The sequence below is a fragment of the Cryptomeria japonica genome, chromosome 2 (genome assembly GCF_030272615.1).
Source record: "Cryptomeria japonica chromosome 2, Sugi_1.0, whole genome shotgun sequence".
NCBI lineage: Eukaryota > Viridiplantae > Streptophyta > Pinopsida > Cupressales > Cupressaceae > Cryptomeria > Cryptomeria japonica.
The window spans coordinates 294,651,262-294,939,619 of record NC_081406.1 but is presented as its reverse complement, the minus strand read 5'-3'; the positions used below and the strand labels follow the sequence as shown (position 1 = coordinate 294,939,619).

The following is a 288,358-nucleotide window of genomic DNA, read 5'->3' as shown; positions in this document are numbered from 1 at the left end:
TCTAAAAGTGCGAGAAAATATTTTTTTTCCATAAGTCTATGATTGTGAGAGAAATCACTACAAAAGGTTTGAAATGTTTACACACAAGTCAGGGGGTCATCTTTTCCATTATATAAGATGCAACATGGAATGATGAAAAATTCATACAATATATTTTATATTTACTAAGCATTGATGGCAATGCTTTTTTTAAGAGGAAGATAATGTTATGATCCTAATATGATACATTCCTAAGTATAATAAGGTTAATCGCTTGTGGCATGGTTAACCATAACATATATATTAGCTAATACACTAACCTCTATTAGTTAATATGAAAGGGTTTCTCTCTACATAATTAAGTCTATTAATAAGGATGAGAACTCTCTACCATATCATTAAACCATTTATTATGGAATTTATATGTTATTTCCTGATTATTGGAGGTCACTCCCTTGAAGCGGTTTGCTAAATTTTTGATTTTTGCATTTATTTCAAAGAAATACCATAACAACAAATCTATGATTCCACTTTAGTACACCTCCAAACTATTTCAAAGAACCATTTGTCCAAAAAAGTAAATTCTTTTTCAAAATTTGGCACATATAAAGTAGAACTCATACTCTATTAAACACACCCCTAGATTGAGTGGGGGGGGGGGGATCAGTATTGGTCAAATACTTGAACTTTATACACAATTCAATACCAACTTCCTTAATCTTATCACCAAAAATGAAAGATAAACCCATACACAAGAGAACACTAGATTTACATGGAAAAACCAAACATGGAAAAATCATGGTGAGAGTCAAATCACAATATATGAATGATATTACAATATCTTTTTAGGCTTACTACCAAGGAAGCTCATTTCTACTTGAAGGACTTGCAAGTTGAGGTGCACTACGCTAGGGAAAGATGCAAAGGACTTGTAGGATGAGATGCACTACCATAGGACAAGATACAAGACTTTATAAGGAGACACACTATCTATAAGCAAGGTACATGAATATATGAATCAAGATGAATAGGAATTAAAAAAAACTACTTCTAGAACTCTCCAAGTATTAAGATGCCCTTGAATCACTATCTCAAGTGACCAACTTCATCACAATCACCACACAGTTCTTCTACCTCAACTTCACATCACTGATTTTGCAAATGATATGATCATGTAATCACATTGCATATATTAATCCACACCTTCATCCATGCAATCCACACCAATTTGATCTTCTAGACATACCCTCTTCTTCATTGCAAACATCAATTAGGTTGGATAGAGCAGAGCACAAACATAGGTCCTATCAAGTCGACCAAAAAAACACAATTATGGTGAAAGGTGTCCAATCTTGGAGATATAGAGGACCTAAATACACCATATTACTTATTTCTATGCTATTTCAAACAATTCATATGTTATTACACATCCTCCAAAGCTGACAACAAGGTAACATGTAGATAAGCAATGTAGCACATCACTAGGTGGTCCAAAACATATCTTCTAGATGAATAAGACCAATGAGGATCCCCACATGCCAAGGTAGGACCCAAATAGAATGAAACACAAACTTCAATGTAAGCGAAGACACCCAAAGATACACTGCAAGTAAGAGAACATCTTTTCTTAGCCAAACTAGAGTAGTTACCTTGAAACATACATGTTAGATGTAATGCACCATTAAATAAACCTTCTAGCATCATGTAGAGCATGGAAGGAAGTGTTGAACACACACTAGATGCTAAGAGGGGGGTGAATCAACATTAACTAAAATTTCAAACTCTAATCTTGAATCAAATAAATTTATTCCAACCATCCACTTAAAAGAATATCAAATAAAGAAATTGTAAAATTATTCACACAAATCACATGAACACCAATATTTAATATGTGGAAAACTCAAACTGGGGAAAACCACGATGAGTGCCAACTCACATAAATGATCCACTATATAGAAATGTTTTACAAAAGGGGAGTTCACTATTGTGGATCTGTAGACCAAGGCTAATTACTCTTGGTGAAAGATACAATAAAAAGACTTGCACACTTACTAAAATGTCTGAACCTCTAAATCTCTAGATCACTGTCCTTCTATCAACTATCACCTATGTCACTCACATCACCATCCTTACATTAATTCACACATACATTCATCACTATGTATCACAATCTTACATGTGTACCTAAATTTCGTCTATCCTAAGTGTATATATATATATATATATATATATATATATACCGATTCCAAACAAAAACATCTTCACCAAGTTGGCCAAAAGAAAGGTTGTAACATGTATGCACATCTCTGACCCAAAATATACAACCAGACCAAAATATGAAATGCATAGAACATAATCCAGACCAAAATCAAAACCAAATGTGCAACACCGGACCAAAATAATACTTCACATGCCATCACTGAACAAAAAGTATATGTTACATATAATTCTGATAGCATAACCCATACACATGTACCAATCATATCCTTTCACAATTGCGCAAGTCCGGACCAAAACAATCAATACCTAGAACACAATAATCATATTTCCAACTGTTCTCATCACTAAGAATTAACCAAATCAATATTCAAACTTACTAATATCAATCGGATCAACTATCCATGTCTAGACCATAATATCAATTCACAACTAACAATAGTTCATCAATATAGCTAACTTTGATGATGTCCGAAACAAAATTTTATTTGAATCACACTGTTTGACATCAATGACAAAACAACATATATTTGTAACAATCTCCCCCTTTGTCATTGATGACAAACAACCAAAAATGTTTTCACAACTCCCCTTGACTAGAGAATCACCACACAGTATAACAATTATTCTGTTTACTTTAAATGCATTTCAATATCCTTCTCCCAAAGCAGATAAATTTTTTTCTAGTATTCTTTTGCCCCTTTTCCATCAAGGACAAAGGCCAAATCATAAAGCATAAAACAAAAATCATTACAAATTACCCAACCAAATATCTTTGAATTATTGCTTTAACCTAATCATTGAGGCATTCTAGGCACGAGTAGCAATAGCAAGAATCTTACTCTGACATTCACAATCAATACACTTATTCACTGCATTATCAAAACAATCTAAATTTTTACCATCTTTCCCAACATTCTTTGCATCATCCAATAGTCTTATTTAGGAATAAAGTTTTAATTCCATATCAACTCGTAGCTCTCCAAACATTCTCATGTAATCATCTCTTTGACTTCTTCTCTGAGCTAATTAATCATGCAATTCTCAAGCCTTGTTTCTTTCTTTTCCATAATCATCTACATAGAACTTATAATACTTAGCCATTTCCACTAAGAGACTCAATACAATCAATTTTACCCTTAATTTTTTAAGTGGTAGTAGGCCACCTCAAAGAGAATTTGTACAATATTTCAGCAACCTCCATTGATTTCCTGAAATTCATTAAATTAAAGATCAACACCTGATGTGCCCTTTCACGTTTTTCTATCATCTTTTCTTGCAAGTTTGTTTCAGTAAATATTTTATTAGAACCATTGTCAATCTCTTTTAGCCATTCTTTCTATAAGTATCTCCATAAGCTCCTTTGGAAGAAGATCAACAATATCAGTAGCAACTAAATTATTCCAAACCAAGTGTTTCACGAATGCCTTTTCAATAACATTTTTCTCACAAGAAACATGATTGTGATATGAATCACCAACGGTCTGCACTCTACCAAGCTTCCTAATCATTTCAAGAACCTTCTCTTCAGAAGATTCATCATCATCACTCACCTCATCGAAACCTTTCCGCTCCTTTTCTTCTTCGTTACACTAAACAACTTTTTGTTCTACCTTCTTCTCTTCTTCATCCTCACTGTGAATTTTTACCAGTTCAATGTCCTTCTCTAGAACCATCTTTTCACTCTTGAATTTTAGAACTAGAGGCAAAGATCTCTACGGATAGCTTCCTTTTTTTCTTTTCTCTTTTCTCTACTTCCATCATTTCGGACCTTCCTAGGATCTCCTCTTTTGTTCCAAGCCTTTCTGCATTTGGATATTTTCACATCTTCAATAAATTTTCAGCTAAATTCATACATTCATCTTTAGTCACCTCGTAGGGTAACAAAGTTACCCAAGAAACTCTCAGAAACACAACTTCCAAAAAACAATTATCTTTATCTACTAAAAATACAACATCATTCCAATACCAATCTACAACCTTAGGTGGTATCCGATTCCTCTTAATCAAATCACTTCTAAGATTTACAAAGGAGTTATTACAAATTTTTGAACTATTGGTGATTGAACAACCATGTCATTTCTTCATGTAACATTTTTAGCTCTAGGCAGAGCATTCAAAAAGTAGAAAAATAAATAGGCAATTAGAGAACCATACCAAAATGGACACATCTCACTCTTTGACATTTTGATGTTATCTAACAATTGTTTCCATAGAATCTCGCATACATCATACTCTACATTTTCCTTAACCATCCAATAAGCCACATGCACACTGATGGACACACAAGAACCTTATTTGTTTCTATAATAAACTTTGTAAGATATTCCCGTTGTTGAATACCTAATGTCCACATCCATGATAGTATCAATTTTTAATTCTCTTCCATTTGAAATTACTCCAATCAAATGATTCACCTCAACATTCTTCACAGATTTCAATATAGTTATTTCTTCGGTCATGCACAACCTTGTTACAATTTGTAGCACCTCATTTGAAATCAAATACAATATATCAAGATAAATAAATTCACCATAAATTCTACTGAGAATAATTCTTATATTTTCATCATCAATCATTGGAAAATAATTCCAAGTGTCTAAACCCTTGTGCCCTAGAATGCCAAATTCACTCTTTAACTTCTGCAAATTGTCAACCAAATGATTCTACCTACAAATCCTATCCTTCTCATGATTACATTTTTCTAGATTACCATGAATTTACTAAAAAAATATTTTCCTTGTGAATAACACGATCATCAATACCAGAAAAAGCTCTGATGAAATCTACATCTGTAAAAATGAAGGGTCTCAACTGATATTCAGGTTTGAGTTCATTATTAATACTTACAATTTTCACCATACAACCAAGTTACCACTCTGTAATCTTTTCTCACTCTTTCGCTTGATCTTTCTCCTTCGCTTTCCTTTATTTATCAAATTGAAAGTGCACAAATGATTGTAATCACAAATATAGATACTCAGAAGTTAGGTTTCCAAAAAGTTGATACGTTGTTCGTCAAACCATCTTGAGAATCACTTTCAAACCACAAGATATGCTCAGAACCTTTGGAAAATATTCACACACATCTACCATGATGAGAGGAAACTCAACATCAAACCAAGAGGGGTCAAAAGATATTCATTAAAGTTCCCCTTAGATCCTTCTATCTAAGTTAATTACTGAAAGAGGGAACCGCATCCATAGCAGATGCCAGACCACTTTCAACATTTCCTTCAATCATTTCTTTTGATTTCTTCAACCAAAACTGTAGTGTCAAAAATTGCATACCCCTTTGTAATTTGACCTACATCTTCTGTAACCACTTTGTTGTCTATTCCCATAGCACGTGAGTAGGCTCACTTTAGACCTTGCATCAACCTTCTCCCTCTCAACATGCTCGAGACCCCCCCTTTCTAGCAGTTCTCTCATGGTGTAGGTCTTGTTAGCCATGTGTCTCCCTTGTCTCTTGCAGTTTTTGAACATGATTCATTTAAATACTAGCATTCCACGCAGATGTCTGCATGCCACATATTCATCTTGCGCAATCTCAATGTTCAAATGTTGGTTTTGAGCATACCTTTCCACTTGTCACCTGCACATGTCAGTGTAAATGACCTCGAATATTTCAAACATCTTGCCAACCCTCTTTTGCCTTCTCTTCTCTCATTTTTAAATCTATCCTCTCTCTTCATTCACGCTCTCTAGATTCTGGAGACAATCTCTCTTATTCTTTGGGCTCTCACAACTTTCCCCAACTCTCTCTCACTTGCTACAACAGTCTTTATTTTGCTACAATACTCTCAAGCTCTCACAATATTATTTTGCAACTCTCTTGGATTTCTCAAGCCTCTTTGGTAGTATCTGTCTATTTATCCTATCTTTGGGCATCTTGGGATTTATCACATCCCTCTTTTATCATCTTTCATTTATCGTTTATCTTATCTTGCATTTATTTTATCTATCTATCTATCTATCTATCTATCTATCTATCTATCTAGGTTGTTTGTGGAGGTGGAAACACCAAAATAGGGTTCTGACTAAGGTAGACTCCAAAACACAACCCCCAACATTTTCCTTCATGCTTGTGTGTAGTTTTATAATCATAAGAAGAAGATCATTTAGTGGGAGGATTCAATCATGGACCGGTTGTGAGCTTCCTTCTTTTCCCTCTTCTCAAGTCATTCTAACATTTCTCATTCCATGTTATTAGCTCATCTTGTTGTCATTTAATATTTATTTAATATAATAATTATATCTATATGCCTCGTACAGTTTTTGTGTTTTGTCCGTATTAGACGATAGTGCACTACACTGGTGTCCCAGCTTCGTGCACTCATCCTGAGGACAAAGACCAACAAAGTCATTTGGGATTTTCATATGCCATATATTAGCTTAGCTTTTCATTTTTATCCCCTGACTCATTCTTAGAACCAGTTTGAGTGAGGTAGTGGTAGATCAATTTGTCCTATGAGATTCATCATCTTGGAGGTGACAAATCTCCTCCTCTACAAAAGCAACTTTCCTTTTCCTTTAGAGTGCACTATACTCTTTGGACCAACAACCTTTTCTTTATTGCTTTGACAAAATTTTGCAATATTCCCAACAACGTTACAATTAAATAGCATACTAGACCATCTGCATTGTGCTCACATTCTCATCTCTTTCGAAGTTTTTTTGCACCTTGCATTCAACAACTTTATGCCCATATCCATTGCAAATATAGTAGTATCCATTGAAAGATCTGATATATTTGTTTATATTCATTCTTCTTTTAAATTCACTAGCCTTGTGTCCAAAATTGTTGCAATAATGACAATTTCCTTTGAAAGAATAAACCCTTATCTGATTTTCACACTCATTTGCTTCATGCCCTAGTGCATTACATGAAAAATAGTTTGTTTTGAAAGATAAATAGATGGAAGAAACAGGAGGAGGTATTTGGTTCATCACAAACTTCTTGAAATTTCAGTTTGGCATGAAATTATTCTTATCTTCAATAGCGTTCTTCATTTCTTTCTTGAGTGCGCCCTTTTCTTCATTGATCTTCGAGCATTCACCAAATTCTTCATTATTCTAAAACTGCAAAGAGCATGTGCACCAATTACACTTCAAATTTGAAGATGCAACAAGAACAAGAGTCAAAGTGCTCCAAGTCTACTTTCTAAACTACTACTTTGTTTTTAGAATGGTGGAGATTAAGGGCTTCAAAAAGGGGGCCCACAAAAAGTGGTCTCGTTTTTATGCAAAAAACATAACATAGTATCTGTTGTGCCCCCCTAAAATGTTTACCTTATTTTAGAATTTTTAAAATCGCTTTAGTGAGAAATTAGCTAACACCTTCTAGTTTATGCTGGATTTTTTGGCTAATGTTTTAATGAGTATATGATTTTTTACTGATTTTCCAAGTGGATGCATCTTAAAAAGTAGAAATTTGAGCATGCTCCCCCCTAAAATCATTGCAAACTAATAAAAAATCAAAACATTTTTTTTCAAGGCATGTAGAATGGAGTCTAGTTTCTAAAAATGCAAGTTGCTTCAAATTTGGTGAATGTGTGAAAAACTATGCCCAAAATAGTACATGTTGGTTTTTGACAAAAAACAAACACACTAAAAAAAGAAATTAAAGATGTAAACCTTAACTAAATCAAAATGTGAAATAAATTACATGGTTGGATAGCTAAGAGAGAGCGTAATAATATTTTGGTGTTTGTTTATAGTTTCATTGAAATATGTGCAAATCTGATGGAGAGCATGACCAAAAATATGTGAAATTTTTAATCTTTTGATAAAAACACGTCTCAAGTCTGAAATGGTCATCCAACCGTTTGGGTTGGTTCCTAAATACAATCCAACCCAAATGGTTGGTGTTTTCCAATGCAAACCATTTGGCGAGTGCCAAATATGGAGCTTTCCCTAGTTGGCGCTTGCTTAATTCAAAAGTTTCACATTTCACATTTGGCGAGTGCCAAATTTGGCACTGGCCAAATGTGATTATTGATTTTTTTGCATTTGGCAAGCGCCAAAATGTTTTGCATTGTTAAATTGAAGGTTTTGTGAATTGGCAGATTTTCCAATTTGGACACAAGTTATACTCACCCCCGAAGACAAATATATACATGAAATATAATATTTAAGAATATTTATTGGTAGGATGTTTGAGAGTTGTTTCATCTCTATAGTAGTTATAATGTAGATTCTAATTTTTAGAGGATCATATTAAATTTTAGATAGTCAAATTTGAATAACTGGCATGTCAACTTTTAGTAATCAACATGCTCCTATTATCACTTTAGCTCTATATCACACTCTCTTTATCTTCCCCAAACTTTAGACCTATCTCTCTCCCTCTCTTATCTCTCTCACTTCTCTCTCCCCTCTCTAGGTATGTCCCACCCTCTCTACCTTTTATTCCTTCCTTACACCCATTTCTATCCTTCCCTCCCTCCCTCTCTCTTCTTCTCTCTCACTCTTGTATTGTTTTCTCCCCTCCCTCTCCATTATCTTGATCACTACCTACCCCTTCTATCCTCTCTCTCTCTCTCTCTCTCTCCATCCCTCCATATTTACCTCACTACCTCTCCCTCTCTACATTATTACCCACCGCTCTCTCCCCCTCTAGGTTTCTCACCTATCTAATTGTCCACCCTCTAGTTCTCTCCCTCCCTCTTCACATTTCTCTCCCTCCCCTTACCCTTATGCATTTATAAACTCCCTCCCTCTCTTCTCTCTCTCTCTCTCTCTCTCTCTCTCTCTGTCCAAACCTATATATCTCCTCATTTCCTAGGTCTCTCACTCCCTCCATGTATACCTCTCCATCCATACCAACTTACTATCTTTGTTCTTCTATCTCTTCTCTTCTCCCTCCCTCCCCTCTCTAGGTCTCTCCCTTCCTTTCTTCCCCTCTCCCTCTCCCTCTCCCTCCCCCACTCTCTCATATTATCTCTTCCTATCTTATTCTCTATCTCCATTGTCTAGGTCATCACCTCTCCATCCCACTCTCTCTCTCCTCTCTAGGTTTCTCCCTCCCTTCCTTTCCACCTATCTACCTTTGCATATAGGTCTCATTACCCACCTCTCTTTATCCCCCTCTATCTATCTCATCCCTCTCTCACTATCTAGGTCTCTCACCTATCTATATGTCCCCTCTACAGTTCTCTCCCTCAATCTCTACCTCTCTCTCCCTACCCCTTAATCCTATACCTCTCTCTTTCTCTCTCTCTCCTAACCTATTTATCTCTTACTTCCATAGTTCTCTCACTTCCTCCATGTCTATCTCTCCATCCACCCCCTCTTACTCCTCTCTTTTTTCTATTGTCTCTCCTTTTCTACCAACCTCCCATCTCTAGGCATCTCCCTTCCTTTCATCCCCTCTCCCTCTTTATCTCCCCATCCATACATACCTCCATATATATCTCGCTCCTACACTCTCTATTATTCTCTCTCCCTCTTGTACTCTCTCTCTCTCTCTCTCTCTCCCATATCTAGGTTTCTCACTCCCTCTCCACCTATCTACCTCTACATCCATATTTCATTACTCACTTCTCTCTATCCCCCCCTTCATATATCTCAATCCTCTCTCTCTATATCTAGGTCTCTCATCTCTCTTTCCCCATCTATTTCTCTCACCTATCTATTTGTCCCCTCTCTAGTTCCATCCCTTTCTCTTCCCCTCTATCTCCCTCCCCCTTTACCCCCATTTATTTTTGAACTCTCTCCCTCTCTTCTCTCTCTCCCCTCACCTCTCTATCTCCTCCTTCCCTAGGTCTTTCACTCCCTCCATGTCTACCTCTCCCTCAGTCCCCTCTTACTCCTCTCTTTATTTTTTCATCTCTCCTCTTATCCCTCCCTCCTATTTCTAGGTACCTTCTTTTATTCCCATCTCCCTCTCTATATCCTTATCCCCATATATTTCTCTCTTCCCTACTATTTCTTATTCTCTCTCTACTATCTACATCATCATCTTTCCATCACACCCTCTCTCCCCCCTCTCTAGTTCTCTCCCTTTCTCTCCATCGATCTCCCCACCTTCTTACCCCCCTCTCTCTCTCTTCTTGAACTTCTCTATCATTTTCTTCTCTTTCTTCCCCACCTATTTACCTCTCTCCTATCTAGGTATATCACTCCATGTATAAATCCCCCTCCCCCCTCAGACCTCTCTTTCTCTTTGTTCTCTCTCCCTCCTCTTTTCTCCTCATTATCCTGTCATTAATTCTCCTCTTCTATCCAATGATGGAGATTATAGAGGTAGAAGGGAGAAACCTAAATATTAAATATTAGAGAGAGAGAGAGAGAGAGAGAGAGAGAGAGAGAGAGAGAGAGAGAGAGAGAGAGAGAGAGAGAGAGAGAGAGAGAGAGAGAGAGAGAGAGAGAGAGAGAGAGAGAGAGAGAGAGAGAGGTGATGACATCAAGAATGGAAAGAGAATAAGGGAGAGATAATAAGAGGAGAGTAGGGTAGGGAGAAAAATATAGGGGTAAGGAGGGAGGGGGTATGGAGAGGGAGAGAAGAAGAAAGAGAGGGAGGAGACCTAGAGATGGGAGAGAGAGGTGACAAAGAAGAGAGAGAGAGAGAGAGAGAGAGAGAGAGAGAGAGAGAGGAGAGAGAGAGAGAGAGAGAGAGAGAGAGAGAGAGAGAGAGAGAGAGAGAGAGAGAGAGAGAGAGAGAGAGAGAGAGAGAGAGAGAGAGAGAGAGAGAGAGAGAGAGAGAGAGAGAAGTATCAATATGATCAATACCTTCGACCGTATGTACCATAAATTTTGTACCCTATACCCTATACCTTATATCCTACAAAATATTATCTAAATCCTATAAAAGTTAGGGAGAGGTGAAGAAATAGAGAGGGGAGTGAGAGAGTAGAGGATAGAGGGAAGAATAAAGAGAAAGAGAGATCTAAGAAGAGAGGTAGAGGTGGATAGGGAGTGACTGATCGACATAGAGAGGGAAGAGGTAGATATGTGAGGGAGAGAGAGAAGAAAATAAGAGAGATAAGTTCACAAAGAGAGAAAGAGTGGTAAGTTGGAGAGGAAATAATTAGACATGAGATAGATATATAGGTGAGAGATCTAGAGCCTAGGAAAAGATAGGGTGGAAAGGTAGAGGTGAGGGATATAGAGGGGGAGAGGGAGGTGGGTAATGTGAAAAATAGGGAGAGGTAGAGAGGTAAAGATGGAGGGAAGGAGAAACATAGGTATGGTGAGATAGGTTGGGAGGGAGAGGTAGTGATGAAGAGAGCAAAGAGAGATTGGAGAGAAATAATAGGAGGAGAAGAGAGATTGAGGGAAGGATAGATATGGAGATAAGTAGGGAAGGTGAGAGGGAGAGAGAGAGAGTATAAGAGAGACCTAGAGAGGAGAGAGAGATGAGAAAGAGAGAGAAGAGAGAAAGATTAATAGGTGTAGAGTTTATGGGAGATAAAGAGGTGAGGGGAGAGAGAAGTGAAGGAAATAGTTCATACAGGGAGATGGGTAAGGAGTGATGGAGAGAGAGGTGGAGAGGGAGGGAGAGAAATAGAGAAGGGATAGATAGAGAGATGAGATACCTAGAGGGCGAGAGAGAGGTTAAATACCTAGATGGGCTAAAGATGGGAGAGATGGATAGAGGGGCACAGAGAGAGGTTCCTAATTAGACATGGATTGAGATGTATAGTGGAGAGGGAAGGAGGGAGAAACCTAGAAATGAGAGAGAGGGAGAGAGAGGGTAGGAGGGAGAGGTGAAGACCTCAAAAATGGAGAGAGAATATAGGGAGAATAAGAGAGAGTAAGGGAGGGAAATATATGAGGGTAATAAGGGGGAGATTAAGAGGGAGGGAGAGATCTAGAAATGGGAGATAGATGAGAGAGAAGAGAGAGAGAGAGGAAAGTATCAGTATGGACAATACCATCAACCCTATGTACCTTAAACCCTATACCATTAATCTTGTACACAAAACTCTATACCAATACCCTCAACCCTATGTACCTAAAACCTATAAATGTGAGGGACAGGTGATTAATGAGAGAGGGGAGAGAGAAAATGAGAGAGATAAGAACAATGAGAAAGAAATGGATAAGGAGGGAGGGAGGGAGAAGTAGATAGGGAGTGAATGTGAGACCTAGAGAGGGGATAGATATAAAGGTGAGGGATATGGAGAAGTTTACAAAAAGAGAAAGAGGGTAAGGAGGCAAGGAGAGAGGTAGATAAAGATGTAAAGAAATAGAGAAGGGGGAGATATTTCCTAGAGCCTAGGGAGAGAGGGCAATAGACTTAGGGGAGAGATAGAGTGAAAGAGATATGGGGGGAGAGAGGTTGATAATGATATAGGGAGAGAGAAGTAGATAGGTAAATATGGATGGAAGGAGAGACCTAGGGATGGGGAAAGAGAGGGTAGAAGATAGAGGTAGTGGTCGAGAGAATGGAGAGAGGGGAGATAAAAAAATAAGAGAGGGAGGGATATTTATGTGATACAGAGAATCAACACACACAACCAACTAGGGGAGATATTTCTCTCAACTCACCTATCCAGATGGGTGACAACCCTTCACTAACTCACAAAATCCCTCACAAGGCTATTAAATACTCATAAGGTTTCAATACCCCAAAGGTACACCCTTGCTCATCAATCCTCATCCAAACATTGAAATACATTAAAATAGGATAAACCAACATGTCTAAATCCCAATCCCAACTCTCCAACATTCAACACCACCAACACCCTTTGTAGCCACTCTCTCACAACCATCCCCATATTAGGACTTCCAATTTCCACTAGTACCCAACTCACAAAATTTAGTAGATAACAACAAGAAAATAGACTCCTTTCCACTCCTACAAGTAATTATCAACATGTAAAACCATTGTTCTTTACCCCCCCAACCACCCAAGAGGTCACAAGAAGATTTCATATTGTTTCAGTGTTATTTATAACAGTCATGGCATATTTCGGAACAATCAAACATTTAGGAACCATTAATTTCTCAAGGAGCTCCCAAACAACCTGAATGTTCTCAATGAATCCATGTTTCCCACATTCCCATATTCATTACCTTCCAATCCATAACCAACCTTGCTAACTAACATGTTCTATTGCACTATCAAAAGGTCACAATCATGTATACTGTTCTATGGACAATCAAAAGGTTTGTTTGTTTGCTATGTTTCTTCAACTTAATAAAATTTGAAACATGTCAATGGAACCATCATACATCCCTCTCTCCCTTCACTATACCTAAGCACATACTGCAACTAACATATGCAAAAAAACATGAATTATCCTCTTTTTATGCTTCATTTAGAGGAGCTAATTGACCTCACCATATTTTTAGTGAGCAAAAATGTTATAGGGTCATGGGATGTAGTATGACTCAATCTATAGTTTTAGTTTAAGTATTCAAAATTCCCTCGATTTTAATGCTTTGTATTGGCTGAGTAGTCTTCTTCATAGCACATTTTTTTGCTTGTGGTGATATTTGTGGTTTATTCAATGGATATTGTTGCTTGATACCGATGAACATGAAATGATGTTTTAATTCTTTTGTGAACTATTTCTAACACAAAAAAAACAAAACAAAAAACAAAACAAAACAAAACAAAAAAAAAACAAAAAAACAAAACATAATTGGACTACTAAGCTTCCCAAGGAGAAGTCACAAAACTTAGGGGGGATGAGATATATGTTGTGAATGACTCACCCTAACTATATGCTTTCTTTTTAATTTTTGGAAGACTATTTTGCACTAAGAAAAAGATTAGATCCATTTATTGTATCATCTAAAATTTTCCACATCTTAGTTCCAAAACAATCTTCTTTTGTAGAGAATAAGGCCTAACATTCATCCCTTTGCGAAATCTCGAAATATATCCTAGTTTGTTGCAATTATAACAAGTGATACTGTATTATATAGAATAACTACTTCATCCCACATTAGATCTATGATCTGCATGTCTATCAATACCTATTGAAAGAATAGGAGATCATAGGTTTGCTATTACCCAAGTAATTATTTCTTATTCTACTTCTATAGTCATTAGCCTTGTGACTAAAATTTTGCAAACATAGTACTAACCATGGAATGATTGAGAATTCATATTATTATACCTATGAATTGAATTCATTCCCATATTTCTTCTACATTCAATATACTTATGACCATATTTCTAAAAGCAATAACAATTACCATTAAAAGATTAAAAATACCTGGTTGGAGTAGCTAATTAGGAGTAGGTCTCTTGAAGTCAATTTGGCTCTGAAGTTGTCAAAGCTTATTCTCCACTCTGTTTGTGTTCTTGAATTCATAATGTTTCCCCTCCTCCTTCCCATTCTTGCTATCATCCATTTTTAAAAAAATATTCCTCTTTTTTAAGAACAAGATTATCCAATTCTTTTTTCAGAATAACAATCTCTTCCTCAATCTTAGTGCATTAAGTAGTTTTTTCATGAAGCTTGGAATCTAAACAATCAACAATGATCTTGCCTTCTTCAATTTGAATCCTTAGGTTGACAATTTGATCACTTCTGAGTTTGTCTTCATATTATTTTATTCCTTCAACCTTAGATTTTAGCTTGACTATTTTATCCTTCACCTTCATGAGTCTTATCTTTTATTCTTCACATTTCACCCTTGCAACAACTAGGCCATCATGAGTAGACAAGAGTTTTCTTCAAAGTTCTACTTCACGGTCACGTGGATTATTATTTGGCATATCATCAATATCCAAATCATCAATTTTGTAACCATCCTAATTCATTGCTTTAGTTTCCTCAAGATTTTCTTGAGTTATATTTAGAGCTATAAAGGAGCTGGCCTCCTTTAATTGATAGATATTTCCATCCATCATTGTTACTTTTGCAATAAGTTTTCTTGAGTAACCTTTTCTAATTTATAGCCTCTCTCATGAAATGTAAGTTTGCATCCTTTTCTAAACATCTGACTAACACTAAACAAATTATGTCTCAGTCCCTTAAAATAGAGAACATCCTTTGTTTTGTGTTTTACATCAATTGTAATAGTACCCTTTCCACAAATTTGAGTAGTCTCTTCTCCACCAAAGTTAACTGATCCACCATTCCATTCTTCAAGATTGATAAGATTTCTTCTATCATAGGTCACGTGATTGGAGCAACCTTTGTCAATCACCCAAGCATTTGGCTATTATTTTGCATGAAGAGAAATCCATACAATAAAGGATTTTTCACTGTTTTCATCAACATGCAAGATGCTAGACTCATTACAATCTTCAATATTATCAACTTTCTTAGCTATAGACAATATCTCATAATTTGAGTCATCATAATTCTCATCTTCAAAAGAATAAAATTCCTTAGAATAAAATATTCATTTATGCATGTCTCTTTTATTTCTATCATCTCCTCTTCTATTGTTATCCTCTGTGAAATTAGATTTAGATGCATAGTGACAAATTTTTCCTCAACTAAATAATTTGAAGGGTAACTTACCTTTGTATTCACCAGTGCCTTTCTTCAACCTTCTTACAAACTTTTCTTCTAGAATGTCAAGTTTATCATTAGGAAAAACATTGTCTTCCACTCTCTTACTGGTTTTAAAGCAACTTCCTTCTTAGGATTATCCAATTCAAATTCTCTCTTTTCAAAAGTAGTGAGTGCACCATAGAGTTGATCCATTGTATATTTTACTAGATCCCCACTTTCCTCAATAGAAAACACCTTAGGAGAATAGGTTTTAAGAAGAGTTCTAAGTACCTTCTTCACTACTTGTTCATTCAATTTACCACCAATGCCTTTGATTCCATTTAACACTTCAATTAATTGATGTATGTAGCTATCAATATTTTCTCCTTCTAACATTCTTAGATTCTTAATTTTGAATTTTAAGTTTTCCAACTTGACTTGTTTTATTTTTTGATCTCCTTCATTTATACTACAAAGCTTCTCACAGACATCTTTAGTAGACTTGCACTTCATCACCTTCAAGAGTTCTAAATAATCCAAACCACTTATGATTGCATTCATTGCCTTTCTACCGTCCTCATGCATTTTTATCTCATCTGGAGTAGTTGGAGGAGTAGAAGGAGCAACACAACCATCTACATAGAGTTCCAAATACCAAACCTCATAGAAATTAAATATAATTCCATCCTTATGTTCTAAAAGTAGTTTGTTCCATCAAACTTGGGTATCTTTTAAGATCCTTCTTGTTCTATCTTGGACCTTCATCAAGTAGTTAAGCTTCTTCCAAAGGAAATTGTCTTTGATGCCAATCATTAAATACACCATATGACTAAGAGGGGGGGAGTGAACCAATCTTTATCAAACACTTGAACTTTATACCACAATTCAATACCAACTTAACCTTAATATCATTAGTAGAAATGAATAATAAAAAATAAACACCATGCACAAGAGAACACTTGATTTACATGAAAAATTGATGCAGAGGCTATCTACACTTAAAACCTTTACAACCTTCAAATGGATCAGTCAGACCAAAAGTCCATCATGGATGCTCCTTCACAAACCCTCTTATTCTAGGACAATATTGACACCTTACACTAAGGCCAAAAGTACACAATAAAAAATCACAATTAGGGGTGTGCACAACCATTTTGGGTCTAAAATACAGTAGGAGACCCTCAAAACAACACAAGCACACCATTTACATAGACTTAGGGTGGTCTTGTAATTGCCAACAATGATGATGCCAAATTAGTCCTAGTGAGTTATTATGGATACTCAAGGGCATAACTATTTCAAGTAGGCATGTAGGCATTGACCAAGGGAATTCAAGAAGTCTCCACACATGGCCAAACAACAACAAAAAGAGTTAAGGACCACTAATTCAACCAAAAACTCAATCTCATGACTGCCCTACTTCTTTAGGCCTCCATTAGGTCTCCCTCACAAGTCAAGTGCATTAAGGATGTTGCATACAAAGATGGTACCACTTGGGACATGTCACATCCAAATTCAAACTAAAGCTGCCAACTTTGAACAATTCCTAAACCTCTTAAATCTACCATTGCAACAAAATTTGAACTCGAAACCCTCCCCAGTCTGTCACATGAGGATGCTAGACCCAAAGTTGCAAATATCTACTTGACACCAACATGGATTGCTCTTCTACTGCCCAAATATGAAATTAGACTCTAAAACCTATAATTCCCTAAAGTTATAGATTTATTTGACAATGGAATGCTAAGTTATGTTCATTTTTGTCCAAAAACCCTAGACAATGAGGGTTTCGGACTTGTTTTTAGTCAAATGCCTGTAACCGTGTCTACACTCAATGGATCAAGCCAAAATAGATTGGAAATGAAAGTAGACTCTCTCCCCTTTCTAGTGATGTTAGGTTTGTACCATGGGAGCATTGTACATGACCATATAAAATGACCATTACAACAAGAACATGAGAAAGTGTAGAAAATAGAGCAAGTTCTTTATTTCTCCTCCAAAAGTACATCAATAAACCTCCCTTCAGTTAGAGAAAGGAACATTTATACCCCTTGCATTCCTCCCAACTAGTTCTAACTATATTTTGAATCAGTTAGCCATTGGAGAGATTAGTTGACACAATGAACCAAAAAGATGTAAAAGTTGCACTAGCAACTTTTGACAAAGTTGACAACTTTTGTCTAAACAAAATCACTCTAAATCCCATAAATACAATGTCCACATGCCACAAAGGCTTCAAAAAATGGATTACATCACTTCTACTCCCATACCACAAATTGGGAGGCGTTGACCACCTTTGACCAATGGGTCCCGATTGATTACATTTAAGCAATTGTCAACAATCCCTACAAGATGACTTGACATGACTTCACAATGTTTAAAAACTGGTCCTCAAGACCTTATTACATTCCAAGTGAACAACCAAACATGAAAATAAAAGACAAATTCCTTATAGGCCCCTTGGACCCATAGGTGCTCCTGCACCATGGTCCCGGGGAAAGAAGAATCTCAAGTCCCTCTTGAGAAGAGGTCTTCAATAGATACTCCATGTTGCTTGATATCATTCTCAGCTATCCAGGTAGCATCTTCTTCAAGGAGATATTTCCATTTGATCAAGTACTCTGTATATGTTTTCCTTCTTGTCTTCTTCACCTCCTTTATATCTAGAATACACTCAAGCTTCATTGGTTGGCTAGGTGGCAAACCCTTCACCCAATTATCATCTTGATTTGCTGTTACACCTACATCAGTACCTACAACCACATAGCTTTTATAGGGGTATAAATAAGATATATTGAAAATAGGATATATGGCTACCCTGGGGGGTAACTAAATCTCATAAGCATTTGGACCAAATTTGTGGACCAGCCTGCAAGGTCCTATTTTTTTCATCACAAGTTTTGTATATTTCCCTTTAGGAAGCCTTTCTTTCTTTAGATATGCTAACACCAAATCACCAACCTTGAATTGAAGGTTTCCTCTTTAAATCTGCCCTTTCTTTGTACTTTTCCATATTATTTTGAAGGGTTTCTCTTACTTGTTGATGGATATCTTTGATTGCAACAAAAAAGTCTTCCCTTGAGAAATCATATCAATCCTTGCAAATCTCTCAGCTCATATACACCTCTAGGGTGCATCCCATAAACTACTTCAAATGGGCTTCTTCTAATGCTCCTATTCATGGAGTCATTATAAGCATACTCCCTTTGAGGTAGGATTAGATCCCATGCCTATCCATGTTTTTTTGTGAGAGATCTCAAGAGATTTCCCAATGACCTATTAACAAATTCAGTTTGGCCAACCATTTGTGTATGGTAGGCTAATCTATAAGACAATCTTGTGCCAAGTTTCTTCCATAAGGTCCTCCAAAAGTGACGTATAAACTTGGAATCCCTATCAGAGACAATTTTCAAGGGTAAACCATGGATACTGACAACTTCTTTGAAGAAAAAAAATACAATCTGAGATGCATCATTAGTACATTTACATGGAAGACAGTGTGCCATTTTGCTAAACCAGTCAACAACCACAAATACACTGTCAAAACCCCTTGGAGTTATAGGAAGCCCTAACACAAAATCCATACACACACTCTCCCAAGGCCTATTGGGAATTTGAAGGGGTTATTAAAGCCCTACATTTGATGATGTAACTTTGGTCCTTTGACATATGGAGCACCCTTCAACATATCTCCTTACACCAACCTGCATTTTTGGCAAAAAATAGAACCGTCTAACCCGATCAAAAGTCTTGTCAAGCCCAAAATGACCTCCCAAACTCTCACTATGTTTCTCTTTTATGATATTGTCTCTTATTGAGCATCTAGGTACACATAATTGACTCCTCTTGAAGAGAAAACCATTTTGAAGTAAAAAAATGAGAATACTCACTATGAAAAGTATTCAAAATCTGATTCCAAACCTTGTAAATATCTTTGAAATCTGCATCATCATGATACATGTATTTGAGTGCATCTACCCCCATGCTTTGTAGTTGTATTTCCTGCACCTTAAGTTCTCTCCTACTAATAGAATATGCCACCCTATTGGTTTAGCCTTTCTTGTGCTTTATAGTAAAGGTGTAAGCTTGCAAAGATACAACCCACTTTATGTGCATGTGGTTGAGTTTATCCAGTCCATTCAAGAAACTAAGAGCATGGTTATTAGTAAAAACAACAAATTATTTGGGAAACAAATAATGTCTCCAGTTTTTAAGTGCTTGGAACATGGCATACAATTCTAAATCATATGAGGAATACTTCCTCTTTTCTTCATTGAGCTTTTCACTAAAGAATGAAACCAATCTGCCCTCTTGGCTTAAAATAACCTCTATTGCTTGATTGCTAGCATCACACTCAATGGTAAAAACTTTGTGAAAATTAGGGAGCACATGAATAGGCTACTGGGATACCCTTTTCTTCAAATATTCAAAACCCTTATCAACTTCATTGGTGCAAGAAAACTTACCCTTATTACCTCCTTTGATGGTGTCAAGAATTGGTGCACATATATGGCTGAAGTTCTTTATGAATTTCCTATAGAAGCTTGCAAGCCCATGGAAGCTTCTTACATCTCCCACTGATCTTGGGGTTGGCCAATTTAGGATGTCATCCACCTTGGAAGGGTCCATCTTCAAACTTCCCTTTGAAATGACAAAACCAAGGTACACTAGCTCTTCTTTCATGAAGTCACACTTCTCCAAGTTTATCATCAACTTCTCCTCATGCAATATTCTCAAAACCATGTCAAGGTGCTTTAGATGCTCCTATTTGGACCTACTAAACACAAGAATATCATCTAAATAAACCACAAAAAGCTTTCCAATAAAAGGTTTCAATACCCCATTCATTAGGTGCATGAAGGTGCTAGGTGCATTTGACAACCCAAAGGGAATCACCAACCATTCATAGAGGCCCTCATTGATATTAAAGGTTGTCTTCCATTCATCCCTCTCTCATCCTTATCTCATGGTAACCACTCTTCAAATCAATCTCTGAAAAGTAGCATGCTCCTCTAAAGCAATCCATGAGATCCTACATTCTTTGCATAAGAAACCTATATCTAATTATGATATGATAAATGGCCCTTGAATCAGTACAAAGTATCCATGTTCCATCCTTCTTGGGTGCTAGGATGGTGGGTACAACACATGGACTCAAAGTTTTCCCCACTAGGCCCTTGTCCAACAATTCTTGCACTTACTTTGCAATCTCCTCATTTTGAGCCGGTGCCCTTTTATAAGCAGCCTTATTAGGTAGTATAGCCCCTAGAATCAAGTCTATATGGTGGCTTATATCTCTGATTGGAGGCAAGAAGTTGGGAAATTCTTCCACTACAATGCCCTTATACTTCCCCAACAAATTTTGAATCTCACTAGGTATGTCTCCTTCCTTGGATTTAGGTAATTTTGACCCATTGTTTGGCTTCACAGTCAAGGAAAATCCTAGGCCACCATCCTCTTTAAAGGTCTACAAAAAATCCTTCTCACCTACCATGATGACACTAAATTCCACATGCTTATCCACACCTTCATCTGGTGATAGAGTGTTCAAGGTAAAAGACTCAACAGTCTTGGTTATGGTATAAGTGTTTTTCTGCCCATCATGTTGAGAATTGAGATCATACTGCCATGGACATCCTAGAAGTAAATGAGAGGCATCCATGGGGATCAAATCACATAGAAATCTATCCCTATACCCCCCAATATGAAATTATACCCAAGATTGTTCATTTACAAGCATTTGTTGGCTCTTACTCAACCAAGACACCTTATAAGGGGTAAGATGAGGGATTCTCTTCAATACTAACTTATCAACCATTTCTAATGACACCAAGCTATTTATAGACCCTGAATCAACTATGACTCTACTTACCTTCCCACTAGACTTACAAGAAGTTCTAAAAAGTGACTTTCTTTGTGGTGGCTCCTTAGTACTTGGCACCTTCATGAGTGTTCTCCTCATCATTAGGCTCTCTCCAAATTATGGATCAACAAGCTCATATGGCGTGTTAACACTTTGACAATCTTCCTCTTGCACTAGTTGGCTCCTCCAATCTCCTCCATGAGAACTAGAGGCTTTCTTTTCAGGACATTTGAAGGAAGGATGCCCTACTTGATTGAAATTATAACATCTACCCATGAAGGTTCTTTAACCTCTTCTTGATCCACCGAATCTTCCTCTTCCATTGGGTCTTCTTCCTCTAAAACTTCCTCTATTACTTGAGTCCCCACTTTTTTCATTGTGGATAGACTCTCCTTGTTGTCTTTGGGACTGATTTCTGCCTCCAAAAGTTCCTCTCCCTTTGAAACTTTGACCTATTCCTCTACCTTGTTGATCACTCTTCCTCTTCAACTTTTCTTCCGCCCTCAATGCTACTTGGAAACACTCATCCACACTAGGGGACAAGGAGGCTGAATTAATCTTGGATATTGAACTTCAATCCATTAAGATATCTAGCCACCTTTTCTCTTTCATTCTCCACATGTCCAGACCTCATGTTGAGTTTATGAAACTCCTTAGTGTAAGCAGCCACATCCTTATCTTTTTGTTTCAGGTTTTGCATCATTATGAATACTTGAACCTCATAATTAGCAGGTAGGAATTGTCCTTTTAGTTTATTCACCATTATATCCCATGAATTAATCATGGATTTGTTTTGCTTCACCCTTTCTCCTTGGGTGTAGTTCCACCAAACCAAGGCAAAACCCTTCAACTTTGTCTTAGCAAACTTCACCTTCTTATCTTTAGGTACCTCCTGTTGGAACCATGGATGAATTGATTATGTGTTGCATTGATGTTTTTTCATTGATGTCAACACTAGCTATTATGGTTGGTTACCAGTAGACAGGTTTTGGTTACCGGTAGAAGATCTAGTGTTACCGACAGAAGAGACTATCTGTTGGACACTTCTGACATGTTTGGATGTATGGAATATGTTTGGTTACATGTGGTACGTGCTTCTGGAGCATGTCTTGGTCATTTGGTATTGACTTGGTAATAGGATGCTATCATACACTCTGGTAAACCCTTACCGGCACATGCTTAAGGCTTTACCGACAGAGCTCTCACTAAGGAATCTTGATAGGATGCATAATTGGTGTTATTGCAACTTCTACATGGATTTCAGGATGTTGAAGATGTTCTTTGATTGTGCTTCAACTATTTGAAGACATTGCTTTGGCTTGGTGGACCCAGAATAGGTTCAATGCCTATCTAGGTTATGGAACGATATCATGCTAACGTGTACTCTACATGTTACTAGGATGTTTCGAGATGTTTTATGGATTGGTTATTGTTCTTTTGGTCTTAAGCCAACATGTCATATCATTGTAATATGGATTTATGTAATTATCTTATTGTAATATCTTTTAGGTGGTTGACCTAATTGGTTTAGGCCTTAGGGTTTGTATAAAATGATGTAAGATCTCATTATAGATCATGGGAGTGGAATCTAATGTGAAAATATTGTAATATCATTCAGGCAGAGGATTAGGTCGATCATTGAGGATCGAATCGGGATTAAAGGATAGGTCAAAGGCCTCCAGTATTGAGCTTAATCGGGACTGTAATCATGCATGCTAGATTCTATCTCTGACAGTTCATTATTCTGGATTGTTGTCCAGATATCTTGAGGTGGTTTTAACCTTTGTAGTCAGTGAGACTCTTTTGTAATGAGAAGTACGCTCTAGGCAGTGTGCCTTCCTACATGTGCAGGCCCCTCATTGTAACACATACTTTTTTCAGAGGTATCATCTAATTGTGGGTAGGCTTCCCACCATGGTTTTTCCCTTTCCAGTTTTTCCACGGACAAATCATGGTGTTATGTGGTATGGTTGATTTGCATTGATTATATGTTTTATTGTTAAGTTGCATTGTTTATCGAGATATGTGTCTACCGACATCTGTTTATGCTTTACCAGTAATTGATCTATTTAAAGGTTATTAAGTGGATTAAATGTTATAATATGTTAACAACTGATTCAACCCCCCTCCCCCCCTCTTATTTGTTCACTGGTTATCCTAACAATCGGTATCAAAGCTTTGGTCCTCTTTTGCAGAAGCTTAACTGCTTGAGGTAGATCCTATGGCAGCTAACACTTCCAATCCACCGACAACTATTTTCAGAAGAGAAATCCCTAAGCTTGATGGAGAAAATTATGGGATATGGAAAATTCAAAAGGAGACTCATCTTAGATGTCTTGGCAAGGATATTTGGGAGATCACTGAGAAAGGATATGCACCTTATGATCTGGCATCTTACAATCCTGCTCCTATAGACTTGGATAATAATATTGAAAATGATTGCAGAGCTAGAGAAGCCCTCTTGTGTACACTTACTGATAAACAATCATGGGATTGACTAAAAAATCATCGACAAAGGTTATGTGGGACAAATTGAAAACTCTGAATGAAGGTGATCCTACTATCAAAATTGCTAAACTTGATGATTACCGGGAAAGATATGAAAACTTGAAGATGGAGGACAATGAAAGAATTATAGTGTTTATGGAAAGAGTAAATGAGATTAATATGGGAATTCAATGTTGTGGAGGATTTTTGAGTGAAGATGACATAGTTTCCAAAGTCTTGAGATCCCTTCCACTGGCTTACAAGATGAAGGAAACTGTAATTAATGAGTTGAGAACAATGACAAACACTTTAGTTAACAAAGACATTCTAATTGAGATATTATCTGCTTTTGAGCTTGAAGAATTTGGATCTTCTGGAGCTGTAAAGCTTGAACCTATTTTTCATGCATCATCATCATCATCTACTGACAAAAGTGATTGGAAAGTCCTATATGCAAAAGAATTGGAAGACATGAGGAAAGAGGATGAAGAATTTGAGCAACTTGAAGCCTTATTTGCTAGAAGAGTACGTTAAGGTCCAACAGGAAGTAAGTATGAAGGAAAAACACCTTTTAAATGTTTTGCGTGTAATAAGATTGGTAATTTTGCATCTAGATGTCTTGAAAGGAATGCAAGGTTTGAGAAAAGAGTTAAGAAATTATTTAAGCCTAACCATAACAGATATAGATTCAATAAAAGAAACCAAATGCTACATAGCATATGAGGAAGGTGTTGGCATTTGCATGAAGATTGCATTAATGATATGTTATGTTTTCATTGATGTCAATTAACCAGTAATGATATTGCTGATTTTTTTGTTATTGTTGATATTGTCTTGTAATCGTTGGAAGAGATTTGTGGAGGACATTGTAAACTGGTATGTAAGTTTTTGAGTTAAATCGGTAACCAGTAAAAGGTTAAACCCTATCTATTTAATGTAACTAGTAAACCATACTAGTTGTTTTTGTTAAACCCTAATCGATTAAGGTTGTTGAGTTGGTTATGTTGGTTTATTATCTAATGATGAGCGACAATGATGGTGACACGTATGGTCATTGTATGAAGACAAGTTCAAAATGTTTTGGCACATTTTTATCTAGGGAATGAGAAAAGTGTATTGTGTCTAATACAAAGCACATGATGAGTTGCTAAGTTCGATGAATCGGTGATCAAGGAGCAGTTGAGGTTTTCTTGATTGATGTGTAGAGATTGCTATGTAATCCAATGGTCATACTTGAACTGAATTGTTTGTAATCTCTATGAGAGAATTAGGTTTTTGTTGTGTTACCGACCTAATTGATTTTCTTATAAGGTTGATGAAGTTGTTTTGTTGAAGGTGTTGGAAGAGATCAGTTGAGTGTGTGGTTTCCAAACCGGATGATGAGTTTGTAGTTTGAGTAAAGGCAGATAGGAGATTAAAAAGGATCTGATCAAGCAAGTATAGTGCTATTCAAACAGATCAAGCAAACCCCTGTTGTTTTCTAACAATTACAATAGAGCTGAAATCCCCTAACTGGGTAAGCTCTAACAAGTTTGGTTACTTCTCAAATCCTCTAACAAGGTGATCCATTAGCTTTTATTTTCAAATCCTCTACCAAGGTTACTCCTAACAGGTTACTTGCTTCTAATAAGGCATTAGTAGTCAATCCCTTAACCGGGTGATTCTTAACAGGATCAATTCTTAACAAGACTTTTGTAAAGCTTTAACAGGCTTGGCTCCTAACAGGGCAAACTTCAGAATAGTTCAGATAGTTATCTTGTGTCTCATCTCACCGTGGTTTTTCCCATTTGTGTTTCCACGTCAAAAATACTTGTGTCATGTGGTGAATTTTTTTGTGGTTATGATCTTACGGTTAATTTGACTAACTACTTAACTATTCTGACAAGGCATGATAACCGAAAGCATTGAGAAATAAAGTCTATTGACATATGATAAAGCATTTAGATGTTTACAAGTTTAATGTTGTTTACTGTTAAGTTGCTGTAATAGTCAACTGGTTTTCTTATGATTTTTTATCTTGGCAGAGATATTTCATTGGTAAGTTTACTTTGTGTGATTGATATTGAGATTGGGAAAGTATGTATCAATTTTTCTATTTACTGATTCACCCCCCCTCTCAGTAATCTACTGGATACTTATTCTTTCATCATACCATCAACTAGTATTAGAGCGTCTCAGGTCCTCTAAGATCTAAGCCTAACAACTTGAGGAAAAGATCTTGTAGATCATGATGAAGAATGGAAGGTCTGAAGTTTAACAAAGAGAACTATAGGATATGGAGCAACATAATGAAAATTTACATCCATTGTTTGGGAAGTCAGTATTGGGAACATGGCAATACTAAATATGTTGCACCCACTAGGATTCTGAATGATGATCAAAAGAAAGAACAATAAGAAAATCATCAAGCATTAGAGGCCATTATCAGTTTCTTGTCTGATGCTAAATATGTAGATGTTCACGGTCTAGAGACTGCACATGAGGTATGGAAAAAACTTGAAGAGATTTATAGCGGTGATGAACATGTTAAGATTGCTAAAGAGGAGAGTCTAAGAGCAGAGTTTGATGACATGAGGATGGCTGAAGGAGAGTATCCAGCAGTATGGTCAAAGGATGAAAGAGACCGTCGATGAAATTAAGAGTGTAGGAGGGAAAGTGAAAGATGCCACAGTGTTCAGTAAGGTATTGAGAACCCTGCTACTGGTCTACACTATCTGAGTTGCAGCCATTCAGGAGCCAAAGTCCATAGACAAAACAAGGTAACTCTTGACTCCATCATTGGAAAACTTACTTCTTTTGAATTGAATGGTTATGATGGTAGTGTACAGAAGTCCGAGTCTGCATTTAGAGCTTCTATCTCTAACCCATCTGTGATAAAAAGTAGAGATACTAGTCATGGTTATGAATCCAGATCCAATAGAGATGTTGATGATGAAGAGAGTTTAGTGGAGCTTGAAGTATTATTGGCAAAGCGGTTGCCTAGAGGCACTTATAAATATAGAGGTGAATTACCTTTAAAATATTTTGCATGCAACAAGATTGGCCACATAGCTGCTAACTGTCCTAATGGTGAAAATGAACACAAGAGAGAGAAATTAAAGAAGTATAAGGGTAAAGGCAAGAGAGATTGTCTTATTGCTGTTGATAGTGGTAACATTGATGAAGAATCTGATGATGATGCTAGTGAAGATATTGTGTTTGTAGCTATTAAGGAAGAGATATCAGACCGGAAGGCATTAGTGTCTAGGATGCATAACTCTGATGATTGGATCATTGATAGTGGTTGTTTACATCATATGACCGATGATCGGAGCAAATTTATTTCCTTGAAGGAATTTGATGGCGATTTTGTAATATTTGGAAATGACTCACCCTGCATTGTTAAAGGTAAGGGAGTTATTTCTATTAATGGGAAGAGCAGTGCTGATGATGTCTACTGGGTTGAAGGTCTAAAGCACAATCTTTTGAGTGTGGCACAACTCAATGACAGAGGATACCCACTAGAGTTTAAAAATGGTATGTGTAAAATCTTTGACAACAAAGGTGAATTGATTGCAACCGGGAAACAAACTAAAGGTAACCTGTTTCACCTTAATCCTAAAGTTAGCAACTGTTTAATTGTAAAAATAGATGATAGCTGGCTTTGACATAGGAAATTTTGTCATATAAAATTTGATAACATTGTTAAAGTGAGTAAGTCCAAGACAGTGAGAGGTTTTTCTCAGTTAGACAAACCGGTTAATGCTCTTTGCAAAGAATGTCGGTTAGGGAAGATGAATTCTTCAACTTTCAAGAGAAAATCCTTTTCAGTGGAGTATTTGTTAGATTTGGTTCATACAGATCTTTGTGGACCAATAAGAACAAAAAGCATTCAAGGTGACATATATTTCATGATCCTCACTGATGATTTCTCAAGGATTATGTGGGTCACATTCTTGAAGGATAAGACTAAAGCTTTGGGTAAGTTCAAGGCATTTAGGGCCTTAGCTGAGAAGGAGAGCGACAAGAAGATAAAATGTCCAAGGACAGATCAAGGCAGTGAATTTACTTCTAAGGAATTCAGTAGGTACTTTGAAGAGAATGGTATCAAACGACAACTTTCTACACCAAGGACACCAAAACAGAATTGTATTACAAAGAGGAACAACCGGTCAGTGGTTGAAGCTGCTAGGACAATGTTGATACAAGGAGGTGTTGCAAAAAGCTTTTGGAGAGAAGCTTTCAGCAAAAAGTTTTACACTATGAACCGAGTTCTGGTGAAAATTAGTAAGGACAAGACTCCTTATGAATATTGGTATGGAAGATCACTTGATGTTAGCTATTTTAAGATATTTGGAAGAAAATGTTTTATTAAGAAAGGTGATTACATTAGCAAATTTGAGGCTGAGTGATGAAGGTATATTTCTTGGCTATTCCACCAAGAGTAAGGCCTACAAGTGTTTTAACAACCAGACACAAAGAATTGTTGAGAGTGCTGATCTTCGAGTGGATGAATATCCTAAAGTTTCAAAGGAAACTAGTTTGGAGAAGAAGGATGAAGATCCTTGCATTTTTTTTTGGAACCAGAAACTGTGAAATATGAAACCGACAAAGCAAATTTTGATGGACTTGTTCAACTGGAACAGATAAATTTAGAAGATGATGATAATGATGAAGCTGAACCTGAAGATAATGACCATGTTATTCCTAGATATGTGAGACTGAATCACTGTCCTAAACAAATTATTGGGGATAAGGATGCTAGAGTACTAACCAGAAGGAGAATAAGAGAGAACTCTTGCATGATCTCCACCATTGAACCAAGAACTGCTAAGGAGGCATTTGGTGACGACCATTGGATTAAAGTTATGGAGGAGGAATTGGATCAAATTGAGAAGAATAACACTTGGACCCTAGTACCCCGACCGATAAATAAGAATGTTATAGTTACTAACTGGGTATTCAGAAACAAGTTGAATGAAGATGGTGTTGTAGTTTGCAACAAGGCTAGGTTGGTTTGTGAGGGTTATGCACAAGAAGAAGGAGAAGATACTGGGGAAACTTTTGCACTAGTAGCAAGACTTGAAGGTGTCAGAACTTTACTTGCATTTGCATCCCATAAGAAGTTCAATGTATACCAGATGGATGTTAAGTCTGCATTTTTGAATGGGATATTGGAAGAAGTATACATAGAGCAGCCAGATGGTTATGCTTTGACTGATGAGAAAGACATGGTATGCAGATTGCATAAGGCTTTATATGGATTAAAGAAGGCACCCAAAGCATGGTATGAAAGGCTTCATACACATCTGATGAAGACAAGATTTCTTAGAACCAATGATGATAGTAACATATATCTCAAGTCTGAAGGAGATGAAATACTGGTCAATGAAGTATTTGTTGATGATATCATATTTGGAGGAAATGATGTCATGAGCAATAGTTTTGCAGATGAAATGAAAAATGAGTTTGAAATGTCTTTAGTAGGGGAGATAAAAAATTTCATATGCTTGCAAATACAACAAATGAAGAATGGTATTTTCATTACACAGTCTAAGTATGTGAAAGAGGTCTTGAAGACATTTGGCATGAGTGACGATAAACTAGTTGGGACACAAATGGTTATAAGTTGTAAGTTGTCTAAGGAAGATGAATCTAAGTCCATTGATGAGAAGAAATACAAGTCAATGATTGGAAAATTGGACTATGTTGTTCACAATAGACTGGATATAGCCCATGCGGTTGGCATAGTTGCTAGATTCTAGAAGAATCCTAAGGAAGCACATCTGATAAGAACCAAGAGAATTTTTAGATACTTGAAACGTACTGTTGACTATAGATTATGGTATCCATATGGAGGAAACTTTGATTTAAAGGTGTACATAGATGCTGATTGGGCAAGAAATGTTGATGACCGGAAAAGCACAACAGGTGGAGCATTTTTTCTTGGAGGAAGGCTTGTTTCATGGAGTAGTAAGAAGCAGAGTTGTACTTCACAATCTACTATTGAAGCTGAATATGTTGTAGATTATATGAATTGCACACAGGTTATTTGGATGAGACACATTTTGGAAGGTTTTAAGATGAAGATTTCAGAACCCATAAAGATTTTATGTGATAATTAAAGTGCCATAAATATTTCCAAGAATCCTGTTTTGCACGCACGAACCAAGCACATTGAATTGAAGTATCATTTCTTGAGGGAGAAAATGCAGAGCAAAGATGTTATGTTAGAGCATGTTTCTACCAAGGAGTAGCTTGCATATATTTTTACTAATCCTCTACCTAAGACTACATTTGAGTATCTTAGAAGTCAACTAGGGGTTGTACCCCTTCATGAGGTTAGTTGAGCTTTATGTTGATTGCGTCAGTCCCTGAACCACTTGCAAAATTTTATAAAAGGATTGGTATAGTAGTGGAAGTTATTCCACAATGGGAGCATTAAGTTGCAGATTATTGTTGTTGTATAGTGAAATTTGACATTACATGTTTTTCTTTCAATTTGGCATTGCTATCAAAGGGGGAGAAGAATTATGTTATTATGAGGAGGAGAACCAGTGACAAGCTAAAGACATGGAGAGCATGGTGAATACTTGGATTCCTATTCACAATCACAGCAACAATCAAGGTGTTGATATTTGTATTGCCATCAATGCCAAAGGGGGAGATTGTTGGAATTTGCATGAAGATTGCATTAATGATATGTTATGTTGTCATTGATGGCAATTAACTAGTAATGATATTGTTGATATTGTTGTTATTGTTGATATTGTCTTGTAACATGTAGGAAGAGATTTGTGGAGGACATTGCAAACTGGTATGTAAGTTTTTGAGTTAAACCGGTAACCAGTAAAAGGTTAAACCCTATCTATGTATTGTAACCGGTAAACCCTACCAGTTGTTTTTATTAAACCCTAACCGATTAAGGTTGTTGAATTGGTTATGTTGGTATATGATCCAATGATGAGTGGTAATGATGGTGAAATGTATGGTCATTGTATGAAGACAAGTTCAAAATGTTTTGACATGTTTTTATCTAGGGAATGAGCAAATTGTTGTTGAACACTGAATACCACTGAGAGGGGGGTGAATAAGTGGTTTTTGGCTTTTTCACTTTTCTAATCTAATCTCAAAATATCAATTACTCACTTAAATTTTAAGCAGTCATATCGGTAATACAAGAAAGAGAACCAAAGAGATTATTCACACACAAGTGATTGACAACACCAAATTTACGAGGAAAACCCAATATAGGAAAAACCTCGGTGAGAAAAGTTACTGGAGGCTACTGCTTCAATCCAGCCTCACAGGTAAAAGATTGACTTACAAAGATTTTGGGCACCAACCCAAGGAGCACCAACCCCTGCACCAAGCTTCAACTTGGCGATGTATATTGAAATACTATTTAAATACAATTAAGGCTTCTTGTTGCAAATGAATTCTGCAACTCTTTGATCAAATAACACTCTGTCGGTAGATAGTCTTTTCTCATCCACTGAAACTCACACTGCCGGTTGTGGAATTATTGTCGCTATTTCTCAACCTCTTTTATCTTTCTCTCCCTCTCACACATAGTCTCTAAACACACTAGATCACACTAGGATGCTTCCTACTCTGCCACACCTTACTAGTTAGGCTCAACTGCAAGACTATAGAACTGCCGGTAGAATCCTCTCACCAGTATGCTTGCTCACGCACACTGCAACTTTCTTAGAATTCTTTCTAAGGCTCACAATCCTTTTCCTTGCTTACTCTCTCTACACTTGTCCTCTTTCACAACATCTAAAAACTTCTATTTTGAGCTCTCATTTCTTATATGGTGATTTCTCGCCATAACGCAATTCAAAAACTTGAGCGGTCAGGGTTTCCTCTTTTTGACACAATCTTCATGAGAGCCAATCCTACCTATCTCAGATTGATCACCTGTCCTTCTTGAAGGATGCACCTACACATGGTTTCCATTATCCAATGCACATTTTCTCAAAATGGCAATCTCGAATCAGATCTTCTATCACGAAATCAGTCGACACATAAAGTGCTTCAGAAGTTTTCTTTTTGAGGACTTCCTGAATCGGATTTCCTTTGCATAGCTTCAGGTGCCAACTACTCTATGATCTTCCTCTGTCATTCTTTCTTCCTCGAGCTGCAATCAGTCAGATACAATCTCATGATTTGTGGCTCCTTCATTAATGGTGATTATCTATTTCATCAACCCTGTCGATGAGGCTTCACCAACCACAACACGTTTGCCACCTTTTCTTCACATGGCATCACAACGATCAAGACATGGCCCACCAGCACACAGTTGGTCCAGAAAAAACATACCTATACAACTCTTTTCTAGTAGAGATTTCTTCTTCTGTTAACTGGTAGAGAACCCTATACCGGTAGCACATCTTCACCTCCGATGGTGTGAGACAACTTTAACATTCTGCCTCTTCATTATAAACATGTAACCATCCTTCAGGCCGCTTTGAAATTTACCAATAGGCCTGCATTCTTTATGCTCACCCTTATGTGAATATTCATCATGCCAGTTGACATCAATGACAACTTAGTGCCAAATTGCCAACAATTGTATTTCATCTAATGCAAAGCGCGTGATGAGTTACTGAGTTCGATGAAGCGGTGATCAAGGAGCGGTTGAGGTTTTCTTGATTGACGTGTAGAGATTGTTGCTATGTAATCCAATGGTCATACTTGAATGGACTTGTTTGTAATCTCTATGAGAGAATTAGGTTTTTGTTGTGTTACCGACCTAATTGATTTGCTTATAAGGTCGATGAAGTTGTTTTGTTGAAGGTGTTGGCAGAGATTAGTTGAGTGTGTGGTTGCCGAACCAGATGATGAGTCTGTAGTTTGAGTAAAGGAAGATAGGAGCTTAAAAAGGATCCGATCAAGCAAGTGTAGTCCTATCTAGATAGATCAAGCAAACCCTTGTTGTTTTCTAACAATTACAGTAGAATTAAAATCTCCTAACTGGGTAAGCTCTAACAAGCTTGGTTACTTTTCAAATCCTCTAACAAGGTGATCCATTAGCTTGGATTTTCAAATCCTCTACCGAGGTTACTCCTAACAAGGTACTTGCTTCTAACAAGGCATTTGTAGTCAATCCTTTAACCGGGTGATTCTTAATAGGATCAGTTCTTAACAGAACTTTTGTAAAGCTTTATCAGGCTTGGCTCCTAACAAAGCGAACTTCAGAAGAGTTCAGATAGTTATCTTGTGAGTCTCATCTCACCGTGGTTTTTCCCATTTGAGTTTCCATGTCAAAAATACATGTGTCATGTGGTGAATGTTTTTGTGGTTATGATCTTATGGTTGATTTGATTAACTACTTAACTATTCTGATAAGGCATGATAACCAGAAGCATTGAGAAATAAAGTCTGTTGACATATGATAAAGCATTTGGATGTTTACAAGTTTAGTGTTGTTTGCTGTAATAGTCAACTGGTTTTCTTATGAGTTTTTACCTTGACAGAGATATTTCATTAGTAAGTTTACTTTGTGTGATTGATATTGAGATTGGGAAAGTTTGTATGAGTTTTTATATTTACTGATTCACCCCCCTCTCAGTAATCTACTAGATACTTATTCTTTCGTCATACCATTAGAAGGAGTAACTGATGACTCTGGAGATGAATTGACAAAAGAATTTGCTAGTGGATCCGACAATGGAAAGGAATGGGTGTTCCATGCCTTAAAGGAAGATGAACCAGAACCGGCTATCAAAAATGAAGAAAAGGCCCTGACAGCAAAAGTTGAAGATAAGGATGAATGGGTAATTGATAGTGGATGCTCACATCATATGACTGGAGATAAGAGAAAATTTATGTCCTTACAGGAATACAATGGCGGTCAAGTCAGATTTGGCGATGACAAAGAATGTATGATCAAAGGTAGAGGTATTATTTCTCTGGATGGTAAGCATAACAGTGATAATGTCTATTATGTAGAAGGTTTAAAGCATAATCTTTTGAGTGTTGGTCAATTGGTAGACAAGGGTTTCCAACTTCAGTTTAAAGATAGAAAATGCAAAATCATTAACAAGACTAGTTTGGAGATTGCAACCGATACTTAGACTAGAGGTAACATCTTTCACTTGAATACTGGTAATAAGACATGTTTGATTGCTCATATTGATGAGAGTTGGTTATGGCATAAGAGGTTGTGTCATGTTAGTTTTGATTGTATTGTTAAGATCAGTTCAAGTAAGGCAATTATTGATATAACTAAGATTATGAAGCCTCATATTTTGGTATGTAAGGAATGCCAATTGGGAAAGCAAGTTAGAAGTTCTTTTAAGAGAATACAAGATAAATCTAATGATGTTATTGACTTGATTCACATTGAATTATGTGGTCCAGCAAGGACTAGAAGCTTTCAAGGTGATAGGTATTTCATGTTGATTGTTGATGACTATTCTAGAATGATGTGGGTGACTTTTCTTGGGGATAAGTCTGAAGCTTTTAAGAAATACAAAATCTTTAAAGAAAAAGTAGAGACTAAAAATGGATTGAAAAATCAAATGTTTAAGATCAGATCATGGTGGTGAGATCACTTCTCATGAATTTAACAATTATTGTGAGACAAATGGAATAAGGAGATAGTTATCTACACCTAGGACTCCTCAGCATAATGGAGTAGTGGAAAGAAAGAAAAAAACCATTTTGTATGCAGTAAGATCTATGATGATGGAAGCAAAATTGCCTCATATCTACTGGAGAGAAGCAGTGAGTACAACAGTCTACACATTCAACAGAGTTCACATCAAAGGTGAAATCGATAAGACCCCTTATGAATTATGGTTTGGACATACACCCACTATTAAGTATTTCAGAATTTTTGGAAGTAAATGCTATATCAAAAGAGATGATTCAATTGGAAAGTTTGATCCTAGATGTGATGAAGGGATATTTCTTGGTTATTCAATTCAAAGCAAAGCATATAGATGTTATAAAAATAAGATTGCAGAAAATTGTGGAGAGTGCTAATGTGAAAGTGGATGAGCAGTACATAAATCAATCTATAGCATATGACAAAGAACCGACAATGGAGATGATCATAACTAAACTGACAATGCCTCAACCGGTATAGGACACTGAAACTGAGATAGTTACATCAGCACAATCAGAAAATTCAACTGTGACTGACGATCAGAGTAGTGAACCTGAAGTTCAGAAGACACCAAGTTATGTAAGATTAAATCATTCTAAAGACCAAATCATTGGAGATAGGAACAAGGGAGTTATGACAAGAAGAAGATTGGCAAATGAAGAGGTATGTCTTATTTCTCAAGTTGAACCAACAACTGTTATTGAAGCTTGTAAGGATAAACATTGGTTAAAGGCTATGGAAGATGAATTAGATCAGATAGAGAAGAATGAAACTTGGACTTTAGTTCCCCAACCTAAAAATAAGAATGTTATTGGAACTAAATGGGTTTTTAAGAATAAAATGAATGAGGATGGTCAAGTTATAAGAAACAAGGCTAGATTGGTTTGTAAAGGATATTCTCAAATGGAAGGAATTGATTATGGTGAGACATTTGTACTTGTAGCTAGAATTGAAGCTGTTAGACCATTTCTTGCCTATGCAGCTTATAAGAACTATAAGGTTTATCAAATGGATGTTAAATGTGCATTTTTGAATGGTGAACTTGAAGAAGAAGTATACATTGAGCAACCTAGTGGATTTTCACTGATAGATGATAAAGATATGGTTTGCAGATTGAAGAAAGCTTTATATGGTTTGAAATAGGCTCCTAGAGCTTGGTATGCAAGGTTGGATAAATATCTTTTAAAGCTTGGTTTTACTAAAGGCAGTGCTGATAGTAATTTATATTATAAGATCACAGATGATGATATTCTAATTATTTAAGTATTTGTTGATGATATCATTTTTGGAGGAGAAGATAAATTGTGCATGAAATTTGTTAACAATATGAAGAATGTGTTTGAAATGTCCATGATTGGTGAGATGAAATTTTTCTTAGGTTTGTAGATTACTCAAATTGACAAAGGCATTTTTATCTATCAAACTAAGTATCTAAGGCAATTGTTGAAGAAGTTTGGTATGAATAATTCCAAATCGGTAAGTACTCCTATAGTGACAAGTGAGAAATTATCTATCAAGGATACTTCTACACCAGTAAATCCGACAAGGTATAAGTCTATGATTGGTGGTCTATTATATCTAACTCAGACTAGACCGGATATTATGAATGTAGTAAGTATTGTTTCAAGATATCAAAGTAATCCTAAAGAAAATCATGAATGTGCAGTAAAGATGATATTCTGGTATTTGCAAGGAATAACAAAATATGGTTTATGGTATTCTAAAAATGATGATTTCACTTTATGTGCATATACTGACTCAGATTGGGCAAGCGATACTGATGACATAAAGAGTACTTCAGGTGGACCTTTCTTTCTTGGAAAAAAACTGGTTTCATGGATCAACAAAAAACAATCATGCATTTATTTATCTACTGTAGAAGCTGAGTATGTTGCAGCAACAACTAATTGCACTCAAGTCTTGTGGATGAAGCAAATGTTGAAAGATATTGGGGTAAATTGTAGCGAACTGGTAGTTATCTACCGTGATAACTCTGCAGCTATTGACATGTCTAAAAATTTGGTATTTCACTCTAAGACTAAGCATATATCAATAAAGTATAACTTTCTGAAGGACAAGGTAGTAGGAAAGGAAGTCAAATTGATTTATATGAACACTAAAGAACAAATTGCAGATATATTCACTAAACCACTGGCTAAGGAATCATTTGAGTATTTGAGAGATAGGTTAGGGGTTTTTGTCCCTCCGGTAGAGACTTGATTGATGTAGTTTGTCATCAGTCTGACATGCATTATCAAAGACATTATTCATTCCAACATTGATGAGTGGTGCTACTACTCAGGGGGAGTAGTCATCTTTGAGATTCAAAGGTTTACATTATTGCTTTGATATTTTTGTCAGATTTCTGGCATTGATGTCAAAGGGGGAGAGCTACTAATGTGAAAAATAAAAAGGAGTTGTATACATTAGGGGGAGAGTTATTGATATTCTGGAGATTATTGGTTGTCTTTCACAGGGGGAGACTCATTTGGAATTTCTTGGTACTTAGATGTTTTTCACATCTAGTGTTGCCATCAATGCCAAAGGGGGAGATTGTTGGCATTATGGATGAATTGATTATGTGTTGCATTGATGTTTTGTCATTGATCTCAACACTAGCTGTTATGGTTGGTTACCAACAAATAGGTTTTGGTTACTGGTAGAAGATCTAGTGTTACCGACATAAGAGACTATCTGTTGGACACTTCCGACATGTTTGGATCTATGGAATATGTCTGGTTACACATGGTACGTGCTTCTGGAGCATGTCTTGGTTAGTTAGTATTGACTTGGTAATAGGATGCTATCATACACTCTAGTAAACCCTTTCTGGCACAGGCTTAAGGCTTTACCGATAGAGCTCTCACTGAGGAATCTTGACAGGATGCATAATTGGTGTTGGTGAAGCTTCTACATGGATTTTAGGATGTTGAAGATGTTCTTTGATCATGCTTCAACTGCTTGAAGACATTGTTTTGGTGTGGTGAACCCAGATTAGGTCCGGTGCCTATCTAGGTTATGGACCGGTAACATGCTAACGTGTAGTCTACACGTTACTGAGATGTTTCGAGATATTTTATGGATTGGTTATTGTTGTTTTGGTCTTAAGACGACATGTCATATCATTGTAATATGGATTTATATAATGATCTTATTGTAATATCTTTTAGGTGGCTGACCTAATTGGTTTAGGCCTTAGGGTTTGTATAAAATGATGTAAGATCTCATTGTAGATCATGGGAGTGGAATGTAATGTGCGAATATTGTTTTATCATTCAGACAAAGGATTAGGTCGATCATTGAGGATCAAATTGGGATTAAAGAAGAGGTCAAAGGCCTCTGGTATTGAGCTTAATCGAGACTGTAATCAGGCATGGTAGATGCTATCTCTGACAATTCATTATTCTAGATTGTTGTCCATATATCTTGAGGTGGTTTTAACCTTTGTAGTTAGTGAGACTCTTTTGTAATGATAAGTATTCTCTAGGCAACATGCCTTCCTGCATGTGCGGGCCCCTCATTGTAACACATACTTTCTGCAGAAGTATCATCTGACTGTGGGTTGGCTTCCCACTATGGTTTTTCCCTTTCCAGGTTTTCCAGGTACAAATCATGGTGTTATGTGGTATGGTTGATTTGCATTGATTATATGTTTTATGGTTAAGTTATTTGTTTACCGGTATCTATGTCTACCGATATCTGTTTGTGCTTTACCGTTACTTGATCTGTTTAAAGGTTATCAAGTGGATTAAAAGTTATAATATGTTAACAATTGATTCACCCCCCCCTTAGTTGTTCATTGGTTATCCTAACACCTCCTTGTACTCAAGTAATTATTCAAGGCATCAATCCACTCTATCAAATCCTTAGCATCCATCTTGCCTCCATCATAGGAAGATCCATCTTTACATTAACAACATCTCCTTTTACTAAATTCAAAGCATTGATGAACCTTCTTTCTTCAGGAGCGATCTCCTCTTCCTGAGGTCTTGCAGAAGGGGTCTCACCTTCACTTTCTCCTCCTTTTTTTTTGGGGTCACTATCACTCTCTTCAACCCTATCTCTCCTTCTCTCTTTGGCTTTCAATTCTTCCACCTATTCTCTTAGGGCTTTCAAATCCCTAGCCACTATAGATCCATCTTTTGGAGGCATATTGCTTACTCAAAATCACCTACCCTTCTTCACACACCGGTACCTTCCCTTACTAAAAAAAACATGGCTTTGATACCACTATCATGCATAGTCTATATACACTTAAAACCCTTACAACCTTCAAATGGATTAGTCAGAACAAAAGTCCATCATGGATGCTCCTTCACAAACCCTCTTGTTCTAGGGCAATATTGACACCTTACACTAAGGCCAAAAGAACATAATAAAATATCTCAATCAGGGGTTTGCACAAATATTTTGGGTCTATACTATAGTAGGAGACCCTCAAAACAACACAAGGACAACATTTACATAGACTCAAGGTGGTCTTGTAATTGCCAACAATGATGATGCCAAATTAGTCCTAGTGGGTTATTCTGGATACTCAAGGGAATAAATATTTGAATGAGGCATGTAGGAATTGACCAAGGGCATTCAAGAAGTATCCACACATGGCCAAAAAATAAAATCAAGAGTTAAGAACCACCGATTCAACCAAACACTCAATCTCAAGACTGTCCTACTTCTTGAGGCCTACATTACGTCTCCCTCACAAGTCAAGTGCATTAAGGAAGTTGCATACAAACATGGTACCACTTGGTACATGTCACAAACAACTTCAAAATGAAGCTTCTAACCTTTAACAATGCCTAAACCTTTTAAATCTACCACTGCAATAAAATTTTCACTCCAAACCCTCCTTCTCGGTTTGTCACATGAGGATGCCAGACCCAAAGTCACAAATATCTACTTGCCACCAATATGGCTTGCTCTGTCACTACCCAAATATGAAAATAGACTCTATAAAATAGCATTCCCCAAAGTTACAAATTTTTTTGACAATGGAATGCTAAGTTATGCGCATTTTTGTCCAAAAACCCTAGACAGTGAGGGTTTTAGACCTGTTTGTAGTCAAATGCCTCTAAATTTGTCTACACTCAATGGATCAAGCCCAAATAGGTTGGAAATGAAAATATAATCTCTCCCCTTTCCATTGATGTCAGGCTTTTACCATGGGAGCACTGTACATGACTGTACAAAATGACTGTTACAACAAGAACGTGAGAAACTGCATAAAATAGAGAACGCTCTTTTATTTCTCCTCCAAAATTACATCAATCAACGTCCATTTGATAAGATAAAGGCACATTTATACCCCTTACACTTCTCCCAACTATTTCTAACTATATTTTGAATCAGTTCTAGCCATTGGGGAGATTAGTTGACACAATAAACCAAAAAGATGTAAAAGTTGTAGTAGCAACTTTTGACAAAGTTGATAACTTTTGTCTCCCTATACAAAATCACTCTAAATACCACAAATATAATTTCCACATGCCACAAAGGCTTCAAAACATTTCTAACATCAATTCCACTCCCATACCACAAATTGGGAGGTGTTGACCACCTTTGATCAATGGGTCTTGATTGATTACATTCAGGTAGTTGGCAACAATCCCTAGAAGATGACTTCACATGACTTCACAATGTTTAAAAACTGGTCCTCAAGACCTTATTACATTATAAGTGAACAAACAAACATGAAAAGAAAAGACAAATTCCTTATAGGCCCCTTGGAACCATAGGTGCTTCTGCACCAAAAACCCAATCAAGAAAAATCCAACGTGAGAGTCTTGTCACATATATGAACGAGATTACAATATTGTTTTAAACTCATTGCCAAAGAAGCTCACCGCTCCTTGAAGGACAAATAGGATGAGGTGCACTACTTGAGGGAAACATAAAAAAGAGTTGCAGGCTGAGACAAACAACCTCGGGGAAAGATACAAGACTTGCTAATGAGACACACTATCTATGAGCAAGGTACATGAATATAAGAATCAAGATGAATAGGCCTTAAAAAATAGTGGCTCCAGTAATCTTCATGTATGAAGCTATCCTTTAATCCTTGTCTCAAGCAACTAATTTCAAAACAATCACCACACATTTCTTCCTCAAATTTGCATCATTTATTTTGCAAATGATGTGATCATGTAAGCACATTACATATATTAATCCATAGAATCATCCACACAATCAACACCAATTTAATTTTCTATATATACCATATTCTTTATTGCAAACATTAATTATGTCAACCAAAGTAGAGGACAAACATATGTCTTATCAAGTAGGTCGCTAAAACACAATTATGTTGAAAGTAGTCCAATCCTAGAGATAGAGAGGACCTAAATGAATCTTATTACTTATTTCTAAGTTGTTTCAAACAATTCACATGCTCTTACACATCCTCGAACGTTGACAACAAGGTAATAAGTAGATAAGAAATGTAGCACATTAGTAGTCGACCCAAAATGTAGGAACCAAATACAATGTAACACAAACTTTAATGCAAGTGGAGACACCCAATGATACACCACAAGAAAGAGAACAACTTTTGTCTATCAAACCAAAGTAGTTACCTTGAAACACACATGCTAGAGACATGCACTATCAAATAGACCTTCTAGCATCATGCTAAACATGCAAGGGAGTTTTTTGAACATCCAAAAACATTTCAAAATACTTATTTCTCCTTGTCACATCAAAATCATATTGGAACAAGACAACTGATGTAAAACACTTCATTCCAAAGGGCCAGGAAAACTAGTGATGGACAAAACACCATAATTACCTTTTGCGGATAACACCATCACCTGAAACTTGAAGTAAGACATAGAAAAAATATTATGAACATTTATTCTGAGACACATGATATGAAACATCAACATAGAGAAATGAAAAGCATTTTCTAGACCAATTCTCATAGAGAGCCAAACTGTTAGCAAACTACAATCAACAATTGTATTAGCTGCAACACCAAGGACTTGAAAAGATAGGAGTGAAATGTCAACAAAGCTTAAATATTATGTTCAAATATACAAGACCATATCATCAAATGTAGATGAATGCAAATCATTCTTCCAAACTCTCTTCAGTATACATTCCCGCAACTACTTACACCATCAATCTTCCAGAAACTAGATTGTGCCAAAAACATCATTCTCTCACTCAAGAGAGATAAAACACTATCCTTTAGCATTGACAAGATCATCATATCTATTTTATTTCCATGCTTCTAATTCTCATCTTAATATGATATAATCATTATACTATCTATGCAACTAGTCATGAGAATCAATGCTACCATAAACATACAAGGGCACACCTGATACAAAGATCTTTCTTATCATTATTCTTCAATGCATCATTATCATCATCACTTCTCCACACCATCAAGATCATGCCACAAATCCTTAGGTATAGACATCTAACCATGAACATCTTTGCACCATAGTATACAATCATTTCATCACACTTAGTGTAGACATCTGACCAAGATCAAGGAGGTGGACATACACAACACACATAATTTACAACCAATATCCATCTATTCTTTTTATCAATGAAAACAAATAATAAACAATGTCAACAAATACTAAAAATCTCCTCATACAATGATTATCATCATACCAAACATGCCATCAATGATACCACAACATAATAGATATCAACACTAAAAGGGTGGATATCAAACATGAAAACATCTGCTTAACTCACAATATACAACAATATTCTGCACAAGAACATCAACCATCTATACATTCATCTGAACTCACCATATCAGTACTTAAGATATCAATCAACATTATCCACTAATCACAACACCCAATAAAGAGCAACATATATTTCATGAACAAAGCAATAGGCCCAATCAACATTTGTACAACATCCACATGTACTTCCAACATCTCAGTAATGACAATATCCAATAATTGCAACAATCATATCTTTGGCCTCAATTGCACCATGTGACATAAATGACTAATTTCAATCATCAACTCACTATAGTGATGAAATCTACCATAATCTGATCTGCCATCATACCATATCATATGATCAATGACAATATAACTTCCAAAAAATAAGGACAACATATATTGTCTGAGATTAGGTTGATATAAATGACAAGTGATATTGACAACATAGTCAATACCATTTTCAAATTATAAAAATATTTCACATTGGGTATCAAAATAAATTTATTACCTTACTCTGGCAAACAAGTCCTACGATAAGCCACTTTATATAAATATCTTGTACAAACCTTTTGGAGTAACATTTTAACCCCATGAAACTAAAACTTCACCAATATTTTTTGGTGTCAATAATACTACAATTGCCTAAATACTATATGGATGGATTGATATTGCTTCCTCTAAAAGTACATGTCTAGGATATTGAAACTTAGACTAAAAAAATGAATGCTTGATTAATTTTCCATACAAACTATGCTCTCTAAGATTTCACAAACCAATAGATTCGACTGTTCTTCATGTTCTTCCTTTTTCCATAAATAAATCAAAATATTATGCAAGAACGCCAACATATATTTTTCCAACATGTCATAAAAATATGGTTCAAACACATGAATGTTTAAAGAGTGTTGGCCAACCCAAATGATAAAACCACCAACTCATAATGATCATTCCTCTCATAATAGTTGTTGTCTGCATATCATATTATTTACCTCTCAATTGATATTATGTTCATCCTAGATCAATTTTAAAGAAAACATTGTTTTTCTCCCCATTTGGTCAAAAATGTCATCTATATATAGAAACACATGAAAAATCTAAATTATAACCTTATTTATCATCTTGTAGTCAATACACAATATGTAAGCTTCATCTTTGTTCTTTAATAAACAATTCCAATACACCTTGTGTTAATACACTAGGACAAATGAGTGCTTTAGTTGACAAGTCCTCTAGCTTTAATTTTAATTCATGAACCTCAGCTATGTTAATCCTATAAGGATTCCTATAAAAAAATGTCCAAATTATGGCACAAGATTGATGGAAATGCAAATCCTCTCTTAGGCAACAAACCTAGTAAGTCCTTTGGAAACACATCATTAAACTCTTGTAATATAGGGGTTGAAGTTTAATATTATTTTACAATTTTATAAAGAAATGTGTGACACAAGTGCAACATTTTAACATGAAGCCAATGAAATCGATATATATGTGTATTGTGGTGAAAATTAGGGTTTCACCAATGAGGATAGTAAAGCCCCCGATTTTCCTTTAGGGACCACTATATTGAAAGATGGATGAACCTAATAGATCTAGCCACAATCCGAATATGGAAAGGGTTGAAATTTTGATTAGATTCACTGGTTATGTATTGCCCCCTCTTTCTTGTTAAAATTGGATGATGACTGTGAAAATAGGGTAAATCAAGGAATGATTGAAGTAAATTATAAAAAACAAACTGCTACAAATATCCCACAGAGCCACAAATTGAGATTTGGGAAAAATAAGATATTTTTAAAACATGTTCCCAAAAGTTTGACCTATTTTTTCGGGACTAGGTAGTACAAATTTATCCTAGTCCTTTGAATTTTACTCCATCGAAAGATAAACTTGTTTGTCGCTATCAATTTTGTCGGATTCCCAGAGTACAACTCTTGAACCTATTCCTTGCATACAAAAGAAAAGGAAATATGGTTGTGGATATGGGTTTGCCTTAAGTTAAACCCCTATTTAGGAATTAACCTTGAATTGAATAATGTAAATGCTAAAGTAAATGCTAAGGAGATATACCTCAGATATGCAATTGCTGGTGATGATGCAATATTCTTTGAATGCAATCACAAATGTTGAATGTAATGGCATGACAAACATGTAAACATGAAAATCCTATTCACACACATGCTTGAATGAAGATTGATGTGATTTTTCTCCACAATGCTTGAATGATAAAATGTGGCTTTTGATGTATAAAAATACTTAAAGATGAATGCTTCACGGATGCATGAATGATGGATATGGAATTAGGTCTAAAGTAAATTAATATGATGTCTTTATATAGGGTTCCCTAGGTAATTTATCAATTAGGCTGACCTCCAATAGTCAAGTATAGCCACGAGGACCGAAATCTATCGGGGAGGGGGAGTATATGCCCTATTTCAAATTGGGTCCACATAAAGTGGGGTTGGGGTATTTTGAGGCACCTTGGTCTAGACCAAGGCACTCCATGCCTTGGTCCTCCAATAAATAGGATCAGTACAAAGGGAAATGGGGGAGACACCTGCAGGTTTGGGCCCACTCAATGGAGTTCATGACATCAGGGTTGGAAAAGGGGCCAAAGTGGACCTAGAGAGGGGATGGAGATAGGACATGATAATGTAGGAGCACAAACATGAGGTGTAAATTGGACTGGTTATAATTTACAATGCTGCAATATGCTTCAAATTTTGAAATAACTAATGGAATGTAGATTGTGTTTTATTTCACCTTCTATGTTATATATATGTACCTTTTATCTTTGTCAAAATAGCTTGTTTATCTATCTCACACCTCTTAATATTACAAAGATCTTATATTTACTTCCTAAAGCTATCTTGGTAGTCTAAAGACAATCCCTTTAAAAGAAATCTACTCCATAATATCATGATCCTACTATAGTTGCCTTACCTTCTACTCTAACCTCAAGTTTCCTTTCATCATTTTTGTTATTTTGTGGTGCATGGTTTTATTTTCTCTCAAAACCTATCTAAATATATTTCCATTCTTATTCATAGGAGGCCTACTCTTGTTATTCATTCTTTGTGGTTTGATGCCATTTGTTTCTCTAATTTTTTATTTTCCTCATAATTTTTTTTCTTTCATTCGAAAGAAAAACACCTCAATTGTTTGTGTCAAAGTCTTTGGCTTAATTAATTTTATATAATACATGATTCTTATTTTACTCAATACAAACTTATTGACACAATCTTCTTTTATATTCAAATAGTGTACATGCCTCACTAAATCCTTAAACATAGCTTTTTACTCTACTACTATACAAGAATACCCTATCGTAAGAATGAAACTTTGTATATTGTTAATCTCCATGTTGTGCTAAAACATATTATTTTTTGAATTTATTTTCAAACTTCTTCCAAGTCATAGTAGGAACACAATAACTATTTACTAAGTGATAGATAATTTCTCTAGCTCTATTTTTGAAACTCATTACATTAGTACAAATTGCTTTCCCATATACTAATGAGTCAGGCTTCTACAATATCACCATCATATAAGTCATTAAACTTTGGTGGAAAAAAATTCTTAGTATCCTTGTCTCGTATTCTAAAGTAGTTCCTCATAATGTGAAGAATCAATTGAGTTTGAAGCTTGCTTACTACCCCCAAGGTTATAAATATTGTGTTTCTCATGTTGAGAGCTCAAAGTAGTCAAATCATTGTTATTCGTAGTTCCATTTTCATTGAGTTTTAGTAAGTGATCTTTATTATGTTCTTGCACATAAATATGAGCTCTTAGAGCATCAATATCTATACCCAAGAATTAAGTTGTATTCTATTTACCTAAATAAGGTTTTCCCTCTCTAGCCTTTCCAACCTTTACATGATCCTTGTATTCCTTCTAGATCTAGTCATATATTCACATAGAATGAGCATGCATTCAACATAAAAAATGTATAATATAAATTTTATACATAGGAATTTTTTTATGATTCTAGTGAGATCAATCTCTATGATTTATATTGTGCTACAATTATAATGCAACCCCCAAAATGCAAGCATATAATTTATTTTAATGAATAAATATGCACAATTAAATGTACAAGTTTAAAAGAATAATTATCAAATAATACCCATAACAAGTAAACTACCAATCATGATTTAAGGAAAAATGATTGGAAGTGAGAGTTGGTATGGAAGAAAGGGTTTCTTGTTTGAAGGGAAGGATGGAGAAGATGATGTAGACACAAAGACCTTTTGAAATATTGAAGACAATGATGAAATTTTGTTGGATATCCTTCTTGAAGTGAGGTTTTTGAGTTTATTTTGTTACTCCAAACCTACAGTGGCATTAGATGAGACATCACTTTTTTCTTACTTTGGTCTACTTAGGGGTTTTCTTCTTAATTTGGTATAAATAGGGGTTTTATTCTTCTTCGTTGGCCCCAATTCCTCCAATTTCTTTGTCAACTCATAAAAAATGTATGTAGTTTGAATCCATTGTTGGCGAGTTTGTTGAGTAGCATTGTTGGGATGATATCAATTGGGTTTGGGGGGTTGAATTCATTTCTCCCCAAGTCATTCCTTATTGTAATTATTTTGGCATGTGTGATTTGGATCTTGGTTCTTCTCATGGTTTCAAAGCTTCTTCACTTTCACCTCCTTTCTTAGATCTAGGTGAGAAAGATGCTTCTACTAGTTTTATTTCACTTGGAGAGCTATGCAAATTGTAGAATGTCAGTTAGCATATCACCCATGAGGAAGCCATTTTGGATGGTTTTCCATTGGTGCTTGGTGGGTTCTTTATAGGATGAATTATTTTCCTTAGTGTGATAAGGGGTTTCAATTTTGTTGGGAAGGGATTGATACGTAGGAGGTTCCTACTTTTATGTCATCTATTGCTGACAATGGTATTCATGTTGTAGTGGACCATGCTATTGTAAAAAGGGATTAAGGCAATTGAAGATGATTTAATCCCTCACAAGACTTCCACTCCTTCAGATGTCTTGTAGGTGAGAAGATGCTGTGATGTTTTTGTTATTACTATTAGTAATGCGTGGGTGGAAAGATCCTTTGAAATCCTCCATTATACTCTTATCGGGAGGTTCTTTGGCCACAAACCTAACATTGAGCTTATTTGCAGCTAGGCTTCCAAATGCTAGCTTACTCTTGCTCCTATTCATGTTACATTCCTGAAGAATGGTTTGTTGGCATTTTGTATAAAGATTGCATTAATGATATGTTGTCAACGATGTCGATTGAGCCAGTAAATGGTATTTATGATATTGTTGATATTGTTGTTATTATTGCAATTGTCTTGTAACCGGTAGGATAAACTTTGTGGAAGATGTTGTAAACTGGTATGTAAGTTTTTAAGTTGAACCAATAAACCGGTGTATAAGGTTAAACCATTTCTATGTTATGTAACCAGTAAACCCTACCGGTTGTTTTTTGTTAAACCCTAATTGATCAAGTTTGTTGGTTTAAGATTTGATGTTGAGCGGTAATGATGGTGACACGTGTGGTCATTGTGTGAAGATAAGTTCAAGTTATTTTGCGCGTTTGATTGTCTAGGGAAGGATCAAAGTGGATTGCATCTAATGCATAGCGCGTGATGAGTTACAAGTCCGATGAAGTGGTGATCATGGAGCGGTTGGAGTTTTCTTGATTAATGTGAAGAGATTGTTATGAAATCTATCGGTTATGATTGTACTGACTTTTTTGTAATCTCGATGATGAGAATTAGGTTTTTGTTGTGTTACCGACCGTATTGATTTGTATTGAAGGTTGATGAAGTTGTTTTATTTTGATGTTGGCAATAGTTGGCAAAAATCAATTGAGTGTGTGGTTGCCTAACCGGAGAATGAATCTGCAGTTTGAGTAAAGGCAGATTGAAGCTTAAAAAGGATCTGATAAAGCAAATGTAGTGCTATTCAAACAGATCAAGGAAAACCTGTTGTTTTCTAACAAACACAACATAATTGAAATCCCCTAAACAGGTAAGCTCTAACAAGCTTGGTTACTTCTTAAATCCTCTAACAAGGTGATCCATTATCTTGGATTCTCAAACCCTCTACCGAGGTTACTCCTAATAGGGTATTTTTCTTTTCATCAAGGCATTTTGTAAATCCCTTAACCGGGTGATTCCTAACAGGATCAGTTCTTAACAAGACTTATTGTAAAAAATTTAACAGGCTTGGCTCCTAACGGGGCAAACTTCAAAAGAGTTCAGATAGCTATATTTGTGAGTCTCATCTCACCGTGGTTTTTACCTATTTGGATTTTCCACGTATAAATATTTGTGTCAAGTGGTGAATGCTTTTGTGGTCATGATCTTATTTGTTGATTTGATTAACTACTTAACTATTCTAACAAGGCATGATAACTGGAAGCATTGAGAGATTGAATATGTTGACATATGATTAAGAATTTTGATGTTTACAAGATTGAAGTTGTTTACTATTAAGTTTCTATAACAGTCAAACCGGTAATCTTATGAGATATTATCTTGACATAATTGTTTTGTTGATAAGTTTAATTTGAGTTTGGGAGTTTGTATTAGTATTTTAGTTTACTGATTCACCCCCCTCTCAGTAATCTACCAGATACTTATTCTTTCATCATACCATCAATTGGTATCAGAGCATCTCAGGTCCTCTTAGATCTAAGCCTAATAGCTTGAGGAAAAGATCTTGTAGATCATGATGAAGAAGGAAGGTCCGAAGTTCAACAGAGAGAAATATAGAATCTAGAGTGACAGAATGAAGATTTACATCAAGAGTCTTGGTAGTTAGTATTGGGATCATGTAGAAACTAAGTATATTGCACCTACTGGAACTCTAACTGATGATTAAAAGAAAGAACAAGAAGAGAATCATCAAGCATTAGAGGCTATTATAAGTTCCCTGTTTGATGCTAAATATTTAGATGTTCATGGTCTTGAAACTGCATATGAAGTATGGAAAAAACTTGAAGAGATATATAACGGTGATGAACATGTGAAGATTGCTAAAGAGGAGAGTTTAAGAGGAAAGTTTGATGACATGAGTGTCTAAAGGTGAGAATATCTAGCAGTATGGTCAAAGGATAAAAGAGATAGTCGGTGCAATAAAGAGTGCAAGAGGGAAAGTGGAAGATGCCACAGTGATCAGTAAGGTACTGAGAACCATGCTATCGGTTTATGTTATTCGAGTTGCAGCTATTCAGGAGCTGAAATCCATTGACAAAACAAAGGTAACTCTTGACCCTATCATTGGCAAACTTACTGCTTTTGAGTTACATGGCTATGATGGTAGTGTACAAAAATTAGAATCTCTATTCAGAGCTTCTGTCTCTAACCCATCCGTGAGAAAAAGTAGAGATACCGACCATAGCTATGAATCTAGATCCAACAGAGATGCTGATGATGAAGATAGTTTAGTGGATCTTGAAGCATTGTTGAAAAAATGACTGCCTAGAGGCATTGACAAATACAAAGGTAAGCTACCTTTAAAGTGTTTTGCATGCAACAAGATTGGTCATATAGTAGAAAATTGTCCTAATAGTGAAAATGAAAACAAGAGAGACAAATTCAAGAAGTATAAGGGTAAAGGCAAGAGAGATTGTCTTGTAGCTATTGACAGTGGTATCACAAATGAGGAATATGATGATGATTCTAGTGAAGATATTGTGTTTGTGGCTATTAAGGAAGAGATATCAAACCAAAAGGCATTAGTGTTCATGATGGATAACTCTGATGATTGAATCATTGATAGTGGTTGTTCACATCACATGACCGGTGATCGGAGCAAATTTCTTTCCTTGAAAGAGTTTGATGGCGGTGTTGTCAAATTTGGCAATGAATCACCCTACATGGTTAAAGGTAAGGGAGTTATTTATCTTAATGGGAAGAGCAGTGCTGACGATGTCTATTGGGTTGAAGGCCTAAAGAACAATATTCTATGTGTGGCACAACTTAATGACAAAGGATACCCACTGGAGTTTAAAAATGGTATGTGCAAAATCTTCGACAACAAAGGTGAATTGATTGTAACCAGGAAACAAACTAGAGGTAATCTATTTCATCTTAATCCTAAAGTTAGCAACTATTTGATTGCAAAGATAAATGATAGCTGGCTTTGGCATAGGATATTTTGTCATATAAACTTTGACAACATTGTTAAAGTGAGTAAGTCTAAGATAGTAAGAGGTCTACCTCAGCTAGACAAACTGGTTAATGCTCTTTGTAAAGAATGTCAGTTAGGGAAGATGACTTCTTCTACTTTCAAGAGCAAGTCCTTCTCAGTGGAGCACTTGTTAGATTTGGTTCATACAGATCTATGTGGACTGATAAGAACAAGAAGCATTCAAGGTGATAGATATTTCATGATCTTCACTGATGATTGTTCAAGGATGATGTGGGTCACATTCTTGAAGGATAAGAATGAAGATTTTGGTAAATTAAAGGCATTCAGGGCCTTAGTTGAGAAAGAGAGTGGCAAAAAGATAAAATTTCTAAGAACAGATCAAGGTGGTGAATTTAATTATGAGGAGTTCACTAAGTATTGTGATGAGAATGGTATCAAGCGACAACTTTCTGCACCAAGGACACCACAACAGAATGGTATAACAGAGAGGAACAACCGGTCAGTGGTTGAAGCTGCTAGGAAAATGCTGATACAAGGAGGTGTAGCAAAAACATTTTGGAGAGAAGCTGTAAGTACAACTGTCTACACAATGAACCAGGTTCTGGTGAAAAGAGTTAAGGACACAACTCCTTATGAATATTGGTATGGAAGATCACCTGATGTTAGCTATTTTAAGATATTTGGTAGCAAATACTTTATTAAAAGAGGTGATTATATTAGCGAGTTTGAATCTAAGAGTGATGAAGACATATTTCTTGTCTATTCCACCAAGAGTAAGGCCTACAAATGTTTCAACAACTGGACATAGAGAATTGTTGAGAGTGCTGATGTTCGAGTAGATGAATGTCCTGAAGTTTTAGAAGGAACCAGTTCAGAGAAAAAGGATGAAGATCCTTGCATTTTGCTTTTAGAACCTGAAATAGTTAAATCTGAAATCGACAAAGCAAATTTTGATGCACTTGTTCAACCGAAATAGATAAATTCAGAGGAAGCAGATGATGACGAAGCTGAACCTGAAGAGAATGATCATGTTATTCCTAGATATGTGAGACTGAATCACAATCCTGAACAAATTATTGGGGATAAGGATGCTGGAGTATTAACTAGAAGAAGAATAAGAGAGAACTCTTGCATGATCTCCACCATTGAACCAAGAAGTGCTAAGGAGGATTTTGGTGATGATCATTCGGTTAAAGCAATGGAGGAGGAATTGGATCAAATTGAGAAGAACAACACTTGGACCCTGGTACCTCGACTAGTAAACAAGAATGTCATAGGTACTAAATGAGTGTTCATAAATAAGTTGAATGAAGATGGTGTTGTAGTTCACAATAAGGCTAGGTTGGTTTGCAAGGGTTATGCACAAGAAGAAGGAGAAGATTATGGCAAAATTTTTGCACTAGTAACAAGACTGGAAGGTGTTAGAACATTACTTGCATTTGTAGCCCATAAGAAGTTCAAGGTATACCATATGGATGTTAAGTCTGCATTTTTGAATGGGATATTGGAAGAAGAGGTTTACATAGAGAAACCTGATGGTTATGCTTTGATTGATGAGAAAGACATGGTATTGAGATTGCATAAAGCTTTATATGGATTAAAGCAGGCACCCAGAGCATGGTATGAAAGGCTTCATACACATTTGATGAAGATAGGCTTTGTAAGAACCAGTGATGGTAGTAACATTTATCTGAAGTCTGAGGGAGATGAAATACTAGTTAGTGAAGTGTTTGTTGATGACATTATATTTGGAGGCAATGATGTCATGAGTAACAGTTTTGCAGATGAAATGAAGAATGAGTTTGAAATGTCTTTAGTAGCGGAAATAAATTTTTTCATAGGCTTGCAGATACAACAAATGAAGAATGGTATTTTCATTACTCAATATAAGTATGTGAAAGAGGTTTTGAAGACTTTTAGCATGAGTGACTGTAAACCAGTTAGAACACCAATGGTTACAGGTTGTAAATTGTCCAAGGAAGATGGATCTAAGTCTATTGATGAAAAAGAATATAGGTCAATAATTGGAAAATTACACTATGTTGTTCACAACAGACTGGATATTGCCCATGCAGTTGGTATAGTTGTTGGATTCCAGAAGAATCCAAAGGAATCACATCTGATAGCAACCAAGAGAATTTTTAGATATCTGAAAGGTACAATTGACTATGGATTATGGTATCCATATGGAGGAAATTTTGATTTGAAGGTGTACACAGATGCTGATTGGGTAGGAAATGTTGATGACTGGAAAAGTACTACCGGTGGAGCATTGTTTCTAAGAGGAAGGCTTGTTTCATGGAGTAGTAAGAAGAAGAGTTGTACTTCACAATCTACTGTTGAAGCTGAGTATGTAGCAACTTATATGAATTGCACGCAGGCTATTTGGATTAGGCACATTTTGAAAGGTTTTAAGATGAAGATCTCATAACCTATAAAGATTTTATGTGATAGTACAAGTGCCATAAATATTTCTAAGAATCTCGTTTTGCACATAAGGACCAAGCACATTGAATTGAAGTATCATTTCTTGAGGGAAAAAGTTCAAAGTAAAAATGTTATCTTAGAGAATGTTTCTAGCAAGGAGCAACTTGCATATATTTTTACCAAACCTCTGCCCAAGACTACATTTGAGTGTCTTAGAAGACAACTAGGGGTTGTACCCCTTCATGAGGTCAGTTGAGCATGATGCTAATTGCATCAGTCCCTGAATTACTTGCAAAATTTTACATGGATTGATGTAGAAGTGGATGTATTCCACAGGGGGAGCATCAAGTTGCAGTTTGTTGATGCATAGGGAAAATTTGAAATTACATGTTTTACTTTCAATTTGACATTGTTGTCAAAGGGGGAGAAGAATTATGTGATTAGGAGAAAAAGTATGTGTTTGATAAGGAGAACCAATGACAAGATGATGACAGACTGAGCATAGTGAATACTTGGTATTAAAACCAGGATTCCTAATCACTAATCACAACAATAAATCATAGGCATTGATATTTGTATTGCCATCAATGCCAAATGGGGATATTGTTGGCATTTTGCATAAAGATTGCATTAATGATATGTTGTCATTGATGTCAATTAAACCGGTAAATGGTATTTATGATATTGTTGATATTATTGTTATTATTGCAATTGTCTTGTAACCCGTAGGATGAACTTTGTGGAAGATATTGTAAATCGGTATGTAAGTTTGTAATTTGAACTGGTAAACCAGTGTATAAGGTTAAACCCTTTCTATGTTATGTAACTGGTAAACCCTACCAGTTGTTTTTGTTAAACCCTAACCGATCAAGTTTGTTGGTTTAAGATTTGATGTTGAGCAGTAATGATGGTGACATGTGTGGTCATTGTATGAAGATAAGTTCAAGTTATTTTGATGTGTTTGATTGTCTAGGGAAGGATCAAAGTGGATTGCATCTAATGCATAGTGTGTGATGAGTTACAAGTCCAATGAAGCGGTGATCATGGAGCAGTTGGAATTTTCTTAATTAATGTGAAGAGATTGTTATGAAATCTAACAATCATGATTGTACTGACTTGTTTGTAATCTTGATGATGAGAATTAGGTTCTTGTTGTGTTACCAACCAAATTGATTTGTATTGAAGGTCGATGAAGTTGTTTTATTTTGATGTTGGCAAAAGTTGGCAGAAATCAGTTGAGTGTGTGGCTGCCTAATCGAAGAATGAATTTGCAATTTGAGTAAAGGCAGATTGAAGCTTATAAAGGATCTGATCAAGCAAACGTAGTGCTATTCAGATAGATCAAGAAAAACCTGTTGTTTTCTAACAATCACAACAAAATTGAAATCCCCTAATTGGGTAAGCTCTAACAAGCTTGGTTACTTCTTAAATCCTCTAACAAGGTGATCCATTAGCTTGGATTCTCAAACCCTCTACCAAGGTTACTCCTAACAGGGTATTTTTCTTTTCATCAAGGCATTTTGTAAATCCCTTAACTGGGTGATTCCTAACAGGATCAGTTCTTAACATGACTTATTGTAAAAGCTTTAACAGGCTTGGCTCCTAATAGGGCAAACTTCAAAAGAGTTCAGATAGCTATCTTTGTGAGTCTCATCTTACCGTGGTTTTTACCTATTTGGGTTTTCCACGTATAAATATTTGTGTCAAGTGGTGAATGCTTTTGTGGTTATGATCTTATTTGTTGATTTGATTAACTACTTAACTATTCTTATAAGGCATGATAACTGGAAGCATTAAGAGATTGAATATGTTGACATATGATTAAGAATTTTGATGTTTACAAGATTGAAGTTGTTTATTGTTAATTTGCTATAACAATCAAACCGATCATCTTATGAGATATTATCTTGACATAATTTTTTTGTTGATAAGTTTACTTTGAGTTTGGGAGTTTGTATCAGTTTTTGAGTTTATTGATTCACCCCCCCCCCCTCTCAGTAATCTACTAGATACTTATTGTTTCATCATACCATCATGGTTACATTTTATTCTCCTCACAATATTCTGAGAATAGCACAAGGTTCTTTATGGCAGCCCTTGGCTTCTTGATAAGTCTTTTATTTATTTAGAAATATGGTTTGGTTAGTTTCAATTCTACCAAATCAACTTATTTCCTATCTAGGTTCATCTCTTAGAGCTCCTATTGGAGTTCTAGGAAGAAGAAATTATTCATGGTATTGCTACTCAAATTGGTTGGTTTATTTCCATCAATTTTGTCACAAAAGCTAGAATGAGTTTCCTTTATAATAGATGTTGTGTTTATATTGAAGTTGGTTTAGTGTTCCCAACTTAGTTAAAGTGGTCTCGAAGATTGTGTTTGGGAGTAGATTATTCATTAAGATCCCTCTCAGGTTAAACACTTCCACATTTCTTCATGGGAATGTTATTCATAAATTACCTTATCCTAATTATAATGGGAAGGTGTTAGTTTCTACCGAAGGAGACCGCATGTGATTCTTGCAAGGTTAAGAAAAAAATTAATGAGGTGATTGAGTGTCCTTTGGTTGATATTTTCCCATTGAATAATGGAAAGGTTTTCCATTTTTACTTGTCTCTTTTTTTGAGGTCCTTATTTAAGTTTAGTTTCAAACTACCTTGATTATCTATCCTTTGGCCTTCTATTTCGATTCCATGCTTTGGTCTAAATAACTTTCTATTAGTTTTTGTTGGTTGTTGTCTCTCCTTTTGTGAGACGTGTTTTTCATCATTTAGGCTATTGTTTTCTATCTTTTAGCTCTAGCTTTTTTCTATATATGGGCCTAGGCCCTTCCCAAGTTTACCTTAATCAAAACATGTAAATTTACTCAAACATATCCACATATAATTTACAAAGTAATACAACTTAAATATTACAATCAATGAAAATTCACATGAATATATAGGCAACATTCCTAGGTATCTCACACATGCAATAGTTGTTTGAAATCAATAATCTCAAAGAATCCAAATCTAATGTAGTAATGTGCAAATAACACCCAATTTGTACAAAGATCTATTGTGTGTAAGAAAGGTGATATGAACCAACATATTGAAGGAACCCTTTCCCCCCCTAACCATCAACTTGCATTGAAGTGTTTATACATAATATTTAGTTCATGAAACTATAATTATAAGTGTGTAATGATTATATTTTTTAGATTATTCAAATATACATATCTATAATCATAGAGTATCAACCATACATGTAAACACTCACAATGCTATTTAATACATCACAATAGATCAAACATGAAATTTAAACCTTCATAAACTTTGCAACATGCATATACAATCATTAACACTCATACAACTTGCATAAAACACACAAGACAACTAATTAATAAATTGAAACTCTAATATTTATAAGAAAATGCATACATTGTATGACTCTTAATGACATCTCAAAAAACACTAAGATCTATTTCCTAATAAACTAGTTTATAAATGACTTGCATAAGGATAATGACAAAATGAAATATTTAATAAAGCACCCTACGTCCCAAGTAAAATTAGAATGCATTCATACAAATGAGGTCACAATTATTTACGTAAAGAATCTCTTAGATCACACTGGTAAATGAAAAATGAAATGTATAAACAACCTATGGATCCTCTACCCTCTACTCTATTATGGTCGATGTAACGTGGTGAATATATAGGGGGAATAATAGTCTTTCACCATGCATATCTTAGGGCACACGAATCTCATAGGATCTAAAGATACAATTCATAGCATGTGGTACACGGATTCATCATCCAGTAATAGGATACTCACAATCCTACACTTGAAAACTCACAAAAGAACTCATAACTTTCAAACAAGAAATAGTATTGGAAAATATCTTAGCATAAAAATAGATGACCATCCAAACTTAAACCATATTCATTTGAACATTCATTGTTTCTAAGGAAATCATGTACTATTTTATGAAATACCTAAGCACCACATTTATAAATGAGACATCAAAATAATTATTGCTATGAAAAACGTACCAAAACCACTTTAATAGGGTACCAATACTAGTATGGGTGTAAATTTTCTATCAATGGTCACTAGTGCTAGACATGGGTGTTGTATGTTGGGAAATTTCCAATTTATATTCAATGAATCATTGAAGGTTTTTTCTCAAGTTATGAAATTAATTGGTGAGATATTGGACTTGGAATCCCACAATATGAAAATATCAAATTTGTATACAAATTTTTAAATAACTTTAATATGGAGTTACTAATATTAGATATGTCTTCTTTATGATGTAAAATGTAGCCAACATAACATGCTTAATAACACCACCTTATGTGAAATTATTATACAAATAAATAAAATATAACATCACCAAAAGATAGCGACAAAGAGACACAAATAAGGAATATAAAAGAATCACATGACACAAAATCTATGTGTAGAAACCCTCATGGGAAAAAATCCACCAAGAAGAGAGGCTAAGTATGCATTATATTTAAAACAAGTTTAAAATTTATCATACACTTCCATTCTCCTATTTGCCTCCAATATGATGACACCTATGTGCCTTTGCACAACGTCTTTGTGCTCAAACTCGTTTCTTCTTAGGTTTTTGTACTTGTAGAATAACTCTACTTTTAACCATCCACACTTTTTCCACATCCAAGAAGCTCAATTTATAGAGTTACAAAGAGGTCTTATACATCAAACTTGATACACAAAGATGAATCTTCATTCCAAATATCCAATTCTTTAATTTTCATGCAAGGAGTGTGTATGGACACATGTCTTGGCTCCAAAAAATTCCCCCCTCACCTAACTGTTTGAATTTGGAAATGAAACATCACATGAATTGCCACAAATGAAGGAATATCAAGAGACACATATTACCTCCTTCCAAATTTACACATGGAGAAGCTCAACAATCAGTTTTTTTTTTCTCTTCACTTGTCGTTTACCATCCCATTAGAGGCATCCATATTTGAGAAAATAATAATTAAATATTTATGTGCAGACGTCACATTTACCACTACTAATGGAGCTCTTCACCACTTATTAATGCATTACAAATAATGGTAAAAATAAAATATTACAAATTATTTTTTCCATACACCATAAAAGACTAGGGACACTTTCCAAGGATGTTCAAAATATGCAAGAGAAATAGGATTTACAAGGTGGATGACACCTTAATCCTAGAATTGTAGACTCAATCTTGGACCTTAGAGTCTATCATAGGTTCTATTGTCTTGTATAACATTGGAACTAGATCTGGACCTATGTGTAGGTTTCCTACATGGTTAATTTTATATATTTTATTACTAATATTATCTACTCAAGGCTACTATAGGTCCATATTCAACATATTCATTGAATATGATTGACAAAAAATGGGAAATAGTAAAAAAAAGTTTTTATATTTTAGTATAGGATAAACTATAACGAGATTGTTGAAAAATAAAAGGAAGCTAAGGTGCAATATAAATATTCCAATTCTAAGCAAATATGGAGAGTGAATGCAATAATTCTTTCAAACCCTTAAAAAGTTATTAAATTAACAAATTGTAGTTTAAAAATAATGAAAACCATAACACCATATTAAGTGGGAAATCCTTACCGAAAAAACCCACACTCCAAAATACATTGCTCAATTGTATTACCAACAATAAAACTTACAATACAATGCATAGAGCCAATCCTCTATAGGAGTAAGAACAACAACATAAAATTTTAAAGTAATTATAGTAGTGCTAAGGCATCTAAAAAAACATCAACCTTTCATACAAAATAATCTAAGGAACCCAAGTATTTATAGAGCTCATACATAAAGAGTAGTTGTCCATGATTTTCAAAACCATATCTAACACCTAGGGTAAAATGGTGTCCAAAAAAACAAGCAAGATCATAAAAAATAAATCCACATAGTAATTTCCATAACCAACACCTACCTCTTCATCAATGGTATAATTTTCACATGCAATACACTTTATATAGAAAACCTAGTAAATTCAAGAATAAGTGTCTCCCTTTGTACATATCCACTTGTCAAGAATGAACTCAACATTTACATTAAATGTCACCTACTAAAATTAATTCATGTTGACTTTTATAAGGGACTAGTTGCTATCATACTTATGATAGGAAACTATGATAGTCCCCACATAGCAACATATGAAACTTTCCACACGTAAATAGTCATCCTCCACCATGTATGTTGCCACCTCACCAAGAGGTCCCACAAAGTGATATGAAAAAATGAAGTTAACAACTTATGATATAATAGATATATTCATCAAATAATTAAATAAACATTTTTAGGAATCTAAAGTTGAGATACCTTAATCTCAAAATTCTCCCACTTGTTGAAGACCCATAAAGAGTCCATTGCATCAACTGCTCAAGGCCCCAAGTCCCATAATTTAGAACACCATCTAAACTTCTCTATGCTCCCTTGCTTCATTACTGCATCTACAACATTTTCCAAAGTATCAAACTTCTCCAGCTTCACCTTTCCATCTTCTACCATATCATAGACAAAATGAAACTATACATCAATATTCTTTATTCTGGCATGAAAGGTAGGATTCTTTGCTAAAAAAATGACACTAACTGTCACAATAAATAATATTCTATCCTGCATTAAATCTTTCTATAATGAATATTTCTCCTATTTCTCTTCTTTCTTTGGTTGAAATTCAATAATGGAAGGTTTTGTCCCTCTAAAAATAACACTTTTTCTCTAAAGAACCTTCTCTGCATTTGGATCGCAAAGTTTTCAACCGTTCACACCAACACCATAGTTGATGAAGATACACTTAATTTCCTTGTTCTCCAGTTTTGATTTTTCTTACTCAACACATGTGAATATGCCTCACAACAAAAAAACTTTGAGATCATTGAATATTTTTCCCTGATCATGCCTCCATGGGTGTCTTATCAACAAACACTAATATAGAAATTTTGCTGATCAAATCATTTGTAGTGGCTATAACTTTAGCCCAAATCTTTTGTTCAAGGCCAACACCACCCATAATACTCCTAGCCACCTCCATCAACATTCTCTTCTTCCTCTTTGCAACTCCATCTTGCTATGGGTTGTATGGAGTAATTTTCTATTCTCTTTACAAACCACCATTGTTAGTCCTCAAACAACAATTTTGAAAGGAAACTTGCAACCATCTAATGGCAATTCCACATAACCCAAAAAATAATTCTATGCAAACAAGTATTTAGAATCCACGTGCAAAATGAATAGACAACATAACCATCAAAGATGACACAAGATATACCTTGGGAAAACCTTTAAGAGGGAAGAAAATAGCTTCCAAAAGCATCCATGCTCAATGTATTACTCAACAATAAACATTACAATACATTTTTTGGAGCCTCCATGAACACCTTTGAAACTTCAAACCTCTCCAATGCATCCTCCATATGTCCAAGCATGAATCCACACATCCCATACCATGCTTCACATATGAACTCTTCTAATAACCTTAGACAAATGCCATTGTGTTTTCCTATATAGAGACAAGCTCACACAAAACAATCAAGTAGTATTATATAAAACCATGAGATTATAAAACCATTGACCCCACACTTAATATTGGGTACTACGTTTTCACTTTATTAATATTTTTCAACAATATTGAATTAAATACATTTTCCCAAAGCGAGAGCCCACATTAAATATATTTTTCAGTGTTACAACACATAAAGTGACTGAAGAATGTTTACTTGTAATGATGCACATACTTCTAAGTCCCCCTAGGTGCACTACACACATAATAATAAGTTAAATATTATAAAAATTATGTAAGGTGTACAATACCCAATTCCTAACATTCTCCCACTTTTGTACACATTGCATGAGTGGTAACAAGTAACCTCAAACACAAACAAGGGAACAATCCCTATAGTCACATATACCATCAAGAAATCAAAGTTCTCCATGCACTCCATCAAAACACTTGTAACAAGAAACAAGGTTGTCATCATTGCAAACATGAATTATCTCATCCTCCATCATGCCAATGCACAAAGATAAGAAGCCATCCAAAGAAAAGTCACACTATCTATCAGAATGAAGCATAAGTCCTACCTTAACAAATATCTCAAACACAAATACTCAATCCAAATATGTATCAGTAGTTGTCAAGAACTAAAATTCATATATGAAATAACACGCACAATAAGTGATAACACATCCAACTATCCATACTTGATAGGTATAAATAATATATTAAACTCATGCCATCAACATATACAACCCATTAATCACAATCAAAATATCCATGCACAAATCTATCAAATAATAACATACACATCTAGGAAATCCCACTTCATGGGTAATGTGAATCTAAAAAAAGAATCAAGGCATATCAATTCTGTTAGGGTTTCAAGCATATCCGAAGCAAATATGAACTAACAATTATATGCAGATTTAAATACAAAAGATAAAGAAATAAAACAGGACATAGATAACACAAAGATTTAACGTGGTTCACCTAGAATGGGTTACGTCCACCATACACAGCCGTCTAATCTTTCTTATTATCCAGCAAAAATAGTACATCAACCTTACAATGCCTTAAGCATCCCAGCCGCTTATAACATGCATTTTTAGGGCAAAAACAAAGTCGGCCTTTTTAGGGTTTTATTACAATGTCAGTTTTCATCAAAAAAAAAAACCCCAATTTTTTTTTTTCTCGGGGGCTCCCACCCCCGAACCCTTGCCTGGGGCCCAACCCGGCCCTGAACCTCGGTGAGGATACGTGCTGAGTGTATAGTACTTTGTTGATCAGTCACCACATTTCAACAATCTTCCACTTGGAGACTGATCAGGCTCCACACCGAACAATCTCCCACTTGGAGACTGATACTACATGACACCACTGTACATGCAACATCCGCTGGATAAAACACTAGGACTCGACTGGTATAAATTCCACAATTATCAATCAAGAAGACCAACATAAACTAATGAAGAAGTTAGCTTCTCCTGTGGAACTGCCTTCGTGAACATGTCGGCAAGATTCTCACTTGTGTGAATCTTCTCAAGCCGTAATTGACCCTCCTCCAAAACAGTCCAGATGAAGTGGTACCTGAGCTGAGTGTGCTTTGTCCTTGAATGAAAAGCAAAGTTCTTCGCAAGATGAATGGCACTCTGGCTATCAGTATATAATGGGCTATCCTCTTGTGTCTGACCCAATTCCTCCAGAAAACATTGCAACCAAATCATCTCCTTGCTGGCTTCTGTAGCAACAACATACTTAGCTTCAGTGGTTGAAAGTACAACAATCTTTTGTAGCCTAGAAATCCAACTGACTGCAGTATAGTAAAAACATACCCTGTAGTACTCCTCCATGAATCAATATCACCCGCCAGATCAGAGTCAACAAATCCACTCAGAGCAGCATTAGATCCTTTGAAACATAATGCCTTCGTAGTAGTTCCTTTCAAATACCGAAGAATCCATTTCATAGCATTCCAATGTTCCATACCCAGATTACTCATAAACCTGCTCACAATTCCCACTGCATGTGCAATATCTAGCCTTGTGCATACCATTGCATACATCAGACTGCCAACAACTGATGAATACGGGATGTTAGACATTTTATTAACCTCTTCCTGTGCCTTTGGGCACATCTCCTTAGTCAATTTGAAATGATTAGCCAAAGGTGTACTAATTGCTTTTGCATCCTGCATGTTAAATCTTTTCAACACCTTCTTTATATACTCACTTTGGGACAAATTCAAGGTTCTATTTTTCCTGTCCCATGTAATCCTCATACCGAGAATTTGCTTAGCTGCACCCAAATCCTTCATAGCAAATGACCTGGCTAATTTCTGTTTAAGATCATTTATATGTTGCATGTTAGACCCAGCAACAAGCATGTCATCAACATAAAACAACATGATAATATAACTGCCATTATCAAACCTCTTAAAATATACACAATGATCAGAATGACATCTATGATAACCATGTTTAGCCATGAAACTATCAAATTTTAAATACCATTGTCAGGGTGCTTGCTTTAGGCCGTACAAACTTTTCTTCAACCTGCACACCAAGTTCTCCTTACCTTTGACCTCATATCCCTGTGGTTGCAACATGTAAATTTCCTCCTCCAAATCTCCATGGAGAAAAGCTGTTTTGACATCTAATTGTTCAAGATGTAAATCATCTGCAACCACAAGACTAAGTACAGTTCTAATTGAAGTCATTTTTACATCTGGAGAAAATATTTCATCATAATCTATACCCTTTTTCTGTGCAAAACCTTTTAACACAAGTTTGGCCTTATATCTTTTTTGACCTCCTTCCTCCTCCTTTAGCCGATAAACCCATTTGTTAAGCAAGGCTCATTTTTCTGCAGGTAAAGGGACTAAGTCCCAAGTCTTATTTTTCATCAAGGAGTCCATCTCCTCTTTCATGCCTAGCTCCCACTATTGTTTGGCATCTACCTACATTGCTTCTTCATATTCTTCTGGTTCACTAGAATTCGTTAATAAAATAGAATACAAAGAAGGAGAAAATCTTTTAGGGGGTCTACTTGTCCTCGTAGAACGTCTAACACTTGCAGGAGTTTGTGGGACAATCTGTTGTTGCTAAGCATCAGGTACCTGTGGCATTTCATTTTCAGGAATCTCATCCAACACCACATATTCTTGTTTGTCCTATTCATGCTTCTTTTCCTGCATTTGTTCTTTATACATGACCTTCTCATTGAATATAACATCTCTACTTCTAATTATTTTCTTATTTTGAAAATCCCATAACTGGTAGCCATATTCATCTATCCCATATCAAATGAAGGTACATTTCTGAGATTTAGCATCAAGCTTGGTTCTATTTTCTTTATCAACATGGACAAAAGCTTCGCAACCAAAAGTTTTTAGAAAAAAATAATTTACCTTTTTATCAGTCCATGCCTCCTCTAGAATACCACCATCCAAAGGGGTTGAAGGTCCTCTATTTATCAAATAGACAGCAGTATGTACATCATCTGCCCAAAAATATAAGGGCAATCCAACATGCAATCTCATGCTCCTCGCACATTCCATGATAGTCCTATTCATTCTCTCTAACACACCATTTTCTTGTGGAGTTCCTGGAACTGTCTTTTTCTTTCGAATCCTATTTAAGGAGCAGTAATCTTCAAATGCTTTTCTGCAATACTCACCTCCATTATCCGATCTGAGACACTTCAACTTTTTTCCTGTCTCATTCTCAACCAAAGCTTTCCATTTTTTAAAAGTTTCAAAAACATCTGATTTTTGTTTTAGGAAATATACCCATGTTTTTCTGGTTGAGTCAACAATAAAAATAACATAATAACAAGAGCCACCAAGAGATGATACCTGAGCCGGTCCCCATTCATCTGAATGCACAAGCTCTAACTTCTCACTCTTCTTCTCTTTCCCAACCTTGAGAAATCTGACTCTTTTCTGTTTGCTATAAACACAGTTTTCATAGAACTCTAAATCAATCTTCTTTAGTCCTGGCAATAGATTTTTGGAGTGAAGGATTTTCATCCCTTTCTCACTCATGTGCCCAAGCCTATGGTGCCACATTATCAAATCTGTTCTTGCAACATCTATTGTTGTTGTCCCTGCAGTAACTTTATCTGTAGCAGCTAAGGTAGAGTAAGTGTTACCAGTAGACAGATATAATGTGCCTACCTTCACACCTTTAGCTACTACTAATGATCCTTTACTGACCTTCCAGATACTGTCTGAGAAGGTAACTATGCAACCTTCACTACCTAGTTGCCCTGCAGAAATTAAATTTCTTCTTAAGTTAGGAACATGTTTTACCTCCTGCAGAAACCAATCATTTCCATTCTGCAACTTGATCTTTATCTTTCCTTTTCCAACAATTTGACAGGGCTCATCATCACCCAAATATACCTGTCCAAAATCACCTTGAACATAATCTAGAAAATATTTTCTATGGGGTGTAGCATGAAATGAAGCCCCAGAATCTATTACCGAGGAATCATTAACATTATCCAAACATAAGATTAAAGCATCTTGTAAAGTATTACTTGCAATATTAGCTTCCTTACTGTCATTTTCATTTTTGTCTCCTTCTTTGTTTTTCTGAGACCAACAGTCTTTCTTTAGATGACCAGGCTTTCCACAGTACTAGCAATCTTTCTTTCCTCTAGATTGAGAGTGTCCTTTCTTTGACTTCCCTCGTGACTTCTCATTCCCAGGGCCTTTTCCTCTTTCCTTTGATCTTTCTCTGTTCTCCACATTCAAAATACTACCCGATGATGTTGGAGTCTCACCTGTGCTTTTCCTTCGCATTTCCTCGCTTAGGATAACACCAACAATATCATCAAATACCAAAGTATTTTTACCAAAGACAAAGTTACTTACAACCATAACCAAGCTATTCCAGCTTTCTGGCAAAGAACATAAAATCAAGAGAGCCCTAACCTCTCTGCAAAAGTAATTTTTACCGAAGACAATTGACTGGTAATTGTATTAGATTCATTTAAGTGCTCCGCTATAGATCCTCCCTCACTCATTTTCAAATTAAACAGACGCTTCATAAGAAATACTTTATTCGAAGCCGAGGGTATTCGAAGCCGAGGGTTTCTCATACAACTTAGCCAATGTCGCCATCAAATCTACAATCGTTTTTTCTTTTGTTATATTGAATGCTACAGACGGTGCAAGGCACAATCAAATGGATCCCAGTGCCTTTCTATCTAAAATGTCCCACTCTTCATCTGACATTGTGGTCGGTTTCTTTGCCTTTCCTTCCAATGGCTGCCACAAATCCTTTTGATACAGGTAATCCTCCATCTGCATTTTTCATAACTGATAATTCTGGCCGTTAAACTTTTCGACCTTGAATTTGGAATCCTCCATTGCTCCCACTCAAATCTAAAAGTCCTGCCAATTTACAGAAAACCTGGCTCTGATACCAATTGTTAGGGTTTCAAGCAGATTCGAAGCAAATATGAACTAACAATTATATGCAGATTTAAATACAAAAGATAAAGAAATAAAATAGGACACAGATAACACAAATATTTAACGTGGTTCACCCAGAATGGGTTACGTCCACCATACACAACCGTCCAATCTTTCTTATTATCCAGCAAAAATAGTACATCAACCATGCAATACCTTAAGCATCCCAGCCGCTTATAACATGCGTTTTTAGGGCGAAAACAAAGTCGGCCTTTTTAGGGTTTTATTACAATGTCAATTTTCATAAAAAAAAAAATTCTCAGGGGCTCCCGCCCCCAAACCCTCGCTTTTCTCAGGGGCTGCCGCCCTCGAACCCCTGCCCAGGGCCCGACCCAACCCCAGACCTCGACGAGGATATGTGCTGAGTGTATAGTACTTTGTTGATCAGTCGCCACATTTCAACAAATTATGTTGATATCATTGCATATAAGGTGTAATCATGTAGTACCAAGGAGAATCCACAATGATATGCAAAACCTGTAAACAATTAACATGTACATATAACTATCATCAAGTCTCCAAATCTCTCCCATATTCTCCACACCTAAAAAAGGAAAGAGATAGAGGAACCCCCGTGTCATCACTCAAAAACAAATAAAAACACAAACACAAACTAGTGATCACCATAGCTCTAACCAAACCTCAAAAGAAATTTCATGTGAAACCAAATATTTAGGAAGATAACCAAGTCCAAAGATAGAAACACTATCAATCATACATAGAAAAGAGAAATCCCAAAGATAAAATCCATAACATCCAACCCGTTCAATCCCAAAGATTAAAACCAACATATGTATCATGCAACAAACATGGATGTAAGCCTCTCAAACTAGGAAGGTCAAATTCAACGTAAACATTTTTTAAGAAGGAAATTCACCCAATAAATCATCTCCTAAGATCATTATAATGATGTCATAATATCAACTCATACATGCAAGGACATAACCATGTTATCCATCCCTGAAATGAATCCTCTTGAACTAATAATTTGTCCATATCTCAAGGTCCATATCTATGAAAGATAAAGTATTAAAATATTATGCCTCAAAAAGGAACAATGGGAAATACCTCTCAAGTAATAAAACATCAAGTAGATCAAGAGTTGGCATGTGAATGCTCATCCAAGTTATCATGACTAATCCTAGAAAAATATCCTCTTAGGTCCATGTTGAAATCACAACCAAAGAAGGTGTATTATCCTTTGACTTCTTGTTGAATTCTCACCAAGAGTATCCATCTCAACACATGTTGCAAATTAACAAGAAAGCCCCAACCTAAACCTAAGTCTCCAAGTATTCATGAGTAGTTGTAACAAACCAATCCATGCCTAACTTGAAAATGTAACATAGTATCATTGTGAAGTAATCAAGAAAATGATTATGTACTCAATACAAAGAGAACCAAAAAGATCATTGTCACATATCCAACCTAAAAATAAGGAACATTAAAAATGACAGCATGATCTAACCATCTTCTCCTAGGAGATCACATGCTCTAATGAACTTATTAAACACTTGTATCATGCCAAAAATCTAACACATGATCAAGAGTACATCACGAAAATACAAACCATACTTTAAACCAAATAAATACCTATCAAAGTCAACAAGCCATGGCACCTCAACCAAAGGATCCATAAATAATCCATGAATCCAAGCTGTCAACATCTCCAATATCATGAAGATAGCCATATCATATTAGTGAACCTATAATTGTGAAAGAACCTTCTACAAGAACAAGATCTAAGAGCTCCTTTAAAAATTTCTACAACAATAGAGAAGATCATCCATCATCAGATGGTGAATCCAACATCACTACTACAAGATCCCAATGAGTTGTTCTATTGAGCTCTCCTTGGCATCACGATAACCATCTCCTATATGAAGATCATCCAGGTCTACATACAAATGAAATGTTAGAAATATCAAGTGAAGCCAAGATCTCCAAGCCAAGAAAATACAACCGCACATAAACCATTAGGAATACAATCTGACACTACCAATACATTATGTCAAATCCTCCTACTGAAAGGTATAACCAAGACATCCATGGCAAAGTGATAAAACATTATGTTACAAGTTGCAAAATTGACTATCTAGGTAATATAAAAAATATCCATCCTCTCATCTCAAAGAAAACATACCAATGCACAAATGATCATAGACAAGATCAATTAACAAAGTGTGCATAAACACTAAATCAATCACATGTATAAAGACAATCAACAATCTAGACATCCCATTGCAATAAAATAGCTAGATAATCCTCATTATCACATTAGTAAGCTAAAAATTGAGATATCAAAGAGAATAATCCTCTAGACCACGTGATTTAAACACTAAAACAACCTCATATCTGATTTACCAAACACATCCACATCCAAGTACCATATTCAAGGAGCCAAACAAGCATCTTGGAGATAAGAAAAAATCCCCTAACACCAAACCAAAACACCACCAAACAACAACAAACTTGATTATGTTGTGCTAATGCAAAAGTGTACCTATATAATCAAGACATCATAATAAAAACCAATGCTATACCTACACTCACCTATCATCCACATGAGACTCCAAGTATCAAACAATATCCAATCATGTCCTCAAATTAAAGACAACTTGTGTACCTATTACCATCAACTTTTTTCTAAAAATACCTGTAAACTTATATTAGGAAGCACATAATCTAAAAATAAGCTATACCATGCTGAATATCACATAAAAATAAATGTTCCCTCAAGGTTTCACCTCTTGGCTTGTTTGGATGATCACATAATCACACCCCAAATCTCAGGTACCTGCAAGTGTTGAAACAAGTACACAACTCTTCTTGCTCATAAAACTAAGAAAATAATGGCACCATTATGTAGTACACTAAACATGACCTCCATTGCCCACTTGAAATAAAAAAAATTAATTGTGTATGCAAAAGTCATGCTCAAAATGTGAAAATAAGAACATATAGCTTCTAGACCCCAAAAACTAATCAAAACAATAAAATTAGGGAACCAAATCTATACCACTACGTAGTGTTTAGAACTAGCTTTCCAAAGAGTATAAGAAATTGAAAAATGGACACCTTGGGCAAAATTTATGCCCCTTGATTTTTTTCCCTATTAGGTGTATAAGGCGGTAGACCGATGTCTCCTAGGTGGCCAGTCGGTGGTGTCACTAGCGGTAGTGTGTTGGTAGTGCCCAAATGACACATTATTGGTGGTAGGTCCTCTTTTACCGGACCCAAGAACCCATAAAAAATAATTAAAATTTTCAAAAAAAGTTTTTTTAAAAATATTAAAGGGCCAATTTAAATATAAAAGTAAGTTTCAATGCACAGTTAAAAGTTTTAGTTGTGGCACCAATGAGGGAAATGGGGGGGCCTTGAATGGCATCCTATAGTAGCAAGGGCATGCCCTATGTATTGCATGGTGTCAGTACCCTACATTATTATTGTGGTATTCAAGCCATCCCCCTTTTTTAAATTTTCATTTTTAAAATTTAACAAAAACATCCCCAGATAAAATGTTTTCTTCTTTTTATCTGTAGAAGTTTTTTAAACAAAGTTCAAATTTAACTCTTTAAATTTATTTTGCAAACAACTTTCGCTCAACCTTATGACTAGGATTGGGGTAATTATTTTTTTCTTTTTTTTTTCAAGTTTTCAAAAATAGGTTGAATTTTATGTCATGTTTTTGTCTCTTGACCATCCTAGATTCAATGGTGAGGTCCATTTTGTCCTAGGGGTCATTTGTAAAACTTCCTCCACAAAACCCTCATTTGAATGTACAACGAAGAAAACCTTTTGGCCCAACATTTATTATACCCCACGTTTGTCACAGACCTATTATAACAAAAAACCCAAAATATTCAAATTTGTAATAAAACAACCTACACGACCCTCATATCTTGCCATGTATTCATTCTTTCATGCAAGTTATAGATTCACCCTTAATAATAGATTATGCAGGAGAATTGTGGAGAAATAGAAACTGGACCTAAAGATGGAGACATGCAAAAATCTCCCAAACCTTACAGAGTCCACACAACATGTCACATGGTGGATATAGGGCTAGATAATATACAAATGAGCCCACACCCATCCACTTTTAGTTTTGGACCTTCTTCAATAATCTGGAGTTGGCACACACATTATACCAACAATTAAGCTTGGGACCTAAGGGAAGTTGACGTGAATCATCTCTAGTGTTTGAATTTGATTTGTACGAACCTTAAGATTAGTGGGGAAGTATCATCAATAGTTAGGGAATGGTAGATCCAAAAGATTCATGCTTTAGTAAATTATCTATAATAATCTCATTATGACATGTACACCAACATGTAGGGCCAATGGGACGAATGTAGCATGCATGTGAAGGCCTAAAGAAATGTAAGCTTTCAGGTAGAATCAATAAAATTCATATGTATCTATTTGCATTTAGTTTATATTGTGATTTTGTGTGTGGTTTGGTTGCTAGGTTGGATAGTCCATTCTTGACCCTTTGACCTTGACTACATCAAGTGGTATCAGATCCAAATTCGAATCTTGAGGAGGTGTGTTCCAAAATACCCTAGTCTAGATGGATTGACAACAAGAGGTAGGTTGTAGGTGTTGTCAATAGAGCGTTGAGTTGATGCAGTTGCAACCCTAAACCAAATCATCGAATCAAGGTAGTCACATCTAATCCAAAGGAAATATCCTACCTAGAAGAATTCCATCGATGAACAATGTTACAAGAAATGTAGATGAGATCATGACATGATGAGATCCATGAAGAACCAACTGGATGTCATAAAAGAGGACCAAAGGAAGGGCATAAACCCAAGACCAAAAGAGGAGAGTGGTGATGAGGAACTGAGGGTGCAGGACTAGGGAGAGGAAAACCAAGATGAAGTGGAGCCAAACTAAATCAAAATGATGAAGCCGATCATTGCGATCAGAATGAAATTGAGGATTCAAATTCCCAATTATGAAGAATTATTGAATCCAAAGGAATTGATCGATAGGGTAAATGAGATATAAGAGTAACTTGAGAATGAAGTGATTGAAAATTTGGAGTGAGTGGGGTTTTTGAAAACCAAGTTGAAGGGACATGTCGTGATCTGGTGGAAGGAAGTGTAGTTGGATATAAAATAGAGAGGGAAGGAGCAAGTCACAAAATGGGATAGGATGGTTATCAGAATGAAAAGCTAGTTCATACCCATGGATTATGAATTATAATTGTTAAAGAGACTTCAAAGCTTACTAAAAAGAGAGGAAAATAGAGCAATTCACCAAGGAGTTCCATAAGATGATCATCAAGACTAGACATAGTGAAGTAAGAAGAGAGAAGGTGGTGTGGTACATTAATGTCCTCAAAACTAACATTCATGAGGAGTTAGGCATGGTCAAGATGACCATCATAGGGAAGCCTACCAATTTAGACTAAAGGTAGAAGAGAACCTTGCTAGGAAAGAAGAGTGGATGCTAGGAAGCAGTGACTAGAGAGATATAGGAGGATGGGCACAACATTACACTGAACAAAGTATAGGAAGGAACCTCTAATAAAGGGATGAGAGAAGACCAGGGGAAGACATGTATCATGACTAGAAGGGAGGACTATCACTATAATGATGGATAATGGAGGAACAAGAGGATAGTTGATTGGGGATCACTTCGAGGAACCTATTTCAAGCATGGGAAAGTGGGACATTTTTCCTTTGAATGCCACCAAGGAATCACAAGGAAGCCAAGAGATTATAGAGCCATAAATGCTTAAGCTAAAGAGGAGAATGATAGATCATCTGGGACCATAGGACATCCAAAGAAGGGGGAATCATTGGCAGTGAGGAGAGTCTTGGTGTAGATAGAGATCAAAGATGAACCAACAAAGAGGAGGAACTTGGACTGGACAAAAAACAAGTCAAGAGGAAATTGTTGTAAGGTTATCATTGATAGTAGAAATACAAACGATTTGGTCTCAAAAGAAAAGGTGTAGATGTTGAACCTGAAGAGGATCAAACACCCCAAAACATACTTGATTGTTTGGATGCAAGATGGACACAAAATTTTGGTAAGTGAGCAATGCCTAGTTAATTTTCACATTGGTTCTTATAAAGATGAAGTGTTGTTTTGTGTCATTTTGATGGATACCTGCCATTTGTTGTTGGGTAGTATGATAGAAGGGCTATACGTGATGGGAGAAAGAACACTTACACCGTAAGCATGAATGGAAAGAAGCACATCTTGATTCCCTTGGAAGAAGAACAAAAGGGAGTAGTGTGTGGTAGTGCAAGGATCTGTTTGGTGGATGCAAGGAAGTTCATAGATGGATAAAAGATGAGAGTACATGTTTTGCACTTAGTCCTAGGAAATGCAATGAGGATGATAGAAACACCAAAGGAATGTAAGTACCACAATTGGAATATGTGAAGTTACTCGAAGAATACCAAGACACTGTGTCAAAGAATATTCTAAAAGGATTGCTACAAGTGAGGAATATCAACCATCACATAGAGCTTATAGTAGGGGCGAGTTTGTCTAACAAAGAAACACACTGGATGGCATCGGTGGAAAATGAAAAGTTGAGTAGTCAAGTACATGAACTGTTGGAGAGGATTAATTTGGGAAAGTCTAAGCCCACACACAGTAATTTCCATCTTATCACCAAAGAAAGATAGAGAATTGAGGATGTGTACTGAATCAAGGGCCAATAACAAGATCATAAATAAGTACCAGTTTCTTTTTCCAAGGATGGATGACATGATGGACCATTTGAGTGGTGCAAAGTGCTTCACCAAGATTGATCTTAAGAGTGGATATCACCCGATCAAGATCCATAAGGGTTATGAGTAGAATATTGCATTTAAGACTAATGAAGGATTGTATGAGTGGTTGATCACGCCTTTTCAACTCACTAACGCACCAAGAACATTCATGCATTTGACGAATGAAATACTAAATGAATTCCTTGGTAAGTTTCTTATTTTTTATTTGGATGACAATTTGATTTTCAAGAAGACAAGGGAAGAACATATCCAACGCATCAAATATGTATTCTAGTTGCTGAGGGAAGAGAAGTTGTTTATCAACATCAAGAAATGCAGTTTCATGAAGACTAAATTTATTTATTTGGGAATTGTGTGTGGAAGGGTTGAAGACGGATTCAAATAAGGTGAGAACGATTGTGAAATGGTGTACACCAATAAACATTAGGGAGGTAATATATTTTTATGGTTTGGAAATATTTCATTGGAAGTTGATCATAAATTTTAACACCATTTCTACACCAATGATAGAGAAAATGAGGGGAGATCAGAAAGAGTTCAAGTGGACATTTGGAGCACAAAGGAGTTTTGAATTGCTAAAGAAAAAGGTGATGGAGCAACCAATACTAGCCTTACCAAATTTCAATAGTCTTTTAGGTAGATTGTGATGCTAGTGGTAGTGCTATAGGAGTGGTCCTAATCCAAGAAGGAAGACCAATTTCTTACTTTAGTGAGAAGTTTAATGACACTCATAGAAGGTATTCGGTATATGCTTAATATTTCTATGCAATAATTCAAGCATTAAAGAAATTGAGATACTACCTGCTACCAAAAGAATTCATGTTGTATATTGACCATCAAGCCCTCTAGTACCTAAACACTTGAGGTAAGTTGAACCGAAGACAAAGTTAAATATATTTTCTGAAGCGCCAAAGTGGGACATCAAAATGGGTTGTGAATGCATTGAGTAGGAGAAGAAACCTGAATATGTAGATGAGGGAGACAATAATGGGGTTTGATGAACTGAAACATTTGTATGAAGTTGATCTTGACTTTGTAGAGGCCTAGAAGGCAAGTAGAGAACTAGTGGAAACACACAAGACCAAGTGGCCAAAGTGCTTAATCCAAAATGACATGTTGATTAAGAAAAAATAGTTATGAATTCACAAGAGCTTAATGTGGGAGATCTTGATCAAGGAGAAATATTTTAGAGGGTTAGCAAGGCATTCGGGCATTGACAAAAATGTGGCCTTGGTAAGTGAGAATTTTTTTGGCTTCAAATCTACAAGGATGTCTAGAAATATGTTCAAGAATGTAGGGCTTGTCAAGTGGCTAAGAGAGGTAATCAGAATACTAGGTTGTATCAACCTCTTCCAGTTCTAGTATGACCATGAGAGGATATCACTATGGATTTTGTGCGGGGATTGTCGAGGACTTATAGAGGACATGACTCCATCTTTGTAATAGTAGATCGATTCTCGAAGATGGCACATTTCTTTCCTCGCAAGAAGAGTCATGCTATAGTGCGTTTTGTTGACTTATTCTTTTGGGAAGTGATGAAACTACATAGGACACCCAAAATCATCATTTTAGATCAAAACACTAAATTTACCAAATTATTTTGGAGGACACTATGGAAGAGGATGCTGAAAGACCTAAAGTTTAACTCCACATTTCACCCACATACTGATGGACATACATAGGTAGTAAATATAAGCTTGAAGGACTTGTTTAGATGTTTGGCAGGAGATAAAACTAGGAATTAGGACATGATCTTACTATCGGATTTGCATACAACAAATCAGTAAACCAAAGCACTAGAAAGGCACCATTTGAAATCATTTTTGAAATGCATTGCAAAAGAGTAATCGAACTTAGAGATATTAGCTTAGAAGATAACAAGAGTGTAGAGGTAGAAGAGTTTGTATAACATATGGAAGTCATTCACAAGGAGGTCAAGCAATATTTGGAGGCCATGAATAATAAGTATAAGGAATGGGCGGATACAAAGAGGAGGCATATAGAGTTTGCAGTTGGAGATAAAGTCATAACACATCTTCTAAAGGAGAGGTTTCCAATATGCACATATAACAAGCTCAAAATGAAAATTTTTGGACTCTGTAAGGCCATTCGAAAGTTTGATTCCAGATTTGCTTATAATGTCGAGTTACTGAAAGGCATCGACAATTTATCAATATTCAACAGTGTGAATCCCTATTAGTTTCATGGAACATGGACCAAGGAGGATGACACAGAGACACAATTTTAGGCCCAACTGCGACAAGTACCTCCAGAGTTTATAGAACAAATCATGGGCAACTAGACTAGATGTAGCACATAGAACAAGTAGTATAAGGGCCATTTGGCCAAGTGGAAGGGAAAGGCAATAGAAGATGCAACATGGATATCAAAGGCCGAACTAGAGTGATTTGGAGAACATTCAACAAAATGCATGGCACACTTTTCAAACAACCCCAAGGATTTGATGTAGGAGCATCGTGGAGAACCAAAAATTAAACCTAAAGATGGAGATGTACAGATCTCTCTTGAACCTTGTAGAGCCTATGCAACATGTGATGTGGTGGATATAGGGCTAGAAAACATCATGATGGGTCCACACACATTCACGTTTAGTTTTGGACTTTCTTTAATCATCTAGAGTTGACACACACATTAAATCAACAATTAGACTTGAGACCGAAGGGAGGCCAATGCGAATCATCTATAGTGTTTGAATCTGGTATGTAAGCACCTTAATAATTGTGGGGGAGTATCATCAATAGTTAGAGAGTAGTAGTTAAAGAAAGGTAGATCCAAAAAGACTCGTGCTTTAGTAAATTCTCTATAATAAGTCCATGGTGGTCCATGCATCAACATGTAGGGCCAATGGGCCGAATGTAGAAAGCATGTGAAAAGACCACAAACATGTAAGCTTATAGTTATATTCAATAAAATTTATATATATTATTCGTTCGCAAACATTTTTTGTTGTTCTTTTGTGTGTGGTTTGACTACAACACTAGATAGTCCATTTTGTATCCTCCGAACTTGACTGCATCCTTCGACCTTGATACACTACAAGATTTTCTCAACCAAGTGTTATACAACCACAACCATAACCATAGTTTTGATACAACATGAAAGGAAACTTGCGGCCATCTAGTGACACTTTCCACATAACCCAAAATTGAAATATATGAAAATAAGTATTCAGACTCCACATGCAAGAGAATAGACAACATACCTATTAGAGATGACACAAGGTATACCTTGAGAAAACCCTCAAGAGGGAAAAAATGGCCTCCAAAAGAATCCATTCTTGATGTATTATTCGGCAATAAACATTACAATACATTTTTAGAGGCTCCATGAACACCTCTAAAACATTAGTCCTTTCCAATGCATCCTCCATTTGTCTAAGAACTAATCAACACATCCCATGCCATGCTTCACATATGCACTCTTCAAAAGAAGGCTCAAAATGCCAACTAGCAAACCTTAGACAACTACCCTTGTGTTTTCTTTTATAGAAACAAGTTCACACAAAACCACCGAGTGGTATTATTAAAAACCATGTGACTAAAACCATGAGATTACAACAACATTAACCTCACATTTAATATTGGGTATTAAGATTTCACCTTATTAATATTTCTCCAATATTAAATTAATTACATTTTCCCAATATGATACCTCACATTGAATATATTTTCCAATATTTTACATATACCACATAAAGTAGCACTAATAATGTTAGCACCTAGTGATGCACGTACTTCTAGGTCTCCTAGGGGCACCAAACACAATAATAAAAATAACATTATAAAAATTATGCAAGGTGTCCAACACTTGATTCCTAAATAAATTTCCTTCCAATCTAGCTTTCAACCAAGGATTTAAATTCCTTAAATTGACTAAAAACTCCAAATTTACTCCTAAGGAAATATACAAATGTCCTACTATAAATCATCTATGAATGAAATCAAATATACATATTTTGATAACAAAAGAACATAATTCAAACCAAACACATCTACATGAATATAATCTAAAACCCCAAAAGACTTATGAGAACTAGAATATAAAGAAGCACATTGTTGTTTTTACTATACATAATGTTCGCAAAATTTGAACTCAAGATTAAAATCATGAAGGCCTTCAAAAAGGCTCTTATTTTCAAGGCTCTAAGACCCTTCTCACCAATATGACTGAATTTTTTGTGCCAGAATGTTATTCTCTCCACTAGAAGCTTCATTTCCAAAGCATTGGAACCCTTAGGTACCTAGAAAGAACAACCATTAGATGTATAAACCATAGTTTTCTTGTATACTCGATTTGATGGTCAGGATGAAGAATTAAAAGGTCTCTCTTTTGATACATTAGAAGAACTATTACACTCAATATGTTAGATAGTTCAAATAACTGGAAGACAACTGAGAGGGGGGGGGGGGGGGTGAATCAGTTGTCGCTAGATTACCAAAACCTTAAGCAATTAAAACTTTAATATTGGAACCCAAAAGATCAATACTGGAATGCATAAACCAATTACCGAAATAGGAGATAAACCAATTAAGCACAAACAACAATTAGAGAATAAATACCATCCACATGAGACCAAGATTTGTACGTGGAAAACCCAGTAAAGGGAAAAACCATGGTGGGAAGCCTACCCACAGTTAGATAATACTTCTGCAATAAGTATGTGATTACAAATGAGGGGCCTACACTTGCAGGAAGGCCAACAACCTAGAGCACACTGCTCATCACAAAAGGAGTCTCACTGACTACATTAAAATCCAGACTACAATCTAGAAGAAAGAATGAACTGCAAAGATAACATCTTCTATGCCTGAGTATAGTTTCGATTAAGCTCAATACTAGAGGACTAAATCCTCTTACATAAACCCAACTCGATCACCAATGATCGACCAAATCCTCTACATGAATGGTTATTCCATTATTCTCTCCTTACATATCCATATCCTTTTCATATATATGACCTACAATGAGATCTTACATCATATATACAATCCCTCAACCACAAATAATAATGTCGGCCCCCAGATAATAAAGCAATTACATAATTACAAAACATGTCGGCCAGAGACCAAACAAATAATATCCAACCCATAAGACATCCTGGAAACACAACGAGAAGATCAATCCGCACATTACATCAAGCCGGTCCATAACCTAGATAAACTGGGACCCAATTTAGGTCCACACATGCTAAAGAAATGATCCCAATCAACCAAGTCTCGAACACGATCACCATCAACATCCTGAATCTCTACTAGAAGTTGCACCAACACCACTTATGCATAACATCAAAGATCTTCAACAAGGCTCTATCGGTGAAACCCTCACCAGAACAACAAACCAAGCTTACCAGCATATAGGATATCATTTGATCACCAAAGAAAAAACAACTGACTGAACATGAATTTGGGTAACATGAATAGTAGATCTAAGCCAATTCCATAAGCCAAAACATACCGAAGCGTACCAGATCAACACGATCTAGTCCAACCAGAAACCAAACAAACTACTAGGACCAGAAGGATACTAGTAAAGCAACCAAAACAACTATTTTTGACATCAATGACAAACATCAATTTAACACATAATCAATTCCTCCAAATGGCCAACAATCTCCCCCTTTGGCATTGATGGCAATACTAGATGTGAAAAACATCCAAGTACCAAGAAATGTCAAACAAGTCTCCCACAAAAGAATATAGCAATGAAGTTCTGATCCATACATGATACCACAATTAAGTTCTACAAATTTCTCCCCCTAATGTATATATCCCTTAAGTTTTTCACATGAATCTCTCCCCCTTTGACATCAATGCCAAAGATCTGGCATAAATATCAAATAAAAATAAAAAACCACTTAATCACAAGGCTAACTACTCCCCCCGAGTAGTAGCATCACCACATCAATCTTGAATGAATAATATCTCTGATAATGCATACCGAATTGATGCAAAATAACATCAATTAGTTCTCTTGCGGAGGGGCAAAAACCCATAATCTGTCTTTGAGGTACTCAAATGATTCTTTAGGCAAAGGTTTAGTGAAAATATCTGCAATCTGCTCTTTAGTGTTCACATAAACCAGTCTAACCTCATTTTCTTCCACCTTCTCCTTCAAAAAGTTCTACTTGATATATATGTGCTTTGTCTTAGAGTGAAATACTAGATTCTTTGATATGTCAAAAGCAACAAAGTTATCACAGTGAATAACTACCGGTCAATTGCAATGCACTTTAATGTCCTTCAACATTTGCTTTATCCATATAACTTGTGTACAATTAGTAGCAGCAACAACATACTCATCTTCAACGGTAGATAAATAAGTACATGATTGTTTCTTGCTGATCCATGACATAAGTTTCTTTCCAAGAAAGAAAGCTCCACCGGAAGTACTTTTCCGGTCATCAACATCACCTGCCCAATTTGCATCTGTATATGAACATAAAGTAAAGTCATCATCCTTAGGGTACGACAAACCATATTCAAATGTACCTTGCAAGTATCTAAAAATTGTTTTCACTGCACTCTCATGATTTTCTCTAGGATCACTTTGATATCTTGATGCAATGCAAACAACATTCATTATATCAGGCCTAGTCTAAGTCAAATATAGCAGACCTCCAATCATAGACTTGTATCTTGTAGGATTTATCGGTGCAGATACATATTTCGTTGTCAATTTCTCACTTGTAACCATAGGAGTACTTACAGGTTTAGAGCCTTCCATACCAAATCTCTTCAACAATTCCCTAGCATACTTAGTTTGACAAATGAAAATACCTTTATCAGTCTGAGTAATCTGCAAACCTAAGAAAAATTTCATTTTCCCAATCATAGACATTTCAAATTCTTTCTCCATATTTTAAGAAAATTCCATGCACAACTTATCTTCACCTCAAAAAATGATGTCATCAACAAAGACCTCAATAATCAACATATCATTATCAGTGACTTTATAATATAGATTACTATCAGCATTACCTTTAGTGAAACCAAGCTTCAAAAGATATTTATCTAATCTTGCATACCAAGCTCTAGGTGCCTGTTTCAATCCATATAAAGCTTTTCTTAACCTGAAAAACCATTTTTTTATCATCTAAAAGTGAAAAACCATCAGGTTGCTCAATATAGACTTCCTCATCAAGATCCCCATTCAGAAAAGCACACCTTAACATCCATCTGAAAAACCTTGTAGTTTTTATGTGCAACATAGGCAAGAAATAATCTTATATCTTCAATCCTAGCTACAGGTGCAAAAGTTTCACCATAATAAATTCCTTCCTTTTGAGAATATCCTTTACAAACTAAACTATCTTTATTCCTCACAACTTGTCTATCTTCATTCAATTTATTCCTAAAAACCCATTTAGTTCTAATAACATTCTTACTTTTAGGCCGAGGAACTAAAGTCCACGTGTTATTCTTTTTTATCTGATCTAATTCTTCTTCCATAGCTTTCATCCAACATTCATCTTTACATGCTTCAATTACTGATACCGGTTCAACTTGAGAAATTAAACATACCTCATTAGCTACCAATCTCCTTATTGTCATCACTCCATTGTTCTTATCCCCAATGATCTGATCTTTTGAATGATTCAACCTTACATACCCAGGAGTCTTCTGATTCTTTGTTCCTCTTTCCTTTTCTTCAGTTACTATTGAATTTTATGATACAACTAGAGTAACTGGCTCAACATTCTATTCCGATAAAGGTGTTACCGGTTTAGTTATGATCATTTCCACTGCTGGTTCTTGCTCATAAACTCTGATTTGACTTTTATTCAGCTCATCCACCTTGACATTAGTGCTCTCCACAATTCTCAACAATCTCTTGTTATAACTGTTGGAAATGTGCCTCGAAATAACTTGACTTGTGTTCAGACTGATCGGAGTAACCTACCCTGATGGAACAACTAGAGAACATATAGGCTCTTTCTATCAGTGTGACTCTTGCCGATGTATCCTTCTTCATCGGGTTTTCAGAGAAGCAATGTTCATGTTAAACCGATGGGCCGATGGAGCCTCCTTCTTGTTGATCGACTATCGGGTGAGCTTGGTTAGTGTTACATCGATGACCCGATGAAGTCGCCTTCAACAATCGAGATGTCATCGACTATCGGAGGAGCTTGCTTATTGTCTTGCCAATGACCCGATGAGGTCTCCTTCGGCGATCGGATTGATATTAGCGATCAGATTGACAAGATGGAAGCTACCCCGATGACCGATGGAGTCACCTTCGGCGATCGGAGTATCATCGGAGATCAGGATGACATTGTTGGGTTATGTCGATGGCCCGATAGAGTCTCTATGGTATTATCAGGAGATCAGGTCTACTTGTTGAAGGCTATCCCGATGAGTCGACCTGTTTGGAGCCGCATTAGTGGAGTCGTCTACTGGTTCATCAGGAGATCAGAGCAACGCATTTGTGGTCTTTCCGATGGCCGATGGAGTAGAGATCGACTATGGGTGTGCACTCAAACTGAAGTCCAAAAAAGTAAACACTTGGACACTAAAGATGGTCTTGTCGGTGTATATGAATATGAACCGACCCGACTTCTTGGTGCATGTGGGATATTGTGTTTCTCATGAATGCAAACCGACGCAGACGGTTAGACTTCAAATCGTTGATGCAGTTGCTCAAATGAACTGTCGACAATCATAAATATGAAGCCTTTGGATAACTATCGGGAGTTTGGTTGATAAGCGGTAACTGATTTCAGGAGCCAATTGTAGTGTCCAGTTCATAAGAATCAGAGAATGAATAACTGTAGTTGCAGACTGAAACTTTATTGTAAATTCATTTACTGAAAACAAAGTGTTCAACTGTTGGTGGTGGGTTTTTCCCGAAAGGGTTTTCCCACGTATTTTTTGGTGTTCTGTCTAATGTGTTGATTCTATTTGTTTTGTCTATGTTATTCTTAACATTCTATAAAAGTTTTAAACTACATTCTTGTATTATCTTCCCAGTTAATTGACATTAGGAAGGCGTTTTTGCACTGTGCTTTTCCTTACAAGTGGTATCAGAGCTTGGCCCGTTTTGTTATCCTTGTTGGGTAGGGTTGGTTTTTTGTGTCAGTTCTATTTCAGTGGGAGTCTTGCAGAGTGTCTACTTGTTTGTTTTACAGGTTAAGATGGCGAGCACCTCAGGGTGCATAGACATGGAGAAATTTAATGGTTCCAGTTTCAAACTATGGAAACTCAAGATGGAAGACTTGTTGGTCGACCAAGACCTTTGAATTTCTATGTCTAGGCAGAAACCTATAGGCATGAAGCAAGAGGATTGGGAATTAGCCGACCAGTAGGCAAGGGGTCTAATTAGGCTATGTCTTGCTGATTCTGTTCTGTTAAACGTCCATGAGGAGAAAATTACACATCTTCTCTGGAATAAGTTGGGAGATATTTATCAAGGCAAGACCTTGGGGAATAAACTTTTCTTGAGGAAGAAGTTGTACTCTCTGAAGATGGATGCATGAACACCATTGGTAGACCACTTGAATGTATTCAACATGGTTCTTGCATAGTTAACTTCTATTGGTGTGACCATTCAGGAAGAAGAATGTTGCATACTATTGTTATCTTCATTGCCTGACTCTTGGGATTACTTAGTGATGGCTATCGGTAGTACTACGACCCAGTTCAAGATGGATACTATGGTTAATACTCTTTTGTCAGAAGAAATGAGAAAGAAGTCTTCTGAGGAGACAAAAGATGCACTCTTTGTTCGAGGCAGATCGAAGGACAAAGACAAGAAGAAAGGAAAGAAGTCCAAGTCCAAGTCTCAAGAGAGATCAAAATCTCCAGGCAAGAAGTCAAAGGTGAAGTGCTGGAATGGTGGGCAAAAAGGGCATATCTAAAAGGATTTCAAGGAGGAGAAGAAGAAGAAGAAGTATTCTGACACTGAATCTTCTCAGAGTGATGCAAATGCATTTGTAGCAGCTCTGACAGTGCCTACCTCAAATGACACTTGGTTAGTAGATTCTGGCGCATCTTTTCACATGACCTACCACAAGGACTTGTTCTTGAAGTATGAACCATATGTTGGTGGAATGGTATACTTGGCTAGTGATTCTATGTTGGAGATTGCAGGGAGAGGCAGAATTAAAATTCAATTCCCAGATGGTAGAGTGAAGGGGATCAATGGAGTTCTTCATATACCAGGTTTGGCAAGAAACCTTCTCTCTGTAAGTAAACTTAATGATGTTGGAGTACAAGTTACATTTGTATCTAGTGGTTGCAAGATGACTAGGGGTTCCATTGTATTGGAAAAGGGTGATCGCATTGGTACACTGTATAAGTTAAATGTTGAACCTATATGTTGTAATGTAACCTCTAAAAAGTCTGTTAAGACAACTGTAATGATGCATAATGCTAATTCATTGGAAGCTAAACTTCCTGCTAAGAAAACAATGCTTTGGCATAATAGGTTAGGCCACATAGGTGAAAAAGGTTTAAAATCTTTGAAGAGTAAGAATCTGGTTGAAGGACTGGATGATTTTAGTTTTGAGTTTGATTTCTGCGAACACTGCATATATGGAAAACATAACCGTGTTCAATTTTATTCCAGTTCTCATAAATCTTCTGACATTCTGGATTATGTTCACTTTGATGTGTTTGGTCCAGTAGAGGTTCCTTCTCTGTCCAAGTCTAAGTATTATGTATCTTTTGTAAATGATTATTCAAGAAGGGCATTTGTGTACTTTCTTAAAAGTAAATCAGAAATGTTCAAATGGTTTAAGGAGTTTAAGAACCTTGTTGAAAATCAGACTGGGAGAAGGATTAAATGTTTAAGAACAGACAATGGTGGTGAATACTGTAGCGCAAATTTTGACAAGTACTATGTTGATCATGGAATTAAGAGACATAAGACCGTACCTTATACTCCACAACAAAATGGAGTTGCTGAAAGGTTGAATCGGTCTCTAATGGAGAAAGAAAGAATCATGTTGAGTGGAGCTAGGCTAGAAAAAAAATTCTGGGCTAAAGCAGTTGCTACAACATGTTACCTACTGAATCGCTCTCCTACTTCAGCATTGGTTGACAAAACACCTATGGAGCATGGTCTGGTAAGAAACCTTCTTTAAGACAACTTTGTGTTTTTGGTGCAGAGGCATATTCTCATGTGCCTGATATTAATAGATCTAAGTTGGATAACAAAGTTGTGAAATGTATCTTCATTGGATATGGAGTTGGTGTGAAAGGATACAAACTTTGGAATCCAGTGACTGGTAAGGTTATGTACAAGAGAAATGTGATTTTTCATGAGCTGAAACCTATGTCACTAGATCACAGCATAGGAAAGAAAGGAGAAGCTGAGGTTGAAATTCCTCCAACTAAGGAAGAATCTCCAAAGATACCTGAAGATGAGGAGAGTTCAAGCAGTTCGAGTAGTTCTGAAGAAGAACATGATGATGAGCCTCATGTTAAACCTCAAGAAGCTTCAACACTAGAGTTGAGAAGATCTACTCGAGAGAGGCGGCAACCTGATAGGTATACACCTAATAAGTACAATCACTCTATGTTGATTGTTAATTGTGCTTATGCTTTACTTGTAGATACCGATGAGCCTAGGACTGTCAAAGAAGCTATTAAGATGCCTAATTTAGATTCCTGGTTGGAAGCCATGAATGATGAAATGTCATCATTGGATAAAATAGAACTTGGGATTTGGTGCCATTGCCTAAAGGCAGAAAGCCTATAGGCTACAAGTGGGTATTCAAAAAGAAGTATGGTCTAGATGGAAGCATTGAAAAGTACAAAGCAATATTGGTTGCAAAGGGGTATTCTCAAAAGGAAGGTATTGACTATGGAGAGATCTTTTCTACTGTGGCTAAGCTGACATCTATCAGATTTCTCTTGTCACTTGTAGCAGCATATGATTGGGAGATTGAATAGATGGATGTGAAGACAACGTTTCTTCATGGTGATCTTGAAGAAAAGACTTATATGTCTCAGCTTGAGCACTTTGTGAAAAAAGGTGAAGAACACTTGGTATGCAGACTCAAGAAGTCTCTGTATGGTTTGAAACAGTCTCCCAGAATGTGGTGTCAAAAGTATGATACATTTGTTTTGTCCTTGGGATTTGTGAGATCAAAAGCTGATCATTGTGTTTACTACAAAACTAAAGGTGATAGGATTCTTATCATAGCCTTGTATGTAGACATGTTGTTCATAGGAAATACAAAAGGTATGATCTCAAATTTAAAATCTCAGTTATCTATGAAATTTGAAATGAAGGACTTAGGAGCAACAAAGTACATTCTGGGAATGGAGATCAAAAGGGATAGATCTAAGAGGAAACTTTGGCTTAGCCAAAGAATTTATATAACCAATGTACTTGATAGGTTTCATATGTCTAACTGTAAATCACAGGTTGTTCCCATATTGTAGGGAACTAAGCTATTTGTGCTTGACAGTCTGAAATCTCCTGAAGAGATTGCTGACATGAAGAACATCCCTTATGCAAGTGCTATTGGCAGTTTGATGTATGCTATGGTCTGTACAAGACTAGACATTGCCCAACCAGTGGGAGTACTTAGTAGGTTTATGTAGAATCCAGGAAGGCCGCATTGGGATGCTGTAAAGAGGGTGTTTAGATATCTGAAGGGAACTTCAGATTTTGCTTTGTGCTATCATGGTAATCTAAATGATTCAAAGAGAACTCTCAGCATTTGTGGTTATGTGGATTCTGATTGGGCAGGGGACATTGATAGCAAAAGATCCACCAGTGGATATATTTTTGTTCTGAATGGTGGAGCAATATGTTGGATGAGCAAGCGACAGTCTGTATTCGCTTTGTCCACTACAGAGGCAGAATACATGGCAGCCACACATGCTTGTAAAGAAGCTGTTTGGCTCAGGTGTTTGAGTACAGATATTAGTTTTGATGCAGGGCAGGTTGAAGTGTGATGTGACAGTCAAAGTACTATATGTTTAGCAAAGAATCCTACATTCCATGCCAAGACTAAACACATAGATGTGCAATTCCATTTTGTGCGTGACATGGTAGAAGATGGAAATGTTAATCTGAACAAGGTAGACACTTTGGAAAATGTTGCAAATGCCTTGACAAAACTAGTGAGCACTCACAAGTTCAGGTGGTGTTCTAATTCTATGGGTCTTGATACCCATGATTCTCAGTAACTTCTGGAATGGTAATCGGTCTAGTGAATTCCTTGTCAAGTGGGAGTTTGTTGGAAATGTGCCTCGAATTAACTTGACTTGTGTTCAAACTGATCGGAGTAACCTACCCCGATGGAACAACTAGAGAACATATATGCTCTTTCTATCGGTGTCTCTTGCCGATGTATCCTTCTTCATCAGGTTTTTAGAGAAGCAATGTTCATGTTAAACCAATGGGCCGATGGAACCTCCTTCTTGTTGATCGACTATCGGGTGAGCTTGGTTAGCGTTGCACCGATGACCTGATGAAGTCGCCTTCGACGATCGGGATGTCATCGACTATCGGAGGAGCTTGCTGATTGTCTTGTTGATGACCCAATAAGGTCTCCTTTGGCAATCGAGTTGATATCGACGATCGGGTTGACAAGATGGAAGCTACCCCGACGACCGATGGAGTCACCTTCGGCGATCGGAGATTGGGATGACATTGTTGGGTTATGCCGATGGCCCGATAGAGTCGCCATGGTATCATCGAGAAATCGGGTCTACCTGTTGAAGGCTATCCCGATGAACCGATGGAACCAACCTATTTGGAGCCGCATTAGTGGAGTCGTCAACTGGTTCATCGAGAGATTAGAGCAACACATTTATGGTTTTTCTGATGGCCGATGGAGTAGAGACCGACTACGGGTGTGCGCTTGAACCGAAGTCCAAAAAGTAAACACTTGGACACTGAAGATGGTCTTGTTGGTGTATATGAATGCGAACCAACCCGACTTTCTGGTGCATGTGGGATATTGTGTTTCTCATGAATGTAGACCGATGCAGATGGTTAGACTTCAAACCGTTGATGCAGTTGCTCATATGAACTTGTCGACAATCGGATATATGAAGCCTTTGGATGACTATTGGGAGTTCGGTTGATAAGCAGTAACCGATTCCGGGAGCTGATTGTAGTGTCCAATTCGTAAGAATCAGAGAATGAATAAATGTAGTTGCAGACTGAAACTTTATTGTAAATTCATTTACTGGAAATAAAGTGTTCAATTGTTGGTGGTGGGTTTTTCCCGAAAGGGTTTTCCCACGTATTTCTGGGTGTTCTATCTCTGTGTTGATTCTATTTGTTTTGTCTATGTTATTCTTAACGTTCTATAAAAGTTTTAAACTGCATTCTTGTATTATCTTCCCTGTTAATTGACATTAGGAAGGCATTTCCACATTGTGCTTTCCCTACAATAACATCTATATGCTTTTCTCTCATTAGAATAACCAAGAAATATTCCTTCATCACATCTAGGATCAAATTTTCCAATGACATCATCTCTCGTGATATAACATTTACTACCAAAGATTCTGAAAAACTTAACTGTAGGTGTATTGCCAAACCATAATTCATAAGGTGTCTTACCGCTTTCTCCTTTGATATGAACTTTGTTGAATGTATAAATTGTCGTGCTCACTGCTTCTCTCCAATAGATATGAGGTAGATAAGCTTTCATCATCATGATTCTAGTAGCATCCAAGATAGTTTTGTTCTTTCTTTCCACAACTCCATTATGCTAAGGTGTTCGGGGAGCAGAAAATTGTCTCCTTATGCCATGCTTCTCACAAAAGTTATTAAACTCACCGGATGTGAATTCTCCACCATGAGGCTAATCATTTAAAAGCCTCATATTTCTCCCTTAGAAAAGTAACCCACATCATTCTATAATAATCATCAATGATTAGCATTAAATATCTATCACCTTGAAAACTTTTAATTCTAGCAGGGCCACACAAATTAGTATGAATAAGATCAAGAACATCATTAGATTTGTCTTGTATACTCTTAAAAGAGGTTATGACATGTTTTCCCATTTGACATTCTTTACATACTGGATTATAGGGCTTCACAATCTTAGGTATATCTCTAACTACCTTAGTTGAATTGATCTTTACCAAGCAATCAAAATTTACATGACATAGCCTTTTATGCCATAGCCAAGTCTCATCAGTTTGTGCAATCAAACATGTCTTCTCACTAGAATTCAAATGAAATATATTGCCTTTTGTCTGAGTACCGGTTGCAATCTCCAATCCAGATCTATTAATGATTTTGCATTTTTCATCCTTGAATTGTAATTGAAATCTCTTATCCACCAATTGTCCTACACTCAAAATATTATGCCTTAAACCTTCAACATAATACACATTATCAATATCGTGCTTACCATCTAATGATATAGTTCCTTTTCCTTTGATCATACATGCTTTGTCATCTCCAAATCTAACCAGACCACTATCAAATTCTTGCAGAGATAGAAACTTCCTTTTATCTCCAGTCATATAATGTGAACATCCACTGTCAATTACCCATTCATCCTTATCTTCAATTTTAACAGCAAGTGCCTTCTCTTCAGGTACATTCTCTTCCAGTGTCGAAACATCTTCCTTGATAGCCAGGAACAACCATTCCTTTCCATTGCCAGAACCAATAGCAGAGTTTTGTGTCGGTTCATCATCAGAATTAGTCACTCCTTCCTCATCCACAATGTAGCATGATTTATCTATGTTTTTCCTATACTTATACTTGTTTAGATATCCAGGGTTAGGCTTAAAAGATCTTCTAGCTCTCTCTTCAAATCTTGAATTCCTTTTAGGACATCTAGATGCAAAATGACATATCTTATTACATGCAAAACATTTAAATGGTGCTTTTCCTTCATACTTACTTCCTATCGGTCCGTTAGGTACTCTTCTAGCAAACAGGGCTTCAAGTTTCTCAAATTATTCATCTTCTCTTTTCATATCATCCAATTCCTTTGCATACAAAGCTTTCCAATCTTGCTTTTTGGTTGATGATGTAAATGCATGAAAAGTAGGTTCAGACTTCATAGCTCTAGAAGGTCCAAATTCTTCAAGCTCAAAAGCAGATAATTTTCCAACCAAGGTATCTCTATTGACATAAGTATTAGCCATTGTTCTCAATTCATTAATTGCAGCAGCCTTCATTTTATAAGCCGGTGGCAAAGCTCTCAGAACTTTTGAAACTATTTCATCTTCACTTAGAGATCCACTAAAACATTGAATTCTCATAACCATTTCATTTACCCTTTCCATGAATGCAGTAATCCTTTCATCTTCTTCCATCTTCAAGTTTTCATATCTCACTCGGTAACCATCGAGTTTAGCAATCTTAATAGTAGGGTCACCTTCATTAAGAGTCTCCAACTTGTCCCATATAGCCTTTGTTGTTGATTTGTCAGTTAATCCCATTATTTGTTGATCAAACAGTGCACACAAGAGGGTTGCTCTAGCTCTACAATCATTCTCAAGCTCCTTATCCAAGTTTGTTGGAGGAGGATTGCTAGATGCCGAATTAAAAGGAGTTACCCCATTCTCTATGATTTCCCAAATTTCCTTACCGAGACATCTCAGATGAGTCTCCATCTGAATCTTCCATACTTTGTAATTTGTTCCATCAAGCCTAGGAATTTCTCTCCGAAAGATAGCAACAAATGAACTAGATGAAGTTGAACTATTAGTCGCCATAGGATCTTCCTCAAGCAGCTAAGCTTCTGTAGAGAGGACTAGAGCTCTGATACCAATTGTTAGACAATTAAAATAATCGGAAGACAACTGAGAGGGGGGGTGAAGCAGTTGTCACCAGATTACCAAAACCTTAAGCAATCAAAACTTTAATACCGAAACCCAAAATGTCAATACCAGAATGCATAAACCAATTACCGAAATAGAAGATAAACCAATTAAGCACAAGCAACAATTAGAGAATAAGTACCATCCACATGACACCAATATTTTTACGTGGAAAACCCGGTAAAGGGAAAAACCACGGTGGGAAGCCTACCCACAGTAAGTATGTGATTACAAATGAGGGGCCTGCACTTGCAAGAAGGTCAAAAGCCTAGAACACATTGCTCATCACAAAAGGAGTCTCACTGACTACATAAAAATCCAGACTACAATCCAGAAGAAAGAATGAACTACAAAGATATCATCTCTTATGCCTGAGTACAGTTCTGATGAAGCTCAATACCGGAGGACTAAATCCTCTTATATAAACCCAACTCGATCACCAATGATCGACCAAATCCTTTGCATGAATGGTTATTTAATTATTCGCTCCTTACATATCCATATCCTTTTCATATATATGATCTACAATGAGATCTTACATCATATATATACAAACCCTTGACCACAAACAATAAGGCTGGCCACCAAACAATAAAGCAATTACATAATTACAAAACATGTCGGCCAGAGACCAAACAAATAATATCCAACCCATAAGACATCCCAGAAACACATTGAGAAGAACAATCCACACATTACATCAAGCCGGTCCATAACCTAGATAAATTGAGACCCAATTTAGGTCCACACATGCTAAAGCAATGATCCTAATCAACCAAGTCTTGATCATGATCACCATCGGCATCCTGAATCTCTACTAGAAACCGCACCAACACCACTTATGCATAACATCAAAGATCTTCAACAAAGCTCTGCCGATGAAACCCTCATCGGAAGAACAAACCAATCTTACCAACATATAGGATAGCATCTGATCACCAAATCAAAACCAACTGACTGAACATGAATTTGAGTAACATGAATAGAAGATCTAAGCCAATTACATAAGCCAAAACATACTGAAGCATACCGGATCAAGATGATCTAATCCAACCAGAAACTAAACAATCTACTGGGACCAGAAGGATACCGGTAAAGCAACCAAAATAGTTAGTGTTGACATCAATGACAAAACATCAATGCAACACAAATCAATTCCTCCAAATGGCCAACACAATCGTGCATTCATCTAGCTTGTACAAATTGCCGATACAAACACTCATAAACAACTCCATAAATTTTCATGTCATCTTACTTTTTCCACTTGAGAAAACAACTTGCATACCTACATCATTCATCTTATTCACTGAAAGAAGGTTTTGTGGCAAACTAGGGATATGCACTATACCATCAATTCCCTTCACTCTACCATTAGGGAATTAGATTTTGACTCTTACATGACCAACAATATTTAGATGAGAGTTGTCATTGAGATAAACCTTTCCACTGTCAAACTCTTCATATTGCATTAACCAACCTCTATGAGAGACCATGTGAAGATATGCTCTCAAATAAATAACACATTCAAATGCATGAGTTGCCAAGGATACAACAAGTGCATCACAGTCATTTCGAGAAGATGTATTTGAATTATTATTAGAGGAAATTTTTTCCTTTTTTCTTTTTCTTCTCCTCCTTGCATTCTTTAGAAAATGACTGGTCTTATTGTAGTTCCAACATTTTATCTTGGACTTATTTTAAGGAGACATAAACTCCTTGGGGACTTAGATTTTGACTTCTTCTTCGTCTTCTTTCCTTCCTCCACCAATCTACCTTGAATAACTAGGGTCTCCTTAGCCATCTTAGAATATTTTATCTGCATTTCTTTAGACAATAGCAAAGCAACCACATCATCCATTTTGAAGGTGGTTGTAGTACTTCCAATACCCATTACTAGGTGGTCCCACAAGTTAGACAAAGTACAAAATAGAAGCATGCAATAATCATCATCCTCAATATTCACACCAACATAACCCAAGTGAGAATACACGATCTTTCTTACAAACAACTTATTCACCAAAGATTCCCTATGATAAATGCCTAAGTTTTTTCCATAGCTTAGTTTTAGAATTCACTTTATGGGCATTCAAGAGCACTAAGTCAGCTAAACAAAATATTATTAGACCCTTAGCTTTTTGATCCATAATATTGCCATCAACTTGTATAGTATTTTTTTTTTTTTTTGTAGATGCAAGAGCACATAGGATGTCTATCCATGAGAATATCTTCCTTTTTGGACTTCTAAGTTTCAAAGTTGCTACCATTAAACTTGTCCATCTCAAATCTACTAGATGTGCTTGCCATCTCACAACAACAACAAGGTCATTTAATTTTTTTTGTAAAACTCCCATTAAAAAGAGATCAACACAAGAAACCCTTCTACCCAACAAAGATAATAAAGCTTGTTAGGCTTTGGTACCAACTAAAAGGAAGCTAGGTGTGGTATAATACTTCCAACAATAATCAAATTAGGAGAGTGAATGTAAAAATTCTTACAAACCCTTAAATAGTTATATTTTAGATGCACATTAACTTAAAATTACAAATTAAAAACTATGGGAAATATAACACCAGACATGGAAAAAACCTCATGGGGAAAAAAACCCACACTCCAAAACATAGAGATACATTGTATTAAGTTAGCAACAAAAGTTATAGTACAATGCACATATAGCCAATACTCTATAGGAGTAAAAATAACAACTAAGAATCTGGAGTAATTTCAACAACATATCGAAATATAATAAAATTATCAACCTATCATGAAAAATACTCTAATGCTCCAACTATTTATAGATCTCACACATGAAGAGTAGTAATTTGAAAATCTAGATGGTAAAGCGGTGTCCAAAATAATGAGTTGTCATAAACAAGACACATTGCACATAATGTTTTTCAAAACCAACACCTACCTCTTCGACAATGGTCAACTTTCAACAACCACTAAATTCAAGAATTATAGGTGTTTCTCGTTGCATAGACACTTGTCAAATATGAACTCAACATTAAATGTCATCTACTAAAATTATCTCCTCCTGGCTCTTACAATGAAATAGTTGTTGTTGTAGTCATGCCAAAAAATTGTCATAGTCCTAACATAGCAACATATGAAACTTGCCACTTAAAATATAGGTCCTCCAAGGTGGGAGTCTTTGATGATAGATTTTTGTAAATAGGATTTTGGATCCCTTAAAAACTTTCTTGACCCCTTTAATAAAAAATTTCCTAGAAAATAGGAACTTTGTAATATGCATCACTCACCATGTAGGATACAACCTCACCAAAAGATTTCATAAGGTGATTATATTCCTTCCTGACCAACTGTGCTTTGTGCTTCCCAATACACTCATCAAGGATTAGCCATAAACCGAATAAGGAGTCCCATTGCTTGGGTATTGTCTGTTCTTGTATAGACCATAACATACATCAAATTTCCCGCATCATAAGGAACTATGGTAATTTCCTCGATCTTTGTAGGATATTTTTCGACAATCCTTAACTACTAATTTCATTCCTTGTAAAACAACAACTACCTCAGATCTGCAAATCAACATGTTAAATCTCTCCAACATAGAGTTCACATACTTTAGTTCAACCAAATCTTTTTGCTAGCTCTATCTCTTATGATTCCATTCCAAAAATCTACCTAGCTACACCTAGATATTTTATTTCAAACTGTGTTTATAGTTGAGACTTAAAGTTTGAAATCATGCTTTTATCATTCCTAATAAACAAAATATCATCTAAGTATAAAAGCATAATGAGAATGTGACCATTATTAGATTTGATATAGATAATAACAATAATATTTAGACCTCTGAAACCCCAAATTCAACTCATAGGTATCAAAATTTTGGTCCCACATTCTAGGAGATTGTTTCAAATCATACAAAGATTTCTTCAACTTTCAAACCATATTTTCTTTATCTTTGACCACACAATGCTTTTGCCTTGATATGCAATTTTATTCCTCCAAGTCATTGTGAAGGAATGCTATATTCACCATCTACTTGATCTCCAAGTCATAATCTTCCGCAAGTGATAAAAGAAATTGAATGGATGTTAGATTGGGTACATGAGAGAATATTTCACAATAATCAATTCCCTTCACTTGAGAATACCCCTTCATGGTAAACTGTTCTTTATACTTCTCAACACTACCATCTAGACCACATTTCTTCTTGAACATCAATTTGCATCTAATCTGTATATGTTCTTCAATCAAAGGTATCAAATCTCATGTATTGTTTTTATTTAATGCATCCATCTCTTCTTCCATGACTTCCATCTAGGAATCCGTATCATGCATACCCATTACCTCTCTAATAGTCCTAGGCTCATTGATGTTTAGTAATCAAAGAGAAGATAAAATTGGAACCCCACAATGAATATCCATTTTGGTTGTCACTTAACATGCATAAACCTCCTCAATTTTTGAGGTTGAGGTTGTTCGTCTTCCTTGGAACTTTTAAAGATGCTAGAGCTCTTTTTCTCATCAGGTCATTAGGTCCAATAAGAGTGCATAATTCATCTTTCATCAATGTAGGTGGAATTTGAACTACCTCCTTCTATTTCTCTTCTTTCACTAGTTGTAATTTAATTGGAAGGTTTCATATCTCCAAAAATAACACTTTCTATAGAGAAAGTTCTCTACAACTGAATCCCAAAGCTTATAACTCTTCAAACTGATACCATAGTCGATGAAGATATGGTTCAATGCATTGTTCTCCAATTTTGGCCTTTTCTCACTCGGTACATGTGTATATGCCTCGCAACCAAAAACTCTAAGATGTCTCATCGAAGTAGTTTTACTAGACCATGTCTCCATGGGTGTCTTATCAACAAGAATCCATGTAGGAGATCCGTTGATCAAAGAACATGCAATGGAAATAGATTCAACCCAAAAAATAATTTCAAGGTCAATACCACTCATCATATTCCTATCCCTGTCCATCAACATTTTGTTCATCCTCTCCGCAACTCCATCTTGTCGTGGCGTGTATAGAGCATTTTTGTGTCTACCAATCCCATGCTCTTTACAAAACTTGTCGATTTCTGATAACCAAAACTCACTACTATTGGAAGTCCTTAAACACTTAATTTTCCTACCAAACGATTATTTAACCAAGGATTTAAATTACTTAAACTAACTATAAAATTTATATTTACTCGTAAGGAAATATACAAATGTCATTCTAATGTAATAATCTATGAATACAACAAAATACATAGACTTTGATAACAAAGAAACGCTAACTAGGCCAAACACATTTGCATGAATATAATCCAAAACACCAAAATTCTTATGAAACTAGACTAAATAGAAACATGGTGTTTCTTTTCATGTGCACAACATTCACAAAAGTCAAACTTGAGATTACAGTCATCAAGGCCTTCAACGAGACTCTTATTTTTTAGGACTCTAAGGTTCGTCTCGCCAATATGACTGAGTCTCTGGTGCTATAACATTGTTTTCTCTTTTGTAAGCTTCATCTCCAAAGCATTCACACCCTTAGGTTGTTGGGATTAAAATGTCTCAACCTTAGAGTCTCAACATGAATAAATATTTGATTATTTTATTATCCATTTCCTAAGTGTTAACTTAATATATTGCTATATCACTTTGTGGGACGTAGTTGTGAGTTGGCTTCCTTATTGTGTGATGAGGAGCATTAAATTGTGTCGCTTGTCAAGTAGGCACTTATCTTGGGCAAAGGAATTTGTAAAATTCTTAGGTGTGCTTTTTTGACATGTGTCCTTGTATGCTGAGTTAACTCTTGACAAGATTAGCAAATTGCTATGTTCGGACTAAAGAGTCATGGGGAGTAATGTTTGGCAACTAATATATGTTATTGAGTTCTTTTTAGCAAGTATCTATGTGCATGGGATACACCTAATTATGAGTTTGACAACTTCTATGTAGTAGGTGTAGTGTATATAGAAATATGACCATTATGGAAGAGATAGATGAAAATGGTTTGGAAATTGCTATTTGCAACATTTGAAGTATATGGAAAGTTGTTTTGGACACCACTTAATTACCTAGGTGTGGGAGTTGGTTTTGGAAACCATGGGTGCCTACCTTCCATATGTGAGCTCCATAAATATGTTGGTTCCTTAGTTTTTTTATCGAGACACTTTGTTTAATTTATGAGGTGTTGTTATGCTGACATAATTTCTTCAAAATCCTTTGTTGTTGTAACTACTCTTGAAGAGCATTGGCTATGTACTTAGTATTGTTACTCTTTGTTGTTGTAATATAGTTAAGCTCTCTCTTTTGGCGTGTGAGTTTTTTCTCGTAAGGGTTTTCCCACGTAATCTAGTGTTGTTCTTTTAGTTTTATTTGTTTGAATCTAAAACTTATGTGCATCTAATTTGTAACTAATTAAGGGTTTGTAAGAGATTTTTTGCATTCACTCTCCTCTTTGGTTGGCATTGGAAGTTATATTCCATACTTAGCTTCCTTTCAATTTGTATCAAAGCTTGGCCAACTTTGTTATCCTTGTTGGGTAGAAGGATTCTTTGTGTTGATCTTATTGCAGTGGGAGTTTTACTTTTTTTTTTTTTGTAACCTTGTTGCAACTATGAGATGGAAAACACATCCAATAAGATTGAGATGGCAAAGTTTAATGCTGACAATTTTGAGTTGTGGAAACTCATAATGGAAGATACGATTATGGATGAAGATATATGGTTTGTGATATCTACAAAAAAAACTCAAACTAAGTCCTATGTTGTATGCAATACAGTGGATCGAAAAGCTAAGGGCTTGATAAGGCTTTGTTTGGTTGATTTAATGTTCCCGATTGTCCATGAAGAGAAGATTGTAGCTCAACTTTTGAAGAAACCTAGTGAAATTTATTTGGGGGAATCATTTGTAAATATGTTGTTCTTGTGAAAGAAGTTATATTCTCTAAAGATGGAGGAAGGGGGATTGAAAGAAAGAAGTTAATGAGAGGAGGAAGAATGATATTTCATCTATTGACATATAACAATTGGGGCAATACTATCATTTGGAACATCGTCACAAGGGGAGCAAGCGGGTGAATCTTCTAAGTGAGATTGTCAGCACAAAGAGAAAAATGTTGACCAAGCGGCATATCAACCACCAAAGGCTAGAGTAGAATTAGAGCAACAGGTGGAATAGGGTCAACGGGGCCAAAGGGGGCCACACCAGTAGCAAGAGGTGGAGTAGGATGCATGGGACCTAAGGAAGCAACACAAATAGCAGGAGACATAACATCATCATGGGATGAGTAATCATCAACTTGTGAAGTGTCATTAGAGGAAGAATCAAAAACTAGGACAATCAGGTGATCACTATTAGTGTCCTTCAACCAAGTGACAACATCTTTATAGTGCGAGAGAGAACAATCCATGACCAAGTGACTAGTATAGAAGCAATAATGACACAAAAAGGGGAGGCCCTCATAATCCAATGATTGAGTCCATGGTATAGCCCCAACCATATGAACCACATCCCCAAGAAGAGGTATGAAGATGCCAATATCGATTAGAATGTGTGCAAAATGAAGAAATACTCATGAAGGAAGTGATACCATCAACCTTCAAGAAGTAGCCGATAGAGTTGTCAATATCCTCAAAACAAGTTCTCCCAAAAAAGAAGGGGAAGATTAGGAATACAAACCCACATCGGATACACAATGAGTGGTTCACTAAGAGGGTTAAAGGAGGTTGTCCAAGGTTTGACTGAGAGAGTGAACATCATATAGCATTTAGTAATTAATAGTCTAATAAATTATTTATGAATAGTTGCTTTGGATAGGTGTGACTAATACCCCTTAAGTTCTTTTGTCATCCTTCTCTTATATTTGAGGTTCTCTCTCATTTGAGAGGGTCTAAATTTGGAGATTTTATAGTGAATTATATCACTACTCAAAAGGTATTAGTGACCATGTGGAAGTATGGGGAAGAGTTTCTTCAGGTTCAAACTATTTTTAATAAACCTTTTTATAAGCATCTTAATAAAATGATTCTTTATGAGGTTCTCTTATTCAGAAAGGATTTCCCCCATGTATATCTTATGCAATGTATAAAATTTATACTTGTATGTTTCTGATTTTATTTATTTTATATTTTATTTATAATGATTAGTATCCTAAGATCCTAGTTTCTAACAATTAGCCTCTTTAAACACATTGTTGTTTCTTACCAATTTCAATTTCTTTATATGGCTAGTCAATCATGTACAATGTTTTCAATAGATCAACTAGGGGTGTCTCCTTAAGGAGGCAATTTACAAAAGTTTAGAGAAACCCCTTCCATAATTAAATTTTGAATCTCTAGTTGATGTGTCATCATGATGGAATTATAATTAATTGTAGCTCTAGTTTGAATCCAAAAGTTTATAGCACAAGCAAAAACAAATTTATTCTTTGCATCTTTTAAAACCCAACCTCCATGCATTGGCCTCAAATTACCTTTGGTTACTCCATTGAAATTAAGATTAAACCAATTTTAATCAGGAGGACACCACAATATATTTTGTCTTTAGGCCTCGTTTCTCTTGAACATCAAAGAAATATCAAAGCCAAATTTCCACACCTAGCCTCTATGCCAAGTTTGGACTTAGAGACTAAGAAATTGGATGTCAACTTGTCATGGTCAATATTATAACCTCTAAAAATAGTTCTTTGAAGGCTAAGAAATTTTTGAAGAAGACTATTTTGGAGCTAACTTTGTAATCCTAAAAACTTGATTGTTTTCCTCTTCCCAAGAATCACCCAACATGGGGTATTTAATTGCTAAAAAAATAATAAGGTAGGGTTCGTAAAAGGATGTTTCCATTGAGAGATCAAATAAAAGGTGTCAAAAGGAAAGGCCTAATCAAGGTGGAAAAGAGAAAGGATTAGCATTGATATGGGAAAGCAAAACCTTTCTGTACTAGATTATTAATGGTCAATACTTTGTTAAGGGCTAATAAAGTGAAGAAAATCTTAATCCTAGGAACAAGCAAGGGTTTCCAAAGGATGACCCAATAGGAGGTAGGGCCATGGGCCAAATGTTAATTGAATCTTGAGCCAATGGTAAACACATCAAAAAAGAGAGCAATCCAAACCAGCTCATCCCACTTGGGCAATCAAGACCTATATATGAATAGAAATAAGTGGAGAAATCAAATGAGAAAGAAGTTCTCTAAAATGATTAAATAAAGATACAGAACTCTTTCAAGCACCATACCCATAAATAACCTAGATATAATGCACCTCTTTAATTTTGACACAAATTTTACAAAGATTCAGAATGAGGTTTGCCCAACTAAGGTCATTTAGGGGAATTTTTGCTAACTTGATTCATCCTAAAAACTGATGGAGGATCCATTTACTATTTTTAATGATAAATCTACTATCCAAAACACTTGCATATAGCCAATCCTTGAGGTTGTTCATTATTAATTATTTGATTTCTTTGATTTCCCTCAAGATATTTCCTTGCCATAATAGTAGTCCACTCCTCATTGATTAATCTCCAAGAGATTTTAGGGTTTAGAGCTAAATTGATTTTTTTAATTTTTTCTTAGTCCAAGTCCTCCTTTCACTCTGTGCTTGCATGTGCAAGGTCTCAAGCCAACAAGGGAAGGCATTTTCTTTCTTTGATGCTTATCCAAAGGAATCACTTCTGAATTTGTTCTTTTTTTTCAATAAATTTTCTAGGTAATCTGAATAGGATCATGCTATAAACTAACATATTTTGTAAGGTGGCTTTGATAAGTTGTAGGTAATTAACTTGGCTTAGAAGAGCCTCTTTCCATCCTTTGAGTTAATTGTTGAACCTATCCACCAAACTATTCCAACAAGCTTTAGGGATTTCCCATGCAAATAGAGACAAACTAAGATATATTGATGGCAAAGTTCTTGTTTGAGATCCTAAAATATCAACTATGATGGCAAAGATCTTGATTTACATCGTAGAATATCAACTATCTTTTGTTATAGATTAGGAGTGTTCAAAAAGAATATAGCACCCTTAAAGACTAATCTTCTGGTCAAAACATTTTTTATAGTTTATAAGGATACACTTTATTTCTCTTACTTTTAATATCAAATCTTTCCCTATTATTAGTGTCATCAACAAATTGTTTATGTAAAACCAATCACTAATATAGCTTCACTCCTTTATGCTTCTTCTAACCAAACCTTCAACAAAAATCACCTTGCTAAATGCCTTCAGAACTTCTACAGAATTTGGAAGGAACTCCATTGACAATAACCAAAAATTCAAGAGCAGGGATAGATTCTTGAACCTCATGACAAATCCATATTTTTTCAAAAATTACAAGAAATTACGAAGAAACCCAATCATATGCTTTCATTAGATCTAGTTTTAAAATAAAAACCAACCTCTTTATTGACCTCTAATTAATGCAAGACTTTGTGGATAGATATAATGGAGTCTAGAGTTTGTCTCCCATGGACAAATCTACTTTGCTATTGGACATGAGCTTCGATATGATAGTTTTCATTCTCTGTAAGAATCTTTGTAAAAATCTTCTATATTGAGTTCTATAAACTTATAGGTGTGAAATCAGCAAAGGAAGTGACCCCGCTGTCTTTGGAATGACGGCTACAAACTGCAGTTCAGTTCTTTAAGGATTTTCCCCCTACCAACAATATCTCTAATAGCTTTTATTAGATCCTTGGCTATGATCTTTGGCCGTGATCTTCTAGTATGTTTGAAAGAAGAGGTAAGGGAACCCATCTGGCCCGAGGGCTTCGTTACCCACAAAGGAAAACACTGCCAACTTAAATCTCTTCCTTTATTGTCATACTCAGCAATCGAAAGGGGGAACCAGCCCAAGAATATCATTTTGTATCTAGGGATCTACAAGACTTGTTTCCGCAAAGAGATTACTGAAGAAATCAACTAATTTATCCCTCATGGCATTACCTCCGATAACTAACAGTTTCCACTCTAAATTCCTTAATTTTATTGGCTGCCCTATGTTTTAATGTGGTCATTTGAAAGTTCTTTTTTATTATGATCTCCCACTTTTAAACAATTGGATCGTTGTCTCCAAAAGTCTTCCTCTTCGACAATAATCTTATGGAGGCCATAAAGAAAAGATTTTCCCAACATCAGATTCTACTGGTTCAAACCTTCCTACTCAATCTCTTTCTGTAGAGCATCGAATTTAGCTTTAGTTTCATCTTTTCTCTTATACACATTCGCAAAGGATTTGGAGTCCCATTTTCTTATGTTTATCTTGACATTATTGAGTTTCTTAGCTAATCTGAACACAGTAGTCCCATCCACGAAAATCCTACCATTCCAAGATTAAGTCCTCCAATTGGGGATGCCTGGTCCAAATGTTTTTAGAATGAATGGGGGACCTTTTCTTTTTCTATTCTTATCGACATTCATCACAATAAGGGAATAATCAAATCCAATTCTAATGAAAGCTGAGAGAGAATAATTGTAATCCTTAAGCCAAATCAGATGAATTAGGGCACATAGCAAGCTCACAGCCAACCCTTCTAGACCAAGTAAAGTCTGCACCTTCAAGGTCCAAGTCCATAAGCATGTTTTGGTTGATGAACTTAGCTAGATCTTCCTTACTCTAAGAGGGACTTTTGGAGACTCCCTTTTTACCCTTATCCTTTAGCTGGGAATTAAAATCTCCCATGACCATCTAGAAGGATTTCTTATGCATGCTTCTTAAGGTTTTAAGCCATGCTCATAGGTTCTTTCTTGCACTTCTACAATTAGGAGCATAGACATAACTAAATGTTGTTTAGAAAATCTAACCACACTAGTTTTGATTTTAAACTTAATGGAATACATTATGATGGCATTTGGTAGGCCTAAGTCTACTTGAAGTTTCTGTGCATATCTAATCAAGACAATGGTTATGCATGAATTTAGTGGTCAATGACAACAAGGACATATGAATTTCTATTCATTATTAAGTTCATAGATAATTATGATTTGTTATATGCGATGAATCCTTGTGGTCTATGAATTTAGCATAGTGATGGAAACATTACATGTTACAAAATTTATGTATTTAGTTTAATTGACAAATTTAAGGTTTTGATACTAAGTATCAACTAACAATATATAGAATTATGTTGAGATTTTCTATTTTTATTTTAAATCACAAAATGCATTTCAGATTATATCTTAATCATTTAAAATTATGAAAAAATTTATTCATTATTTGTTGTATCCATAGTTAGTAGTTGCCTACTAATTTTTCTTTGCACAAATAATTGTGATAAACCTTCATTTGACTGAACCATGATTGCACAATTCTAAACTCAAAAAATAATTGACTAAATTATACAAACCAAAGTTTGAAAACTTAAACTCAGCATGGACTCGATAGCCCAAAATAGGACTCAGACTTGGGTCTGAACACAAACTTAGCAAAAAAACTCGGCTAGGATTCAACAAAAAAGAAAACAATACTTACCGTGAAAAAAAAAGAAATTAATTCCTTTAGAGAACATGAAAGCTTAATTTAACTATCAATTTGAAATAATTCAAACATTAACACATGTCATATAATCTTCAAACACTCAATATTTGAAATTTCATAATTCACACTTATAGTTTCAAGCTTTCAAATGTATAACATCATAAATTTATAAATGTTTGCATATAATGATATGTCAAAATGAGAAAAACAACCAAATACAATCTACATCTTCCTCTTTCCCCTTCTAATGCAACTCAATCTGTCAGGGGTCGAACTAAAAGGTGCTACAATATACAAATGATGTTGAATTGTTTCTTCAACATTGTCTTTTTGGACCTCAAATGCTCTTCTCCTCTCCTTTCCTATTTTGGTGTTTAGCCCTCTTTTGGTCAAGATTGGATAAAAAAAAAAGTGAAGGAAAAGTGACTTTTAATGTTTTTATATCTCCCTAGTGATACCCAAGTGGATTTGAGAGTCCATGCCCAAAACTCGAGAGTTTGAGTCTCGAACTCGAAAAAAATAAATATTAGTCTATTATTACATTTGAGAAAAAAAAAAAAGATTTTCTTCAACAAGTTTAAACAAATTGAAAATCTCTAAAATATTATACACTTTATTAGTTTTTCAACATCTAACAAAAGCTTGACAAAATGTCTAATTGAAATTCTCATCAAGATTATGTCAAATATTCTATTAGAATTCATTGTAGATTTTAAAAAACAATTAATGGGTGAAAATTCAAGCTCTCAATCCCATTACATCTACTTTTTCATTATCATTGTCAAGTATTCTATATGATATGATCTACAAGACTATGTTTCTGGTGAATTTATCTATTTTGGATTGACATTCTCATCATTTTGCATGGGAAAACCATAATATGATCCTTGCCATTATATGATAGACGACGAGTATCATTATTGTCTAATCATTTGAATTAAGTTTCTTCAAACTCTTTGATTTGATCTACACAAGCAAAACACGTTTCTTTTCTCTACACAACAAACATCAAATTTATTTTATCTTTAATACCCTTTGAAAAATTCAATGTTAATTCTTAAATTTAATGTTGAATTTTTTCTTTGCCATATTAATTTTGACAAAAAAATAATAGAATAAAGTTATAAACACTCTTCTATTCTAATACTATCCCAATAATAAAAGTATTGCAAAATATCAAATATTATTAAGAATCCAAATGGTTTCATTATTGAATAGAAGCCATAGCAAATGAATCAATACATTATTGATCAAGTTATCACTTGTGCTATGCCATTGGCGTACCTTCAACATTCCAACCTCGACATTTACAATGTACTTTGGCAAGTGAAGCCATGTAATCACTAGAACTATACGTAAACAAGACAACAAGATTCTTATGTTAGTCTTCTATACTATCATATTTGTCAAATGCATGCACCTTTTTTAAGATAAGAGACAAGATAACCCTGGCTCAATCAAGTATAATGCAAGGTGTATAAGAAGAAGGACAACATATCATTTGTTTGATAAATGTTGTTATCCAAACCCCCTTTTTTAGCTAAATCAAATGTAAATTTATAATTAAACTAATTCAAAATTATGGCCATTGTGACAAATAATGCATCCATCATTTATGTCAAATTCACTTCTTTTCTGCCCAAATACATCTACACAAACTTACAATTGACTATTTAGCAAACTATCATCTACAATATTTTTGTGTCTAGTATTTTACCAAAAAACCATCTCAAAAACTACCATAGAAAGAAACCTTCAGCCTTGGTTCAAATATAAGTTTCTACTTTTGGTACATGAATGAGTATGCATTTGGGTTTACAAATGCCAGTATGGAGATTTTTTAACCCTAGGTGTAGTACGGGTTTATATATGTAAAGATTAATACTCATGATTGCTAATAAACAAAATACCAATACAAAATATACAAGAAAAATAAAATACTCTAATTCATGGTTTATTGATTTGTAAAATAGCAATACAAAATAAAAATTACAATCAATAATATTTATATAGGTTTTCATTGAGAGCATCTAAGTCAACATTGGTTCATTTGAAACATAATCAATTGCAATGCCACCCCCACTAGTCATCTCATGTGTATAAGTAGTCTTATCTAAAAAGACATTGACAAGTTAGCCAACAATAGTGTCTAAGTTAGCACACTTAGATCCCAGTGCCTTATCAACCCCTTGTTGTAATGAGGTTTCTTATCCGACAAGAGACACAAGTTGGAGTGCACATACCAAATTCTCAATTTTGTACCCTATCTATTGTGCTTACCTAAGAGGATAAATGAGTATGTACTTCAATTATGCTTAGTTTAGGAAGAACTTGTATTGTTGAACTATACAATAGTTACAATTATAAAAAATAAATTATAATGTATAGTAGCATAAGACAAGTGAAGAAGTTTAAAAATTTAAAATGCATTTTTCAAATATAATTTTTATTCAAAGGGGTTATAGTTAAATATAATCTTGGCCATGTATATATCACCATTTATGACTGTCTTTCTTGTACTTTTTTAAAGAACACAAAAATATTGAATGATTCCTTGAAGATAAAATGTGATCAAACTCACTCAAGGCAATAATTGTATATCTACGTTTATAAATATTCTCTAAATTAAGTATTGTATCCAATAGCAACCTATTCATCTTTATATGGTGCCACCCTCCATGGCATATAAATTAATTGTGTTGTCACATTTTGATGGCAAGGCAAATGCTAAGAGATGAAGGGTGTGGTCATTTTTTTCCACTATCAATGAATGATTTTTTGAACTTTTTTGAAATATATTATCATGCGATTATTCTACTTGGGTTCTATTATGGTTCTTATTTTTCAATTGCTATCATAACTTTCACTTAAACATGGTCAATTCATAACAACGTATCTAATCATGTTTATGATGGGCTCAATGAAACACAAAACATATTCCTCACAACCCCACAACTCATCTAGGATCAATGCTTTGACTTTTTGGGTTCTCTATATTTACTTGCATCCATACACTCCAAGGAGTGTTGATGACCACTCAGTGGCTCTTGCAATTTCACAAGTCGTACAATTATGTGAGATGCAAATTGCCTTGGAAACCTAGTAAAATGAAAAAAATTAAAAAGTGGATTACATATCAAAATTTTAAAAAATATACTAAATAAAATTGAAGAATGTTCTAAAGATGACTTGTGGCATATAATGGTTGTCACAAACATTTGAATCTCCTCAGTATTAGTGTAGATTTCTTTGACCCACTCGATTCTTGTAATATTTTGCATTATCAAGTTGAGAGAGTGGACAAGATATGGTGCCCAAAATATATGCCCATATGTATCCTCCCCTATTGAACCAATCACCTTGTAGTTGACAACATTCTTGGGCCGCACAACCTCCACATATTGCATAAGGATATTGGAGATAAAGGTTGGATACTGCACTTATTCTTCATAATCATTTGACTTCAAAAACATAATCCCTTTAGGGGACATTGCAATGACATTAATTATGGTTTATTTACGCAATATTTCCATCCATAAAAATATGATGGTCACTTTTTGTTTTGGTTGATGTGATGGAATGAAAGGACTTGGCCCAACCAATATTGTTAAGCTATTAAGAGGTTTGTGTTATCCTTTAGGAAAGAAGATGTAGTCTTCCTTTTGTCCTCTTACAATGTAGCATCCTCTTATATTTTGAAATATCCCATAATTTGTTTCTTTAACAACCCTTTTTTATTTTGCCTTAGAAAAACTCTTATTCGTAAGTCAATCATACCACATAAGTGAGCTTTCATTTAGCTATATGAGCTCTTATACTCAATCCCACATTGTCTTCAATACTAATAACTTCCATCTTTAATAAGTTTCTCAATCATGTATGTATGCCACCAAAAAGATGACAAATTTGAATGGACCCTCAACATCTAGAACAATTGAACAAGAACTAATAACAACTCTATATGAATAACAAAACCAAAAAAAAAGAACATTACAACCCTACACTATGTTAACTTAAGAAAAACAAAAAAATAACATTATGACAGCTATGTATATAAAGGATTTTCAAAACATGTTTGACAAGATTTAAAGAAAAAAAAGCAATATATATATATATATATATATAGAGAGAGAGAGAGAGAGAGAGAGAGAGAGAGAGAGAGAGAGAATAACCCACTTTTGACAGATGAATCTTGTAGCTACAACTCTCTCTCCCATGGAAGAAACATCCAACAAAATGAAGAACAAGATTTTATAAAAGCAAAGCTTGGCTATTAGAGTCAAGAGAATAGTCAAATATAGAGCTAGTGGAGAAGAGGTTAGTTAAAGGGTTAGATCGCTAGTGAGATAGCTAAAGAAGCCATTGCTAAGGAGTTGCCAAGAGGTTGACGTTAGTCGGCCAAAGATGAGTTGGCAAGTCAACATGGAGTTGGTCATGATAGGATGTGGTCGTTGTTAATCAAGGAATATGGCAGCCATGGATGGGTAGGAGCTCAAGAGGGGGAAAATGGTGATAAACCTGTATAAAATGTTATCTGTAAGATGCTACCCCAAATTGGAACCAAATTTTTGCACCTTTCCCTTTCTCATTCCAATGGTTTAGTATCCAAGCATAATGTCAAACAGTTTTCTTATACTTCTAATCACAATCTTTTCAAATTTGAAACAAGTTAAAATTGATCTGACTCCTGTTCTATTCTTGTGAGCCAAAATGCTATACAATGATTTCCATGTTCCTCCATTCTTACATTAAGGGACATTTTGTCAAACAATTTAGTTGCATTCAAACTACATCACCCTTGATACAGGACATTGAATACCATTGATGAAGTTGTATAATGATTGCAATGAAGGATACTTTTAATATTGCAAACTATATGCATTAACAAGCTATTGCAATTTAAATAACAGGTATGCATAAGCTCAAAAAATTAATCGAGAAATTCTGTAATAAACCCCCTTAATTTTTTTTAATTTTTAAGCAAGATTACACACACAACCACACCCGTTAGGGTTAGAATAAGAAATCTAAAACTAGCAAGAAGGAACCATACACCTTTTGATCACCGAGAGCCCAAACTGGGAGGGTGAGAGCATACGGTAGCAGGGGATCATTAGTAATAAACTACTGAAGTATTGAATACAATAATGGGCAGCAAGCCAGCCCTTTCCGCTTATCCAGTGGGTAAATAAAGAAACTTGGCGATAAACCAGCCAAGAGAACAACACTCCAAAAGACGAATCACTCTACCGCAATATTTCAGCGGGAGGATTGAACACACATAACAAGCTCAACTCTACCGCTTATGTAGCGGGAGGATCATTACAACAAATATCACTCAACCACTTATGCAACGGGAGGACCATTACAAACAAATATCACTTGATCGCTTATGCAGCAGGAGGACTGAGTTACAAATAACAAATATAGGCGGCAAGCTAGCCTCTTCCACTTGTTCAATGTGTATGCTTACAATCCAAAAGTGGTTGATAGTACTACTATTCAACCTTACAAAATATAGGAAAGATAGAATAGAAGAATGATGTTGATCACAAAAGATAACTATCACCAAACCAACTCAAACACCAACTTCCTAAAATCTGATATAGATGACAATAGGCTGAAAATGCATAACCAGCAACACAAAAACACACTAAAATGCTTCCAACTCTCTTCAAACTCACTCAACACACCCCACAACTCACCCAAATTGACACTATGAATAAAACGACTAAGAACCAATTGGAAATGAGCTTCAAAACACCCCCAAACGCCTAACATGCATCCCTATGCACTCCCAAAGCCCACCCCTAAGCTGGAAAAGTACGATTTGCATTATAAAATCAGACTCTGAATTAGGGGCTGCAAACTTACAAAACATATCGCCTAGAGCATAGAAATAGTTCAAGCTAGTACCTAGAATAATAAGTTGCACAGGCAGGGAGGTAGGATTGAATCTTTGCTTCAGCCACACTAGAACCAACAACACTGAAAATTACAATAGCAACCAACTCTTCAAATCCACACCAAACGCAATCCACGGGAACACCAAACAATCTACAAAATTGAACCACAACTAGGAGTGATGTCTCACACTCGAAACTGCAAAAGAAAATCTAGGAAGTTTTCACCCTCGAAGAAGTCTGGAGTCATTCCGACAGCATAACATTATAATTTCTCTGGATGATGAAATGAGTAGCCAAATACTTGTATAAATAGATTTTCAAGTCTGAAATTCAAATCCAAATACCTTCCAAATTCACCCCTTCAATTTGCATTTCATTTCCAAGGTGGACCCAAGTGTGGCGTCCCCCCTTAAGCCAAAACCATGCGTAGCAAGAGGACCACAATTTTTGTCATAAAATATACTTTGCCAAATAAAATAGAGTCTCCTTATTCATTTTGGCATCCCGCTTCATGACACAAATAATTGGCCTAGGCAAACTTAGAAAAAACCATATTATGCACAATTCCCAATATCATTAATCAATAATAAAATAATAAAATATTAAACCTTAGGATAAGGAAATAATATTTAATTAAATAACTTATAACTCCAATATTGATTATCACAAAATCAGGGATGAAGCTGAGCAATGAAGACCACTGAACTGTGCTAGATCAGGACCTTATCCAAGACTACCAAAAATAGAAATGCTCAAACTGCCACTTACTAAAAATAGTAAGTCATGAAATACTGCTCCGAAAAACATGATCTTCGTACCTAGAGGAAGATCTTGGAAAGCTTAGTAAAACTGCACCATACAAACAACCAAACCCTAACTTACTAAAAATAGTAAGTTCACACTTCATCGTAGAATCAATTGCATGTTATGCCACCCTGGAATTCATGGAAAACCCAGAAGGAAACCAAAAGCAGAACTGAAGAATTCCCTCCTGACAAACCCTAAAAGACTCGTGCAAAATTCCACAAAAGTTGGAAACCCTAATTCTCCTTTCCAAATAGCCTATAGGTCTCTGGAATAGGCCACTGGACCACTGAATGAACATGACTAAGAACGGGACATTATAGTCTGTCCTTCCCAAAATTGCTTGTCCTCAAGCAATCGCAAGCCAGGATGCTGTAAAATCTCCTCATTCTCCCAAGTAGCATCCTCCACTGGTAAGTCTTTCCACTTAACCAAATACTCTCTGATGGTCCTCCTCCTCAACAATCATTCTCTGACATCAAGGATGGCTTCAAGAACTAGCACCAATTCTCCCTCTTTGTCCAAAGAAGGCAAATCAGAAGAGACTATCACATTGTGCCCAAGTGCCTTTTTGAGGCGTGACACGTGGAAGACATTATGTACTCGGCTACTCGCTGGTAGCTCCAACTCATAAGCCACAACTCCCACTCTCCTGATGACCCTGAATGGTCCATAAAAATGTGGCTTAAGTGTTTCCGCTCCACTCTTCTTAAGAGTAGACTGTCTGAAGGGTTGGAGTCTTAAGTAGACCATATCACCAACCTCAAATGAGTGCTCAATATGCTGCTGATCAGCGTACAACTTCTGTTGATTCTGTGCAATCTGGAGGTTGACCTTCAATGCCTTCAGAATATCCTGACATTGTTGAACCATATCCCTAGCTTGAGGTGCTTTGCTATCTCCAAACACCAAGTCAGCAAAGCTAGGGGCCTCGTATTTGTAGAGTGTCATGAAAGGAGACATCCTGATGGACATGTGATAAGTGGAGTTATAGCAATATTCACCAAGATGTAGCAATCTTACCCATGCCTTCTGTTGTTTCAAAACATTGTTTCTCAAGTAACCTTCCAACCGCTTATTTACTATCTCTGTTTGTCCATCTGTTTGAGGATGGTAACTCGTGCTTAGGGTGAGCACAGTACCACACAATCTGAAAATCTCCTGCCAGAAAGAGCTTAGGAACTTGTTGTCCCTATCAATCACAATGTTTTTAGGCAGCCCATGTAGCCTAAACACCTCACAAAAGAACAAATCAGCAACCCGAGCTGTTGTAAATGAGCTGGTGATAGCAAAAAAATGAGAAAATTTTGTTAATCTATCTACCACCAAATAGATACAATCATTCCCACTAGCTTTCGGCAGCCCAGTGATGAAATCCATAGAGATATTGTCCCATTTTCGACTAGGAATCAACAATGGTTGCAATAAACCAACAGGTGCAGTGTGCTCGTCCTTGTTCTTCTGACAAGTATGGCATTCCCTGGTGTACTTCAAGACATCTATCTTCAACCCTTTCCAAGAGAATCTCTCTCGGATCTGCTTGTAAATCTTGAAAAAACCTTGGTGATCAGCAAGAGGAATGTCATGAAAAGTCTGTAATACCTTCTCCTTCAACTTAGATTCTGGTAGAAGAAGGATCCTCCCCTTGTACAAAATCAATCCATCAACCAAACTATACTTTTCATCATGAAAAGTAACTTCAACAATGCTGGTTGCAAACTGATTTTTGGCATAGTCAACAAGCAACAAGTCCCTCCAATCAGCAGTAAGCTCACATATAGAGCTTAGATGGGGTCTCCATGAAAGTGCATCTGCCACTATGTTGTTCTTTCCTTTGACATACTCAATGTCAAAGTCATAAGCTTGAAGCTTACTAACCCACTTCTGCTACCTTTCATTCAAGTCTTTCTGGTGCATGAAGTGCTTAAGACTGTTATGATCAGTCTTAACAACGAACTTACTTCCCACAAGATACTACCTAAACTTTGCAAGGGCATGCATTATGGAAAGTATCTCCTTGTCATATATTGAATATAGCCTTTCAGGTCCTCTCAACTTCCTACTTTCAAAGACAATAGGATGCTTGTCTTGCATAAGAACTACACCAACGCCTTCTCTTGATGCATCACACTGCAATTTGAAAGGCTTGGTAAAATCTGGTAAGGCCAAAATAGGGCATGAGCTCATGATCTCCTTGAATTGATCAAACACTGTTTGTGCCTTTTCTGACTACTCAAAGGCTCCTTTCTTAGTGAGATTTGTGAGGGGGGCAGCCAACTAAGAATAACCCTTCACAAACCTCCTATAAAAACCGCATAGATCCAAGAATCCCTTCAAGTGAGTTATGTTCTTAGGTGGTGGCCAATCAAGGATAGCTCTAATCTTTTCAGGATCCACCTTTACACCTTCTGCACTGATGATGTACCCCAAGTAGAGAAACTCCTTCATTCCAAACCCACACTTAGATTCTTTGGCAAACAATGATTCAGACTCCAAAATGCTAAGAATTTCATCTAAGTGTTGCAAGTGCTCCTTCCAAGACTTGCTAAAGATGAGGATGTCATCAAAGAATATGAGCATAACCTTCCTCAACTACTTTTGAAAGATCCGGTTCACACATGACTTAAATGTGGTAGGAGCATTAGTCAAGCCAAAAGGCATGACTAGAAATTCAAAATGCCCAAAGTGGCTTCTAAAAGCAGTCTTCTCAATATCAGATGCCCTCATTCTGATTTGATGGTAGCCCAATTTGAGATCTATCTTGGAGAAGTACACATCACCATATAGCTCATCAATAAGCTCATCAATCCTCAGAATGGGGTACTGATTATTGATGGTTTTCTAATTTAGGGATCGATAATCCACGTACATACACATGGTCCCATCCTTCTTTTTCACCAATACAACACCCGAAGCAAAAGGGCTCTTGCTTGGCCTAATGTAAACCATGTCTAGCAACTCCTTAATGGTTTTCTCAATCTCGTCCTCCTGCTTCTTTGGGTAATGGTAAGGAGTAGTCACGATAGGCTTAGTGCCTTCTTCCAACTCAATGATGTGTTCAGTACCACGCTCAGGCAACCTACTAGGGGGTGGATTGTCAAACACCTTACTCCTCTTTGAAATCAAAGCTTGAATGTCATTAGGGTAGCTCATCTTCTCTTCAAGTGAGTTAGATGGCATGACCATATACTTCGGAGATCTTCTAAGAGGTGGATTTCCAAGGACCTTGCTCTTGTTTGTGATTAGAGCTTGAATATTAGTAGAGTAACTGCCCTTGTCTTCTAGTGGATTTGATGGCATTATCAAACATTCTGCTGCCCACTCCACTTGGTTATGATGGATCAGCCTCTCCATCCTCTTCAGGGATACAATCTGCGGGCCTCCATTAACATCCCTCGCAAAACCACCTTCTTTCCTTCAAATATGAACTTGAACTCCATGGTTTGCAAGTTAACAGTGATCTCACCAAGAGATCGCAACCACTGAATGCCAAGGACCACATCATCGGTCCCTCCAATATTGACAACATAGAAGTCATCCTTGACTTCATAGTTACCAAGCTTCATTGACATGTTTGACACCATCTGTTTGCAACAAATGGTTGATCCATCCACCACCATGACCTTGAAGTCTTCAACATCATCAGTAATAAGGCCTCTCTTGGGGACAATTCTAGCATCAATGAAGTTGTGAGTTGCTCCGGTGTTAATTAGAGCAACAAGTCGATGCTCTCCCTATGATTCTCGAACTCTAAATGATTCATTCTTGTGGAAGCTAGAGAGTTGGGCAACTATACCTCTATCTTCATGATCACTTTCAGGCCCTTTTGGAACCTCTTCATACTCACTTCCCTCTGAATAAAGTTGGTGGTCTGAATTTTCAAAATCTGATCCATTAGCTGAATATGCTTCCATTTGACAAGCATTACTCTTCCCATGGCCTCTATGACCCGGAACCCAAGGTTCTTTGCATGAATAACATAGATTCTTTCTCCGGAGCTCTTGACAAAGCTCATCATCCATCCAAGAAGGGAATTTCTTAGGTTGATTAGAAAATTTCTTCTTGTCTTTACGGAATGAGGAAGGCTTTGACTGAAATCTGGAATTAGGGGCAGCCAACTCCATGCTCCTAGCCTTCTTGATTGCATCAGCCAAGGTGGGCGGGTCAATGGCTTTCGCCCAACCTTTCAACGGTTCTTCAAGTCCCTCAATAAATAGGACCACTAACCTCTTCTCAGAGATACTACTAACCATAACTGAAAGACTTTGAAACTCAGTTATGAAAGTATCCAAAGAACCCTATTGTTTGAGTTGTGCAATCTCTCTAAACTTCACCTCCGGATCCTTGGTATCAAATCTTTCAATCAACTTGTTGGTGAATTCAACATAGATATGAATCAAGTTATGACCAAGGGTGACCAACCCATGGTACCACCATTCATGAGCAGCTCCATCTAAGTGCAAGGTGGCAAACTTGATGGCCCCTTCTTCAAGCATAGGCCTCGAGGACGAGTAATTGTCCAACTTTTGCACCCATGCTCTAGCCGTACTGTTGTCGCTTCTATCAAAGTGTGCTAGAGTAACCTTCCCAAGAGCTTGTTGATAATCTCTTGGAGTGGAGTATCGATTGTCATACCTTCCTTCCCTCCTCTTCTTTTGGTTCATGTATTGATCAAGAGACAAGACATTTCGAATCTCTTGGGGAAATGCGGCATACTCCACGAAACTGGCCTTAATCTCCTCAGCTACAGGGACTTCAACTTCAGGAGGCGGTGTTTCCTTTGGAAGGAAAATTGGTTGCAATGGTTGTCACTGATCCAACAGGCATTCCACTACTATTGCTGCCATTTCCATAGCCACCAGAGTTGTTGGAAGTGCTGGCATTATTACCACTCATGTTCTGATTCGGATCTTGGTTTTTCCCTCCTCCAACACTTTGTCTAAAAGTGGCTATCATCTAGGACATCATGTCCATCATAGTGTCACTCAACACACCCCGCAACTCACCCAAACTGACACTATGAATAAAACGACTAAGAACCAACTAGAAATGAGCTTCAAAATACCCCCAAACGCCTAACATGCATCCCAATGCATTCCCAAAACCCACACCTAAGCTGGAAAAGTACGATTTGCATTATAAAATCAAAGACTCTGAATTAAGGGCTGCAAACTTACAAAACATATCGCCTAGAGCATAGAAATAGTTCAAGCCAGTGCTCAGAATGATAAGTCGCACAGGCAGGGAGGTAGGATCGAATCTTTGCTTCAGCCATACTAGAACCAACAACACTGAAAATTACAAAAGCAACCAACTCTTCAAATACACACCAAACAATCTACAAAATCGAACCACAACTAGGAGTGATGTCTCACACTCGAAACTGCAAAGGAAAATCTAGGAGGTTTTCACCCTCAAAGAAGTCTGGAGTCATTCCGAGAACATAACATTATAATTTCTCTGGATGATGAAATGGGGAGCCAAACACTTGTATAAATAGATTTTCAAGTCTGAAATTCAAATCCAAATGCCTCCAAATTCACCCCTTCAATTTGCATTTCATTTCCAAGGTGGACCCCAAGTGTGGCGTCTCCCCCTTAAGCCAAAACCACGCCTAGCAAGAGGACCACGATTTTTGTCATAAAATATACTTTGCCAAATAAAATAAAGTCTCCTTCATTTTGGCGTCCCCCTTCATGACACAAATAATTTGCCTAGGCAGACCTAGGAAAAATCATATTATGTACAATTCCCAATATCATAAATCAGTAATAAAATAATTAAATATTAAACCTTAGGATAAGGAAATGATATTTAATTAAATAACTTATAACTCCAATACTGATTATCACAAAATCAGGGATGAAGCTGAGCAATGAAGACCACTGAACTGCACTGGATCAAGACCCTATCCAAGACTACCAAAAATAGAAACTCAAACTGCCACTTACTAAAAATAGTAAGTCATGAAATATTGCTCCGAAAAACATGATCTTCGCACCCAGAGGAAGAGCTTGAAAAGCTTAGTAAAATTGCACCATCCAGACAACCAAACCCTAACTTACTAAAAATAGTAAGTTCACACTTCATCGTAGAATCAATTGCATGGTATGCCACCCTGGAGTTCATGGAAAACCCAGAAGGAAACCAAAAGCAGAACCAAAGAATTCTCTCCTGACAAACCCTAAAAGACTCATGCAGGACTCCACAAAAGTTGGAAACCCTAATTCTCCTTTCCAAATAGCCTATGGGTCTCTGGAATAGGCCACTGGACCATTGAATGAACATCACTGAGAAGGGGACATTACAAATTCTAACCTTTAAAATAATGAGAATAATCACATATAGTATGTTGTTGAAATGAATGCAATTGAGTTTACATCAAATATTTTAATCCATTCAATGCTCAGATTAGAAGTTGATTACCATTTGGTTGTTCACGTTCCAGCTGTAGAACCAAGGAATGATTCTTAGTTGTAGTGATTAGAATAAAAGATTTCTACAACTTAAAGGTTGCCTCCAAGGGTCGATTGGTCTATAATGATTGTTTCAGAATGATTTCAATCTCCTCAAATGCCTAAACATGATCATAATTGGCTAGCAAAAGCTCACATCCACAAACACCATCCCTTATGCATGACATCGACCTTCGTGTGTAATGATGGCTTCAGCGGCAGCAGTGAAGAATGACATCTATCAACACAAACAATAAATAAACTTATTAAAAAAATCCACACCTTTTGTACTGACTTGCGCTACCTCCCTGTACTCACACCTCAATCATGTATGGAGACATCCCAATGCACACCCCATCGAGTCAACAAGAAATCTACAACCTTCAATGAATGCAGTCAAATGAATATTTATGCATCAAATGCATTCCTTGGTAGTCGACAAGAAGTAATGGCTTCCCACGCTTGCACAATCCCTCATAAATTCCACGGCTTGGAAAATATATTATTTCCAAAACCCTTGGGTGATTTGTATTTTGATGTTGATGAGGTATTATTTGATTTGGGTGGTTCAAAAGTCTGTATATTTTTCAGCCCACAAGTATTATAGGTGTCCAAAACTTTCCAATCTCCTTCCAAAATGCCACAAACTCCTTGAACTTTGTGTTTCCCTTTTCAATAATATTAGTCAATTCCTTCCTTCTTGACCAACGTCCCCCTCTGGCAAATAATCGACACCCTCAATCTTTAAACAAATCTTATGCTAGCTCTTAGAAAACTCACACAATGTCATGCCAAACTTCTGAAAGATGACCGATAATAGCATGAATTAAATTGCCCAAGATTGCACTCGATTCATAATACAAAGTATTTCCTTCTTAACGCACTCTTATCTTTTGTCTCTTTCTGCAAATTTGTCTCCTAGCTCCAAAATCTAACGCTGCATTCTCTTTGTACTCTATGCTAAGACTTTATGCCCAATGGATATGTGATGCGGGAGCATCCCTGGTTTTTGGCAACCTTACATCAACCAAAAATATTTTCTTTTTGTTTTGCAATTTCAACATTTCTTTCTGTGTTTTACTGCATTTGCAAATTGAATCTTGCAAAGATGGATTTTGTTTGTGGACATGTTCATCTACCTTATCTTAGGTCCACGGGACCTTTGGATCTTTTTCCGACAAGTTATTGCTTCTGGAATCTGGGATAGTTTTCTAGCTTAGAGCATCTTGCGGATAATTTTCGTAGCTTGCGAGCCTAATTTCATTGTTTCCGACGTTCCTTGGCTCATGGGCGACCTTCCTTTGGGTCCACACCTCATTCTATATATTTTCCGGAGGGATTCCTTTGGCGGAGGTTGACCTTGTTTTTCACGTTGCATCTTCTTTATCGACAATTGTTTTCATCTTGGGCCAATGCGGTTCATCCTTGAGCTACGAATTGTAGAACACAAGATGTCACTGAGAGGGGGGAGGGGTGAATCAGTGGTTTCCAATCTTATCCCTTTTAATCCTAAATGTGAATACCGGTTAACATATCAAAGACCAAGAAGACATACCAGTGAGATAAGGGAAGAGAACATTATGCAACCACACACAAGGATACATCACAGAACATCGAATATACGAAGAAAACCCAACATGGGAAAAATCTCGGTGACAAATGCTGCTGGATTCTACTGCTCAAATCCAACCTCACAATAAACAACTGTTACAATGTTTAGGGCACCAACCCAAGGAGCACCAACCCTTTCACTGAGCACCAACTCAGTGATACAATGAATGCTAACAATACAATAGTTGTATCCCAGTTACAAATGAATTTTGTAACCTCTGCAAATAAACTCTCTATCAGTTTAACCCTTGTCTATCGGTCCTCCTCTTCTCTATTCTCTGCCGGTTCTCTGACTCTTCTTTGCTCACTGTTGTTGCCTTATCGGTTCAGACTCTACACCTAGTTACCGGTTACTCTTCTTACTGGTTGAACCCTGCTTGATTCTCTGTCTGATTCCACTTCCGGTTTCACTCCTACTCAACCTTACCGGTTCTATTCTCTTTCTGCCACTCTACCTCTTCTCTACTGGTTCACACTTTGTTGTCTCCTTCTCTACTGCCTTCTTATCGGTCCACATGTTGCATGTTCACACCACTTTGTACTCAGTGACAATTCACTGATCACCTGGACATCACCGGTTAAGCATCCCTTAAACCCTGCTACCGGTTGCACCTCCACACACTCAATCGTTGTTATCTTCTACAACTTGCACTTCGACTGCACGAGGCACTGTCACACTCTTCTTCTCTTCTCTCTGGCCTCCACATCTGGTAGCATCATCTCTTACTCTGATATTTGGTGTGCCTATTTATCTATGCACATTCCCGCCAAAACATCTCTTCAAATTTGGCGCGATAGGGTTTCTCCACCGACCACGAGGTGCATCATGTCCAATCAGATCTTGTTGCAGGGATGGACAACATGCAACAAATCATGCAACTGTGCCATATTTTATTCTTCCAATGCACGTCTACTATCTTTAGTAACATGCATCCAATCTGTCGACATATCTTTTGGTCAATCACCATGAATGCTCTCACTGTAACTTTCACCAACTCTGATCAGCACCCGCACATCTAGCATCGATCAATGCACGCCATAGATCTTCATCATTTAGTCTGCATCCAGCCACAAACCTCTATCCTCGACCTGTGATTTCCGTAGTCAACATTAATGTCGACCCACTCACCAACTACCTCGTCAAAACACCCTTCACCGACTACTGCATGTATGACACCTGGAGTCCATGTGTCCCCTTTGTCGGCATCCACCTCATCTCAGTCACTTGTGTCGGTTTAGACTTAGTCACCGACCACAACACACAATCAGTTCTTACTTTATACTACCGGTCTTCTTGCCTTACCAGTGATGCACTAATCGGTTAACCTTTGAACCATGCAATCACCTATTTTGTCAGAGGGATAGATTAGCCCGACCACCAAACTTGTCAATCCATTGCATGCTCATCTCCATCTGATGGGAGCCTTTCACTTCTGCACTCTTTGCTCTCTTGCCGGTTGATATTGACATGTCAACAGTCTCTAATGCACATCACCTATCATACCAGTTGCAAGATAATCTTAGACATCAATCATCAACATGCATCTTTGTTGATATCAGCAACCCAGAGTGAGTCCATGTCCACAAATGCTAACCCTTACCTTCATCTTCATTAGACCAGTTCTCCTCTCACTTGGTTTGTCAAAGTGACAAACTCATCACTCCTTACTGTTCCTCTTCCTGTCCTGGTAGCTCATCATACTTACTCTTGGTGATCCGGTGCACATCTCTAGTTTCATGCACCTGAGGCATCTTTGTGTTTCACTTGTTTATCCAGTATGAGCTCAGAGTCACCTGCCTTTAACTTCTTGACTAACCTATCCCAAAGAGTTATAATGCATTCAATGCATGTTGGGAGATAAGCTAATCATTATCACTTATCAGTGGGAGTGGATGGACAATTGCACTCAACCTGCCAATCATCCGGTGAGAGAGGATCCTTGTCACCTGCTGGCCAATATATTGTTCTCTTTGCTTCCGGTATAGCACTGATATGACTATTACATCTTCAATCAACTCATAACCCAGTAGACATCTCTTTTGTCTACCTTACTATTTGTCAATCTTCTCTTCATTTGGTGACACCATCTTCATCTAGTAGGAGTCTTGTTGATTGACATCCAACTGCATACTGGTTGTCTGCACATTCTTCATTTGCTTAACCTTGCTTCCTTGTCGGTTACATGCCCATTGATTGACAACAATACACTGCCAATTAATCACTCACCGGTTGGCATTGCCATAATGCCATTTATCTCCAATGCCTATTCACCGATCAACATCAACTTATGTCTCCAACACTAAGTTGTATACCGGTGACTTCAATGATCGGTTGACATCCCATACTTACCGATGACATCAATGACACCATTACCGGTTGACATCAAAGACAACACAATGCCAACAATCTCCCCCTTTGGCATTGATGTCAACACATGTAGTATCCGGTATACTACTGGTTTTCTCTCCCCGTTTGACAATAATGGCAAAGGGTATTGACAGAGCTTTCTACCAGTTGCTTCTCCTCCTTTGACCATTTCACTCTACATCCTCTCAACCAACAGTACTAGGGATAAGAAGGCTAGGACACCAACTGACACCAATTGCTCTGCTACCAAGTGTATATACTAATCTGATACCAATTGTTGAAAAGTGTGTCAGTGAATTCACTTACCTGTCGGTCAGACTGCATCATCTCCCCTTTGATATGCAGAAGGTTATTCTTACTCCAATTTGCTGATACCAAGTGTTGAAGCTGACACTGATACCAATTTGATATCACTTGTATGTTCTCCCCCTATGAAGGTAAATCTCCCACTTTGTTCACAACTGGTAGCTTGAGGACTTTTCTCTTCCTTTGCAGATCTATCTCCCGGTGGGCAACACAACTATTCCTTTCAATTGGTGATCGGTAGTGCAACATAGACACCTAATCTCCCTTTATGTCTAGCATGTCTGATACCAATCACAAGATATGGCTGTGAACTCCCCCAGAACCACTGATCTCAGATCTTCTTTTCATGTCAGGTTCAAAACTGGTTCTCCAATCTGCACCTTGTACCGGTTGAGCTAAGTGTATAAGTTATCTCCTGATGATCTTCTAGCTCCATGGCATCCATCACATCTTATGACATGATCTAACATGACCACAATGCCAAACCACATCACTATCATGTCAACAGTCAAACCGGTTAAATCAAAATGATGCATGCATATATGATCAACTATCGAGCCAACACATTGTCATCCAGGTCTTCTTCAATATCACCTGAGACATAATCTCCTCAATCCAAGCCGCCGGAGTCACTGCAATGAACATGATATGCCATTCCGGTTAACAACCATACTAGTACCATACTATATAGTCTGGTCCAATATCTCTTCTGAAGCACCTTCCTCTAACCTCTGTCTTCTTGTGTCAAGTGCCTCTGATCCCTATTGCAATTTGAACCGTCCATTGACACATGCAGTAGTAATCCATCTCTCATATGTAGATCTGTAGTCAAGGCAACAACTACACATACAGTCATCTCATCTTCTCCCTTATACCAACAACAAATTGTCCTTCCATTTGTCCATTTCAACTATGGGGGTGAATGATATTATCAATATGTAACCCTCCCTGAGTCTTGCATCTCCTTTAAGCCTTAGGAGATACCACCTGTGCATTGGATGCACAGTGTCGGTCCATGGTTCTACTCTCTTGCTTCTTCCTTCATACATGCTTGATCTCCCTCCTTTTCTCATTTGCAGTCATGGGGGCAGCATTGACTTCCTTTTGTTGATTGGTCCTTGCTCCAACAACATTATTGTAGTAGCAGACTGTGTTCATGCCAAACAGCTGATTGGAGGACCTTCCATCACACCGGTTTGATCTTCTTCTCCTAATCATCTTGTTGTAACCAACTATTGGAATTGGTAGATTTATTGTTCTTGCAGGAACATTTCTCCTTTGGTTCCATGCAAGTCTTTGACTCCCATATGCTCTATAACCACTTCCATATTGAGCATAGTTGTTATATCGGCTGCCATATGACTGAATGTTCTTTTGTCTACAATCATGACTTCTATGGACAAGTCCATTACATTTTTGATAGACTAAATTGATATTTCTAGGAAAAATATTTTGTCTATTCCTAGACCTCTTTTTACGTTCATCTGCCCTATGGCCATAATCTTTGCAAGAGAAGCCGTAACCGAAGAAGGAGAATTTATAACTTACAAACTTATTCTGCCATGCATGAGGAGATCTTACCGGTTTGGCTTCTCCATTTATTCTTCTCCGGGGACTTGTCTTGTGGGCAACAACATTTCTCTGTCTTCTACCGGCAGAAGGTCTTTAGGTTGTCTTCTCATGTTCCCATTTCTGATGAAGCCTTCTTCTCTTAGCTTTCCTTTCCCTTTAGGATCAACATTATTCCTTCTTGCAATAGCATCGGTCTTCATCCTCATGTCTTCACCGGTTGTAGTTAGGTCTATCTTCCTTCTTGGAGCATTTCTAACAATGAAAGTATGTCCTTTGTCATTTTCACCCGTGGAGACAAATTGAATATCTTGTGGCAGACATCCTCACTAGTGGAGCATTCATCGGTAGCATATCCTAATCCTCCGGTGTCATTGGAGTGTTTTTGTTTGTTCAACATTTTATCTAAGGCATCAGAACTGCCATCATAACAGATTCTTACCTTGAGCTCATCTTGACACTTCTCAAGGTCTTTGTTGAGTTTCTCCACTTCACCTATTAGGTTCTGACACTCTTTACTTTTAGTCTCCACTTCTAGCTCCAACTCTTCACATATTCTTTTATTGGCATCAAGGACTAATTTCAATTCACTAGTCATTCCTTTGGCTTCTTCCAGTTGAGTTGTCAACATGCTGATGTTTTTGTTTGACACTTCAAGGCAAATTTTCAACTAGCTACATTCTTCATGAACTGATTTTTTGTAACTCTTAAATTTATTTCTAACACTTTTCATCTCTTCTAGGGCACTTACCAGTTCACCTTCAAGATCAACTTGAGCTTCATCATCTTCTTCATCTTCACCATCACTGCCAAACACATCTTGTCGGTAGGATTGATCTATGTTATCCCTTTTAGATGTGTGCATCTCACCTTTTGTCTCTTGAGCCATGAAGAGATGGGCTTCTTCTTCATTATTGTTGTTGCTGCTAACTGATCTATCTTCATCTGCAAACTCATGTGTTCCATTTCTCTTCTTGCTTCCACAAACCGGTTTTGCAGTGCTAGGTTCATTACCATAGAGCTTCTTCAATCTATCCCACAAACTCTTTGTCGATTTGCATCTGTCCACCTGTGAAGAAACATCGTCGGAAAGTCCACAAAGTATAACCTTCATTGCTTCATCATCACACCGATATCTTCTTTTTGCTTCAAAACCGGTGGGAGGACTAGCAGGACTAGAATAGCCATTGACAACCGACATCCAGACATCATACCCTATAGAGGACAAGTACACTTCCATCCTACAACTCCAAATGGAAAAGTTTGATCCATCAAACACCACAGTACGGGATGACACAAAACTAACCATTGTGTTCTTTGACCATAATCTACCCAAGCTGGAGAAAGCTTATCTAATCAGGAACCTATGCCCTGATACCAATTGTAGAACACAAGATGTCACTGAGAGGGGGGGTGGGTGAATCAGTGGTTTCCAATCTTATCCCTTTTAATCCTAAAATGTGAATACCCGTTAACATATCAAAGACCAAGAAGACATACCAGTGAGATAAGGGAAGAAAACATTATACAACCACACACAAGGATACATCACACAACATCGGATATACAAGGAAAACCCAACATGGGAAAAAACTTCGTGAGAAATGCTGCTGGAGTCTACTGCTCCAATCTAGCCTCACAATAAAAAATTGTTACAATGTTTAGGGCACCAGCCCAAAGAGCACCAACTCAATGATACAATGAATGATAACAATACAATAGTTGTATCCCGATTACAAATGAATTATGTAACCTCTGCAGATAAACTCTCTGCTGGTTTAATCCTTATCTACCGGTCCTCCTCTACTCTGTTCTTTGTCGGTTCTCTGACTCTTCTTTGCTCACTGCTACTGCCTTACCGGTTCTATTCTCTTTCAGCCACTCTACCTCTTCTCTACTGGTTCACACTTTGTTGTCTCCTTCTCTACTACCTTCTTATCCGTCCACACGTTGCATGTTCACACCACTTCATACTCAGTGACAGTTCACCAGTCACCTGGACATCACCGGTTAAGCATCCCTTAAACCCTGCTATCGGTTGCACCTCCACACACTCAATCGTTGTTATATTCTGCAACTTGTACTTCAACTGCACGAGGCACTGTCACACTCTTCTTCTCTTCTCTCTGGCCTCCAACATCCGGTAGCATCATCTCTTACTTTGATATTTGGTGTGCCTATTTATCTATGCACGTTCCCACAAAAAAATCTCTTCAAATTTGGTGTGATAGGGTTTATCCACCGACCACGAGGCACATCATGTCCAATCAGATCTTGTTGCAGGGATGGACAACATGCAACAAATCACGCAACTCTGCCATATTTTATTCTTCCAACGCACTCTACTATCTTTAGTAACCTACATCCAATCTGTTGACATATCTTTTGGTCAATCACCATGAATGCTCTCACTGTAACTTTCACCAACTCCGATCAGCACCCGAACATCCAACATCGATCAGTACACGCCATAGATCTCCGTCATTCGGTCTGCATCGAGCTGCAAACCTCTGTCCTCGACCCGTGATTTCCGTAGTCAACATTAATGTCGACCCACTCACCAACTACCTCGTCAAAACACTCTTCACTGCCTATTGCTGTTAGGATAACCAGTGGACAACTGAGAGGGGGGGGGTGTGAATCAGTTGTCAACAGATTATGAAACTTTAAGCACACAAAACCTTTTACCAGAATGCATAAACCAAATATTGGAATAACATATATATCAATTAAGCACAAACATAAATCACAGAACAATTACCAACCATCTACAACACATAACACCAAGATTTGTACGTGGAAAATCCGTTAAAGGGAAAAACCACAGTGGGAAGCCTACCCACAGTCAGATAATACTTCTGCAATAAGTATGTGATTACAATAAGAGGGGCCTACACATGCAGGAAGACACACTGCCTAGAGTGCACTTCTCATCACAAAAGGAGCCTCACTGACTACAAAAGAAATCCAAACTACAATCCGAAAAGATGAGTGAACTGCAAAAATACCATCTCCTATGCCCGAGTACAGTTCTGGTTAAGCTCAATACCAAAGGTCTTAAACCTCTTACACAAACCCAATTAGATCACCTATGATCGACCAAAACCTCTGCATATGATTACAACTTTATTCGCACATAGATAATCCCATAACCCATATCCCATGATCTATAAAGAGATCTTACATCATATATATACCAACCAGGGACCTAAACAATTAGGTCAGCCACCTAAAAGATAATACAATAAATACGTTACATAATCTCGTAAACCAATGATAAACCAAGTCGGCCTAAGACCGAAACAACATAATCCAAATAATAAATCCAACCGCTAACGCATCAAGAGCATCAACCAACACATTACATAAACCAGTCCATAACCTAACAGAATAAGACCGGACCTAAAATAGGTCACCATAAGACAAATGAAACACCACCGATCAACTGGAACACGAACATGATAACCATCAGCATTCTGACAACCTTCTAGAAGTCACACCAACACCAATTATCGGATTCATCAAAAGATCTTCAACAAGGCTCTGGCAGTAAAACCCTTCCCGGTAACTAAAAGGCTTACTAGAACAAATGATAGCTTTCCAGATCATCAAATCCTGAACCAACTGAATGTGATACGCATCAGGAGCACATGAATAACCAATCCAAACCAATTCCACAAGCTAGAACATACCGGAGAAGATCTCCAGATCAACATCATAATCCAACCACTCTACTGGAACTCGGTAGACAACAAAACAACTAGTGTTGACATCAATGAAAAACATCAATACAACACATAATCAATTCCTCCAAATTGCCAACAATCTCCCCCTTTAGCATTGATGGCAATACTAGATGTGAAAAACATCCAAGTGTCAAGAAATGTCAAACAATTCTCCCCCAAAGGAAGACATCCAACAATCTTCCCAAAATGATATGACAATGAAGTTCTGAACCAACAGACTAAACTCCCCCTGTGAATGATATCCCTGTTAAGCTTTGTTTTTCACATAAATATTTGTCCCCCTTTGACATCAATGCCATAAATCTGACATAAACATCAAAGAAAAATCATAAATCCTCTAAACCACACAACTGACTACCCCCCTGAGTAGTAGCACCAACACATCAATCTGGAATGAATGATAATTATGATAAATGCATACTGGACTGATGCTAATCAGCATCACTCAAGTCTCTATTGGAGGGGAAGAGACCCACAATCTATCTCTGAAGTACTCAAATGATTCCCCAGGCAAAGGTTTCGTGAAGATGTCTGCAATCTGCTATTTAGTGTTCACATAAACCAGTCTAACTTCATTTGCTTCCACCTTCTTCTTCAGAAAATTATACTTGATAGAAATGTGCTTAATCTTAGAATGAAATACCAGATTTTTTGATGTCAATAACAACAAAGATATCACAGTGAATAACTACCGGTTCATTGCAATCTACCCTTATATTATTCAATATTTGCTTCATCCATAGAACTTGTGTACAATTAGTAGCAACAACAACAAACTCAGCTTCAGCAATAGAGAAAGTAGTACATGTTTGTTTCTTGCTGATCCATCAAACAAGTTTCTTTCCAAGAAAGAAAGCTCCACCAGATGTGTTCTTTCGGTCATCAACATCTCCATCCCAATATGCATCTGTATATGCACATAGTGTAAAGTCGTCATTTTTAGGATACCACAAACCATACTCATTTGTTCCTTGTAAATACCTAGAAATCCTTTTCATTGCACTATCATGATTTTCTCTAGGATCATTTTGATATCTTGATACAATACAAATTGCATTCACTATATCTGGTCTAGTCTGAGTCAAATATAACAAACCATCAATCATAGATTTAAACCTTGTAGGATTTACCAGAGCTGATGCATCTTTCTTTGACAAATGAAAATACCTTTATCATTCTGAGTAATCTACAAACCTAAGAAAAATTTCATTTCTCCAATCATAGACATCTCAAATCCATATTTCATATTATCAGAGAATTTCATACATAACTTATCCTCACCTCCAAAAATGATATCATCAACAAAGACTTCAACAATCAATATGTCATCATCAATGATCTTATAATATAAGATACTGTTAGCATCACCTTTAGTGAAACCAAGCTTCAAAAGATATTTGTTCAATCTAGCATACCAAGCTCAGGGGGCTTGTTTCAATCCATATAAATCTTTCCTTAACCTGCAAACCATGTTTTTGTCATCTGAAATTGAAAATCCATTAAGCTGCTCAATATAAACTTCCTCTTCAAGATCCCCATTCAAAAATGCACACTTAACATCCATCTAATAAACCTTGTATTTCTTATGGGCAGCATAAGCAAGAAATAGTCTCACAACTTCAATCCTAGCTACCAGAGCAAAAGTCTCATCATAATCAATTCTTTCCTTCTAAGAATATCCTTTATATACCAGTCTAGCCTTATTCCTCACAACTTGTTTATCCTCATTCAATTTATTCCTAAAGACCCATTTAGTTCCAATAACATTCTTATTTTTAGGTCGGGGAACTAAAGTCCATGTGTTGTTCTTTTCTATTTGATCTAATTCCTCTTCCATAGCTCTCATCCAACATTCATCTTTACAAGCTTCAATAACTGATGTTGGTTCAACTTGAGAAATTAAACATACCTCATCAGCTACCAACCTTCTTCTTGTCATTACTCCTTTGTTCTTGTCTCCTATGATCTGATCTTCTGAATGATTTAACCTTACATACCTAGGAGTCTTCTGACTTTTTGTTTCGCTGCTCTTATCTTCAGTTACTTTTGAATTTTCTAATACTGTTGGGGTAACTGGTTCAACTTTTTTTTCCGATATAGGCGCTACCGGTTCAGTTATGATCATCTCCACTTCCGGTTCCCTCTCATAAGTTCTTATTTGACCTTTGTACAACTCATCCACCTTGACATTAGCACTCTCCACAATTCTCTGCAATATTTTGTTATAACATCTATATGCTTTGCTTTCATTAGAATAACCAAGAAATATCCCTTCATCACATCTAGGATCAAACTTTCCAATGGAATCATCTCTTTTGATATAGCATTTACTACCAAAGATTCTGAAATACTTAACTGAAGGTGTATGACCAAACCATAACTGATAAGGAGTCTTATCGGTGTCTCCTTTGTTATGAACTCTATTGAATGTGTATATTGTCGTGCTCACAGCTTCTCTCCAGTAGATACGAAGCAAATTAGCTTCCATCATCATAGTTCTAGCTGCATCCAAGATAGTTATGTTCTTTCTTTCCACAACACCATTCTGATGAGGTGTCTACGGTGAAGACAACTGTCTCGTTATCCCATGCTTCTCACAATAACTGTTAAATTCACTGGATGTGAATTCACCACCCTGGTCTAACCTTAAGCATTTAATCTTCAACCCTGTCTCTATTTCAACTTTAGCTTTAAAGATCTTGAACTTTTCAAAAGCTTCAGATTTCTCCCTTAGAAAAGTAACTCACATCATTCTATAATAGTCATAAATGATTAACATAAAATATCTATCACCCTGAAAACTTTTTTATTCTAGTAGGACCACACAAATCAATATGAATAAGATTAAGAACATCATTAGATTTGTCTTGTATACTCTTACAAGATTATAGGGCTTCACAGTCTTAGTTATATCTCTAACAACCTTAGTTGAATTGATCTTTTACAATGCAATCTAAATTCGCATGACACAACCTCTTATGTCATAGCCAACTCTCATCAATTTGTGCAATCAAACGTGTCTTCTCACCGGAGTTCAAATGAAAGATGTTACCTTTAGTCCGTGTACTGGTTGCAATCTCCAATCTAGATTTGTTGATGATTTTGCATTTTCCATCCTTGAATTGTAATTGAAATCCCTTATCCACCAACTGTCCTACACTCAAAAGATTATGTCTTGAACCTTCAACATAATAAACATTATCAAAATTATGCTTACCATCCAATGATATAGTTCCTCTTCCTCTGATCATGCATGCTTTGTCATCTCCAAATCTAACCATACCACTATCAAATTCTTGCAACAATAGAAATTTCCTTTTATCTCCAGTCATATGATGTGAGCATCCACTGTCTATCACCCATTCATCCTTGTCTTCAATTTTAGCAGCAAGGGCCTTTTCCTCATTTTGAATGATAGGTTCAAGAGCATCTTCCTTGAGAGCCAAAAATACCCATTCCTTTCCACTGTTGGATCCACTCGCTGAATCTTGTTCCGGTTCATCATCGGAATTAGTCACACCTTCCTCATCCGCATAGTAACATGATTTGGCTTTGTTCCTCCTGTACTTATGTTTGTTTTGATAATTATGATTAGGCCTAAAAGATCTTCTAGCTTTCTCTTCAAATCTTGAATTCCTCTCAAGACATCTAGATGCAAAATGACCTATCTTATTACATGCAAAACATTTGAAAGGTGATTTTCCTTAATACTTACTTCCTGTCGGACCTTTACATTCTCTTCTAGCAAATAGGGCTTCAGGTTGTTCAAACTCTTCATCTTCTTTCTTCATTTCCTCCAGATCCTTCACATATGAATCTTTCCAATCACTCTTGCCGGTTGATGATGTAGATGCACGAAAAGTAGATTCAGTCTTTGCAGCTCCTTGAGGACCAGATTCTTCAAGCTCAAAAGCAAATAACTTTCCAACCAAAGTATCCCTATTAACAGAGGTGTTAGACATTGTTCTCAGCTCATTAATTGCGGTAGCCTTCATCTTGTAAGCCGATGGCAAAGCTTTCAGTACTTTAGAAACAATCTCATCTTCGCTCAAAGATCCACCGCAACACTGAATTCCCATAACAATTTCATTAACTCTTTCCATAAAAGCAACAATCCTTTCATCTTCTTCCATTTTCAGGTTCTCATACCTCACTCGGTAACCATCAAGTTTAGCAATTTTACCAGTAAGGTCACCTTCATTCAGAGTCTCCAACTTATCCCATATAGCATTTGCAGAGGATTGGTCAGTTAATCCCATTATTTGTTGATCAGAAAATGCACTCAAGAGGGCTTCTCTAGCTCTACAGTCATTTTCAATGTTCTTATCCAAGTTTGTCGGAGGAGGATTGCCAGATGTCAGCTTATAAGGGGTATAGCCTTTTTCAGTGATCTCCCTAATCTCTTTCCCAATACATCTCAAATGAGTCTCCATCCAAATCTTCCATACTCTGTAATTTGTTGAATCAAGCTTAGGGGTTTCTCTCCGGAAAACAACTGCAGATGAACTATTAGATGCCATAGGATCTTCCTCAAGCGGTTAAGCTTCTGCAGAGAGGACCAAGCTCTGATACCAATTGTTAGGATAACCGGTGGACAACTGAGAGGGAGGGGCGAATCAGTTGTCAACAAATTATGAAACTTTAAGCACACGAAACCTTTTACCGGAATGCATAAACCAAATACGGGAATAACAAATATATCGATTAAGCACAAACATAAATCACAAAACAATTACCAACCATCCACAACACATAACACCAAGATTTGCACGTGGAAAACCTGATAAAGGGAAAAAACACGGTGGGAAGCCTACCCACAATCAGATAATACTTTTGCAATAAGTATGTGATTACAATAAAAGGGGCCTGCACATGTAGGAAGACACATTGCCTAGAGCGCACTGCTCATCACAAAAGGAGCCTCACTGACTACAAAAGAAATCTAGACTACAATCCGGAAAGATGAGTGAACTACAAGAATAGCATCTCCTATGCCTGAGAACAGTTTCGATTAATCTTAATACCAGAAGTCTTAAACCTCTTACACAAACCCAATTTGAGCATCTATGATCGACCAAAACCTCTGCATATGATTACAACTTTATTCGCACATAGATAATCCCATAACCCATATCCCATGATCTACAAAGAGATCTTACATCATATATATACCAACCCGGGACCTAAACAATTAGATCAGCCACCTAAAAGATAATACAATAAATCCGTTACATAATCCTGTAAACCAATGATAAACCAAGTCGGCCTAAGACCGAAACAACATAATCCAAATAATAAATCAAATCGGTAACGCATCGGGAGCATCAACCAACATGTTACATAAACCGGTCCATAACCTAACAGAATAAGACCGGACCTAAAATAGGTCGCCATAAGCCAATGAAACACCACCGATCAACTAGAATACGAACATGATAACCATCAACATCCTGATAACCTTCTAGAAGCTGCACCAACACCACTTATCGGATTCATCAAAAGATCTTCAACAAGGCTCTGTTGGTAAAACCCTTACCGATAACCAAAAGGCTTACTAGAACAAATGATAACTTTTTGGATCATCAAATCCCAAACCAACTGAATGTGATACGCATCAGGAGCACATGAATAACCAATCCAAACTAATTCCACAAGCCAGAACATATCAGAGAAGATCTCCAGATCAACATCATAATCCAACCACTCTACTGGAACCCGATAGACAACAAAACAACTAGTGTTGACATCAATGACAAACACCAATGCAACACATAATCAGTTCCTCCAATTGCCAACAACTGCATGTATGACACCTAGAGTCCATGTGTCCCCTTTGTCGGCATCCACCTCAACTCAATCACTTGTGTCGGTTCAGACTTAGTCACCGACCACAACACACAACTGGTGCATACTTTATACTGCCGGTCTTCTTGCCTTACCGGTGATGCACTAACCGGTTAACCTTTGAACCATGCAATCACCTATTTTGTCGGAGGGATACATTAGCCCAATCACCAAACTTTTCAATCCACTGCATGCTCATCTCCATCTGATGGGAGCCTTTCACTTCTGCACTCTTTGCTCTCTTACTGGTTGACATTGACATGTCAACAATCTCTAATGCACACCACCTATCATGTTGGTTGCAAGGTAATCTTAGACATCAATCGTCAATAGGCATCTATGTTGATATCAGCAACCTAGAGTGAATCCATGTCCACAAATACTAACCCTTACCTTCATCTTCATTAGACTGGTTCTCCTCTCACTTGGTTTGTCAAAGTGACAAACTCATCATTCCTTACTCTTCCTCTTCCTGTCCCAGTAGCTCATCATACTTACTCTTGTTGATTCGGTGAACATCTCTAGTTTCATGCACTTGAGGCATCTTTGTGTTTCACTTGTTCATCTGGTGTGAGCCCACAATCACCTGCCTTTAACTTCTTGACTAACCTATCCCAAAGAGTTATAATACATTCCATGCATGTTGGGAGATAAGCTAATCATTATCACTTACTAGTGAGAGTGAATGGACAGTTGCACTCAACCTGCCAATCATTCGGTGAGAGAGGATCCTTGTCACCTGCTGGCCACTATATTGTTCTCTCTGCTTCCGGTATAGCACTGATATGACTTTGTTGTTTGAGCAGATACATCTTCAATCAACTCATAACTCAGTAGACGTCTCTTTTGTCTACCTTACTATCTACCAAACTTCTCTTCATCTGGTGACACCATCTTCATCCAGTGGGAGTCCTGATGATTGACATCCAACTGCATACCGGTTGTCTACACATTCTCCATTTTCTTAACCTTGCTTCCTTACCGGATACATGCTCACTGGTTGGCAACAACACACTGCCAACTCATCACTTACCAGTTGGCATTGCCATAATGCCAACTGTCTCCAATGCCTATTCATCGGTCAACGTCAACTTATGTCTCCAACACTAACTTGTATACCGGTGACTTCAATGACCGGTTGACATCCCGTACTTACCGATGACATCACTGACACCATTATCAGTTGACATCAATGACAACACAATGCCTGTGTGCCGAATTTTGAGCATGTTTGTAATCAGGCGTGTGCCGAATTTTGTAAGCCCACATGTTGTCGGCCAGTTGTATTTGAATTCTTGATATAATAAAGCTTGTTTTCTACATTACCTCCATCGCATTGAGTTGTTTGTGTTGTGTTTCATTTGCTACATGGTCCAAACTGTTCTCTTTGAAGACTTACTCTGACCGTGACTGCACCAAGTTTGTAATCAAGCATGTGTGTTGAATCTTATAAGCCTGCATGTTGTCGGTCAGTTGTATTTCAATTCTTGATATAATAAAGCCTATTTTCTGCATTGCCTCCATTGCATTGAGTTGTTTGTGTTGTGTTTCATTTGTTGCACAATTCAGACTGCTCTCTTTGAGGACTTCCTCCTGTTGTGACTGCACCAATATGGGAAGGCTACTGGTTTTCGCTGTTTAGTAGGCAAACACCCCAAGATGTCGCTAGAATGTTATCCAGTTTGAATTGTCCATTTTAATTGTACATGGAGTTATATTTTATTGATTTTGGTCTTCATTTTTGGGGCATGTCCTTAGTTATGCTTGCATGTCAGTTTAGTCTTAATTATATAAGGCTAGGTTAATTTGAAAGGTTTAGTATTCACCCAAGTCTTTAAAATGCCTTTAATAATGTTTTATCCTTTGAAAAGGTTTGTTTTCAAGTAAGATTCAAGGGAGCAGTCGTTTTGCAATCATATCTCAAAAAATGCAAACTGGGCTTTGGGCTTTTGTGATTTTTTCACAGAAATTAAAAAACAATAAAATGAAAAAACCAAATAAATTTCGTGCAAACCCAGTTCGTAGTTTTTGAGAAATATTCACCAGTCCTAAGGGTAGTTTTGAGAGGAAAATCAACATCAAATCTTCAGTTTCGGCCCTTATTTTGTGGGATTTTCAAGTCTATTTGCCCAAGTAACCAACTTTTGAATTCAAAAGTAACTTGACTCTAATTTAAAGGAGTTGATGTCAGTTTGGAACCTGATTTTGAGGACAAGGAGCAACCAACACATCGACAAATCAGTTCAGTCATCAAGACCCAAACGGAGCCAAGGATTCAAATTTCAAATTATTGGAGCCTTTTTTAATATAAATCAGACTTCTATTATTTTCCTCTCTAGTTCTGAGTTTAGTCTCTCCTGGAGCAACAAGAATATGCTTTGTATTTCATTTTCTTGTGACCAATATTAGTCAATTTGTAAGCATTTGCAGACTTGTAATGCAATGACTCCTATGTTTCAATAAAAAGAAGTTTAGTTCTTTCTCATATATTTTTGTTCCAGTGTTGTATGTGAATATTTTGATAAAGATATTGTGATTTTGCTTTAAAATCCTACAATTTTTTATCTCATTCCTTCAATGTTGAGTTCAAAAACTAGCATGTTATGGTGCAGGTCTATGAGTGTGTTGTCATTTTTTATGTATGAAATTGTGAAAGCAGCATTGTTTCCCTTTATATAAACATCAAAAAACTTAAACCTCTCATATGAAATGTTTATGCAAAACATGTGTTGTTGAGTTGTGAGTAGTTATAGCTTTAATTTTGAAGTATATTGTGTCCAACAGCAGGACAAAGTTTTTTCATTCAATTGGTGTATCACCTTCTTAGTTTAGTGTTTGAGTTTCAAAGCATCTTCCTATCCCTTTTATAGTCAAAGTCAATAGTTTTTAGGATATCTAAAGAGGAGCCAACCCATAATTTGGAGGTTCATCTTCAATATGAGCAATCCACAAGCTTGAAGATATTTCCATGTTTCACAGAATTGCTGAGCATCACGCTTAGCTTCCGGGTGCAAATCCTCGTGACAACAATCTTGTTGGCGGCAATATTGTACATGGAAATAAAACTAGTTAATTAAGTTGTAATTGTGTTGGTTAGTTGGCAACCGAGGGGTGGCAGTTGCGGTGCAACAGTTGGTGCTCGCACCCCCTCGGCATCTTTATATACTTCGGAATGTAACTTGTAAAGAACAACGATTATGAATAGAACATCTGATATACTTTGTCTAATATTTACGGCATTATTCTGCATTATGTTCTTCATGCTTTAAGTATTCACCCGAGAGAGCAAACATTTGGCACCGTTGCCTAGATGTACTCGGGAACGGAAGACGCGGATGGCGCACGGACGCAATGGGCCTACCCGTCGGTGAGATGAACCCAGAGACCGATGACACGCACACGAAACAAGAGGCGAAGGGGAAATTGAACCTTGCAATAATCCCGGCACAATGTTGATATAAATTATGGTCGAAAGGGAAAAATAAAAAAATAAAAGAATTGTGTACATGGTGCGTGCTTGCTATGTACGGAGGTGATTTATGCCAAATATATTAAATAAAGACAGAAATAAGAAAGTAGAAACGGACAAGTGGGGGGCCGCGCAGAGGGCCTTGATTCTGGAGTAGCAAGTAGAACGGAGACGGAGGCTGAGGCAACTTGCCGAAGGATGACCTGCCGAAGGGTGGCCTGAAGGGAACCACTGAGGTGTCACAGAGGGTGAAGAAGCCGAGGGAAGTTTCTACGCGTTGCCAGAACACCGTAGGGCGCGGAGCCACGAAGAGTTTCTGGCAGAAACAAGGTTAAGGAGAGATCTAGTCGAAGAGACTCGGGATCAGTTTAGAAACTTATCCCTTACACCATGGAGTGAAGATCACCAACGGGAACCAGGAGTGGGCGCGGGTGGGAGTGAAGGGGAGGGCAACCGTATAGGTGTAGGTGCCACATACGACAGGCAAAACACCATACCTCCAGTCGCCCACGCAGGACACACCACCGGCGCCACCGAAGGAAGCAGCGCAGGGTCACAGACATCGGCACAGCCGCCCCCAGGAAGACGACCCGGGATGGCGAGTAAACAAAAATTACCAAAGTTCACAGGGGACGGCAAGGAAGATCCCTTACGGCACTACCATACATGTGAAACCATTTGGTTTGCCAATGGAGAGACAGACCAGAATGACTGGGTACAGCAGTTCCCAACCACGTTACGTGGAGTTGCCATAGATTGGTACTCCGATGTAGACAAGCAAAAACTGGCCATGTGGGCCAACCTACAGAAGGAATTCACAGAGGAGTTTCGGTTGCTCCGTGATGACAACAAAATTGTAACAGAGATATACAGTACCAAACAAGGTACCAAGGAGACAGTACGGGCATACAGCAAGAGACTGAAGGAATTGTTGGGTAAAATGGAAAGCCAACCGGTTGAGGGCTTGAAAAAACGATGGTTCATTGAAGGATTGAAATCCTCCCTATGGAAAAAAATGAAAATTGTACCCTCGACGTCATATGGCGACGCTTATAATAGGGCGATGGACCTAGAGAGCGAACACAAAACATCAAGGAAGAAGAAAAGTAATAAATATTCATCTAACGATGATGAAGATTCTAACGGGGAAAGCAGTAGCGGTGGCGAATCAAGTAAAAAGGTGCACGCTCTCCAAAAGGACATGGAACGAATGCTGAAAGAATTCAAAGCCATGAAAGGGAGTACAAGTAAGACGGAAGAAAATGACGTGTGGCGTACCGACTGTAGGAGTGACGGACACACCAAGGGGTCCTGTCCCAAGAAGGATTTCTGCGACATTTGTCAAATTACGGGACATTTGACAAAGGAATGTCCCTACAATATGAAAACCAGGAGCCAACAAGTTCTCTTCACACAAGAGCAGCCGACCGTCAGAACTTCGCAAACCAACACAACGGCATCCTCTGGAGGTTACCGGGACAACAGACGCGGTGGCGGAAGGAATAGCAACAATAACAATAACGGAAGCCGTATCCAGTATGATGCCAAGGGTCGGCCAATTATCCAATGTAGGGTCTGTAATCAGTGGGGGCACTTCGCCCATGATTGCACGCAGGAAACCACCCCTCAGCACCTCTGCCGATGGTGTGGGCCAAGCGACCACGACGACGCAAATTGCCCACAGGCAGGGGTTAATCTCCTCAACATTGAGAAGACTGGTGAGAAAGAAGTACTGGCGATCACTCGTGCCCAGACGGAAAAAGCCACTTATCCCGACCCCCGTACGGAGAAGGGGAGATTACGGGAGGCAAAGGCCAATATTGAATGTGAGATGACGGCTGAACGACGGGACAACGAGGTGGCGAGTACATCATCCCGTACAGAAGCGGAAAATAACATCATTGGGCAAGTACTGCAGATGGAAGTACCTATAAGGATAAAGGACCTTCTAGAAACAATGCCACAGTTAAGAATTGCCATTTTTAATTCCATACAAACCACTGCGCAGGCACCTTTGCGTGCCACACGGGCGGAAGTTCCGGTTAGCCCCTCGGCTGACCCAATGTTGTTGGCCTTAAATAGTGGTTGGCATCCTGCTGTAGTAGAGATGGGAATTCTTGGGGCTATCCTCAAAGACACCATTGTGGACGGAGGTTCGGGGGTGAATGTACTGCCAGAGGATATGTGGAAGAAGCTGGGGAAGCCAACACTATGGCCACCCACGTTCAACTTGGTAGGTGCAGACCAGCACGACATCAAGCCACTCGGCACCCTGACGGCCTAGCCGGTCACCATTGGCACGCAACCTTTCATACTAGATTTTGTGGTAATCCCACTCAAGAAGAAGGGGTACGACACCATCTTAGACAGAGGGTGGCTGGTTACAGCAAAGGTGAACCACGACTGGAAAAAGAACACCCTTTCTATAAAGAAAGGGGGCAGAAGTACACCATTGATCTGAGGACCCAGGTTGTTGACGAGGAACTGGCATCATCTTCAGAATCAGAGGATGAAGGAAAAGGCGACCCGAGGGCCGAAGGACGAGGCTGCAGGGAGCCCAACGACGAAGGGATTCTCGAACTAGGAGAGTGCTCCGAGGATGAGACAGGGTCATTGAACGGGCTCTTCCATTGGCAGATGGAGGATTATGAAATGTTCCAGAGCTACAGGCTCGAAGTAGAGGAACCAGAGCAAGTAACAGAGGAGGTGTACCTCCTAGAATACATAGAATATTGGAAGGGAGACGCCCCAAACCTCGGTGACATAGATAATCCGAAGAACAATTGTGTCGACAACGATTGGAACCCTGTGTGGAAGGTCGCAGCCTTCAAAATCTTTATTATTATTCTTCTTCTTATGTATGGGAAGGAGACCGTGGTCCCTATAGAATTTGTGGTTCCAGGTCTTCGGATGGACATTGAAAATAGATTGGCCACCAACGGGCCCAAATTGAAACCCTACCACGCAAAGCGCGCAGGGGACCCGAGAGGCCGGATGAACACCCGAGAGTCCGAAGGGGGACCCAAGAGGATGGAAGGGGACTCGAGAGGCCAGGCAAGCGACTCAAGAGGCACAGGACCACAGCAGGCGACTCTCAGGCGAGGAAAACTGGGAAGGATGAAGGGCAATCCCAGAGACAGGGGACTCGAGCAGACGACTCTCTAAGACAACTAAATTAGGAGATGAGAAAAAAAAAACCGTACGGTCGTACGACATGCGACCGTACGGTCAAAAATTGGGGGGAAACCGTACGATTGTACGACAACGACCCTACGGTCAAAATTTTTTTAAAAAAAAGAATGGACCATCGTACGGTGGGACCACCGTGCGGTGGTAACACCGACGATGACCATCGTGCGGTGGGCCACCGGTAGTGGTAACACCGACGGCGACCACCGTGCGGTGGTAACACCGACGGTGACCACCGGCGGTGGTAACACCGTATGGTGGACACCGTATGGTGGACACCGGCGGTGGTAACCACTGTCATGCGGTGGCACCTGCAACTAATAAGCCCGCGCAGCACCACACAACCCGGAATAATCCCGCACCACGCAGTCGCTTCGTCGTCAGTGGTCACTGTACAGTTGAACTGTGTTGGGCGTGCGGAAGGAGGACTGTACGGTGTGCACAGTTGAGCATGTTGTCGGTACGCTGGAGGTGTGTCCGTACAGTAAGGAGGGTGTCAATCGCACGGGAAGGTGGCCGCACGATTGGAGGTGTCAGTGTTGTTGTTGACCGTACGGAGAGGTTGTAAAAAAAAAAAACGACGACCTGATTGAAAAATGATTTGATGACATCTGGAGCCTGGACATTGAAAATATTGGAGTGTAGAAGAAGGGTTTTGACATCAGAAAATATCACAGAAATGATGCGCTGCCCCAGACCCCGCGAGGGGTGCTACCCCAGACCCCGCAGGGGTGCTACCCCTCGACCCTGCTGGGGGCGTTGCCCCCAAACCCCCAGTTTATTTTTGAGCTACAGAATACCATGGGAAGTGTTGTGGTTGTCCATACTATGAGAAAGAAGCCTGCAACTAAGCATTGGCGGGGAAGCCATAAGTCGTAGAGGGAGACGGATTTGGAGGTTGCGAACAAACAGAGTTTGAGGGAAGGCATTGCAGGTCCACGCAGTTGTATGACACCAGGGAGTTATTCAGTTCAGTTTTTAGCCTTTGGGGAGTGTGATGGAGGATTTGAGGTGTCTCCTAGCCTTTGTGCCAGCGGGTTGTGGCCACCTCTAGGCAGAATAGGTACGCTTTGAGGAACTTGGAGTATGTCTCGGTTGGACGTGAGGTTGCCTTGGTGGATGCAGAGAGGGTTCGGGAGGAGTTGACCACCAAGTTGGAGGTAGTACTAGCGTGAGACTTAGCTCAACGTACCCAGTAGTTGGATGCCAAGAGGGCAACGTCGATGGCTATCGAGACAGTATCATTTGAGTAGCAGTTGGTGGAGGCTGAGACTGAAAAGCATGTCTTGCAGACAAGTTTGGTTTAGGCACAGGAGGATTGTGATGTCAAAGGAAGCACTAATGGTGAAATCCGCACTTGAGCATAGGATGGTAGCAGAAAAGGGTTTTTAAGCGAGGACGCAACAGGTGTATAAGTTCTAGGCTCGACTGGCGTCCGCAGTTCTGTTTAATGTCATTTCTATTATGTATTAAGTCGTCCGGAGACGACTTCTTTTCTTTTGGGGGGGATGATGTTGGTGGCAATATTGTAAATGGAAATAAAACTAGTTATTTAAGTTGTAATTGTGTTGGTTAGTTGGCAACCGAAGGGTGGCAGTTGCGGTGCGACGGTTGGCGCTCGCACCCCCTTGGCATCTTTATATACTTCAGAATGTAACTTGTAAAGAACAACGATTATGAATAGAACATCTGATATACTTTGTCTGATATTTACGACATTATTTTGCATTATGTTCTTCATGCTTTAAGTATTCACCCGAGAGGGCAAACAAATCTTAAATTGGCAAACCTAAAGTCTCAAAGATGCAACAAAATGAGGGTTTTCATCCTCACTTCAACCTTTAGGTCTCTATGATCGTGAGTGGAAGTGCTCTGTGAAGCAAAAGGTGTTTGTCCTTAGTTCCATACACAATTGGGGTTTTCGTCCCTTAGGCAAGGTTTGACCATAGGCACAAATTAGTCTCCATAGAGTAAACAAACAACTTCTAAAAACTTCCATGAAACTTTTGGAAAGAATTAATAAAAAATCACTCTATAAAATAATTTATCCTTATTGCTCCAAAAAGTGACATATTTAAATATAAGATATTTTGGTTCTTAGTCACTTATAAATAATTAATTATTTTGTCTTATTATGTACCATTGATGGGCCTTTTATACTCACCTAACATGCAGGCTTCGTGAAGCGGAGCCTCTCTTGAAAACAGCAAGGATTACCAAATCCAAGCCCTCCAAAGTCTTGTTTGTTGGGTCAAAACTGTGCATGGGATAACTCAAAGTTGATGTGCCTCGTTAAATCTGCTGGAAATGTTGTCATTGATGTCAATAGTGAGATTGTCATTGACCAACTCTCATATCTACATTGTGGGAAGAACTCATTGTTTAAGTAAATGATATCATAAGAAGGACTGTGATTCAAAGACCAAGTATTGATAAAGCAAGACTTTATTCATGACATGAAGCTGACTTCTAAATCAGACCATCTTACATATGATGGACGTATGTATATCTTAGTATGGGCTGACTTTACTCACGAAAACAGTTGTATATAATGGGTGATGAAAAAGTTTAAATTAAAGATTTAAAATTGATGTTGCCAACTCTCATATCTACAGCCATGACAGTGACCAAACATTGTCAATACATGGACAGCATTGAAAGCAATGTGACAGTGATCATGACATGTGACAAAAGCACAAATTGAAGAGTCTACTTCCAGAGGAGATGAATTAAGACAACAATCTAAAAGCTATATACAGTAATAAACAATTTCATATGGTCAATTTGATAATTCCAAAGTCAGCGACTAAGAAAACAAGTCGACTTCCTTTGAACAGCGACAAAGATAGAGCAAAGATTATGGTTGACTGTTCATATTTCTGGTCTGACGTAAAATATACTGAAGAAGAGGACAATTTGGAGCACTCAGCGATAAATTTACACAGCAAAGGCAATGGCTGACTATATGTGGTAGCCGACTCTATGTCAAAAATTAATAATATACGGATTAATGATAAAGAAACATTCATATTATAATGACCAATTCAACAAGATTCATATGAACGATAGAGATTATGAATGATAGCACCTATATTAATAAAGATGCAGTGACCATACATATAAATGCGGACAACATGAAGAATGACGACTTGAGATGGTAGCGACTATGGAGTAAGGTTTCGATTTCATTAAAGGCAATAAAAAACAATACATAGCTATCAGAATTTGTAGCCGAATCTTATATTAGATGCAGCGATAAGCAATGGAATATAGTTTGGGTAATTGGTCGATTGATGAGAACATGACAGAGATATTAAAGCAATGGACTAATGACAGCGATAATATTAAGGCATCGACTTCTTCCACCCATGACAATAGATAAAGTTCGATCCATGATACAAACCGATTCTTATTATGTTTAATATTGAACAATATGAGCCAGTGATTTGTTATGAAGACAAGACGATTCATAGATTAATAAAAGACAGCGATTGCATCTGGTAAAGTTACCGATGAAATAAGATATGGAGAGCACCGACTTTGTTGAAGACAATGAAGCACAGATCAATTACTGTGGCAGCACTAAGTTAGAAGATGAGGGAATAAGCATCGATAAAGAAATTAAAGAGCAAGCCAGATAATATGAATATTAGCAGCTACAATACCTCAGAGAGATCACCATTCATCAAACACGTGGTATGGAGTGATAGCTGTGTAAGATTTGCATAATACACATGGCGAACTCATGTTAATAAGGTGAGAATGTGTTGAAAACAAATAATTGCTGACTGTCGCTCAGATTGAAGCCACATAAGGAGAAACTAATGCAACAATGTCAAAATACTGAGCATATTCACGTATTCAAATAGACGACTCATGTAGTTGAATACTCAACATATAATGGTCGAGATTCTATATGTTAGGGGAACAAATGATTTTGTAATGTAGTGCAAAGCAATTATCGACTTTGTTTGAAGAGTATTACAAAGGATCGTTGAAGGAGGCATTCGCTGACAGAATAATACATTAATATTTAAATTCCATACTCGAAGCTATGAGCATAGAGATAACCGAGACTATTATCTACCAAGTCCATGGAGATTGAAAGCCAACTTAAATTCTGGGCAAATTTATCACAGCCGATCCTTAAATTAATAAAGACATAATATACAAGAATAATCTCGATTCATTATATGAGTCGATTTAAGGTTTATTGCCATTAAAATTATATTGGTCAAAGAAACAATTTGATATCTTGGACTTAATAATTGGGTTGATTAGAACCAATTATATCTTGATTGGAAATAATGGTATGATTAGTGGCTAGTTTGCAAGAGGTGCGATTAATGCTTATGATGAAAAAAAATAATAAAAAATTGGACATCAATTAATGAAAAGGCATTACTTAAAGTTCAAGGAAATGTTAACATTAAAAGAGACGCATCTCTTTGAATCATATGGTCGTCACTTTCCAAAAGGCATGAAATGATATAAAGGGAGATTGAGTTACGATGTGTGTGGAAGTGTGTAGTGTAAGAAATGAGAGCTATGTGTGAGTTACTAGAGTTTGGAAGATGCTGTCGGTTTTACCCTCTCATGGTTCAATTTTTAAAAAGAATGATGCAATAGGTAAGAGATGCTCTACAAGATGGAAACCTCCTCCGCAGAGGCACTTTAAACTGAATTTTGATGGGGCCTCTCGTAGTAACCCTGGGCCGGTTGGGGTAGGCATGGTAATTTATGATCACAATGCAAATTTTATTCGAGCTAAGTGTCATGCTATTGGTTTTAAAACTAACAATTATGCGGAATTTCATGCTTTGTCTTTTGGATTGGATATGGCAATCTCTTTGGGAATTAAGGACTTAATAATTGAAGGTGATTCTATGGTGATTATTCAATGTGTTATGAAAAAAAAATCGAATTGTTGGAATTTGCAGTATATACTTGATCTCATTTTACAAAAATTAGAATTGTTTGAATCTTTCTTGTTATCCCATTGTTACAGAGAAGTTAATAAGATTGTGTATTATTTGGCAAATTTAGCCATTGATAGCAATGCTAATCAGCGAGAGGTGGGTTTTAAGGAAATTCCTTCTAGGGTATGGGAAGGTTTGCAGCAATAGTTATGTGATTTTCTTGAGTAATGTTGATGTAAAACTTTATGATGATAATTATTTCCACTTTCCCCTTTCATTTCAAGTATTCATGTTCGTTGTCTGGAGGAGAGTTCGAGCTCATGGTATTTGATACAATAGTGTTTTTCCAAAGGTTTTTTGATACTTTCTTTTTTGGGAGGAAGGTTTTTGGCTCATGGGATTTGGCACAGGGCTTTGGAAAATTCTGTCTTCTTCCATTGATAGCAACTGTGGAGTCTACATTTGAAAATTATCCGATGGGCCATATGGGCTCTATGTAAAACCGATATTATGTGTTGTGACCGCATTTTGTATGTGGTTTTGGGTGGGGTGTATAAACTGATCTGTTAGATAATATAGGTTTATTTTATGAGCTATGACCGGAGGTTTTCTTCCCAGGGTTCTTTCCTCTAGTATGCTCTTTGAATCCTGTGTAAAAAATAAAAAATAAAAAATATTAATAAAAAAGTTTAGTGGAATAATCCACTTTTATTGAAAAAAAAAAGATTAAATATTAGAAAAGAGAGTAGAGGTACTAAATGTAAGAAATATAGAGAGTGCAATTTTATCTTTTAGTATGGAACGGACATAAAGGAAGAAGAGGGAGCAGATATTTATGAAGACTGTTTCAGAACTGTATAGAAGAATTTATGCAGTCCATGTATGCGAAACAAATGTAAAGATATATACAGATTAGATAAAGAATATTTGGAAATTTGTAAGGAAGATATATATATATGATCAAGGCAGATTTTTGAGAAGAATAGTATCCATCATCAGTTGGTATAGCAACATTGTCAAGGTGGAAATTCAGTTTGTGTGAAGTGGGTTGGTGCTCACTAATTCTGGATTGGGGAGTTGGTGTTTTCAGTGGGTTGGTGCTCACAAATCAGATTTGGGAGTTGGTGCTTCTAGTGGGTTGGTGCTCACAAACAGAGTTAGGGGTTGGTGTCTCTAGTAGGTTGGTGCCTACTATACATTGTAAAAGAAGAAATTTATAAAAGCAATATTTTGCCATGGTTTTCTCCCACAAGGGTTTCCACGTATATGTTTTGTGTTCTACTTGTGTTCATCTTAGTTAGATCACATATTAATGTTGGTATGCAATGAATATGTTAATGAGATAAGCAATATAATAGTGATTGAAGTTGAAAGAGTTTAAATTGGTATATACTGATTCACCCCCTCCTCCGCTCCCCCTTCCCCTCTGAATATAACCGTGTGCTCTTCAAAATCAAGGTGGTATTGTTGGTTATAGAGGACGCTCACACAAATCGCTTAGAAATAAAACGCAAAAGATATAGAGAGTGACGAGGAAACAAATATAACCATGTAAGCTTGTTAAACTAAAGATAGATACTCCAAATAACCAGATATTATTGAAAACAAACTAGATAGCAGTAGGTGAAACTTCTATCTACATACAAGATTAGCAACCTTATACACAAAAAGAGTTAATCATTAACTTCACATAGTATAACAATGAAATCCACAATATTCAAAACATTCATGCTATCTACAATGAGAGAAGATATGAGATTAAAGAAATACCAACTTCACTTAACACGGATCATGAAACATGCATTCCATGAGGGAGTTTGCATCAATTAATCATGAAAATAAAGGTACCAACGAGCACTAATACTAGAAGAGTTTAACAAGGCTTGAAACTTAAAATGCTGAAAATGAAAATACTATAAATAAAATCCTAACTATGGCTTCCAATCTTCAATTTTCGAACCCTTGAAATGGCCTGATTCATTACATTTATAGCATCTTGCCTCCTATATTCTAGGAATAAACTATGCCTACAACCTAGATACAAAATGATGGGAGTCACAGTCAACATGCAAGTCATTGCTTGTGAATCCCACTCAACTGACACTACATGCATGCGAACAACCAGTTCTATATAATCGTGGTTGTGCCTGCAGTATCCTTGTAGCTGCGGTAATTTCCTAGGTAGCAATCTATTGAGGTGGATGGTGGGTTGAAAACGTACTCAATCCGAAATTTTGAAATCCTTAGGACTTCTCTGACCTACTATTTTATCAACCAAACTATCAACTATTTGTGTAGCTTGGTAAGATTGAAAGATCAGGTGAATGCATCTATCAATGATTGTGACATCAAATTGGATGGTCGAAGAGAAGTATTCCGCAACATATGCTTCCCATTGTTTGAGAACCACTTTCTGGTTGAGTGTTCCTGACAGCATCTGTTAATTTTATGATCAAATTTAGAACAATGCAGATATAAGACAATTTACACAAGTTTGCACAGCATATACCTTGGGAAAACCTTCCAACTTGAAGGTGAAAAACCCAGCAACAAAATGTCTCTTATTATATTTATCAGAAAACAAATTGTCTTTACAATAAATTTGCTTCACTCCTTGAAGCCAAAAGCAAATGCTTGATGACACAATCTGATCTGAATGTGTTGTTTGAAGAACACAAGATAATCCACGGACTGTTGAAGATGATATACAGATTGCCAATGAAGATGTGCAATTTGCCTTGGAAGTTTGATCTGTTGAATACCTTAATTGATCTGCTTGTAATGTGTAATTCGAAAATGCCAAGGAGAAGTCAATCTATCTTCCTTTATACCCGTGCAAGGTGACTTTCCATGGAGAGTTGGATCCATACAAGGCAACGTATCCTTTCATTAAGGGTGGCAAACTTTCTCAAAAGTCGGCCCCCTTAATAAATATATGTTAATTATATTTATTTTGCACATAATAAAGAAATCATATATCTTAGAAGATTATCGGGCAACATGAAATATTGTTTATGTTTAATGAATTGATTCACATAAATGTCTAAGGCCGATAGGCCAATTAGACATTTATGTCATCTATGGCGGCCTCAAGGGATCCAACCATAGTGACATAACATTAACACTCTCTCTTAGCTAGGGAGGAATCCTTCTCGATGTCTGAAGTAATATCCACCATGGCTACTCTTAGAGGGTGAATAAACACAAGCGCTAAGTCATGGAGTCTCTCAATATGACATCTACCATGGCTACTCCCAGAGGGTGGAACAAGGGCTTTCACCTCAAACTTCTCTCTCACAAACAAGAATGCATTAACAAGGGATTGAACCTCAAACTTCTCTCCCAGAGAAGAATGCATTATAGTACATCTAAAGAGATCATTGATGCTGAGACTCCCTCTCAGCAAGTGTTTCATTCTCCACAACTCCAATCTTGTCTCGAAAATGCACAAACTTCACTCTGGCGAGTGGCTTGGTGAGAATGTCAATCGTCTGTTCATCAGTACAAATATATCTCAACTGGACAGCTTTCCTTTGTACCATATCTCTGATGAAATGATATTGGATCTCAACATGTTTTGATCTATCATGGAACACTGGATTGATAGATAGCTTCACATAGCTTTGGTTATCACAATGAATAACGGTAGGCTCCAACAATTGTCCAAACAATCCTGCAAGGAGCTTTCAAAGCCACGCTGCTTCATGAGTTGCCACACATGTTGCAATGCATTCTGCCTCTGCAGTGCTCAGTGCCACTAAAAACTGCTTCCTGCTACACCAAGAAATCATAGCAGATCCCAAACTGAAGCAAAAACTAGAGGTGCTCTTCCGATCAGTTTCACTCCCTGCTCAATCAGAACCAGAATAGCCTTGCAAATTCAAGTCCATATTGGAAGAATATTTCAAGCCATATCCAACTATGCCACACAAGTATCTCAAGATATGCTTGGCTGCAACTAGATGTATCTGCCTTGGTTCACACATGAACTGACTAAGTGCACTCACTGCATAGCAAATATTCGGTCTAATGTTAACTAGATACATCAAGGATCCAATCAGCTATCTGTACATAGTAGGATCCACAAGATCTGAACTAGCTCCAAATTCTCTCAACTTCTTCAAGTTAGTTTCCATCGGTGTAGGCATAGACTTGCAATCTAACATTCCAAATCTCTTCAAGATATCAATGGTGTATTTTCCTTGACTTAGGATAATCTCATTAGGCCTCTGCCACACTCTCAAACCTAGAAAGAAATGTATGAGTCCTAGGTCCTTATCTCAAATTCTGAAGTCAACTCCTTCTTGCATCTAAAGATGAGATGTTCTTCCCCAATAAGAAATAAGTCATCAACAGATAGAACCAAGATTAAGGCTTCACCATTGATTACCTTGAAATAAAGATTTAGATCAGCATCATTCTTGCAGAAACCAAAACTCATCAAGTATTTGTCAATCCTTTCATACCATGCACGAGGAGCCTGCTTAAGAGCATATAATGCTTTCTTCAATTTGCATACATGAGACTCTTTCCCACGAATTACAAAACCTTTAGGTTGCTCAATGTAGACCTCTTCTTCAATTACACCATTGAGAAAAGTTGTCTTCACATCCATTTGATGTAGCTTCCATCTCTTAGCTGCTGCAATGGCAATGATGGTCCTGATGGAAGTATAGCGAGCAACAGGATCAAATGTTTCTTCATAGTCTTCCTTCTTTCTGAGAGAAACCATGTGCCACAAATCTAGCCTTGTATTTCTCAATGCTTCCATTAGCTACATGCTTAGTCTTGTATAGCCACTTGGAAAATACAACTGACTTTCCTTCAGATCTAGGTACAATATCCCAAACATCATTCTTAATAATGGATTGATATTCTTCATCCATAGCATACTTCCATACTTGCTGATTTGAGGCTTCCTTGACATTGGAAAGTTCAGTCTCAATAAGATTACACATCAATGCAACATAGCTAGAGAATCTTTGAGGTCTTCTACTTTCTCTGAATGTGCCTCTACGGGCTGCGAACTTCACTGCCTCCTGCATAGTGTTTCTTGCTCAAAGAGGTCTTTTTCGATTCACAATAATATCTCTAGGCCCATCAGTAGGATCCAAAGGCTCAATCGGATCAGTATTCACTTCAGGTTCTGTAGACTCCCTCTGAATCTCAACAGTATGATCAATGTCCATTTCTTGAGAAGTCTCTTGAACTTCATCATCTATTTCCATGCAAGAACCTTTAGATTTTTTAAATGCAAAATCTGAACCTCAAATGTAACATCTTTGCTCACTTCTATCTGTTTCTGACTGGGAATGTGAATCCGGTAGGCTTTAGAGGTTTCACTATCGCCCACAAATATTTGTCTCTTACCAAAAGGTTCCAAATTGGTTCTTTTGTCTTTAGGTACATGAACATACACTGGACAACAAAAGATCCTCAAACTAAAGAAGGTCATTTTCTTCGAGTGCAATAAGAACTCTAAACTTCCGCAGTGAAGTTCGATATGCCTTCAAGCCTATCCTCGACATTAAGTCCATTCACCATTTTCGCTTGCTAAGAACTACTCCTTAGAATAAGAATAAATTGCTGCTTATAGAGAAATCTGATCACGATCTACTTCACCGTGGCTCTGATACCATGTTAATTTTATGATCAGATTTATAACAATGCAGATATAAGACAATTTACACAAGTTTGCACAGCATATACCCTGGGAAAACCTTCCAACTTGAAAGTGAAAAACCCAGCAACAAAATGTCTTTTATTAGATTTATCTTAAAACAAATTGTCTTTACAATAAATTCGCTTCACTCCTTGAAGCTAGAAGCAAATGCTTGATAACACACGATCCAATCTGAACATGTTGTTTGAAGAACACAAGATAATCCATGGACTGCTGAAGATGATATACAGATTGCCAATGAAGATATACGATCTGCCTTAGAAGTTGGATCTGCTGAATACCTTAATCGATCTGCTTGCAATGTGTAATTCGAAAATGCCAAGGAGAAGTCAATCTATCTTCCTTTATACTCGTGCAAGGTGACTTTCCTTGGAGAGTCGGCTCCATAAAAGGCAATGTATGCTTTCATTAAGGGTGGCAGACTTTCTCAAAAGTCGGCCCCCTTAATAAATATATGTTAATTTTATTTATTTTGCACATAATAAAGAAATCGTATATCTTAGGAGATTATCGAGCAACATGAAATATTGTTTATGTTAGAGTTATCTTTTATTAGCTAATAATTATTTATTTAATTATTAGTCTATTATACTCTATGCTTAAGCTAAACTTAGGAATCTTATAATTCTTTAGGGTTTTCTCCTTTAGGGTTTTGAGTATCCCCTTATAAGGATTCTCTCTTTGTATTTCATAACAACTGTAATTATTGAATTGTATTCTTGTTGCACAATCAATATGACTCCTCTTTTCTGGATCTCTGAATTCTGGCCTACATAATTTTTTTGTTTCTCTCCTTTTGTGACAAGTTTGCATGCACGTGATCTTTGGGAGCTGTAGAGTTGATTTATCCTCAACTCCAATATGGTATCAGAGCAAGGTATACTTGGGATCTTGCACATCTTGTGCCTTATTGTACATGCACTACTTATAAAGTGCCATGGGGGGGTTGATGTTTGCCTTTGTTTGCCATCTACCTTTGTCACATGAGTGTTCCTTCCACGACATGAGCCTCATAATGTGTGTCAAGTGAGTGTTCCTTCCACGACACTATGTACTTTCTCTGCACCTTCGATGTTCTTGTGTAATGTCCCCATTTTGCGAGCATCAGAGTTTGTAAGAATTAGCTTATCATTTGACCCTCGTAGGCTAACAATTATTGATAGAGGGCCTTGTGTGGCAGTTACTTGGTGATTAGAGACATTACTCTTCAGCTGGATTCAGGTTTTGGCCTTTGCACAGGTTTTTTTGACTCAGATTGGCACACTTACTATTTATAATAAGTCACTATTCAGGGTTTCTATTTTTAGACAGGCATCCAATCACATGGAGAACAGGGAGAGTCGACTCCTGGCTCAGACGGCTTAGCAATCAGACAAGTACATCAAGAGATATTAAAGTTTAAGTGACTTAAATGATTTATTTAATATTTTAATATTATTATAAAGTTCTAAAGTAACTTTATAATAATAAAGTCACTTTAATATAATAAAGTGCGTTAAGTGAATAATTTAATGTGGGAATAAATCTTTTATCCCACATTGGCCAGGAAGGTGTTTGAGCTCTCTTAAGGAAAGAATAAAAGGAAAGGCAAGAGTTCATTCTCGGCATCTAGTTGATGAATAGTATTTTGATTGATTTTTATTGTGGAGCCTAGGGCTTTCGCAATTTTCTTCTTTGATCATAGGAAACGGAAACTTCCTATTGATAGCAATTTTGAAGGTGTGAAATAACACCTGAATTATTGCAGTTGTGGGAAAGAATACTTCAGTTCTTTCATTTGTGCAAATTGGTGGAGTTTTCTACAAGGGTTTGAAGTTTATTGTTGAAGAACATTTATAGTTGGTTGTGAATCATCCTTCTTTGGCACATGGAGTTATATCATTCTTGTTGGGAGAGATTATCAACAAATTATTCAAGGTTTTAAGAGCAGATTGCAAGTTTCTTCATCCACTGCTACAGTACTCGCGTGAATAGTACCCGCGTGAATAGTGCCGCGCTACAGTAACTCGTGAATAGTGAAACGCTACAGTGATGCATGAATAGTAAAATCGCTACAGTATATTGCATCTTAGTTGAGTCTACTCAAGGGTTCTTCAAGGGTTTTAATTGCTGCTCATTTCCAGATTAGTTGCTGCTGTCATGACATTGAAATTTGGGCAGAATTTATAATTGTTGGAGGCCGTACTATAGCAGCAGCAGCCACACATGTTGCTTCACAATTTACATGGTATTTGAGTTGCTACATTACCCACAACGTAGGCGCTTCATTGGATCAGGTTCTCTTGCATTTAATTTCAGTATTTAATAGACATTCGAAGTTGGTTGTATGCTGCCATTGTATTCAGACCTGGGTATTTTGTTTCATATCATATTCAGCTGTCAGCCAAGAGTCTTGGCCCTTTCATATCTGTGGTAATTGGGACATCAATAAAAATTAGTTGCATATGATATATTTGTAGTATTTATTTCAGTTTGCAAGATAACTGTTTGTCTTAATGTCCCTAGCTGAAAGTCAACATTTCATAATAGGAATTGCATGGCAAATGTTCGATAAAATGCTTATGGCTGTAGCTCTCATTTCCATACTCTAGTTTGCAGCATATGTTATTTGCACTTTCTTTATTCCTTGGTGAAACATCATTGAAAACTCAAGCAAAACCCAAACACTGAAAACATTGAAAAATCAAACAAAGGCAGAAAATTGTGGTTGGTTAGAGTCCACCAGGTGTGGGTTCTTACATCTTGGTTTTTCGTCCTGCAGTTCTTGTTGGCCGTTATTTTTAGTGTACCTGTCCCTTTCCCTTTTCAACATTATGGGGAGGTTTGTCATGTTGTTCTAATGTTTCCTTGGTTCGATTGATTAGCTCTTCAGGATTTGGTGTTTTATGCCATCTGATTTGAGTAGTGTCATTTGAGGGCACTCATGCAGATTACAGTCTCCTCTACCTGGTCATGTTCTATTTCAGTGGAGGTTCTTTAGATCAACAGTTACTCTTCGACTGTCTTTGCATCTATTTCGTGCTTCAGTGGTGTTCTTTCTCTTCTTTTTGTTCCTATCTTCCGGAACACTCTTCTTTGGAGGCTTCTTAGTCCTTCACTTGAGCTTTCATCTCTTCTTGGAGAGGAGTTTTGTTCCCACAGGGTTTTCTCCTTTTTCTCCACTTTACAGAGATTTTATTGTACTTGGGTACCTCATCAGGCCTAGTTGTCGGGACCCATTGTTGTTTTCATGCATTTTTTACATGCTTTTTTAGTCCTTAGTTGTTTTTTAGCTACTCCCTAAGTTCATCTTAAGGGAGGATGTTAGAGTTATCTTTTATTAGTTAATAATTATTTATTTAATTATTAGTCTATTATACTCTATGCTTAAGCTAAACTTAGGAATCTTATAATTCTTTAGGGTTTTCTCCTTTAGGGTTTTGAGTATCCCCTTATAAGGATTCTCTCTTTGTATTTTTATAACAACTGTAATTATTGAATTGCATTCTTATTACACAATCAATATGAATCCTCTTTTCTGGATCTCTAAATTCTGGCCTCCATAGCTTTTTTGCTTCTCTCCTTCTGTGACAGGTTTGCATGCAGGTGATCTTTGGGACCTATAGAGTTGATTTTTCCTCAACTCCAATAGTTTATGTTTAATGAATTGATTCACATAAATGTCTAAAACTGATAGGCCAATTAGACATTTATTTCATCTATGGCAGCCTGAAGGATCCAACCATAGCTACATAACATTAACAACATCAAGTCTATTCCATACTTGCCCAACAGTTTTGTTACATATTGCTTGTATTGCTGCAGGAGATGAGAGAAAGGTGGATGTTCTTTGAGTACTCTTGCCCTGCATTGGTCTATCATATCCACTTTTAGATCCAATAAATCAACACATGATTGTAAACTGTTGAGATCTTCTCCCCCTAACAAGTCTTCCTTCCTGATTACATCTCCTAACCCCTTAATTTTCTTGGGTACTTTGGCCTCCTTTGAGAACATGTCATACTAAGCTTCCCACTGCGTGGAATGGAGGATGAGACCCTTTCTCGAGGTGGTGGGCATCTTCATATATCTCCATAGTATCTTGGAGAAACATTCTCCCTTTGCTCAACTTATCTTTTGTCCATGTTTTGACTACGGTTGCCACCTTCCTCATTTCATACAATGCTTTTACCTCTTTTGGCAGGAAGGCTGAAGTGGAAGGTAGGATGTCACTAGACCTTGAATCCAATGGCTTTGACATTTCAATGAGCAATTGTTTATATTGCTGTAACTATGCCTTGACCTCCCTTTTGGATCTGTGCTCCATTTCTATCCTTGTTTTTATTGTGGTGGTGACAACATCCAGGGAAGCTATCTCACCCCATTTAGTCTTCTTACCAAGGTTTACTTGGGAGACCTAGTACCTTGTGGATGTTTGTTGTTCACCTTCTTCACCTTGTATCAGGGTGCCTACACTAGCTATTACATCCCCTAAGTCACCTCTTGAAAGATGGTGGAGAGTTTTAGCCATTTTAGTTCTCCTTGGGGACTCGACAATTCCTTCTTGCAAGGCTATACTGGGAAGAATAATCTTCTTCTTCTTTTGGAAGTTGAAATTTAACCATTGTGGCATGTTGGAGTCTAGTTGCTCACCTTGTGTGATGACTTGAGCAGTTACCATGTGGGCTTCTAGCTACTGCTCTTGCTCTTCCTCATCCTCTTGCTGTTTTTGTTTTTGTTGTTGTTGTTGTTGTTGCTCATTTTGTTGTCCTGGTAGTGTCTCATGGGATGGTGGAGAATATGAGATTTGTTGTTGTTTCTTGGCAAGCTCTTCTAACTTTTCTAGTACCTCCTATTCAAAAGCCTTTTTATTTGCCTCATATTGTTGTTTTTGTTGGTCCCCTTTCAATTGCTCGAGGAGTAATTCCTAGTCTTGTGGCGTGAGCACCAGTCGTTCATCCTATTCATCAACATCCATGGTTTCAACATGTGCATCAAACACCTGAATTTGATTGGTTTCGTTGATTTGGTCGTTTGGCTCATCATCTTGTGTTTGCGTATGCAACTCATCTCGAGGAATAGAAGGAATTTGTTCCACCACTATTTTTTCTTGAACTTGTCTGGAGTTAGTTTGCCTGCATAAGATTTTCTTTCCTTTTACTAGCTATCAGAGAAATGGGCTCATTATCATCATTTGAGTCTGATTCAACATTATGAATTGTTACTTGCTCATAAGATGGTATTGTAGTTGATGTCGGATTTTGAGCAGGGGGAGCCAATTGTTTAGTATCATGTGCTTGTGACATCATGTTCGGCTGCCATTTTGAGGAATTGTGACTCCTTCATTTTTGCATCTAGCTGTTTCATCAACTCTTCCTTATCGACGGCGGGGGCTAGGGTCTCTTCACCCATTGGAGTATTCTTTCTTGATTCTAATCTTGTTCTTCTCACATACTCCTTGGTTGTATTTGACTGGGTATTACTTGTAGGCTTGCCCTTCTTTTCTTTGGAAACACTGGGGCGAAGCCTAATACTTAACCATGACCTCATTCTTTCAACCACCTTTTTTGAGACACTATCAATATCCACATTTTCCTATTTTGACCATCTGATCGGAGAGAGAGGTCTTTGATCTATCGTTGCTTCATCATAGGTGGGATCAAGGATTTCTCCATCATCTCCAAGTTCATTGGAAATATAGGTTTCTACCTTATATTCCTTGACTTGGGGGACCGTTAACCGGTAGAACCCCCTCTTTATGGCTTCAAAGCTATCCAGCATGCCTGCCCAAGAATCTTCCAATGCAGGTATGTGGCCTTCATATGATACCGACATCATTTCTTTAAGCTTGCCAAACGGGTCATATCTTTGTTGGGCATAGTCGAATTCCTTAAGGCTGAGATCCTGCAACTCATGGATAGTTGCCTTGGTCATTTGTATATTATGACATTTGTAGTACTCAAGAGCAATTGGGAAGGTGACTCCTGTCTTTTGTTTTAGGGTCATAAGGGATTGGAGTCTCACGACTTGCCTTGCATATTCAAGAATGATGATGCGGTTGCTGCAGTATTGAGGAAGGAGGGGTTTTCCTATAAATCCACTCAATCCAATATATGTTGATCGTTGGTTTTGGATGAACCAAGTTCCCCACTCTTGTAGCAACTTTATGGCTTCCCCAGAGAGCCGATACCCTACATCACTTGTTAACCTACATATAACTATGTATATAAAGGCATCATTAATCCTTTTGAAGTGATACTTGGCTTGTTGGATGGGCAGATGAGTATAATATTCCCATACCCTTCACTCTCCAGGTGCTTCCCCCAAACTGCCACTAGTGTTCAATCCGGGGTAGATGCCACTTCTAGCCACCACCCAAATTACATAGGAAGTGATAAAGAACTTCTTTGTTTCCAATAAATTACACGTCTCCTCATGAATATTGTGAGACATGATTTGTGCCCAATCAAAGTACTCCTTCCCCATAAGAATGGTATGAATATAGTAGAACATCCACAAATGGTAGTGTCTGCAGTCTTCCTTGCCAAAAGCTTGGCTAAGCATGATGATCAGGTCCATAGGCGCATCCTTAACATTAGCTCTTAATCTATTGTCGATAGCCTTTAACCCTGATTTCTTTGGCTCACTAAGCCACACCTCATTTATATGGTGCCTGTTATCTGCAACATTCTCATTGAAAATTTGGATGGCCTCTTCTTCAGTTGTCTGGAGGACCCTCTTGTATTCAAGAATACCAAAAGTCATAGCAAGCATTTCAATTGATAAATTCACAACGACATTTACTTTGGTATCAGTACATTTCCTAGTGTCCTTATTATAGCATTGAGCTATTGTCAGGATCAACTCCGGAGACTGTAGTGCTTGAGGAAAGACTATGGCCTCCACGAGCCCGGATCTTCTGATTCTTCTGTAGGATACCTTAAGATTCTGCTAATTCATCTCCTTCTTGATTGCATCTAACTCAATGTGTCCAATTCCTGTGTTGATGATCCACTGTATCTCATTTTCAAACTTGGAAATCAACATTTGGCCCTAATATTGGTACTTCATTGTAGTGGGGTTCTTCTCAAGCTTGACTTCACTCTTGGTTTTCTCTCTTGGGGTGGCTGATGTTTCAATAAGAATTATTCATACTGCAGGACTCTGGGAAGCTTGGAAACTTAGAAAAAGAGCTCACCTCGGAATTTCGGAATCCTGGAGCTCCGGGGTGAGTTTGGCAATAAAACTTAATGCCTCGAGATCCCGAAGCATTGGGTAAAAGGCTTATGGGAAGACTTTGGAATTTTGGGATTCCGGAGTTCTGAAGGCTTGGGAGAGACAAGCCACAAGGTACTTTGGGATCCTGGAAATCCAAGATTCCAAAGTGGATGGAAAGGCACTCGAGAACTCGCTTCGAGACCTCGGGAAACTGGGGTTCCGAAGTTGGGTGAACAAGGAGTTAGGCACACTGTCCAGAATCTCGAGATTTCAGGGTTCCGGAGAGAAGAGAAGGCCAAACAACAAGAGACTCTGGGATTTGGAGAACCCGAGGTTCTGGAGTGAGAGTCAGGCTAAGGGACCTGGTTGAGATCGTGTAGGAGTTTCTTAGGCTTTCCGATAGAGTTTTTTATTTGTGGCGGGGAGTTATTTGTAGTATTTACTATTTATAGTAAGTCAGTGGGCCACTAGTTTCTTTAATCAGTGAGGGGTTCCTATCTTTAACTTTGGTGAGTTCAAAGGCTTCAAAGAAATATTTGTATTATTGGCCATTTCAATTTTTTTAATGTTGCCTTTAAGCCTTTCGAAAGAGTACCCGATGACCTAGTAGGTTAACATTGTTTTTAAAAGGGGAAGCATTATCAAAACACGACCAAAGAGAATATACAAAGATAAAATCATGATATTAATTCTCGATATCATGGAGAAGTGTGTTGGCTGATTATTTGATCTTGCTGAACTGGTGTTTTAGTCTTGAACAATCTGTATGCTTTGAGAGCATCTACCATGAACTTGTACCTGGGAATGATCACATTGTTCATTTTTAATTTGGCAATAGCTTGGCCATCCTGAATGTCAATCAAATCATAATAGTAAGAAGGCATGTCACAAGCATCTAAGGCAACTGAAATAACACTGAGTCTCTTCATTCTATCTAAATCTGAAACCTGTACATCTGCTAATTCGGTATTGACTCTATCATGAAACTTTCTTCAGAGCACTTGATTGTCCATTTGCTGAAATTGCTCCTTTACTGATATATCACCAATAATATTCATTGTGTCCTCTATTACCTTCATTTTTGTTTGTTCACAAGTTACCAAGAGTTTTTGATACTCACCTCCAATTTCCAACTTATACTCTTGCACCATGTACTGAATTGATTTTCTTCTTTATGAGAGAAGAATTTTTCAGCATTGAGTACATCCATATATGTTTTAACTTTTAGCTATCCTTTGAAATTCTTTCAAAGTATCCTGCCAAGACATTTCTTGTTCTTTGGCGTTCTTCAATTCTGTAGCAATTTCCTGTTCCTGTACATCAAGTTTCGTATGAACATCCTTGGCCTTTTCAATGAAGTCTAATGTTTCTCACTTCATTTGATTAATCCACTCCTCTAACATCCTACTATGTTTCCTGCATTTATGTATATCTTCCAGCACCTTCTTTTCAATAATTCCTTCGGTATGTATCAATGCCGAAGTTGATGCTAACTCCAACTGTGTATCTGAAGAATCCACAATGGATTTGATATAGGATGAAAGAACCTGTATTTGTTGCTTTAGTTGATCCTTTGTTTCCTTATCTTTATTTGCTTTGTCAACAAGAATAGCCACTGAAATTTGAAAATTATGAACAGCTCCCTCATGTGTTGTAGGGCCTAAATCTACTCATGTCATATTAAAATCTGCCTCATTAGCTTCACTTACAGCTTTTTCAACAATAGGCTAGGATACCTCAACACATAAATTTCCTGATGAAGGACTAATTCCCAATCTAGATGCAACTTTTGTTTTCTTGGGTTTGGCTGTCCTGTGAAGTACATTTGCAACCGCATCAAAACTAGGAGCTATCAACTGAACAGTTCTCTTCTTATTCTGCAAGCTCTGTTGTAACAAAAATGATGAAGATGATGGCAATGACTCTTGATTATTCACAATTGTTGAGGTTAAAGATGTTAGATTGTTTGGGAAGAGTGGAGTCTGAACTTCAGTATGGACATCATTCATTTCAGCTTCCTCATGAATGGCAAAATCATCATGCTGAGGTGATGAAATAATGATAGAAGGTGAGACAGAAGGGATTTGCTGATTATCAACACTGGGAGGATGTTGAGGTGAAATACATTCTAACTCAACTTCTAGCTCCTGGGCAAGATTCATTGTCTTTCCTTTTGTCTTTGATCTCTTTTTCTTAACGACAAAACTAACTTCACATGCCTTTGCAAGAGCCTTCCCTTTTTCTGGATCTTCTCCATCATCACCTCCCTTGGATATATTTTGGTGTAAACTCACCATTGGGTTTGACCTTTGCGAATTAGTTGGAATAGAAGAACTTCCTTGTGCTCCACTTCTATCTTTTGAGGTATTAGCTTTATATGAAGGTTTGGTTGCCATAGCCTCAATCCTCTTACTTCTTAACAAATTTAAGTGTCCTTCGAACCTCATAGGTTGATCTTTCCTGAATGCTTCTTATCTCTGAAAGTGACCAATTCATGGGTGGAAGTGGAAGAAGTTGAATCCTCTCAAAGTAAAAACCATCGATCAAATCAGATTAATCATCCTCGATGCCATTCACATTCATTTCAATTCTATAGTCAACTATCTGCTTAATAGAAAACCTCATCCAATCCCTTTTTCGTACCTCAAAATCGTCTTCACAGTCTTGCCAAAAATCTTCTATATCAGGAAAGTGCTCAAATCCGGCACCAAGTTCCAACTCTCCTGTAGCATACCCTTTGCTATCAAAAGGAAACCTCATATCATAAGGATACAAGTGAATCTTTGCTATAGACCTCTAGATACTTTGAGCATCTAAGTAGCTCTAACAGCTGTAATAACCAAGTCCAATGGGAAAAGAGAGAATATTTTTTCTTTTATTCTGGCAAATTTTGTTGACTTGTGCAATTTGCCTGCATACCTCAATGAGGATCAACTTATCTTCAACAAACCTCGACAACATGAGAGGGCAGCCATCATAACCTCCTATCCGGATGTATGTGAACTTCGGAAACTGTATGAAGTAACTACCATACTTTTGTACCAATGCTGCTGCTTCTGGAGATATTCTGAGTCCAATATTACCCTATAGTTCTCTTAGTGTCATCATAGTAAAGGCATCATTGACTCGCCTGACGTGATGATAACTTTCCTCCAACTGCAACTGTAGATGATAATTATAAATCTGAGTTGCATCATCATAAATGCCTTCAACATTCAATCCTGGCCATTTCTTCATACCAGCAATGGCATAAAAGAGATATGATGTCATATAGAAATTATAGGTTTTTTTCATTTTGAGTAGCTGATCACAAAGGTTATTACTAATAATCTCAGCCCAATTAATAAACCGTATGCCTTCACAGATGATATTGATAAACAAAAACATCCACCCCTCCAAGTCATTTGAATCCTCATTTCGTGTGACCCGGTTCAAGAAAATAACCATGTTGGCTATATCCTCCATCAACAGAGACCTGTGTATTATTTTAGGAAGCTGTGTTTTTCTTTTCCTTGGTTTTGCCAACCATTTTCTAGCTATATTATTCAAACAATGGGCTTCATTATTGATAAAATAACTATTTGCGTGCTCTCTGTCCACCTCTGTGAATTGGTCTCTGAAAGGCAATCTGAATATTATGGCAAAAGAGACTGGATCAAGTTTAGCGACCACATTACTTTCTGCTGTCCTAATTTCTTTTGTATCCGGATTAAATGCTTTCATGCATTCCAAAACTTATTTCGGGCATTGGACTGATGTGGGGTACCCTGCTGCGTGTGCCAATCCACTGTCTAGTAACCACTGAGCTGTCAAAGTCTTGTCTTTGTTTTCCATCGATTTCCAAAAATCCGAAAGACTCACGTTTCCCAATTTCGTATCACCAATGTCTAGAAGAGTATATTTGAGAATGGGTGCGTAATCAGGGTTATGAAACTTATACTTCATTATGACAATAAAACTATCACTCACCCAGCCCTATTTTGATGTATGCTTGTAACTAACTTACATGGCGAAAATGACACGTCATAGCATTGCCACAACAATTGCTCACACTCTATGCTTGATAGACGTTTATAACTTATTTCAAGGTGTCCATTCACCATGTACAAACAGCAGTGCTTTCAACTATTGTATATAAGCCCATATCTCTTTGAGGCAGGTTGTCAAATGGTTCATATGCTACTGTCTATAATTCCACATTTTGCATGCAGACTCTACTAGACGGTTGCAATCACAGCATCTGACAAAAATATTCACATGGAAAGCCTTGATGGATATTTATAAGTTGTACCAAATCTTCTAATGTTGACGCAGACCTGCGATCATATAATTTGACAATGCACACCTTACTATTATGCATTGACGGATATCCATTCGCTACCCCAAAACTCATGTTCTAACACAACGAGAAGGATATGAGCCAAGGTTGTAGAACTTAAATTTGCATCTGCCATTTGCTCTAAGGCAATTTGTCAAACAATTTACGTGCCCTATCTATGCATTCAAATTATGATTTGGACCATACGCACAGGCTGGGAAAGCATTAATATAGGTTGGGAATTTAGCTTTACACGTGCCAATTGTATTTGCTTGCAAGCATTCAAAAGTCTTTAAAACAGTTTGTGCATAACTGGCAACATTACATTGCATGAGATGACACCTCTTTGAAACATTCAGTCAAACAATTCACGACATTGTCTTTGCTTCCACATTCTGCAGTTCACAAACATGACATGTCTATTGTTTATGCTCCCACAATTTGCATTCTGTCAAACATGGCATGCCGTGAGATGACAATGATTTGAGGCATTTGTCAACCGGTTTACTTGCCTATCAAAGCTTTCACCTTTCTCATGTATGTTTACCAGCGCAGTTGCAATGAGAATCCCATCTACTAATGTATCGATCAATGTCATAACTTGTCTAAAGATTCCATCATCGTATCGATATTGAAGATGTTGACAATGACTAAGAATGATATGTCACACCTTCACACCTGCAGGTCACATTAATTCAAATATTTTTGAAGCCTCCCCACATCAGTCCAATGCCCGGAATTAGTTTTGGAATGCATGAAAGCATTTAATCCAGATACAAAAGAAATTAGGACAACAGAAGGTAATGTGGTCGCTAAACTTGATCCAATCTCTATTGCCATAATATTCAGATTGCCTTTTAGAGACCAATTCACAGAGGTGGATAGAGAGTATGTAGATAGTTTTTTTATCAATAATGAAGCCCAGTGTTTGAATAATATAGCTAGAAAATGGTTGGCAAAACCAAGGAAAGGAAAAACACAGCTTCCTAAAATAATACACAGGTCTCAGTTGATGGAGGATATAGCCAACATGGTTATTTTCTTGAACCAGGTCACAAGAAATGAGGATTCAAATGACTTGGAGAGGTGGATGTTTTTGTTTACCAATATCATCTGTGAAGGTATACAGTTTATTAATTGGGCTGAGATTATTAGTAATAACCTTTGTGATCAAATACTCAAATTGAAAAAAAACTATAATTTCTATATGACATAATATCTCTTTTATGCCATTGTTGGGATGAAGAAATGGCCAAGATTGAATGTTGAAGGCATTTATGATGATGCAACTCAAATTTATAATTATCATCCGCAGCTGCATTTGGAGGAAAGCTATCATCACTTCAGGCAAGTTAATGATGCCTTTACTATGTTGACAGTAAGAGAACTACAAGGTAATATTGGACTCAGAATATCTCCAGAAGTAGCAACATTGGTACAAAAGTATGGTAGTTACTTCATACAGTTTCTGAAGTTCACATACATCCAGCTAGGAGGTTATGATGACTGCCCTATCATGTTGTCGAGGTTTGTTGAAGATAAGTTGATCCTCATTGAGGTATGCAAGCAGATTGCACAAGTCAACAAAATTTGGCGGAATAAAAGAAAAAGTATTATCTCTTTTCCCATTGGACTCGGTTATTACAGCTATGAGAGCTACTCAGATGCTCAAAGTATCAAGAGGTCTATACCAAAGATTCATCTGTATCCTTATGATATGAGGTTTCCTTTTGATAGCAAAGGATATGCTACAGGAGAGTTGGAACTTGGTGCCGAATTTGAGCACTTTCCTGATATAGAAGATTTTTGGCAAGACTGTGAAGATGATTTTGAGGTACGAAAAAGGGATTGGATGAGGTTTTCTATTAAGCAGATAGTTGACTATAGAATTGAAATAAATGTGAATGGCATTGAGGATGATGAATCTGATTTGATCGATGGTTTTTACTTTGAGAGGATTCAACTTCTTCCACTTCCACCCATTAATTGGTCACTTTCAGAGATAAGAAGCATTCAGGAAAGATCAGCCTATGTGGTTCGAAGGACACTTGAATGGGTTAAAAGTAAGAAAAAGGACAAGTCCTCTGCAGAAGAGGAGTCCTCGGGAGAAAGCAGCAGTGATGAATCATCAAGTAAGAAGGTGCAAGCTCTTCAAAAGGATATGCACCGTATGTTGAAGGAATTTAAGAACATGAAAGGAAGCACGAGTAAAAACGAAGACGTGTGGTGCATGGAATGTAAGTAAGAAGGTCACACAAAAGGCACCTACCCGAAAAAGGCATTCTGCGAAATTTGCCAAATGTTGGGACACGTCGTCAAAGAGTGTCCCTACAACATGAAAACAAAAGGGAACCAAGTATTCTTCGCGCAAGAGCAACCCTCACTATCCGTAGTAGCGGGTTCTACCCAGCCGCAAGCCGACGCCACTGCATCATCCGGTGGTTATAGAGGTAACCAAAGAGGAGGGAGAGGCAACAACAACAACAATCAGAGTAGAATGCAGTGTGACGTTAAGGGGTGGCCAATAATTCAATGTCGGGCCTGCAACCAATGGGGGCACTTCGCTCGGGAGTGCCAGAATACTAAAACCCCCTAGAGCCTGTGTAGATGGTGCAGCCCTAGTGACCATGATGACACAAAATGTCCTAAGCCGGGGGTGAATCTACTCAATATTGAGAGGATGGGCGAAGTCAAAGAAGTATTGGCGATCACTCGCGCGTAGGCAAAGAAGGCAACGTATCCCGACCCCCGCACAGAGAAGGAGAGACTGTGGGAGGTGAAGGCCGACATTGAACGGGAGATGGCGACAGAAGGACGACGGAAGAACACGGAGATGACGAGTCCCTCAACCCGCGTGAAAGCGGAAAAGAATATCATTGGGCAAGTCTTGCAGATGGAGGTACCGATAAAGGTAAAAGACCTTCTAGACTCCATGCCACATTTGAGGACTGCCATCCTCAGCAATGTGCAAAGCACCGCACACGCACCTTCGAGTGCACCGCATGTGGAGGTTCCCGTCAGCCCTTCGACTAACCCGATGTTACTAGCCTTGAACAGTGGTAGACACCCAGCGGTGGTAGAAATGGGCATCCTTGTGACCATTCTGAAGGACACCATTGTGGACGGAGGTGCTGGGGTGAATGTACTACCAGAAGAGACATGGAAGAGGCTGGGGAAACCCACCCTGTGGCCATCCACATTTAATTTGGTGGGAGCCGACCAACACGGCATCAAGCCACTCGACATATTGATGGCCCAGCAAGTGACAATTGGTACGCAGCCCTTCCTATTAGATTTTGTAGTTATTCCCTTGAAGAAGAAAGGCTATGACGCCATCCTAGGGAGAGTGTGGTTGATCACCGCGAGGCTCAACCATAACTGGAAGAAAAATACACTCTCCATGGAGAAAGGAGGGCGGAAATATATCATTGACCTATGGACCCAAGATGTTGGCGAAGAGCTCGCCTCTTCCGACTCAGACATAGAGGACTCTAATAAATGGGAAGGGGGTTTCGATGAAAGCAAAGGCAAGAATGCAATGGAGCCGAACAGTGAAGGGGTACTCGAATTGGAGGGATATTTTGAAGATGAGGTGTGCTCACTCAATGGGCTCTACCATTCGCAAATGGAGGACTACGAACTTTTTCAATGCAACATGTTGCAGATAGAGGAGCTCGCCGATCCAGAGGTCTTCCCTCTGGAATACAGAGAATATAAGGAGGGGGAAGCCCGAGAGGACGAGGCACCCGCACATCAGTTCGAGAAAGACAAGCCAATTCAATTTGAAGAGTCCAAGCTGAAGGCAACAAACCTAGGAAAGGAGGACCCACAGAATATATTAGTCCGGGATGACTGGGATCCCGTGCTGAAGGCAACAGCCTTCAAAATATTTCTGGAGTTTAAAGACGTCTTCGCATGGACGTATAAAGACCTATTGGGCGTACCTCCCGAACTATGCGTGCACCGCATCCTGTTGGTACCCGGAGCCTGACCTGTACGAAAGAGACCGTACCGGATGAACCGCAACTATGCAGCGTGGGTGAACGAAGAGATTAAAAAAATGCTGGAGGTCGGCATCATCTTCAAAGTACAGACAAGTGAATGGGTGTCGCCCATAGTCATTTCATTAAAGGAGGCTAACCAAATAAGGATTTGTGTGGACTTCCGGTGTCTCAATGCAGTTACGATTAAAGACCCCTTCCCAATCCTGTTTAGGGACAGCATACTGGAGGAGGTGGCCGGCCATGAGATATACTTGTTTATGGATGGATTCTCCGAATATAACCAAATCTCAATCGTCGAGGAAGATAAACTGAAGACCACCTTCGTGGTCGAAGATGGTGTCTATGCATACAACCGGATGCCATTCGGCCTATGCAATGCACCTGCAACATTCCAGCGAATTATACTACACATATTCAACAAGATGTCGGTAGGGAATTTTAAAGCCCTCCTCGACGACTGGTCCATCTATAGTGGGCAAGATATGCATTTGGTAGCCCTCAGAGAGTGCCTGGAGAGATGCCAAAGGGCAAGGCTGGCCCTTAATCCAAAAAAATGTCAATTTATGGTACCACAAGGCAAATGCTTGGGCACATTGTATGCAAAGCTGGTCTGAAGACGGACCCAGACAAAATACAGGTGATCGTGGAGATGGAGCCTCCTACGGATGTCACCGGGGTAAAGTCCTTCCTAGGCCATATCGGCTACTATAGGAGGTTCATAAAAAACTTTGCACAAATATCCCACCCCTTGGACAAGCTTACTCGCAAGGGTGAGTCGTACACCTGGGGGACCCCAGAGAGTGAAGCATTTGAGGAATTGAAGATGAGGCTGGTAGCTGCCCCCATCCTCGCGTACCCCAACTAGGACAAGGAGTTCCATGTCCATGTGGACGCTTCAAACTTTGCGATCGGTGCCACACTGGCCCAAGTGGGAGATCACGAGTAGGATCATCCCGTCTATTTTGCCAGTAGACTGTTATCCAAAGCAGAGAAAAATTACAGCACAACAGAACGGGAGGCATTGGGGATGATCTGTGCGGTACAAAAATTCAGACACAATCTGCTGGCGACACCGTTCACATTCTACGTAGACCATCAAGCCCTCATGTACTTGGTCAACAAGCCGATAATTCAGGGAGGGATTAGTTGATGGCTACTCTTGCTGCAAAAGTTTACGTTCACCATTATCGTGCGGCTTGGAAAAAGCCATGTGATAGCGGACCAACTATCACGCATAAAGTCCGGAGAACCAGCGGAAGGGGTTGACGATGATTTTCCAAATGCCCACTTATTCCAAATTGCTGCATTGCCACCATGGTACGCGGCCATCGGGGAGTATCTTTCTACTTCAGTCTTTCTGAAAGGCATGCTACCAGGAGAACGAAGGAAACTGGTTTTACGAAGTCGAACATTCCAACTCATCAATGGACTGTTATATAAGGTGGGACCAGATCAAATACTCAGAAGATGTGTGATGGGGGAGGAGGTGCCATGAGTTCTTTGAGAGGTGCACGAGGGGCCAGTAGGGGGACACATGGGACCGGACACTACTGCACGAAGGTGCTACTCGCGGGGCTTGTGGTGGCCCACGCTATATAACGATGCTCGAGAATGGGTTGTTGGTTGCAACACGTGCCAAAGGGCTGGGAAACCATTGAAGCGGGACTTTATGCCGCTCAACCCCTCGCACGCGTAGGAATTATTTGAACGATGGGGGTTGGACTTTGTCGGACCACTCAAAGTCAGCCATGCTAGGCGGTGCAGATACATCGTGGTAGCCACGGAATATTTGACTAAGTGGGTGGAAGCATGGGCCCTACCCGATAACTCGGCGGTGAGTACAGCCAGATTTATTTATGAGCAAATCATTACTCGTTATGGTATCCCCATGCAGCTGACAAGTGACCGAGGTGGCCATTTTGTCAACCATGTTATTAAGTTGCTCACGACAAAATTTAAGATCTTCCATTCTCTGTCGAGTCCTTACTACCCTCGAGCCAATGGGCAGGCGGAGGCCACGAACAAGATCCTTATAGGAGTCATTTATAAGTCATGCAGGGTCGAAGGGGAAGATTGGGAAGAGAAGTTACCCTTCGTGTTGTGGGCTTACCGCACAACGTACAAAGTGACTATGGGACAAATGCCCTTCCAACTCATGTATGGGCAGGAAGCAGTGGTGCCCGCCGAATTCATGGTACTGAGTCTTTGTATTGCAATAGAAAATAGACTCGGCAATATGGAGAGCCTGAGGGAGCGACTTATGCTCTGAATAAACTTGATGAGAAGCAGATGATGGCTCAATGGGCAACCGAGACAACGCAACAGAGGAGGAAGTTGTGGCATGATAAGCACCTAAAGCGAATGAAGTTCACCCCAGGACAACTCGTGTTGAAATATAATGGGCGAAATGAAATTAAACCTAGAAAATTTAAAGTGAGGTGGCTAGGACCTTACAAAGTTCGCGAAGTCGTAGCAAATGGATCGGTTGGCTGTGGACATTGGACGGCCACGAAGTGACCGAAGTCGTGAACGGGTCCAAATTGAAGGTTTACCACGAACGGAGGGAACCTGGACCCTCCAATCAAGGTGTTTGACAATATTTTGCAAAAAGAAAAAGAAAAAAAAAAGGGGGGGGGAGGGAACAGCGGTGGAACCACCATGCGGTGGCAACACCGGCGGTGGCGACATTGACGGTGGGACCACCGTGCAGTGGCAACACCAGCGGTGGCAACACTGACGGTGGGACCACTGTGCGGTGGAACCACTATGCGGTGGCAACACCATGCAATGGGACCACCGGCGGTGGAACCACCGTGCGGTGGGGCCACTGACGGTGGAACCACCGCCCACGCAAACATAAAACACGCGCACACACAACAGCCCCCACCCAAACGCAAAGACACACAAACACGCACTCCGCCCAACAACACAGCACGTAAGCACAAGGAAGGCATACACAGCCATCCAGGAGGTAGTTAAGGTGGTTACGCAACCATATGGCTATAACCATAAATTAGAGAAATTAAATGGAGTCGGCTAGGAAACGGAGTTGGAAGAAGCAGTTGCAGGCTTCCTCTAGTAGCAGCCAGATGAATAGAAATACCAGGGTCCTATCGTCAGGCATGCGTGTTGCAAGCAGCACAATGGATGCTAGCGCAAGTCAAAAGAAAAAGCAAAAAGCACCACAACCTGCAACAAGTGGAAAAAATACATTGACACCTCAGAATATCACCTTCGAGGGCCTGAACGGGTCAGAATGCCGGAAATGGTGGCAGGACACTCCCGACGATGATTTGGTGAAGCAGAACCTTCGTAAGGCAGAAGTGGAGTGGGCTATTCGAATGCCCGTGTTTCCTATCCGCGAGTATGAGGGTGCCCTATGGTTTATGGTGGACACCTTTGACAGACACACACGGACGAGTACTTTTGAGTATCTCGAGAGGGATGTCACCATATCCTTCAAAGTTGTGGACTTTACCAAAGTATTCGGCATCCCAAGCAGACAATGCAGGAAAATCAAGTTGAAGGCTAAGAAGATGAAGCATGAGGAGAAAGAATATTGGATTAAACTAGTATCCAGAAACTTGACGACAGCGGAGCTGGATAGTGTGGTTGATGCCACGAAGGGACGAGGAATACGTAAGACCTTTGTTGCAGATGGCCACTGGCGGTGCATAATGGATGTCATTAAGAGCAAGTTGATGGGATCTGGTAGGGCGTCGGACATCGCCCTCCCTCAGATTATGCTCATGAACGGGCTTATGAACAGCATTGTGTATGATTGGGCTGCATTGCTAGCAGAGCGAATGTATGAGTTCTTGACGATGCAGCATCGCACATTTTATATGCCCCACTATGCCATAGGACTGTTCTTGGAGGCCACGCAGGAAGTAGTGCTGGAGGCAGAGTTGGAGGTACGGCCATAGGGACCGTTGGCAGCAGGTGAGCCTCCTATCATGTATTGGAGACACCTTGACATTGGGCACTCTTCTGCAAAGCGAAAACGAAATGGTAGATACGGCCTCAGGGGAACCTAATAGTGGGAGGGAGACTTCCAGTAGTACAGAGGATTTAGAAGCGGAGGATAAGGAGGATGATAGCAGCAGGGCGACGGAGGAGAGGGCCCTTTTTGCCCCACCCTTGCTACCAATGGGCACACCTGTGATGTCATCTGGAGTGGGAGGCACCTTTATTCCGGCATTTGGGCAAAGTCGCATGCCAGTTGCACTTGGCCCCATCCAGCAGCAGGTAGCATCATCTCCGCAAGATCGAGCACCACCTTCGAGACCGGCCTCGGCCACGGAGGCACTTACTGAAGACATGGCAGAGTCGCGTGCAGAGGGGTCGCCACATCGAGTAGTGGTAGATGAGGAGCAGGGACTGAGGGAGGTGGTTGATACGAAGCCTCAGGTGCAGTTGGATGTTGTTGGACTTGAGGCAGTGGTGACCGTTTCGGCCTCCTTGTTGGAGGAGCCCATGGCTATGGCGACACACACTCTAGTCGTAGAGATGCAGAGTCCCGGGGATCCCTAGTACAGACCCGTCGGTAGTGGCTATGGAGAGCTCGCTAACTCAGCAATTTTAGATGACAGTGGTACCACCCATGGGAGCTGGTGTATTCTCACCTTGTCGAGAGACTCGAGCTAAGGTAGTAGACTTGGACGATTCCTCTGGCGAGACACATGTACCAGCGGTTGGGAACGAGGTAGAAGAGGTCGTCTCTACCATCCAGGAGCAGGGGGATCATACACCTCTAATGGCGGAGGAGGTACCTTCATACCAGCGGGATGCGGCTGTATCGGTTTCGACAGAGACTTCCGAGTTACCCCTTGGCGCTCTTACGCAGAGGCCACTTCCATCACGGTCACAGCCTTCGGAGCAAGAGGGGGAGGACATTGAGGCCTATTTAGTTGACATGGTGACGAGGAGTAGGCGATGGCCCAAACGCAAACATTGCAGCAGGTTGTGGTGGAGTTAGAGAGGGTCCTACAGTTTATGCGGGTGGGCTGCCCCGCAGCCTTTGCTGCATGTTTTGAGTCTCCGAGATGGCCGACTACTCAGACGAATGAGATGCTACAGGCTTGGATGGTGCGTGAGCCCATTGTGGAGAGTCGGGTGATGGCAGTCGTCCGAGAGATTGAGCAGGTCTACCGAGACGCCTACTATGCATTAAGGCGTACGCAGCATGAGTCTGAGGTCCGCGAGGCTACTCGAGTCGAGTTGGAGAGGGATGTGGCTGGTCAGCAGGCCTCGTGGGCAGCAGAGAGGGCACAGTTGTTGGCGCAGCTTGAAATGGTCCGAGCAGAAAGGCTGAGGTGGAGACTTGCCTTTCAGCGGAGCAGAGTGAGGAGCCTCGTGCAGCAGGAGTTGGATGCAGTCACTGCCGAGAGGAGCCTGTTGCAGGATCGATTGGTCGGTATGATGAAGACAGCGGATACGAAAGAGGAGTTGCTGGAAGTCGTGCATATGGTGAAGACGGCTTTGGAGAAAGTGTTGGTGGCGGAGCGTGATGTGACTACACGTACTCAGCAGGTTTATGAGCTCCGCACCTGCTTGGCGGCCTAGACACCGGCATCTCAGCCTTCTACTTCAGGGACACTTCCCCAGCCCCCTCCTTAGTTTTGTCTTGATGTATATTTTGTATGGGTTGCATTGTCTCCATTTTTGTTGTTAGTCGTCGAAGACGACTTCTTTTTTGGGGGGGATGATGTTGTCGAGAAATATATATATCTTATGTTTTGGTAGTAATGTTATTTGTTAGTAGTTAATTAGTCAACGGGTAGGTAGTTGGAGTCGCGACGGTTGTGTCGCACCCCTTCGGCTATTATATATTGTACTACCTGCGGGTATTGAAGGGTTTGATGTTTACGACAGATAATACTAGGAACATTGTATACACTTTGAGTTATTAATGGAAAGCTTATTCTCGTATTCATGTTGTTATTGCATTGTTTATTTCTGCATTACTTTTGTATTCCTTCTGTTTACCCAATGAGGCAAACAACCTCTCCACCAATCTGGCATCTATGAAATTGTGCGTAGCTCCTGTATCCAACAAGGTGATAACCTTCTGTCCAGCTAACACTCCACGCATCCTAAAAGAGCCCTCCTGCTGAATACTGTTGAGACGTGCTTCCTTGAGTTTGACATCCTCTTTATGGGCATCAAGTTTTTCCAACTTTCCAAGCTTATGTTCACCCTTATCTACTTCAGATTCTTTTGGATCAGATTGCTGGTCCAAATTTTCAGATTCAGAATCTTCATAGTATGCTCACATGACACAGTTAGCTTTCCCCTTAGGCCTCAGGGGATGATCATGGTTTGCATTATAGGGTTCTTTGCAATAAAAACATAGCTTCTTCTTTCTCAAAGCATTCAATGTTTCCCTATCCAAAGGTGCTGCTGATTTTCCCTTTTTATCTTTATTAAAGTCTGATTTTTCTTTGTTTCTAGGAAAAGATTTATTATCTTTATATGAGGATCCCTTAGATGAAAACTTGTTTTGAGTTGCTACTAATTCCATACTCCTTGCTTTCTTCATTGCAATTTGGAGTGTAGGAGGGTCAAAAGCTTTTACCCATCTCTTTAATGGTTCCAAAAGGTCTTCTACAAACAGTACTACCAACCTCTGATATGAAATGTTGGTTACCAAACATGATAACCTCTGGAACTCTCCAATGTAAGTCTCCGAATTACCCACCTGCCTAAGCTGAGCAAGGTCCCTGAAGTGAGATTCTAGATCCTTCTTATCAAACCGCTCTACCAACAAATCAGCAAACTCTTGATATGAGGTGATGAGATTATGTTGCAAAGTAACCATCCCGTTATGCCACCACTCATGAGCCACACCATCTAAATGCAATGTGGCAAATTTTATTGCATCTCTCTCTATCATAGGCCTTAGAGTGAAGTAGGTGTCCAACTTATGTATCCATGACCATGTTGTGACTGTCCCACTCCCATCAAAGAAAGGTAAAGTGAGCTTGCTAGTAGCAAACTCCAAATCCATGTGCTGATTTCTAGGCAATCTGTCTTGCCTAGCTCTAGTAGTCTCTCTCTTTTGCCTCATATACTAATCAAGGTTCATGTGCTCCCTGACATCAAGAGGTAGCATACTCCACTCATCATGCACCGTCATAACATTATCTATAAACTCAGCCTCCCCATCTCCTCTTCCTTCTTCTTCTTTTGGTTCATCTCTCAAGAAGGTGGGTCTTGTAGGCCGGTCAACAGTGCGGGCAGCTGCTCGATGTGCTCTGGGAGTCCCAACTGCACTCCTGTTATCTTCAAGTTCTTGGTTCTGCCTTCTCCTGTTATTTACCTGTTCCAAGTTCTGCCTTTGGGGATTTGCCAATTGTTGAATGGCTGATGTAAGTTGTTGAAGTGTATCAGCTATCCGTTGTTGTCCATCCTATAACCCTCTCATGGTTGTGTTGTCCTCATTTTTGTTTTCAAAAATGAAGGACCATTACATGAAATTTTTGTGAAAAAATGAAAAAATTTACTCTATGGCACGCTTCCTGAGGCAGAATTTCGACTAATCCTTGGACTGGCTTAATCCTCAGTCCATCCTCGAACTACGTTTCGAATTTCGTCAAATTCTGGGTTCGTTTGCTATGTCTTTCCTTCAGTCGGGTTTTAAAACCCCAACTGCAGGTGGAGAATTTTCTTCAAACTGCAAGTTTTAATGATATTCATTGTTTTGGTCTTTGTAGGGGAATTTTTGACCAATTACATGTGCACTTTTATTTCAAATATGTTACTTGTAATTTATTTTAAATTTCCCCTTTGTTGTTTTTATCTTTTTATTGCTTTTTGGTCATTTTTAGTTAAAATAGGGATTTTTTGGCTCAACTGCAAGTAAACTTGCAGTTTGGTGAAAAAACCCCTACTTTAATGGTTTTCACATGTAATAGGGATTTTAAATCCCCATTACATATGTGCAAGTAAACTTGCAGTTTGGTGAAAAAACCCCTACTTTAATGGTTTTTGCATGTAATAGGGATTTTAAATCCCCATTACATATGTGCAAGCAAGTATAACTTGTTGTAGGGATTTTATTTCCCATGTACAAGTATTTAAAACTTGCAGTTTGCTCCAAAAAACCCGATTTTGCCTTGTAAGTGAAAAAGTGACAATTTAAAACTTGCACTTTGGTCCAAAAAACCCGATTTTGCTCATAAAGTGCATTTTTGACATTTTAAACTTGCTATTTGGCCAAAAAATCCCGATTTTGCCTAACATGTTGAAAAAGTGAAATTTTAAACTTGTCATATCCTCCAAAAAACCCGATTTTCATTGTTTCATACATTTTAAACTTGCTATTTGTTCCAAAAAACCCGAATTGCAAGGAAAAACATGTTTTTTGAAGATTTTTAGCAAATTTTTGTGGAGATTTTTTGGGAGATAGAAGGCGTTTTGGATTCCTTCCTATTTCCATGCATTTTTAGACACCTTTCACGCCACATGGAGGTTAAGTTTGCTGGTTTTTAGGTTTATAACAGCAAACACGTTTTTGCTAAAAAACCACGTTTTTCTTCATTAAAAATGCCACGAATCAGCAATGTTATGAATCGTTTTGGCTTGGTATGCTAAGGTATTGAGGTTAGAAAGAGTCTTGGCCATTTTCCATGCCATTTCTCATGCATTTGCTGCCACGTTTTTCAGTTTTTGCCATTTTTTCAAAAACGTGGCTAGGGTTTTGGAATACGGTTAATTTCTTTTTAAGAGATATTCTTCTTTATTTCAAAGATTGATTATCTTTTGGAGAGGCATTTTCACATTGGAGCAAGGTAAGATTTATTTTCTTCTTGTTTCTTTTTTCTTGTTTTCTTGTTTTTTTCTTTCTAGTTGTAAATTTGTAAATGGTTGGTTCTTCCCCAAAAATCAGATTTTGTGAGAGAGATTTTCCCTTTTGTAAAGCAATTTTAGAATTGCATTGTTCTTCCCCATTTTCCCTCTTTACTTGTATTCGGGATTTTAAATTCCGATTACAAGTTGGATGAAAATCATTGTTCTTCCCTTACGGATAAAAGATTTAACCATCTTTTTTTTGAAATCCGGGTTGCAAGTTGAAAGTTCTTCCCATTTTTGCATTGGCAAAGTTCCAAGTGATCTTCTTGAAATTCATTTTTACCTATCCGCTTCCAATTCCCTCATCCGTACATACCAATTCATCCACTCATTTCACACCTTCATTCATTTTCCCCATTTAAAGTCTACTTGCAGTCAGCCATCCAGAACCCGAAATTGGTCCAAAATGCACTCAAAAAACACTTGAAAATGAGTTTTAAAGGACCAATTACAAGTGCAAACTTGTAGTTACCCATTACACATATGAAGTTGCATGTTTGTTCCCACATTTGCAAGTTAATGCTCTTGTTTTTCCCACACATGTAATGCAGCTTCCAAAACCCGAAATTCACTTGTGAGCCCATTTTCGCATCAATTTATCCCTTCCCTTGTCAGTCCGGTTTGCACACACGATCTACCAAATCAATGGATTAAGGCATGGGCCTTATTTTGCAAGAAGATTTCAAGAATGAAGGATGATACAAAGAAGAGATACAACAACAATTCATGGTTGAGAGCATAGAATGCTTTCAAGACAAAGATGGTCATGACATGAAAAGAGGAAGGCAGCCCGTTCCCTCTTGAAAAGCTAGTATTACCCCAAGCAAGAAGACAAGGATGCAAGTTCCCGTTCCGGTTCAAGATGTCTTTACCAATCTAGAATACTTCAAGTTCTAGCATCCTGAAGCGACATGAAGATCATCACAGACAAAGGATGATGCAGTTAGAGTCGTGTCTTTAGACACATGGAATAGTTTTAGTTATGCATTTGTAATTTCGTTTTGACAAGTTACATGTAAAAATATTTTTTGTAAAATGCAAGTTACACATTACTTGCACTTTTGTAATTACATGTAAGACAACTACAAGTTGTGTCCGATTAGGACTGTAGTTGGAATAAGTCTTAGTTAGTTGGAGTAACTCTTAGTTAGTTAATGAAGTCTCAGTTAGTTATTGAATGAGTCTTGGTGGTTGAGAGAATCTCTCAAGTTAGTTAGGATCCTCCCACCTTTTTCTCAAGGCTCCTCTTCTATAAATACTGGAGGAGTCTATTGTAATATATATCTTTTGGAAAGCAAGCAAAAACTCTGCCAAATTTACAGCAAGAAGTCTTTGAGCTTATGAATGTGAATTGAAGGTTTTGGAAGAATAATAAAGAAGGATTACTCAAGTTTTGAGTCTTTGAGCCACATGTTTGAGTTTGAATCTTTTTATTTCTTCTATGCAAAGTATTTCTAAAGGAGCTTAGTCCAATCTGATTTGAAGTCTTTGAGCTGCAAGTAGAGAAGATTAATTAAAATAGGAAAATCTCTAGAAGGAGCAGCAAGTCTTTGAGCTTGCGTCTATTCTTGAGGAAAAGTTACTGTTTGATAAGAAATAGCAGCAAGTCTTTGAGCTTGCATTAGTTCTTGTCTTTGTGTTAAAAGAATAAATTATTCCAGTCTTTGAGCTGTTGTCGTTTATTCATTGTAAAATTTAGTATAGAAAAGGGTAGATAGGACTTCCAATAGTCAAGTCTTTGAGCTTGATATTGCTGTCCCGTCCCAAAGGAAGTGACGGAAGTCTTTGCGCTTTCAGGAAACTTCATTTCCTTTCTCTTATTTCACTTTAAAGTGGTTACTGCTGTTATTCAATCGCTATCATTTTCTGTGAAGAGAAAAGGATATTGTCTTTCTTGAAAAAAGAAGAAAGGTTGCTGTCCCATCCTATTTTACTTTCCAAGTTGTAGTTAGATAGGGGGAGCCTTCCCTTAATTAGGAGAGTTTTTACTCGTGTGCTGTAGTTGAAACCACAATTTTGTATATTTCCCCAAGTGTACAAAATTTTCAACCAACAGGTTGCCCTCACTTATGCAGCCTCATCACGCGGTGGACTGATCTCTCTTCTGTCACCAATGCTGTCCTGTTGATTATCAAAATTTTGTTCCCTATTCAAAAATGCCCATTTGCATGTATAATATCTGTGTGGACCAACTTCCAATGGCTGCATACGAAATCTTTAACCCTCCAAGATGGCAGGACCAAAGCTTTGATACCAATGTAAGAACCCAACAGGCTCTAACTGCTAACACTGCTATTGGATTTGTTTTTTGTTTCGAAGTTTTATATTTTTGTTTTGTTTTTTGCAAGGGTTTGATTGAAAAAAGAAAATACCAAATACCTAATGAATCTATTGCAACTGAGAATACTAAGATTGCTCAAGGAAATGGTAATTACAATCATACAACTCCAATGTTTATTGAAATATAAAACCTTATATAACACATGCATACCTAGAAATAAGAAATACAACTGCTACTATGAATTTTCTGTGAAAAAGCAGACCCCTTAATGGTTCGATTCTTCTCCAAACTGAATGAATTTGCCCTCGAAATGATCACCGATGGTTTCCTCACTGCAAGGCGCCACTTCCTTAATTTTATTGAAATTTATTAAACACTGCTTGGCCAAATCGCCCTGCTGATGATTCGCCCTACTTGCAGCTGTATGGCAGAGGTATTTGGAAAGATTTGCAGCTTGGAAATGATGGGTAATTGCTGGAGAAATATCGCCTATCCAAGCTCTTCAATCTGCAATTATTAACCCTTCAACTATTCAAATTCAAATCCTCAAACTTCACCGATTTAGCATAGATGGAACCTATGATTGAAGTTCCCACTGGAAGCCAAATTCACTAGATATTACACCAATTCAAATGGCTGCAACATTGAAGATTTTCTCGTTCTCCAATGGTAGAAGAAAATTGAAACCCTTGGTCTCCGCTCTCCACAAGTCATAAAAATGAATGCCAAAACAATAATGGTTCGAACTTCTTCATGTCAACATATATATTCCTCAAGAAGTTCGATTCTCCTTAAAAGCACTTTTTCATAACATTAAATGTTATTTTATTAAATTGGCATCATTAAATAAAATGTCAACCTTGGGTTGTGTGCATATAATTAATTAATAGTTTGGCCACCTTTTTATGATGCCTAGACCCTCAAGTTATAACGTTAAGTTATAACCTTATATTCACTTAATTAAATGTTTTATCATTAATTTGGCCACATAAACATTAATATCTCCCAAAATATTTAACATTTCACTATGTCGTCTGAAATGGGAGTCCACCTTGATTTTCCCAATGTGACCATATCTCCCTGCTAAAAATAGAAAGGGTCCTTCTCGAACACTCCAAGGCTTACTATAAATAGTAAGTAGAGCAAACGATGTCCAATCGATGCCAAACGAAGACCAAACTGAAGCATTCTGAACACTGGAGATGGTTCAATCCTCAGGAGACCCTCTAACCATCCTCATTAGCCTACGAGGGTCAGAATGAAAGGCTAATTTCATTGAAAGTCTGGTATCAACAAGAAGGGGACATCACAGAAGTAGTCTGTTGTTATGATGAAACCTGGTGCGTTTTGTGTCAATAACAACTTTGCAAGCATACTTCTTACATTCCCATACTTATTAAACATAACAAATACATACAATTTAATGCTAAGGCGATTGCAATCAAATTAGCTTGAATTATTTATGCTTCAAACCTTAGAATATTACAGTTCACTCGTTAAGTTCATCACAATTTATTCAGACATTATAGCTCCAAATAAGTGGACAATATTCCAACACAAAGGCAACACAAAAAGCTTGTTATAACATTGAAATTGAGGGCCTTATCTCAGATACTGGCTGGGCCTATGTTGCTGGTTATGAACTGCGACTTTCCCAACACTCCACATGACCCAAACTGGGTATTGACTACCTGTATTACACAAGCTGCGTGTTCTTCTTCCCATTACTTCTGTTGTAGCCCACATCAGCATGCTTCTAACTTAGCGAACTCATCTCAAGGGTCCTGCGACTTTCCCCACACTCCACACTTTCCAGAACTGAGTGTTGACAGCCATAGTACACAAGCTGGGCATTGTCCCAACACACAAACTTCTGTTGTAACCCACCACAGCTTGCTGCTAACTCTGCGAACCCGTATTAGGGGTCTCACGACTGATTTTAGAGCTGTTGCGGACTGGTTACTGTTACTTGTGGCAGCTACAAATCCTCATGTGTGTGTTCCTTGGTGGAATTCACTCTAATACTGAGTGGAGATGAGTCTAAACTCCCTCAGAAAAAAAAAAAAAAAAAAGCAATCTGCATCAATAATCCCAGCGCTGAAAACTAGAATGGAAACCTAACTAAGTTCTGCGATTGAACTTTCGCAGTCATTCTGTAATATCTCTGCCCATCGATTTCATACGATGCCAACTGTTTTTTAAAAATTTCTCAGACCTGGTCTTTCGTGGGCATAAGAAATGTTACACTTGAGGGGTTACGTCCCCAAATGCCAGAAAAGACTCCTGAATTTCTCTAGAAGTCACCAATTCCAAGATAACACAATACCAAGATACCATTAATTCTCTACAAACTCCCTTTTATAACTTCATTTGGGCACGTTTTCCAATTCACCACGAATGTGGGACAAAGGAATGTTATAATAAAATAACATTAAATCCTTATGTCTTCCATTTAAAGGGGACTTTTAATATTTTATTTTCCAACATTAGTGCCAACATTAATTAAACATTAAACTTAAATATTTAAATTTTGTAAAGTTTTATTCAATTGCAATAAAAGAACAAATTATATATGTGAGAATTTTATATGATTATACTGTCTGATAATCTGATTGTTTTGTTGCAGGCTGAAGGAGAGAGATCGTTAATATTTTTATATGTCTTCTCCAAATGATTCATGTCGGGCTTTATATGTTTTAGAAGACCGGTCAATAGATGTCTTGACCGGTCATGTCTTTTAGACATGACCGATCAAGACACCTATTGATCGGTGTCTTTCCATATTGCACATCCCGATTTCGGTTATGTTTGGTAACTAACATTTAATACTTAAACACTCGGTTGAAACGGTGTTAGTTATGATGCTTTGTTAATGGCCCGATTATAAATGTTTATCGGTATGAACTAAACCCGATAACAAATAGCATTACATATGCTATCGGGTTATTAGCCCGATAGCGTTTAGATCGATGCTTAACTATGTTAAGCAAGTCGTCGATCTAATCCATCTTTATCCAATGCCAATATCATAATCATGATCAATGTTACAATCTGATAAACATATTCAGTTCGGAAAGCATAAATCAGATAATCTAATAGCATAGATGAATAAACCATAACAGAATAAAGGAGATTAACGGGTTAGAGAAGTCTTATCTTGCAGAAGCTACTAAGGCATTAACAAATTTAACTTTAGGAGTTTTTAATTAAATTGCCCAATTAATTAATGGCTCATTAAATTTGCAAACCTAATGACAAATATTGATCACCATAAATACTAGCATTATAAAATACATCAAATATTTCATGCCACTGAACCACAACTGACTTACTATAAAAAGTAAGTATTTGGAAACCCTATTAGAACACCTCCGATTGGCCTAAAACTGAAATTGCCGAGGCCAAATCCCTCACTAATCCTTGTAAAGTCTTGGTTAGCCCTCGGGACCAAGGCAAGATGGGCTAATGACACATCATCTGATGTCAGACTAAACTGGGGCCATTACAAATTTTCTGTTGAGTTTTAGCCTTATTCAGTTTTCTTCCTCTTTTGGCCTTTGGTGTTGCAAAAGAAGGGCTCCTGATTAGTCTCTCTGTTTAAAAAATTGGAAGACGACCATTAGGAGTTGAAGGTTGAAGGGGGAATCTCTAGCCATCTTTTGTATTTCCTTGGATATCTTGTGTTTCTTTAACCACTTTAGTGGCATCCAATGTGTTGGTGGCATCCACATCAAGAAGTTCCTTAACCATCACTTGAAAGACATCATTACCCACTTTCTCAAGAATCACATTCGCTATCTCCATAATTATGTCTTCACATACTTGATATTCATTTGCTTCTTGATCCAAATTTAGGAAAGGTGTAAGAGGCTTTTTCTAGGGTTGGAAATTTGGAACTATGGAGGACATAATATTAGGAGAAATGGCGTTAGAATTAGGGTGGGAATGGTGCATATTACAATGTGTATCATTGAAGTTTACTCGATCAATTATTGTCCAAGAAAGTGGGAGATCTATAGAAAAGTGAGAGAAGCACATCTTGGAATAGATAAGGGTTTGATGCCAAAAAGTAGTCTTAGTCTTTATTTGCACCAACATGTGGGAGAAAACCTAGCTTTTGTGAAGGATACAAATTCTTGTGGATATTTCATCTTTTGCACAAAGTATTTTTGTCTTTTAAAATTGCCCTAAAGTATTGCCAAAATTTTGAAGCACGGATAGTTCTCTATACTCAAATGGAAGATTAGGGAGTGTTATTCAAGTAAGAAACAAAGATTTTGAGTTAGGCATTTTCAGAATAATTTGCGGACTAGGGCAAGATGTTGCATAAGGAATCTTTTATGAAGATAGAATCCAACTGGATGAGTTTATCTTTAAACTACATATTATAAAAAATGACAACTACAGAACTCGGTGATAAAATGGAAACCTCAAAAACCTCCTTCCAATGGTGTAGAACTTTCAATCTTGAAAGACAAAGAAAGGAATGCCAGAAGCCCAAACTTGGATTATGGCAACTTTTTGTTGTAGTTCCAAAACCTTGGAAGAAATCCTAGTGTTGGCAAGGTCAATAATAGGTGAGGGGGTAAATTTCCATTGCCAAGACGAAACTTCCAAACAATTAGCGATGTTTTGTCCATACTTGCCCAACAAATCCCAGCCATAGTTGCTATCTTGAGCCCACCCAATGGCATATTTAGAAAAAGAACTTCTATTAGGTTGAGTTCATGAGGAACGAAATCCTCTAAAATCTGCAAGGACTCGTTCATTATCGGATCAAGGTTATTTTCTATTCTTGAAAATCTTGTCTTGCCCATATTGAGAGTATCATCACGTCCAAAGTTTTCACCAAACAACTTTTGTTTCCAACATAAAATAGGGTGTATTTTTCCAGTCTTACACTTTCCATCATGGCAGAAATGATGACGATGTGGCAGGTTAGAAGGGTTGCTAGGAGTTGGACCAACCTCTAAAGCTGCCAAGTTGCTCAGGTTGTACTATTCTTCACTGCATTTTGTTGGAGAGCACAACGACTCATGTCTTTCACCAAGTGGATGTTATTCAGAGAGCTAACCAAATGAAAATTGCTTTAATTTTCACGAAATCGAGGGGTTGCGTATCCATCCTTTACATCTTCCCTCAAGCTTGGTGCGGAGAAGATTTTAATAATCATCTTTTAAAATTTAAATATTTTTAAAATAGTTAAATACTTTAAGATTTAAATTTTAAAAAAATTCAATTCAATTTAATTTAAAAACATTTAAAATTTAAATATTATTGATAAATAATAGTTAAGAGTCATATGTTATCATTTATATATTTTTGTCACGTCCAACTGTAATTGTATCCATAGCCATATCCATGTCCATGCAACTTTGAAAATATGAGATCCTTGAAATTATAATGACATTTGTGACACCAATGACTATTCTTTGACATGATATGAACAGATGTTTCATAGAAAATTTCAAGAAAACACAAAATGGGGAGATTGACTCAATAAGAACTCTGGGAAAAGAAATTGTAGATATGAACTCAAAAGAAACAAGAAAGAATTTTACCTTAATCCATAGGGAGAACAGCATGCAATAATCAGAGCTTCCTTTGCAGCAATAGGGCCATTCTGCAAAGGAAATGCAAAAAATTACGTTAAATTTTTTAACAAATACAGCTTAATAACGGTTCCTTCTATCAGTAACTAGTGAGGTAAAACACTTATTTAAAACCATTAAATCAAAGACTGACTAAAATACCTATCTATACAGAAAACATTAGAGAGGTGTCCAACATTTGTTTTTTCCCATTTCACCTTGATTGAAGAATAATATTTACGGTTATAACACTAGGTCCAAAGATTATAATATGGAGTTGAAGGAGTTCATAGCACAATTCAGCTGACTTATTGGAAGAATTGGTAATTCTTTGAAGGTCCTCTCCACAAACGCTCGAGTTGCTTCATCAATGCTCTTCCTTATAATTACTTTATTTTTCAAAATCAAATAAGTAGATAAGTTAAAAGATGTGTAAATGCGAGAAATTAAGATTAAGCAGGTGACATTATCACTGCAACAAAAATAGAAAAGATACAATCAGGCCCATGGTTCCAAGTCCCACTAAGCCTATGTTACAAAAGTGGTAATTAATATCATTAACATGAAAGGACGGTTTCAACAAAAAGTTTCAACTCAATAGTTTTAGGGGCACCATTAAAGGGAAAACAACAATAATTTTCTCTCTTTCCACAAGACAAGCAATCACAATGCTCAGAATTGTCTAAAAATATATCGCATGATGCAGCTCTTGGTAACTCCTAGATCAAATTATCCTAGGTTTTTGGGTAACCATCAACATCTTCTATATGATCCCAATGGCCACTTTATGATAGAATATATTTAGAATTGACCAATTTGTGCTTGAAAGTATATACATTTCAATAATTCTATATGTTTGGAATTGAGCAATTGTGAAAGAGTAAGGATTTCAAGAAGATAAAATGCAAGAGGAACATCCATGTGAGAAGCCACCAATCATATCTTGTTTTCAAGAGAGTGCATCCTTTTTGTTTCTGTTGTGATGTTTTCACAACATCGCCCCATTGCAAATGGGGAACCCCTTCTTTTTAGGCCCTTTCGGTCTTTTGGATTTGTTTTTTGGGTCTTTTTAGAGTAGTCTCTCTAGTCTCTTTGCTTTGCAGGTGTTTGGGGGGTTGAATTGGTCAAGTCTTCTTTTCATTTGAGTGATTTTGGTGAAGTCTAGGGCCTGTTTCGTCAATTTTAGGGTTTTTGCCTTTAGTCCTAAATTTTAGGGGTTTCTGCTAGGGTTTTAAAAAAACTGAACATGGAACTAGAAACATGACCCTTCGAGGAGCCTCCTAGTAAAATTTGAGCGAAAATGGAGCAACTTTCTATTTTTAGACAGTTCCTATTTTTTAGGGAGTTAATTGAGCCCTGGAATGTCTTACCAAAAATCAAACTTACTATTTTTAGTAAATTTCTATTTATAGTAAGTCATTCTCGTGTCTTGTTTTGGGGTCTAACGTTGATGTTCTGAAAGTTTCTATTTTTGGAAAGTTTATTTCTGACAGGACCATTCAAGCAGGCAATGAGGATCAAGCATTCACGACTACTTCTAAATCCCGAAGGTTTGAAAAGCAAATAGAATCAGTCAAAATTGGCTAAGTATTGGAACCCCATTCCTGAAGTGGAAAGCTCGAGAAATTTGTCTCTGTCCGAGGAATCACCTCAAATCCATATATGGTAGCTTGATCCGGAAGAAGCTTAGAAATTCACCTATCACGAAGAAGAAAGGAAATCATGAATTCCTCCACAAATGGAAAAATCCACCCTACTCCTCAAGAGGGCGCCAAAGTGGAGTGGTCAAGGAATGATAGAAAAGTTGTGAATTCCTTGGCTTAGGTAGATTTGCGCCCTAGCAGCTAGGAGGGTGCCAAAACAAGGGAGACAAGGAAAAGATTGCAAAACAAGTGAATTCCTTCCCCACTGACAAATGTCGCCTACGAATGATGGAGGGCGCCAAAGTGGAGTGGTCAGGGAAGAATTGAAAGAATCATGAATTCCTTCACCTATGTAAAAATCCACCCATGAGTGAGTTAAGGCGCCAAAATGAAGAATGCATGGAAAGTGTGAAAGATGATGAATTCCTCCACCTGTGCAAAATTCCGCCCTAGCATTGTGGAAGGCGCCAAATCCAAGGGATGAAGGAAAGTCCAACAAATCATGAATTCCTCCCCTTATGCAAAAATCTACCCTACTCCTCAAGAGGGGGCCAAAATGGAGAAGTCAAGGAGGAATGGAAAAAAGTGTGAATTCCTCCTTCATGGTCAAAATCTGCCCAAGCACTATGAAGGGGCGCCAAAATGAAAAATACATGGAAAATGTAAAAAAATCATGAATTCCTCCCTCCTTGAGGAATTGCGCCCTGGCCAAGGAAGAATGATGAAATGGCTAAGTCAAAGAGAATCAAGGAAATGATGAAATTCCAAGACATAGGGAATTCCATGCCTAAGGTGGAAAACTGAAAATTTGTCTCTAAGGCATGAAAATCCAAGGGTCAAGGAGGAAATTGAAGGTTAGGAATGGATTGAAAAAGCAGAAATCCCCTCATGAATTTTTTTGAAATTTCCTTTTTTAGACACCAAATCTTATCAAAATCCGAAAATTTTTGCAGATTTGGAATCGTGAGAGAATTCTCTCTCCTGGACCTGGGTCCTAAATTTGAGGAAATTCCTAAAAAATAGGAGATGTGGCAAATTGATGAAAAAGCTTCCTTGGAACAATATGAACTCAAAAAACACAAAAAATTCCTTCCTCAAGGAACAAATTTCCCAAATTTCCTCTCCAGTTCCAAAATCCACCCAAGCACTATGAAGGGGCGCCAAAATGAAAAATACATGGAAAATGTAAAAAAATCATGAATTCCTCCCTCCTTGAGGAATTGCGCCCTGGCCAAGGAAGAATGATGAAATGGCTAAGTCAAAGAGAATCAAGGAAATGATGAAATTCCAAGACATAGGGAATTCCATGCCTAAGGTGGAAAACTGAAAATTTGTCTCTAAGGCATGAAAATCCAAGGGTCAAGGAGGAAATTGAAGGTTAGGAATGGATTGAAAAAGCAAAAATCCCCTCATGAATTTTTTTGAAATTTCCTTTTTTAGACACCAAATCTTATCAGAATCCGAAAATTTTTGCAGATTTGGAATCGTGAGAGAATTCTCTCTCTTGGACCTGGGTCCTAAATTTTAGGAAATTCCTAAAAAATAGGAGATGTGGCAAATTGATGAAAAAGCTTCCTTGGAACAATATGAACTCAAAAAACACAAAAAATTCCTTCCTCAAGGAACAAATTTCCCAAATTTCCATTTCCCAAATTTCCTCTCCAGTTCCAAAATGTGCCTAAGGTTGGAAGCAAAACGTGAAAATCAAGGTTCAGAAAAAAAAATTCAAAATTCAAAACAAATCCTTCCTCAGGGAAGAATTGTGCCCAAGAAGAAGAAATTCTAGGAAGGTGAGTATCTAGCTAAGTGTTGGAAAAGGTGAAAATTTGGCTGAGTGATGGAAATTCCTTCCTTCAAGACAGAATTCCAAGAAAGGTGAAAATTTGGCTAAGTGATGGAAATTCCTTCCTTTAGGATAGAATTGCAGAAAAGTGAAAAATTGACAAAGCATTGGAAATTCCTTCCTTCAAGAAAAAATTCTTGGAAAATGTGAAATTTGGCTGAGGCATGAAGGAATTCCTTCCTCAAGGCGTAAAGTAGAATCAAGGTCAAAATGAGGTCAAGGAGGAATTTTTCCTCCACATCAAAATTCCTTCACCATGGAGAAAATGTGCTCCAGGAAAGGAATGGACGCCAAATGAAAGTAAGGAAGGAATTTTCCTTCCAAGATGAAATTCTTCCATGAAATGAAAATTCAGCCCAAGAAAGAAGATAAAAATTCCAAGGCAAGGAAGGAATTGAAGATGAATTGAACAAGGAATTTCCCCCCAAGAAAATTTTTGTAAAATCCATTTTTGGGCATCAAATCACATCCAAATTTCAAAATTCTTTCAGATTTCGATTCGTGAGAGAATTTTCTCTCTCTTGGAACCTAGAACCCTATTTTTGGAAAGCTCCTAAAAAATAGGAGATGGTCGAAAATCATTAAAAATCTCCTCAAGAGCAAGGAAAGTTCGAAAAACTTCAAGAAAATTCTTCATGGATCAAATTTTCCTCTCCTAAACTTTTCTCTCTCCAAGGGATTCTCGCCAAGTGGCAGTTGGGTCAACGCATGAAAAATTAATAGAGCATCTTTTGCATGTAGCCGTCACATTTAAGGCATTATGGCAGATTCTTTTTGCATGCAGCCCTCACGTTCAAGAGATGATGGTGCATGGAGGCATATGTATTGCATTTATGATTTATTGGGCGAGCTTGATGGATGATGGTGCATTCAATGCACAATGGACGCCATTTTTGGCAGGAATGTAATTAATTGTATATGGGCATAATGGGCATTTATTGTTGATTCCCACCTTGTTGCATCATGTGTGGGGAATCTTTTAGGGAGAAACCCTAATTAGGGTTTTGCATGTAGCGAGGGCTTGAAGCCTATATAAAGAGGTGACCCCCCTCATTTGTAACAGGAGGGAGCTTTGTATGAAATTGTTCCGATAAGTTTTGAGATAATAACAGTGAAACATTGTTTTCTGATGTTGTCCACCTAAGTTATTTTTTTCAAGACTTGCATGGTTTCACCTTCCTCACTTAGAGTAGAATTTTATTTTCTCAATTGTTAAATAAAGTGCTTTGATTTCAATGGAGAGTGTAATGGTGTCTGATGAATTTCCATGGTTCATACTTTTTGCATCTTGCTGATTGTAAGTTGCAGTGTAAAGTTAGCTTGAGCCACTAAACTTATGCTAAGTTCGGTTGTGGACAGTCGTTTGGATTGCGTTGTTTTGGGTATTCAAATGCACTTTCTCGATTTGAAAATCGTTCAACATCCTCAGAAGATTGCACCGGTTCTTGCGGAGTTGTAGTTAAACTTAGCGAAGCAGAACTTGGTTTATTTAGAATTTGTCCACCAAAGCATTAGCTATTGATATCACTGCCCTTTGGAGTAGATTTAGGCCCTTTTAACCCTTTCCCCTTTATTTTCAGTTCATTTTAGTCCGTTCGAAGCAGCAGAATCGCAGAATCGCCATATCCGATGACAGAGTTACAGCCACAACAAAGAAGTGAAAGAATGATGCAAACGTAAGACCCTTTGGATTACCAACAATCATATCAACCAAATGAGTCACATCCGTAGCATAAAGGAACATTGGAGTCGATTGTTTGAACTTCTTGCAATCTTAGCATGAAATCGCACTTTAATCAAGAGAGAGTGAAGTGACCGTTAGGCAACTTTATTTTGTGTTTGACGTAGTCATAAAAAACACGTCAACAGAATTAGATTCCCATAGTGAAACAACCAAAGGATCTTCACAGGCCCAGGCAGAAGGAGAAATCCGGATTCATAAAGGGAAAAGTGCCCCAAAGAGACCAAGGACGGAAAGGAAGAAAGATACCCAGCAGGAAGTTCCACGGGAAGTTCAACAAGAGGTGCGACAAGAGGAACCTCCGCAAAAGAGAGCAAGGGTAGAAAGGGTGCAGTCACCGGCAAGTTCTTCCAGTGTGCATGAGGTAGAGATGTTTGCACATCCAACAGATCCACCTCTAGATAATACTCCAACACCAAATATACTCAACATTAGTGCTTCACACAGACCCAATCAGCCAAGAAGTCAAAGACAAGACAGTCCTCCGTACCAGGAAGAGACTCGTCAGGATAGCTTCGTGGAAGCCATCCTTGATGAAATGGAAGAAGAATCACAGGAGCACGAGCACATGGAAATCCATAGTCACTCCATTCCCGCTCCAGATTGGTTGATAGAAAGGCTGAGGAAGGAACCAAAAGAGGAAATTGATCCAGCTTGGGAATTGGAAGAGTTGTTGAAGAAGATGGATCATCCAACAGAAAGGAAGGCTCCCCGGAAATTTTCTAAAATAGTGAGGGATGAGTCTGGATCCCGGACCCTGCACATTGCTGAGCCAACAGTGGATAAAGACAGGAATGAAATCAAGCAAGAAGATTATTTTATCACACAGGTTGATCTTGGTCTTGCTTCCACGGGACAAGTAATTGAAGACTTTGAAGAATCTTCCTTAGCCATGAAGGAAAAGATGCTGAAGACAAAGGCGAAATGCAAGAGGCTGGGGGAAGAAAACAGAGTTTTATGCGAGTACATCAGAAGTTTTAAACGACCACTCAGGGAGGCGAGTCCTTCATTCATTCCTCCTTCCCTTACTAAGGAAGTTGTTGATGATGCAGGAGTAATTAGAGCAATGGCATATAATTCTAGGGAGTGGATAGAGGATGTTTACACTGAAGCGAGAAAATTCATCGAGGACTTGGCTCAACTTCTTTCAAAGTTCGTAGCCCTCCTGAACAGATTGGAGATAGCGGAAGGATTGTGGGAAGATGTTCACATATACCGAGACTTAACCATTCTGTGGCTCAGGGCTCTGACAAAGATTCCAAGGCAAATTCTAATTGATGGGAAAGTGATTCAGGAGAACGAGGTTTATGACTTTCCCTGATGGTTCTGCGTTGTTTGTTCAGGAAAGAACATCTTTGATAAATTCAGCCTGGAGTCTTTAACTTTGAAGGACTCGATCAAAAGGGTGCAGGAGGAAATCATAATGCAATTGAGGCACTGTTCGCAAGGAAGCTCAATGAGAATGGAGTAATAGTAAACTCCCTGAAATCTTAGTTGCATGAGTTCTTCATCATAGGCTCATTCCCTAAGGAAAATTTTGCAAATGTTTCTTCATTTTCTAGTACAATGAAGAGGACACAGGAAATCATGATGGAATGGGAAAGCTTCTTTTCCAAGAGCGAGGAAGAAATTACCCTAATGTAATTTGATATTGAAAATGTGCCAAGTATCTCCATCGGAGAGATGGAAGCCGTCATCAGTAAATTCATTGCATATGCAATAAATGAACAGGATAATGGTCGTCCATTCTTGGACGAGAATCTTTTGGCTGCATAGTGGCGACATAGTTACTGCTGGAATATTTTTGACTTAGAGGTGGCCTGGTCAATGCATGTTGAATGCATGAGGAATCTTCTTGCATGTAGCCGCCTTATTAATGATTTTATGACTGATTTTCGACATATGTAGTTGTCGCATGGGGGAATGATGGGCATTTATATTCTTGCATGGGAATGTTTATTGTATTTTGGGCATGTTTGATGTAATGGGGTGCATTTAATGCACTGATGGATGCCATTTTGGGCTTTTGGAATAATTGTATATGGGCTTAGTGGGCATTAATATCTGATTCCCACCTTGTTGCATCTTGAGTGGGGAATCTTTAGGGTTTGCATGTGGTCAAGGCCAAGAGCCTATATAAAGGGGTGACCCCCCTCATTTGTAAGTAGGAGAGATTATTGTCTGAGATTGTTGCTAAGAGTTTTTGAAGCAAACACTTAATACATTGTTCTATCGTTGGTGTGTTCTTGTGTTGTTTTGGAGCTCGCACGGTCTCACTCTCTTCATAGATTAGATTTGCTTTCATGTTATTAGATGGACTCGATTTGATAGGATTGCTCGTTGCAAGATTCGTACTCATACTTTTGGTGTGCAGCTAATTGTTGCGTACTATGCAAAGTTAGTCTGAGCCTTCGTTATTTGTCTATGTTTAACTTTGATTATCAGTAGAGATTGTTCGATTTGATGGTTTCTATTGATGATTTAAAAATCTTTAGCACACCCTTTGAAGATTGCACCACATTCATGTAGTTGTGCATTGCTGGCGAAGCAAAGCGTGGTTGGATTTTGCATAAGTAATCCCATCTCCGTGTTCATAGGATTAGATTAGCCTTAACTTAGTCCTCTAAACATTTCCTCATTTACTTTTCCGCGTATCTTAAATCCAAAAGTCCAAAAAATAGAGCTTTTATTGCAAATCATTCGTATAGAAATCCTTGAACTTACTATCCTCTTCAAGCGAATGCATAAGGCCCCTTGGGCTAATAGAAAACCCATCAACTGACTGAGTCACGTCCATGCATTGAAAGAACCTTGGAGTTAGCCGTTTGAACTTTTTGTGCAATCTTAGCATACAGACTAATTTTGATCAAGAGAGAGTAAGGTGACCATTGCTACTTTATTCTATGTTCGATGTAGTCCTAAAAAACATGTCCACAGTTTCCGAATGAGGATAAATTCTCCCAAGCATCGATAGAACATGATGAAGATCTAAGTATTCTAAATGAGCAAGAATAAACTAATTGTGCTAAAGAGGGATGATGCTGGATCCAATAGCTTCTTTTCTTCATTCAAAGGGTTGTTCCAAAAGTTTGCAACAGATGTAATCAAAGAATGTTAATGCATGATAGCTTCGGTAAGATAAATGATTGAATGAGAGATAAATGAAGTCTCTCATTCAATCATTTATCATATCGATAACCATGATAAAACCTTCAAGCAATTAATTCCTCTTTGATAGCCATTCTACATTTGCATATAAATAACCTATTCATTTTGTTTATGTTCATCGATTAATATATCTTGTATTTAGATGTATATCGATTAACATATATAATGATTAATGAAAACACCGATTAATATATCAAGTTGCATATAATATATCGGGTGGCATTATAACAAAGGTCACCGATAGTTATCGAGTGTTAAGCCTACACCAATAGTTATCGGTTGTTAAGGCTAACATGTCGATAACTATCGACTGTTAGCATTGAGCAAACACCGATAGACATCAGTTGTAATACTACTCCCACACCGATTGGCATTAACGTTGAACATGCATTTGTTTAGTATAAACAGAGAGGCACGATCAAGTAATGTCTTGATCGGTCATGACCGATCAAAGCATTGCTTGACCGTGCCCCATTTGTTATATACTTATATTGAGTGGCATTCGTGAGATAGGACATAGAAAATATTAAATGCTCCTCTCACCTGCCACAAACAAGAAGATAGTCAGATTTATACATTAAGGCAATAATAAATACAACAAGATTATTTTAATAGAATATAACTTGCATGTTGAATGTAAATTGAACATCATTTACATGGTATCAGAGCTATAGTTGAATCGAATCTAAGGCTGTTCAATTTTATGTAAAATTCAAATCAAGTATATATTCAACATCACAATCCTATCAATGGTTAGCGATATCAGATTTGAAGACAGACTCGCAGGGGGTGACGACTTCTCCACATGGAAATTCAGAATTCAAATGATTCTAAAAGAAAATAAAGTTGAATCATTTGTAGAGACTGAAACTAAAGAACCTGAGACTAAACCTGACAAAGCAATTTGGAGAGAAGGAAATGATAAGGCAATCAAAATCATAGTCAATGGGGTAAGGAAAAATATTATGCCCATTATAAAGAAACATGAAACAGCTTTCAACATGTTCAAAGCACTTGAAGACGCTTTTGAGATATCCAATGCCAGTAGAAAATTGGCTCTAAAATGAGAGATAAATCATATATCCATGATAAAAGGGGAATCAGTCAATGCCTACTTCATGCGAATATCTACCTTAAGGGATGAACTAGCAACCCTTGGATATGAGATCCAAAGCAAAGAATTAACCCTCATTGCTTTAGATGGGTTGCCTAGTATCTGGGAAAAGTTCGTCCAAGGCATCAGTGCAAGGGATAACTTTCCAAAATTCGATAGGCTAAAGGTTGATTGTCTCCAAGAGGAATCAAGGCAAAATAAGAAAGGGATCAAACAAAAGAATATAGATGAAGATCTTCAAGTTCTAAATACAAACTCAGACAGAAAGGGCAAGAAGAAGCAATTCAGGAAGAGAAAAGGTCGTCACAGCAAGAACTCCTTCAAGAAGGATCTCTCTCAAATTCAGTGTTACAGATGTGACAAATTTGGGCACTATGTTGCCAAATGTCCAGAAAGAGATAAACAAGCCACATTTGCCAAAACAGGAAAATCGAAAAGGGAAGAGGACTCCGAGAAGTATGTACTCTATTCGGCACTCACAAATCAAGCATCAAACAAAGTAAACTCCTGGGTGATCGACAGTGGCTCATCCAGACACATCACAGGATTCAAAGAAGTACTAGACTCCATGAAAGAGGAGAATGATGAAGAGGTAACCATCGGAGATGACTCTGCTCACCCTATCAAAGGAGTTGGAAACTGCACCATCAAACTAAAGTCAGGTGTATCATTACAACTTAGAGGAGTGCTAAATGTTCCAGGCATTAAGAGGAATCTTGTCTCAATATCAGCACTGGAGGACAATGGATACAGAGTGACCTTCATGGACAACAAAGTGTTGGCTTGGCCAAAGAACTCATCCATCAAGAAAGCTAAAACAATTGGTCAAAGACAAGGCTACTTATATGAGTTATGCACAGAGCCCAACTTAGCCCTAATTCATGAAACTACAGATGCCAATGAAATCTGGCATAGAAGACTAGGCCACCTAAATTTTAGAGCTTTATCATCAATGGGAGACCTTGTCACAGGTCTACCTAAGCTAAAGCAATATCATTCAGGGGCATGCACAGGATGTGCCCTAGGTAAAAATACTAAGGGTTCTTTTCAGAGTAGTAATAGGAAAACAAGTAAAATTTTAGAGTTAGTTCATTCTGATGTATGTGGACTATGTCTGTAAATTCATTGGGGGGATTTCTGTATTATGTAATATTTGTTGATGACTACTCTAGGAAAACCTGGATCTACTTTCTGAAATGTAAAGAATCAGAAGAGATCCTTGACAGGTTTAAAGAATTCAAATCACTAACAGAGAACTACTCAAGAAACAAAATTAAAACCCTAAGAACTGATAATGGGGGGGAATACACATCAGAATTATTTAAAGAGTTTTGTAAAAATTTAGGGATTAAGAGGGAGTTAACAATACCTTACAACCCTCAACAAAATGGGATAGCAGAAAGGAAAAATAGGACAATCGTTGAAGCTGCCAAAGCTATGATTCTTGATCAGAATCTAAATATCAATCTTTGGGCAGAAGCAACTAGCACTGCTGTATATATTCAAAACAGATGTCCTCACTCTCATCTTGAAGACAAGACCCCTGAAGAAGTCTATACTAAATCAAAACCAGATATAAGCCACCTTAGTATTTTTGGATGCCCTGTCTATATTCATGTACCTAAGGAGAAAAGATTAAAATTAGAGCTTTCTGGAAAAAGGAGAATCTTTGTAGGATACAGTGAAACCTCCAAAGCCTACAGGATATATATACCTGGTCAAAAGAATATTGAACTAAGTAGGGATGTGATCTTTGAAGAAAACTTAGCCTTCAAAAGAGCCCAAAGCTCTCTAGATCCTGAAGTCTATATTCCCAACCCTAGCTTAGATAGAGGTCCTACTCCTGAGCTTCAGAGGGAGATCCTGAGGAAACTATAAGTGAAACTCAAAGTCCACTTAGAGAAAACCTCAAGAAAAGACCACTATGGGCCACCAAAACTGTAGAAGAAGCTCAGAAGTTTGTTGCTCCCTTAGGAACCTTCAGAGAAAGCAAAAGGCCTAATAAATTCACTAGCTATGTTGCCCTTATGAATGACCTCTCTAAAGCTGAACCTAACAATGTATCAGAGGCACTTGAACATCAAGTATGGAAGGATGCCATGTCTGAAGAGTATCAGTCCATTATGAAAAATGATGTTTGGGAGATTGTTCCTAGGCCAGCCAAGAAATCTGCGGTTTCATCTAAATGGTTGTTCAAAATCAAACATGTTGCAGACGGCAGTATTGAAAAACACAAGGCTAGATTTGTAGCCAGAGGCTTCTCACAAAGGGAGGGAATAGATTATGAAGAAACCTTTGCACCTGTTGCCAGGTATACATCAGTAAGAGATGTATTAGCCATTGCAACAGCAAAAGGATGGAAGGTACACCAAATGGATGTTAAGACAACCTTTCTAAATGGTGAGATCTCAGAAGAAGTTTACCTAGAGCAACCTGAAGGGTTTGAAATTCATGATGCAGAGTCTCATGTGTGTAGACTCAAGAAAGCTCTCTATGGGCTCAAACAGGCTCCCAGGGCCTGGTACGAAAGAATTGACACCTATCTCTCAGGACTAGGCTTCTCCAAAAATGATGCAGATCCTAATCTCTACTACAAAAGAAATAAAGGTGATATGCTAATATTGATCTTATATGTTGATGACTTATTAATCACAGGAAATGACCACCTTATAGATCAATGCAAGAATGATCTATCAAAAGAATTTGATATGAAGGACTTAGGACTCCTTCATTACTTCCTAGGATTGGAAGTATGGCAGAATTCTGACAACATTATACTAAACCAAAGAAAGTACACCTTGGATATTTTGAAGAGATTCGGAATACTGAACTGTAGACCCATGACCTCTCCTATGGAAACCAACTTACATAAACTTAAAGAAGCAGCAGCAGAGTCACAACCCACCGATCCTACTCAATACAGACAGATGATTGGATCCCTGATGTACCTGGTAAATACAAGACCAAATATCTGTTATGCAGATGCTCTAAGCCAGTTTATGTGTGAACCGAAGGAGATACACCTGGTTGCAGTAAAACACATTATGAGATACCTACAAGGTACCCTAAACCTTGGTCTCAAATATGAGAAAGTTGATATAGACCTACATGGATTTACAGATTCAGATTGGGCTGGAAGTGTGACAAACGGGAAAAGCACTTCAAGGTGTTGCTTCAGTCTAGGTTCAGCTATGATATCTTGGATCAGCCGGAAGTAGTCTTCTATAGCTCAAAGCTCCACCGAGGCAGAATACATTGCAGCTTCTATGGCTGCACGAGAGGCAATATGGCTTAGAAAGTTGCTTGTGGGGTTGTTTGGAGAACCTATGAAACCCACTATTATACACTGTGACAACCAGAGCTGCATAAAACTTTCAGTAAACCCAATGTTTCATGACAGATCCAAGCATATTGAGATTCCATACCACTATGTGCGAGATATGGTAGATAGGAATGCAATCCAACTGGAATATGTTTGTACAGGAGATCAAACTACAAACATTCTGACCAAACCCCTTTCCAGAGTGAAGGTTGATCACTTCAGAAAAGGTTTAGGTATGATAGAAAGGTAATTTGTTTTGTAATCTATATTTGCATACCTATAAAATGTTTAATGTGTAAACCTCTTTGTCATGTTAGGACAATTTTTGGATTCTATCCCCTGGGTTCATATCTAAGAGGTGACGATCTCTCAAGATAGTGAACACTTGTATGGGGACATTATAAGGTGACGATCTTATAATGTCCAAACCAGTTATCATGTTGGATCTCTAGTGTGTCATGGATGTGCCATGATTGTGTTGTGATAAAACATTTGTATAAAGTGTTAGTGCACATATCACAACTTGGATAAGATGAGAAATTAATCTTTCTCATATGATTATCCTTAAGTATTGCGTGTGTAGGCAATACTGATATCACATGCTTAGGTGATATCCTGTCAATCACAAGATTGATGTGATGAACTTCAGTATCACGTGTTTAGGTGATACTGAAGTATCATATGATTAGGTGGTATGATTTCCTAAGAATGTCTAAAATGCTAACTATCAATTGAATTGTGATGCTTGAATATATTGTCTACATTCATCTTACCTAGCTAAGAGGGAGTGTTAATGCATGATAGCTTCGGTAAGATAAATGATTGAATGAGAGATAAATGAAGTCTCTCATTCAATCATTTATCATATCGATAACCATGATAAAACCTTCAAGCAATTAATTCCTCTTTGATAGACATTCTACATTTGCATATAAATAACCTATTCATTTTGTTTATGTTCATCGATTAATATATCTTGTATTTAGATGTATATCGATTAACATATATAATGATAAATAAACGATTAATGAAAACACCAATTAATATATCGAGTTGCATATAATATATCGGGTGGCCTTATAACAAAGGTCACCGATAGTTATCGGGTGTTAAGCCTACACCGATAGTTATCGATTGTTAAGGCTAACACGCCGATAACTATCCGCTGTTAGCATTGAGCAAACACTGATAGACATCGATTGTAATACTACTCCCACACCGATTGGCATTAACGTTGAACATGCATTTGTTTAGTATAAACAAAGAGGCACGATCAAGTAATGTCTTAATCAGTCATGACTGATCAAGGCATTGCTTGACCGTGCCCCATTTGTTATATACTTATATTGAGTGGCATTCGTGAGATAGGACATAGAAAATATTAAATGCTCCTCTCACCTGCCACAAACAAGAAGATAGTCAAATTTATACATTAAGGGAATAATAAATACAACAAGATTATTTTAATAGAATATAACTTGCATATTGAATGTAAATTGAACATCATTTACAAAGAAGACAGACAAATTTTTCTTTGAAGAGTATTTAACTTCAAATTTAGCAATTTCCAAAAGCATTGATGATAAAGAGTTTTGTAATGTCCCCTTCCAACCAGTGATCATTCTAGGTGGAAAATAGCCTATTCAGGAGGCCCGTAGGCTATTTTTGGCAGAATTAGGGTTTCCATCTTTCGGGAGGATTTTGAGTGGGAAGTAGTTGGAGTATGGGAGTTCTGATTGTGGAGTTTTTCTGGGTTTTCAGAGAGCTTCGCAGTGATGATACATGCATCGCGTTCAATTGAGGTTTGCATACTTACTATTTTTATTAAGTAGGGTTTGAATAGCACGTTTTTGGGGGTTTTTCAAGATTTTTACGGCAATATGACATGCAACTTCATTTGACTACTCTTCAGTGGACTTACTATTTTTAGTAACAGTTCATCTCAGTTTGTGCCCTAACGAAGTTGGGAGTCACTTACAATTTTTAGTAAGTGTGAAAATTTTTAGGGTTTCAATCTAGTTTGGTAGCACCGGCTATTTTTGGCAGTTATGTGATGGCTCAATGACTCAATTCTATTTTTGGCAGGCCTAGTTGACTTCAAAATGCAGTTTAATGGACTAGGTCATTTCTCACTAAAATGACTTAAGATAACATTTTTTTATGACATTTGGTCTGCAATATGGTTTATTTGATATTAATACTTTGTCCCAAGTTCAATATTCAATTATTTAATTGGACGACTTAGGAAAGATGGAAAAAAAAATTATATTCATTAACTTTTATTATTTCTCCTAAAATCTGGGGGTCGAAAATGGGAAAAAGTATTTGGAAACATTTCTTGTGGGCTTAGGACAAGTTCGAACTTGTCTAGGAGAGGTAAAATACTCCTTGGGCGGCCATATGTTGGTGAAATGAAATGAGATGCATAGCTCATTTGAAATGTCATGAATTGTGGGTGAATTTGGAGGTGTTGAATTTGAATTTCGTTAAGCAAACATTATAAATAGGAGCTTGGGGTCTCATTTTCTCATCTTTGAAAACTTATATTGTTATACTGTCGGAATGACTTCAGATTTCTTTGAGGGTGAAAACCTCCTAGAGTTTCTTTGGCAGTTTCGAGTGTGAGACATCACTCCTACCTGTGGTGCGATTTTGTTGGACTGCTTGGTTGTTTCCTGTGGATTGCATTTTGGTTGGATAGTTGTGTGCGAGGTGTCTTCTTCCTCAGGAGGACGTGAGTTTTGGTGAAGGGCATGGCTTCCTTGCTGGTCGTACTTACCTGGCACGCCCTACTACATTGTTGATCGTACTGTCCTTTGTTGGTCGTCCCTTTGGTGTTTGATTGATGGGCAAGTTTGGTGTGCTGTGTATGGGAGTTTTTCAGTGGTTTTGTGTTCAGTGATTTTGGTTTTGGGTGTGTGCAAATCTCCAATGTGTTGGAGCTTCATTGGTGTGGCTTTCCTTAGGGTGTTGTGGTTCATGGTGGCAGATTGGTGGAGTTGCAACAAGCTGTTCTCTGTGAAAGCAGTTTGGTATTGTGGTTTCTACTCTCTTGCAAAGCTTTTCCTTGTTCTTGTGCTTCTCCTTCAATTCAATGTTTGTAATATCTTATATTCTATGTTAGCTGCCAATGTTAGAATGTATCATTGTAAAGATAAATGGTAGTACCATTAGCTATCACTGTTTGCATCTTCTTTTGTAATTCCCATTGAGCAAGTGGAAGAGGATGGCTTGGCCATCTTCTATGTTTGTAGTTAGGAAATAATGTAAGTCCTCCCGCTGAAATACTGTGGTTGAGTTGATTAGTTGTATTAAGTCCTCCCGCTGAAATACTGCAGTTGAGTTGATTTGGTTTGTAATAAGTCCTCCCACTAAAATACTGCAGTAGAGTTGATTTGTTTTGTGTGTTCGTGTTTTCTCCTTGGCTGGTTTACTGCCCAGAAGTTTAGTTTCTATCCTGTTGGATAAGCAAAAGGGGTTGGCTTGCCGCCCGTGCATTGTAATTTCAGTTAAGTTTATGGTGCTAACGATCCCCAGAACATCATATGCTCTCACCCTCCTAGATTGGGCTCTCGGTGAACAAAAGGTGGAAGGGTTCCCTTTCAGTTGTTTTGGTTTATTTCTCTAACCTTAACAAGTTATTGTGTTTCCATTGTAATCTTACTAAAAAAAAAAAAAATTAAAATTGTTGGAGTTATTACAGTGGTATCAGAGCCACACATCCTGCCTGCCTGTATGATAGAAGGGTTCCATGAGTGACAGAGATATCAGATACTACAACTAGGAATAGAGAAGGCAGCAGTATCAGATACCATCAGTGCCAGTAGAGGAAACTTTTTTAGATGTTTTGAGGAACAGAGATAAGGAAATTGATTCAGTTGATTCGGCAGATTCAATGGGAGAAAGAATATTTGGGCAGAATGAGGTAGCTAGGGCTGTGGAGAAAATGGAGAAAAAATTTGATACTATGATGGACATGATGTCCTAGATGATAGCCACCTTTAGACAGAATGCTAATGGAGGTCATAGTCAAGATCCGAATCAGAATATGAGTGGAAATAATGCCAGCACTTCCAACAACTCTGGTGGTAATGGGAATGGCAGCAACAATGGTAGCAACAGTAGTGGAATGCCTGTTCGATCAATGATAAGACCGTTGCAACCAGCTTTCCTTCCAAAGGAAACACCACCTTCTGAAGTTGAAGTCCCTGTGGCTAAGGAGATCCGGGCTAATTTCGTGGAGTATGCAACATTTCCCCAAGAGAAATGTCTTGTCTCTTGACCAATACATGAATCAGAAGAAGAGGAGGGAAGGAAGGTATGACAATCGATACTCCACTCCAAGAGACTATCAACAAGCTCTTGGGAAGGTTACTCTAGCACATTTTAATGGAAGCAGTAAGAGCATAGCTAGAGTGTGGGTGCAAAAGTTGGACAATTACTTGTCCTTGAGGCCTATGCCCAAAGAAGAGGCCATCAAGTGCGCCACCTTGCACTTAGATGGAGTTGCTCATGAATGGTGGTACCATGGGTTGGTCACCTTTGGCCATAATTTGATCAATACCTATGCGGAATTCACCAACAAGTTGATTGAAAGATTTGACACCAAAGATCCAGAGGTGAAGTTTAGAGAGCTTGCACAACTCAAACAACAGGGCTCTTTGGATACTTTCGTAACAAAGTTTCAAATTCTTTCAGTTATGGTTAGTAGTATTTCTGAGAAGAGGTTAGTGGCCCTATTTACTGAGGGACTTGAAGAACCATTGAAAGGTTGGGTAAAAGCCTTTGACCTACCCACCTTGGCTGAAGCAATCAAGAAGGCTAGGAGCATGGACTTGGCTGCCCCTAAGTCCAAATTTCAATCAAAGCCTTTCTCATTCCATAAAGATAAGAAGAAATTTTCTAATCGGCTTAAAAAAGTTCCCTTCCCGGATGGATGATGAGCTCTGGAGAAAGAATCTGTGCTATTCTTGCAAAGAACCTTGGGTTCCGGGTCATAGATGCCATGGGAAGAGTAATGCTCCTCAAATGGAAGCATATTCCGCTGATGGATCAAATTCTGAAAATTCATAACAAAAGCTTGATTCGGAGGGAAGTGAGTATGAAGAGGCTTCAGAAGGGCCGGAAAGTGACCATGAAGATAGGGGTATAGTTGTCCAACTCTCGAGCTTCCACAAGAATGAATCATTCAAAGTTTGAGGAGCATTGGGAGAGCATCGACTTGTTGCTCTAATTGATACCGAAGCAACTCACAACTTCATTGATGCTAGAATTGTCGCAAAGAGAGGTCTTATCATTGATGATGTTGAAGACTTCAAGGTCATAGTGGCTGATCGATCAACCATTTGTTGCAAACGAATGGTTTCAAACATGTCAATGAAGCTTGGTAACTATGAAGTCAAGGATGACTTCTACATTGTCAATATTGGAGGGACTGATGATGTGTTCCTTGGCATTCAGTGGTTGTGATATCTTGGTGAGATTGCCCTTAACTTGCAAACCATGGAGTTAAAGTTCATGTCTGAAGGAAAGAAGGTAGTTTTGAGAGGGATCTCTAATGGAGGCCCTCGGATTGTATCCTTGAAGAGGATGGAGAGGCTGATCCGCCATAACCAAGTGGAGTGGGCAGCAGAGTGTTTGATAATGCCATCTAGTCCATTTGAAGAAAAAGGAGGCTACTCTGCAGACATACAATCTTTAATCACAACAAAGAGTAAGATTTTTGGGAATCCCCCTCTTGAAAAATATCCTGAGTGCATGATCATGCTATCTAATTCACTTGAAGAGAAGAGAAGTTATCTTGACGACATTCAAGCTTTGATTACAAAGAGGAGTAAGGTGTTTGAGAATCCTCCTCCTGGTAGACCTCCTGAGCGAGGTATTGAACACGTTATTGAGTTAGAAGGAGTTAAGCCTGTCAGGACTACTCCTTATCGATACCCCAAGAAGCAGAAGGATGAAATTGAGAAAGCCATTAAGGAGATTCTTGACATGGGTTACATTCGGTCAAGCAAGAGCCCTTTTGCTTCGGCTGTAGTTCTGGTGAAGACGAAGGATGGGACCATGTGCATGTACATGGATTATCGGGCTCTCAATCAGAAAACTATTAAAAATTGGTATCCTGTTCCTAGGATTGATGAGCTCATTGATGAGCTACATGGTGTTGTCTACTTTTCCAAGATTGACCTCAGGTCCAGCTATCATCAGATCAAGATGAGGGAATCTAACATTGAAAAGACAGCCTTCAGATGCCACTTTGGGCATTTTAAGTTTTTGGTCATGCCCTTTGGCTTGACTAATGCACCTGCTACCTTCCACTCGTGCATGAACAAGATTTTCCATAAGCAATTGTGGAAGTTCGTGCTTATCTTCTTTGATGACATCCTTATTTGCAATAAGTCATGGAAGGAGCACTTGCAGCACTTAGATGAAATTCTCAACATTCTGGAGTCTGAATCATTGTTTGCAAAAGAATCTAAGTGTGAATTTGGAATGAAGGAGTTGCTCTACTTGGGGCATATCATTAGTGCAGAACGAGTGAAGGTTGATCCAGAAAAGATCAAAGCCATAGTTGATTGGCCTCCACCTGAGAACTTGACTCACCTGAAGGGGTTCTTGGGTCTATGTGGCTTCTATCGGAGGTTTGTGAAAGGTTACTCTTAGATGGCTGCCCCCCTCATGGATCTCACAATGAAGGGGGCTTTTGTGTGGACAGAACAAGTTTAAAGAACTTATGAGCACATGCCCTATTTTGGCCCTACCTGATTTCTCCAAGCCTTTTGAGCTTCAGTGTGATGCATCAGGAGAAGGTGTCGGAGTTGTGTTGCTGCAAGACAAACACCCAACTGTGTTTGAAAGCAGAAAGTTGAGAGGAGTTGAGAGGTCATATTCTATCTGTGACAAGGAGATGCTTGCAATTATGCATGCCTTGACCAAGTTCAGGCAGTACTTGGTAGGAAGCAAGTTTGTAGAAAAGACAGACCACAATAGCCTCAAGCATTTCTTGCACTAGAAGGACGTGAATGAGAGGCAGCATAAAGGAGTGAGTAAGCTACAAGCTTAGGACTTTGACATTGAGTATGTCAAAGGCAAAAACAATGTAGTGGCAGATGCTCTTTCATAGAGACCCCATTTGAGTTCTTTGTGTGAGCTCACTGCTGATTGGAAAGATTTATTGCTTGCTGATTATGCCAAAAATCAGTTTGCAACCAGCATTATTGAGGGTACTTTTCAGGATGAAAGGTACAAGGTGGTTGACGGGTTGATACTCTACAAGGGTAGGATCTTTTTGTTACTTGAATCTCAGCTCAGAAAGAAAATTCTATAGACTTTTCAGGACATTCCCCTTGCTAGTCATCAAGGTTATTTCGAGACCTACAAGCAGATTCGTGAGAGATTCACATGGAAAGCGCTGAAAAAGGAAGTATTGAACTACATCAAAGAGTGTCACACCTATCAGATGAACAAAAATGAGCACACTCTGCCTGCTGGTTTGTTGCAACCTCTACCTATTCCCAACCAAAAGTGGGAAAGTATTTCGACGGATTTCATCACGGGGTTGCCAAAGGCTCATCGCAAGGATTGCATTTACGTGGTGGTGGATAGATTAACCAAGTTTGCTCACTTCTTCGCCATCACTAGTTCTTTTACAGTAGCTCAAGTGGCTGATGTGTTTTTCCGTGAAGTGTTTAGATTGCATGGGCTGCCCAAAAATATCGTAAGTGATAGGGACGGCAAGTTCTTAAGCACCTTCTAGCAGGAGATTTTCAGATTGTGTGGCACAGTGCTTACTCCAAGCACAAGCTACGGCCCCCAGACTAATGGACAAAAAGAGATTGTAAACAAATGGTTGGAAGGTTATCTCAGAAATTATGTTTCAGAACAGCAGAAATCATGGGTGAGATGGTTACATTTAGGGGAATATTGCTATAATTCCTCATATCACATGTCCATTAGGATGTCTCATTTCATGGCGTTGTATGGTTGAGGCCCCTAGCTTTGCTGATTTGATGTTTAGTGATAGCAAAGCCCCTCAAGCTAGGGATATGGTGTAGCAGTGTCAGGAAATTCTGAGAGCTCTAAAGAATAACCTTCAGATTGCACAGAATCAACAAAAGTTGTATGCTGATCAGCAACGTGTAGAGCGATCATTTGAGGTTGGAGACATGGTCTACCTCATAATTGAACCTTTCAGACAGTCTTCTCTTAAGAAGAGTGGTGCAAAAAATCTTAAGCCACGTTTCTATGGTCCATTCCAAGTCACCAAGAAGGTTGTGCAGTGGCTTACGAGTTGGAGCTACCAGAGAGTAGCAGAGTCCATAATGTCTTCCACGTGTCACGGCTCAAGAAGGCACTAGGACACAACATAGTGGTCTCTTCAGACTTACCCACTTTGGATGAGGAAGGGCAGTTGGTGCTAATTCCAAAAAAGATTATTGATTTCAGAGAGCGCTCCTAGAGGAGAAGGACAATCAAGGAGTAATTGGTGAAGTGGAAGAACCTACCTGCAGAGGATGCTACTTGGGAGAGTGAAGAGATTCTACAGCATCCAGGCTTACAATTGCTTGAGGGCAAGCAATCTTGGGGAGGGCAGACTATAACGTCCCCTTCCAGCCAGTGATCATTCTCGGTGGAGAATAGCCTATTCAAGATGCATGTCAACTATTTTTGGCAGAATTAGGGTTTCCATCTTCCGAGAGGGTTTTGAGTGGGAAGCAGTTGGAGTCTAGGATTTCTGATTGTGGAGTTTCTATGGGTTTTCAGAGAGCTTCGCAGTGATGATACATGCATCGCGTTCAATTGAGGTTTGCATACTTACTATTTTTAGTAAGTAGGGTTTGAATAACACATTTTTGGGGGTTTTTCAAGAGTTTTCTAGCAATATGACATGCAACTTCATCTGACTACTCTTCAGTGGACTTACTATTTTTAGTAACTGTTCATCCTAGTTTGTGCCCTAACGGAGTTGAGACTCACTATTTTTAGTAAGTGTGGAATTTTTTAGGGTTTCAGTCTAGTTTGGCAGCACTGGCTATTTTTGGCGGTTATGTGATGGCTCAGTGACTCGGTTCTATTTTTGGCAGGCCTAGTTGACTTTAGAATGTAGTTTAATGGACTAGGTCATTTCTCATTAAAATGACTTAAGATAACATTTTTTTATGACATTTGGTCTACAATATGGTTTATTTAATATTAATACTTTGTCCCAAGTTGAATATTCAATTATTTAATTGGACGACTTAGGAAAGATGGAAAAATATATTCTATTCATTAAATTTTATTATTTCTCCTAAGTCTGGGGGTCGAAAATGGGAAAAACTATTTGGAAACATTTCTTGTAGGCCCATGACAAGTTCGAACTTGTCTAGGAGAGGTAAAATACTCCTTGGGCAGCCATATGTTGGTGAAATGAAATGAGATGCATCGCTCATTTGGAGTGAAATGAAATGTCATGAAATGTGGGCGAATTTTGAGGTGTTGAATTTGAATTTCGTTGAGCAAATGTCATAAATAAGAGCTTGGGCTCTCATTTTCTCATGTTTGAAAACTTATAATGTTATGATGTCGGAATGACTACAGACTTCTTCGAGGGTGAAAACCTCCTAGAGTTTCTTTTGCAGTTTCAAGTGTGAGACATCACTCCTAGTTGTGGTGCGATTTTGTTGGATTGCTTCGTTGTTTCCTATGGACTGCGTTTTGGTTGGATAGCTGTGTGTGAGGCGTCTTCTTCCTCAGGAGGACATGAGTTTTGGTGAAGGAAGTGGCTTCCTTGTTGGCCGTACTTACCTCGCAAGTTGTACTACATTGCTGGCCGTACTCTAATTGCTAGTCGTACTTACCTGATAGGTTGTACTACATTCCTGGTCGTACTGTCCTTTGCTGGTCATCCCTTTGGTGTTTGATTGATGGGCGAGTTTGGTGTGCTGTATGGGAATTTTTTAGTGGTTTTGTGTTCAGTGATTCTGGTTTTGGGTGTGTGCGAATCTCCAGTGTGTTGGTGCTTCGTTGGTGTGGCTTTCCTTAGGGTGTTGTGGTTCGTGGTGGCAGATTGGTGGAGTTGCAGCAGGCTGTTATCTGTGACAGCAGTTTGGTATTGTAGTTTCTACTCTCTTGCAAAGTTTTTCCTTGTTCTCGTGCTTCTCCTTCAGTTCAATGTTTGTAATAGCTTATATTCTATGTTAGCTGCCAATGTTAGAATGTATCATTGTAAAGCTAAATGGTAGTACCATTAGCTATCACTGTTTGCATCTTATTTTGTAATTCCCACTAAGCAAGTGGAAGAGGATGGCTTGGCTGCCTTCTATGTTTGTAGTCAGGAAATAATGTAAGTCCTCCCACTAAAATATTGTGGTTGAGTTGATGTAGTTGCATTAAGTCCTCCTACTGAAATACTACGGTTGAGTTGATTTGGTTTGTAATAAGTCCTCCCGCTGAAATACTGTGGTAGAGTTGATTTGTTTTGTATGTTCGTGTTTTCTCCTAGGCTGGTTTACCACCAAGAAGTTTAGTTTTTATCCTGCTGGATAAGCAAAAGGGCTGGCTTGCCGCCTGTGCATTGTAATTTCAGTTCAGTTTATGGTGCTAACAATCCCCGGAACACCATATGCTCTCACCCTCCCAGATTGGGCTCTCGGTGAACAAAAGGTGGAAGGGTTCCCTTTCAGTTGTTTTGGCTTATTTCTCTAACCTTAACAGGTTATTGTGTTTGCATTGTAATTTTATTGAAAAAATTATTAAAAAAAATTGTCAGGGTTATTACAAGTTTCAAAAAATATCCAATGAAATAACACAGCATCTAATGCTAGAAATTGATTTTTTTTCTAACATTGAACTCTCTTGTCAAAATATCCAGATGTTTCTTTATCTCATAGGGTTTGCTACTATAAATTTTGTGGATTCAAATAGTACTTTTGTTCAAAAGTTAAAGTGCCATGCCAAGAGGTTGATATTATTCATGATGTCAATGACAAATCATAGTTAGATGAGGAAAAAATTCTTGAACATAGTTCAACTTTAAAAGCATCTGTCATATCATATACCCATGAGAAGGATTTTGTACTAAATCTTGATGGTTTTCTGCAAGTCCTTGTGGGCAAGATTTAATTGGAGAACATGGTAAATTTTCTTTTGAGTTTTGACTAATCCTCATCTTCAATACATATTACATATGTGCTGATGTGTTTTTTATGCACATGCGAACACAGAATAAAATACCAAGGTATCTTATCCTCTCTTGAACAAAGTTTCCCCGAATGCTGAAGATTTCGCCTAAGGATCAATCGAGGCAACTCCAAGGTTCTTGTATGTAGGGTCTCTACGTGTGGATAAGCTCAATTCGGTCTGATGTGATTATGCTGGAATCACTAGGGGACTTACATCTGAATGCCTAAGCGTCTGATTTGTTGGAACTCAAGTCCTATCTACTCACCAGGAGAATGAAGAAATAGCAAAAGGTGTAGAGTTTAGAGAGTCTAATCTAAGACGTAGAATGCAAGAAGATGAAATGAACGACTAGTTGGAATCCTATTGGGTTGGGTCTCACCATCAGGCTAAACAATCTAACACCAACTCAATGCGATCTTCGGAGGGATGCTTCAAATATATTCAAATCGTACACCATCGGACACTAATCACCATTCAAGTTAATGCATGAACAATAGACACGTAACGACTTGAGGTTAAGCTCATTCTATGCCAGTTGACCACGCAGGGCACCCTTACAGTCAGCAAGAGGCTAGTGGTTTGGACTAGGCGGATTCTACACGAGTGCATTCAATAACTTAATTCATTCAATCTAATTATATGTCATCTAAAATGAAGATTCAACAAGAGACCATGCATATTGCAAAGAAACGACACATTTCAACATAACTTCAATAAAATGGAGTTCATTTACAATCAAGGCAACAATTTCTTGCCTTCTCTTCCTAATCTACTCTAATTGCTATGCTATTCTATCTGCTGACTATTCACTATTGACTATTCTCTAACTATTAACCTCTACAAAATGAAGAGCCAGAGCTTTATATAGGGAGCTCTTTACAATTTGATGGCTCTGATTGATTTACAATCAATGGCTAGGATTTTATAGTGAAAACCCTAATTAGGGTTTGTTATAAGAAACTCTCCTTAGCCAATGAGAAAATTGCATTCCATGAGTGTGGACCAATAAGAAACCAGGGTAGGTATATCAAAGTTTGTGCCATCACTAGTGAGTCAGGTACATTGAATCTGGACATGCTGAGGTGGACCAATCTGGCTGGAGGAATAGTCACTAAGATGCCACCTTGTCTGACGTTTATGTCTTGGTTGATCCTCCTCTGTCTTTAATGTGATGAATGATGAATGATGTACCTCCTTGACTCCCATGTGTTTGATGAGGCCTCGTCATAGTCAAGTCACTCCTCTGGTAGCTCATATTGCTTTGAAGTTATATAAGATCCTTCTTCTGATGTCTTGTGGCTTCTCCATATGGTAGAATGAAGTCTTTGAGGATAGCTTGGAATTCCTTGAACACTTGAAATCTCCCAATGCTTTACTCGAACACTTGAAGTCCTCCTCCATGCATTTGAAGTGTCCTTGACGATGATGGGATTGGAATAGGTCGCCCTTGTCCTGGCCTGATCCTCCTCCATCTGCAAAACAAACCAAAAGATGATTAAGTATACATGATATATTTATCTTAACATGGCATTTCTTACCTTAAATCATCAACAAGAAGACATTAAAATGAAATTCACTCAGGATCCTCTCTAGGGACAGGCCCTATAGGAATTTCGCTCTAGACCCTTTGGAAGGGTCAGGAGCAATTTTTGCATTTTGCTCAATTAGGCTTCATTTTCAACATATCACAATCTTGGACTTAACCTTCAAACCTCCTCCCATCATGATCACACAATCAGCCTCTTGCCTAGCTCAAACAAGGAGAAAAATAGGGAGTTCAAAGGATTTTGCTCTGGACCCTTTGGAAGGGTCAAGAGCACAATTCCATCCCTTCCTTGCTCCAAATTGCTTCTCAAGGCAAGTATATAATAATCTACTCTCCACCAATGCCTTAGGAATCCATATCTTGATCACAAACATGAGAAAATTAGATGATTCTGAGAATTTCACTCTGGACCCTTTGGAAGGGTTAGGAGCGATTTTTATGCTTCAGGTTGAATTCCTCCTTCTTACTTCATTTTATCTGGACTCTCACCTTTTGATCTCTCTCTCATGAAGGAAACACTTGTTTGACCCTCAAGAAGGCTTGAAAGGAGAAATTCGCTCTAGACCTTGGCCAAGGACAGGACCTATAAAGAATTTCGCTCTAGACCCTTTGGAAGGGTCACGAGTGAAATTCATGCTTTTGGACAAACTCTTCATATTTTGAGATCACTACTCGTTCAAATGCATGCCTTGGTATATCTTCAAGTTCAATTCACCCCCATCAACATTTGGCTTAACACCAAATTGGGAGAAAAAGGAGGTTTTGAGAGTTTCGCTCTGGACCCTTTGGAAGGGTCAAGAGCGAAATTTGTATTTTGGTCTGATCTCATCATTTCCTTTACTCCAATCCACCTTGAAAGGCAAATACATACTAGTCTTACCTCAACCACGCCATAGGAACTAAGTTTTGGACCTCACACAAGGAGAAAATAGGTGTTTTTAGGAATTTCGCTCTAAACCCTTTGGAAGGGTCAGGAGCGAAATTCATACTTTGGGCCAAAATCCTTCATCTCCTTCACTTTCAATTATTTCAAAAGGCAAGAACATATCACTCCACTCCCAACTATGCCCAAGGAACAAAGATTTTGGCTTGAACAAGGAAGAAAAGGGTGCTTATGGGAAATTTCACTCTGGACCCTTTGGAAGGGTCAGGAGCAAAATTCACACTTTAGGCTCACTTCACACTTCTTCTCCCCTCAACTCACTTCAAACTTGACTTATCCAACCTCCTCTTTCCATAATCAAGACAATCCACTACCAAATTAGCTCAAAACAAGGTCCTTCTAGTGTTTTAGGCAAAACGGAGAGTCTAGCTAAGGATTTCCCTCTGGACCCTTTGGAAGGGTCAGGAGCGATTTTTGCATTTTAGGTCCATTTTCACCACTTCATTGCCTTAAACTACCTTTCAAAGGCAAGTACGCATCAAAGCCTTCCCCACCATGCCTTAGAAGTCAAAATCTTGGTCATAACAAGGAGCAAATAGGGGTTATGGGAAATTTCGCTCTAGACCCTTTGGAAGGGTTAGGAGCGAAATTTGTCCTTGAGCTCATTCACACCCCCTTTCTCCTTTCTTTGCCTTGGATCTAACTTCTCAAACCTTCTTCTATCATCATCAAGTCAAATTACCCTCAAAGTGATGTTTACTTCAAGGTTTTAGTGAGGAAATAAGGTCTCTCAAGAATTTTGCTCTGGACCCTTTGGAAGGGTCAGGAGCGATTTTCTAGTTTTAGGCTCAAATTGACTTCATCTCCAACATTTCCTTATCCAAACAAGTTCTTTGCCTTCAAAAATGCCTGGGGCAAGGATTAGTTCATAGTTTTGGGCAAGGTAGAATGCCTTATGGAGAAATTCGCTCTGGACCCTTTGGAAGGGCCAGGAGCGAAATTGCTCTTCTAGGCTCAATTCACCTCAAATTTGACTTGGCTTTGCCTTAGAATTGATCCTAGATCCATTTCCTTCCATAGCCTTGCAAAATTGTTCAACCATTTAATGACTTAGGTGAAGAATTAGGTCCTTTTGGGAAATTTCGCTCTAGACCCTTTGGAAGGGTCAGGAGCGAAATAGGTGAATTGGGCTTAGACATCACTCAAACATTCAAAGTTTTCCCTCAAACACATTGCTCTTACCTCTAACAAACCATCTTGAGGAGTTCCTGGCTCAAAAAAAATAGATTACAAGGACATTTTAACCATTTTGCCGAAGCACCCCTAGAAGGACCGGACCTATCCTAGAATTTCGCTCTAGACCCTTTAGAAGGGTCAGGAGCGAAATTTGTAAATTGGGCTAAATTTTCTCATTTTCCCCTCAACTTTGCCTTTTGACTTGGTTGTTAGATCGTTCCTTCATCCTAATCAGGTCCATTCGCCTTCAAGGTGATATCAATTCAATGCTTTTGATGACAAATTAGGTCTTTTCCAAGGATTTTGCTCCAAACCCTTTGGAAGGGTCAGGAGCGAAATTGGTATTTTAGGTTCAAATCTTGACCTTTTCATCAAACTCTCCAAGTCTGGCCTTGTCAAAGGCGTTCCCAAAGGATAAATAGGTCAGCTTCACATCACGTCATGCCTAGGACTTCATCATTCATCAATTTGACCAATCTCAATCCCTCAAAGATGGTATTCACTCACAAAGCTCCATTGACTTCCTCAAACTGAGACAAGTCATAACCTAGCAACAAGAAAAAAATTTGACCTAAGGAAGACTTTCAAAGAGACACTGACCTGGACCACCTACTGACCCACCTTAACTCAAGCAGGGCCTGCTATCTTAATGATCCCTCTTACAACTCTCCAAATGCAAAGGCTAAAAAACAAGAACCTAAAAGACCAAGAAAACAAACCCTAGAAAACAAAAAGTAGGGGTCCCCATTTGCAATGGGGCGATGTGTGAATACGTCACAGCAATATGCTAGTGAAAAAGAAGTAGATCTTTTTCTTGAAGACATCAAGGAAGAAGAATAGTCAATCAAGAAAACATATTTATACTCCTCTTGAGGTTATAGGAGACAACAATAATAGGATTAATAATGAAGAAGTAAATTGTTTCTCCCTCCTAAAGACGTGTTCATTGAAGGTAATTGCACTAATGAAACTAAAGATACTCAGATTTTCCAAATACTAATTCTATGGAATGATGAATGGAAAAGTGAGCTATTAGAAGATAATATTTTTCAGCAAGTATACTTTCATAATGGTTTAGTGGTTAAATATTTAGACCTTGGTGCTCTCTCAAATTCAAACTTTGATGGGCTATCAAATTAAGGCTTAACTAATGAAGAAGGCCAAGAAGTTGCTCCCACCACAATGTGCCCCGTTGATATCAATGTTGGACTCGGTAAATCAAAAATTACTAAACAAATTTTCTTCCAATACTAAAAGATTCAGCCTTTCTTGGAGGATGATAGTTTGATTGAGTTCAAGATTGAGTATATAGGGCCCGACCATCCACTAGCATCCTATTTGTGAATCTACTAGTTCTCATCTTGTTCATAGGATAAGGCTAAATTCAAGTTTAAAGGGAGTTCTAGTACTTACTAGACTATTGTCCTATCCCGGTTCTATTAGTCATGGCCATGGGGTGGATGGACAACTACATCTATTCATTCATTCATAGATCATTTGCAATGCAACAAGACCAATCATAGGAGGTGGGCTGATTACCACCAGTATCAATTATGACATTGCAGAGGTGGTATGCCTACTAATCCGCGAAAAAGGTGATACAGATCAAATCAAACATATGAAGGTTATTGTTCCCAAAAATGTATTATAGTTACAAGATTTGGTCAGATACCTTGAACAAGGAACAATATCATCATAGGCTTGAGAGGATATTTAGTATGGAAGAGGAACATCCAAAACCAATGCTAATCAATCAATTCGTGTTGAAATTTTCACTACATGATTGTTTCTATGCACCTAAACTAGGATCTTCATGACCAATTTGCAGAGGTTTTTAAAATATGAGTTTCTACAATTGGAACCCCAACTTAAACAAAAGGGATGTTATTTTTTCCAGCCTATTCATGGTCTCACGCAGTCATGTGTTTCCTTTTGTTCATAGGTAGGTAGATAGGTTATCTTGTCATTTCTTTTAGTGATGTAATGTTTTCCTTTTCTATTGATATATTTGCTTATATGTTTGTGTTTAGATGCTTTTTTTGTTATAGGTTCAATTGGACTCTATCACCCAATAGATAATGGAACTAATCTTTTTATTCATCAAAGATTCTAAAGTTCTCATGTAGCCAAATGTCAAGTCATTTTGGTCATGTCAATGTCAATTACATTAGCTTTCTTATCAGAATCGTCAAGTCCTTAGGTATCGGTTTATCTCATTCCACTAATGACATATGCAAGTTGTTCATCATGAAGATTATCAAGTTCTAAATACTAAAGGAGATGCTAGCCTAGGTAAAGGAAAGAAAGAGTGAAGTTAGAAGAAAGACTATGGTAGCAAATGTGAGGTGGAGGCAAGAAAGATCAAGGCAAAGGAAAATTGTCTCCATCTCATTGAGATAAAATCACATATGGGGACCATGTTCCAGAAATAAAGTGGTCACTTCAAAAAACTCAATTCAAGTCAATCGATTTCAATTAATACCATAATCAAACTTTCTATTTTGAGGAGAATTTTTCTTTTTCCTTTTCATTGTGCCTCAAATTGAAGAAAGAAGCATGAAAATCAAAACTTTCTATATTTAGTGTCATGTCCCCTCTTTAATCGTTATTTTTATATATCAATTATTATTATTAATAATATAATAATTATTAAAAATTGATTATTTGAAGATATTATTATTTAATATTTTTTAATTTTTCAATACTGACAGCAAGACCTTGAAGGTAGAAAGTACCTTACTGTATTCATCATTATATATATATATATATATATATATATATATATATATATATATATATATATATATATATATATATATATATATATATATATATATATATATATATATATCATAAATGAAACAATTATTATTTTTTTTTTTTTGATAAAAGTGGATAGAACCACTGAACTATATTAAATTTTAAAAGTTTTTTACAGTGTCTGGTACAAAAAGCACTCAAGGGAAAGAACCAGTAAGAAAACCCTTTAGTATTGCTTAAGTAACACAAGCCTATTCTACCCAATACCAAATGCCCATTGGCATAGTACATCAAAAAACCCATCCCAATTACATAAGCCGCATTAGATATAAAAGAAGCCGCCAATAGAAGCATATAGAAGGAAGATTAAAGTATGATCACCGAAGGATGCATATCCATTGCTGCCAAAAAACACCAGTCTGAACCACCCCTGTCTATGAAACACAATTTTCCAACCACTAGTTAGAATTATACCACATAGCAGAAATGAAACCATAATCAAACACCCTGTCAAAATAAACATTGTGATCAAGCATAGCAGAACCCACACCAAAGAAAAGCCACACCAAATAAGGAGGTTGATGAAGACTACAACTATGCCCTTATTTACTTCAAATATTCCAAAACCGAGGAAGGGATCTCATCCACACTTACCTCCCGCATATTAGCATCACTGTCAATGGCGAAGTTAGCCAAGAAATCTACAATCTTATTCACTTCCCTATAACAGTGGGAAATCAAGAAGGAATCAAAAAAGTCTAATTTTTGCAAAATATGATCAAGTATATATTGTAATTGCCAACAATTCGACTTCTTTTTCATGACACTTTGAATAATAACCATAGAATCACCCTCAATTATCAATTCCTTAATTCCCAAAGATATAGCCATATCCAAACCAAAGGACAAAGCAAAGAATTCTGCACAATTCTTAGACTTGAAACTAATTGCATGACAACGAGCCAGAATAAATCTTACCTTATGATCATAAATTACCATACCTGCCCCTGCCGGGGCCAAGGTTCCCACGAGAAGCACCATCAAAATTCAATTTAAAGTGCCCTTGCGGAGCTGGTTTCCAACAAGTAAAATTTCTCTTACTTATAGCATTAGTCTTATTTAAAATAGATCCATGAGAAGGTAAGACTGATAACATTCTCCAAACTCGAGTTACCCTACCATCCCAATGAGAAAAAGAGGTAAGGGTTTCCAAATTCTTATAGATAAAAGACAAAGCAACTTGAGAGATGGAAGATTCAATCCTCAATAAAACCTCAGCCAAGGAAGAACTTGTTTGTTTAAAAACCCTATTATTACACTATAACCAAATATTCCAAATCACAATAGATGGAGAAATAATCCAAAGACATGCATAGAAAGATGAGGCAAACAGGAGAGGTCAGGCTCTAAAGTGGGAAAGGAGATCCTTACCAATAACAAAGGATAGATTAAGCTTTTCAAACAACCACTGCCAACAAGCATAGGCAAAATCACAGTGAAGAAACAAGTGTGCAGAAGATTCTAAATTTTTATTACAAAAGACACAAGAAAATACTGCAGTAATACCCAACCTGTCCAACCTCATCCCTGTAAGGACCCTCTCCTGCACTGCTAACCAAGAAAAGCACCAGCCTTTGGGAGGCAAGCCATATGCCAAAACAGCTTGTATGGCCAAGTAGATAAATCTTTAGCAACCAAGAGAGAATTATAGTCATCCTTAACTGTGTACTTACCAGAGATATTCCTTGTCCAAATAAGCTCATCGTCAGCATCAAAAAGAATTATTACTCTCTCCGCCAACATCTTTTCATATTCCAATTTCACATTTTGATCAATATCTAAAAACTCAATTGATTTCCATTTTGCCACCTTAAGATTCCCACTATACTCAATTTCAAAATAATCAGCCACAAAGACACCCCAAAGTGAAGAAAGAGTGGAATTTAAAGGAGACCAATCCCTCGAGTTCACCAGAGGGGGATGTCCATTCCAAACTTCCTCCCAAAACCTGACCTTTCTACCATTATGTACAATCCATGAGAGATGAGGCAAAATCACTGATCTACATTTACATAGAAACTTCCAAATAGCTGAACCAGACGGTAAATTAGAAACTTGAAAAACATATTCTCTTGGTCTGTTATTTAAATATTTAGCAAACATAATTTGTGCCCAAAAGGAGAATGGTCTCTCATACAATTTCCAAACCAACTTAGCACCTAAGGCTAAATTCTGACTTTCCAGACTCCTAATGCCTGTGCCCCCAAGGTTTTTAGGCAAACAAACTTTATCCCATGCTACCAGAGGGAGTTTCTTCTTACCATCTTTATTATTACTCCAAAGGAAGGACCTAAGAGTATCTTGCAAACTAACAAGAGCCGCTTTCAGAGACTGCAAAACAGACATGAGATAAATAGGAACAGAATTTAGGACAGACTTAATAAGAACAATCTTACCAACCAAAGATAACCATCTATGATTCCAGGATAGGATCCTTCTAGAGATAGCTGAAATGATCTTATCCCAAAACTACACTCTATCCTGCTTAATGAAGAAAGGTATACCAAGATAAGAACAAGGAAGATTTCCAGATGCAAATCCCAAAAAAATCTTCAATCTATCCTGAACCAATTGTGAAGCATGAAGGAAAAAAATCTTTGACTTATCAACATTAACTCTCTGACCAGAAAAAGATGCATAATTCTGTATTATCCCCTTTATCACTCTTGCCTCACCCAAAGAGGCCTGACCAAATAACAAGGTATTATCTGCAAACATGCAATGCGAAATGCTTTGTGGAACATTCTGAATCCTAATTCCTTTCCAAAGCCCTCCCAGCTTAGCGGCTCTTATAGCCCAACTGAACGTTTCAGCTAGAAGAATGAACAAGAAAGAAGACAGGGGATCCCCCTGCCTCAAACCCCTAGAAGAGGAGAAAAAACCACAAGGAGAGCCATTAATTAGAATCGAGAACCTTGCAGAAGAAATACAAGCACGAATCCATTTGACCCATGCCTTGGAAAAGCCCAATTTAAGTAGAACAACACACAATGCCCCCCATTCTACTCTATCATATGCTTTCATCATATCTAATTTGAGGATCATGGTCGGGATTCTCTAAGTAGAAATAGAATGCAGAACCTCATGTGCCACTATAGCTCCCTCTGTCGTCTCCCTTCCTAGAACAAAACCACCTTGTTCTAAAGAAATGATCTTAGGTAGAATTTTAGCCAACCTTAAAGAAATAGCCTTGGTAAAAATCTTGTACAAAGTATTACATAAAGCAATAGGGCAAAAATCAGCAAATCTCTTGGTAACCTCTTTTTTAGGAATAATTGCAATCATTGTATTATTAAGCTCTTTCAAAACAGACCTATTCCTTCTAGCTTCCTCAAGGGCCAATAAAACATCATTTCCCACAAAATCCCAACATTTCTGAAAAAATAAAGGAGTAAAGCCATCCGGTCCTGGAGCCTTATCAAGGTTCATTGCAAAAACAACATTCTTAACTTCATCCAAAGAAAAAGGAGACATCAACATTTTATTATCTTCCGAAGATACCAAAGAAGGAATATTAGAAGAAATGTTATTATGAAGATCTCCATGCTTCGAAGACAATAGTGACTTAAAAAACCTAACTACCTCTGAAGCAATATCCTCCTGTTCTGTTAAAAGTCTGCCATTTGGACATTCAATACAAGATATCCTATTTTTACTTCTCTTAATTTTTGTTGAAGAGTGAAAAAATTTTGTATTTCTATCACCATCTGAAAGCCAGATCTCCCTCGATTTATGTCTCCAATAGATTTCTTCTCTGGACAAAACTCTTCAAGCTCTACTTTTAGCAATTTTAGCTCATCAAAAACAAGAGGCACCATACCATGTTGAATCACATGTGAATTAAGACATTCAATCATATCTTGAATCCTCCGTTTTTCCTGAAAGATGTTCTTAAAATGCAAGATATTCCATTCTCTAATATTAAATTTCAAAAATCTCAACTTCTTAGCAATTTGAAACATTCAGGATCCAGAGCAATAAGGAGCAGAACTCCACCATTTTTTGAGCAAAGGCAAAAAGGAAGAATCTCTAAACCACATAGGTTCAAATTTAAAAGGTGACTTAAAAGGAGCTTTATCTTCCAAAATTGATAGGGAAATTGGAAAATGATCTGACCCCGAAACTGGAAGAATAGAGGAAAAAAATTTGAACTCTGAATCAATCCAAACATCTGATAACAAAAACCGGTCTAACTTTTCCACAATCTGAGAAAAATCTCTTCACATATTTGTCCATGTGAAAATCCCATTCTGAAACTGACAATCAAAAAGACCCATGTCCTTAATGAACATCCCAAAGTCTTCCATAATTTTTTTATTAGGAAGAATACCTCCTTTCTTTTCTCCCAAGTTAGTGATAGCATTAAAATCCCCCCCAGAGATTATAAAGGGACCATGCCTTAAAGGGGAGGAAATTCTCTTAAAATCTCCCCATAATTTAGTCTTCCTTTGAATACCAGAAGGAGCATAAATATTAAAAAGCCAAAACTTAACCTTCGAAAGCTTGCTTTTAACTAAGGCCAACAACCAGTTTATAGTAGAAGCAACTAGCTCAACCTCAATGTTATAGTTATTCCAAAGCAATGCCAAACCCCCTGACGCACCACAAGCTGGAGAGGAGAGGAATTCCCACTTTCTCCAAGAAGAAAATCCCAAATCAGCAGACTCCTTTGACAATTTTATCTCTTGCAACATGAAAATATCACACTTAACTAAGTCCATCTGGGACTTAATCAAGCGCCTCTTGTTAGGGGCATTTAAGCCCCTAACATTCCAAGATATAATTCTCATTTCTCTCGAGGGGAGACCGAGGCTCCCCTCATTCCTTTAGACGGAGAAGACTTTCCTTCTCCAAAACTACTTTGAAGATTACGCTTCACAACCCCCGACCTAGTCATAGGAGGACTGATAATAGACCTCTTACTCCTCTTACCCTTAGGAGTACCACTTCCTTTCATAGCGTCACCAAGAGAAATCGAATGCTTCCCTTTCCCAACACCAGGAGAAAGAGACAAAGTCTGTTGAATCCCAGCATCAATTCCAATTGAGTCTTTCGATTCTTTGGAGGCCTACCCCTACCAGGAGAAACCATAGATGAAGCCCTAATTAGAGTAGTTTGAATAATTGGTAAACTCTTACTTGACTTAGGAGAAGTCATGGCTAAATTATCTATGATGCCCACTTCTGATAAGGCCAAAACCTCAAAAGGGTTAGCAGATGCAGAAATAGGAAGGGTCGATTTAATTCCCCCCAAGTCATTCTCAATGGAACAGATAACCCTATTCATAATGTCCTCATCCATCTGATGCTCATGATCTTTAAAAAGATCATTTACTTGGTGAACCAGATTTTCATCTGGCACAATAACAGGAATGTCCCCCAACTGAATATTATTTCCTAAGGCGGCGTTATTATCCACATCCACATCAACATGCTACGAAGAATTAGACACCAATTCTTTGACTTGTTGAGCAAGGATAGCATCATCAGGAAACCCTAGAGAAGAAACCCCAACATTAGACTCCGAAACAACCCCATCATTCTTCGCAAAAATCTGACCAATCCCCTGACAACTTTCTAAGTATTCTTTTGACTTCACAGGACAAACAGGATTCCCACCACCATCATTTAGTGACTTATCCAAGGAATTCGAGGTAGTGAGATTTGGAAGCAAATCATCCACATTGTTGTCCCCCGAAACCACAATATTCTGGTAAGCTACTGTCTTATCCTTACTTGTTAATAACTCTACAGACTCTCGATCATGAGACACAACATAAACCTCTTGCTTCCCAACATCCCTCATAGCATGGTTAACCTCAAAAGTAGCGGGAGGTTTCCCAGTGGAACCATTAACTAATAGTTTATCCAGAAATGGATTATCGTTACTACCCAAGCAATGTTCTGCCTAATCCAGAATAGAGGATTTCAAAAAATCCATAAGAAAAGGAGCATCCAATTGCAAGGAAGTTTTACCAAAGTCTTTCTCCAACTTATTAATTGGTTGTTTCCAGATACCCTCATGAGATTTAATGATACAGGTCTGAGGGCAAACATTATTAGGGTTAGTCAGGACACATTTTTACCAAAACCTCCCCCTCCGCAAAATCAAATCTTGATGATAAGAAAGAACCACAAGTATTACCAATATGTTCCAAGACCTCTGGGTCCATAAATTCAAACGGTAATTTGGGCAAGCCAAACCAGTTTGGAACTAATTTAAAGCTTGACCAAGCAAGGACATAAAATGGTTTCCAAGCCGAAACAAACACTAAATTTTTACCAAACCAGTAATGTGAAGATTTTAAAACTTCATCCCTAACAGAAGAAGAGTTGAAAACAATAATAAATGCATTTGCAGAGAGTAATTGAAAATAACACATCTCAGACCACTTTTTTTGCAATTATGATGAAATTTAGATAAACTAGTTGCATCCCCCCATATTTCCCTAGAAATAGCATGTGTATGCAAACAACGAGCTTTCAAATCCACAACAAAATCAAGTAAATCAATGCATGGAACAGGAGCCCATACCTGTGAAGACCCACCTCCTAAATCAGAGCCGGTTTGATTTTCACTTACCTTATCGTCTTTTTCCCTTACCTTATCCCCCCTTTGATGTGATGAAGATAACTCAAGCGGGTTACTGTTAGACTGTTTGTCCATCATCTTTTCAGCAGCGTTCTACCGAGAAACCCTAATTGCCTCATTTATAGATGAAAACTTCACAACTTTCGCATAGGACGGTTTTCCTCCCAGCTCTGTAGATCGTTTACCCGAAAGCCCCTTTAAATGATTTGGGATAAACTTTTGCCGTAGGCCCTGACCAAAATGCCTACGATCCAAAAATCGTTGATGCCCTTCACCAGATATGTCCATACTCCGCCAATTTCTACTGCTTGGACCTCTAAAAAAGCACCGAAAATAATTGGAGACTGGTTTGAAATTTTGTAAGTCTGCCCTCAACCAATTCTGCGCCGCCATATCTACCCATTTGCCCTTCATGAAGACCAGGTGTGGGACATGCGGCAGATCATCCCAGCCCACTCGCCAATAACCCTAGTTTCGCCCATACTTTTGTGGAACACAACTTGAATTTTGTATCAGATTACCAGGGCTGCATCTGGATAACAATACCAGGGGTCCATCAGATTAAATACATTGTCATGCGAATTAAACGAGTCATGAGCTATGCGAATGTCCTTCTCTTCACTGCTATAGTGAAAATGAAAATGAAAATGAAAATGCCCCTCTGGCTTATTCCCCCCAATCTAAATCTGACAGTCCTCGGTCATAAATTTACAGTAAAATTTGAATGCGTATGTAATTATCTCAGTCACGAACTTTCTTCTTTGAAGCGCAACTACAGTGCAGTGCATGACGAGCAGAGCAGAGTCAATCCGTGCAATCACTGCATGAAGCCACTGGAATCCATCCAAAACCTGTCGTTCCCCCGCATTGATTTCTGGTGCCACGAAGCCACCAACACATGCAGGCGCTTCTCTTGGCCCTAAACGGGCAATTGCTCACTAAGTTCACCAGTTTTCCGTTTATTGCTAAGAATACGCACCTGGAAGAAGAAACCCAAAAAAAATCGCCGAATCCGCAGTCAGAAACCGAATTTTTGCAAATGAAACAATTATTATTATTAATTAATATATATATATTAATTAACCCCAAATAACATTCATAGCCAACTCAATACCTCCTTGTTGTAAGTTGACAGAACATATAAAAGAATAAATATATTCACTCATAATACAATGCCTTTGGCCTCCTGATGAATCAGAAGAATAATGAGAGTGACTTCAAAACATACCCGGTACCTAGCATTATCATTATGATAGGGAATCTTGACCAAATATAAGTATAGTCGGCATTGCAAAGCCATTGGGGAAATACAGAATCATTATTTAGAAAGCTCAATGAAGAATAATGAATGGAATGGTGCGATACTATCCATATAATTATTGGAAAGGGTTGACAGTAGCTAATTGAATATTAAGACATTCGACAGCGATTGGAATGTTATTGAGTTATCGATAGACAAGTTAGAAGAAGCCTAAATGATGATAGAATGGTTGCCAAACATCATAGTTCGATGGCAACATCAATGAAGAAGGGAACAAATATTGGCTAAGGTATTGTATAGACAATTTGCATAGATCGATGTCCGAACTAATACAATCCCAGCTAGAAAACGGGTGACAATTAATATCTATATTTGGGGAAGTAAAATATCATCTAAGACAATAACGAATAGGTGCATGTATGAGCCCAATTAGGATTAAGGCAGCGATTAAGAGAATTATGGAATGATACAAGTATAAATGGACATATGACGTGTCTTTCACGAAGTGTCATATCATTCCACAAATAAGAAATAAAAGGCATTCACAATCCCTCAACGGAGGGGGGGGAGTATATAATAGGAGATATTGGTATTTATAAGGGGGGAAATATACAGCAGTTTGATTCAATTCTGTAGTTGTGGTATTGGTTCCCCACATAATGATTACTTTTTATATCGGTATACTACTGACTAGTAACGTAATGCGGTTTATGATTGTTTAATAGAGCATAATGAATGTGACTTTAATCTGTTCATTGCTGATACGCATTATAATATTGCTTATGACTGTCTAATATATAAATGTATAGGATACGTGACACAATATAGGATGTTCTATATATGCTCTGTCTGATTATTATAACCAGACATTGTTGGGCAAATGGGGGAGATAGATAGGAATAGAAAAAAGATCGTTCCAGAGCAAATCAGAACCGTTATAAAGTTACAGGCAGTAACATCCTTGTTCTCGGCAGTAGGCATAGGGGATGTGTTTAATAAAGACTGCTTAATATATATAGATCGATAATGTTTGTATATAGAATTTAATAATAATAATATTAACATAAACTACAATATGTAATACTAATATAAAGGTATTCAAGCTTAATTTCACATATTGTGGCAGACCAGATCTGACACGTCAGATTTGTCTACCACTACACCTACTATTGGAATAATGATTGGTGTTTAGTAATTGGGCAGTGTTAGTAATTTATATTATAGGGAATATAATCTGTTTTTATGTATTTCTATAATATATATACATATAAGGGTTGTTCAGTCAAATAATATTTTATAAAGAACTACTCTGTAGTAAAACTTATAGTGTAATACTATCTGAATATATATATATATATATATATATATATATATATATAAACAGTAATTTAAATGAACAAGTAAATGTGAGATTATAAATCTGATTGAATTATCAGTTCAATATTAGGAAGAAGATTATGTAATCACTGATTGAATTCCGGTTAAGATGGTTTTGTCTCCTAATCAATGTAGTTTAAGTCATAAGTATGTTGAGATGGATTAATTATGGTTAAAACAGGCCTAAACCTAGTAGTGGACATTAAATTTAGTAAGTTTAGAAAGTTGTTTTTAATGTTTCTTGCTTTTTCAGCAAAAGGCAATAAATTGCAAAGGTAGAAGGTTATCAAAGTAGTTTCAAGATTCATCATGTGAAAATGGAATTTAGAAAAATAAAAGGCAATACAAAATGGAATTTTATCAAAGTCTGTGTTTGAAAGTGATAAATGGAATGAATTTGAAGAAAATTCAAACTTTAGTTAATCAATCTACTTGGCATTAAGTTATAAAATTTCACTTTTTGACATAAAGTGGAGAAAGTTTCGTCAACAACCAAATTTGCTAATTTTCATTTCTTATTATTAAGTTCTAAAAGTTCCACTTTTTGACATCAAGTGGAGAAAGATCCATCAAGTGCTAGCTTTGCCAATTTTCATTTTTGGGTGTCAATGAATAAAAGTTCCACCATTTGGTGTCAAATAGAGAAAGCTCCATTGAGTGCCAACTTTGCCATTTTTCATTTCTTGCTGTCAAGTTATAAAAGTTCCACTATTTCCATCATGTAGAAAGTTCCACCAAGTGCTAACTTTGCCAATTTCCATTTCTTGGTATAATTGTCAAAAGATTCAACTTTTTCATAAGTTGAGAAAGTTCATTGGTGAGAATAGGAGTTCTTCAAAGTTCATGCTCTAGCCTCTGAGCTCAAAATCAAATAGATCAAGTTTTATTATGTATTTTATTTTTACGTGAATCCCCAAAGAACAATTTGTATAGTGTTGAAATCAACAAGCTTGTTTTTGTTTTAGATTTTAGAGTAAATTTTATTAGGGAGCTTCCCCTACAAATTTGAAGAGAGATTTCTCTAATCTACTATTGTATTTTGTGTTGTGACAAAAGTGACAAATTAAAACACCGAAGCTTGAAAAGGAAAATACTAGAAAAGCAATGACATAGAATAGCGTAGATCCTTGATGTGTGCACTGGTAAGATGAACAGAAAAGCAAGTACAATGAATATCTTATTCATTGGAAGGTAAGAAGCCAAAACAGTATACATGGTTTTCTGAATAAAAAGTAAGCAAACTTGGCCAACCAAAACAGACATCTATGTTAACTTCATTTGAGAATTCCAAGCTCATAATTTCATTTTCCTAGGGATTTTGGTATAGAGGTATCCTAAGGAAAATTACTTCCCACATTATACTCTGGGTAGCTATTGTGTTTTGGGTTTATAATGTGTGTATTGAACATTGGTTTGTAGTCTGAATGTGTGTAGGACCCTGGGCAATCTACTTATTGCAAAGACCATTGGTTGTCCTCAGTGTCACTGAGGCACAGAGGTTGAAGTAGAATCTTTTCTAAGAAAAGACAAAGGGAATCCCCACAAAACTGCACAATGCCACATGTTACCATGCAAGCTTGGGAAATCCATGTAGGCTCAAGTTTTCTCATTGAAGAATGGATGTGTTAAGTAATTCTCTAGCCAACAAGTGGAAAACGACAAACTATTTTGTTAGTTATCTCAAACTATTCAGAATGATCAAAAGTGTTCAAGTGGTATTAAAGAGATATATAAATACTAGGGTATCTGCAGAACCGCCAAATGGAAGTTGGAGCATTAGTTACAAGCATGTGGTGTAGCAGATGCCTTTTAGTTTCTGCACCTGTAAGGAAGATCAAGAGTTATCAAATCAGCATAAAAAATGGAAATTACTTTTTGTAGAGGGTGGAAGTCTAAGTTGAAGTTCAGTGCAAGAAGCTGAAGTTGGAGTTGGAGCTGAGAGTGAACAGAGTGGTTCATGGGCATAGATGGTCTTGTAAAAGGGGATAGACTGTTACACAAAAAGTTCTACAAGCAGGTTGAATATTTGTTGTGCTAGGTTGCATCGGCTAGTTGAGTTCTGTACAATTCTGGAGTAGCCCATAGGATGTGCAAATCTTTTGCAAATAATTTAGAACCTAGAGTCTTCCTTTCTTCTTCTGCTTTTATTTTGTAACTTGGATCATTAGTTGTATTAAAAAGGAAGCAATGAATTAAGGCTCTGAATAAAGTCAATAATGAAGTTAGCAAAAATCACGTGCTTGACAGATTGGCAATGGTTCTAAAAAGTTGTAGCTGTCAACATCCTTTTAGAAGGTATTATGCCAAAATTACAAAAACTTTCAAAACTAAGCCTCTTGCTTGGTATCTGAGTGAATCATAATCTACCAGTATCATTTTCTGTATAACAATTGGTGGGTATAATCAAAGTTCTTGTCAAACTGTTTCTTTCTTTTATAGTATTTATGCATTGTATGAGAAATGCATGAGAGAAAATGCAAGGGAGGGAATAAAAACATTGTGTAAAGAATATGTATGTGCAGGAAAACCACATAATAGATGGATTTGATCCTAGTGAGAGATATCCATACAAAGACATCCCAACTTTTCAAAGCAGAGGGTAATTTGAAAGACAGTTGCAAATATACTAATGATGGAAAATAAAAATATACTATATTGATGTATTTTAAAATACACTTATGGTGGAAAATAAAAATATACTATATCGATGTATTTTACAAATACACCAATGATGGAAATGAACATATACTATATTGATGTATTACTTAGTGTTTAAATGAATCCAATAATTCAAAAATTACAATTTGAAGTTGGCATGCATACCCATTGAAAGTCTTAAAACTCTAAGGCCTGAAGTATGACTATATTGTTGCAAGAGAACAGCTGTTTTTTTTTATTAAGTTTTATTTAATAATCTGCAGGCCTAACTTCTAATTCATGCATCATGATCAATCACATTCAACAATGGACAAATACTCCAATTTTCTTTCCTATATCCTTTGTCTAGGAAATATAAGTGCTTACTAGGATGGAGATTTAGCTGAAGCATATTACACGATGAAGGATAAAAGAAGCTACAATAATGGTGTTCTAAGAACAAGATCCATTTTTACCAAAGTCAGGGCCAAATGACTTATATTAGTGATATGTTGTAGACATTGACTGTATTCTGTGTGAAAAACTCTGTCCTTTCTTAACAATGAAGAGGAAAAGTTAAAATATATCATGTGTATTACTCAGTATTCTAACACTCAAATAACATGTATGTCAACAGTAAAATTTTGTTAAACTCAATCCATGAGTAATGAGCACAAAAGTATATAAAAAATTAATGATATTAAAATTTAAGAGTTTTTTACTAATAGTTCTTTACAGACCTGAGCTTCATGATACAAGCTGGCATATAAGGCTGCATAGAAGCATTCGTGCTCTCTACCATTTGAAAACTCAGCAGTAAGCTGTAAATGAGGGTGTTAATCAAATCTGATCATGTGTAACAAATAGAAAGAACTCATGAAACAAGTTACACCAAGACATTTTTTAATTCCACTTAAGTTCTAAAATAAAGATAAACTTTGAAATAGTAAATAGAAGTATCTGGTATTGTGATGTTGTCCAATTACAGTTCTAGGAAAATAATTAATTCATGACCATTTCATCTCTGTGGAAAGTTTCTCTTGCAATTCAGTTACAGTCCTATTGCCTATGCATGATCAGATAGTTATCAGCTAGCTGTCCAATTAGTAGTTAGCACCCGCTTTCCAGTATTTAGAAATAACTAAATTATAATGACAGCAAAGATGACTTGATTGTAGTATATGGCACAGGCAAACGTCAGTACCTGTGACCAAAAGTACATCCAGGTGGACAGTATAGGCTCCTTAGATATAACAATATTGGGTCATACCACATAGGACCAATAATGACATAGGAAACAGAATTACGTCATTTCAAAGAATGAGAAATGGTTAAATCCACAAGGATTCTAGAAAATATGCAGGTCCAGTGGTAAGCGTCAAACTGCATAAAGTAAAGATGCAAATGGTGCCTGCTGCACTAAGTAGCAAGCCACACTGCAACTTAGCACAACTGGAAGGATTGTTACTACAACCTATCTACTATCAATATATGACTATATAAATATGATTTCTTAAGAAAGGAAAATCAACTGTGGGCTAGATGTTCAAAGGATAACATGAGCATTAAACATTTGGGAAAGAATTACTCTCCTTATATGGCATGTATGGTTTGATTATCTGCAGTGGGATGCATAGGTGGAAGAATTCTAGGAATTTTGATAGGTAGGATAACAAAGGTAGTGATAGAAGAACTTCTTATGAAGCTAAAATCAGATCATAGCCCGATTTATCCAATGTTATCTTGGTTGAAAAGTAATTAGCATATATTAAAGAGAAGTCCATTCATCAATCCTTGCCAAAGGGAAAAATTCTTATAACCTAAAAAAACTCTTGTATATTCATGGAAGCCCTAAAGAAAAGAATTCAAAAGGAGGACCAGAGAATATGGGGTTTCAAAAGCCATGAGTTAACAAGCATAATCCAAGAGGCACTTGAAAGATATAAAAGCGCAAAACATAGGAAGAAACCAAATTATTTTCTGGCAAATGCTTGATTCAATAAGGAATGAAAGGCTGCAGGCAAAGCTCCCAAAGAACCAAGTCAAGAAGAGATGAACAAAAAATTGTACAAGAAGATTGTAAAAGAAATACATGAATACAAGGAGAGGACAATTAATTTATGTATGGAAGAATAACCCAATACTCATTCGGAAGGAACTGCAACAAAGAAAACAGCACGTAGAGAATAAAATGAAAGCTACCCAAATGGCTTGCATATCCAAAGCAACTCTATGAGCACAAATCATAGGCAAAGGCACCTCCCATAGTCAACATGGCAACAAATTTATTTACTTTGCAAGAGGTTAAGGAAAGTATTAAGAAGATGATCTCAGGGAAGGCTTGTGACATGGTTTAGTTATAGCTAGAATACTTAAAATGCAGAAAGAACACCCTAGCCCCTCTATCAAGAAAATTTTCAATAGTATCATTCAACACAGGTTTCTTAGTGACTAGACAATTAGCCTAGCAATACCTCTTTTTAAAAGTAGCGATATAAACAATCTCTCCAATTATTGGACCATCATGATCAATCCTTCGCTTGTAAACTTGTTATGAAGCATGATAGAGAACAAGATCAGCAAGTAGAAGAAAAGGACGAGAGAAAATCGGCAAGTAGGTTTCAGACCAAAACAGTCAACTATAGATCATGGCATTACTTTGAGGCATATCATTGAAAAAGTTTGGAATGGAAAAAAGGAAGCTTATTGTTGTTTTGTTGACTTCATACACCCTGAAATACTAAATTCTGGTGTAGAATGAACTATGAAGGATTTTGATATCCCCAAGCATTATAGAGGGGCTGTTCATAGGCTTTATGAGGAAGTTGAAGTAAAAAAATAGAACTCAGGCAAGCCTCTGAAAAAGTTTTAGGAGTGACATAGGTATCCAACAAGGGTGTCCTCTTTCAACTAGTGGTGTTTCTATCTCAACTATCCTATATCCTAAGGCATCAATTGAAATGGAAGATAAGGTTCTAGGTTCCTTCTTAGGCATTGGTGCCTCTATAATCATCATTATGCTAGATAAGTCTTTTGATACTCACTTGACTACTAGTTGTCTATTTTGAATATTAATGTCCAACCACATACACACCAAGGAGGTTGATTTATATAGCATTTGTTGTGGAGAAAATGAAGGAATTTGTTGTATTTATTGTGAAGGAGAAGAGGGCATTTTCTTTTCTGTAATGTCCCCTACTATATATAAGCCTGTGAGTCTTTGAGCTTATACTACTTCCCATTGTTTTAAGTAGAAAAGAATAAGATATTCCAATCTTTGAGCTGTTATAATTTGTTCTTGATAGCATTAGTATAGAAAAGGGTAGATAGGACTTCATATAATCAAGACTTTGAGCTTGATATTGCTGTCCCGTCTCTAAGGAAGTGACGGAAGTCTTTGAGAATTCAGGAAACTTCATTTCATTTCTCTCATTTCATTTAAAAAGTTGTTACTACTGTTTTATGTTAAATTGCTATCACTTTAATGTGAAGAGAAAAGGATATTGACTTTCTTGAAAGAAGAAGAAAGACTGCTGTCTCATCCCATTTTATTTTTAAATTTGTAGTTAGATAGGGGGAGCCTTTCCTTAATTAGGGGATTTTTACTCACACACTATGGTTGAAACCACAATTTTGTATATTTCCCCAAGTGTACAAAATTTTGAACCAACACAATCTTTGAAAGAACCAATCAACTCTATAAATAGAAGAAGGAAAAACGTTGGAACCCTTCTTGCTTCAAAAAAAACTCGGATTCAAACTCCTTGCACAATAAATGGCATAAGAAGAGGAAGAAAAAGCGTACTAAGCACATTTAACCTCCATAGTTGAGAGAATGAAGGAAACACGTCTAGCCAAGAGAATCAAAACGTGGCAATACATGTAGTAAAAACACCCAGCAAAGAGGTAAAAAACGTGACAATACATGTTGAATACGGCCAGCAAATGAGGGAAAAAAATCTTCCCATGCCTCTAGCATTCAACGCCTAACACCAAACAAATCGGATTCAAGGGAGCAAATCTACAAAAATCGGGTTCATGAAGCCATTTGTGCAGGTCGGGTTCTTCACTTGCCAATACAAGTAGCAAATGCTTGCAAAAAAAGATGTAAACAGGTTTTAGAAACCCCTTTACAAGTTTTAAATGACTTCACTTTTCTCATCACCTAGACAAATTCAGATTTTAGAGGAAGAAAAGCAAAAAGTCATAACAACATAACAACTTGTAATAGGGAAATAAAATCCCTTTTACAAGTTAGAAATGAATAAAAACTTGCAATAGGGAAATAAAATTCCTTTTACAAGTAAGACACAAGACATAAAATCACTTTAAAAACTTAAAAAGACTTGTATTAGGGAAATAAAACCCCTATTACAACTTAAAAGCACAAAGTAGGAATTTTTATGAGAACTTACAAGTTCTCATTAAACTTGTAATTTTAAATTCACTTGCAATTTGTCCAAAAAGTCCCTACAAACAACTTAAAAGACAAAAAGGGAAATGGAAAATAAAAAGCAAGTTACAAGTTACAAGGTTGAAATAAAGTGCACTTGTAATTTCTAGAAAAAAACCCTACAACACTAAAACATAAAGAAAACTCTAAACTTGCAAAGGAAAGAAAATTTTCCACTTGCAGTCCTGAAAATAAACCCTGATTTTGAAGGAAAGACATAGCAAACGAACTCGAAACGCGATGAAATTTGAAACGCGGATTGAAGATGAACCGAAGATCAATCTAGTTTCACCAAAAGAAAAATTTTGCCTCAAGAAGCATACCTTAGAGTAAAAATTTTCATTTTTTAACAAAAATTTTAAAGGGGTTGTCTAATTTTGAGAATACAAAAATACGAACAACACACATGTGCGTGAAAAACACATCAACAAGGCTCCCAATCAATCTGCACTGATCATGTTATTTCCCTCTTCGACTGATTCACTACTCAACCAAATCCAACCCCAAAACAACCATCGTCGCTTGTTAAATAGAGAGGCATGAGGATTGGTTGGCTAACAGCTACCAAAATGGCATTGACACCTGACTACCACCACAACGTTATAACCGATAGTCCCTAATGTGCAACCGTCGATCGGTATTCAAAACTTAGAATTCTAAAGTGAAAACATCTTCCTGCCGCAATTAAGATAGGATCAAAAACAGGGGCCAACTTCCACAAACCTACGACAGGAAGAGGAAAGGAAAACTAAAAAGAAACTAATGCCTAACTAAGAAAATGAAACATCAAACAAACAAAAAAACCGGGGAAAGGAGTAAATGCCTCTACATCGATTTTCAAGAGGACTTTCATTCTCAAAAAAAATTGGAGATGAACACGGGTTCTCTCTGAAGTAGAAACAAATATCATAACATGTCTAACCTCAAAAATGAGATCCCAACCTCCTTTTATAACAATGTGGAAAGGAAAAATAATAATGAAATATTAATTTCTCTTTTTTCTCCACAAACTCATTTTTTTTAAATAAATAATAATTTTATGTGCAAAAAGCTCCCCTTACACCTAGGCATTCTCCTAGAGGCACAACTTAAATACCTTCTAATATAAATTATTAAATAATTATACTTAGCTGCCTTTTTAATATTGTCTCCTTATGACAACTTAATTATATTTTAATAATTTAATAAATCACCCATATTTCGGAAAGCATCAAAATGAGACAAATATGAAATTTTGATCATACCAATATGTCACTAAGGACTTATGACAATAAATTGAAGCAACTTGGCAACTACCTAAAAATAGCATGCTTCACCAAGAAGTTTGGAGAGCTCCCAAAAGGTCATAATTGCATTCTAAGAGCATCATGAAACTCACCAAGACCATATGAACTCACTACCATGAACAGAACCACTACTTGACTAACCTGTTCTCTCCAAGAAAGTTGGAGTTCTCCCTTACCCACTAATTTGCCAATAGGAAAACTTGAAAAATAGACTAACTGTTCACAAACTAATTATGCTTAATAAGGAGACATTACAATGCTCATGCAAAAATTGTTATTTTTAGTGGGGGCCTATTTCAATAACGGCTATTTCTAGTGTTTTATTTTCAACTGAAGGATGAGGATCTACTTTCAAACCACTTTAGATAGTTTTATTTTATTAGTTGTTTTATAACAAATTTGTTTTAAATTTCCTTTCTCTCCATTTTTTCTATAGCTTTAGGAAAAGTTACTAAAAATACATTTGTTTTTGGAATATTTAGTTCTTAGTCTCAAATACTTATAAGAATACTCATTGTAACTTATAAATAAGCATCTTGAGAACTAAACATTAAAAATCATAGTTGATGCTATGCCTATGCTATTCAAAATATTGTTTAAGTTGATCATTCTGTGTTCTCTTTTATTGTGTTGACACTTTCATCAAATAAATTTAAAGAAGACTGTACCAAGAAAAGTTTCATATCCATGATCTATCTATCTGAGTTGTGGTTTTGAATGCAGCTTAGCTCTTAATTTTTTAACATCCTAGATTGTATTATTTTAATCTTTGTTTGCATTAAATAGCTGGTCCCCATTCTAAATACCCTAAGAGTGTACTTCTTGCGTTTACATTAGTAGTTTTCCCTCAATATCCAGATGTCTTAGTTACAAGGCATAGTTGTTAACAGTCCAGTGCGTGTATTCAACACAAAAACATAGGCACTTACACATTTTTTTAATGCAAAACTACCTCAATGAATCTTTTACATTTTACATATTTGTATATTTTTTCTATATTTTTAGTCTAGGCTTAGTTTAGCTTACTTTTAAGTATAGTTAGATCATAGGGAGCTTCCCCTTCTAATTTGAAGAAAGGTTCAGCCTCACACACTGTTCCATTTGGTGTTGTCTTGGAAAAGACAAATTAAAATGCCACCAAGTATTGCTCGATTAGATCTAAATAATTAAATTCCATGTACACTTCTGGTTTGCCAATTCATTCCCAATCTGAAGTAATACTGCTATGATATAAACCATTTCGAATTTATCTTTAACATTTATGATTTGACTGTTGACATGGAATTATCAGTGTTCAACTACGGTTTAAATTTTCCATTTAATTTTGTGAATATATATAGTCCATCACCCTATTGTTGCCAAAATATGGGAAATTTTTTTGTCATCCCCAAAACTCCATCTGCACATTCCGCTGTCCTAGAAACTTGCATTAACATGATCTTGACTCTTAAGACAGGTTACTGGGTAATACTACTTTAACCAAGTACCCATTAAATAATCTACATCAACATTTGTGAGTCAAAATTATGTGTACATGGGTGAGAGAGACGGTAGCTTGTCTTTATCAGACTGGTAATTAACTAAAAGTCTTAAATGTGCCTACAAGGAACATCCCTAAGCATGCCGCTTCTCAGGAAAGAGGAAAAGTATATGATGAGGATAAATCCATGAAAAGCAATGTCATGTATTAGTCACACAAATAAGTGTTCTTTAGCTGATGTTGGCCCTAATATTTGTTCTTCTTGTGACATGAGGAATACCCAAGTACTTTATGGTTCCATCGCTTGTAGGTTTACTATTTTAACTCGTTACTCAGATAGCATTGATGTTCATGTATGACATATTAAAGCTAGGCTTTGCACATACAAGTTCCATTTGCATGTCTTCTTATATGGTTTAGTTTGGTACATAATTTAGTGCATCATGGGACTTAGAAAAAGGCTTACATGGAGAAAGAAATTTCCTGCTAGAGGTCATACATGTTATTTAAAAAAAATCATTTCAAGTGACCACAGAAATATGGCATGTGGATGGAGCCATTTGCGTAACATTGCTGCTTAGGGTGACAATAACAAATATGGCATTAACCATTGAGGTAAGTTCTTGGAAGTTTTCTAGCTGACATATTTCTTTCCTTGATAGGATGGTTTAGCAACCATATCAACTGAACAGTTGCACGTCCCTTGAACCTGGTTTTAGGAATTACCTTAGCACTCTAACAATTTCTTCCAGATATAGTGATTTTTGGTTGGATAAATCAACTCAGTAACATGGTATAGGTTTTGACCAATGTCCCCAATGCCTTCCCCTTAAACGGTATGGCACAAACATCTGTACTTGAGGACTCAGCTTTCATTGAAGTGAAGAACTAAAAAAGTGCAGGAACAGATCCTATTGAAAGAGATGAAGCTTCTATAGAAAACCTTGAATGATATGGAACAAGAGATTAGCATCTTGAGCAAATCTGGTGGGTATTCCTCAATGAAATAAGAGAAGAGTTGAGGCAAGCTTGAATTGCGTAGTTGTTGTAAGAGGAGAGAATACAACAATTTTATATTTGTGCTTTCTATTCTCAAGGAAGGAAAATAGCATCCCTGTTTCCCCGTTAGTATGAAAATCCTAGCTTCAAAAAAATTGCTATTTTACATTCATAAATCAATCAATGCAATCTCAGCTTGATAGGAATATTCATTTGATTGCATCTTTTGTGCATGTATGGCATTACAACAGCTATAATACATGCCAAAATAAGGATACTTCTCCTTTTAGTTATGAGTATATTACCAGGTTACAATCAAGCCATCTCAAATACAATCAGCTATACATGTCAAAACCTATAAAGATGATATTTGAAAATAGTAAACTACTCAGCAATTGGCATTTGAAGCACACCTCATCTGGGTTACCACCATTTTTAAACATCTCGTATGCTTTTCTCATGACAGGTCTTGGGTCTGGACCAACCTGCAAACAGCAATTAAGTTTCTGTTAAATTTTCCAATGCAAAACATTATACAAAATATGCCAAAGAAACACATTTACAATCTCAAAGCAGATAAATGAATTCATTATTCAATTTCATCTCCATCAAACCATATTGTTAGGACTTGTCAAACACACCATTTTTTATACCAAATGGTGCATAATTAATTACATGAAGAATGGAGTTGATACTTAAATAGAGACACGTAACCACATATAGCATTTATTTAATTAAAATTCTAACTAGCATGTTGTCAGTTATCTTTCCTGTAACCTTTTTAAGGTGCCTAAAGCATAGTAATATTTTTTCGGGGGCATAGCCCCCAAACCCTCACTTTTAGCCCATGAGGAACACAAGTGTGTTTCCCCACACCCCTTCTAGGTTTTTCTCACATCTAACACCTTGCGCAGCTTATCATTGCAACCCTTCAAACCCATTAGCATCCCCACTACCTAAAGCCCACTAGTTAGTGGGACCTACCTTAGATGCCTACGTAGGAGGGATGCAGGCTCCTTTGAGCCATAGACATCTAGTTATTGTTTTGATATTTGTTTGGAACGTTTAATGTCATGGATTTCATATTCCATGAGTTTTGTATACAATTGACAATATTTATATATCTAAGTGTGTTATTTCCTTCGACTATAATTTACGTTTATAATTATGTGATCGATGTATACTTGTCTATGTAATCAAATTAGCTTTTACTTGATGATGTTATAGTGTCTTTAAGGTTTATTTAATAAAGAGTGCATGAAACAAGTTTTAAATCCTTAAAAATCTCCAAATTTCTTGAGTTTTTCACTTGCCAAGTCTTTGTCAAGTCTGCGTTGAGTCTTGAGTCCCAAGTCGAGTCACCCTTGCCAAGTCTCATTTCTATGGAGCAATGTTGGCTAGGGTTTTTGGATGAAAACCTATCAAATGAAAGTTCCAACAAGCATCCAACCAAGAATAACATGAATATTGACGATCAAATGTTCATGCCCAAAATAATGGCTAAGAAATCATGATGGTCCAAAGGCCATAAGCTCCAACCACTACATTGAATGAAACATAGCCATTCACCACCATGGACGTTGCAAGTACAATCTACCTTATAAAATATTGACATTGTTTGCTTAGAAGGGAAAATTCTCCTTCAAAGAGTTGGAGCTTCAAAACAAGCTATTAATGATGGTTAAATCATGCAAAGAGGTAGGTGAGGTGAATAAAACAGAAAGGCAAGAGTCAAAGTTCAGAGGTCAGACATATTTCATGACTCTTACTACTGGTCAGAGATCAGAGTTTGGGTGGAAGGCATGATGGTAAGTGAAAGTTTGAAATTTAGACAAAATGCTTATACACAAAAACTTAGAACCTTTTATACGTAGAGAACAATGAGACCAAAGGGATTGGAATAGATTAGATTCAGCTCGTCAAAAAGAAATGGAATGAACATTCAATTTTGTGACATGAATTTACTGAAGAGGGGACATTACACATGACCAATGTTAGTCCCCTGAAAAATAGTTAGCATAAATTTCAAGAGATGCATTTTGAATACATATGGCATACCAAAGATGAAAAACTCTTACTCGACAATAAATTTTTTGGCCCGAAATTTTTTAAAAATTGGGACTTGGCTAAAACCGGCAATAAATCGGCAGATTTATTGAACATTTGACAAATTTCTTGTGACTTTAATATATTAATAGAAAAGAAATTAAATAACAAATCTACTTGGTTTAAAACATAAAATTAAAGATTTTAAATTTTATTTTTGTTTAAATAATAAATATATTAAATCAAATATTTGAAATATTATTTTTATTTTGATATATTTAATAAAAACAAAATAAATAATAGAACTACGTGATTTAAAACATAAAATTAAAAAATATTAATTTTTATTTTTAAAAATTAAAATAAAAAGTGTGCTCTTTTCTTTAATCTGCGATCGTATCGCTTATTTTGTTTCTGAGAAAAAGCTTTGAAAACATTTTTTAAATATACTTTAAAAAAAAAAAAAAACTATGCCCTTTGCCCATATGAATATAGGGCGATTTTTGACGAATTTTTAGATGAGTTTTGAAGTTCGCCAAATTTCGAACTCAATAGCTGAAATTTGGCGAACCCTATAACATAGTAGTCGGGTGTGTACAATGTGCATTTTCTCCCGCACGTTTAGGGTTTCATTAAAAAACGAAATCGCTTTTTAAAACACAATTTTCTGCCATTTTGCTCGCAATTTTATTGCGATTTTCCCTCTTAAAATAGCGTGTTTTTAACCTAAAAATCAGCAGCGATTTTTTCGCAGATTAAATTGTTTCAACTTTTGACTCCCAATAAATAGTGATTCAGATGATTTATTGATGATTTTTTCATCCTTGTAGGCATGCTAGTACAATCTACTATTAGTTTAAGAAATTGTTCAAGTTAGAAAATTCAATCAAAAGTTAGTGTTTGATAACTTTTTCCTTCTGATTTTACTTACAATTCCTATGTTTTGACTACTATAGCCAGGACTATATTTCTTGAAAAGTGTAAAAGCCATCAGCTGGACGAATAGCATACTACAGATGACAAATCTATTAAACAGTCTCTTTATCTCTTTAATCATCCAAGGATAAGAAACAATATCAGATGTAATTAAATGATACACACACATTGACATCAGGTGAACCGTGATATATTAGCTTAAGTATACTACCAACAGTATGTATGTAATGCTGACTCCCAAATTTGGGAACCTAACTGAACCTTGCACTACCACTATTTATCTAACATAGTGCAATTCCTTATGCTTAATGAAGAACCATCTAAAAAAAACATCCCCAAAAATAATCATTAGCTGACTAGATAAACAATTTCACCTCTGGATAAACTATAATCTTAGATTTTTAAATCTAGTAACTATGACTAGATTATTGTTATAATCTTATTGCTTTGGGATACAGATGGGAATAAAACTCTCGTTATGATTAGATTTATATTCATGTTATTCTTTCAAGTCAGTTTCACAGTTGTTCTCTATGTCAAAAATGCACCACAAGTTCTTTTGAGAAATGTTATTTTCTCATAATTTTGCAGGAACAAATTAGTGCACATTCATACATCACAAATACCAACAGAATCAAGCTACCTCAAGAAAACGTCTCCGTGCTTCATCAACTCCATATAATTGAGCTTCACAGAGGAAACACCAAATTGATTCTTCAGTATCATTGGGATTAGCTGCAACATCATCTCTAAACTGCTTTGCTCCTTCTTCATACCTGAACAAACAAAAAGGATAATAAGCACAAGTAATAGAAGAAAATTGATTGACCCAGCAGTAAATTAAAATCAGAATATTTTAATTACAGTTGAAAATTTAGCACAACCTGTTCAGGTAGTATAAGGACAGTCCTCGCTGCCAGAGATCTAGCAAAAACCAAGCAATAAATAAGTATTATACAAATTTAATTCAAACGAAAATCTATTACAACCAAAGGATATTCTAGCAGACTGTAATGTTCAGATGAGACTTAATAACAAGACATCAGGTTTCCACGTTTTAACCATTCTCAATTATTCTCAAAAGAACAAATTTTGGAATTTCAAAATACAATTCCCATTCACAACAAGTCTCTATGTTAGATGAGTTTATGTTAGAACTAATCAGTTCAACAGTGAATCTAGTGAAACAGTAAGAACCAAAATAAATTAATTAACAGCAAATTGATTAGAAAATTTGTTCGTCTATGCACATTATCAGGAATCTCTATAAGAAATACATGTGCAACAGAGCTCACAATTACTCTGCTTTGTCCTTTTAAATTTGATCTTGCAGGATAGGAGAAAATGTTTGAACAAATAAGAACACTATTTGCTATCTTCCCTTCCCCTATGAATTCCAAAAGATCGTATGCAAGACCCTGTCGTGCTTAAGCTGTATATTTTTCTATGGGAAAACAATACTCAACACAAATACTCATTGCTTGATGCAAAAGAATAGGTACAATAACTTCTTGGGTTTGATTCCTAGATGAATTAATTTAGAGATTTTTAATTCTAATTGCACTGATTAATGGCTTAGGAACATAAAATATAATTAAATTTTCAAAATAGATCTAAGGTAAAATATTCTTTGATAAGATAGATGGCTAGTTACTTTAATAAGGGCTCAAACTTTCAGTCAAGAACATATGGAATAACAAAAATAAGCAACACAATCCTCTGTGAATTGAAACTAAGTTTACTCTACAAAAATTCTCAAAAATATGTTAGCTTTCAACTCAAATGAAATGTATAACAAATTTTCCAAAAAAAAATTGAGGGTGGTTATTATAGTGGTATTAGAGCTAGAGATCTCTACCAGATTGTTCCTTTAATCCTATTGTGCAACTGCGTCTTTCTCCATGAATGATAGAGAATTGAGACATTACATTAGAGTGCAAAAAAAGACAATTCATCTAAACTCACAACACCCAATTGAAGACACCTTTCTCATAGGTTCCAATAGCACGTTAGAGTTCTCATGATAGTAACAATTCATTTGAAAACATGGCAGAAAGAGATAAGGGACCAGCCCATTCAGATAGTCCAGATTCCAAAGAAACGAGGAAGTTTGATGCTATGTCGGATTTAATGTCACAGATGTTAGCTAAGATGAATCGGAGTATACCCTAAGCCTCCCAGTTAAAAATGGTGAGAATAGTTCCTCTAAAACCAACAATCAGCAAAGTGGTAGTGGTCACACAGTAAAAGAGGCTTTTGGGTTTGTTCCAAGACATCTCCAACCCACATTTCCACGTAGGGAGGAGGTTCAAGTTGTACCAGAGGCTCAAATTCCATGACAAATGAAGTGAGGACCAATTATGCAAAATATGCCACTCTTCCTAAAGAGTTACACGATATTTTGACTTTGGATAAATTTATGAACTAGAAGAAGAGAGATAGTGGTAGAGTTGAGAACATAGGTCTTGCTGTGTAGAGAGACTACCAACAAGATTGTTTATTGCTATATCTGATAAGTTAAATATACGAAGTAACAATACAAATGGCAATGCATACCAAATACAGGAGTAAAATATATCTTTATTCGCACATGAAATTATTACAAAGAAGAAGACCAAAGATGGTCGGCCAAGGATTACAATTGATCTGACTCTATCCTACTACCTTCCTTGATGGTACACAGCATATTTAAAGGACCCGATGGTTGCCAAGAGGAACACAACCGTCAACTGACCGACACATTAACTACCCTAGAGTCATAATTGGACTACTCGCCGAAAACTTGGCGAGTAGTTAAAAACTCGCAAGTTTTTCTTCAGGGCGATTTTTACGACTTTTACTCGCCATAAAAACTCATCGATTTTCTCGCGAGTTTCTATAAAAAAACTCGGCTGCATTAAAAAAAGAGGCCCAAACATGTCAAAAATTATCTTTGTTTTTTTCAAGTCAGTCTCATTCTCTTCATCAGAATATAAAATGAAATATAACATTTAAATATAAGTTAAATTTCAATATGTCTTTTTCCTTTCTTATACTTTAAGTTATATTTCATGTATATATTGGCAGGATGTTTGAGAGTGGTTTCAGATCTCTAGGAGTTATAATACAAATTCTAGGTTTTAGAAGATATTTTAAATTTTCAGACAATCAAATTTTAGTAATCAGTATGCTCCTATCAACATTCTCTCGCTCTCTCGATCTCACACACTTTATTTGCCCCAAATTTCAGACCTATCTATCTCCCTATCACTCTTCCTCTATCCCCCTCTCTATCACTCTCTATCTCACTCTCTCCTCTCTCCCCCAAGATCTAGACCTGTCTCTCTACCCCTCTCTTTCTCATCCTCAGACCCCCACGAGGGGTGCTACCCTCAACCTAATTTTATTTTGCAGATTCTTGGTGGAAAAGTTGAGGTGGAAATACCCCAAATCTCAAAAAATTTGCCCTCAGAATCTTATGTTAACCTTGCAATTCATCCAGTTGTGAGTGCTATTGGAGCTTGTTTGAGGCCATCCACATGAAGAAGAGGAGCAAGTTATCTCAAAAATGCCTCATTGACCTTGTCTTTGTGCAATATAATCTTCAGTTGCGCATAAGGAAGGTAGACGAAGCACTAGCTGGTCCAATTGATTTGGATGATATAGATCCTTATAGTGATTGAACATCATAGGAGCAGCCTCCATTGTTTACAGTGTTGATATGTGGTGACTGATCAGCAAAGTACTGTACACTCAGCACGTATCCTTGTCGGGGTCCGAGGCCGGGTTGGGCCCCGGGTGGGGGTTTGGGGGCGGCAGCCCTCAAAGCAGGCGAAGCTCGCTGCGGGGGTTTGGGGGCGGCAACCCCCAAAGTGGGCGAAGCCCGTTACAGGGGTTCGAGGGCGCTAGCCCTCAAGAAAAAAAAAATTTGCCGTTTTTTGTTGATGAAAATCGACATTGTAATAAAACCCTAAAAAGGCCGACTTTGTTTGTTGCCCTAAAAACGCATGTTATAAGCGGTTGGGATGCTTAAGGCATTGTAAGGTTGATGTACTATTTTTTTGCTGGATAATAAGAAAGATTGGACGGTTGTATATGGTGGACGTAACCCATTTTGGGTGAACCACGTTAAATCTCTGTGTTATATGTGTCCTATTTTATTTCTTTATCTTTTGTATTTAAATCTGCATATAATTGTTAGTTCATATTTGCTTCAGATCTGCTTGAAACCTTAACAATTGGTATCAGAGCAAGGTTTTCTGTAAATTGGTAGGACTTTCAAATTTGAGTGGGAGCAATGGAGGATTCCAAATTCAAGGTCGAAAAGTTTAACGGCTAGAATTATCAGTTATGGAAAATGCAGATGGAGGATTACCTGTAGCAAAAGGATTTGTGGCGGCCATTAGAAGGAAAGGCAAAGAAAGCGACCACAATGTCAGATGAAGAATGGGACATTTTAGATAGAAAGGCACTGGGATCCATTCGATTGTGCCTTGCACCGTCTATAGCTTTTAATATAACAGAAGCAAAAACGGTTGTAGATTTGATGGCGACATTGGCTAAGCTGTATGAGAAACCCTCGGCTTCGAATAAGGTATTTCTTATGAAGCGTTTGTTTAATTTGAAAATGAGTGAGGGAGGATCTGTAGCGGAGCACTTAAATGAATTTAATACAATTACCAGTCAATTGTCTTCGGTAAAAATTACTTTTGCTAAAGAGGTTAAGGCTCTCTTGATTTTATGTTCTTTGTCAAAAAGCTGGAATAGCTTGGTTATGGCTGTAAGTAACTCTGTCTCCGGAAAAAATACTTTAGTATTTGATGATATTGTTGGTGTTATCCTAAGCGAAGAAATGCGAAGGAAAAGCACAGGTGAGACTCCAACATCATCAAGTAGTGTTTTGAATGTGGAGAATAGAGGAAGATCAAAGGAAAGAGGAAAAGGCCCTTGGAATGAGAAGTCACGAGGGAAGTCAAAGAAAGGACGCTCTCAATCTAGAGGAAAGAAAGATTGCTGGTACTGCAGAAAGCCTGGTCATCTAAAGAAAGACTGTTGGTCTCGGAAAAACAAAGAAAGAGATAAAAATGAAAATGACAGTAAGGAAGCTAATATTGCAAGTAATACTTTACAAGATGCTTTAATCTTATGTTTGGATAATGTTGATAATTCCTAGGTAATAGATTTCGGGGCTTCATTTCATGCTACATCCCATAGAAAATATTTTCTAGATTATGTTCAAGGTGATTTTGGATAGGTATATTTGGGTGATGATGAGCCCTATCAAATTGTTGGAAAAGGAAAGATAAAGATCAAGTTGCAGAATGGAAATAACTGGTTTCTGCAGGAGGTAAGACATGTTCTTAACTTAAGAAGAAATTTAATTTCTGCAGGGCAACTAGGTAGTGAAGGTTGCATAGTTACCTTCTCAGACAGTATCTGGAAGGTCACTAAACGATCATTAGTAGTAGCTCAAGGTGCGGAGGTAGGCACATTATATCTGTGTACTGGTAACACTTACTCTACCTTAGCTGCTACAGATAAAGTTACTGCAGGGACAGCAACAATAGATGTTGCAAGAACAGATTCGATAATGTGGCACCATAGGCTTGGGCACATGAGTGAGAAAGGGATGAACATACTTCACTCCAAAAATCTATTGCCAGGACTAAAGAAGATTGATTTAGAGTTCTGTGAAAACTATGTTTATGGTAAACAGAAAAGAGTCAGATTTCTCAAGGTTGGGAAAGAGAAGAAGAGTGAGAAGTTAGAGCTTGTGCATTCAAATGTATGGGGACCGGCTCAAGTATCATCTTTTGGTGGCTCTTGTTATTATGTTATTTTTATTGATGACTCAACCAGAAAAACATGGGTATATTTCATAAAACAAAAATCGGATGTTTTCGAAAATTTTAAGAAATGGAAAGTTTTGGTTGAGAATGAGACAAGAAAAAAGTTGAAGTGTCTCAGATCGGATAATGGAGGTGAGTATTGCAGCAAAGCATTTGAAGATTACTGCTCCTTAAATGGGATTCGAAAGCAGAAGACAGTTCCAAGAACTCCACAGGAAAATGGTGTGTCAAAGAGAATGAATAGGACTATCATGGAACGCGCGAGGAGCATGAGATTGCATGTTGGATTGCCCTTACATTTTTGGGCACATGTTGTACATACTGCTGTCTATTTGATAAATAGAGAACCTTCAACCCCTTTGGATGGTGGTATTCCAGAGGAGGCATGGACTGGTAAAAAGGTAAATTATTCTTTTCTGAAAACTTTTGGTTGTGAAGCTTTTGTCCATGTTGATAAAGAAAACAGAACCAAGCTTGATGCTAAATCTCAGAAATGTACCTTCATTGGATATGGGATAGATGAATATGGCTATCGGTTATGGGATTTTGAAAATAAGAAAATAACTAGAAGTAGAGATGTTATATTCAATGAGAAGGTTATGTATAAAGAACAGATGCAGGAAAAGAAGCATGAACAGGACAAGCAAGAATATGTGGTGTTGGATGAGATTCCTAAAAATGAAATGCCACAGGTACCTAATGCTCAACAACAACAGAATGTCCCACAAACTTCTGCAAGTGTTAGACGTTCTACGAGGTCAAGTAGACCCCTTGAAAGATTTTCTCCTTCTTTGTATTCTATATTATTAACTAATTCTGGTGAACCAGAAGAATATGAAGAAGCAATGCAGGTGGATGCCAAACAACAGTGGGAGCTAGGCATGAAAGAGGAGATGGACTCCTTGATGAAAAATCAGACTTGGGACTTAGTCCCTTTACCTGCAGAAAAAAGAGCCTTGACTAACAAATGGGTTTATAGGCTGAAGGAGGAGGAAGGAGGTCAGAAAAAGACCAGACTTGTGGTAAAAGATTTTGCACAGAAAAAGGGTATAGATCATGATGAAATATTTTCTCCAGTTGTAAAAATGACTTCAATTAGAACTGTACTTAGTCTTGTGGCTGCAAATGATTTACATCTCGAACAATTAGATGTCAAAACAGCTTTTCTCCATGGAGATTTGGAGGAGGAAATTTACATGTTGCAACCATAGGGATATGAGGTCAAAGGTAAGGAGAACTTGGTGTGCAGGTTGAAGAAAAGTTTGTATGGCCTAAAGCAAGCACCCCGACAATGGTATTTAAAATTTGATAGTTTCATGGCTGAACACGATTATCATAGATGTCATTCTGATCATTGTGTATATTTTAAGAGATTGGATAATGGCAGTTATATTATCCTGTTGCTCTATGTTGATGACATGCTTGTTGTTGGGTCTAACATGCAAGACATAAATGATCTTAAACAGAAATTAGCCAAGTCATTTGCTATGAAGGATTTGGGTGCAGCTAAGCAAATTCTGGGTATGAGGATTACACGGGACAGGAAAAATAGAACCTTGAATTTGTCCCAAAGTGAGTATATAAAAAAGGTGTTGAAAAGATTTAACATGCAGGATGCAAAAGCAGTTAGTACACCTTTGGCTAGTCATTTCAAATTGACTAAGGAGATGTGCTCAAAGGCACAGGAAGAGATAAAGAAAATGTCTAACATCTCGTATTTATCAGTTGTTGGCAGTTTGATGTATGCAATGGTATGCACATGGCCAGTTATTGCACATGCAGTGGGAGTTGTGAGCAGGTTTATGAGTAATCCGGGTATGGAACATTGGAATGTTGTGAAATGGATTCTTCAGTATTTGAAAGGAAGTACTATGAAGGCTTTATGTTTCAAAGTATCTAATGTTGCTCTGAGAGGATTTGTTGACTCTGATCTGGCAGGCGATATTGATTCACGGAGGAGTACTATAGGGTATGTTTTTACTATAGGGGGAACTGCAGTCAGCTGGATTTCTAGGCTGCAAAAGGTTGTTGCACTTTCAACCACTGAAGCTGAGTATGTTGCTGATACAGAAGCCAGCAAGGAGATGATTTGGTTACAATGTTTTCTAGAGGAATTGGGTCAGACACAGGAGGATCGCCCATTGTATACTGATAGCCAGAGTGCCATTCATCTTGCGAAGAACTCTACTTTTCATTCAAGAACAAAGCACATTCAACTCAGGTACCACTTCATCCAGAGTGTTTTGGAGGAGGGTCAGTTACGGCTTGAGAAGATTCACACAAGTGAGAATCCTGCCGATATGTTCACGAAGGCAGTTCCACAGGAGAAGTTGATTTCTTCATCAGTTTCTGTTGGTCTTCTTGATTGATAATTGTGGAATTTATACCAGTCGAGTCCTAGTGTTTTATCCAGCGGATGTTGCATGTACAGTGGTGTCGTGTAGTATCAATCTCCAAGTGGGAGATTGTTTGGTGTGGAGCCTGATCAGTCTCCAAGTGGGAGATTGTTGATATGTGGCGACTGATCAGCAAAGTATTGTACACTCAGCACGTATCCTTGCTGGGGGGTGGCAACCCCCAAAGCGGCCGAAGCCCGCTATGAGGGTTCGGGGGTGGTAGCCCCCGAGAAAAAAAAATTTACCGTTTTTTGTTGATGAAAACTAACATTGTAATAAAACCCTAAAAAGGCCGATTTTGTTTGTTGCCCTAAAAACGCATGTTATAAGCGGCTGGGATGCTTAAGGCATTGTAAGGTTGATGTACTATTTTTTTGCTGGATAATAAGAAAGATTGGACGGTTGTGTATGGTGGACGTAACCCATTTTGGGTGAACCACGTTAAATCTCTATGTTATCTATGTCCTATTTTATTCCTTTATCTTTTGTATTTAAATCTGCATATAATTGTTAGTTCATATTTGCTTCGGATCTGCTTGAAACCCTAACATACAGAAGATGACATTAATGATTTGGAGAGGCAGGCTACGGAGGAGGGGGATGGATTTGGTTTCACACCGGATGACATTGAGGAAGATGAGGAGGATGAGGAGTCATTGCCAGTGCCAGGTGCAGCTAGAGGCAGAGCTACATCTAGGATGGAGGATGAGCCATAGCCTAAGCCAGTCATACCAAGCGAGGAGGCACAATCACGCACACAACAAACTTCTAGGACTAGACCCTCTAGTTCTATCTCCCCCCTAGTTTTTACTAGAAATGGGAAGAGGAAGATGTAATTGTATAGATTTATTTACTTTTAGTTCTACAAAAACTATTTAATATTTTGCTTCCAGCCATCAACATTCCTCATGAGGATGCGATTTTGTACCCACTTTGCGTTTAAATATAACTAGACTCAGCGTGTTTCTTTTGTGTTCTCATTTATCGACTCATGGGATGCATCTTCTCATTGAATTTTGCAAACAAAAAAACATTTCTAATTAAATTTAAGCAATTTTTTAAGTTCCCGAGTTTTTTGCCGAGTATTGGCCGAGTTTTTTTCAGGGCTTGTCGAGTTTTTGGTTTTGGCGAGTAGTTCAACTATGCCTAGAGTGACAACAAACTCAATTTGGATAATTAATACATTGTCGAATTACCGATATTATAAAACATAACAATAGGCATTTTATGCCGACTATGTAATATCCCCCTTAATTTTTCCAAATTTTTTTTCACAATTACATTCAACACAACACTTGTTAAGGTTTAGAAATGAAAACCAAATGCTGTTGAAAGTAACCCTCCACATTCTGATCACAGAGAGCCCAATCTAGGAGGGTGAGAGCATACAGTGTCGAGGGGATCATTAGATGCCAATAACTGAAAATGATTACAATCTTCAGGCAGCAAGCCAACCCCTTCCGCTTATACAGCAAGATATTGAAAACAATGCAATCACCTAGCGGTAAACCAGCCAAGGACAAGCCAAAGAACTGAAGAATGCAATCACTCAACCGCTTGTGTAGCAGGAGGACTAGAAATGAAAATTAATATCAACTCCACCACTTATTCAGCGGGAGGACAACATTTCAATCAACTCAACCACTTATGCAGCAAGAGGACAGTATTACAAACTCAAGATAGGCGGCTCAGCCAGCCTCTTCCACTTATGCGGTGGGAACCAAATAATAAATCAGAAAGATAGCTGTTAGTACTAACCAGCTTTACAATTCATTACAGAGATTTCTGAATATAAAAAATATTGTTAATCTAAGGTAGGCGGCAAGCCAGCCTCTTCCGCTTATGTAGTGGACTGTGGGATAGTAGAAAGCCAAAATGTTGTTGTTAGTACTACTAACCAGCATTACAATGAATATAAAATTTGATAACAAAGTGTTGATTAAGTGCCAACAGTTGCAACAAGACCTCCAAACATCGTCTAACAACCCAATCTACTCACACTCTCACAATCACACCCAAAATCTAACTTTCGTAAATCTGATATATATGACAGCAGGCTGGAAATGCATAACCAGCAATAGTAATCCACACCAAAAAGCTCCTAACTCACTCAAAACCCACTCAAATCACCCAACAACACACCCAAACCAACAATAGCATTGAGCGACCAAGTACAAACTGGAAAACAGCAGCAATATGACCCCAAACACTCAGCACGCTTCCCAATGCACCTCCCTAACAAGTACGTCTAAGCTAGAAAATACGATTTGCATTTAAAATTTGGAAACCCAACACTAAGGGCTGAAAACTTACAAATCTCTTTGTTGGATGCATAGAAAACTTTAGAGCCAATACTCAGAATCAACAGGAGCCCGCACAGAAAACTAGGAGTGGAAATACACTTTAGCCATGATGCCAACCAGCAACCAGGAAGTACACAAAAACTCACACAAAACAGTAAACCAGCTGATGTAAACCATTCTCAGTATGCTCTATCTATTCCTCTAAGTGAGAAATAGTCTCTCCACAGCTAGGTGTTATATCTCAAGCACGAAACTGACATAGGCTAGGAAGCTCGCAACTTCGAAGCACAAATTAGGCACCATTTCGAGAGCACTTCGTTATACAAACTTTCATGGATGACAAATGAGAAGCCCAACACTCATATTTATAGATTCTGGAGGCTCAAATTCAAATTCACATGGTGCCCGAATTCCCCTCATTTCATTTCATGTCATCTTCTAGACTTGGCGTCCCAAAACATGTCTCCAAATAGTACCTTTTTCAATGGTCATCATTTAATAAAATAACAACATAATAAAACATGAATAACCTTGCTTCTAGGCGCCACCATGACTTAGGAAAAATAATGTGACTTAGGACAAAAATATATTTTTCCCCTTCCTAAGTCATCCAAGGTCATAGCAGAGTCACTTTATTAAAATTGCCAATAATGTGTAATGTGAGCGCTCAATAATGACTTATAAATAATAATATAACTTAGGCAATCTTACTTAGAAAATCGTCCAACTTGCCTTAAGTTATAATTTAATTAAAAACACCATGGCGATCCCTTGAAGTCACAACACAAATTACGCCTAGGCCATGGGAAATAATAATTAAAAAATACTTTTTCTTCCAAAAACTAAATACTGCCAAAATGAGTTGAGAACAAGGTACTGAACTGCATTGCAAAAAATAGTTATTTGAGTTCGAACACAGGATCCTGCCAAAAATAACACTGCCAGACATAGCCACTGAGCTGAGCTGAGCTACAGAACCCCTGCCAAAAATAGTACTTACTATAAATAGATACTGCTAAAAATAGTAAGTGTGTCGAAAGTCATTTTCATCACATTCTGAGCAACGGTCATGACTTACTAAAAATAGTAAGTCCAGAAATCATCTCCGAAGAATTTGCATGTCAAACCACGCTGGAGCTCTCAAAAAATGCAAAAAAACCCTATAAAGCAAACAGCTGTCAACCTGTCGCAATATACTAAAAATACTAAATTCAAAAATCTTCTCTGATGGGAATGCATGTTATACCATCTTGAAGCTCACGAAAAACCCAGAAAGAATCTAGAGAGAAAACTGTAGAACTCTTGCAAACACCTCTCCGAAAACCTTCATGAAGACAGAAACCCTAATTTAGTCTTTGGTTAGCTTACGGGTTTCCAAAATAGGCTAAGACTCCATCCATCAGTCTAGAACTGAGAAGGGGTCATTACAGACTACATCATTTTATGGTGAAGGTGACTCTAGCACACTTTGATGGGAGTGATAAGTTCATAGCTTGTGCTTGGGTGCAAAAGTTTGATGACTATTTGTCCCTAAGACCAATGACAGAGGAACATGCAATTGAATTTGTTGTGGTACATTTGGATGGAGCATCCCATGAATGTTAGTATCATGGTTTGGATACACTAGCCCACAATTGGATCACCACCTACAATGAATTTACTAATAGGCTCATCAAAAGATTTGAAAAAAAAGACCCTAAGATGTAGTTTAGAGAGCTTGCCCAATTGAGACAACATGTTACCATGGATGCCTATATCTTAGAGTTTCAAAGACTCTCCATCATGGTTCCAAACATAACAGAGAGAAGAATTGTGGTCCTTTTAATGAAGGACTAATGTAGCCAATTAAAGGGTTGGTAAGAGCCTTTGACCCACCAAATCTAAAGGAATCCAGAAGGCAAGGAGTATGGAGCTTGCTAGATGACCAAAATATCATCAAAGAAGACGAGGACAAATTTCCTCAACTGATTCCTAAAAACCTTTTTCATATAGGACTGAAATGTGGTCAGAGCATTGGTTAAGCCAAAAGGAATAACCAAGAACTCAAAATGTCAATAATCACACCAAAATGTTGTCTTCTCCACATCCTCCTCAATAAACCGAATTTGGTGATATCTGGATCTCAGATCTATGTTTGAGAAATAGCACGCCCCATGCAACTCATCTATGAGCTCATCAATCCATGGAATTGGGTATCTGTTTTTTATTGTCTTCTTGCTTAGAGCTTTGTAGTCGATACACATCCACAATGTCCTATCCTTTTTCTTTACCAAAACAATTGAAAACACAAAAGGACTTTCCTCGGTCTAATGTAGCCCACTCTAGAAGTTCCTTTATTGTCTTCTCAATCTCATCCTTCATCCTCTTGGAATGCCTATAGGGAGTGATGATAATGGGCTTGGCCCCATTCTCCAACTCTATAATGTACTCAATCCACCTATCTGGTGGCCTACCTAGTGGTATGTTACTAAACACCTTACTGTATTTAGTCGTCAATGCCTGCATGTTTAGAGGATAACTACATTTCTACTACTCTATCTCTAACAGCATCTAGAGACACTCTATAGTCTACTCCACCTGGTCATGCCTGATCAATCTCTCCATCTATCTAGCACCAAACATTTCCCACCATCTATTTGAGATGAGAAAAAGAAAAATTCAATCTCATTATCCAGCTTTAAATTTCAATATTTAATAATAATATAAAAAGAGGAAACTTTTATTACAATTTTAAACTTAAATTATGCCCTTAAATATATTTTTACTTGGCTACAATGTTGTCCCGCTTTCTTTGCACATTTGACAAGAAAAGAGCTCTCCTTGTGCATAAGTAAAGGTCTCTAACTCATGGACTATTTGTGCGGTAACATCAAGCAACATTTGCTCTATCGTTGAGTAGAGCCCATTCAAAACCTCCTAATCCGCCTTCAAATCAAGAAGGAATTGGAAAGTGGGATTGAGGAAATAAGCAGCTGCATATAGGGGCCTATGAAGCTAGAGGTGCCATCTCCTATCAATGATCTCCCAAATGGGGTGATACTTACCCTCATCTCCAGCATAGATAGATCTAATGGCCTCCTTGGCCCTATCCATGCCCTCATATATGTAGCACATTGCGGGCTTCTCTCCATTAGCAACTTGTAGGAGAACTACCAAAGATTCAGTGAGCTGCAATTGTTGCGAAACATTAACTTAAGTGTGAATGAAAATAAGAAAGTAAAAGAAAAATATGAATAAAAATTAAAGCATAAAGTAGAATTAGATTGTCATTTACCTTCATGATCTCTGCTATAGGTATCCAAAAGTTTGGCTCATAAAAAAAGGAATTTGTCACATCAACCCTTGTAGTGGTCATAACCTAGGATGAGGAAGTCCACTCCTCACTAACAAACATACGCCTCAAAGTTGTCTTTGACAAAATCAAAGATTTTAATGTGATCAAATTAGTAGCAAATCTAATTATGCCAAGACAAGAAAACTCCTTTTTCCCCTTTTATTGCCTCATTAGGCTGAGGATCCATGTGTGATTGTATACAAATTTTCAAATATTTTTGGCTGAATCCACACATTTTTTGATCCATGGAAGCTTGCCAAGATTCTCCAATATGAGGTCAAGCCAATGGGCAACACATGGAGTCCAAAATAATGTTGGATGCCTCTCCATCAATAGTCTACCTATAGAAAAAACATAATTTGCTGCATTATACATCACTACTTGCACCACATTCTCCCCGCCCACCTCAACTAGGACTTCCTCTCAAGCCTCACAAAGGTATATGGCATTTTTTGCATGTCCTGAAGCATCAATTGATTTCATGAACACGGTGCTACCTAAAAAAGAACAAAATCAATGATTCAACAAAACATAAATTAAAAATATTAATCACTAAATCAAAGCATTGAGGGAAGAACAAACACCTATGGAAGAAACAAGAAAATTCAACAATGTCCTATTTTTTCTATTCATCCCACAATCGGTCATGATGGTGCAACCCTTCTTCCTCCATATCAATCGTTGCTCCTCTATTGTGGCATTTACATCATCCACCTTTTGTGTCAAAATTGGGCCCTTTAAGTCATCTTCACTAGGGGATTTGAACCCCATCCCACAAGTTGTTATGGCATCTACCATATTTTGCCAATAAGGAGACCTAACACATCTCACAAATAAATTAAACAAAATAAGTATTGTAAAACAAAGAGTTTAAATTGGTGATGGCGTGCGTGCAGGGGCGTTTGAGCGGCCGAGCTAGGGTTTCATGGCCCTAGCTCGCGTGCAAGGTAGTTGCAGGAGCAGTGGGGAAGGGCTTTGCTGGGGGTTGGGGGAGCTCAGCGGCTGCGGGGGTGGTGCTGGGTGAGGAGGGTGCTGTGGGGGTTTTGGGGGGCGGGGCTTTGGCTGCGCGGGGGCGGGGTTGAGGCTGCGCGGGGCGGGGTTGAGGCGGCGTGGGAGTGGGGTTCCGAGTTGCTGCGGCTCTCTTCCCTTGGGTTGGGGGGAGTTGGTAGGCCCTCCTTTCGGTGGTGTGGGAGGGGGTGCCTTGGGCGTCGGGCCTCTTTGTGTGGCCCCTTTGGGGTGGGGGTGCTTCGCCCTCGTTTTGTTTTTTTTGTTGTTTTGATGTCGACACTTGGTGGTGAGGCTTCGCTGGCTGCGGCAGCTATGAATTTCCGGGCTGCAGTGGGCTCAAAACCCCCACTTCAGAGTATGAAGACTTTTAACAATAATCTCTTTTCATCTGATTCTGGGAATGGGAATGCGGGCAGTTCTCGGATTAGGAAGACTAATGGATGTCTGGAGAGATGCAGCGAGAGGCCGAAGTTGGTCATTCCGCCTGAGATGTTAGCTGAAGACATTGATTATTTTTCAAAACACTCCCTTTATTGCAAGTTTTTGGGAATGAGGGTGTCCTTGCAGTTTTTGGAAAACTGGGCGCAGAGGACTTGGGCGCCAGAAGGGGAAATGGAGATTATGCTATTGGCGAATAACTATTTCATGGTTACTTTCAACTACATGGAGGATCGCCATAGGGTATTTGAAGGCGGCCCATATTTTTACAACCAAGTGGGTATGTTCATCAAACCTTGGCATGCAGGGTTTAATCCGTCGGAGGAGCTTCCAAATAGGGTTCCAGTGTGGGTTCGGCTACCACGTTTTCCTATGGAATGTTGTCGAGAGGACATGCTACGGATGCTTGGTGCTCTGTTAGGGAGGCCAGTGGGATCTTCAACGCAAACCCTAGGGAGAAAGGTAATGAGCTTCGCACGCATTTGTGTTGAAATTGATCTTAGTGAACCATTGCCAGATTCTATAGATATGTGCGCAGGTTCTTATTCTTGGGTTCAACAGTTAGATTATGAGACTCTTCCATTTCGGTGTCGTCTGTGTCATGAGTACGGTCATTTACAGCGTAAATGTCCTAGATATAAACTGGCGGTACGCCAATCTCAGCAGTCGGACCCAAGCCCAAATAGGGCTGAGAAAGGGAAAGCTGCCATGTCAGTCGAGGTTGAGGGCACCGATGGTTTTGTTGCAGTTAAGACGAACAAGAACCGAGGTCAAAAGAGGCCCTTTCAGAAGAGACAGGGGGAGGATTCCTTCAACAGATTCGAGGTCCTGGATGATCTTAGCTAGCAAGAAGTTAATCCGGGGTCTATCCCTCTGGATCAAGGTGCATCAGGGGGGGCACCAGAAAGTGTAATTGAGGACTCTACCCAAGCCCTGCTAGTGGTTGGAAGCCAACAGATGGAGATGGAATAGCCAGTAGGGGTCCACCTACGACCCACTCCTAGCTTGGAGGAGCATTTGGTTGAGGGGAAGGGTTCTCCAACAGCTTTGAAATTGGACTCAACCAGGGTGAAAAGTAATAAGTCCTCCGCACTCCTGGGTCTGCATCAGAAAGATATTAAGAAAAGTGCTTCAGAGAAGAGCTCGAAGGCTGGCAGAAAGAAGGACCTAGATAAGATCAAATTGATGGGGGAGAACTTGGTTGAGTCAGGGTCAGTAAAGACTTTGGATTCGCATTTTTCCAATCCCCCTAAATGATTGTGCTTTCATGGAATGTGAGGGGCTTGAACAGTGGCCCTAGACAAAAAGTTGTTCGGGATTTGATTAGGAATCATTCACCAGATGTCCTATTTTTGCAAGAAACTAAACTCTTAGTAGAGAGTATGATGGGTCTAGTGCCAAAGTTGTGGGGGAGAGGTGAATGTCAGTGTGTTGGGGCTACTGGATCCTCTAGAGGGGTGGCATGTCTTTGGAACCCTTCAAGATTTCGTCCGGTTTGGTGGGCTACATCCAGATCTTCTTTATCTGGGGTCATCTCTAGTCTTGAGACTGGGGAACCCATTCTGTTTTCTAACATCTATGCCCCTACAAATTTTCTGGGTAAGCAAAACCTTTGGTCCCATATTTCTTGTATGCGAAGGCTGGCCCCTTTTCATCCTTGGATTATGGCAAGCGACTCCAATGCTATCCTTGAGTTGAGTGAGAAGAAAGGGGGTGTCATGCGATTGGAACCTTCTTGTCTTGTTCCAGGATAGTATATCCTTGTTGTAGCTTGTTGACATTAAGCCTAGCAATGGTATGTTCACTTGGAACAATAGGAGGATGGGAGAGTATTGGATTGCAGAGAGGCTAGACCGTTTCCTGGTCTCTAGTTTCTGGATTAGGGGAGGGTGGTCCACAAGTTCCGAGATTCTTGACTGGAGAGGGTCAGATCACTCGCCCATCAAGCTGGTTTCGTCTTCGGCTCAGGTTGCCCGCTCTCCCTCTTTCAAGTTCCAACTTATGTGGCTTCGGAATCCTTCCCTTCAGGTCCTTGTTGCGGAATGGTGGAGGAGGGGGAAGCCACCCTTTGGCACTGCCATGTACTCTGTTGCCAAGCAGCTATAATATGTTAAGTATCAGCTTAAGCAGTGGAACCGCCAGGGCTTCAGGAATATTTTTCATGCAAAGAATGCTGCTCAACTGGTGTTGAATGGGATCACCAGTGAAATCAGAGAGCAAGGTCTATCTGAGGAGCTGCTTAGGGATGAGGAAAGGGCTGTCAAAGTGGTTGAGGAATGGGAGCTTCGAGAAGAAATATACTGGAAGCAGAGAGCTCATATTGATTGGCTGAAGGAGGGGGACAAGAACACTGCTTTCTTCTTCAACTCTGTGAAAGCAAGAAGACATGGTAACTCTATTTCTGTTCTGGTCAACGATAGAGGTGAGCAGTGTTTATCCTTGCAGGAGATCTCTAGGGAGTTGTTACAGTTCTTTCAGGCCCAATTCAGGGAGGGCCCCCCAGGGGATTCGGTGGCGGAAAATCGGGTTCTTGATTGCATTCCATCTTTGGTCACGGGGGAGATGAATGAGCAGCTTTTGTGTCCTATTTCATTAGATGAGCTGGAAAGGATAGTCTTTCACATGAGGAAAGGAAAAGCTCCTGGCCCGGATGGGTTCCCGGTGGAATTCTTTCAATAATTCTGGGATATTATCAAATTGGATTTATTGGATGTTGTCCAGGAGTCCCAGAGGAACAAGCAGATGCTTAGGGCGTTGAATGCTACTTTCATTGCTCTTATCCCTAAGTGTGAAGGGGCCAACCGGTTAGGACAGTTCCGCCCTATCTCCCTCTGCAATGTGGTTTATAAGATCATCTCTAAGCTGATAGCGGATAGATTGAAGAAGTGCTTGGGGAGGGTCATCTCTGAGGAGCAAAGTGGTTTTGTGGAAGGTCGCCAAATTCTAGATGGTGTGGTCATTGCTACGGAGACCATTCATTCTATGGCTTCATCCAGGGAAAAAGCTATGTTTATCAAGCTAGATATGGCTAAGGCATATGATAGAGTCCGGTGGTCCTTCCTTCAGAAGATCCTCAGGGCCTTTGGTTTTGCTGACGAGTGGGTTCAGTGGGTTATGAGTTGTGTTACGACTACTTCTTTCTCAGTGCTTATTAATGGAAACCATACTGAGCTATTTGGTGCTTCCAGGGGTCTTCGCCAGGGGGACCCTCTCTCATCTTATTTATTCATTCTTGTGGCTGAGGGTTTGGGGAGGCTGATTAAGCAGAATGTGGGTCTGGGTACTATTCAGGGTTGGAGATGGGGTAATGACCTCCAGCCGCAGTCACATTTGCAGTTTGTGGATGACACGGCCCTTATGGGGCTGGCTCGGGTCAGAGAAGCTACTAAGCTACGGAAGGCCTTGGATGTTTATCTTGAGGCCTCGGGCCAGTTAATCAATGAGGATAAATCTTCTATCATCTTCTTCAATACTCCTGCAGCTATTCAAATGAGGATTGCTCTTATACTGAGATTCCAAGTTGGTTCCTTGCCCTTGAGCTACTTGGGTATTCCTATTTCTCCTGGTAAAGCTCCTAGGGAGTCTTGGCAGGGCATTTTGGATAAGTTTCGCTCAAAAGTTGATCACTGGACTCACAGATAGCTATCCTTTGCCAGGAGGGTCCAACTGATTCAGTCGGTGGTTCAGGCTCTCTCGATCTATCGTTGTATGCTTCATGTGGCTCCTATGTGGTTCTTGAAGGGATTGGATTCTCTAGCTAGGCAATTCTTATGGGCAGGCAATCTTTCCTCGTCCAAATGGAGTTTGGTCAATTGGAACTTAGTGTGTAGCCCAAAGCAGTCGGGGGGTCTTGGATTGAGGCAATCTATTCTTTTTGGGGAAGCACTGGCTGCTAAATTGTATTGGAGGTGGTGTGTGGAACAGGATCGTGGCTAGGCTAGGATTTTGGCCAACAAATATATGGCGAGGATCCCGAAGGAGGAAATCCCTAGGTATCCGCTTGAGGCAAAGGGCTCTTCGATTTGGGTCACTCTCAAGAAGGGGGCTGCTCTCATTAAGTCCGGGCTCTTTTGGATTTGTAGAAGGGGGGAAGATGTCCTTTTCTAGAACGATTCTTGGGATGGTTATCCTCCCATCCTTGATCAGTTTCCTCATCTTGGGAACCTGAGCCAAAGGTTTTTAGAGGCGGGTTGGTCAAGGGTGAGTGACTTTAAGGCTGCTTATAGGTGTGGTAGGCTGGATTTGGAGCGATGGAAGGCTCCTAATGAGTAGCCGGTTGCCAAGATGGAGGTTGAGTGTGCAGAGTTGCAGGGCATTCTGAAGAGTAGGCATTGTAGCTTCCTTAAGGGAAGGGATGGGCTTGCCTGGTCTCCAAATCCTAAGGGAGTTTTTATGGTGGCTAGTGGATACCAAGAATTCTTGAACTGAGGACTAGAGGAAGGGGAGGTGACCTGGTGGAAACAGGTGTGGAATAATGCTTCTTGGCCGAAGTGTAACTGCTTTGCCTGGACCTTAGCTTTGAACAAATGTCTAACCTAGGACAATATCCGCAAACAGGGATTCTTGGGGCCTTCTATCTGTGTTTTGTGTGGTAATGGAGAGGAAGATTCCTCACACCTGTTCTTCAGATGTCCCTTCTCGAAGCTTATTTGGCATTATTGGTGGGGGGTGTGGAAGAATTCGTGTGTCCACGTGGATTCTCTGGTGGAGTTCTAGAGCAGTTTGGGCAGACCTCTTATCTTGTCATCCTTCCTCCAGACTATCTGGTATATTGGGCCCATCTTAATTCTGTGGCAGATCTGGCTTGAGAGGAACAGAAGGATCTTTCGTGAGGTCAGATTGTTTGTTCAGCAAGTTTGGAATAGGATTATTGCCATGATCCGAGAGACAGTGGAAGCCAAATGTGAGGTGAATTTTCCGTTGAGTAGAGATGAGGCAAACATTGTGAGTAGGTTTGGCCTACAAGAGCTGACTCTGGCCTCAGCTTGTGTCAGGAGAGGTAGAAAGGCTACGAAGAAGGTTCAAAGGGTGGGAAGGTGGATACCCCCTCAGGATGGGATTATCAAGATTAATATTGATGGCTCATCTAGGGGTAACCCAGGCCCAGCTGGTGTTGGGGGTGTTGGCAGGAATAGTAGGGGGGAGGTAGTTTTCCTCTTCTCGGTTCATAAAGGGAGGCACTCTAATAATTTCATGGAGGGATTTGCAATTCTCTATGCCCTTGAATGGGCTTGGGAGCAGGGTCAAAGGCATGTGATTTGTGAATCAGACTCACAAATTATTGTTAATTTGTTGAATGAGTAGAAGGTTAATGGGATCCAGTGGCAGTTGGCAGGGATTGTTCAGCAGATTCTCGATATTAGCTCTTTAATGGAGCAGGTGTCTTTTATCCATATCCCTAGAGAATGGAATAGAGCAGCTGATTGTCTGGCAAAGTGGGCCTCGGAACATGATAGGGATTGGAAGGTTGAAGGTTGGGAGCACCTTTCTGAGGATCAATCTCAAGATTTGCAGAAGATTTTTACTGAGGATATGGAGGGATAGGTTGTTGTTTGTAGTGAGGCTGGCTTGATAGTTCTTTCCTGGGGCCCGGGGCTCGGGCTCTCTTTGTAATTCTAGTTCTTGAGTTTCAATAAAGTTTTTACCCCTTTTATTCAAAAACAAAAAGTTTAAATTTGAATTCGTCTTACCTCTAAATATAAAAATTCAAAAGACAAAGAATCAAGCTATAAATTTTTAAACAATCAAACAAAAACAAATTACCTAGTTGCAAAGAATTGAATGGTGCAATAGTACCAAAAGTCTCCAATTGCACGTCTACCTACATCATGCACATCCTTGTTCCAACTCATGCTCTCAAATGACGGTTGGGAGCCAAGAGTAATGTGTGGCAAAAAAAAATGAATCCATCCTTGATTTACAAATTTAAGGCCCAAAGCTAACACTCCCACTAGCACTAGCACTAACACTAGCACCAACACCAACACCAACACCAACAATGCTACCAACATTGGTACTAGCACTAGAACGAGAGGGAGGCATGGAAGAAGACTAACCACTACTATCAATGCCCACCAACTCCTCCATTTACCTCTTTTTCAATACTTTTTGCATCTCAAATGTTTCTAATTGCACTTGCACCTCATGAACAACCTCAGGAGGTGCGATTGGGCATGGTACATCCTAATGGGTGGGTATGTGTGCATAATGGCATTTCAATCTATTAATGCCTCCATGATAAATTGTTTTGCAGAAAGAACATTTCACCTCTCCTCTTTTCTTGCCCAAGGAAAAGTTCAACATTTCTCCAAAATAGTTCCCTTCTAATTGGGGTTCTGGGCACTGTGAATAAAATGATTTGAAATTATCAAGGTTGCTGCAAAGCCTGCAATAACATATAAATACAAAAAAATTAACATTTGTGAATTGTAATTTATAAATTATAATTATTAAACTAATACCAAAAAATGTAGGGATTGTTCAAAAAAAAAATCAAACACATCTAGGGTTTTCCTTTGATCTAGTAAAATAAAATAAAATAAAGAAATGAATTGTAAAGAAAAATGTGGTTTTTGGTAAAAAAAAAAAAAAAAATCAAGCTTACCTCTTAATCAAATGAAAATTCCTTCCAATCATTGGTAAATACTTCTTGATACACCAGACATATCTGTGAAACTGCCCAAATGCGATCCAACAATGGATTTTCGCTCTACTTCCTTGCTGGTTGCCCTGCAATGCACTCTAACTTTTGCTCACAGCTCTCTTTTCTCCTCCTATTTTGCCAACAAAATGAAATGACAATGCTTGTAGGGTGGAGGAGCAAACACAAAAGGACAAAAAAGCAAGATAAAAGCATTATTTTTAAGTTTTTTTCACTTTATTAACCCAGCCGCATGGCAAAGTTTTCCCATCAGGACTAGCCCAGACTTGGCGATTCTAGTGAGTTCCAAGACTCTGCAAGTCTGACAAAAACTCAGCAAAGTCCGAGTCTGAGCGCCGGAGACTCACCAATCTTGCCTCATCTCACAAATCACCAAGTACTTGCAAGTCTTGGCGAGTCTTGTATCACTGGTCTGAACTATTAACCTTCTACCATTGCTATCTATCACTTTTTTCCAAACAAGCAAAAACAGAAGAAAAGAAACTTTCTTCAAATAGAAAGTTGTGTTTTTCATGATTATCTCTTCAATCCATGACAGCATAAAAAAAAGTCTTTTTTTGGAAAATACAAAATTTCTCAAACAGAAAGTTGGATCGTTGGTATACGCTAAAACTAATGGTCTTGACTATTGGAGCCTCCAAAGCAGCAACTTTATGCTTGGAAGGCAATCCTTGTATATGACTGTCTTAATGTGCAAGAGAAGACTTGCCTTGGTGTCAATCCTTCCTGTCTATGCTTGGTATCTGCCATTATAGTCTTTCTTTGAGCTTCCCCCTTTCTTTCCTCTACTTGTGCCATGTCTCCTTTAGGATTTAGAATTTGATAATCATCATGAGTAACCTACATACGTTGTTAGTGGACCAAGACAAACCGACACTAAGGACTTGAATGTTTTGATAGGAAAGCTGATATAATTGACAATGATGTGACAAAAACGAACTAACGTCTGGCTACACATATGATTGATCTTGAAGTTTCTTAAATGTAGCAATTTTGGGTACCAACAATACAAAATATATATAATATTAAAAATATATAAAAGCCTTAAGCAAAACCAAAAAAATATATTAAACAATGGAGACCAAGGCAAATTTCCATTTTCAAATGGCAAATACTATACAATAAAATAAGAAACAATAAAATAAGAAATAACTACTCAACAAATCTTAACTACTAAAACTTTTCCTCCATAGATTAAAAATACTATTAGGAAACAGTATTTCTGTTGCTGCAACTCAAAGTTTAAATTGGTAAATCAATGATTCAAACTAAATTGTACATAATCTCTGCCGAGGGTCCAGCTCTATTGCTTTGTCAAATTCAGTCAATGACTGCTCAACATCACCCTGTAAAGAACATAATAACCCAAAAAAATTATTTTAATTTATTGGGTGCAATGCTAACATCAATTAAAGGCGATTTAGGAAAAAGATGCCCAATAAATATGTACAATTAAAGCAATGCTTACAAAATCTGAAGCCCAATGACAGAATAAAAAATAAACACAGCACACAGTATTTCACTAGGTAAAATAACAGAACAGTTATATTCTTCACTATTGCATAAAAACTCAACCGTTCTCTATACAATAACAAATCTCTTACTCATGTCATACGTGTGGATATCGATAAGCACATCAAAAACAGTTCATGAATGCTTTAAAAATATGGGCAAAATTTAAAAAGCACGTCTCATTACTCTTCCAATCACTAATTTCCATAACTTAAAGCAACTATAAAACAATACAACATACTTCCAACAAGAAATAGAAAGCAGACAGCTGATGCTAGAGAAGGTGCAAAGTCACCATCCATAGTCATTACTTTCTTTTACCTTGGTGATATTTGTCGTCAATGTTGTTTGTTTTGTTTTCTTCTATTTTTTCTAAGTTTTATGTGTTTGTGGTGTATTCACAGGGTTTTTGGTTTTACTCTAAGTTGCTGGTTCGGGTTCGGACATTGGTTCAGGTTCGAAGAACCGGTACGCTGTTACAACAAGATTTTAAAAAGGGGTTTGGGTTCATTTGGGTTCGTTAGTACAAAAACATATAAATTATATATATATATATATACAACAAGATTTTAAAAAGGGGTTTGGGTTCATTTGGGTTCGTTAGTACAAAAACATATAAATTATATATATATAGACATACATACATACATACATATATAAGCATGAATTAAGATTAGCATGTCACATAGCATCATATAAACAACAAAACCAACATAAACTTGTAATCATAGCATCATGATCATACCATAATAGCATCCTATACATCAAGTTTAATATCAAAATGACAAAATATTCAAGTATCATTGTTTCAACTTTCAACAATTTAAAATTTAATCATCAAATGGATTCTCTAATTCATCATCCTCATTCTCCTCGTCCTCTTCATCCTCCTCATCATTGACATTGACATTAGATGAACCAATGCCACTTGCACTTGCAATTGCACTATAAGTTTGCTCGCTATCCAAGTCATCAAATGCAACAAGCTAAGAAGCGAAAGCATCCAAATCAGCATGCTCTAGCTCTATATCCCACATCTTCGTTTCCCCTTGCTTGTAGTCATGTTGCTTGTGTGAAATGAGCCAAGTTAATGTTTTAAAACTCACTTTTAGGGTTATAATTTAATTTTTTATGTGGTGGATTTCAAAAAAATTAAATGTAAAAAAAAAACACCATTTTTGGGCCATCAGACCCCTGAGCTCGACCTGGGTTTTCTCGGGTTCAACCTGGTCCAAACCATGCCTGTGAATCACGGACCCTGTCTGGACCACAAGCGGACTGGACCAGGACCCCGGACCAGGGCCGGATCGGACCAGTACCAGGGGTCTAAGGGGGGCAAACACTGCAACTTAGGTTTTACCAATCAGTTTCTTTCATTTTTCTCTCTTAGTTTAATGCCCACCTTGTTATCATTTAGCTGCAGTTTTGTTTCCTCATTAGAGGAGGAAAGGTATGAAGGCGGTGGTATCTATGTTCTATAATGTCTCTTCATGGTGGTTCTTTGAGGTTTGGTGCAGGTACTAATAGTAAAGATGGTCATGGTAAATCATATAGGAATATTTTGGTTTCAGAAGAGAAAGTATAATCCCAGTGTTGTATTTGTCAAAGATGGAAGGGGCCAACAAGGAGACTCTATCCAAGGTAACCACTCTATTAATTTGTTAAAAATCATACCAAACGATGAAATGGTGAATGCAATTGAGGTGGAAGAACAAAGGCTTAAGAATGTTAGTATATTTTTGTTTGTCTCAGTAAGAATTTTATCCCCTCTAGAATATTTTTTTGCGGTCATTTTCAGATTATGTCCATTTGGGATGGGTGATCTCCTGGGAAGTCTCGGTGTTGCACCCTTTTTAGTTTCCGTCGGGCATCACAATATTATTTACATTAAAGGGCCTTTCTCCTCTTAATAATTATTCTTTGATTGTCAATTTGCAGATGACACAGCCCTATTTCATATTCTAGATGAGAAGAATGTTAAGAATTTGCAATGCAAGATAGATTGTTATTTTGTTGCTTCTAGATTCAAATTTGCTTTTTACAAATCAGTAATTCTATCTTGGAAAAATAAGCATTCTAATTGGGTGATTGGTAAAGATTGGGAGTGGGGTGGGCCTTTGAAACAGATTAGGTACCATGGGATTCCTTTTGCTATCTCCTTCCTTGAAAGGCATGTGAGCGTGGGTGATGGAAAAAGTTTTTTAAAAAGAATTTTAAATGGTAAAGTAATATTTTGTCTATCACTTGAAGGTTCCAGGTCTGCCAAAAAATATTTTCTTTATTGTCCTTGTACTTTTCATTTTCCTGATAATTGTGCTCTTCTCATATAAATCAGTTAGAAAAATTGCTTAGATATTATCTTTGGTCTAATGGTAAAGATGGGAAGAAAGGCATGTTTTTATTTGGGATATTTGTTGCAAACCTAGGTTACAAGGTGTTACGCGGCTCCCTTTAGAATTTGGTTTTGCAGGGTGCTCTCTTGTAGTCAAATGGATTCTTGAGGCTCTTGATGATCATGAGCCTTGGAAGGTCCCAGTAAGAAATAATATTGAGAGTGGTTTTCCTAATGCTAAAACATTATGAAAGGGTGTTGGTTTAGTAGACTTATTGTTTAGCAATTTTAACAGTCATGTTAGGGTTTCAGTGATTTCAAACTCCATTTGGAAAGCTCAAGGGAAAGCCAATAAATATGTGGTGGACTGAAATGTTAAGGACATAAAAAATTATCTGTTTTACCCTTTTAGATCTATATGGTGATCTATATAAATTGATGGTAAGCCCCTTGCTCTACATAGGGGATGTTCTAGCCTTAAATGGCTTAATATACATGTTAAAGTCTTTGGTCTATTATCAATGAAAGAGCGGTAGTCCCATGGGATGCATTGAAGATTTTGTTTGATTACCTAATACTCAGAGAAGAACTTACTCCCTAATTATTTCTGCTATTGGTGTGGATCATCCAATGCTGGAAAGAAATTACAATTAGAGACTCGGGATAATTTTTCTTGGAACTATGGTAATAAATTGTTAGATGCTACAATTAAGAATATTTATGAAATAGTCTCTAATGTTGATAACTTTCATGTTCACTTCAACTCCCTTTGGAGGGTGCATGATTCTAACAATAGATGGTTAACAAGGCTTGGCATTATTTGATCTAGTGTCAAGGTGTCATTGAGCCAAAAAAGTCCTCCGCTGGATGGTTTTTGATGAGAAAGAGGTTAACTGTGGGTGAAATTCTTGGGTTAAGTAGAAACATGTGCCTTGTATGTGTCTTATGAATCCTTTGAGCACCTTTTCTTTGAGTGTCTTTTTGCAAAGTTTTTTGGAACTATTTATTTCCTTTATGGGCGAAATGGACTGGGGTTCAGCCTATATCTTGGTTAGATATTTATTTGGTTGTTTTGAGAACTCTGTTATCAAGCTTGATAATTTGTTCAAGAAGGCCTGTTGGGTTTTATCTACTAAAGTCTTATGTTTTTGCGGTCTAACAGGATTATGCATGTTTTCCAAGAAAAGAGCAAAGTGACGCTAACTTATCTCTAAATATCTCTGTTTTTTTTATTTACTTGCAGGTCTCTGAGCAGGTTGATTTGTTTGAGAATGAGATCAAGAATGCCATCAATAGTCACTTGGTCAACAAAGATAAATTTAAGTGGATGAAGCAATTGCAAAAGGTTCTGAGGATGTAAGTGACATTGATGATCTTGGTAATTTTGATAATGTTACTGTGTCTGCTTTTTCGGAATGGTGGGTTAGGAAAAGCTTCGAGTGTATTGTGGGTGACCTTGAGAAGAAGATCAGTAGAATCAATGAAGCTGAGAATTGGCAGAGAAAGATAAAAAGAAGTTTTGAAGACTGACTGAGCTATACTAGTCTTAGTGTTATAGTTTTTGTATATGTAACTGGTTGTGGAGACTTATTATATGTTGAAAGCTAACAGCACACTTATTACAGATAAACTGTCATAACGTTTTTGTAGACCAATGTGTATATATCTAAAATTGATAGCTTTTCCATGAGAAAATTTATAACTTTACAACATTTTGAAAAAGCCCAGTACGGTCCAAGTAATATTAAACTAATTAAATTAGCATAAAGTATAAGAAAGACGACCTGCACAAACAGCTGCATGCCTCGTTTTACAGCCAAAGAAGCCTCCCGGGCTTTATTCTGACCTGTGAACACTGAGGCAAGCGCATCCCAGGATGATGTGGCAGTGACCAATAGGAGCCTGCGGGAGGAAATCCCTTGGGATTGGGAATGCAGTTTTATTTGTAAAGAATTTGAGTGGAAGAAATTATGACGGACTGCTTTGTGTGACGACAGAGCATTATTGTGCACAAATTTTCTATCAATTGACAGTGGCATTGCCATTGCAGCTGCCATGGTTAGAAACCTGTTTATTTGATTATCTCCGCGTCATGACTCTTCTGTCGCCAACCTAAATTTATATTTCTACACACCCAAATTTCAATATTCCCAGTTATATTTTCTCTGAAATTCCATTTTCACGCTTAATTTTTCTGTCACCGATAACGCGGAGATGACGTGAAGTTTTCCGTACTTCAGACTCGTGGATGTTAAAATGTTTGGGGAGAAAAAATAGAAAAAAAAAATACACGAGGTCTTCATTTTTCGTTTTAATATTATGAGGCTGCAAAAGGAAGTTAAATTTATGCATGTGGGATTTAGTGTGTAGACTGTGATTAGTTGTGGTATAATGGAAAATAATTTAATTAGAATATTTATATAAATAAGTAGATTAAATAAACAAATTGGTGTTAAAAATAGGCAATGTTAAATTAAGTAGAAATTAAAAGAATTTAAAGTGAAATTTTTTTAAAATATGTAAATTGATTGTGTATTATTATAATTTAAATTCATTTTTGCATACTTAATCTTCATCACATATGGAAGTGAGCTAGTATGTAAAGTTAAACTTATATTTGAGGAATGAATTAGAAGAAATCTATTTTTTTAATTTGTTCATCTTTATCTTCTAATATTTGAATCTTAGTAAGAATAGGTGATGTTCAACAATGTATTTTGGGGAACCTATCAAATTGTGAGGGTAGTGTTTTCCTCAATCAAACCCCTAAAATAACTAATTTAATGGCTTTAGAATAATGATTGAAAATAAAAAACAATCATTTAGAGGACCTAGAATTATGTATGTTTTTTATTAAGCAGGGAGAGGGTCTTGATCTTTTACATTAGCAAAACAAGAGCCAAAAGAGGGACAACAAACAGCGAAATACACAATAATGGTAACTCCCTACAACATACCCAATCAAAACTTATCTATATTCCACATCAAAAAAAGCATAAAATTGTCCAAGCAATGAGAGTAGTTGATCAAATTAACATAAAATAAGCCATGAAGGCCATCAGCCTTATAGAGAGTAGCACCTCAAACTAAATACACTCTTAAGTTTAAGCATATAAAGAAACAACATTATTCATTCTTTCCTAAGATCTTGTCCCAGGTGTTAGCTAGCTTCTGTAAGTTAGCTTTCCAATCATCCTCCTACAAAGCGTAGTCTGCTTTGTTCTTGTTGTCTTTCTGCTTCTTTTTCTTGATCATCTTCAACAGCTTGGATTTGCTTGAGATCACCCTCATAATTGAATTTCGCATTATACCATTAGTTATGTGAGTAAGTGAATTAATGGCATTCATAATTTCATTGTATCCTTCTTTAGATTTCTCTTCTCAAGCCTCCAAATCCATAATGTAGCATTGCATTTTTCTAATCTGAATCTCCAAGCTATTGTCTCTTACCTCATTTCTATTATCCAGTTCTAGATTGTACCCCGCCTCAACATTATCCTCATTCCCCATGCTTATGTACTAGTCTTTCTAGTAAATGTCTTCTCCTATATCTTCAAATGTTATTACATTTTCTCCACCTTTTGCTTCATCTCCTCTTTCTATTTCCCCTTCAGCATCTTCCACTATTTTTTCAGAGTTATATTCCTCATCTGGAAGGTATTCCTCATTTGATTCCAACTTAATTACCTTAACCTATTTAGGTTTTTTCTTACCTTTATCTTTTTGTTTTAGCTTTTTTGACCTCCTCTCTCCTGAACCGCTTCCCTTTTTGTTTGTATTTAGGTCAGGGTCTTGATCTATTTCTTCAATAACAATGACCCCACTGTTAGGCTTAGGGTTTTGGGATTTAGCTTTCCTTAACTTAAGATTGTTGATTTTAGCTTCTAAAAATTTTCACTTTTCAAGGGTAAGCTTAATTAGTTCAACATCTTCGTCAGGGATGTTGTGGGTGGGGGAATCCATGCCTGATGTTTTCGTTGAGGAGCTACCAAGTGAGTCATCTTTATCTTCCAGACGCAGGTAGGCATTTTTTAATTACATTTTAGTCTTTTTGGAGCCTAAGGGTTTCTCTGATGTGTGGGCTCTACTCGGAATCAGTTCAAATTTCACTCGACTAGCAGCAATGCTAGGATACAGGGAAAGCAAGCAGTTGCCATGGGGATTTTCTAGAGCTCGTGCATGTATAGGGTGTACATCGACCCTTGATGAAGGGGAGGAGAGACACCCTTATTGATATTATTTGTCATTGTAGTGAAAAGAAATTATGGCAAATTTATAAATTCTTTATGGCGAATATGGTTTAAGAGTGAAAAATGGTATCCATGCACAGTCGTATAACCACCCTTTAAGGTGAAATACTTCATCATGTATAGACTAAGCAGGGCATACAAAGCAGGGAGGTCTTATCTTTCATAGCCATTTTGAATCACCTTAAGTTTATGGCCTTTCTCTAAAAACTTATTAATAAAGGCTTTATAATCACCCAAACTATTTTTAACCACCTTCAATCCACTGTAGCTAAGGCTAGTGGCTTGCACTATTAACTGCAGAGTAACAATGAAGCTAACACTACCAACTTTAACCGTTCCTTTAGACTATAAATTACAAAACTTGGCAGGATAGGTTTTATTATGACCTTTCATGGAGAGGATATAAGGAACTAACCTAAATTTGTCTAGCAGGTCCCAGAGTTGTTCTTTCTCTTGCAGAGACACACAATCCCTCGGCTCGGCCCTCTTCATGGTTCCCTCCATTTCAACAATGTTCTGGCTCTGCTCCTGTAAAGTCTCCTTTTTTCTTTTCTCTCCAAATAAATTGTAGTTTGGGAAGACAATACTGAAGCTTACAATACATTTCCATTTAAAAGTTTCTCAAATTTTTCCATACCTCTCCATAATGTAAGTGTCCTTCCATACTTGTGTAGTACAACTATTCCAATAAAAACCATTATTGCATATCCTTTGTGTGGTTTTAAAATTTAAATCGAGCCATTGTGCCATATGAGCTTTCCGATATCCATATCTCTCCCTCATGTGAAGGTGATGAGAAAAGCTTAAATTTAAGCAATTAAGAGGGATAACAATAATCATTACTAATCATGTTTCTAAATGGCCCTCCATTTTTCTTTTCTTTAGACACGAATTCCTTCAAATTTTTACAACAATCTCAAAATTTTAATATTTTCCAACCTTTGTAGTTTAAGGCAATATTGGCCATTAAGTCTGTGACTAAATTTCTTTCTCTATACACATGAACCAATTTGAAATAAGAGAAACCCCTTATAATTTGTCTTCAATCCTCCATCAATTTCCTTATTTCCCACGAGCTTTCACTTTGATCATTTAGGATTGAGATAATTAATTTAGAATCTCCCTCCAAAATAATTCTTTCCAAGTTCATATCTTTAAGTCTTCTAAGTCCTTTTCAAGTCGCATACACTTATTCTTTTTTATTAGAAGAGATTCCTAAATTACATCCATAGGCCTCTATCAAGTTTCCTCTATGATCTCTAATGACTCCTCTTGCTGCAAAGATCCTTGGATTCCCTTTTGAGAAACCATCAAAGTTGCACTTGACCCATCCTTCATCAGGTTCTTCCCATTGACTATTCTTTCTCACCTCAATCTTTTGCCGATTGATTTTTAGGGGATCCCAGTTTAATCCCTATAGTTGTTTAATCCTCAACTCAGTGTAGTTCAACTCAGATTTTGAAAAACCCATAGGAAGAAACATCAATGTTTTCTTTAATTTATTATTTTATGAATTGGGCTAAGACAATAGCATCTCTCTTTTGATCTCTGAATATACTATTATTTCTTTCTTTCCAATTTCCCCACACCACAAAGGGGGGGACCTGTCTCCATAAGTCCTTAATGACAGGATGTGAAGACGAAGATGAGGACCAAGTCAAGATAAGATGTCTAATGTAGCTAGGCATCACCCACTCTACACTGAGCTAAGAGAGGACAAAGTTTCAAACCTTTGAGGTGTAAGGACAATGGAGAAGTAAATGTTGAACATCCTTGGAGTCACTACAGCAAAGGGAACATCTATTAACTAAATAGAAACCTCTTTTGATGAGATTATCAATAGTTAATATTTTATTGTGGGCCACCAGCCACTAGAAATAGTTAATTTTAGGAATCAGATTGGGGACCCAAACCTATCTCCAATTCATTGACATATCACAGTGGTTCTCCATCAATGAGTAGGCAAACTTAACTGAGAATTTCCCAGATTAAGACAACTTTGAAATCCATTTGTCCTCTAAATTTTTGTCAAGAAAAGAACCCCCTTCCAACTGCTCCGTTAGGAAAGTGATATCTTGTTCCAATCTATTCAAGTTCACGTTTCCTCAAGTGTCATCATCTGCTAGTTGTTCTTTAAAATTCCTCCATTTTGGCTTATCTCCCTGCCACTCAACATAGTTATTCATAAATCTACCATTTTAATTGATGAGGTTACTTTTAATGGATCTTAAGAAAGGTATGTAAGAGAAGGATCCATCTTTGGCCCAAGCATCATCCCAGAATAAAGTGTTCTTACCATTTCCCACTAGTTTTCTCCCTCATTTCTTGAGAATCGATCTAATATTTAGCAGATTGTTCCATGCCACTAATCCTTGGGGAAGATTTGATTCCCATAAGAACTGATTTGTGGATTCATTGTGAAGATATTTTTCTTTCATAATATCAATCCAATCTTTAGAGCCTTGAATGATTTGCCACCCGATCTTAGATAAAAGAGATTTGTTAAAAAACTTGAACTTCCTTATCCCAAGACCACCCTGTCTTTTATGAGTGCAAACTTGGTCCCATCTAATAAGAGCTATCCTTGATTTTTCTTCCACTCCAGTCCAAAGGAACTTCCTCTGAATCTACTCAATTTTATTAGCTAATAATTCTAGGATTATGAAAAAGAGAAAGGTAGTAGATGGGGATATTTTGGAGAGAAGCTTTGAGGACTTGCAATTTCCCTACTTGGCTTAGGAGTTTACCTTTCCACCCTAATAATTTATTCTAGACTATATCAACTATTTGATTCCAATCAATATTTCTAGGATTTTTGCAAATAAGAGGCAAACCCAAGTAGGAATTAGGCAAAGTAGCTTCTTGGTAGTTGAGAATATTAATAATTCTAGTTTTGGTGGAATGGTTCACATTAAAAAAATAGAGTTTACTCTTATTATAATTAATGAATTGGCTCGATGATTAGCATACTTCCCAAGGATAGTAGTCCAACCTTTAGCTTCAGATAAAGAGGCTTCACCAAATAGGATTGTGTCGACCACAAACTGTTGATGGGTATTTAGTTGAAGAAACATGGTTGCTTTAACCCCTTTTATAGAACTATTCCTTAAATTTTTCTAGATATTTTTGCCCAAGACTTCTACCAAGATAATAAAATTGGTAAGGGGAGAGGGGATCCCCTTGCCTTAATCCTCTACCACATGAGGAATAACCTTTTGGGGGATCCATTTACCAAGACAGAACAAGAAGGGGTGGAGAAGCACTCAAAGAGAATTTTTAGAAATTTACCTTTAAAACTATATTTTTGGGGGACTTCAATGAGGAATGGCCACAAAAATCTATCATATGTCTTTGATATGTCCAGTTTTAAGATCATTCCTTGCTTTGTGTTCATATTTATGGAATGGATTAATTCATGGGTGGCCAGAACAATGTCTAATATATGTCTTCCCTTCACAAACCCCTTCTAACTTGGAGATATCATTTTATCCAAAACTAATTTAAGCCTATTGACCATGAATTTCAAGAGAATTTTGTAGATAGTATTGTATAGGATTATTGGTCTGTAATCTTTCATTGAGATTTCATTTTCAGATTTGGTAATAAGAACAGTAAACATAGCATTAATTTGTTTAAGAAGCTTACCTGATCTGAAAAAATCTCTAACGTCATTGAACAAATCAAGCGCAACTATATCTTGTAATTCTTGAAAAAAGCCAAGGAGAACCCATCTGACTCGGGGCTTTGAAACCACTAAAGGAAAACATTGCCTCTTTAACTTCTTGAAGGGTCACTTCTTTCTCAATATTTTTAATATATTTAGGACCTAGAACTTTGTGGATTACCTCAAGGAGATCAACATAATTAGTCTGAGGAAGATTCATGTTTTGGAAATCAACAAAGAAAGAGACAACAATGTCTTCTATTTCATTTTCCTCAAAGATAGTAGAACCATCATCCCTTTGTAAACTTCTTATCCTATTTTGGCTCTTGTTCTTCATAGTTGATTGGTGAAAGAATTTTGTATTCCTATCTCCTTCAATGAGCCATAGAACATGTGACTTTTGCTTCCAAAAAGTGTCTTCCTATTTATAAATTTTCCACCATTATGTTCTCAATTCTCTTTCCTCCTTACATAAGTTTGCATTTGAATCTCTTTTATCCATTTTTGTCTAAATATAACTCAATTTGCTAGTTAGGAACATCATTCTATGGAAGATACTACCAAAAGAGAATTTGTTCCAGCCTTTTACCTAATCTTTGATAATTTTGAGTTGCTTCATGAATTTGAACATAGGGGTCTCTTGGTGTGGGAGGTTCCACCAATTATAATAATCCTCTAAAATTTGGGTGGTAAGTCCACATGATCTCAAATCCAAATGGAAATGGACCTTTGTTAGGATTATTATCCCAAACAAGAATCAAGTCATTATGGTCAGAGCAAGATCTTGGGAGAGCCTTAAGAGACAAGTTGGCCAAAATGTGCCTATAATTAGAAATAAGAAATCTATCAAGTTTCACCAGGATCAAATGATTCCCTTGCCTTTTGTTAGACCAAGTGAACTATTGTCCTTGAAGATCTATATCAACTAGACCCATAGTAGTTAGGATATCAGCCAAATCAGACATATTATCTAAGAAGTCTTCCACCACCCCTAACTTCTCTGAAGGATAAAGAGGAAAGTTGAAGTCTCCTCCTAGCAGCCAATGATTATTACTATGGTTCATTATCAAGGATGCTAGTTTGTCCCATAGAGAATCTCTAGCAGATTTGTTGTTTGGGGCATAGACGTTTATCAAATTTCATTCTTCATTAGAGAGGCCCTCCTTCATCTTCACAATAAGACTTGTAGTCACATACATCTGTCCATTTTAATTAAATGAATTTTTTCTATTTATTTGATTAATAAACCCACTAGCCAACAGTTAATTAAATTAACATTTAATTAATTCATCCTCAAACATTCTCCTATTAATTAAATAAATTATTTCATTTATTTCAATTAATTCATTAAACCAAATTCACAATCAATTAAATGAATAAATCCTATTTATTTAATTTAATCCCCTTTCCTCTTTTAAATAAATAATTAAAATATTTATTTAGATCATTTAATCCCCCCACTTGCATTCTCCTACAAATGCAAGTTGCAACCACAAGTTGAAATAAATTAATTTTATTTTAATTTAAATCCTATTTTCCCTCACCCACCAAACCCACTTGCAATCCTAAAACCCCTTCTAGACCCTTCTAACCATTTTCTAATCATTCCTAATTAGCCTAATCCATCTCCTAAATATTGTCACATTCCTAAGCAACTTGAAGTCACTTCTCAAAGACTCCAAAGTCTTTGAAAAGCATTTAATGCTTCATGTGTTCAACAAGCTAACCCCTAAAGTCTTCCAAGCCCCTAATGGCTCTTACATGACCATTAATGGCTCTTACATAACCATTTATGGTTAAATCCACTTGCTCCCATGGTTAGAGACTTTACCTCTAACTTAACCCTCATTTAACCCATGGGTCTCTTCAAACATTTATTGCTTTGACCATGGTTATCCTCACTAACTCTTGCACAAGAGTTTATCTATTGGATAAAGACATTATTTATTGAATAATGGCTTTATTCTTTCAACTCAACATTAAACTTACCTCCCAAGTTAACCCTCAAGTCATGTCAAGCATTCAATGCTTATTCCCTCCCCTCTCAACCCATCTCTTGTTGACATTTGTCATCATGGGAATGGTTGAAAGTCCTCACATGGATCTTAAGCCCTTCAATCCCGACCCTTGTTGATATTACTCAATCTCAACCCTCCATTGCTCCATTTTACCTATAAATAGAGCTCATTTCTTCATAATCCATATCCTGAAAACTTGTATGCATCTAGCTTATAGTGAATTTAGAGAGTATTTAGCACAATCATCTCATATTGTTATTTTAGGCTAAAATTAATCTTAGTTAATTACCTAATATATCATTTTAGCTTGTTCACATTTGCATTTTCATGATCATTCAATTTATACTCTTGAATATCCATAAGAAATCCAAAAAATAGTGCAAAAAGCTACTGAGAGATACACTCATTTGGGAACTTGGAGAGGAGAGGAACAAGGGAGGAGCAACTATGAGCATCTTGGTTAGAATTTGGAAGAGCATAGTTTATCTATTTTATGTTTGTATGCTTTTTATTTCGTGCTCAATATCTCTCTTGATATGCCTGTTTAGAATAATCTTTGGTTGCTAACACTAACGTTTGCTTCTTGTGTTCTTGTGTGTGTTGTCATCAAACAAATTTTCTAATCTTTTTTGTAGAGCATCATTTGGTGAACCCGACGTGAGTCCAAGAGAAACCATTTTGAAAACTACTAACTTTTTGAATGTTTTAATTGACACGTAGGTCACGCTCTTGCACTTTTGTTCTCGCTTTAGCACCTTCGCAAATTGATATTTTAGCGCTATTGTTCCCACTAATAGCACTATTATTCCCACTAATAGTGCTATTGTTCCCAAATTGGTACTATCATCCATCTTCTAGTGCTATTGACCCTAAAATAGCGATATCGTTCCTAGTATTAGCACTTTTGACTCGCTGGTTGATAGAGTTAACTTTGTTTGACAACAGTTCTTTTAGCGCTACTGTCTCTTTATTCAGCGCACTCGCATTTCTTTTAGCACTATTGTCTATACTGTTGCACTTTCATGTTAAATAGCACTTCTGTTTTCACACAGAGTAGCGTTATTGTAACAGAGAGTTATAAGAAAATTCCTTGTAACGAAAAAACCAAAAAAATTAGGCTTGTAGAAGCCCACCAAACATGCGGATTTTTCTAGCTAATTATCTTTTGTGTAGGTTTTGACTAACCCCATAAATAGGATTTTTAGCAATTTTAGCTTAGAAAGTAATTTGTTCATATTGCTAACTCTTTCTTTCAAGTTAGGATAAAATAAATTCATTTTCCTTTTGGGTTAAAATCAACTACACTTTCATTTGGAGTTTTAAAAAGAACCACATCTTTCATTTGGAGCTCTAAAAAAGAATCATGCTTGTTCAAAGTTAAAAAGAATCACAAAAACACACACAAAATTCTTTTTTGCAAAGTTAGGAACAAATTCTTTTGGTGCTTAAAATCAACAAGGCAAATCTTATTTCTTGCATCAAACTAAAATTCACAATCAACACTTCATTTTGTGCAAGTTAAAAAGAATCCCCAATTTGTCAAAGTTGTTCTCAAATCAATTTACTTCAAGCAAAACGTGCTCTTAATTTAGTTGACCAGGATTTCCAATTCCTAGATTACAAAACATTTTGCCATTGAAGATAAAAAGAACACCATGATTGTTGGAGCAACATCTCCAAATAGTTAGATCACATTATAATGAAAATCAGTTAAAAAGAACAAGTGTTTTTGGTGATTGGCACACTTGTGCAAAGTTTGTCGAGTGGTCCTACTTCTAACACACGCTATCCTCTCCCTTGGCTTTTGTGGTCCTAGGTGCAAGAGAAAAGTGTTATTAACACTCAAAATTTTATCTTTTTAAGAGAGGTCTGCCAAGAGACACATCACTCTTGGGAATGACCTCGCGCGGTAAATCCTTCGAGCCGCTATAGAAATCAGGTGTGAGCAAAAGTTGTAGCCTTGGGTATAGTTGTTCCTACAGTGTAACTTGTCGAAAGGACATATGGGCCCCACTACAAGTTACAAGGCTCTTAAGTGAGTCATTGCAGAATGAACTTTTGTCCAAAAACATCGAAAATTACTAGACACCTTTTTATGTAGAAGCCCACCCATTCTATTGATTGAGAATATTTGTGATAAGTTTAGTGCAAGAGCATAGATGGTTTTTCTCCCAAGATACTCACCATACATATTTCCTTGAGTGGAAACATAGCTTTTTGAAAGGCTACTTGTAGGTTGATAAAAGTGATGACTCCCCCATCATAGGGATCATCTATTTGTTATGCTTGCGCAAGACTTAGTATATCACATCCTTACCTGCTACGACAGGATTCATAAGGTATGTAGTACCAAAGTTGAAGAAATATCAAGATGTGGGCTGAAATTATCGCAACTGGCCATTTGACCTTAGGGATAAAGTGTGTTTGAAGTGTCTTCATTTTGTGTCAAACCAATGATAAATTGAGCCAACTTCAAGCTTTTGGAAAAACATACACAAAAAACATTTGAAAAGGGGTCAAAGAGTTCAAAGATTGGGTTGATTTAGACCCACAGGGTATTTGTGCCTTTTGAGGCAACATTATTATATTTATGTGCTTGCTCTGTTTTCTTGTCAAAGAAAATCAAAACCAATTCAAAAACAGGTATTCATCTAACACAAATTTTCAATACCAACATTTGGCAAAAATCAAATCAAATTGCAAAAACAAAGTATCAAACTATATGACCATCCTTCACATTTTGAGAAGGAAGAATCTTCATCAACATATCAATTTGAAGCAAATACCATTAAGCTCAAAGGCTTTCATCAAAAGAAGGAATTTTTTCTATCTCAATAGACAAATATTTGTTTCACATAGAGCCTTCTTATGTCACATGCGTCTATATCTTCAAGGAAAATCCAACGAGTTTGATCAAGAGTCTTTGAACCACAGAGATTTTACTCAATATAGAGCTTTGAGTTATCATAAAAACAAGGGAGGCAAAATCAATCATGCCTTTTTTCCAAACATTTGCATCACATATAACATAGCTCGAGAAGAACCACCAACCCCCGAAAGAGAAGAGGGAGAATTTGTCCCATATGTAACACAAAGTTTTTATTGAAGTTTAAACATTCCATCCATTCTCACATTTATACATCATCAATCCATTCCAACTCTCGAAACATAAAGAGGTCTTTTATCATAAGTTCCTTTTAGTAATTGCTTGAATCAAAACAACACATCACTTTTTAGAGTGTCTCTACATCTAGGATAAAATCATCCTAAGAGGCATTTCTACGCAGGTTAAAACTAGTCTATGAGTGTATCCTCTCATTATTAGATAGCTTGGTCTGTAACACATCTCAGACCTCTCTATACCTTATCATATCAAACATTGTCAACACACACAACAAGCAATTCATAGAAGGATTTTGGTAACATCAAACCTTTCATGCTAGAGATCCATATGCTAAACACTTCACCAAACATTTATCTCTCATTTCATCATCAACTCATCATCATTTTCACCAAACTTCAACAACAACTTTCAAACAAAATGGTTCAAACCAGATCAAGGTCTAGACAACTAGAAATCGAAGAGGAAGAGGAGGAAAATCTCAATGAATTCCAAAAAGCCCTTGGAGGAAATGCAAATGAGGAAAATCCTAGTACTCCCATTCCCAAAGAAATAGAAAGGGCACAAAACAACCACCTCTTCAATTGACTTTTCGATGAAATCCTCAAGAACAACGTTGATGCTCACTTTTTAAGACTTACCCAAGAGGGAGCCAAACTACCCTCTGATTTTGATACTGCACAATTATGGCAAGCATTAGAACACAACAGTCATAATGAGGGTGGAAGAGGTTGAGATAACTTCAGATATGACCTTCATCAAGGAAATCTCCCACCTCCTCCTCCTCCTAATGACATTGACATGTTGAGGCAACAAGTCGAGAATCTAGCCCAACAACTTCATAGTGGTGTGAAAACTACCTAGTTTTCACTTACTGATATTTGTCCCTATCCCTTCAATAGGAATCTACATATGCCACCTTTTCCACGAGGGTTTGAAACACCTAAGTTTGAAAAGTATCGAGGAAAAGGAGACCCTCGAGATCATGTCAGGGAATTTCACTCAGCTTGCCTAGAAGTGGCATATGAAGACACATATCTAATGTGTCTTTTTCCTCAGAGTTTGGGAGGGACAACCACACAATGGTTTTCCTGACTAACAAGCGGCATTAGGACATTTGAAGAACTGGTCCAAAAATTCATTGCACATTATCCACACAACATAGAACGTGATGTCACCATGGTAGATTTGTGTAACACCAAGCAAAAACTAGGGGAGCTATTTTCAGCTTTTCTGCAACAATGGCGACAAATTTCTAGCAGATGTTCTCTTCAATTACCTAAACGAGAGCTAGTGGAAATATTTATTTCCAACTTGAATGAAGAAATGGAATTCCATCTAGACATGAAAGGCATAGAGTCTTTTAATGACATGATCACCCAGGGTTTAAAATGTGAATGGGCCCTCATCAAAAAGGGGCTTATCAAGATATACAATGAACCAAAAGATGGCCCTCGCCTGCGCTTCAACAGTGATAAAACTAACTTCTGGAATAAAAACAAAAACATTTTCAATGACGGAGTTGTAGATGTAAGGACTATCAAGAGTGCACAACCTACGGTCCGATTTGCTAGGCAAAACCCCCCTCCTAAGAACAACACGGTTGCTCCCCCGCCAAATCAAGGGCGCAATACACTGTAAGAGGAACCAAGACAATGACAGCAAAATTATAAACCAAAACGTCAATACACACCTTTAGGGGAACCTATTGAAACAGTGTTACGACAATTGATCTCTTCAAATCTAGTGACCTTACCAAAGACATCTAATTACGAACCTCAGGTCAAACCTCCATGGTGGAGGGATAATGAACATTGTGAATTCCATCAAGGGAAAGGGCATAAAACAAGTAATTGTCATAGATTGAAAGATCTTGTTCAGGATCTTATTGACCAAGGAGAGATTGAAATTGAAGGACATGACCCAAAAACCTCAAATATTGATCATCTCATGATCAAGAATTCGCTTCCATCACAAGATCAAAGGGGTCCTTCCACTTTAGGATGAAACACAGATACAGATGATTATACGCAAGCCGCCTATAATTACACTATGAATCACCTATATGATGTCAATGAACAAATTGCAACCATTACCATCAAAGATCCAAGCCCTACCTGCAATGTTCTTATGCGTCGTAGTAAGATAACCATTAAAACAACTCCACAAGACACCACCTCCATCCCAAAGCAGTATAACCTTGTGGAACAATTAGATAAGACACCCGCACTTATATCCATTTTAGAGATTTTGCATCTATCCCCGTCTCATAAAACAATCTTGGATCAAGCTCTCCAAGAGGCGTCAGTCCCTGCCAATCTAAATAGAGATCAATTTCAAGCTATGGTTGGTAATCTGAGGTCATCACCATGTCTCACTTTCTCTGAAAGTGACAATACATCCTTCCAACAACCTCATAATGCCTCACTCCATATTGAAGGATTTATCAACCAACACAGGATCAAGCGAGTCTTGATTGACAATGGAGCAGGGCTAAATATATGTACATTACAATTGGTCACATGAGTGGGATATGTAGTTGAATCAGTGGACCCCCACAAAAAGATAACCATAAAAGCCTATGATGATGCAGAGCGTTCTTCAAAAGGAGCAGTTGTGTTACCAATCCGAGTAGGCCCAGTGGTGAAGCACATCATATGTCAAGTTCTGGACCTTCCTCTACTATATAATTTGTTGTTAGGAAGACCTTAGATACATGCTATGCAAGTTGTTCCATCCACCTATCACTAGTGTATCAAGTTTCCTCATAACGGTGTATAAATTACAATCTTGGGTGATGCAAATCCATTTGCATATTGTAACAATATCAACCATCAGCTAGAGATCACTGTTCCCAACAATAGAGAAGTTATCCCATCCACATCATATGTAAGTCCAACCTCTCTTTCCAGTTTAAACACCACTATACCAAAGCAAGAGAAGCTAAAAATGAAAATGGCAGAGGAAGGTCTTGGGGAGTACAATCTAAGCCAACTCTTTTGTGTTGGGAAACTACCCACTTCCCCTAGAACTCATGGTAAACCTCAAAGGTTACTTCAAGCACCACTGGTCAAGCCAGCATGCCCTTTAGGGCCTTTTATCCTTGGAAAGAGTTAGGAAGAGGAGACCAGAGATGAGGACCTAGTGGAATGGATCTATAAAGACCCTATCATCACATAAATTCCACAAGCTAAGCTTCCCATAGATCAATATGGCAAAGGCCTTCTCATTATGCAAAGAATGGGCTATGATGGTCAGAGTGTTTTGGGACCTTGCAAGCAAGGACGACACGAGCCGTTGCATCCTGAATTAAAGCCTAAAGATAACACTGGATTAGGATTTCAAAAGGAGACTCTTCCTAATCTCATATTCAAAGGGAAACCCATCAAACCTCTATATCAGCCTAAAACTCTAAAGAGGTCACCTTTGATTATAGCAGTAGCACCAAGAACTGCACCAACTGCCCCAATAAGGCTGAGAATCCCAACAATATCATCCACAACACCAATCATCCCACCAATCAAACCAACAACTCCCTCAACAACAACAACGACATCAACAACACCATTAGCAATATCAGAACCCCCAGCAGTATCGACAACACGGATAATTCCATCAGAAGCAGCAGATTCAACAACGTCAATACTCCCAGTATCGGATTCACTGATCCCAATAATCCTCCCTGCATCACCAACCATTCCATCTCCAAAGGTACATTAGCCGGTTACACCTGTAGTGTTTAACTCAAAGGATATCTCAGTTTGGAATAGTAATCGAATACTAGAAAGTGAATCAGAGATTGACTCACATGAGTGGGAATTTGATTCCGTCCAGCTCAATACTTCAGATGAGGAAGATGCATTGCCACCTCCTCCTAAAAAAAAATCCCTATTTACGGAGAAGCACATATTAAAACCTCTTGGGTTCCTAAACTGGAAACATCTTCCATAGACCCTACGTCACATCCTACACCCGATTCTAACAGGGAGAGTACCATCAATGACCTTTACCATAACATCTTGACCCTCACTAACACATCTTATGAACTTAACCTGATCGATGAGGTAATGCCCATTATCCATCCTAAACTCATCTAATGGAACCAACCTAATCCTCTATGCCTTAACCAATTCCAAAATGATGAGGCGATCATTGACTTTTTGGAACTACGGGATAACATACCAAGCGGGGATCACAAAGCTGGATTCGCCATTAAACTTAGTAGCGCAACATACTTTGGGGTGGATGCCAAACCTTTCAGTTGCAAAAATATTACAATAAAACATGGATCTTCTAGTGAAAACCACACTGTGGTACTATTTGATCCCAAAAAGTAAAAAGAAAGAGCGTATCCAATGGTGAAAACCTCTTTGAGGTGCCTGAGGATGAAAGGTTTGACATCCTCCCTTCTAGTACAAATCAGGAACGATCAACGATCCTTATTGAGGAAATAAAAGAATTCAACATGGGGACTCCTGAAAATCCTCACCACATACATCTAGCATCTCTTTTAACTCTAGAGGAATAGCCTAAGTTTGTCGAATTCTTCCAGAAGTGTCAGATCAATTTTGAATGGTCATATGGAGACATGCCTAGTCTTGATCTTGATTTAGTCATGCATCACCTCACCATGGTAGAAGGAGCTAAGCCTATCAAACAGTAGCTACGCAAAATGCACCCTCAGATTGCAGTACTAGTCAAAGCAGAACTTAAGAAACTTCTAGATGTTGGTTTTATTAGACCAATTGTTTATGCAGATTGGATCTCCAACATTGTACTTGTAGGAAAACCAAATGAGGGCATTCGTATCTGTACTGACTTCAGAGATCTAAACAAGGCATGTCCTAAGGATGACTTCCCCCTCCCAAACATTGACATGATCATGGACCTAACAACAGGACATGCCATGCTTTCTCTCATGGATGGCTTTTCAGGGTACAACCAGATAAAGATTGCACCAGAGGATCAACATAAGACAACCTTCACGTGTCCATGGGGAACATATTGTTGGAATGTAATGCCTTTTGGTCTAAAGAATGCATGGGTGACCTATCAAAGAGCAATGACCACCATCTTTCATGATATGATGCATACCATAATGGAGGATTATGTCGATGACTTATTGGCAAAATCATTAACAAGAGAAGGTCATCTAGAGATATTAGACAAAATCTTTGACAAACTGGAACAATATCATGTTTGACTCAACCCAAAGAAATGTGTCTTTGGAGTAACCTCAAGGAAGCTTCTAGGATACATTATCTCAAGCAAAGGCATTGAGGTCAACTCGACAAAGGTGAAAGAAATCATGGACATGCCACCTCCAAGGAACATCAATTAGCTAAGGACATTACAAGGGCGACTACAATCCATCCGAAGATTTATTACACAACTGGCAGATAAGTGTCACCCCTTTACACCCTTGTTACACAAAAACATTCACTTTCAATGGGATGCTAGATGCCAACAAGAATTCCATATGCTTAAGGACTATCTCATGAATACACCACTACTGATCCCACCAGATCCAAGTAGACCTCTATTGCTCTATATTTCAGCAACTAATACAGCCTTGGGAGTACTGTTGGCTCAACATAATGCAGAAGGGAAAGAGTGTGTTGTATACTGCATTTCTTGCACATTGGTCAGCTATGAACTCAATTACACACCTATTGAGTGAGCTTGCCTAGCAGTAATCTTGGCAGCCACTAAATTGAGGCACTATCTATTAACACATAAAGTACAGCTCATTGCAAAGATTGATCCACTGAAGTACTTACTCAACAAAGCAGCATTGGCAGGCCGCTTGGCCAAATGGGTAATGATTCTAAGTGAATTTGACATCGAGTATGTGGACCGTAAGGCTATCAAGGGCCAAGTTAATGCTAATCAGTTGGTCGATGCACCCCTCATAGGCGATCATCCTCTTATTTCCAATTTTTTGGATGAAGAGATATTCATGATCACAGCGGTACAACCATGGAAACTATACTTTGATGGTTCATATACTAGGCATGGCTCAGGGGCAAGCATTTTTTTTATCACACCTCAAGGTGACAGCATCCCGAAGTCTTACAAGATAACTTTTCCATGTACAAACAACATAGCAGAATATGAGGCCTTGATCACAGGACTCAGACTAGCCATACAATGGAAACTGAAAGAGCTACAGATATATGACGACTCCCAACTGGTCATTCGACAAGTCACAGAAGAATATCGGACCAAGGATGATAAACTCATGTGGTACAAGCACATGGTGGACAGTTTAAAAGCATCATTTATGACTATCACCTTTGAGTAGATGCCCAGAGATTAGAATTGAGTTGTTGACCCTATGGCTACCATTGCATCTCTCCTAGATCTTCCATCGAATTCAACACGCTACGAGTTCTTGGTAGAACAGCTTTGGAATCCCTCTTATGATATCCCCAAATCCAAGATGATATGTCACCTTGTCAGTTTTGAATCCCTGTGGTACGGTGATTTCTACACCTACCTACGTGATCATACAGGTCCTCCTAACCAATCGAATAACCAACGCAAAACCTTCATTCGCCAAACCGCTCGATACACCATCATTGCTAAAACCCTATACCAACGCAGTCTTGATGGTACTCTCCTTCGATGTTTGGAATAGGATGAGATAACAAAGGCCTTGGAAGAGGTACATGAAGGAATTTGTGGGACTCACTCAAGTGGTCCTTCACTAGCAAAGAAGATTATGCACGCTCGATACTATTGGTCGTCCATGGAAAAAGACTCCTACTATTTTGTCAGAAAATGCAAGAAAGCCAAGTTCATGGAGACTTGATAAATGCACCAGCATAGGAATTGCAACTAATCACAACACCATGGCCCTTTTGTCAATGGGGACTTGACCTTGTGGGTAAAATTCATCCATCTTCATCCAACACCCATAAGTTCATCGCTACCGCTACTGAATATTTCGCAAAGTGGATCGAAGTTGTTCCACTTACCCAAGTTACCGGCAAGAAAATCGCCTCATTCATCCTTAATTACATCATCTGTCGGTATGGTGTACCCATGTCCATCATCACAGATAATGGTCTCCCTTTCAAAAATCAGGATGTCTGTGAGCTCTGTGAGAAGTTTCACATCCAACACTACTTTTCCACTCCCTATCACCCACAAGGCAATGGTCAGGTTGAAGAATCGAACAAGAACATATTAAGAATTCTCAAGAAGATAGTCAATGATGTCGGTTGTGATTGGCATGTTTAATTAAATCTAGCACTATGGGCGTATCAAACTAGCATTCAAACCCCTACAGGCGCAACTCCCTACTCAATGGTCTATGGCATAGAAGCCATCCTTCCTATTGAGGTCGAGATACCATCTCTACGGGTTTCCTTGCATAATCTGATAGATAATGAAGCATACCGAGTCTCTCATCTTCAAGACTTGGAACTACTTGATGAAAGGTGACAAGCTGCATACAACCACCTCAAGGCATATCAGCAGCGCATGAGTAGAAGCTATAATCATCGAGTTAGACCTCGTACATTTGAGGTAGGTGATCTTGTTCTTAGAGAGAATCCTCATAACCAACCAAACAGAGAAAATCAAGGCAAGTTTGAATCAAACTGGTTGGGTCCATATGTTATCACTGTTGTATTTGGGTCTGGGGCATATCAGTTGGCTACTTCAGAAGGAGAACCGCTAGCAAATCCGATCAACAACATGCACCTCAAACGATTTCATACATAAGCTGTACAGAGCATCAGGCTCCCATGCATATCGGAAAAAAACCAAACACATTCAGATAAAAGTCTTGAAGAAAATACAAAAAAAATCACAATAGTAAAGAAAATCATGCACCCAAACGGTGAACAACCACTCTGGTGGCACCTTGGGTAAGTACGATGGTGAAAACCTGGCAAACAAGCACCACTCGTAAAGGCTATGGATCCATTGTCTTTTAGACTTGTTGCGATCACATTCATTACATCCACTTGTCCATCATTCAAACCATGGCAATCAAGGATAGTACTTCATGCGTCTTGCATCCCGCTTTTTCATAGTCAGGTCTAAACTAGGGGCAATGCTCTTAAACCTATTGATGGAAGTGGATTCTACATTACTTATGATTCATTAAGTTCTTCATTCAAAACTATCTCACAAAATTCAAAAACACTCACAAAATCCAAAAACATCATAAAAACATCAAAAATCAATCAAAAATCAATCAAAAATATGGCAACGCATAAAATATCCATTGTACATATGCATCGACACAAACATCAAACAAATATTTTAAGCTACTCAAAATGATGATCACTTGTCACATCGACCAAACAATCAACATTGACACACAAATGTCTTAACAAGGATGCATCCTTCCTTACCACCACAAAGACATGATAACATTTTCTTTGACAAGAAAATTTTGTTTAAGCTATCAAGTACTTGGTCAGTTTGATAAAGTTATTTATTCATTCATATCAGGTTCCTACGCTACTCCGGGATATCCACAAGTGATTAGAGTAGCCATGATGGTTCCTAAGCATTATTTGTTTATCTTCTGCGAATTTTTCCAATGAAGTTTTGGGGCATGTACTAATGGTGTCTACGTGGTAAGTTCACTAAGTTACATGATCATATGCAAAATACAGTCATGGATCACTATGGCTTGTTGACTACAATGTATACATTGACCATATGAGCATGAACCATTATGGAGGGTCCATATTCTTTATCTATGCTCCAAACTTGGTTCCTACTACCTCATCCAAGATTGATACTACCATGCTCAATGATGAAAAATAATGCACTATGGATCGTCATTTCATCTCATCTGTTTATATTGCATTTTGTTGCATATCACCCATCCATTCATTATTTATATTTATGGTTTTTTATGCAAGTGTGAACAAGTTAAAAATGAGAAGTTATTTAATACTCAATCGGTCTTGGATACAATCATGACAGAGTTCTCTAATACATCACCAGTGCATTATACAAACTCTCACCAACTTGCATTCATCTATCATAAACTCATAATATCATCATTATCATTACATTTAGTTGCATTTAAATGCATCTAGTTCATTATCATTTACTTACATATAGGTTCATTACATCCATTTTTAAATATTCATTTAAATGCATTTAATATCATTTAGTTGCATTCATTATCGCTTGCTTGCATTTGCCTCATTTCATCATTGCTCAATAAAGGTATTTAGATACATTTGTATAAATTTCCCATCATTTACTATCATTTATTTAGCCATTAAAAGTACATTCATTTAGTCATCTAGGTACTGTTATATGTCTTTTTCATCATTCAAAATCATTCATCATTTAAGTTTGGTCACAATACATTCATCTAGATTCATTTAATTGCATTCATTTGCATTTATCTATCTATTAGTCAAATACATTCATCTATTCATCCAGTATAATATTATACTCATTCATTTCATTTTCATCTTTACAAGTTTCCTCTGGATTCATTAAAAGATGCATTCATATCCTTTTAATTGCATTAAGGTGTAGTTATTCATTATCCCTTAGTTGCATTATCATTACATTATCATTTCACTTAGTCATAGTTTAAATCATTTAGAATCATAACATAAAACATTTGTCTCAACATTTTTTTATACGTTTTACACATGCATTCATTTAGAAATAATCACATAAACATTTGTACTTTACATTTGTCTATCCATTTTACATTCATTTTTAACCATCTATACACCTTTATATAAACCATTAGATTCATTACATTTCATCATATCAAACACAGCTGCATATTATCATTTCATCAACATAAACACAAGTGCTATCTATCTCATAGTTAGCATCATTTCATTATGCATACATTATCATCATGACATTCCATACATAAAGCATTACAACAATGAATCATACATACATTAACCTGCATCCACATGTTAGCATCACATTCATAGACATCATAAAATCATCATCAAATGCATATAGAAATCATTTCAGCATCATATACATCTAGCAAGTAACAACATCCATCTAAGCATAAATCATAAATCATCATCCTGCATAAACCCATATATATAATCAAAATGCATATCATCACACAATATGGGATCTCCTCATATATCACATCATATATCATCTCGCAAAAACATACATGTATCAGAGTACAGTGATGTCAAAAATATCGACTACCAAGAGCCATCCAAATCACAGTCCAAAATGACATTATAGTAAAATACATAAGACTCTCTCAAATGACACTATGGCCAGATGTTGCACCACCATCACCACTTGCTCCCCCACTACCCCTGCACCACCCACACTATCTTGCCGTGGAGGACCCATCACACCACCATTGCTATGCATCCTCTTAGACCGATGTGATCTCGCCCAATGCATCTGTGAATAGCTTAGTGCCCGCTAACTGGATGGCACAGCTTGCTCATATAGACCCCGCCAATAGTCAACCTCTCCACCTACCCATCGTAACTCCCTCGCCAATGAATCAGTTGATGACCCATGTCCCTATACTCCCTCCAAGGCTTGTACTCTCTCCTGTAGCTAGATCACCCTATCAACCACCTCATCTCTCTCTCGCAGCACTACAGTTAACTCCGACTCTCATGCAAACAACTGAACATCTCTAGCTGCAATCTCTACCTCCATATCCTCCAGTTGAGTCTACAAAAATGCTATCATCTGATCTTGCAGATCTCCTCCTCCCATCCCCATTGGATCCTCTCCTCCACCTATAGCTCCCTCTCCTACACCAGTGGCTCCCTATCCCGTATCCATAGGCACCTCTCCCTCCCCCATATCTCTGCCACCTAATCTGACTCCTCCCTACATCAAAGGCCCCTGTGATAGTCACAATGACTGCCTGCCTCTCCCTCTCCGCTGTAACCGTCCACCTCCACCACCTCCACCTCCAAACCCACCACCACCTCAAAATCCACCACCCTCATCACCTCCTCCTCCATCACCTCCCCTACCTCGTCCACCTAATACAAATCCACCACCCCCACCTCCTCTGCTCCTCCATCTTTTTCTCCTATCATCCTAAAAAGTTGGAATCAGCTCCGCCGGATCTGATATACATCAAATGGGATGTGTTGTAATGTATTGTGTGTACTCATCTATAACCCCTACATCTACAATCCCCGACCTCATATGCCATGGTCTCGCCTATAAAGTCTGAAACTCTACCAAGGCCTGATCATACGGTAACACTGGCCCCCACTGGAATCTCTCTCGTACTGCCCATGCATACTCCCTTGATCCACTTGGCAATCCCTGCCTCCAACCAAAATGCCTCATCACTCTGCTAGGTACCTGTCTCTCAACATTGTAGGATGTCCTACCAATCAAGTACTGTGTCATTAATACATAAGGCAAGGCCTTTGCATCATCATCCCAAGGCTCACACTCAATATAAGGCCTCCATATCACTATATCTAAATCGTCTAATGCTTGTCACCACCACTCTAACTTCCCCAGGTGGGGCTAAGTCATCATACCTCTGTACATATGCACATAGGGCCGATCCACTGCCCTAAATCTCAGACTAACAGGTCATGTCACAGGTAGGTGCTCTCATGCCCAAATATGTTGTAGAGTGATCCCAACTCCTAGAGAACTCGTCTCTCGGTGCACCACCTCATGCAGCTCCTGATATAAGTGTGTCAGAACATATGGTCCCCATGTAAAGTAGGTCCCCTCAGTCACCATTTGCTCTATAACCTGGCCCCAACCGACAACCAGTCCATGTGATCGTCGATCTGGGCATAGCAGGCCCCTAACAAACCTTGATAGTACAGTCAGAAGTGGCTCACACAATGCAGTTATCTCCTCCCATGCTACCGAGCCATCGTGAATAAAAACATCCTCATCAAAAATCTGTTGCACAACTGTTGTCCCCCATGCTCGGTCATATGTCACAAGATCCCCTCGAATAGGGATGTGTAAGATCCGCCATACATCCTCCAGTGTCACGGTCATCTCCCCCATAGCCAGATGGAACGTGTAAGTCTCATTGTGCCACCGCTCCACTAATGCTATCATTAGGGCATGATTCATCTGAATCACTGGCATGTGCATCACATCATAAAGGTCTGTCACTGCAATGCAATTAATCCCGGCCTCCGTCAACCAATCTCTCAACTACTGCATAGCTGGATGCCTCTCCCGCATCTGTAAGACAAGAAGATCCTCCTACACATCATCACACATCCACATCATCATTAGTTGTTTTGTTTCAAACTTTCTTAAAGTTTAAACCTAGACTATCAATAGATACTCTGATCAAGTATCTTCGGGTCTCAATAGGTAAGCAATCATGGCACACCTAGACTGCAACAGATGTTTATCATAATGACCTAGTCTCAACGGGGCTGCTATGGTTCAAAACAACTAACCTATCCATCCATCCACCATCGACATCAAGAGATTATTTTTCTAACACTGGGGCATCTATTTTTCAGATAATAGCGTTATTCTGCTAATAATCACGCTAAAACAACTACACATTAGCGCTACAAACCCAATCATGCTAAAACCACTTCACAATAGCACCATTTTCGGGCAATGGCACTACAAGACTGACTCGATCACGCTAAAACTACAATAGCGCTAAAACAACTGTACGAACGCGCTAAAACCACTGGGCAATAGCGCTATAGCAGCACAAAAATGCTAATTAAAGTGACAACAATGCTAAAACACAATTGTCTTGACTCAACTAGAACTCTTGAAAAAAGACATAAAAATGCGTGAAAAGCAAAAATTCAAATTTGCGTACCACTGGTCCGTAGTCATCTAGTCGCCGGAATCACCAGACTCGCTCTAGCCGATGATCTGCTATGGGTACTGGCATCTTGATTGTTGCTCGCTTTTTCCCAGACATCACTATCAGAGCTCTTAATCGTTGTGGAGATGGATGCAAATGACCCTGTTTTTTACCTCTTCACCCCCATATATACCCTTCGCCCTAACCCTAATTTTACCTCGCTCACTGTCGTGGTCCCCACGAACTTCCAGCACCTCCCATTTCTCCGTTTTCTCTCCGATTTTTTCTATTCTTTCACCATTATTTCTATTTTCTTCTCTTCTATCTACCCGCTAATTCTCATTCTTTTTCGAGACATCGCCCGATTTTTTGAAATTTTTCGGCCCATCTCTCGAGGGAGCATACCACCCATTAAATAACATTTATGGGGCATATTTATTCATACCTATTTTTATTTCTTTGAAACGATGCGATAAACCACACCGTCTCAAAGAGGGGCAAATGTAGTCACATAAATATGTCCATTTTAATTAAATGAATATTTGCTATTTATTTGATTAATAAACTCACTAGCCAACAGTTAATTAAATTAACATTTAATTAATTCATCCTCAAACATTCTCCTATTAATTAAATAAATTATTAATTTATTTCAATTAATTCATTAAACCAAATTCACAATCAATTAAATGAATAAATCCTATTTATTTAATTTAATCCCCTTTCCTCTTTTAAATAAATAATTAAAACATTTATTTAAATCATTTAATCCCCCCACTTGCATTCTCCTACAAATGCAAGTTGCAACCACAAGTTGAAATAAATTAATTTTATTTTAATTTAAATCCTATTTTCCCTCACCCACCAAACCCACTTGCAATCCTAAAACCCCTTCTAGACCCTTCTAACCATTTTCTAATCATTCCTAATTAGCCTAATCCATCTCCTAAATATTGTCACATTCCTAAGCAACTTGAAGTCACTTCTCAAAGACTCCAAAGTCTTTGAAAAGCATTTAATGCTTCATGTGTTCAACAAGCTAACCCCTAAAGTCTTCCAAACTACTAATGGCTCTTACATGACCATTAATGGCTCTTACATAACCATTTATGGTTAAATCCACTTGCTCCCATGGTTAGAGACTTTACCTCTAACTCAACCCTCATTTAACCCATGGGTCTCTTCAACCATTTATTGTTTTGACCATGGTTATCCTCACTAACTCTTGCACAAGAGTTTATCCATTGGATAAAGACATTATTTATTGAATAATGGCTTTATTCTTTCAACTCAACATTAAACTTACCTCCCAAGTTAACCCTCAAGTCATGTCAAGCATTCAATGCTTATTCCCTCCCCTCTCAACCCATCTCTTATTGACATTTGTCATCCTGGGATTGGGTTGAAAGTCCTCACATGGATCTTAAGCCCTTCAATCCTGACCCTTGTTGAGGTTACTCAATCTCAACCCTCCATTGCTCCATTTTACCTATAAATAGAGCTCATTTCTTCATAATCCAAATTTTGAAAACTTGTATGCATCTAGCTTATAGTGAATTTTAGAGAGTATTTAGCACAATCATCTCACATTGTTATATTAGGCTAAAATTAATCTTAGTTAATTACCTAATAGATCATTTTAGCTTGTTCACATTTGCATTTTCATGATCATTCAGTTTATGATGGCGAAGAAATGAGAGAACTTAGTTAAGCTATCCACCACCATGTAAATGCAATCCTTTCCATGAGCCTTTGGCAACCCTGTGATGAAATCCATTGAAATAATTTCTCATTTTTTATTGGGAATAGGCAGAGGTTGCAACAAACTAGCAAGTAGAGTGTGCTCATTTTTGGTTATCTGATAGATGTGACACTCTTTGATGTAGTTCAACACTTTATTTTTCAGCCCCTTCCATGTGAACCTCTCATGAATATTCTTGTAGGTATTGAAATAACCTTGATGAGCAACAAGGGGAATGCCATTAAAAGTCTGTAGAATCTTCTTTTTGAGCTAAGATTCAAGTAACCAAAAGATTTTACCCTTGTAGAGTATCAAACCGTCCACCACCTTGTACTTTTCATTGTGAAAAGTACCCTCAATAATGTTGGTTGCAAATTGATTTTTGGCATAATCAGCAAGTGATAAATCTTTCCAATCAACAGTGAGCTTACACAAAGAGCTCAGATGGGGTCTTCGTGAAACAAAATCTACCACAACATTGTTTTTTCTTTTGACAATCTTAATGTCCAAGTCATAAGCTTGTAGCTTACTCACCCATTTCTATTGCCTCTCATTCAGGTCCTTCTGATGCATGAAATGCTTGAGGCTATTGTGGTCTATCTTCACTACAAACTTGTTTCCCACCAAGTACTTCCTGAATTTGGCCAAGATGTGCATAATCGCAAGCATTTCCCTATCATAGATAGAATATGATCTCTCAACTCCTCTCAGTTTTTTGCTTTCAAACACAATTAGGTGTTTGTCTTGCATCAACATGGCTCCAACACCTTCTCCTAATACATCACACCAAAGCTTTAAAGGCTTGCAGAAATCAGGTAGGGCCAAATATTCTCTCTCCCATTGAATCCATTGAATCTGTTGAATCAACTTCCTGGTCTCTGTTCCTCAAAACTTCTGAAAATTTTTCCTCTACTGGCACTAATGATATCAAAAACTGCTACCTTCTCTATTCTTGATTATAGTATATGATATCTCTATCACTCAAGGAACCCTTCTGTTACATAGGCTAGCTAGAAGAGTGGTTTTGATACCACTATGATATCCCCCTTAATTTTTTTTATTTTTAAAGACAACAAACACTATAATGCACCTGTTAAGGTTAGGAAAGATATTCTCAATACTGTTGAAAGTAACCCTCCACTTTCTAATCACCGAGAGCCCAATCTGGGATGGTGAGAGCATACAGTGTTGAGGAAATCGTTAGATGCCAATAATTGAAAATAATTACAATCTTCAAGCGGCAGGCCAACCCCTTTTGCTTATACAGCGGGATATTGGAAATAATACAATCACATGGCGGTAAACCAACCAAGGACAAGCTGAAGAATAGAAGAATGCAATCACTCAACCACTCGTGCAGTGGGAGGACTAGAAATGGAAATTAATATCAACTCTATGGCTTATTTAGCGGGAGGACAACATTACAATCAACTTAACCACTTATGCAGCAGGAGGACAATATTACCAAATCAAAATAGGCAGCTAAGCCAACCTCTTCCACTTATGCAGTGGGAACCAAATAATAAATCTAAAAGGATACATATTAGTACTACTAACTAGCTTT

The 288,358-nt window shown here is 37.6% G+C and overlaps 1 protein-coding gene across 2 annotated transcripts; it reads right to left on the bottom strand.

Annotated features, from left to right (window-relative positions):
• Positions 1-101,883: 101,883 nt before the first annotated feature.
• On the bottom strand, positions 101,884-261,477 carry LOC131032593 (uncharacterized). Of its 2 annotated transcripts, none has more exons than XM_057963612.2 (8): positions 261,016-261,477; positions 256,667-256,733; positions 234,304-234,343; positions 234,063-234,195; positions 230,851-230,922; positions 222,960-223,040; positions 179,845-179,906; positions 101,884-102,141 (listed from the first exon to the last, which is right to left on the bottom strand). In XM_057963612.2, the coding sequence occupies exons 1-8, from the start codon at positions 261,286-261,288 to the stop codon at positions 102,099-102,101; spliced, it is 771 nt and encodes a 256-aa protein (XP_057819595.2). In that variant the 5' UTR covers positions 261,289-261,477; the 3' UTR covers positions 101,884-102,098. The 2 variants fall into 2 exon arrangements, with proteins under 2 accessions (XP_057819595.2, XP_057819594.2); XM_057963611.2 differs by lacking the exon at positions 101,884-102,141 and adding an exon at positions 102,824-103,110 and having other exon boundaries at positions 261,016-261,476.
• Between the last annotated feature and the right edge of the window lie 26,881 nt (positions 261,478-288,358).

Coding starts and splice junctions, on each gene's coding strand:
- LOC131032593 (XM_057963611.2), bottom strand. CDS start 261,288: ATGGCAGCTGCAATGGCAATGCCACTGTCAATTGATAGAAAATTTGTG. Junction 234,196..234,303: donor TCCTTATACTACCTGAACAG/GTTGTGCTAAAT, acceptor TTGTTTGTTCAG/GTATGAAGAAGGAGCAAAGC. Junction 230,923..234,062: donor CACGGAGACGTTTTCTTGAG/GTAGCTTGATTC, acceptor TGCTGTTTGCAG/GTTGGTCCAGACCCAAGACC.